Raw genomic sequence first — 281,132 nt, forward strand, 5'->3', positions numbered from 1 at the left:
TTTTTATCTCTGTTCTTCAGACTGCGTAATCTCTAATCTATCTTCAAGTTCACTAATTCTTCTTACAGAGCAAATCTACTGTTGTGCTTCTCTACTGAATTTTTCATTTTAGGTACGGTACTTTTCAACTTCGGAATTTCCATTTAGTTCTTTTTATAATTTCTGTCTCTTTATTGATATTCTCTATTTGATGCAGCTTTCCCATCGTAGCTTCCTTTACGTCTTTTATCATGGTTTCCTTTAGTTCTCTGAACATATTTATAATGGCTACTTTGAAGTTTTGTCTCTTAAATCCAACATCTGGTCATTCTCATAGGCAGTTTCCATTACTTGCCTTTTTCCTGTGTATGAGTCATACTTTCCCATTTCTTGGATGTCTCATATTTTTTGTTGGAAACTGGACATTTTAGATAATATATTGTAGCAACTCAGTATGGTGCCCCTCCCCTGGGGCATTGTTGTTACCTGCTTATTTATTGGTTTAGTGACTTGGTGGATTATTGAGTAAAGTCTATTCTACCCTCTCCCCTTAATGTGTAGCCTGTTGACGTCGCCTCTCGGAGAGCGCAGGCTTGGTGGTTGTGGCCACAGTCACCCTGGAATGACAGTGGTTTTGGCAGGGCTCTCTTTGACTCTCTCTTTCCCTGACCAAACACATCTGTTAAGCGCCACTAATTGCTAGTTAGTTGCACCACTGTTTCCATCACCGCCCTGTGGCATATATTGTTCCCAGACTAATCCAATCAAATCTGGACTCCTTTGAAGGGATAGTTCCTGAGGTCAGTGTTTGAGATTTGTTTCGACCCCAGAAGGGCTCGTTACAGTTGTCTCTTTCCCTGGTTCTCTCTGACAAACTAACTAGCCTACATCTCCAATGACTCTACCAATCTCCTCCCAACTGCCTTCCGCCACAGCCTCCAGTGTTTCTGAGGGCACCTCTGGGCTTGAACTTCTCCACACTTTGTTGCAAATGAAGTGGATTCCTTTGAGAAGAGATTGGGCGCTCTCTGTTCTCCAACCTGCCTCTCCCTCTGGGCAGAATCCCTGTGCCATGACTCTGGAGCTGGGACAAGGGACAAGGGTGTGCTTCTCTCTGAATAGCACCCCTGCTTTAGGAGCTGAGCGCTCAGTGGAGGAGAAAGGCTATAGCCTCAGGCCTTGTTGGCTTGCCTCTCGCAGGATGGAACCTCTTCCTAGAAAGCCAGGGCAAAGGGATTGGGGCCCAATGTTCTGAGTGGTACCACGCCCCTGGTAGAGTGGGTGCTGGGCAGAAGAGGGAGCCCCCATTTCTCGGCAACACTTGCCCAGAACAATGCCTCAGCAGCAAGCACCTCGGGGCAGGCTGACAAATGCTGATTTCCTGCCTGTTCTGGGAAGATGACCCCTGCCTTGGAGCTGAAGGGAAGGGACCTCTGTGTGCTGGGCTGCAGCAGCCTAGAGGGGAATTTCCATCCTGCTGAGCTGGGGGTGGGGATGGGGCAGGATCTTGTTCAAATACCACGGACTCTGTTCTTAGCAAGTTTTAGTAGAGTTTCTTGTATGTTTCTTCATTTGTTCTAAGCCTTCAGGACCATTTCCAAAGGGTGCCTGAGTGCTGTGACGAGCAAAGGCCTCCTCCCACCCACAGTGGTCCGGTAGCACGAGGGAGACGTATTCCTTTACTGTTTTAAGCCACTGAGCGCAGGGAGTTTTTGTTACCACAGCAGATCTAGCTTAGTGGTTCTCAAGTTTGGGCATGCGCTAGAATCCCCCAGAGGGCTTGTTAAAATACCGAGTGCTGGGCCTCACACCCTGAGTTTCTGGTTCAGCAAATCTGGGTTGGTGCCAGAGAATTCACATGTCTAATAAGTTCCCAGGTAAAGGTGAAGCTGCTGATGCGGGGACCATACTTTGAGAACTACTGCTCCAGCCATCCTTTCTGATATCTGGGGATAAATAATAGCACAGTAGTGTTTACCTTGCTACAGAGTTGGTAAGGATCATTGCATTAACATCCGTAAAGCATTTAGAATAGTGTCTGGCATCCAAACAGCCTTAGCATTATTATTAATATATCCCAAGGTTTTTTTTCGATATAAGGATATTCTCAGGTGTTAAAAATTTTAATACTATTTGGCCTTTTACTGGAATAACCCAGATGACTAGACTTTCCAGCATTTTCAGCTGTCTCTTTTTATTACTTCTTGATCCGCTTATAGCTGAGACCAATTGCTGAGGAAAGATAGTCATCCAGGCTGGATTGTTAACTAGGCCCCATAATCTTGCCTGCTTTTCTAAATCGGTGTGCCGGCCCCTGCAGATCTGAAGGCAGCTCTGTTCCTCTCCCGGCACAAAGGTGCTGGGCTTTGTGGCTGCACTTACCCTCTGTTCCCATCAGGGCTAGACTAGGGGTGGGCCAGTAGCACCCACTACAAGACCCCAAACTAAACCAAGTCAGGAAGGAGGGGAGGTCAGTGTTTCTGCTGCTTCTTCCACGCCCCTTTCCAGTTGCATAAGGAATCAGGAGGTTATCTGTTGTCTAGGAGGCTGTGGCCCAAGAGGAAAAGGCAAGGGCAGGTACCTTTGAACTCATAAGAGGGAAAGAATGCTGGGGCTGCCATAGGACAAATTATGATACTTCATACTTTGATGCATAATGTCTTGCCATAATCCTCCCAATGTTCCCTGTGAGGACCTCGGGTCAGGCGCTGGCAGTGACAGCAGCCAACAGCCTGTGCCGTGTGCCATTAGCTCATTTAATCCTCCCAAGAGCAAAGCAGGTATCATTATTACCCTCACTTTACAGAAGGGGAAGCTACAGCACAGAGCGGCTGAGTATTTTGTCCAGGGTCATACAGCTAGTTGAGAGTCAGAGCCAGAATTTGAACCCGGGTGCTTCTAGAGTTTCCGCTCTTAACCCTGTTGCTGTGGCACTGTGATACTCCCTGGGATGTAAGTGCCATGTGGACAGGATCTTGGCCTGTCGTGCCTCCTGCTGTACCCCAGCCCTGGAAGTGTGCCTTCCCCGTAAGAGGTGCTCCATCAACACTGGTAGAGTGAATGAGAGAATTCCCGATTTGGAGCTGGTCAGTGGAGACTGTCTGATGGATATGCGCTCATCAAGCATTTGTTGCACGGCGAGGCTCAGAGAAGAGGAACTCCTCCGAGGTCTCCTAGGGCGCCTTGTGGCCGGAACCACTGCCCTGGTCTAATTAGACGAATTAAGTGCCTGCAGTCTCTGCCAGAGTGAGAGCCTTTCCCCTCAGCCCCCAGGGCATGGCCAGGTCCTGCTGGGCAGAGGCTGCTGCCCAGGAAGAAGGGCGGGGCTCCAGGGAGGCAGGGCCCAGTGAGGGTGGGGGGAGGGTACCCGGCCACCACCCTGGTCTGGTCGAGGCCAGTCGCCCACATCTTGGACATCACAGGAGAGAGACGCTGAAGGTAGCTCTGTGGCAATACTGAGCTTGGACACAGGAAAGAATTTGGGGTTTTCCCCTGTGACCTAGACCATGGGCTGTGGTGAGAGAGACCCCAGTTCAAATCTCAGCTTCTGCTTCCTCCTGTGTGAAAACAGTGGTAATAACCTGCGGGGAAGGTTCTTTGTGCAAGTTGATGGACATGATCACAAACAGCACTCGGCAGGTCCTTCCCCCATCTGGCTCCTCCCAGACCTGAGCCCAGGCCTCAGCCCTGAGAAGGCAGCCTTTCCCGACCCCCAGCCCAGCGGGAGTGGATTTCCCAGAGAGAGGCTGGGAGGCTGGGAGGGTGTGATCATGCCTCAGATAGGTCACTTTTGCGGGAAAACTGGCTTGCCGAGACGACGCAGGAGCGGTGGGGGGGGCAGCGGGGAGAGGGCCCCGCCCCGTGTCGTGCCTCCCAACCCCCAGGGCTCCAGTCTAGTGGTGGGGGGCGCATCAGAGCGGGCCGGCCTGGGCTTAAGGCAGGGGCAGTGGGCCTCAGAACTGCGGGGTCTTGTTTAAAAATGCAGTGTCCCCGCCCCCCCCAACACACACACAGAGTCCATGCCCGGGAGCCTCCACCGTAAGGAGCTCCACCAATTGCTCTGATGCAGACCTCAGACTGCCCCTTGCGGTGCACTGGCTGAGGGGTCTCCCCCGACGTCCAGCCCTGCTTCAGGGTTGCCCTGAGTCCCTCCTTCCCCTTCTGCCTGTTTCATCTGGTGTCAGGTAGTGGAAGGCCTCATGGTGATCTCGGATGCTTATTTGGGGTCTTCAGCCTAAGTCCCCCGCCCCCTGGCCCCAAGCCTTATTCCTCACCCACTGCTGGGCTGTGACCCTTTCCCCACCTTGACCTGGCCGAGGACGTGTGCTGTCCCCTCTGTGGCTAGCCTGAGTCAGCAGTCTTGGCCTGGTGGACAGAGCTTCAGGGGGCCTACCGAGCAAACCCTCCATCTGGGGCATCCCCTCTGTGGAGATGAGGGGCCAGCGGCAAGCCTGGTGCCCGGTGGGGAGGAGGAGGTGGAAACTTGTCCCAATGACCAGAGGGCGGAGGGCTTGGCCGGACCAGCTCTGTTCCATGCACAAGCATGTGCAGGATGCCGTGGGGCTATTTTTACTCCTGTCAAGGAGACAGTGTGATTTATGGAAAGCCTGGTCCCCTTCAGGGCTGTGTTATAAATACACCTGGCCCCATGCTCTCGTTCACTTGGAGGGGAAACTCAGGCCCCGTCCTCTCTCCTGCCTCCCTCCCTGCCTCACTGGGCCGTGTCCATACGTGGCCTTCTTGGGGGCGTCCTTCCCCTATGCAGCTGTCCCCCTGTGGTGGCCCAGCTCTCCTCAGTCACCAGGGCCTCAGTGTGAGTGAGTTTTTCAGATGCTTTTAGGAGTGATGGTTATCTGTGAACTGCCTTTGATGAAGGGAAGACGAGAGAGGCTTCAAATCTGGGGATCACACTTCCTTCAAGGGCCGGATATAGGTAATAGGAAGGGGCAAGGGGCACAGGTAGGAGGCTTAAGAAAAACTCTGCCTCTCTCCCAAGATGTACCCATCTGCCCAGAGTCCCCTCCTGGAAGGTGGCAGGCCAGCTGGAGAGGGGCCTCTCTGGGCCCAGGACTGGTCCCTGCCCACCCCCTTCCTTCAGCTGCAGAAGGGCAGACAGCCCTGGCGTGGGAAACGGGGGCTGGGTTGGTCTACTTACCAGCTGTGTGGTCTTCCGCAAGTCCTTTAACTTCTCTGACCCTCAAGTTTTTCTTCTGGAAATGGACGCAAAGATGCCTGCCTTCTGGTTTGATGTGTGTGAAATGCAGGCCAGGCTGGGCTGACAAGGGAGATATTCAGGCAGGCAGCCCAGCCCGTGTCCAACATCATCCCCTTCCTCTGAGGAATCCTGGTCCCTCATCTGCAGGGGCACAAGGGCAACACTGATCAGAGAACCCCCCTCCTCTGTCCTGCCTGGAGGAGGGGGAAGAGGTAGGGCTGCTTCTCCCTGAGCCCCTGGGGCTCAGTTCCTTCACTCTTGGGAGGCAGGGATCATTCAGTGCAACATCCAGTCCAGACAAGTGGATGTTCAAACCTGGCCAGGATTGGTCCTCTTGTAGAGGCTAAGAGCTATAAGGGGCCTCAGAGTTCATCTAACAGTACCAGTCAGATGTCAGATATTGCCCCAATAATGCTGCGGAACAAACCACTCAAGTGTTTACTCGCTTATGCTTCTGCCGGGCAGCTGGGCTTGGCTGTAAGCCCGATTGGGTCCTGCATTCTCCATGGATCTCTCACCCTTCTAGGACCGGTGGGCTGCCCAGGGCATGTGCTTCCTAGGGCTAAGACAGGAAGCCCAGGGGGGCAAGCACTTCTCAAACCTCCTGTTCACCTCGTGTCTGCCTATCTCGCATTGGCCAAATCAAGTCACGTGGCCAAGCCCAACCTAAATGGGGTGGGGACACACTGCTCCCCTGGAGGGGCGTCAGAGGGGAGGGAGTGCCTACTGCTGACTGATACTCTAATGAGCTGACTTTCCAGCTCTGCACTGCATGACGATCAGGGGTTTCTGGACGTACTTTGGGGCAGGGAGAGGGAGAAGGAGCAGCTTGGGCGCAGCATCTCCCACCCGGCTCCATCCGGAGCCGTGAAGAGCCTTGCAGGTGGGGAGTGGGGGGAGACGCTTAGTTATTCATGTGCTTCATTCACTCTTGTGCATTTCTGAGTCACGTCCTTTGGTCAGCCTTGGGGAGGCCAGGATTTGTTACAGAGACAAAGAGAAAGACGGAACACAGGGGCCCCTCTGACGTTCAAACATACAATCTTGCCATCTTGAAAATGAGTGAACTTAACGCCAATGTCTCCCACTGTAACTTACCAAGGTCCAGGCTTGGTGAACCATTCGTTTTCCGTAGAGATTATCATGAGGAAAATGGTCCCATCGAGAAGAAGGGGAGGGATCTTCCACTTCCTGGACCCTGGGAGTCATGGGAGAGGAAGTGACGGGATTAGGTGTCCCGGTTTGGCGGTCCCCACCTGGGCTTCTGCCTGGAGGGGCAGTTGCGAGGGATAAACGGAGAGGGGCGCCACGGGCAGGGCTGTCTTGTGCTGCCACCCGTGGGGACTCAGCCACGTCAAAGCAGACACGGTGGCCGGCGTGGTCGGGCCGGGGAAGCCCGGGACGCAGAGCTCTCCGAGGCCTTCACGTGGGTCCTACAGGAGAAGCCCCTGGGTTAAAAGCCAGCGGGTCAGCCGCAGGGACAGCTCACAGGCACCAGCAGGCGCCAGCCCAAGTCGTGGGCAAGCAGGAAGCTGGACCCTTCGCCCTTTCCCCGTATCCAGGCCACCCTCTTTGTTACCCTCTTTGTTACAGAGAAGAGGCGTGTGGAAAGTGTGGCTCTCGGAGAGACAGGGTTTGTTCTAATCTATGAGAGACTAAGAGCCACTTAAATGGGCTTCACAGAGCAGACATACAGGATTCCTGCCCAGCCTCCAGCCCCCTGCCCATCACCGTAATGCAGCCCCACAGAGTAATCCTGCTGGCATCAGCCTCCCCCGACATGAGTCTGAGCAGCCTTCACTCTCTTGCTTAACACGTGTGCCCATCCCCTTGCCCACAGGGCTGAGACCCACTCCGGGCAGCCCTCCAGGCTGGCAGCCCCTCCTGAGCCCTTGCTGCAGCTGGTGGCGTACTTCCTTCCCCAGGTCAGCCCTTCGAGGTGGCACAGCTGGGACGGGAGCCCAGGGAAGTGCCGTCCACCCCAGAGCCCTTTCCGCCGTCAGCTGCTGTCTCCCCTGCCCGGGCATCCCTGCCGGGGGTCCCTGGCTCCTGGGCTTCCTCTCTGGGGGCAGCCCCTGGCTGAGGGCGGGCACTGGAGGCACGGAGCTGCCCAAACCCTCCGGGGTCCTGCGCCCCCGGGGGTCAGCAAACTCAGTGGGTGGGGCCTCGGCCTCCCCGTCCCACGCTCGCGGCTCCACGCCACCTGTGGCCATGGGGCTGGGGTGCGGGGAGCAGTACCCCGGTACCCTGCTTTCTGCCCCCGGCCCCAGCTTCTCCGTATCTGTTTATTTACCTTGGAAAAGGCCCTGTGGCCCAGGCAGGAAACGGGCCAATTCCAGGAGGCTCGGCCGCGCTGGGGAACAAGGAGCCACATTGTGCTCCGTGCCTGGCCACTCCCCACCCTGCGCCTGCGAAGAGCCCGGAGAGGGGGACCAGCTGGGGGCCTGGCAGGAAGGAGGCGTGGGGGCTGAGGGCTGCCAGCGCGCCAAGCCCGCCGGCCCGTGAAAGGGCTTCTGTGCAGGGGTGGGACGGGGGGCTGCCGAGTCCCCACCCCGCCAGTGAGCGGATGAGGCGGGGATGCTGGGCGGCGGCCCCTCGTCACGGCCTAGGGCCCACCCGGCACCGACCTGCCGGCCACCGACCTGCCAGCCCAGGGCAGAGGGAAGAGACCCGGAACCGGCTGGCCCTGGTGCCCCTGGCTTCTCTTGGGCAGACGCCACCCCTCAGTGGAGGGACGTCCTGCCCTCAGCCTCCCCTCCCCTGTCCCAACTCCTGCCAGGCAGCTGGTCCGACCTCAGGCCTCCCTGCCCGGCAGAAGCTGGAGGCGGGAGAGTCCTGCGGTCAGAGCCTGGCCCTGGCTGACGAGGCCCAGGCTGGCACGTGGCTTGATGTCGTCATGGGGGCACTTGGGAGGGCTGACCCCTCCCCAACCCTACACTCTTCCTCACTGACCAGCTGGTGTCCGTACGGGCTGATCTTCCATCCATCCATCCATCCGTTCATTCATTCAACACGGGGCTCCCTTCCTCTCTCTTCCTATCGCCCTAACTTGCAGTGACAGTGTCCTCCAAGCCCCCTTCCCCGGTTCCCAGCGTGCTGTTTGAGAAATGTAGATCTGATTACGTCACTCCTGTCTCTCAAGGTCTTCAGGACTTCCTACTTGTTTCTGGGCAAAGAGGTTCACTTAGGCCCTTTGAGCTCAGCCCCACCTGCCCCTCAGGCCCGGGGGGGGCGAGGGGGGCAGACGGGACGGGACTTGAGGGGGTCAGAGGTGAGATGGATTTCTCCCACCCAGCATTGGGCGTGCGGGGAGGGGCTCTGGGTGGGCATGTCCTTCCAGTTGGAAGGGAGTCCGAGGGACCTCAGAATGGGGATGAAGACCTGGGACAAGAAATGTACACGGCTGTCACCAGGCCAATGCCTCGGCATCCTTCTAGGACAGCCCCTCCCAGCTGAATTGCCACCTCCCACCCCCACTCAAGGCATCACTCTCTGCCCCCAGCCCTGCTGTCCTCGCAGCCGACATCACTCCATGTATGTGTTCATCTCCAGATGGGCAGGCTCGATGTTGTAAAGATGTCAGTTCCCCCCAAAGTAATCTATAAACTTCCATAAATCAATCTCTAAATTATTAGAGATTATTTTATTATTTATTATTTATTAATTAATTTATTAATTAATTTATTATTTATTATTAATTATTATTAATTATTTCTGGGACTAGATGACAGAGTTCATCTAGAAGAGAAAATGAGGAGAAAGAGCCAAGACAATCATCAAAATAAAGAACAAAGGCAGGGAGCCTGCCCTTCCCCGTAGAAAAGTAAACTGCACGTTTACAATAATGAGAAAGAGTGTTTCCTGCACATTTACTGCTGTTACAGCCAACGCTGTCGTGCTCTTCTTACCTGTGTCAGGCGCTGTCAGCAACAGCTTCCCCTGTATTGACCCCTGTGATCCTCGCATTCATCCCGTGGTACAGCTAAGGAAACTAGCTCTAGGCCAGCCTGCTCTGCCCCAGGCCCTGTTCTAAGCACTTTGCATCCAGGATGTCATTCAATTCTCACAGCACCCCCTGAGGTAGGTATCATACCTCCAGCTATGATATATTAATGCTATAGAGAAGATGGCCCATTGAGCTTCAGATGGGCCCAAGACCCATCAGGTGAAAAAAAGTTACAGAATGACACATGTATCATTTAAGGGAAACACAAGAAAACTCCTAACCTGTATACACTTGTGTATAGGGATGTAAGTGCATAGAAAAGTGTCTGGAAGGAAATGAAATGAAACACACGTCATTACCTCTGCAGAGGGGAGAAGGGTGGGGACATTCCCTCTTTGCCTCATGTATTTCATGGGCCTTTTCCTTCCTAAATAGTAAAATACAGGGCTTCCCTGGTGGCGCAATGGTTGAGAGTCCGCCTGCCAATGCAGGGGACACAGGTTCGAGCCCTGGTCTGGGAAGATCCCACATGCCACAGAGCAACTAGGCCCATGCGCCACAACTGCTGAGCCTGCGCTCTAGAGCCCGCGAGCCACAACTACTGAAGCCCGTGCACCTAGAGCCCGTGCTCCACAGCAAAGAGAAGCCACTGCAACGAGAAACCCGTGCACCGCAGCAAAGAGTAGCCCCCGCTCGCCGCAACTGGAGAAAGCCCGCGCGCAGCAACGAAGACCCAATGCAGGCAAAAGTTAATTTAAAAAAAATTTTATAATAAAACAAGAACAGGGGCTTCCCTGGTGGTGCAGTGGTTGAGAATCTGCCTGCTAATGCAGGGGACATGGGTTCGAGCCCTGGTCTGGGAAGATCCCACATGCCGCGGAGCAACTACGCCCGTGAGCCACAATTACTGAGCCTGCGCGTCTGGAGCCTGTGCTCCGCAACAAGAGAGGCCGCGATAGTGAGAGGCCTGCGCACCGCGATGAGGAGTGGCCCCCGCTTGCCGCAACTAGAGAAAGCCCTTGCACAGAAACGAAGACCCAACACAGCCATAAATAAATAAATAAATAAATAAAATTAAAAAAAAAAAAAAAGCAAGAACAGGATGATGTAAAAAAGGAGAAAATAGAGAACAAGAAAGGGCTCTTGCAAATTAAAAACATGATGGTTAAAAGTAAAAAGGAGCAGGAAAAGGAGAAATAATAATACAAGGTTGGAAGATAAAAATGAGGAAATTTCCCAGGAAGCCACTGAAAAGATAAAACAGTAGATAGACAGCAAAGAGTATCAGAGATCAATCCAGGAGGTCCAACATCCACCTAATAGGCCTTATGCATCAGGCTCAGAGGGCACCACGCCAGGCCCACAGCACTTCTAGGGGCCCACCGAAAGGCTTTCTCTTAAAAGCAGGAAAAAATAAATCAATTTTAGGTCAAAAAGTGTTTTCATAGATAATATATTCATCTTTATACTAGTGTAGCCATAAAATACAGTTTTTAAAATTTTATTTTAATGGTGGAAGGGACCCAGGAAAGCAAAAGTGCCTAAAGACCATGAAAATGAAAATGTGGCCCCAGGCTTCAAGTGACAGTTTGAGACAACAGTTCACCCCAGAGTCCCCGAGAATTGAGTGGAGGATGTGTGTCTGAGGGAGGGAGTGAGAGCAGGCTGGGGTGGGGACCGACAGTGACTGTGACACCCGTTTGAGTGCAGAGCCCCAGCCCACGCTGTGCAGATCACCCAACCCTCCCAGCAGCCCTGGGACGCGGGCACCGCTGGAGTGTTCCCTTAACTGCCGGGAAAAGCGCAGCCCAGAGAGGTTGGGCAGATTAGCTAAGATGACAGCTATGGGGTATGATTTGAATCCAGGCCGCTGGATCCAGAAACCACGTCATGGCCTCCCATGGCCTGAATACCTCAAAAATATACTTGAGGTAGTCCCTGTGTGGGCGCCTGCAGAAATGTTAACACAAGCAGCAGAAAAAGACCTGTGGGCAGGGGGCTGGGGAAGGGGGGGTGCTTCTGTCCTTCACGTGGAATAACTCCCCCTGGCCTCTCCCCACCTCACACCTAGGAAAAGCCAGGACTGGGGTGAGGACCAGGAGAAGCCAAGATGGATAGGGACACGCTCCCTGCCCATGGGAGTTTCTGGAGCAGCCCCCTGCAGAGAGACCAGCGGGTCTCTCAGACCCGCTGGCCAGGCCAGGGGAGCAAGTGGACCCGTCCGGTGGGATGACCTCTGAGCGAAGTGAGGAGGCAGGCCGCAGGCCTAGTGTCCGGAGGCCTGGGGTCCAGCTCTACCTTGCAGCCTCCCAAGGTTCAGTTTCTTCATCTGTAAAATGGGGGCAAGCAAGGTCATGGGTGTGAAAGGGCCTCGCCGGGCACAGGGACTGTTGGACGAAAGGAAGGGGAGGCAGGCTGTGTGGTGGAGAGCTGGAAGGCCCTCCCTGGGCTGGGGGCAATGTCCACACCTTTTCCTCCACACCTCCACCCCTGCCTGAGGGACCACAGGGTCTGGAGTGGTTAAAGGTCACGGCCTCGCTGGGCTCCGCCCTCGCACCTTGAGAGGCAATGTGGCCTGAAGCCAGGGCCTGCGCTGGCTGCTGAGAGGGTTTGTGGGGGCAGAAGAAGCGTTCCAGAACACGCTAGGGACAGCCATCCCGGAGCCTCCCCCGGCAGAGGCGGGGCACAGTGATGAACTGAGGCCCGCTTGTCCTGGAGGCAGGTGACTTTCCTTGGGAGGAGCCACAGGGGGACCCCCAGCCAGCCAGCAGCCTCAGACAGGGTGGGGGTCCCAGACCTACCAGGCCCCCCTCTCCAGGGGCAGAATGAGGCCCACAGCTGCTGGGAGAGCCTGGGCTCCATCCGAGGCCCCTGGCTGGGCCGGGCGGGGTGGTGAGGGCCAGGCTAGGGCCTCTTTCCTCCGAGCTCGGCCGCTGAGGTTATTTTTTTCCCCTCGTTTGCTGCTGAATTTCCCTTCGAGTTGGACAAATAAGCAGCAGGTTCCAACGTCAACGGAACAGGAGCCCAAGCGGCCGCACAAAAGCAGCTTTCAGCAGCGTCAGGCACCTCTGGCCCATCCTGGCCGCAGGGTGGCCACAGCGCCCCGGCAGGGCTGTGGGGGGGCACGCAGACGCCACACCCCTTCCCAGCAGCTCCCCCCCACCCCCACCCCGCAGCCTCCGCCTCAAATGCCCTCCCTCCCTCTCCAGGACTCACACGCTTGTCACCTCTTCTGGTCCCCGCCCACCCCCAGCAGAGCCCACGCTTGTCCTTCGACCCTGACAGCACTCCGCACAGACCGTGTAAAACCCTCCCTCCCTTAAAACCTTCCGATGCACGGCTCCCCATGGCTGGAGGGTCCAGCCCGGCTTTCCAGCATCCGCTGCTGTGGGCTCCAGGAGGCTGCTTCTGTTTTCTCTCCAAAGCTTCTGCGAAGGCTGTTCCCTCTGTCTAGAACATCCCCTGTCTCCTGCCTGGCTCCCACTGGGCTAAGCAACCCTGTTCAAGTATCACTCCCTCTGATGCCCGCCCCAGCTTCTCTCTCGTCACAGACATCAGCTGCCCCCAGAGTGGTCCCGATTCATCACCTGACCATGAGCAAACAGAGGGCAGGTTCATCTCGTGTGCACAGCGCCTGCCCGGCTGCGCTGTGTGCTCTGGGGGCACAGAGGAGGCGCCCGTGCTGTGTGCTCTGGGGACACAGAGGAGGCGCCCGGTTAGCGTTTGCAGCTCCACATCCCCGTAACGCCACACTCACCTTGCACGTACCTGAACTAGATGCACACTAACCTGTAGCGACAGCAGTTCAGGGGCGGCCTGGGGAAGGGACGGAGGGAACAAAAAAGCTTCGGGTGGTGAAGAATATGATGTTTTAAATTATATTTTAATTTAATTTTTTTTACTGAAGTAGAGTTGATTTATACAGCGTTTTGCCAATCTCTGCTGTACAAAGCAAAGCTGAGCAAAGTGACTCAGTTATACACATAAAGACATTCTTGTTTATAATATTCTTTTCCATTATGGTTTATCACAGGATACTGAATACAGTTCCCTGTATTCCCTGTGCTATAGAGTGGGGCCTTGTTGTTTATCCATCCTACGTATAATACTTTAGATCTGCTAATCCCCCCTCCGCCCCGCCCGCACTCCCAGAACTCCCCTCCCCCACCCCCCTCCCCCTTGGCAACCACAAGTCTGTTCTCTGTCTGTGAGTCTGTTTCTGTTTCGTAGATAGGTTCATTTGTCCCATATTTTAGATTCCACATACAAGTGATAAAGAATATGATGGGTTTTTAAAATCTCGATGCTATCACTTGCCTGAAGCGAGTTTCTTCCATTCTTTCTAAGCCTGTTTCCTCATCTAGCATTTAGGGTAATAACCACCTCATGAGGGTGTTATGAGGATTAAATGAGATGTGAATTAATACTTAATAAATGGTAGTTTTATTAAGCTCATTTCACACTGTATTGACCATATATTAATACATATACCACTTATTAACATTTTAATGTACTACTTTTCAGTAAGAGAGTTGCATTTTAACTAGAGGATATTCATTATCTGGATCAATTGTGGTGATGATTTCCCAAGTATATCCTTATGTCAAAATGCATTGAATTGTACACTTTAAATATGTGCAAGCTAATTGCACATCAGTAGTGTACCTCAATAATGCTGTAAAAAAATTCAAAGACCAGTTGACCCAGCAAGTTCTCACATTCTGTGCTATGGAAATAAAAGCACAAGTACACTCAGGGGTCAGCAAACGTTTCCTGCAAAGGGCCGGATAGTAAATGTTTTCAGCTTTGCGGGCCATTTGGTCTCTATCACAACTACTCAATTTTACCAATGTGTTATAGCTGGAAAGCAACCATAGATTCTACATAAACCAATGAGCATAGCTGTGTTCCAGTAAAACTTTATTTATAAGAACAGGCAGAGGGCCAGATTTGGACTATGGGCCACAGTTTGCAGATCCTGAATCTAGGTACATCTACCTATGTCAGGATCATAACAGAAACAACCTAAATGTCTATCCATAGGGGACTGGTTGAATCGTTTATAATAAACCCACACTGTGGAAATTAGAATGACTATTAAAAAGGATGGGTTGGATCCTGTGTGTTGACCTGTAAAGACCATTCATGGTAGATTATTTTTCAAATATTTTATTGCAAAAATGTAAAAATACACAGACTATTTAAAGTTTATAGCGAACACCTGAATGCCCACCATGAGATTCTACCATTAATATTTTACTACACTTATTTTTTATCATATGTCCATCCATCTGTCCATGATAGATTCTTAGGTGAGAAAATGAGGTGTAAAATGTACAATATGACTTCCATTTTAGTAAAAGAAAGAAAAGATCAGAAAAGACTGCACTATGTGTATTTGTGTTTGTAAAGTCTAGAAAAAAGTATCAGAAGAGATGCCTGAACTCTTTTTTGTTTTTTAATTGAAGTATAGTTGATTTACAATGTAGTGTTAGTTTCAGGTGTACAACATAGTGATTTAGTTATATAGATATAGATATTCTTTTTCAGATTCTTTTCTACAATATCATAGGTTTTTACAAGATATTGAATATAGTTCCCTGTGCTATACAGTAGGTCTTTATTGTTTATCTGTTTCATACATAGTAGTATGTATATGTTAATTCCAAACTCCTAATTTATCCCACCGCCCCCCCACCACCACCCTTTCCCCTTGGGTAACCATAAATTTGTTTTCTCTGTGAGTCTGTTTCTGTTTTATAAATAAGTTTATTTGTATCATTTTTTTAGATTCCACATGTAAGTGATATCATATATTTGTCTCTCTCTGACTTACTTCACTTAGTATGATAATCTCTAGGTCCATCCATGTTGCTGCAAATGGCATTATTTCATTCTTTTTAATGGCTGAGTAGTATTCCATTGTGTATACATCTTTTTTATCCATTCCTCTGTGGGTGGACGCTTAGGTTGCCTCCATGTCTTGGCTGTTGTAAATAGTGCCACTGTGAACAACTGGGGTGCATGTGTCTTTTCAACTCAGAGTTTTCATCTTTTCCAGATATATGCCCAGAAGTGGGATTGCTGGATCATATGGTAATTCTATTGTTTAGTTTTTTAAGGAACCTACATACTGTTTCCCATAGTGGCTGCACCAGTTTACATTCCCACCAACAGAGTAGTAGGGTTTTCTTTTCTCCACACCCTCTCCAGCATTTACTATTTGTAGACTTTTTGATGATGGCCATTCTGACCAGTGTGAGGCAATACCTCATTGTAGTTTTGATTTGCGTTTCTCTAATAATTCAGGATGTTGAGCGTCTTTTCACGTGCCTGTTGACCATCTGTATGTCTTCTTTGAAGAAATGTCTGTTTAGGTCCTCCACCCATTTTTTGGTTGGGTCCTTTGGTTTTTTTTTTTGATATTGAACTGTATGAGCTGTTTGTTTATTTTGGAAATTAAGCCCTGTTGGTTGCAGGAGACGCCTGAACTCCTGACGCTGATTACCTGAGGGCAAGGGTTGCAAGGGAATTAGTTTTGAAAATTTGAAAGCCCTAATAAGAAATTTTAAAAACGCTTCTTTAGTAAGAATGAACAGTCTAGTCCAGCCCTTGACATCCCAATAAAGAGACCCTGAGGGCTTCCCCGGGGGCGCCAGGTGGTAAGAATCTGCCTGCCAATGCAGGGGACACGGGTTGGACCCCTGGGCCGGGAAGATCCCACAAGCTGCAGAGCACCTAAGCCCGTGCGCCACAACTACTGAGCCTGCGCTCTAGAACCCACGAGCCACAACTACTGAGCCCGTGAGCCACCGCGTGCCACAACTACCGAGGTCCGTGCTCCTAGAGCTCGTGCTCCGCAACAAGAGAAGCCACTGCAATGAGAAGCCCGTGCACTGCAACGAAGAGTAGCCCCCACTCGCCGCAACCAGAGAAAGCCCGCGCGCAGCAATGAAGACCCAGCGCAGCCAAAAATAAATGAATAAATTTATTAAAAAAAAAAAAAAAAAAAGAGACCCTGAGTCAGAACCAGGGCTCGAGCTGCGGGGAGGTGGGCCCATTCCCTGAGCCTGCCCGGTGCGTGGGCAAGTGTGTGCACACTCGGGAATAACCAGGCCCCTGCGTGTCCTTGTGTGTGTATACACACTTAACGTGCCCCCAGACCCACATACACAGCATGCATATGTGCTGGCGCCCACTGCTGTCTGCCCAGGCTGCTGTGTCACTCCACAGCCACCCCCGCCCAGGAGCAGGCGTGTCAGTGTGATACCCCTTGAGTCCTTCATCACCCTCGGCAGCCCCTCCTGAGGGTTGTCCCAGGCACCTGGAGGAGGTGCAGTACGACCCTCCTCCTGGTTCCTGCTTACTCACACGGACACCTCTGTCCCCCAGGGTCTAATCAGTACCCCTCCCCCAACCTCAGGCCCCACTTGCATGCAGCCTCTTCCAGAAGGATCTACGGCCACCTCCTCATTATGACGTTCTTTCATTCAACAAACATTTATAGGCGCCTACTCCAGGCTAGGCACCAAGACACCCAGGAGCACGGCCCGGCCCCTGACCTCCAGAAACTCCCAGGTTTATGGGGAGACAGGCGCAGTCGTGGTGGCTGCAGGGCACAGAGGCAGGCACCAGGGCCATCGGGCAGGGGGTCATCCTGGAGGAGGCAATACCAGGGTCAAGCTGCAGAAAGGTCAGCATGTGTCCTGTGGGGTGAGTGGTGGCTGCGGTCAGGGAGGACGTGGTAAGAAGGGAAGACCGGAGCGCTGGGGTTGGGGGACACGGGTCAGGAGGGTGTTCCTTCCCACTTGTGTAGGGCAGCTCATTGGCCCACAGCCAAGGGCCCCCAGGAAGGGAGTCTTCTCCCACCCCCCGCCCTGGGAGGAGGAGTTGGGAGGGGTTCCATTCCCACCTCACCCAACTCTGGCCCTTCTGCCCAGTGAGCAGGAGTGGGGGTGGGCATTGATGGTAATCTCCCTCCTCCCGGTCCCCTCCGGTCCTCCTCCTAGTCTCCTTTTCAGTGAGTGCCTGGCGTATTGTTCCGCCTTTGTAAAGAGGCAGATCGAGTGACAAAGCAGGGTGGGTGGGCAGGCAGCCCAAGAGGCCTCTTCTCTCCCAGGCAGCATCTGCATGGGGGAGGGGCTGTTCTACACCCCCCACCTCTGGCTTCCAGGAGCAGCTGTTGTCATGGTGACAAGCCTGGCATCCCATGGCTCCTGGGGCATCCTCCCCACTGTGGCTGCCGGAGGAAGGGCCCCCGGACTCCTCTCCACCCTGGTTGGGGGCGGGGGCACAAAAAAACCTGGCTCCCTGGACAGTCCTAGCAGGGAGAAGCCTCCAGCCTTCTGTGCCTCCCAATCCGGCTGCCTGCACGGGGGCAGCTCCAGAGCCCCCGCCTCCTACAGACACTGTGATGTGGTGGGCTCAGGCCATGCACCTCTGTCATCCATGCGTCTCTGCCTCCTTGGGGCAAGATACAGAGAGAAATAAAATGTCCCCTGGGTCCTTGAGCAGCTGCTGGCATTGGGGCAGAGGGAGGAGATGGATGGAAGGCTAACAGTACATGAGTGTACAAGTGGGGGACAGTGGGTGGGCAAGGACTCTGGGCCCACAGAGCAGAGCCTCCAGCCCCATCCAGGAGAGCCGGGGGGCTACCCCTAGGAGGCTGTTGTGCCCAACAGAGCAGAAGAGAAGGGCCTTCTGGGCTGGGGAGATTGGAGGCATGGCATGGCATGGGTTTCCAAGGAGTTGGTCGTGGCCGGAAAGGAAGAGGCGGATGGGGGCTACGCCTGGAAGGGCTTCTGCTGCCATCCCCAGGAGCATGACCTTCACCCTGGGCAATGGGAAGCTGCCACTGGCATTTCGGGAACCTCCTTGACTAGGTGGTCGAAGCCAGGTCCTTTTTTCAAAGTTACCCTATTTCTGTGCTACCTCCTTGGGAAGTTCAGGAGCTGGCCGCTGCGCCTCTCACGGCTCAGGCGGGCCGAGTTTGTGTTTCTTGCAGGGCACAGGGCTGCCTGCATCTCCGTGGAGTCCCAGTCTCTCGGGTCCTCTTGGAGAGCGAGAGGCTGGGTGCTCCTCCCTTCCCTGCTCCAGCACAGCTCTAAGAGGAGGTGAGCACTAATTACAGCTGCTGCCCCGACTCCTTGCTGTGCCTCCACCACATGCCAGGCTCTACAGCAGAGCAGTGTTGGCCGAGCAGGGCCAGCTGGGCAGGTGCCCTTGCTCTGGTGGTGACAGGCAGCCTCATGCAGTAGAAGAGCCTGAATGCCATCCCTGACCCTCGTGAGGTGTGTAATCCCAGGCAAATATCTTGAGTTTTCTTTTTTTTTTTTTTAATTTTATTTATTTATTTTTGGCTGCACTGGGTCTTTGTTGCTGCGCGCGGGCTTTCTCTAGTTGCGGCGAGCGGGGGCTACTCTTCGTTGTGGTGCGCGGGCTTCTCACTGCGGTGGCTTCTCTTGTTGCAGAGCACGGGCTCTAGGCATGCGGGTTTCAGTAGTTACGGCACGTGGGCTCAGTAGTTGTGGCGCACGGGCTTAGTTGCTCTGCAGCATGTGGGATCTTCCCGGACCAGGGCTCGAACTCGTGTCCCCTGCATTGGCAGGCGGATTCTTAACCACTGTGCCACCAAGGAAGCCCCTCTTGAGTTTTCTGAGCCTCAATTTCTCATCTGTAAAATGGGCACAGAATTCCTTGCAGGGCTGTTAATGAGAGTTTAAAAAGTCACTGTGTAGGGCTTCTCTGGTGGCGCCGTGGTTAAGAATCTGCCTGCCAGTGCAGGGGACAAGGGTTCGAGCCCTGGTATGGGAAGATCCCACATGCCGCGGAGCAACTAAGCCCATGCGCCACAACTACTGAGCCTGCGCTCCAGAGCTCACGAGCCACAACTCCTGAAGCCCGTGCGCCTAGAGCCCGTGCTCTGCAACAAGAGAAGCCACCGCAATGAGAAGCCTGTGCACCGCAACGAAGAGCAGCCCCCGCTCACCACAGCTAGAGAAAGCCCGCGTGCAGCAACAAAGACCCAACTCAGCCAAAAATAAAAAAAAATAAAAAAATAAAAAGTCACTGTGTAAAATGCCTGGCCCAGGGCCCACTTGGCTCACCATGGGTCCTTGACCAGTTTCCGAGGCCCCCTGCAGTGCAGGTCACTCCCTCAGTCCTTCATCTGCTTGGCATCCCTGAGCAGCTGCTAGGGCTGGACCTATGCCGAGCGCTCACGTGGAAGCTGAGTCTGAGTCTTCCAGGTACCTCTAGGCCAAGGGGGTGAGGGCAGACGGGGGTGGGCCATGGAGGAGGGAGGCAGTGTCTCAGGGAGCTTCAGACCAGAGCAAGGCCCTTTGGGTGGCGTGCTGGATGGCACTCGGGTTTCACCCACAAAGCTACCCGGGAACCATGGTGGGAATCTGGCTGGGCAGAGGCGGGAGGGCGGAGGGGCTTTGGGACTCCAGGCGGCCCCGGGCAACCTCAGCCTCTCAGAAACACCTTCCCAACCTGAGGGTGGACGAGTGGGGTGGTGTCGGCAGCTCAGGGGTCGCAGTCTCAGACCTCACTCACTTATTGTCACCGGTCACCACGAGGCCGAGTCATATTCCTAGGACTGCCTTGATTCGTTCCATCTGTACAAAGGGAAAGGCAGTCCTCCCCGCTCCCCGCGGTTTCGCTGCTGCCCGTGGAAGCAGAGTGAGTAAGCTGGTTATCTTCCTGACAGCTATCTGGCTTAGGTGAGGAGGGTATGAAGTGAATTAAAATATTCCACAGGTGTCACTGTACGCGGTCCCCTGCTCTGCTGTCTGGGGGGCCTGGCGGGGGCGGGAAGGGGGTGGTGGACGTGGTTCAGGCAGAGAGCGGCAGGCTCTCTGGGCCGAGAGGAATTCACAGGGGAAAACCTGTACCGAGGGAGCGCAGAGGACAGGAGGGGAGGGGGCAGAGGGAGACGGGGTCCTCCAGCTCTGTGCGAAGCAGTTTTCAAGCGGTCCCGAGGCGTCAAGGGGCACCCTAGACAGCAGAACCTCCCGCGGATAGGGTGACACCTCCCCCGAGGCCCACCTGGGAAGGGGAGAAGGTACCATTCCTGGACTGCGGAGAGAGACAATGAGGTCAAGTGCGCAGTGTGACGGGTAAGTAGCACGTGAGCAACAAATGAATTGTTCATTTCTACAGGATTATCTGCCGGTTTTACAGAAAAGGAAACAGAGCGAAGAGCCCAAAGCCACATACAACTACTGAAGAAGCAGAGGCTGCACTTGAACTGTCCCAGAGTACACGGTCGAGGCGTCCCACGCGTAAAAGCCTTAGAAATCGTCCCGCCTGGGGTAAAAAGAGGTGATGCGGTACGGTGGCAGGGAAATCCTCCGGCTGACTGTCTTGTCGCGGGGAGAGGTTGGGCAGCAACCCACTCAGAAGGGGAAGAACCGAGTGTGAGCGGGCAGACGAGGTCGCTTGTACACCCCGCCCCGCCAGACTGCGCCCGGGTTGGTGCCTCCCCGCGTAGCTGCGAGACGCGGCGCCTTTAAAGCCCGGCTGGGGGCGTGCCCTGCGCGCTGATGGCACGCCCCTGGGCGTGTCCTCCCGGCGCCCCCGCCCCGAGGCTTGTAGCCGCGGCCCCGGGAGGCGGGGCACGCTCTGGCTCGGCGGCCGTTCGAGTGGCGGCGGTTCGGCAGCTCGGCGCCTCCTTTCCCTCCGGCGGCTTCCCCGCTCGCTGCCCAGGGCGCCCGGCCGCGCCCTGACACACGCGGCCAGCTCGGCTATGGCCCGCGCCCCGCGACGTGGCGGGCGGGCACGGGGGCGCCGGACGGCGCGACCAGAGTGAGGCGAGGCCGCCCTCCCGCCCTCGGCCGGGGCCGCCCGGGATGGCCGTGCCGCCGCTCCGCCGGGCGCTGCTGCTGTGGCAGCTGCTGGCGGCGGGCGGCGCGGCTCTGGAGATCGGCCGCTTCGACCCGGAGCGCGGGCGCGGGCCGGCGCCGTGCCAGGCGGTGGAGATCCCCATGTGCCGCGGCATCGGCTACAACCTGACCCGCATGCCCAACCTGCTGGGCCACACGTCGCAGGGCGAGGCGGCCGCCGAGCTGGCCGAGTTCGCGCCTCTCGTGCAGTACGGCTGCCACAGCCACCTGCGCTTCTTCCTGTGCTCGCTCTACGCGCCCATGTGCACCGACCAGGTCTCGACGCCCATCCCCGCCTGCCGGCCCATGTGCGAGCAGGCGCGCCTGCGCTGCGCGCCCATCATGGAGCAGTTCAACTTCGGCTGGCCGGACTCGCTGGACTGCGCGCGGCTGCCCACGCGCAACGACCCGCACGCGCTCTGCATGGAGGCGCCCGAGAACGCCACGGCCGGCCCCGCCGAGCCCCACAAGGGGCTGGGCATGCTGCCTGTGGCGCCGCGGCCCGCGCGGCCCCCCGGCGACGCCGCCCTAGGCGCCGCCGGCGGCACCTGCGAGAACCCCGAGAAGTTCCAGTACGTGGAGAAGAGCCGCTCGTGCGCGCCGCGCTGCGGGCCAGGCGTCGAGGTGTTCTGGTCGCGGCGCGACAAGGACTTCGCGCTCGTCTGGATGGCCGTGTGGTCGGCGCTGTGCTTCTTCTCCACCGCCTTCACCGTGCTCACCTTCTTGCTGGAACCTCACCGCTTCCAGTACCCGGAGCGCCCCATCATCTTCCTTTCCATGTGCTACAACGTCTACTCGCTAGCCTTCCTCATCCGGGCTGTGGCTGGGGCCCAGAGCGTGGCTTGCGACCAGGAGGCGGGTGCGCTCTACGTGATCCAGGAGGGCCTGGAGAACACGGGCTGCACCCTCGTCTTCCTGCTGCTCTACTACTTCGGCATGGCCAGCTCGCTGTGGTGGGTGGTGCTGACCCTCACCTGGTTCCTGGCGGCTGGCAAGAAGTGGGGCCACGAGGCCATCGAGGCCCACGGCAGCTACTTCCACATGGCGGCCTGGGGGCTGCCGGCTCTCAAGACCATCGTTATCCTGACTCTGCGCAAGGTGGCAGGGGATGAGCTGACTGGGCTCTGTTACGTGGCCAGCATGGATGCCGGGGCGCTCACGGGCTTCGTGCTGGTACCCCTCTCCTGCTACCTGGTGCTGGGCACGAGCTTCCTCCTGACCGGCTTTGTGGCCCTCTTCCACATCCGCAAGATCATGAAGACAGGGGGCACCAACACAGAGAAGCTGGAGAAGCTCATGGTCAAGATTGGAGTCTTCTCCATCCTCTACACTGTGCCCGCCACCTGCGTCATTGTGTGCTACGTCTATGAACGCCTCAACATGGACTTCTGGCGCTTGCGGGCCACAGAGCAGCCCTGCTCGGCAGCCACCACGCCCGGCGGCTGGAGGGACTGCTCGCTGCAAGGGGGCTCAGTGCCCACCGTGGCTGTCTTTATGCTCAAAATCTTCATGTCGCTGGTGGTGGGCATCACCAGCGGCGTCTGGGTATGGAGCTCCAAGACTTTCCAGACCTGGCAGAGCCTGTGCCACCGCAAGATGGCAGGTGGCCGGGCGCGGGCAAAGACCTGCCGGGCCCCCGGGGGCTATGGCCGTGGCACCCACTGCCACTATAAGGCCCCTACCGTGGTCTTGCACATGACTAAGACGGATCCTTCTCTGGAGAACCCCACACACCTCTAGGGACACAGGCCTGCGTGGGGCGGCTGTTGCCCCCTCCTAGCCCCCCTCCGGAGGAGACAGCTGACTAGCAGCTGCCCAGCTGTCAAGGTCAGGCAAGTGAGTGCGAGGGGCCGAGGACCAGGGCGGGGAGACTCTCCTTCAACCCTCACGTGTCAGGACCCAGTGAGGCTCACTCCCCTGTCACCTAGTGCAAGGAGGTGGGCCTGGCTGAGTCCCCCGCAGGGCCCTGGGGGTGGGGGCATGTGGAGAGGGGGAGGGGTAGAAGGGGGTGTGGTCCAGCAGAGTTTATTTAATGATGTAATTTATTGTTGAGTTTCTCTGGAAGCTGTGACTAGAATAAACCCCCGTGTGGCACCGCTGAGTCTTCTGTGGACTGGGAAGGGGGAAGGTAGGAGAGTGAGGGCCCTGCAGGAGTCTCCCTTGAGAGCAGAGCTGGTGGTGAGTTCTGGGCTCATCCCCTGACCCCGTTTTCTGGCTCTCCATCAATGGGGAGGACATCGTGCTGTGAAACAGCTGTGTTTTACAGGAGTCCCAGATTCTTCTCCTCTTTGCTCCTTTTGGCAACCTGCTTGCCTCTCTGAGCCCTGGGTTCCTGCTTCCCAAAGTGAGACTGGGATGCCTGCTGGGATACTCAGGGAATCCCCTGGGATGACACTGTCCCCGCCCTCTGGCCGGGGGGAGTCTAGCCTGTTTGGGGGCTGTGGGTAAGACTCTGCTTTCCTCATTTTGTATAAAAAATGAGGGCATCAGCCTATCTCAAAGTTTTCCTTGGAGGCTCAGGATCTGTTCCCACTGTCTTTCTGGCCCATCCTGCTGTCCCCTCTCTGGGGCCTGAGGGCCAAGGCCCAGCTGACTGTCCTCATTGCCTCTGAAGATTGCTGATGTGACGTGGCCACTTCACTCCTTGGGGCCCTAGTCAGGGCACACCACCCTCTCGTCCCTCTGGGTGGAGATGGGGCTGGACTGTTATATGGGCATCTTGGTAGCAGACACAGGCATAGAGACAGCCCTTGAAGATAGTGGAGATTGGGTCCCTAGCTCCTAAAGGGCTGCGGAAAGGTTTGAGGTGTGAGCACAGCAGTGAGAAACGGGGCAGGTGCTGGGGCGTGCACATGGCTCCCCTGAGGCAGCTCCCACGTTCGTGTGCCGGGATAGGAAAAGGTACTGCGCCTGTGTGCCAGGGAGGCCCTGGGGCTGCCAGGACCTGCGCCACCTCCGTGTGTGGCCGTCCCGGAGACCCTGTCAGTGTGGAGTCAGACCTCAGCGTCCTATGTTAGCCTCTGCTTTGGCCACTGTGACTCCAGCCAGGTGAGGGTCTTGGTTCCTGTCCCTGGGTGCATGACACGTTCAGTGTCACTGTCAGGAGGCCCCAGGGTCCAGCCCCACTGCCAGCCAAGGGGAGGCCCAAGGTCAACTGCTTCATATCACAGTAGGGCTGAGCCCCCAAACCCAGCACCTCTCCAGCCAGAGCCCTTTACCCTGCACCAACCACCAATCTCACAGCAACAAGAAACCAAATGGAGATCAAACAGGTGGCATCAGCTCCCTCAGGAGGTGAGGGGGGAGAGGGCTGTCCCTCACAAGGAACAGTACTGACCCCTAAGGGAATTTCGCAGCCCTCACACCTTTGATGCTGGCAGGTGGAATGCGCCCCCCGCCCCCCCCAATCTAAATCCTTCCCTTCTCATAGACACAGGCTAAGTCCTCGTGCCTTCTCTGACCAGTGAAACCAAGTGACCCTAACATGTGGCAACTCGCCGGGGGAGGGTCCCTGAGAAACAGAATGAGCTTAATGAAGGTGACAGGGGCCCAAGGTGGGAGTGGGAGGGGGAGTGGCTGCACCGAGCCGGGCTTAACAGGCTAGGTTTGCGGGGAGCTGACCTGAAACTGCTGAGGGCCTGCACTAGGGCAGGGGCAGCCGGAGGCAAAGGAGAGGATTCTGGAAACGGGAGGAGAAAGGCAAGTGATGTGTATGGGCCAAGGGTGGAGGGGAGGGCGAGCATCAGGAGTGGCACCAATTCACCCAAGTCCTTGCCAGTCAGTGGGCACTTGGCTGTGTCCCACTCAGCGGAAACAAGACTGGCTTCCAGGACAACTGGGATGGCGGGGGGTGGGGGGTGTGCAATCAGGACAGGCCCCAAGGGGGCTCTGCTTTGAGGCTGAGATGGTTCACGTAGGCCAGGACCTGGGAGGGAGGGCGGGCGGGTGGGCCTTGCCAGCTAAGGCTTCTCAGTGCTGGACGACATTATGGAAAAGTCCCAGACCCTAGAGGAAAAGGAAGAAGAAAACATTATTAAAGACCTTTTACAGAAGTCCTCCATCTGATCCTCCTCTCCCCGTTTTGCAGACAAGGGAAGTGTTTGAAGGGCTCGGTTGGCTCAAGTTCACACAGCCAGGGAGACTGTGGCCTCCAGAGCCTGTGACTTCACACCATGGAGTCCATCGGGGCATGGGGTGAGAGGAACAGGGTGGGCGTTACAAAACCTAGGGTGGTTTTGTCCAGAGAAACCGGTCCCACAGTGGGACTTCCCCCCACCCCCAAAAAGGAGATTCCAGAACCCAATGGAAACACCTCAGAAGCCAACACCTGCCGGCCTGTGCGCTGTGTGCCCCCGGCCCCCGCCCCTTCCCTCAGGGGCCTAGTAGCCCAGCACAGGGCCCCTTAGAGCAGCACGTCTGTGCATGTGTCCACGCCAGCTGAGCCTGTCTGGGGGCCGAGCCTGTGCTTGTTCTTAAAGGAACTTCTGAGCCCTGACCTCAGTCAGTATCAGTTCCAGGGAAACAATTCAAAGTTCACTGGAGTCAGCAGGGGTGATCTTGACTGAGGTCAGAGTGAGGAGAGGCCACGCCCCCAGGGTGGGGGTCAGTAGCTGCCCTCACTCTCTGCTCAGTCCCACCCTGAAGGAGGAAGCTCCAGGACAGTCCCCGTGTGGAAAGGCCTGGGGGTCCTGGGCGGGGGTAACAGAGGAGCAGTCTTCTCCCCTTACCTGGTCTAAGTGTCTCGCTCGGTACCCTGCGGAGGGGACCTTGGCTCTCAGGCAAGTGGGAGACCTGGTTCCCTAGAGTGGAAGCACCACTGCCCCTGAGTAGCCGCTTTGGAATCCAGTCACCAGCTCACTGCCACCCTTGACTGTGCCCCCTCCCCAGGGACAGGGTGTGAGGAGAAAGAAGAGTAGGCAGGAAGAGGGGTTGGTCTCTGTTGATTGCCAGCGTAATCCAGACCCGTCCTCAGGAAAAATTTTTCTTGTCTCCATTTGCAGTAGTCAACCCAAGTTAGGTTTCTCCTGATAGGGAGGAATGGGCTGGGATGGCTGAATAGGACCAGGATACAGAGCCTAGATGAGGTGACAAGGCCCCACAGGCGCTGGCCTGGTGTAGCCTAAGAAACCCACCCCAGGAATAGGACTTCACAGGTGTGGGTGGGCTGGGAGCCCCAAGTCCAACCATGCCTGTGTGGAAAATGCCTGGAGGTTACACAGCTCCCTCCTCCAGAGCTTGAGGGCTGGTCAAATTCAGTTCGACCTTGGAGCAAACCACTTCCTTCCCCTGCGGGACTGAAAATCCCTGAGTGCTTGGCGCAGGCCTGGCTCAAAGACCACGCTCACCAAGGCCACGAAGGGAGTCGGTGGCAGAACCCGCACCCAGGACTTAGGTTTCTCCTCAGATTTCTTCCTATTTTACCTTATGCCATCCCTGGTGCAGCTGGTCAGGAACTGGCAGTTTCGCTTCTCAGTGAATGGGATCGTGCAGTGGCCCTACAAAATCCTGGAACTCCACAGGCAGGTTGCCAGCCAGCAGTGATCTACTCAAATTAGCCACTCTGACTCCCAGCATAAAATATAAATGAAGGCATAAATAAAACAAGATTGGCTACGTAGTAGAACTGGTGAAGCTGAGTAGGTGGGAATTTGTTCTATTTCCACTCTTTTTGTGTATGTTTTATATTTTCCTTGAAAAGTGTTTTAAAATGTCAAGAGTTTCCCCCAAGATTAAGTCGTGAAGGACTACACAAGTTCCCATAGCGAAGCCTTAAAAAATACTTTCTCCTAGTTCTTAGAAGTTTCAAATGGAATGGGGGGGAGGGGGGTGGGTGTTGAGACAAAGACAAGGCCAGGAGAGGCTTGAAGGTCACGGCTTCGATTACCCAGGGCACCAGAACTCTCTCCTGGAAGCTAAGAAATGCAGTAGATGGATCTGACCTGTGGTTAAAAAGACTAAGTCAGAGGAGGTCCTCTGCAGAAGAACAGGCTGCAAGAGTCCATGAGAAACCGGCGCTCGCTCGGGACTGCACCACCCTCCAAGAGCACAAAGAAAAATTCACCAGAATTGTTTCTTCTTTATAAACACAAGTACATAATGTTTATTTGAAATTCCAATTTATTACAAGTTTACCCTTTAATGGGGCCCTTCCTCCTTAAAGACAACTTAAAAAACAACAAAACTCAGGGGGTCACTGAAGTGGGAGCACGGAATTCTCACTGTTAACAAGAACAGACTGGCTCTAGGGTAAGAGGCAGGGCAGGTGTCGGCGGCTGGGATTGTGAAATTGTAACTTCAGTGCTAACTCCAAGCCTGGGGGAGCCAAGATGGTAAACCTATCCAGCAGCCCCTGGAGCAAACCCCAAGGAGGCAAGGAGGCCAGGGGATAGGACCACACCTTGAAGTTTCACTTTAAGAGGCTTTATTCTCAGGTTCTGTGAGCTGCAATCCCCTTGGTGGACTTCTTTTCCCTTACTTTAAATAGGTACAGAAGAGCTTAGGTGCTCCCATTTTTCCAAATTCAAAGCAGACAGAAAAGAAAATTAAACCCTGTTTTGCGTTTTTATCAAAATCTGCCATAAAAGGGAAAGAAGACTACAAAGTTCTGCCTAAACATAACTACTAGTGCTAGACTCACTGTAGGAAGGGGCCGCTGAGCCCCTCCTCCTGCCCTCCGCCCCCCACCCCGGCACTGAGCACTGAGAGATTCAGGTTCTTGGGGAGCCTGAGTCTGAGGCCAGAACAGCACAGCAGGGGCACTGCACACAGAGGCGGCGGAAGCAGCCACCAGGGCAGGCAGAGGGACCGCGTCCATGACCAGGTCCCCACTGCTGGCCCTGATAAGCCCCAACCCAACTTCTCTAAAGGAGAGACGATGGGCCAAGGGAGGAGACTGGGCAAAGTAAAGCAAACACGTTATCATATAAACTGTACTGTACATGTGCTAAAGCAAGATGACAGAAATATTTTTACAAGATGTTCTTTATACAATATCACTGCTGAAACAAGCAACTTTTAATAACTAGAAAAGTCAATTTAAAAAAAATTAAACATTTAAATTCTTCCTGCTTTTCTTCTGCTCCCCTAAGAGCTTGTCTGGTATGTGGGTGGGCTGGGCTCCAACACCCCTCTGGCCAGACCCATCAAAGTAAAGGTTATATGCATGGTTACAAGCAGGGCTCCAGTCTCTGAGTGAAGTGCCTTAGGGTTTTTTTCAGGGGGCGAGGTGGGGCGGGAGCGGGAGCGGGGAGAGAGCTGTCACAAGGAAGGGGAGGGGTACTCAGGAATGGCTACAGGACATATCCCTTTACTCTGCCAAGATCAACTCAACAGACCACAACTGTTTCATGATGCTGGTGAACACAGAATTCTGTATGGCACTCACTGATACCGTCACCTGAGAGGGAGGGAGGGAGAGACAGAGCACAGGCTTAAAGAAACAAGACTGTGTATAAATATAGATTAAAAAACCCAGTTGGCCTGATTACCCTTCATCCTTCTACGTAATACAGTAATCCCTCCCCTGGAGACCAGAGGGCTTGGCACTGTTGTGGTGGCCAAAGTGGGAGGGACCTTAGGAAAGAAGAAAGAAAAGGAATTGGGTTCACAAGAAAAGCCATACCCTGGGACTCGTCCTGGAAACTCTCGGAAAGGGGGGTTAAGGCCATCTATCCCCCACAGTATTTCTGGGCAAAGACCACCAACCCAGTATTAGGCTCTCCAAAGTGCTCTGCTTGATTAAGGCCCATGGAGAGTTTTGGAGACACGGCACAAGCTCGGATGACAGGCATTCCTGGGCTCCCCGTGACCTCCTCCCTTCCACGTTCTTCTCCAGCTTCCTCTCTCGCCTCCCTCCCCCCTCCCTCGCTCTCTCCCTCGATTCCCCCAACCTCAGCTCCCTTACCAGGGCCCCTGCCTCTCTACTTCTTCTGTCTTCGTCCCCTGGACTGTCCAACGGGCTCTGGCTCACTGTCCCCTTCATCTTCAGCAAGCCGGTCGGGAAACTTCTTACGTTTCCTACGGACATATGGGTGGCCAGGAAGATGTTTATGCAACAGAGCCATCAGACACTGTTCTGTCTTCACCATGCAGTTTAGAACATGGCTGCCTCGGCAGTTGTAAAGCTCAGCGTTGGTAAACACTTGCTTCATGTCAGTAAGAAACTCCTGCACAGAGCGGTAGCTCCCACAGGAACATTTGTTCTGCATTGTCTGGAAGTCCATAGGGTGGGTGATCACGTCATAGTAGTCCTCAGCCTCGTCTCTGGTCACGGGCTCCCTGTGGAGAACCGAATGGGGAGATCAGCGCAGCACTGAATCCAATGGACAGAAACCTTGTTATCAAACCACCAGCCCCAGAACGCCCCCCCTGCTGAGACCAGCCCACTGGCAGGCAGAGCAAGTGTGTTCGCTTGCACTCAGAGCGGGCTCTGCTAGTCTGGAAGCTCATTTCCCTGCCACTGAGATGTGTCCTCGGGGTTCAGCTGCAAGGTTGGCCCTACTCCCCTGCGCCTGAGGCCACGGAGCTCACCTGAAGGGCCAACTGAAGCGGTACTTCACGATCTTGTGGAGGATCTCTTCACACTTCTGCAATTCCAGGCTTTGCCTCCGGGAGCTCCGCTTGGTCTGAAGTACCTGGCGCCAAAGAAGACGACATGTTATTACAGGTCTGAGAAAAGAAGAGTGGACAGGGCAGGAAACGCATATATCTGCTTAATACAGAAAAGAAAAAGGTCAATCATCTTCTCGGAGCAGAGACGGTCAAAATCATCTGACTTGCAGGCGGGCAGCGCTCTCAGCAGGGGGCACGAGCCCACCTGCCTCTGCCCCAGCGGACGGTGAGCGAAGCCGTGGAGGACACGCAGCAGTTGCTGTATTACAGCAGTCCTGCCAGGGGCCAGCTAGAGGGCCACTGTCGCCAGGACGCTAGCCCTCTGAGAGCAGATGGACCTGGGATTACGGTCACACTGTGGATGAGTTTAAACAAGCAACTGCAGAAAGCCAGGTGGGTTATGGGGACCACCCACAGCCAATTTTGTGGGGGTGGGGTGTCAGAGGGAAGAAAAGCAAGAGGTACAATTCCTTTCCTGGGCTCTCCCCTGCAGGCCTGCAGCAGCTAAGTGGCGAAAGAGAAAGGGGCGCGCCTCCCTTCCAGGTGGCAGGAACAGGCCGTGACTCACAGCAGTAGGGGCACAGAGTTGAAGGCGTTAGGGCCAGGCACACAGGAGGTGCCTGCAATGCCCTTTGAGCACCCTAACGGCTTGCTTTATGCCTCCAGCCCACCTCCAACTCCAATTTAATCTGTCAAAAGAAGCAAGTTTTCAAGAGCCTCTTTCTGTTCTTTAAACTTCAAGTGAAACCTAAAGTAAAACCACTGAAGTTACATTGGTTGAGGAGCAGAGGGGAGGGTAATGTCCCTCCCATGACAACTGTCGGCAAAAGACCCAAGAGTAAGTGAGGCTCCAACATTGCTGACATTCCCACAACGGAGACCCAGCCCCTCTGAGCCATGGGAGACACATGGATACTATTTTAAAATCCTTAACAAGTCACAGGCTGCCTGTTAACTAGAGGAGATGTTTGCAGGCTGCAGCAGGGGAATGCCGGACATAGCTGTTCCCGGAGGGCCTGCTGCCTCGTTTGCCTACAGGCCCATCCATCTGCCTCATCAGTCTCCAAAGTTAGGGAGGAGGGAGCGGAGGGGAGGCTCCCACCTGTTGCCTGCTGAATTCCTAATGCTGGAGTGGGGGATACGAACCAGAAACGCTAGAGAGCAGATGATAAATAATTCTCACCAGCTCATCAACCTCAGCCTCGTCTACAGGTGGTGCCTTCGGCCGAGACCTCCTGGTAGGATGCGGCTTCTTCCCTGGTCGTCGGCCTGGCCTTGCTGCAGGGGGGATGACACCCTGCTTGCCCCGGACAGTCTTTCGAGGTCTCACTGAAATAAAAAATATGCATTCACAGCAGACCTGAGGATGAAGGGAGCATGCCCATGGAAGGGGTGATACTCTGGACAAGCAAAGCAATGGCTTCCTTTGGTTAGGAGGTGCTCTTGCTATCCGTCTCCTGCCGACCTCACAGGACACTTTAAGGGCAGCAGTAGCAGATGGAAGAATGGATACTTTTCATCAACTGCCAAAGACCTTTTAAGAGTCTCTTCAGAAGGCCAGTTCCTTTAGTACGTCCACTCTCTGTCCCCACCCTGTTCAGTTACTCTCAGGAATGAGGGCCTGGAAGGAATCAATTGTAAACTGACTCACTTAGGAGAAAAAGCCACTTGCTGATGGGTCTGCCTGGGAATTCCTTCAGCCCAAGCTCAGCCTGAGAATGCATGTATTTACATGTAAGATGGAATCTGAGTGTGGAACAGATCCTGTTTCATAATTCCCAGAGTTATCCTATACTCACCACCACAATCTTTTCAGAGAAAAGCTGATACTTGTGTAAAGTACTTATGTGAAGTCTGCCTCATTGAATCCAGTTTAAGGCTAGCCCAGTCCTGCTTTCTGCAATTTCTAAAAACCATAGACAGTAGGCCCGGCCTCTTCCACAAGAGCCCTGCCCGGGATCCCCCAAGAGACAATAAAAACTACAAAGGCACCCGAGGCTGCCTGTTTCTCAGGTTTACAACAGGCGCTCAATGTCAGACAAACCAACATTTCTCAATAATCTTCAGGAAACAATGCTCCATCAGGATTAGCTCAAGGCTGCTCCACTAAGCAAATTTTCCCCTGGAAAATGGGGAGGGGCAATTTGGACACAGATAGGGGTATACGGAGGCAATGATACAGAGAATCAGTAAACAATGTTTTATATTCTATTTCCAGACCATGATGACCCCTCACTGACTATTTTAGGTTCTCTAAGTTGAAAGACTAGGCGAGGAAGAGAGGGTAAGGCGCTGATGCCAAGGATGCAATGCTGGACGCAGGGAACAGCCATCGGCCCAGGGCCTCGAGTTGCACTAGGGAACCACATGGTTGGTGGCCTACAAGGCAGAGGAGACAAGAGGCTCTGAAGTACCAAACACTTCCTGGATCCTTTTGGTAGACAAGGCCCTAGAAACCTGGAGAGGGAACAATTCCCTGGAAAGAGAGGAATAACTTGAAAGTGGAAAGCAACCATTACTTGGAAAATAAACAAAATCAGTCCATTGCTATATTTAGAATCTGTTCCCAGACAACCATGCATCCAAATCACGACTCTGGCAGTACTCCGTGGTCTCTCTGTAATGCAGGGTTAATGGACTACTTGTCTCCTTACCCAGAGACTTGAAAAATCATGCCTTGGGAAAAACAGAAGGAGCCCTAGAGGAATGAGAGAAGTGTAGGTGTCCCAAATTAAAACCCTGCAGGATCGGGGAAGACAGTAGCAGGGGTGCAAGCCCAAAGCCCTCAGGTTTTGACAGCGCCAGTACAGTAAGGACCAGGTGTGCCAAACATCCTCTCTCTCCTTCCACCAAGTACGATTGTCCAGGGAGTTATGATCTTGGGAACCGTACCTCTCTTGAAAAGCTCATCAAAATCTTATATTTGTATTAACCTACAAAGAAGGGTATATTTTGCAAAAAGGGAGCCTGTTAAAAGGCTCGACTGCAGGACTTAAGGTTTAACAAAAATGACACGACTCTCAAAGCCTCATGAAAAACGAACATGAGACTGAGTCAACAAGGTGAGCTTAAGTGATGAGGCCTTTTCCCCCTACTGACATCTAGAGAGAAACAGATCTGAACCTTCCTAACAACTATGCCTAAACCATGGGAAAAAGTCTTCTCTTTTCAACTAGCAAATCTACAGCCCTGCACACTACAGGGAAGAGAAGAACCACTGTAACCACAGAAAAAAACAACTTCTTTAAAAGCAACACTGCACCAGAGGCCAAAAGAACTGCAAGAGACAGCATGGGCCTAGACCCTCGTTACCCCATCCTCACACTGAGGGGCTCAGAACCAGCAGACCCGTCATAAACAGACCTGGGGCCTTGAATTCCATGAAATCTTGGACCAAGTGGATCTGCCATAGTTTGATGTTCTGAGACCAAGCCACCCAACCTCCTACTAGGAAGGTAGTTAACTGTCATCTTGAAAACCCATTTAAAACATGGCAGCAGTCGCCCCTCCACCACAACTTGTGAAAAAAAGATGGCACGATGGCCTTGTTGGGTTATCTACCGCCAACCCAGTCTTTCCAAGTCAGCTTAGAAGACTGTGAGGTTAACTATGAAAGCAAACTGAATACTTACGTCGCAAGCCAGCCACCTCATAATCTTCCTCCCCCTCCTCCTCCTCCTCTTCTTCCTCTTCATTGCTCTCATCATCTTCGCTGTCCTCAGAGGCAGACTCCTCCGTATAATTCCTGTGGGGGGAAAGACACTTGTAGAGAACATGGATCTAGGCCAAAGGGGTCCTAAGAAAGGTAAAGTCCCACATAAATTGTGGCAACTTTTCCCTCTTCACAGACTAGACAGATTTCATGCTAAGGGGAGGGAACCTGAATCTAGGCCAGGACACAGGAAGCAGAATGAAAACCTAAGCTTTAACAGAGTGTCTCCTCTATCAGGCCCCAAACCCTCTGGCTACGATACTAATGGCAGCAAAAACCAAGACCAAAATGCAACCCCACCCCTCAACACACAAAACAAAACTCTGTTCCTTCTGTCTCACAAAAACAGCCAGATAATGTAACATTTCAGGTATTAAAAGTTGTCCCCAGTGCCGGGGTGGACTGAAAGGATAAACAGCCCAGACAGGTGTTACCCCACCTTGATGGCCCCCTTCCAGGAGCTGAAACAGCTTGCAGATGACCATAACATCAAAGCACTGGTAATCCCAGCTCAGAACAGCTGGTCCAAAGCCTCACCATTTCAGAGCAGCAGCCTCATCTCTCTAAGTGTAGCTGGAATGGAGTGAGAAATAACCGAGTAATGCTGTTAGGCAGGGTCAGGATCAAACAGCTCTGACCTTTCAAAGAGACACCAAGCCAGACTGCTTACAAGCTGCTCTTCTACAACCTCAAATTTCAACGTGGAAAACGTTATTAACTTTGGCAAACATTAGGCGTCTCCTCTTTACAAGGCCCTATGTTTGGCCTTACTGGGATGAGGATGAAGAACAAAGCACCACCTCTACTCTCAGGGCAGAAACAATCTCATAGCAAGACAGCCGTGGATAAAACTGACCAAAAAGGCAAGATGCATCAAAAAACAACTTTGGACATGGAAAGCTGAATTGGAACACAGAGGAGGAACAATTAATCCTAAGGATGTTTCCAAAAAGCAGTGAAATTTTAGGTAGGCCATGGTCAGTTTAGCCAGGTGGGAGTTCTGGGGACAGGGAATATTCCCAGCTGGGAGGAAAGCACAAGAGGCAAGGATGCACAATGAACAGCCTGTAACAAGCACACAAATATGGGGACAAAGGCTCATAAAAACATCAGCTAGTACTATATAATAAGAGTCTCAAAAGTTAGGCTAGGGAGTTTGGACTTGATTCTAGAGACAAGGGGAAGATCGAAGTTTTTGAACAGGACAGTGACATAAGCAAATCTCTGTCTTATGTAAACCATTCTGGTATCACCACAAAAGCTGGATGGATAAGAGGGAGGAAGATATGAGGCAGAGTTGAGAAGCCACTGAAGGAGCCCAGATGAGAGATGGAAGAGGGCCAAATGACAGCAGGGACCATGGGGAATGGACAGCAGGACGCTGACTCATTAAGACATCTAGACACTGAATTGATAACATCTGGCAAGTGAATGAATAGGGAGACGGGGGAGAGGAAGACACCAAGTTGACATCAAAATTCTAATCATGCTAAGGAAGGAAAAGAGTAGGTACAGGTAAGGAAGGCAATGCATTTCAGGATTTTTAGCAGTGACTGGCTGCAGAAGTCATCACAAATTAAGAAGTGGGCAAAGTGGAAGCAAAAGACAAAGGATATGTTATTTGAGAAGAACGTATGACCAAGAAGACATAAAACACGGCTGGTAATGAAAACTAGAAATGTCGACAATTAAGCTAAAATTAAATCAGAGCCCTTTGAGCCCCCACTGTAATACCTTAAATGATGGGGCTCTGCACACAAAAGATGAACTTAAAGCTCCTCAGCATCATTCAGTTTGAATAACTTAAGCTCAAGTATAACAGCTATTTATTAATTTATTTGTTTTAAAAGAAGAAATTCTCACCTGCCACGGGAGTTGCGCCTGGCAGTGGCAGGCTGGCAGGCTGGGCACTGCCATTCACCATCTGGTACTTCATAGAGGGCCGGCCTCAGACAAAACAGGTGGAAGGCTTTATTACACTCGTCACACAAGATCAGCTTGTCATCCTCACCTGCAAGGAGATGAACTTGTACAGCACTGCAGGGAGTGTGGCAGTGGTCAGTGAGCTGCAAGGAAGAGCTGCTCAGCCTCGATTAACCCGATGGAAGAGCAAACATTCTAGTACACTGCTACCCCATTTTAAAAAACGCAGTCATCTTCTGAAAAGAAATGTAGCATTAACTAGACTATAGGTAATCTAGGGTTCAGGTCTTCTAACTTATATCCCAACATCTACTCCGGGCTGGAAGACGACAGTTAACATTTACTAGGAGATAGCAAAAAATCAAGCAGTAGCAGGAGATTTTTGCTGCCCCTGTCCCCCTAAGAGACGAATCTCCCACGAAGTATTACATTTTCTGCCCTTCCTCCTCCTCCCCGACCACACAAATGCTTCCCAACTCATATGGTTCCCCTAAACCATTCGGTTTCCCTACATTTGAAAATACACCAAACCAATTTAAATGATCATTTACCCTCTCCAACCTTCATTCTACATCAGTTTTTATTGAGAGCAACTGAATGATTTTACATTAGGTCTTTTCATCCTTGTAAAGTAAATCACAAAACAGCTTTAGCCACTGAGAAGTCAACCACTGGGGGGGCTTTTAGCCATCTAGTTCCTTTTACACATAATGGGGCTCTAAAAGTTCTCAGCATTAAACAGTCTAAATGCTTCGCTCTGTAGGATTCCATGCCAGAAGGGCCAAATCCGACTATTCTTCACGATGTTCAAATACTGCCCTCTACTGGTAGCACCCACCTTACTTCATGGATGACTAAAATTCAGAGATAATAAGAGATTTAAAATTTTAGTTAAAACTAATTTGTTCCCTATAGAAAATCTAAGGATTGGCAAGATCAACTGCTCTTATTTTATACTCAAAACTGAGGCACAAAGGGCCTGCTGTGATTTGCGAGAGTGTGACTTTAAAGACTAGCATTTTATGGACTTTCAGGAGAAGGTAAAATCTGGACCACCACCACCACATTTAAAAGTTGTGTACACAGAATTCTTGAGGGATAAAAGATCTTGGAAATGGAAGTCCTAGTGCCTAATACACTCAGATAAGCAACTCTGATTTAAATATACCTTTCTTTCGACAAACTTTGCATCTAGCATTTTCTGCTGACATATCCCATTTGATACAGGCATCAAGCATCCCAAGTAGAACATGCATTCTGGAAAAAGTCTGAGCTTCACGAATTGCTGTCTTCCATTTTTCCAGAGCAGATGCGACCTAAACAGAGACCAAACCAGGCCAGCATTACTACAATGACTTCAAAGACATGAAATGTGGATTCTTCACGTAATACTGACAGTATACACTGAGAGAGGACTGCAACTAGGTAAAGATACGAGAGCATCCCGATACGTTCACGTCCTAGAGCTCCTCCAGTCTAACCCACTTATCTTACAGAAGAAACCAAGGCTTGGAAGGGTGGAAAAAAGTTGCCAGAGGTCACACAAAGAATTCAAGGAGGGGGAAATGACTAGAAACAGGTCTCTTCTAGTGAAATCCACTTAAAGATTCAGTGTCATTTAAAAGCAGGAACACTTGTACTGTGTAAATAATGCTAGTATGCAACAATGTCATGTAGCTTGGTCAGTAAGATTATCAGTTTCTGCACTAATATGTACCATAATCCCAGATTATAGGGCCTAGAAATAGTAAATAGTATCTATAAAGCATTCTACAATCCTTAAAAGTATTAAGTACTGATATGAAATATTCTCTTGACTTTATCACCAACTTCTAACTTAAGTGAAATTTGTAAAGTCCCAGGGGTTGGCCTGATTTCATTCAGGGCAGTTACTCTCAGCATAATCCACACTGCCTCCGCTCATCATCAGAAAATGCAAATTAATTTAGAATTAGCAAAGTAAAAGAGGATGGAGAAAAATGTAATTAGGAATTTTCAACCCTCCCTCTATAAAATATACATTCTGAGGAGGAACAAAAATGCCATTTTAGGATAATTCATTTATTTGTATTACTGTTTTATTAATTAAAAGGTGATTTTTTGGGACGTTTTCAAAGCACTAAAAAAGCCTGAACAATGAGGTGAGCATCCACGTAAACAAATGCCATTATAGGGGACCATCATTCTCAGACAGTCAGAAAGTACAACAGAGCTGGAACAAGGTAAAGCTTCAGCAGTACACCAGAAGCTGAGGGACTAGGTTATCTCACTCTCATCTACCTTGTGGAGGTCATACTGCTTCACTCAGTCATGACTGAACTAAAGTTAGCCATGCTGGCTACTTTTATTATACAACCTGGCTAGCTCTAGCTAACTGACAACAGCACTGCTGGGTTTCACTGCCCTGTACTAGGCAAAAAGCCTATTTTAAGTAACAGTCTTCCTTCTATAAGAAAGGCCCGTTATCCCTGGAAGGCCACAGGCTTTGAAATAGAGCTGCCAAGGGACAAAGACAGTTGAGCTACTTCTGAAGCTGTGGTGTGAGAGTTCAGGGAGGGGACCAAAGGCTGTCCTTTCTCTTTCCTATAGAAACAGAGAACCACTGAGAGTCTTGTGTGTATAAATTTATGAATAACAAGGATAAGTAACAAACACATCGAAAAAATCTATTTAAGAGGCTGCTAAAGTTCTAATGGAAACTGACTCATTCCTTACGCCAACCTGCAGTGCAGATATTTCAACATCTGCCTTTGAAATACAATTTCCTTCCTTCCCTTTTCAGAGCTCCTCAGTAGGATGTAAGATCTACAATCACAGGTGCCTTGCGGGTCTTCTCCCCTAATGTAATGGAGAGCTGACACACGGTACCACAGATTCTCTTACTGTAATAACGCAAATCTCTTCATTCAGTGGAATATATAGTTAAGAACTTTAGGTTCGGTTCCTAAAGGAGTGTTATTAAGAACACTCAATTAGCCAGGGAATGGTTAAAATGGGCTTTGCTGTCCTCTAGTGGACAGTCAGATGCACAAAAGCATTAAAAAAATCATCAGTATACAGTACTGCTTTTTACTTATTTCCTATAAATTATAAAATCTGAGCACCCAGCACATGTGGCCTCATTAAAAGAAACAAACAAAAATCTGAAAGAGGGGCTTCCCTGGTGACGCAGGGGTTAAGAATCCGCCTGCCAACGCAGGGGACACGGGTTCGAGCCCTGGCCCGGGAAGATCCCACACGCCTCAGAGCAACTAAGCCCGCCTCAGAGCAACTAAGCCCGTGCGCCACAACTACTGAGCCTGCGCGCCTAGAGTCCGTGCTCCGCAGCAAGAGAAGCCACCGCAGTGAGAAGCCCGCGCACCACAATGAAGAGTAGCCCCCACTCGCTGCAACTAGAGAAAGCCCGCACGCAGCAACGAAGACCCAACACAGCCAAAAATAAATAAATAAAATAAATTTATATATATTAAAAAAAAACTGGAAAAGATCTTGAGAATAAGCTTATTTAGCCTCATTTTAAAAACAGATTTACTGAGATATGATTTATATACTATCGATAACAAGTTCCCCCTGTAAAGTGTACAGTCAATGCCTTTTCATATATTTGCAGAGTTGTACAACTATCAACATAATCTTAATTTTAGAACATTTTTATCACCCAAAAAAGAAACCTTGTCATTCCCCATTCCCTCCCCTAACCCACCACTTCCCCGGCCCTAGGCAACCACAATCTTCTTTTGCTTTATAGATTTACCGATTCTGACATTTCCTGTAACATGTGGCCTTTTGTGACTGGCTTCTTTTACTGAGCATAATGCTCTCTAGCTTCATCCACATCCCAGCACGTAACAGCACTTCACTCCATTTAACTGCTGAGTAATACATCCATTTTGTTTATCCATTCATCAGTTGGCAGACATTTGGATTGTTTCTGCTTTTTGACTATGCTGAATAACAAACACTGCTATGAATGTCTGTGCACATGTGTGTAATGTTCATTTATTATTTTTCATGAAAAGAAAGTTTGCCCAAGGTCTCACAGCAATTTAGGGCCAGGTCTCCCGATCCCCAATCCAACGCTCCTGGCATTATACATTAGATCCTGTTTTATCCACTGAGTTATCCATCTAGACCAGCCTCGTCTCCAGCTAGCCTCTAATTTCGAGGGTGAAAACAACAGGCACTCAGATTTTAAAGAACATCTTAAGTCTCCTCCCACTGCACAAAATTCCAGTCCAGAACATTAAAAAAAAAAAAAAAAAAAACAAACCCCACCGTATCGAAGACTTTTTAAAAACACAGGAACAGCAGCAAGATAAAGTTTTGACATACAACACGGTAGCATCAAGTAAATACTCTGTTTTGCAGTACTGCTGGGAAGCTGGACACACTACTCTGATGAAAAAGTCAAATTCTTTAGCATATTTAAATAAAGTTGGGACCTAGTTACAAGTGGTAGAAGTGCGTATAACAAAATCAAGGGGAAGCCACCTTATGTGCAAGTCACCATTAATCCCTTTACCTAACAGTAAAAAGGCAATATATCTTGGCAAGAATGTAATGAGGCTTCAGACCATATTCTTCCATAAAAGAACGTTTAAAATGGAAAAACAGATAATCAGGGACAAATGCATCCAAAGTAAACAGAGAGCCTAAGAGAACCCAGGATTTGGCCAAATTATACAACGTCTTTCCCATTTAATGCAAGAAAATGAAATAAACATTAAATATTTGAAATAATTGACTATTACAAAAAGGGATTTGAGAGATAATCTACTTTTACAAATAAGGAAACTGAAGCACAGATTAGGGACTGATATTAGCTCATGCAACAACCTAGTGCCAGTTGAAAAAACCCTGGCCCATGCTAAGTGGAAACCTTCAAAGCAAAGGACAGTGGAAAATTTCAGAGCTGTGGCAAGGCTGACCTTCGGTGGGGAACTGCAGGGCATAATGCCATTTTAATGGAGAACATTGTTGAACTACTTAGTAGGCAGCCTAATTGATTTTCCAAGAAACTCTTCCATGTTTTCCATTTGTGTACTATGTGTCTGGGCCTCAAGGTTAAATCTGCAAAGTGCTCATATTTTCCTCCCCAATCAATCTAAGAATCATCTCATATGACAAGCTAAAAAGAGGTTACTTCGCTATGGGGTTGAATACTAAAAAAGAACTTAAATGAGAACTCTACAGCTACTAGTTCCCAATGAGAAGAAAAATGTTATGAGTCAAGAAATGGCAAGGAAAGATCCCATCAAGAAGAATACTAGGACTTCCCTGGCGATTCAGTGGTTAAGAGTTCGCCTTCCAATGCAGGGGGCCTGGGTTCCATCCCTGGTTGGGGAGCTAAGATCCCACATATCTCCCTGGCCAAAAATCCAAAACATAAAACAGTCGCAATATTGTAACAAATTCAATAAAGACTTTACGTGTGCGAAATCTCAGTCTATGCCATGAATTAATAGTTAAACGTTTATCTAACTGAATCTTAGTTCTCTACTCACCTCTCACCCAAAATGTTCTTTCTTGTACCACGTATCACTCTTGGCCTCAGGAAGAAACCCAGGGGGAACATGACAACTGTGTACAACTACCGGAGGAGCTTTAGAGAGTAAACGCATTCTGTGCAAACTCAGAGGGCAAAACAAGTACCAGCTGTCAATGATGAGAAGGCAATTTCAGCTCAATCTAACAAACATTATGCCCACCCCCCCTTCCACAACCTAATTAATTTCTACCTGTTCTTCAAAAATCCAGCTGATAGATTCTCCTCTCTGGGAAGTTCTAAGTTGCCCTGGTATCCCTCACAGGAGAGCCAAGCACTGCTCTTTCTCACCATACTTGTCACTCTACTCCAACCATCTCTCACACTCAGAGTTCCTTGAGAGCAAGGACTTCTGGCTTCTACTTATGACCAAAACCCCCAGACTTCTGCACAATGACTGGCACAGGCAAGCCTTTACCAGATGTTTGTGAAAGAAAGGAAAGGAGGGAGGGAGGGAGGGAAGTCAAAACCAAGGGAAAGTATTCCACTGGAAAATGGCTGAGACAGCTCCCTTAATGTAGTGTTTTCAAATTCTTTTCTTCACAAGTAATCTTAAGCAGAAATCGAATACACAAAACAGAAAAAAATGGAGCTGCTAATTATCCTAAAAAAGAAAAACCAGAGACAGCATAATGTTCATCAATAAGGAATTAGGATGTTAAAAAAACAAAACAACAACAACCAAAAAAAGCCCAAATAATACCAGGATGATCTATACGGACCGACAGAGAGAGAGGACAGATGCCTAGGATATGTTGACGAGTGAAAAACTGCAGAATATTATGCAGAGGGTTCCATTCTGTAAAAATCCAACAAAACTATCTTTGTATATATACAGAAACACGTCAAACTATTAAAGAGTGATATCCTTGGGGGGGGTGTGTGGTGGAACTAAAATGGGAATTGTCTCATATTATATCTACCTCTCACATTTGATTTACTTACAATGAGCTACTTCTAAAATTTAAAAAACCAGAAAACTGGATTTTACACATACAAAAAAATGAAGTTGGACCCTTACCTTATACTATATACAAAAATTAACTCAAAATGGATCAAAGATCTAAATGTAAAAGCTCAGACTATAAAACTTGTAGAAGAAAATACAGGGGGAAAGCTTCATGACGTTGGATTTGACACCAACAGCAGAGGCAACAAAAGAAAAAATAGGTAAGTTGAACTTCATCGAAGTTTAAAGCTTTTTGCATCAAAAGACACCATCAACAGAATGAAAAAGCATGGAATTCCCCGGTGGTCCAGTGGTTAGGACTCCGTGTTTCCACCGCAGTGGGCACGGGTTCAATCCCTGGTCAGGGAACTAAAATCCCACGTGCTGCTCAGCACAGCTAAAAAAAAAAAAAAAACCTGAAAAAGCAGCTCACGAAATAGGAGAATATATTTGCAAATCATGTATCTGATAAAGGATTAATATTCAGAACATATAAGGAATCCACACATCTCCCCACCCCACCCCCACAAAAAAATTTAAAAATAGCCAAATGACTCAGAAAGACATTTCCCCCAAAAGATAAGTAGCCAATAAGCACATGAAAAGACGCTCAACATCACCAATTATTAGGGAAATGTAAATCAAAACCACAAGGTATCACTTCACACTCATTAGAACGGCTACTATAAAAGAGACAGATAATTACAAGTATTGGCAAGGATGTGGAGAAATTAAGACCCCTGTACACTGCTGGTGGGAATGTAAAATGGTGCAGCTGCTATGGAAAACATTATGGCAGTTCCACAAAAAAATTAAATAGAATTACTATGTGATGCAGCAATTCTACTCCTGGGTATATACCAAAAAGAATTTAAAGTAGGAACTAGAACAGATATTTGTACACCCATGTTCACAGCAGCATTACTGGCTGGATGTGAGGGTAATCTGACTGTGATGTCTGTCATCCTACTGATCACCAGAGTTGATTCAGCTGACATGGCTGGCTAAGTGGATGTGCCCGTCCTCCCTCACTATTCCATGTGCACCCCATCCCTCCCGAACCTTCAAGCTTGGTCAAAAAGGACAACCTTCGGGACTTCCCTGGTGGTGCAGTGGTTAAGAATCCGCCTGCCAATGCAGGGGACATGGGTTCAATCCCTGGTCCAGGAAGATCCCATGTGCCGTGGAGCAACTAAGCCCGTGCGCCACAACTACTGAGCCTGCGCTCTAGAGCCTGAGAGCCACAACTACCGAGCCTGCATGCCACAACTACCGAGCCTGCGCGCCACAACTACTGAAGCCTGCGTGCCTAGAGCCCGTGCTCTGCAACAAGAGAAGCCACCACAATGAAAAGCCAGAGCACCGCAACGAAGAGTAGCCCCTGCTCGCCGCAACTAGAGAAAGCCCACGCGCAGCAACGAAGACCCAACGCAGCCAAAAATAAATTAATTTATTTAAAAAAAAAAAAGGTGGAAGTGACCCAAGTGTCCACTGATGGACCAATAAACAAAATGTGGCCTATACACACAATGGAATATTACTCAGTCTTAAAAAGGAAGGAAATTCTGGCATATGCTACAATGTAGATAACTTTGAAGAAGTTAAATAAACCAGTCACAAAAGGACAAATACAGTATGATTCCACTTTATATGAGGTACCTAGAGTAGTCAAATTCATAGACACAGAAAGAAAATGATGGTTGCCAGGGATTGGGCAGGAGGGTGAAATGGGTAGTTTAGTGTTTAAAGGGCATAGTTTTGCTTTGGGAAGATAAAAAAATTCTGGAGACGGATGGTAGTAATAGTTGCAGAACAATGTGAATGTACTTAATGACATAGAAACATACATGTAAAAGTGGCTAAGTTGTTCATTATGTATATTTTACAATTCTTAAAAATTTAAAAACCACCACCTTTTAAAAAGAGGAATTAGCTCTGGTAAAGGGGGAGGGGGGACTCTGACACACTATCCAGCTCTACAGGCAGGGCTGTGCTCCACAGACCAGTTTGAAAACTACAATATTTGGAGAAAGTGATAAAGATCAAACACTGGCTAGGGAACAGTGCTTATGTAACTAAAAAGCATAGGGTTAGATAATTTCAAAACCAGATCACATACTTCTACGCAGTCATAAAACTACATCTTCATTAGCTAAATACCTTTGCTTCCTCTGCCATTTTTTTCTCTTCATCCACCTCTTCAGTCTTTGCTGAATCTTCGCTTTGGAGTTTTCTTCTCTTTTGCTTGGGAGCCATGAAGCCTTGGAGAAATTTCTTTATGACACTGGCTTGAAGGGCAATCACACACTCGCCAAAATCCTTCAGTTTCTCTAGTGAGATCACCTACAGAAAATGATTTAAAAACCAGACTGAGTAAAAAGGCCAAGAGAAAGATGAAAGCAGACAATCCTCGATTAAATTCAAATCAACCTAGACCCAAATTGGTCACATAACATTAATTTAACTGGGTTCCTCAGTTCAATGGATGGCTTATGCATTTGAAAGTAGCCAACTACTTGGATTTCTCTGATGAAGGGATCCATGGGAGGCTGAAACTTGCTCTACTTAAAGGAAGTTACTGAACTCATTCATACACTCAGTGACTGAGTGCCTACTACGTGCAAATGACGGTCTCAAGGCAAAGAAAAACTGAGAAGGAAAGTAAAAATTTACCAACCTAACAGCTTACAACCTATAAGCCAGATAATACATTTTACATACTTGATCTCATCTAAGCCTCACATTTATTTTACGGATGAGGAAGCATAAGCTAAATCACTTTGATCCAAATCATACTCTTAAGGACTGAAACTACCTTCTCAGTCACACAACACATGCCAATTAAAAAAATACCATTTTATAACTACAAAGAGAAACAAAGAATGATGATAATCCAACGTTAGCAAGGTGTGGGCCTGGGTTTGGCACAAAGTAGGCAATTGATAGATATTTGCTAAATAAACAAAAAAGTAACCGTAATATTTGAAACAGGCAAAATTCTTTCAGTTGAGTAATTCCTAAAAAAAATCTTTAAGAACAATAAAGATGTTTAAACCTTTTTCCCAGGGAATGTACCAAGAATTCATAACCAGACAAATGAAAAAAAGTTACATATATAAGATGCATATATAATTTGTTAATTCTAATAGCAAAGAAATAGAAATACAAAAGTCTGGCAGTAAAAGATTTACCATATCAACTCCATGCGTTATTATGTACCCCAAAGTGACATTAAAGACTAAAAGAGGGCTTCCCTGGTGGCGCAGTGGTTGAGAATCTGCCTGCTAATGCAGGGGACACGGGTTCGAGCCCTGGTCTGGGAAGATCCCACATACCGTGGAGCAACTAGGCCCGTGAGCCACAACTACTGAGCCTGCGCGTCTGGAGCCTGTGCTCCCAAGGGAGGCCGCGATAGTGAGAGGCCCGCGCACCGCGATGAAGAGTGGCCCCCACTTGCCACAACTAGAGAAAGCCCTCGCACAGAAACAAAGACCCAACACAGCCAAAAATAAATAAATAAAAAATTAAAAAAAAAAAAAGATCATGTAGGTGACCCAAGGCCCAAATTTAGATTCTGAAAAAAAAAAAAAGACTAAAAGAAATGGAAAGTATTTATAAATGAGGGAAAATTGGAGGGCGGTGGGAGGTTCAACTGCTCATAAAAATCACACAACTATTAACACACTGTTATAATGCAAATGATCAATTTGAAAAGACTCACAAATATTAATGTGTGGAGTTATGTGGACTTTATTATTTAAAATTACCAAAAACTTTTTACAGTGATAACTCATGGACAGTGTTCTCCAATCTTTTCTCCAGCTTTGATACCTAAAATCTAATGTGGGACACGGGGTCTCTTGAACTGTTTCACCTATAACACTTAAGGGTCCTTCTGAACAGTAAGTGATAAGACTACAAAAGTGCCTTCACTGAAATGTACCTGTTTAACAGCAGGAGTGCTGCCCAACACAAGTACAACTCTACTGAGCTGATCAAGTATAGAGAATGAACAAAAGCAGGATACACAAATGTTTCATACCTTATAGCACAGGCATCACATGGGAATGGATAGGTTAAATAATGTTATATGACTAAGACTCCAGGACTAGTTTTCATTCAGCTTAATAGTAAAGCTCTTTTTGAACAAAGGTTCTGAGCCAACTATTAGATTTTCCTGGATACCAGCAGAATATAACAAAGGAAAAGTATCATAATGTACATAGAGAATTTAGGGTTCCACATGTGTCTTTCAAGACAAATGCAAATATGATTCCCAGGGTCATCTAGGGAAGTCAAGAACAATATCAGGGAACAATTCCAAATTGAGTTTCCATGAGTAACATTTCAAAGGGTGTTTTCCTTATATTCTTACCCGAGCTTCAAATTCTGAGGTTTCTTCCACATAACCAAGTCCTCCCTTTTGTAACCTTGTTGCAACTTCAATGAGATCACTACGAAGGAAGTTTAAAAGCTCCTGGTTGCCATCACAGGATTTTAGACCCAAATTTGGCTTCCGGGCCAGATGAATAGAATGAATAATGTCCTGGTACCTAGAAAAGTTGAGGCAAAGGGGAGGAGGAATAAAGACCATTTAAAAAACGGTCTATTAATTTCAATTACTTGAACGACATGTTTTATTTCTAGAAGACTTACTTAGATCCTTTTCATCTCTCATTTAATAGTCTCATGTTTCTCGCACAAAATTTCAAATTTCTCTTATTCTTGATTCATTTAAAAAACACACATTTTGTTCTGTATATGGTAATTCCAGTATCTGAAGTGTGTTTCTTTACCTAGCTCTCATTCATGGTAACTGGTTTGTGTGGTTTTTTTGGGGTTTTATTGTTTTTTGTTTTTGTTTTTTTACCATGAGTTTCTTGATATTTTATCTGTGGAAATTCTTTGAGGCCTGGTTTGAAGTTATGCTCCTCCAGGGAGAGTGTGCATTTGCTTATGTTAGTTGCCGGAAATTGCTACCAACTGGAGACAAACTTTAAATCGTCTGCCTGGAATTCTTCACAGAAGAAACATGAATTTGAGCTGAAAACCTACACAAGGACCTTCAGAGTTCACTTTCACACTAAAAATTAACCTTTTGAGGTCACAGTAATAAAGACTCTAATAAGACTCTCTACCCTGGATTGGCCATAAGCTTCACTGTTAGCTTCTTACACCAAAAACTAATGTTCAAGGTCATTGAAGTTAAGTACTAAGTTCCCTTTTCATTCTTAATAATAAGGAGTTTTAATATTATTTTCCTCGGACTATAACTTCACTGTGTCTCACTGGTGTTCTTATAAAGGATTCTGCTTTCATTGCCTTCTACCACATAATTTCCCCTTTATTTTCTTCTTTGATCTAAGTGTTATCAAGACAGGACGATTCTGAATACAATTTTAATTCATTTATACATTAAGCAGTGGACCAAAACCAATGATGTACCCATTATCACTCTCAAAAGTGTCTCAAAATTGCAGAGTATGTACTGAACAGTATTTTCCTTCTCTCTTCAATTAAACCTAAATTCCAGCATGAAAGCATGCAGATATTAAAGGTGGCCTTAAGGCAAAACCTATCCCAGCTTTGATAGAAACAACTGCTAGAACAGAAGGGACACTAGCAAATCTAGATGGCACTGATATTGATGCTAATTTTGCAGGCAGGTTTGCGTGGTTTCTCTTGGAGATATAATTCACATAACATTAAACTCACCATTTTAAAGCCTATACTTTCAGTGGTTTTCACATTTTAGAAGCATCAAAACTACCTAATTCCAAAACATGTTCATCACTCCATAAAGAAATCCCATACAGGTTAGCAGTCACTCTCAGTTCTCCCCATCCCTCATCCCCTGGCAACCACTAATCTATTTTCTGACTATAAATTTGCCTATTGTGGATGTCTCATATAAATGAAATCACACAATATGTGGCCTTTCTATGTCTGGCTTCTTTGACTCAGCAAAATGTTTGCCCACATTCTAGGATATTTCATCACTTTGTTCCTTTTTATGGCTGAATTTACGGATATACCACATTTTGTTTATCCATTCATCAGCTGATGAATATTTAGGTTGTTTTCATTTTGGGGGCTACTCTGGATACCGACAGAATACTTCTGAATACCAACCAACGTGGAACTGCATTTACAAGGCTGCCTAACTACAATCAGGCTCTCAGTCTGGTGTATGGCGTGTTAGTCAATGAATAATCCTGCTACCCTGTATATACATGGTTTAAAAGCATACTTTTCCAAACAAGCATGAGGTGTCAAGAAAATACCAAAAAAAAAAAGAAACCCCCCCCCCAAAAAAAAAAAATTAAAAAAAAAAAAGAAAATACCAAACAACGGAACTTCCCTGGTGGTCCAGTGGGTAAGACTCCATGCTCCCAATGCAGGGGGTCCGGGTTCGATCCCTGGTCGGGGAACTAGATCCCACATGCATGCCACTTAGTTCTAAGAAGCCTGCATGCCACAACTAAAGATCCTGCATACCACAACTAAACAAGCTGCAGCGAAGATCCCACGTGCTGCAACTAAGACCCCGCGCAGCCAAAATAAATAAATAAATAAATATTTTAAAAGAAAATACCAAACAACAAAAACATAAAAGAGTTATAGACTTTTAAAATTTTTACTTAAGCTTTTATGGATAAACAACAACAACAAAAAACCCTAAGATGTATAATATCTAATGCTGAAGAGGAGATATGAGGAGCGAGATGAAAACCCTTACCTCTTCTCTAGTCTCTCTTTAAGCTGACTTTCTCTTATTCCCTGAGGGTGAAGGCAGTTTAGCAACTCATCCAGTTCCTTTTGACTATCACATAAAAACCTGTAGGGGCAAAAAACCAAAAACAAAAAACCAAAAAAAACCCCTGTTAACTCTGAAAAAAGAGAAGAATCAAACATTAAGAAAGGGATCTAGGGTTGGTGGTGGGAGTTGGGAAAGCAGAATTCCAACCTTGCTCAGAAGTAGAACAATTTACTGTTTCCATGAGACCTAATGTTAACTTTATCTTAGGACACTGGAGCCAATGTTTCCTACTAAAATGTAATATGAGGGGACTTCCCTGGCGGTCCAATGGTTAAGGCTCCAGGCTTCCACTTCAGGGGGCATGGGTTCGATCCCTGGTCGGGGAACTAAGATAAGATCCCACATACCGCTCAGAGCAGGCCCAAATAAATAAATAAGCAAACAAACAAACAAATAAAAATAAAATGTAATATGAGACAAATTTTATGAAGTAAACAGGCACACTTGTCCATATCCCTTTCACAGAGTAAAGTTATATCAAAAAATAAAAGACAAAAGGTCATTAAACTAAAGGTGATCACAGCTAAAGCAGTTAATGCGATCACAAAAGTAGAAGGGACCCTCTCAAAACCTAGCTCCCTGCCTAAAAGCAGGATAGACACAAAGGAAGATTAATGGCTATATTTACAATTCCTTATTCTTTAATAAAGATGAAAATCCTAAATACTTCTATTCCCAAGCAGACTGAAAGGCATTTCCAATGCTATGTAAGATCTATCATATAATATACAAAGTTACATTACAAGGAAAAAATAAAATTCTAAACCTTAAAGCAAACAGATATATTCTAATCAAAAAATCAAGTCTGCTTTTAAAGCAATGAGTTTACATATCCAAGAAATCAAAATCACACAAAATGCTCTTAATAGATAATCACTAACTCACTGGTTTCACTATATAAATTATTTTCTTAACATTGAAAAAGAAAAAGAACGAGCAGCCAGATGAATGCTCACATTACCATAGATTCTGTCCCTGTTTGGGTATAGTGGTCTCTACAGCAATTTCTGTAGCTGGTCCATGTTGTGTGTTCATGCTTACATTTTTGCCTAGGTTTGCTTTCTTACCTAAGAAAAATTTATACATTAGGCTGAATATAATACATACTCAATTCCTAGTTTCAAACCTAAGCAGTACACAATGCAAATTCAACAACCAATAACACAGATGCTGCCTATTAAATATATCCACATGTACAACAGATGCTAATTTCTCTTAAACATCTTACATACAGCACATTATCTGAGACAGTTGCTCTCTATACAGCTGAACAGGCAAAGTTTAAGAGTATCACAAGTTATTGCAATAGAATGCAGAGAGATGACTAAATGTTTCAGAGCAAATAAATAATCTGCTCCTTGTACGTAATGTTTAGCATAAAGGCATCTGTAGTGAAGTAGACACAACTGAAATATATAAACTACTACAAACTTACCCCTGGAGGCTTCAAATGTCAAATATGATTAACTTTTTTGTAAACCAGCTCCTGTATACTAATATATGACATTACTATAGATAGATCTTAAGCCAGTATTTGAGGCCTTACCTAATTCTACAATTGGTTCTCTCCCCTGCTCCCCTTCTCTCCCCTTTAACCTGCAGCATCTTCCCTACAATACTAACACATAACCTTGTTTAGTCTTTTCAGTCAGGTAATTCTGAAGAAACTCTGCCATGCTGGAACTAGAAAACATGAAGGAACAACATCCACCAGGATGCTCTAGAAGTGAAGGGATGTAGATGCCAGTCTTCTCCCGGGAGCTGTAACTGTGTGGACCTGATTTCTGAAAACAGCCATTAAGCTTTTGAGACACATTATAAAATCACAGTCCTTCATCCCACTGGAATCTCTCTCAAGTCTGAAGATCCTAACTTCGTATTTACTGCCCTCACCTGGGTATTTACAAAGTCTACCAAAACTAGACTTTTCTACTAAGTACTACAATCTAATAAATAACATAATTCAACAAGAAAATGCCTTAAATTTGAAGTTTTGGGCTATATACTAATTTCCTTATTTAACGATTTTGTGAGTTTAAAAGTTTGGGTTATGAGTTTCTCTAAAATGAAAGAAAACTACTTTCTGAGAAGCAATATTCATTAGGTTATATAAAGTACAGCTGGAAGGAAGCTTATGTACCATCTAACGCAATGGTTCTCAACAGAAAGCCATGCTGCCTCCTAGGGAACATCTGGCAATATCTGGTGACATTTGGTTGTCACTAATGGCATCCAGTGGGCAGAGGTCAGGGATGCTGCTAAATAACTTACAACACATAGGACAACCCCCCACTACAAAGAATTATCTGGCCCAAAATGTCAACAACAATGAGGCTGAGAAAACTTGATCTAACCTAACCATCTGGTATTTTTAAATTTAAAATTTTTCTTTTAATTTCTTTCTTGGGGGAAAAAAAGAGAAATACATACATATATATATATATATATATACACACACACACATATACACACACACACATACACATACACACACACACATATCTATGTATAGGTCAAGAAAGAATATACACACACACATATATTTAGAAAAGTACACTTTTCTATTTCACAAACTGAACATACTCATGTAACCAGAACCCAAGTCAAGAAAAAGAACATTATCAGCGCCCCTTATGACCCTTCTCAGTCACTTATTTCTAGTTACATATTTGCTGTGTTTCTCCTCACTATAATTTTAGTTAATTGACATTCAGGACCTTTTATGTCTTGTTTGCTATCTTGTATCACAGCACATGAAAAATTGGTTGGCAAATAAAGAGATGCTCCATAAATATTAAATAAATGAATTTTTAAAGTGGAGGAAAAAGACACATAACTGCCTTCTTGGCCCCTTACCTCAATTCCAGCCCTTGAAGTACCTACAAAGAGACTTCCAAGGAACAAAGTTTGAAAACTACTTGTATAAATCTAATACCCAAATATCCTAATATTCAAGTTCTTTATCTTTTCACGCTATGCCTGGAACAAAGTCGATAATCAAATGTTAAGTTTCCTTCCTTCTGCTATGCATTTCACATCTTCCCACCTCACTCAAATAAATCTACCTAAGAAGGCAATAAAGAAATTTAGCAAGTGAAAAAAAGTGACAGAGGAAAGACAGTCTTCATACTGACCCTACTTGAGCAGGGTAAACTAACTAACAGATATACATACTACGGGGACAGTAATCCTCATCAGCGGAGTCTGCACGGTCTTTTCGGTGATGGATGAATCGGTAGTCAATGCTGTCATGTACCCAGCCTTTCTCAATGAACAAACCTGGAACTTCATCTGAGAAGAGCCAGTATCTACAAATCACAACCACATATTAATGTGTTAGTGAAAGATCATGAGCACAGGATGACTTCATTGTTGAGGAAGATGATTACAGAATATCACTGAACATTCAGCAGATACAAATCCTAAAGTAAAGCACAGAATACTAAAATTTTGGGAATTTGAGATTCACTTAATATCTGTAATTTTTATAACTTCTAATATTTCACTACTTTAGGTTCCACACAATGTATGCATTTAAAATATCTTACCATTTTTTTATTTTTTTATTTTTTTATCTTACCATTTTTAAAGACTTCTATTAGGATTACATTTCTCCTATCACCATAATTTAAGCTTCATATCTGTGGTATCTTTGAGGACAGGGTCATGTCTTATCTAACTTCATAACCCTAGCATTTGGCTCAGTAAATATTCAAATAAATGTGTGATGAGCAACTCTGTTTCCAATATCCACGAACAAGGAAGCCTGTCTAGTCTTAGTACTAACTAGCAACAATATAGCAGCCCTAAAAGATGATAAAAATTAAGTTTAATAACTCACCTATTATGGTTTCGATCTGTACCAATTGGAGTCCTACGCATGACTAGTTTTGCCTTGGCAATTCCCTCCTGGAAAGCCTTCTCAGCAGCTGCTTTGTGCTTTCGTATTCGTTCTTCTTCAGCTTCACGTTCTAGTTTCACTGTTAAAGATAAAATGAATCGATTAAGTTTTTTCCTAGTAAATTCTACTCTTACAAATTTAAGTAAGATATGGAGTGAGACGTGCCTGGTATTAAGTAGAAATCTTAGTTTCCTTCTCCTAATTCTAATCTGTTATAAGAAATAATGTGTAAGGCAGCAATTTCTATCTGTTCCTTCTATGTCCTTTGAATTTTGGTGATGTCTCAGCCATCAACTCAGTGCAAAATCTTTTCTCTCCAAAATTTATTATTAGTTTAACTAATAATAATAATTATTATTATATTATTATTAGTTTAACTATTAATAATAACTTATTAGTTTTATAATAAATTAATTTTATTTTATTGATAATTAATTTTAAATGTAAAGTTAAAATAGTCCTTCAACAGAATTAACTGAAACATTTTCTGACAGGAGCAGCCACAGGATCCTCAAAATGATCGGTATGAATAAAACCAAAATAGCTATTTCAAAATAAAACATATTTCAGTCCTGAGGAATTCAGAAAAAGAATTGAGAAAGCAAGGGCACGGAAGCATCAGCAGATAATAGTAATTATTGCCTCTTTAATACTATTTTTTGAGTTATTCAGCAAGTTGCTTCTGTTAATGATGAAAAAAAAGTTTTAATCAATTTATTTCTGATCATTCATTTTATAAGTTTATTCTATCCAGATAGAAATTTCCCTCAATAACGAAAGACACCCAGGAATCTTTCAAGTTTTTCCACAACTGTCACAAATTTTGATACTGTAAGTAAAGGGCACTGCTATTCACAATGTCAGCAATTTTACTGCTGGTACTCTACTGATGACAACATCCACAATGTAGCGAGAATCTGGAAAATGCATCAGTCTAAAGATGTTACTTAAAATTTTAAGACAAATTTCATCTATTTAAAACCAATATGGGGGAATTCCCTGACAGTTCAGTGGTTAGGACTCGGTGCTTTCACTGTCGTGGGCCCAGGTTCAATCCCTGGTCAGGGAACTATGATCCCGCAAGCTGCACAGTGCGGACAAAAACCAAAACAGAACGGTATGGTATTTGTTACTTTTAATAAATGGTTTTCTAGCCTGAATAGAGCTGTACATTTGCAACAATGATTACAGTAAAAATCAGTACAAAGGTAAATGACAAAAAGAGTAATGGCCAAATCACAATAAAGGAAAAGCTCCTTCTCTTGCAGGTACAAACAAACAAAAAACAATCTAGGGAAAGTCGTCAAAAAAAAAGACCAAATTTAGTTCCAGAGGTTACAGCACTGAGCTAGACATCAAAAGACCTGAACTCTAATTCAAATACTGTCCTTGGCAAAGTATTGATATTTATTACATATTTTATAATTACATTACAGGGACTCCCTGGTGGTCCAGTGGTTAAGAATCCACCTTCCAATGCAGGGGATGCAGGTTCAATCGCTGCTTGGGGAACTAAGATCCCACATGCCACAGGGCAACTAAGCCCGCGCGCCACAACTACTGAGCCCATGCGTTCTAGAGCCCACGTGCCACAATTAGAGAAAAGTCCAAGCGCCACGACTAGAGAAGCCAGCGCGACACAACGAAGATCCCACTTACCACAACTAAGACCCGACGCAGCCAAATAAATAAATAAAATTTAAATATATATATATAATTATATTATATATTTATAATGTTCTGTTTGTTTCTCTATATCAATAATCAACTTATTTCTGGCTTCTCAATTCTACTCAAGACACTGTGGTATTGGTATAAAGACACACATAGCCAGAAATAAGTTGATGTGTCTATAGTCAAATTAACTCAAAATGAATCAAAGACCTAAATGTAAGAGCTAAAACTCTCAAGACTTTTAGAAGAATACATAGGAGTAAATCTTCATGACCTTGGATTTGGCAGCAGATTCTTGGATTTGACACCAAAACCACAACCAACCAAAGAAAAAAATAAATAAATTGGATGTCATCAAAATTTTAAAAATTTGTGCTTCAATGGACACTATCAAGAAAGTAAAAAGAGAACAAACACACAAAATGGGCGAAAATGTTTGTGGATCATGTATTTTAAGGGATTTGTATCTAGACTATATAAAGACCCCTTGTAATTCAATAATAAAAAGACAAATAACCCAATTTGAAAATGGGCAAAAGATCTGAATTAATATTGTCCAAAGAAGATATACAAAAGACAAATAGGCACAAGAGAAGATGACATCATTAGTCATCAAGGAAATGCATATCAAAACCACAATGAGGGCTTCCCTGGTGGCTCAGTGGTTGGAAGTCCGCCTGCCAATGCAGGGGACACGGGTTCGAGCCCTGGTCCCAGAAGATCCCACATGCCATGGAGCAACTAGGCCTGTGTGCCACAACTACTGAGCCCGCGCTCTAGAGCCCATGAGCCACAACTACTGAAGCCCACGCGCCTAGAGCCCGTGCTCCACAACAAGAGAAGACACCGCAATGAGAAGCCTGCGCACCACAGTGAAGACTGGCCCCCGCTCGCCCCAACTAGAGAAAACCCGCGCGCAGCGATGAAGACCCAATGCAGCCAAAAATAAATAAATAAATAATTAAAAAAAAAAAAAAAACCACAATGAGATACCAATTGACAATCACTAGAATAGCTATAATCAGAATCATAGAATAACAAGCTTTGGCAAAGATGCAGACAAGTGGAGAAATTACAACCCTCATTTACTACTGGTAGGAATGTAAAATTGTGCAGCCACTTTGAAAAACAGTCTAGGACTTCCTCAGTTAAACAGAGTTACCATATGATCCAGCAGATCCATCCCTAGGTATATATACCCATGAGAATTGAAAACATATGCCCACACAAAAACTTGTACACCAGTGCTTGTAGCAGCATTATTCGTAATAGCCAAAAATGATTAAAACAAACCAAACGTTCATCAACTGATAAATGGATAAACAAAATGTGACATATCCAAACAATGGAATAATATTCAGCCATAAAAAGGAATTAAGTACTGAGACATGCTACAGCCTGAACCTTGAAAACATGGTAAGTGAAAGAAGCCAGTCACAAAAGACTGCATACTTATTATACAGCTCCACTGATATGATGTATCAGAATAGGCAAATATAGAGATACAGCAGTGGACGGTGATTGCTTAGGTCTGGGGAGGATGGGTATAGCTAAAGGGCATGGGGTTTCTTTTTGAGGTGATGAAAATGTTCTAAAATTTACTATGATAAAGGCTGCACATATCTGTGAATATATTAAAAAACAATGAACTGTACAATATATGTGGATGAATAGTATAGTATGTGAATTATTTCTTAATAAAGCTGTTTTTTAAAAAGTTCAGACTTAATGGTGCTATGAAAGCCCCAAATTTTTATTTCCTTACATCTTAATAAGGAAAAGATTAATATCTGAGTTGGCAACTGTGCTGAGGGCTTCAAATACCTTGTCATTCATTTGTTACGACAATCTTAAGCATATGAGGAAACTGAGGCATGGATAAGCAACTTGCTCAAAGAACTATAGCTAAGTCGCAGGTACCCAGGTCAGCCCATTCCCAGGTCACATGTTATCTCCACTATGTCTGTTTGTGGATTTGGTCCTTTACTAAGCCAGAAAAGATGCCAACATCACACTAATCCAAGTCAAACTATCATTAACTGCAGAATGCCAGGCTGAACACTCCTGCTAGAATCTTACATACCTAGAAGGGTCGGGTTATTACACACAGAAATAACTAAATAGTTGTGACAAACGAAGACGCTACCATTACCTCAGTAATTTCCTTCCTTCTACTATCTTCTAAAGGGCTTCCTCTTTTCTCTCAACACAAGATTTTACCTTTCATTTCTCTCTCCTGAATTTCCCGCTCCTTCTTAGCCTGAATGGCAAGCAGCCGTCTGCTCTTCACGGCACTGATCATGTCTTCAGCTTCCATATCTACCTGGGGCTCAAACTTCACGACTTCTTTTTTCCTATCAGCTTTGCCTAACCCATTCTCCTCTTTTCCATTTTCTTTATTTCTGGCTTCCATTTCTTTCCGTTTCTGTTTCTCTGCTCTCTTCTTATCATTTTCTTCCTTCAATACAGCAAGCCGTTCCTTCCATAACTCTGCAGACATCTGCTGCCTGGTTTCCATGTGGTCCTGCACTGAGTATGTCATGAGAATCCGGTGGCAGAGTGCTGTCAAGATCTGCAGTTTCTCTTCCGATGTTAGCTCAAAAAATTCAGAGGTCTCCAGCTTTTCTAGGAACTCATCTTGTACCTCATTGTCCTCAAATGGTGCTGAATCTTTGTTGTCATCCGTGTCTGAGCCCTCACTTTCTTCCTGAATGTCAGATTTGCGCAAGCAGAGCCGAACCAGCTCTGAAACAGAATGCAGAGTCAGAGGGATTTCTGACAGCTTCATCCCCAATTCACCATAGTCTTCTGCTATTTCATCTTGTAACAAGGTCTGTAAGAGGATGACCAACACTCTATTCAGGTATAAAAAGCCACCCTTTTCTGCACTCAAGGCTTCCATAAGGGACACAGCAGTAATAGGATACTGAGCATCTGGTAAGAGTAACCCAGAATAACAGCTCAAGAACTCCACCACCATGGCCACATCCCCAAAGAGTGTATTGGGCAGCCCTTCAGGGGTATCCACCAATTTAAATGTTGGAAGGTTTTTGCCAGTTAACTCTTGGTCCTCGTACCGCTTCTGTTTCTCTAGTTTCTCGAGCATTTCTTTCTCTCTCCGTTCCTTGGCTTTCTCCTTCAACTTTTCTTTCAGTTCCTCTCGTTTCTTTTTCAAATATTCTTTGCGCTGCTCTTCAGACATAGAAGCCCATCTCTTTTTGTGCTCTAGAAGCTCAAAGCGTTTTTGAACAATACTTCGCAATTCTTCTGGGAGACGAGCTCTATCCTCACTAGAGAGGAGACGAGCTGTTTTGGAGATAACACAGGACAGGGCGCTCTTCTTGTCCTCCCTGTCTTTGTTTTCTTTGTAGTAGGCGATAAGGTGGAGGGCAGCAGGAGGCAGATGTTTATGAGGTTTACTAGAGGACCTAGGTGTGCCCCCAGAATTCCTCGGGGCTCGTGTCACCTTCTGAGTGCCTTTGGCCATGTCCAACAAAGTCATCTGCTTCATTTTGGTTTTAGGAGTCTTCAAGCCCTTTTTGGGAGATTTGGAATTCCCTGTGGATTTCTGTCCATTCAGGATGCCTTTGCTTCTGCCCTTTGCTTTCAAAGGTTTGTCACTATGCTTCCCTGATTTCTTGCCAGGTGGGCCTTTCTTAGGAATGTGAAAGTTAGCATGTAGCTTGTTGGGCGACATCATCTTCATCACTTCTTCCAGATGCTCTTCTGGAGATTTGGAATTCTTTGAGTTCTTCACTTTGAGTGGTGAGCCATTCAAGGATTTCTTCAAGTGTACATGACACCATAACTTAGGATTTAGTGGTGAACTGAGAGAAGAGTTGTCTGTCTTGGATTTCTTTGAGGGCTTCCTGTCTGGAGATCCAGTATTCTTCCTCTTAGTAGAGGGGTTGAGAGTCATGTACTAGAATTTAAGAACAGGAGCAAAAATAATTTTAAAAACTAATTTAAAGAAGCAATATTTAAGCATCCTAAAGGCCCTCTTCCCCATCTATTCAGGTAAAGCTACATATTCATTTCTCTTCATAGACACTCTGTCCCTGAAAAAAACAAAGCCATGAATGTTAGCTAATGTTTTAGCCATATCAACACAAAATTCTCTTGATACTCAGACTTAAAAATCTATACTCCGGGACTTCCCTGGCGGTCCAGTGGTTATGACTCCATGCTTCCACTGCAGGGGGCATGGGTTCAATCCCTGGTCAGGGAACTAAGATCCCGCATGTCGTGCGATGTGGCGAAAAAAACCATCTATACTCTGATATTAGGCATTTTTTGCTATATAACTAGTTTTCTGCTTATATATAGATTAGCAGTTCTTAAATACCTTAATGAAATCTATAAACTCTTTCCCCAGAAACATACAAAAATCATGCATACAATTTCAGAGTCCATGGGTCCCAGACTAAGGATACTTGATCTAGATAGTATCAACATCTGAGGAAATTTTAAAATTATTGCTTTTGAGACAGGATTGTATTTTTATCCTTTAAACCTTTGGTACAAATAGGGGTATTCTATGTTTAGAATGGTAGAAAGTATACCACTTAAGTATTTTTGTTTAAATTCAGAAGCATATTTTCTTATTAAGAGTATCAGTAAGTATACTAACGACAACAAAACTCTGCTCACAAATAAGGAGCCCTCCTGATCCTGGCTCCTTAACCTCCTCTCTGTCCTCGCCCCACACCTCAAGAACTCTTTCCCACGAATACATTACTAACTGCAAGCCACATGGGACTTCCCTGGTGGCGCAGTGGTTAAGAATCCGCCTGCCAATGCAGGGGACATGGGTGCGAGCCCTGATCCAGGAAGATCCCACATGCCGCAAAGCAACTAAGCCTATGCGCCACAACTACTGAGCCTGGGCTCTAGAGCCCGCGAGCCACAACTACTGAGCCCACACGCCACAACTACTAAAACCCGTGCGCCTAGAGCCCGCGTTCCACACCAAGAGAAGCCACTGCAATGAGAAGCCCGTACACTGCAATGAAGAGTAGCCCCCGTTCGGTGCAACTAGAGAAAGCCCGCGCACAGCAATGAAGACCCAATGCAGCCAAAAATAAATAAATAAATAAATAAATTTATTTATTTAAAAAAAAAAAACTACAAGCCCTGTAAGTTCTCAAACTCACACAATTCTCTCTTGATCATCCCCTCACATCTTTCAAATCCACTCCCTTTAGTACCCCAACTCTGCAATCCTTCAATCCCAGCAGGACCCTTAAATCAGTTAATTCTATCACATTTTCACCAATCTCACTTCTTTGTCCTTCTTAACTCAGGTTAAGTTCCACAGTCAGTCATTCCAATCAATCTTGCATAAACCTACGGTTCCCTTGTCTCTCTTGCTCTATTATATCAAGTTACTCCTAGCCTGCACTTGTTCAGCTTAAACATGACTAGAATAAAAGACAATGACAGTGTGTGGACTTATTTTAAATTCATAATCAGGTACCTCAAATGGATCCTGAATGCCACTCAGTAATCACAATACATTCCCTTAGTCCATTTACCTTCTCACTCTCCTGGATATACATCTTTTCCTATCTCCTAAAATCTCCACCTTATCCCCATTATACAGAATTAGTTAATAGGTTAGAACCCATCAGCCTGCCATTGTTTCTGTTTAAATGTGCATTAAAACAAAACCAAAAACACTGCTGATTTTGATGCTTTAAAATATAATTACAAAGAAAAAAAGCCTGGCAGTTAAAACACATACTACATGAAATAATAGCCAAGCAATGAAAAAGTATAGCCAATTCAAAAAAAATGTATTTTGTTTCAAGTGATTAGGAGAAAGACTAGATAACCCCTAGAATACTTGACTTCTATTACCAAAAGCAGCTAAGCACATAAAAGGCACTCAGAGACTACTGAGTTTAAGTTTCTGAGTGGAAAGGACTAACTTGTAAAGAAGCAGTCTGGAGGCAGTGGATAAGACAGGCTAGTGTGAGATGAGACTACAGGCCAGGAAACAGCTGAAGACTATCGAATATGAAATTAGGACCCCTTTAAAAAGGCAACAGAGAAACGGTTATGGTGAAATAAATCTCAGAGATGCTGCAGAAGAACACCTATGCTCCTGTTGAAGTAAACAAAACAGGTACAGTAAAATTTAATAAGTTGTACTACAATGCCAAATAAGATTTAAACATTAAGGATATAATCATCAGATAAACAAACTCATAGAACCTAAGCAGCACAAGAGGTAGAAATATAGTCTGCAATGAATGAGTGGCTATACTTAACAAATCCTTCTTCTGGCTAAGTTCTCTAACTTTAAAGGCCAATCTACCTTTTAAGAACTATAGGCAATTGCAGGTTACTGTTCCTCCAGCTGGCTGTTTTTGTTCTCTGACCAAAACTGGATGTTTTGTTCCCCAATTATCATCCTCAGTATGGGCTGACAAAGAGGTTTCATAGTTTATGGAACATAAACATTATCTGTGACTCAGGGGACACTTTCCCCAGAGGCAAGAATTTCTCAGTTCTAGTTGCCCAGAACTGTATTTTCAAATGTTAAAAAGATAAGCAAAGATAACTTATGTATGATTCCATTCTTCTTGTTGGCAGTAATATTACCAGAACTCCAGAGAGAACAATATTTCAGAGACCACCCTACAAATCACGAATAAGACCCAAAACTACCCTGGCAGGAATTAAAGACAAATATGTGCCTTCCAAAAGTTAATCATCCACTTCAGCTACCCTTGGAAAATCTTCAGAGTACAGACATAATAGATTGATACTCTTTCTAGTGAGCAGGGTAAGAGATTATCTCTAAAGTCATTCTAAAATAAAATTTATCACTAAAAAGGAGTTTAGTGTGAGACTATGTTTCATTTTTACCATTTTAAATAAACATCTAATAGGGTCTATTATAGGGTCTATTATAATTGGGCCACTTCTTAATTTACTGATTATATTTCTTTCTATTTAAAAAGTCACTCAAATTTAGCATAAATTTCTTCTACTTAGAAGCACTCTATTATGCAGAAATAATGCAAGAAAGAGCTGGGATGGCTTAGCCATGAGATGGTCCAGCAGCCCATTTTTATCTATAAGGTGTGTTTTTTTGCCAAGCCACACCACATAATTTTTTTTTCTTAAAAATGAAAGAAATTAACTCACCCAACCCCCTCCCAAAAGGCCGGCTCCCCGCGTGAGCAGTCCTTCAGTAACTGGATCATCTCAGCATAGGGCATGCTGGGCAGTCTCAGCCAATGGGAGCCGGCATGGCTGGACTCAGGGGGAATCTGAAAAAGTATAAAACCACTTATGTGCTAAGGGTCTCCCCTGTCCCCCATTCAACATAAGTAATCTACCAGAGTTGTGCATAGAGAAGGAGAAAAGAATGGGCATCTGGATTAGCAGTATTATAGTTTTTTGGAAAAGGCCCTTCTTAACTGCGAAACAGGGAAAAATATTTACGTATGTATCAGCAACATGAGAGGCTATAAGAAAAATAGTGTATACAATTCCATACTTGTTCCCTGTCACCTGGAACGAACCACCACCACAAATAAGGAAATCTAATAAATAAGATAAAAATGAAGAAACTTAATATTTACAGCAGCTCATTCAGATGCTAAATTTAACTTAATAGTAAGCAGTCAGAACCCTAAATTAGAAAACTTTGGCGATCTATATTCTGATTCTTATTTCGCTCTTCTCATTCACCCCAGAAACGATGTTAGGAGTTTCAAGGCAACATTCAAATAGTGCGCTTGTCTCAATCTCTAGATGCCTTTATCAGCAAATCTGTGAAATGTATCACTATAGAATATTTTTAAGTGCTTTGAAATTAATGTAAGTTATTTTTAAAAGTACTACTGCTCTACGGGACTACCCTGGTGGTCCAGTGGTAAAGAATCCACCTTACAGTGCAGGGAATGCGAGTTCGATCCCTGATCAGGGAACTAAGATCCCACATGTCATGGGGCAACTAAGCTCGTGTGCCTCAACTACTGAGCTTGTGTGCCTCAACTAGAGCCCACGCACTCTGGAACCCATGCACCACAACTAGAGAAGAGAAAAAACCTGCACGCCACAACTAGAGAGAAGCCCACACACCACAACGAAGAACCCGCGCCGCAACAAAAGATCCCGTATGCCTCAATGAAGATGCTGCGTGCTGCAACTAAGACCCGACACAAGCGAAAAAAAATTAATAATAAAATAAATAAATAATTTTTTTGGAAAAAGTACTGTTGCTCTAGTGTCTAATTCATAAACAAACTTGAAGCACCAAAATTTATTCAAAGAAAAGTCTTAAGACTGTAAACACTTACTTGAAACATCAGTTATTAGGAGAGATAAGAAACATCTTTTAAAATGTATAATAATTAGTATCACTAGTAATGAGACAAAATTAAACCATGTGCCTTCTGATATGATTCACTGAGAAGAATACAACATCAGTTCTGTGGTATTACTAAGCATGAGGAAATAAACTTAAATTGAGGAGCATTATACTAAATAATTTGTTTGTATTCTTAAAATTACCAAGGTTTTTAAAAGACAAAGGAAAACTGAGGGACTAATCCAGATTAGAGAAGACTACAGAGACATAACAAGTAAATGCAATACATGATACTACCCTGGATCCTATTAGGGCCAAAACAAAATATGTTTGGCTAAAAGGATGTTAATGGGACAACTGGCAAAATTTGAGTAAAAACTGTAAATCACTTCTTTCCACACTGACAGTGCTCTCGCATACACGGTAACCATTTCTAAAACCTGCTGGACTTTCTGTAATTAGTGTCGCAAACCTGCCCACAAAGTGATACAGTACAAGAAGCGCAAGGATTCTCTGTATTCTCCAAGGAAAGGAACATTATGACAGGAAGGAGAGTGGCTATGGTGGACAGACTAAGCTGGTTTTCCAGAAAAAGGCTAAATAAAACCACAAAGAAGATTTTGCTGAGGCTTGAATGCATTGAGCCAACTGCAGATCTAAGAGAATGCTGGCTATTAAGAGAAGCAAGCATTTTGAGCTGGGAGGATGTAAGAAGAGAAAGAGCCAAGTGATCCAGTTCTAAGCTTCATATTTTGTTTTATTATGAAGATAATAAAATCTTGAGATTATGTTTACTTTAAAAAAAAACTATAGATCAGATAACAATATCATTTCCATGTTAATTTCTTGATTTTGGTCACTGTACTATAGTTATTATAGAAAATATCCTTGTCTTTTAGGAAACACATATTCAAGTATTTTGTAAAAGGGCATCCTGTCTTATAACCTACTACCATCAGCTCAGAAAAAAATAATGTGTATAAAGAGAAAAAAATAATAGGGACTCCCCTGGTGGTCCAGTGGTTAAGAATCTGCCTTCCAATTCAGGGGACGTAGGACTGATCTCTGGTCGGGGAACTAAGATCCCACATGCCGTAGGGCAACTAAGCCTGCACCACAATTAGAGAGCTTGCGTGCCACAACTACTGAGCTCACACACTGCAACTAGAGAACCCTGTGCACTGTAACTACTGGGCCTGCGCTCTGGAGCTCACACACCACAACTAGAGAGAAGCCCGCACACCACAACAAAGAGCCCACACACCTCAACAAAAGATCCCGCATACTGCAACAAAGATCCCCCAACTAAGACCCAATGCAGCCTAATTAATTAATTAATTAATTTTTAAAAAAATCATCTGCTCAATAGCTCCTAATCCAGAACTTGAAGGGCAGTAAATAATAAATTGAAATGACCAAAAAGTCAAATCAAAACAAGTTAAAAAAAAAAAAAAACAGAAAAAATAATAAAACATTTGTGGTAAATGTTAAAATTTGAGGAATCTACTTAAAGAGTACAGAGAAATTCTTTATAGTATTTGTCACCTTTTCTATATGAAATTATTTCAAAATAAAACGTTTTTAAAATGTATTCATAATCATATTAAATCAATCCAAATGTCTTAAAAAGTGTTATTTTTCTTGTTACGTCTCTAACCAAATGCTTCCTTACTAGGATATACCACTCCAAAATAAGAGTTCAAAACATGGACAGGGAATTCCCTAGCAGTCCAGTGGTTAGGACTCTGAGCTTCCAGTACTGGGGGCACGGGTTCGATCCCTGACTGGGGAACTAAGATCCTGCATGCCATGCGGCACAGCTACAAAAAAAACAAACAAAAAAAGGCAAAACATTATGGACAGACTAACAAAACACTAGAGCTGCAATGTATTAGAATACGGAAACGAGCTAAGATGGCTGATTTCATCTTAGATGACAGTTATTTTATCATCCAAGTGCCTTGTAAATCATTCCTCCAAGTCATTAGGCCTATAAAATATTTACCCCTAAACTCAACTGTCAGTTGCATTTTTCTCCTCAATGAACAGAATGGAACTTCTTAAAGAAATGAATTCACTAGCCGTGTACATATATTATACCTATGCTAAACATCACAGGATATAAAATGAGTAAGATAGCTTTTAATCTCAAGTCATTTATATTCTAAGGCTTTACAAGACCACAAGCACACCCCCAGCATCACACCAGGCCCTACTCAGATAACACTCCAAAATTCTACATTTCTAGATAATTTTCCTCTTTCCCACCTAAGCTCTCCCAGTTGGTCCTTTCCTAAAACTATTACTCACAACTTGCGTCCTCTCTCCAGAACTCATCTCTCTCTATAGTAGTTGTATTCAGCAGCCTAGCAGAACGTTAAATTCTACAAAAACCAAAGAAAAAAAATTTTAACCTATTGCTTTTGGTTCCCATTTCAATGTACCTGCTGCCAAAGTAAGCTCAAACCCACTGCCTCTGGGACAGGCAGATCACATGTGATCAACTTTGATGTTCAATGCATTATTTTATTTTATTTATTTATCTTTTTAAAGATTTTTTTTTTGATGCAGACCATTTTTAAAGTCTTTATTGAATTTGTTACAATATTGCTTCTGCTGTATGTTTCGGTTTTTTGGCTCTGAGGCATGTGGGATCTTAGCTCCCTGACTAGGGATTGAACCTGCACCCCCTGCACTGGAAGGCGAAGTCTTAACCCAGTGGACCGCCAGGAAGTCCCCACTGCATTATTTTAAATTTCCTTTAGATCAGGAAAGAATCCAAAGCACTCTTTTATGGCCTACTTATCCGTACCTTTACTATATTCTGTCCTGGCTGAGATGCCAAAAGTTCTTTGAGAAAACCAATTTTATAAAAAGGAAAAATAAACATACATAAACTCAAAAGATAAAATCAGTGAAATGTCAAATAGTATTGGGCAATAAGAAATTATTGTTTAAGGTATGCAAAATACATTAAAAGATAAGTATATGCTCTGAATTTATAGACTGGTATCTTACATGACTCAATTTCTCTCACTAAGCAGAATTTCTCTCACTGCTGCCTTCTTACAGCAGTTTAGTGTAAACAAGCTTGCACTTCTAGTCTCAATCAGAATTACAGCCAAAATTCATTAAGTTAATATTTTAAGCCCTCATTAGAAAATTTCAGAGTAGCCAATTTCTTCAGAAATTGCTTTTCAAGATATAATAAATTCCTAAAACAAAACAAACAAAAAAGATATAAATTCCTGGAATTCTAAGTCTCTGGCTCCTACAAAAATTGTGGATCAGCTTTTTTGTTCTAATAAAACCCAAAGACCTTTTACCCATAAATTATACTCAGTCTTTCTTTCATGTTATTCACATATTTGAATCACTGAACTAAAATACATAAAAGACAACTGTAAAATTTAAAAAGAAGAAAATATTTAGGACTCAAATGATCCAAGAGTCTAAAACCCATTTAGAGATGATTTTATATACAATTTTCATACAGTAAAGATAGTAAGTTCCTGTTATAACCACCGAAAGTTGTATCACAGTTCCAAAACTCTACAGCAATGAAATGAAAACAAATTAAAATTTCCGCTCAGTATATAAAAATATTTAAGAAAAAGTTTAGGTTTACTAAATAGTGTTCTATGGAAATTTTAGTCCTGATCTAGAAAAAGTCAACTAATCCCTAAATTTTTCTTTTTACACAAATGATAAAAATTTAAAGAGCCTAATGGAAGATAACGCTGTAACATAAATCACAGCAAGATCTTTTTTGACCCACCTCCTAGAGTAATGAAAATAAAAACAAAACCAAAAATAAACAAATGGGACCTAATTAAACTTAAAAGCTTTTGCACAGCAAAGGAAACCATAAACAAGACGAAAAGACAACCCTCAGAATTGGAGAAAATATTTGCAAACGAAGCAACGGACAAAGGATTAATCTCCAAAATATACAAACAGCTCATGGAGCTCAATATCCAAAAAACAAACAACCCAATTAAAAAATGGGTGGGGGCTTCCCCGGTGGCGCAGTGGTTGAGAATCTGCCTGCCAATGCAGGGGACACGGGTTCGATCCCTGGTCCGGGAAGATCCCACATGCCGCGGAGCAACTAAGCTCGTGTGCCACAACTACTGAGCCTGTGCTCTAGAGCCCGTGAGCCACAACTACTGAGCCCTCGTGCCGCAACTACTGAAGCCTGCGCGCCTAGAGCCCGTGCTCCACAATGAGAGAAGCCACTGCAATGAGAAGCCCGCGCACCGCAACGAAGAGTAGCCCCCGCCCGCCTCAACTAGAGAAAGTCCGCGCGCAGCAACGAAGACCCAACACAGCCAAAAATAAATAAATAAATTAAATAAATTAAAAAAAAAAAAAAAATGGGTGGAAGACCTAAATAGACATTTCACCAAAGAAGACATACAGATGGCAAAGAGGCACATGAAAAGATGCTCAACATCACTATTAGAGAAATGCGAATCAAAACTATAATGCGGGGCTTCCCTGGTGGCACAGTGGTTGAGAATCTGCCTGCCAATGCAGGGGACACGGGTGCAAGCCCTGGTCTGGGAAGATCCCACATGCCGCGGAGCAACTAGGCCTGTGAGCCACAATTACTGAGCCTGCGCGTCTGGAGCCTGTGCTCCGCAACAAGAGAGGCCGCGACAGTGAGAGGCCCGCGCAGCGTGATGAAGAGTGGCCCCTACTTGCCCCAACTAGAGAAAGCCCTCGCACAGAAACGAAGACCCAACACAGCCATAAATAAATAAATAAAATAAAATAAAGACCAAAAAAGTTTAAAAAAAAAAAAACAAAACTACAATGAGGTATCACTTCACACTAGTCACAATGGCCATCACCAAAAAATCTACGAACAATAAACGCTGGAGAGGGTGTGGAGAAAACGGAACACTTTTGCACTGTTGGTGGAAATGTAAATTGATACAGCCACTGTGGAAAACAGTATGGAGGTTCCTTAAAAAAACTAAAAACAGAACTACCATATGACCCAGCAATCCCACTACTGGGCAAATACCCTGAGAAAACCATAATTCAAAAGGACACATGTACCCCAATGTTCATTACAGCACTATTTACAATAGCCAGGACATGGGAACAACCTAAATGTCCAACAACAGATGAATGGATACAGAAGACGTGGGTACATATATACAATGGAATATTACTCAGCCATAAAAAGGAACGAAATTGGGTCATTTGTAGAGATGTGGATGGACCTAGAGTCTGTCATACAGAGTGAAGTAAGCCAGAAAGAGAAAAACAAATATTGTATACTAACGTATATATGTGGAATCTAGAAAAATTCTAGGTTCATCTACAGATGAACCTATTTGCAGGGCAGGAATAGAGATGCAGACATAGAGAATGGACATGTGGACATGGGGGGAAGAGGAGGGTGGGATGAACTGGGAGATTAGGTTTGACATAAATACTCTACCATGTGTAAAATAGCTAGTGGGAACCTGCTGTATAGCACAGGGAGCTCAGCCTGGTACTCTGTGACAACCTAGATGGGTGGGATGGAGGGTGGCAGGAAGGTCCAAGAGGGAAGGGATATAGGTATACATATAGCTGATTCACTTCATTGTACAGCAGAAACTAACAAAACACTGTAAAGCAATTATACGCCAATGAAAAAAATAATAATAAAAAGAAAAAGTTTAGGTTTACTAAATAGTGTTCCATGGAAATTTTAGTTCTGATCTAGAAAAAGTCAACTAATCCCTAAATTTTTCTTTTTACACAAATGTTAAAAATTTAAAGAGCATAATGGAAGATAATGCTTGATCGTGCTGGTCTAGAATAAGAAAACATGCTAATGCTAAACTACGATTGGAGGTCTTTACCAATGTTTGAAGAAATAAAATTATTTCTCAATATACTTTTGTTAACAATATCAACGTAAGATAATTGAAGTAATTTAGTTGTATGACTCAGTTGTAAGATAGCCTTAGTTTTTCATAATTACAAGAAAGAGATGAAAATTAATGTATATATACCATACAACTTTATAAGAATATTCTGGGGCTTCCCTGGTGGCGCAGTGGTTGAGAATCTGCCTGCCAATGCAGGGAACATGGGTTCGAGCCCTGGTCTGGGAGGATCCCACATGCCGCGGAGCAGGTGGGCCCGTGAGCCACAACTACTGAGCCTGCGCGTCTGGAGCCTGTGCTCCGCAACAAGAGAGGCCACGATAGTGAGAGGCCCGCGCACCGTGATGAAGAGTAGCCCCCGCTCGCCGCAACTAGAGAAAGCCCTAGCACAGAAACGAAGACCCAACATAGCAATCAATCAATCAATCAATCAATAAATCTTAAAAAAAAAAAAAAAAAAAAGAATATTCTGAAAATCAAATGAGATAATTAAAGGAAAAATAATAGAAGTGCTAGATTTTCTACTAATCTGTCATACAAAGCAATACCTAGTCCTTTTCAAGGCTGGCAGTATATTTAATCTTCTTATCTGACATACAAAATCAGTTTTCATTTTTAGGAATCAATTTGCAAAAATAATTTTTTTTAATACCATACCTCATTCCAAGAAAGATCTGAGACAAAAAAGCACATGCATGTAATTTGTTTCTTTGTTTTAATTATGCAACCATAGTAATATAAGTCAAATTAGAAGAGGAGATATTCAGTGTGGCCTCTTCCCTACCAACCCTATAATCACAACCTATATGAAATAGATATACGTGAAAAATTTGAATTCATTATCTGAAGTTACAGTTCAAAATCTACTGTAACCATGAGAGAAAATAAATTCACTCAATAGTGTTCCATCCTGCTGTCCAAAAATTAAGTGACCTTACCTTGTATGGATCAAGTAGAAAGTCACTGAACTTGCTAGGCAGGGAATACTTCTTCACTAATTCATCTTCTACCACCCAAGGTGCATTTTCACCAGTACCAGCCCGTAATGCATTATGCCGTATAAAGTATCGAAGTATCTCCTTATTTGGTGGGCGTTCTGTACGAATCAAGCTGTCTGCTGGCACATTACTGATGATCTAGGTTAACAAATAAAAATAACTCACTACTGGGGTAAAAAGCAATTAACCAATGAGAACAAAGATTTATATTCTCTCCGGAAAACTCATCATTACACCTATAAAATAGCTTATATACTAGATAGAAGGAGAATAATTTTCAGAGACAGAATGTTAAAGATATCTGTAGGCAATGTGTCAATATGTATCAAAGTCCTAAAAATGGGTATATCTGTTGAACCAACAGTTCCTCTTGTTAAGAATTTAGAAGTAAATGGAGGGACTTCCCTGGTGGTCTAGCAGTTAAGACTCCATGCTGCCAATGCAGGGGGCTCAGGTTTGATCCCTGGTCAGGGAACTAGATCCCGCCTGCTGTAACTAAGAGCCTGCATGCCGCAGCTAAAGATCCCACACGAGGCAACGAAGATCCTGCATGCTGCAACTAAGACCCGGTGCAGCTAAATAAGTAAATAAATAAATTTTTTTTTTTTTAAAAAAGAAGTAAATGGAAAGTCATCATCAATTGTTTATAAAAGGAGGGGGGAAAAGGAAGGGAATACTACATAAAGGTACATCAATAAGGGATTCATTTTTCTTTTATTTATTTATTTGTTGTTTATTTTTGGCTGCACTGGGTCTTCTTTGCTGCGCGCGGGCTTTCTCTAGTTGTGGCGAGTGGGGTCTACTCTTCATTGCAGTGCGCGGGCTTCTCATTGCGGTGGCTTCCCTTGCGGAGTACAGGCTCTAGGCGCGGAGGCTTCAGTAGTTGTGGCTTGCAGGCTCTAGAGTGCAGGCTCAGCAGTTGTGACGCACGGGCTTAGTTGCTCTGCGGCATGTGGGATCTTCCCGTACCAGGGCTCAAACCTGTGTCCCCTGCCATTGGCAGGTGGATTCTTAACCACTGTGCCACCAAGGAGGTCTCAGCAATAATGTTTTAACTAGCCACCTTGCTGAACGGGAGCTAAGAAACTTAGTGAAAAACTGTATTTAACACCCAATTTTCAAATATAAACAAATCCTAACAATCCAGTAATGTCTTCAGGTCACTAACTATAAAACAAATGAGACAAAATGAAATAAAACTTGTCAGTATTCTGACGTGGGAAAGAAACAACACTCTAAAGAGGCAAGAGATCCAGGTTATAATCCTTCTTAATCTCATTTACTAAATTAGGAACTTTGATAGAATTATTTAATTTCTCAGGCCATAGCTGTTTCTTCTATAAAACAGTTAGACATGAAGACAAATGTGCAGCTGCCTTCCACACCTAGCCGCCCTCCCACTTCTTTCTAATGAGATTTTACACATACAGGAATAAGAGTACCCAAAAGCAACATGGCATATTTCATGAAATCTAAGATGGTATTAATGAAAGACACATTATGTACCACAAAGAAAAGAATTCTTGCCAATTGATATTGAGATATATCCTGATTCCAGTAGATACAAACTACTATATATAAAATAGATAAACAACAAGATCCTACTGTATAAAAAAGGGAATTATATTCAATATCTTGTAATAAACTATAATGGAAATGAATATGAAAAAGAATATACATATATATATGTATAACTGAATCACTCTGCTGTACACCAGAAACTAACACAACATTGTAAATCAACTATACTTCAATTTTTAAAAAAAAGATACATATCCTGATTCTGGAAATGTAAAAATATGAAAGTTGAACATCTTAGAATCAATAAAACATAGTACTAAGTTATTTAAAGGGTATTTACCATTTTAGATTATTAGCTTCAGATTCCTTGAAAAAGCACTGGTTAGAGTTAACTCACTTTCTGAGTTTAATTATATTACAAATTGCTCTGCTTTTAACTGGGAAGAGCTATTTCCTCAGGAAGTCCATAACCACTGGAAACAGAGTCTTATTTTCTCAAATAACTAAGTTTGAAGCTCAAATGTAAACTACTCTTACACCCTAATAATTCCTATTAAAAAGGAAAAAGCATGCTATCTCCTAGGAAAGACAATACAATTTAAAGTCATAATTACAAAGACCAGAAAACCACTCAGAGTTTGTTGTAGAAACATATTTATTTACATTTTTCTTTAGCACATTTTCTACGAGAAAACTAGACCTTTGATATTTTCTTAAACAACATCTACTACATGTAAGAGGTTTAATATAAACTGCCAACTAACCTTATCTTCATTTTGTAGTTTCACATCATATTTGTGAGGCAGAAATTTTGGAGGTGCCCATTTCCTCTCTCCTTTCTTTAATGAAGTAGGAAGTTTTCGTGGAGATCTACGTGCTCTGTCATCTAGTCAAATCAATAGAAAATTAGTGAAAAAAATAATTCTTTTAATTTTATCCACTCAGTAATCTTACTGAACACCTACTCTGCAACCAAGCACTGAGTGATGGGGCCCAAAGGTAAATCATAAAGTCCTTGCCTCAAGTAGCTAAAGTCTATGGGAGCAGTCAACAATAATTACAGTACAATGTGGTAAATACTATAATAGAGGTTGGTATAGAAAAATACTAGATTAGAGAGAAAAATACTCAAAAAGAGAGAAGCAATGTCTAATTTAGTCTGGAAGATAGGCAGGGAAGACCAAGAAAGAATATGACTTATTCAGAGACTGCAAATAATGAGATACAGGTGAATATGATCTATAGTACAATTAAAAAAATCAGACTACAGAGGTAAGTAGGGGCTTATAAATTATAACGAACCTTGTATACCATTCATATAGGCTGGAATTTGTCTTACGGACACTAGGGAAACAAAGGATTTTTGATCTAACTAGATGTACATTTTGGAAAGAGCACTAGTGTGAAAAAATGAAGAAAAAGAAAGAGCATTTTCAGCAGTTAGAAAATGAACAGAATGGGAAGGTGAGGCTGAAGAAAGGGAATCAGAAGATATAATCTTAAACATCTGGATTAATGTATCAGAATGGTGAAGAAAACAGTCAAGAAGACAGACTTGGTAACCAACTAGATGTGGGAATGTTAAAGGTTTCCAAGTTTTCTGCCTTAGAAATCAAGTAGATGATGATGTATTGAAAAATAAAAAGGCAGAACAAAACCATATGAAAAAAATCTAAGGAATGGCAGTGGGGAAAAAGGAAATAAAAAAAGAAAAGTAGTTAGAGAAATAGGAGACTGTGGTTATCAAATAAACTAAAAGATCTGAGAGTGACCAACAGTGTTAAATGTAAAAGAAAAGTAAAATGGACTAAGAAGAAATCAGTGGATTTGGCAATTAGGGGTCACCCATAACCTTATTAGGAACAGTTTTAGGAGTAAAGAGGCAGAAGTTAGACTATAATAGCATAAGGAATAAACTGATGGTCAGAAAGTGGAGACAACATTCTCAAGAACTTTGGCTTGAATGAGTAAGACAGAAATAGAACAACAGGATCAAGGGAGGGTATGTTTTTGTTTTTAGAAAATGGGACTTTGTTTATAAGTTGAGAAGAACCATTAGAGAGAAGGTTAAAAACACTGTAGAGTAGAATAATAACAGTTAACCCAATCCTTGAGAAAGCAGGAAGGAATGGAATTCAAAGCACAAGTATCTTGACCAAGAGGAAGGACAGACAGCTCTCTTCTGAGATGAAGGAAGAACACAGACATTCGTAACAGTGAGGTTAAAAACACAAAACTGAAAAGTTCCTGCCTAATACATTTTTCCTCCCATAAAGTAGAAGGAAGGTTACCTTGTGAGAAAACATTTTGTATACTGGAATTTGTCTCTCATATTTCTATGGAAATTCTAATCAGTTTCCCCCCTGAAAACATTCAGAGTACATCATAACATTCTTTAGCCTGCCTACCATTCTTTCCACATACTAGCAATAACATTATATCCCAAAATTAAAACCTAAACTAAGGCATATAACACCCTAAAAAAGAAGCCAAAGCCTAAAACTAGGGGTTCCTAGTACACAATGTTTAAGGCATAAAACTAACAACTGTAACACATCATTGGTATTCCAATGATCTGATTCTAGAAGAAGTGTTAGAAGACATATCATCAAAAAAAAAAAAAAAAAAAAAAGAAGACATATCATCAGTCAACACCTAACCAAAACACTTATCAACCTCAAGTCTTGGGAATTATAAGTAATATACATGTTAGAAAACTTCAGTATCAAAAAGAAGGAAAAGAGAAACTGAAAAACATAGACATTAGCATTCAAAATGCAGAGTGGAAAACAAAACTGAAGCATCAACAACTGGGGCAGACGAGTCTCAGAAGTTTCCTCGGGACTAGATAAGAACATTCCTTTAAAACCATCTGCACATATCCAAAACATCTGGAGAGACAAAGAATAGAATGGAAGACATACAGCATAACATTCTAATGAAATGTTCTAATTCAAACTTTGTAATAGTTAAATAATGAGGTAAAATTTGATCCTCTAACAATCTTGGGGAGGGGGATCAATATACATGAACCCTTTGAGTACTCATATTTTTGGAGACAGAAGATATCTATCCCAGTCAAATTCCTTATTGACACAGATTTTAAAAAAAAAAAGACGACCTCAGAGGACAATTTATTTTTCCAATGGGCAATGTCTCAGTTCTTCAACTTTCAAAACATTACGTTAGGTCTCCAGGTCCCTAAAAATTACTTTCAGATATAGTGTTTCAGAATTCTGGCAGCTCCCATCTGAGAGGAATTTGAGTTACGGAATATAGATAAAATGAAGTATCTCAAAACCATCACACTGGCTTGCAAAGTGAAGAGAAACAGGGATTAGAATTTATCCCTCCTACTCTGATCACCCCCCTTCCACACATATACATAATTCCAACTTAAAGAGAAAAGGAAGGCAAACTTTCTTTCCCATCTTGAGTAGCTAGGTATGTGCACATAGATTTCCAAGCAACTAGAGGAAATGACTTCCCAACTGTCTTAATTGTGTAGGGAGATTTAAATCTTGATTCACTTTGTAGGTATTTTAGTTGTTTTCTGAACCATAAATAGACAAAATCATGTCTATATATCAACAAAACCCAATTACAAATTTAATTGCTAGAGAACTCAAAAAGATTTGCACATAATATGAGTTGCATAACTCATTAAGGAAAGCTACTATCATACATACTAATACTCTCTCTCCTTCCTTCATCCTCTTTCACAATTGCCTCCTTCTGATGGTCCTGAGCGATTTGGCTAGAATTCTCTTTGTCACTTGAGGGAGAATCACAGGCACCATCAGATTTCTTCTCAGTGGCCTCTTCATCCACTTTCTCCAAAGGATGAATCTTCACAATCCTCACCTTTAGCATTTTTTCCTTCCCAACCTATAAGGGAGATAGGAGAAAGAATCAAAGATAATAATTAAGGGGACTTCCCCGGTGATCCAGTGGCTAAGACTCCACGCTCCCAATGCAGGGGGCCTAGGTTCAACCCCTGGTCAGGGAACTAGATCCCACACGCTGCAACTAAAGATCCTGCATGCCACAACTAAGACCCAGCGCAGCCAAATAAATAAATAAATATTAAGGAAAAAAAGATATTAAGAACTAGAAACATAAAGGTAACATTTAGAATATATTATCCAATACACATTCCACCTCACCTGACAAAAGTCACTGAAACTCTAAAGTAGTCAAGCACAGTGATTTTTTCCAACTTTATTTCTCAGATCTCCAGGTTGAAATATGACATCTTAAAAAATAAAATGATCACAATCTAGTTCATAATTCATGTACCAATGTACTAATGCCAAAGGGCAACTACTGCACAAACCCGAGAAATGTGTAAATAAAGTTCAAGAATTTCCATTTTCTAAAAAAATAAATTATATATATGGATATCCAATTCTCTAGAACCATCTGTTGAAAAGACTATCTTTTCTTCACTTAATTACCTTTCCACCTCTATCAAAAATCAGCAGAGAGAGAGTGAGTGAGTGAGAGAGTGTGTGTGTGTGTGTGTGTGTGTGTGTGTGCGCGCTCACATCTATTTTCGGATGCTATTCTGTTCCACTGATCTACCGGTCTATCTTTATACCAATTTCACACCGTCTTAATACTTTACAATAAGGCTCAAAATCAGATAGCATTAGGACTCTAACTTTGCTGTTCTTTTTCAAAGTTGTTCTGGCTAGGTTTTTTGCATTACAATCAGCTTGGCAATCCCTACAAACAAGCTGCTGGGATTTTACTACTGTGTTGAATCTATACGTCAATTTGGGAAGAACTGACATCTTAACAATATTTAGTTTTCTGACCAATGAACAAAGTCTACCTCTCCATCATTTAAGGCCTTCTTTAACTTTCCTAAGCAATGTTTTATAGTTTTGTGTATAGGTCTTACACATCTTTTGTCATATTTACTCCCACAGTATTCCATATTTCTTGATGTTACTATAAATGGTATTGAATTTTTAAATTTCGATTTCCAACTGTTTGCTGCTAACACATAGAAATACAAATTGGTTTTTTGTATAGTGGGCCCTTCATTTCCACGGGTTCCACATCTGTGGATTTAACCAACCATGTATTGAAAACATTAAAAACAAAAAAAAAGGGCTTCCCTGGTGGCGCAGTGGTTGAGAATCTGCCTGCTAATGCAGGGGACACGGGTTCGAGCCCTGGTCTGGGAAGATCCCACATGCCACGGAGCAGCTGGGCCCGTGAGCCACAACTACTGAGCCTGTGCATCTGGAGCCTGTGCCCCGCAACGGGAGGGGCCGCGATAGTGAAAGGCCCGCGCACCGCGATGAAGAGCGGTCCCCACACCGCGATGAAGAGTGGCCCCCACTTGCCGCAACTAGAGAAAGCCCTCGCACGAACCAAAGACTCAACACAGCCAAAAATAAATAAATAAATAAATAAATAAAGTAGCTATAAAAAATTTAAAAAAAAAAAAACAAAAAAAACAAAAAAAAAAAAGAAAAAAGAAAGAAAGAAAAGAAAAAGAAATTCCAAAAAGCGAAGTATGAATTTGCTGCACACTGGCAACTATTTACACAGCATTTACATGTATATTAGGTATTATAAGTAATCTACAGGTGATTTAAAGTATACTGCAGGATGTGCATAAGTTAAATGCAAACACTACACCACTTTATATAAGGGCCTTGAGCATCTGCAGATTTTGGTATCCACAGGGTCCTGGAACCAATCCTCCATAGATACCAAGGGATGACTGTATTTATCTTGTATCCTGCTACCTTGCTAAACTCACTTATTAGTTCTAGTACCTTATATGGTAGATTCCATGAGATTTTCTACATAAGATAATCGTGTTGTCTGCAATTTTACTTCTTCCTTTCCAATGTGGATGCCTTTTACTTCTTTTTCTGACTAGAACCCCCAGTACAATATTAAATAGAGTAGGAAAGCAGACATTCAGTCTTTTATCATTAGGTATGATGTTAGCTGTAGGTTGTTATTCTGTAAATATTATTTATCAGGTTGAAGAAGTTTCTTTCTATTTGCAGTTTTCTGGGAGTTTTTATTAGGAATTTGGATTTTGTCCAATGCATTTTGTGTGTAAATGGAGATGATCATATGGTTTATCAGTAAGGAGAACTAGAAATTTAAAACCTTGCATTCTTAGGATAAACCCTACTTAGTCATGATGTATTATCCTTTTAACATAATGCTGGATTTCACTTGCTAAAATTTTTATTAGAACTTTTACATCTAGGTTCACAAGACAGCTTTGTGAACATACTTTTTTTTCTTAGTCTGTGGCTTTTTCTTGTGCTTATAGGGTTTTCGTATCAGGGTAATGCTGACCTCATAAAATGATTTGTGAAGAATTCCCTCCTCTTCTATTTTCTGAAATAACATATAGAATTGGTATTATTTCTTCCTTAAATGGTAGAATTCACCAGTGACTAACATCTGGGCCTGAAGTTTTCTTTGTGGGATGATTTTAATGACAAATTCAATTTATTTAATAGATACAGGGCCATTAAAGGTTTCTATTTCTTCTTCAGTCGGTTTTGGTAGTTTGTGTCTTTCAAGGAATGTTTTCATTTAAGTTGTAAGATTTATTGGCATAAAGGTGTTAATAATTTCCCTTATTATTCTGTCAATATCTGTAGGCTCTGTTGAGATATCACCTAATTCTTCATATTGGTTAATTCGTGTCTTCTCTCTTTTTTACCTGAGTTTGCCTACAGGTTTATTAACTGTATTGATCTTCTCAAATTACCAACTTTTGGTTTCACTGATTTCCTCTATGGTTTTCCTGTTTTCTATTTTATTGATTTTGCTCTGATTTTTACTAATTCCTTTCTTCTTCTGTTTCCTTTGGGTTCTTTTTCTTATTTCTCAAGGTAAAAGCCAAGGTCAATGATTTGAGACCTGTCTTTTTTTTCTAACAGATAGATTTAGTGCTATACGTCTCTCCTAAACACGACTGTAAGCAGTATCGCACAAATTCTAATATACTGTATTTTCATTTTCATTCAGTTTAAAATATTATCTAATTTCCCTTTTGATATCTTCTTTAATCTCTGAGTAAGTTAAAGGTGTGTTCTTTAGTTTCCAATCATTTGCAGAGTTTCCAGATATCTGTTATTGATTTCTAATTTAATTCCATTCTGGACAGAGTATATACTTTGTATGATTTGAACCCTTGTAAGTTTACTGACTTTTTTTATGGCCCAGACTATGGTCTACCATCATAAACTATGCACTTGCAAGGAATGTGTATTCTGCAGTTATTAGGCGGAATGTTTTATAAATGACAATTAGGTCAAGTTGGTTGATAATGTTATTCAGGTTTTCTATATTCTGGCTGATTTTTTGTCTACTCTTTTTACCAGTTATTGAGAAAGGGGGAGGGGGCTGAAATCTCCATCTATAATTTTGACTTGTCTATTTCTTTTGGTAGTTCTATTTTTGCTTCATGTACTCTGAAGCTCTCATTAGTAAATACATAAACATTAAGGACTGCTATGCCCTCTTAATAAACTGATCCCTCTGTCATTACGAAATGCTTCTTTATTCATGGTAAGATTCTTTGTCCTGAAACCTACTTTGTCTGATACTTATATAGCCACACCAGATTTCTTTTGATTAATGTTAGGATGGTATCTTTTTTCCACCCTTTTAATATTATTCTATTTGTATCTTTCTTATAGGCAGCAGATAGTCGCATGTTGCTTTCTTATCCAATCTGACAATCTCTACCTTTTAAGTGAAGTTTTTAGAACATTTATATTACACATAATTACAGATATGGTTAGGTACTTTCTATTTGGCTTATCAAAACTAAAAACTTGTGCTCTTCAAAAACACTGTTAAGAGAATAAAAACACAAGCACTAGATTGGGAGAAAAAGCAAACGCACATATCTAATAAAGGATTTGTATGCAGAATATATAATAAGTCTCACAACTTAAAAACAAGAAAATAAACAATTTAAATTTAAACTAAATTTTAAAATGGACAAAGATCTGAACAGACACTTCACCAAAGAAAATACAAATAAAAGGATAGCAACAAGCACATAAGGTGCCCAACATTATTAGTTACCAAAAGAGAATACTCAGGGCTTCCCTGGTGGCACAGTGGTTGAGAATCTGCCTGCCGATGCAGGGGACATGGGTTCGAGCCCTGGTCTGGGAAGATCCCACATGCCTCGGAGCAACTAAGCCCATGTGCCACAACTACTGAGCCTGCACGTCTGGAGCCTGTGCTCCGCAACAAGAGAGGCCGCGATAATGAGAGGCCCGCACACCGCGATGAACAGTGGCCCCCGCACCGCGATGAAGAGTGGCCCCCGCTTGCCACAACTAGAGAAAGCCCTCGCACAGAAACGAAGACCCAGCACAGCCATAAATAAATAAATAAACAAACAAACAAACAAATTTTTTAAAAAGGAGTAAATACTCAAGAATAAAAACCCTAGTCAAAGGGCATGGTCCACTGTATTCAATAATGCCAAAGCATTTACCAAAATAGTTAGCAGTGAATGAGCAGCTCCAGATTCTTGTCAAAACTTGGCATTATTTTGACTTTTTCTTATTTACTAATCTGATGAGTATAAAATGATCTCACTATGGTTTCAATTTGATTTCCTAGATTACTAATGTATTTAAACATCTTTTCACATGTTTATGGACAGGCCTATCTCCCTAATCTCTCTCCCTCTTCCTGGAACTCCTCCTCTTCCACCTTGCAGATGTGTGCAGAGTATCTTCCTTTTGCCACTCCATATTTGTCTCCAGTCTTCTCTGCCTTGCTCCGTGCTTAAACAGGCTGACCTTTATGAACTACATCAAAGGGCTCCCTTGCCCTCTAGATTTTGGTGAGTTCTGCCCATGGGAAGCATAAGCAGAAAATCATATGGTATATTCATTCCCCTGTCTCCCTAGCAGGTTGGTTACTTCTCACTACCAAAGTACTTTTCTACAATTACATCACTCTCTCCTAGTTCCTGTATCCACTCCCTCCCCTCATTTACTTGGGGTTTAGAAGTAGTAAAGCCTCTCCACTATTGACAGCCATGAGGTACTTTAATCTTGTTAGTTTTCCTTGACCTAGATCAGACTGTTGTCTGCTGTCTGTAGTTCCTTTATTAAACTCAATTCGATTACACAATATGAATATGCCATCTGTTTCCTGCCAGGACACTGAATGATACAGTGTGTGTGATTAAAACCCAATGATGATTCCACAGACAATTACAAAATTTAAAAAAGTAGCTAGGAGATACAAGGAGTCAAAGTAAATTAAGGAAAGAACAAGGACTTTGGAACCAGATAGACACAGACTTACTGGCTATTGTTGGGTTACCTAAGCCATTCCCCTCCTCCTCTTCTCTTGCCAGCCTGTCTCTTTTGAGGCTTTAAAAAAAAGGGAGTATTCACTTTCTCAGCCCCACTGCAGCTAAGGATGGTTATGTAAGCCATGGTCTAGGCAATAACATGTAAAGATAAAAGGGGACAGGAGGAATATGCTTCTGGTAAAGATTTTCTTACTGTGCTTAGATATTTGCTCACTTTGAATTGCGAGTGAGCAAACAATTGTGCTCACAGTCACAATTTCACAACCAAGAGGCAACAAAGCTAAGGACAAAACCAAACACACCAAGTAAAGCAGAGCAGAAAGGCAGAGAGACAGAGTTTAAGTCCTTGACAATATTATTCAGCCTCTATACCAAACGTGGAATTGCCTGCCTCTAAGACTTATGTGAGATAATCAAATGTCTTCATTGGTTAAGCTGATGCTACTCAAAATGTTGTCCCCAGACTGTTCGTATCATCACATCCTGGAGCTTGTTAGAACTGCAAACTTTAAGGCCCTATCCTAGACCTTTTGAATCAAGCTCTCAGGGGATGTGGTCCAGGAATGTACATTCAGTAATCCTCTAAGTGATTTTATTTAGGCTAAAGTTTGAGAAGTCCAGGCCACTATCAGTCAGCTATTTCATTACATACAGATGAAATCACTAGTACTAATTAGTACATTATATCAACCTGAACAAGCTACTTAAACATCTGTGCCTGTTTACCACCTCACCTTTCTGTGCAGGTTCTGTGTAGGTACGTAAAGCAACTAGCCCAGTATCCAGTACATACAGAAATTCAACAAATGTTAGTTCACTTCCGCCTGAATCTTACTTTAAGTTTTCAAAGGATTATACAGGGATTGCTTTAGTGTTATGTAAACAGTTTACCTATCTACTTTAGTAAATCCTTTAGTAATAGTAATAGCTATCCTACCTATTTACTTCAGTAATAGTTATCCTTTAGTAATGGGCTGGAAAATTTAAAAATTTAAATAGAAAAAGAAAACAGTCAACTCAATCACTGTTGTAGGGAAATGAAATCTTTTGCCTATAGATTCCATAGATTTGGACTAAAAATATCTAAAGGTCTTTTAAACAAAGTATGAAAAAAAATGACAAAACAAAAAAAGCCAATACAGCATCGAGTTATCAAAAAGGAACAAAACAGGGAAAACAAGGTTGCAATGATACACAGTCTAACAATTACTGTAATAGTCAACATTCCCAATAACAAACGTGGTTCTAAAATTTGGTGATTAGGGACTTCCTTGGTGGCGCAGTGGTTGGGAATCCACCTGTCAACACAGAGGACATGGGTTTGAGCCCTAGTCTGGGAGGATCCCACACACCATGGAGCAGCTGAGCCCATGCGCCACAACTACTGAGCCTGTGCTCTAGAGCCCACAAGCCACAACTACTGAAGCCCGTGCACCTAGAGCCCATGCTCCACAGCAAGAGAAGCCACCGCAATGAGAAGCCCTCGCACCGCAACGAAGAGTAGCCCCCGCCCGCAGCAACGAAAACCCAACACATAAAAAAAAAAAAAAAAAAATTAGTGATTAAAATATTTGATATTAAGTAAAGTGGACTTCAAATGTAAAACAATTTTACTCACATAGAAATATATAATCTATGTTGGAAGCTCCAATCCTGACATTTGGTGTGTCAAATCACATTAAAAAAATAAATAAAAATAGGCACTCACCTCAAAATCACACTCTTCTCCCACAGCATATTTGGTCATGATCTCCAACCAAGCAGTATCTACTAACTTCTCTAAGGAGGCTGTGTTATGGTGAACCATTTCCAGAACAAGTTTCTCATACCAGGCAGGGAACTCCTCCTTCAAACTAAACAAACATGTCATCAGTTACCAAGAAAATGCAGGAGAGCCTATCCAGAGAGTTATTCAGATCAATTCAAAAAGTTCTTTAGCAAATACATACAAGGCACTGGAGAATGCAAAGATTAAAACCTATGTGGTATACAGGAAAAAGAAAGAACTTTTAAATAGCTTTGTCTGACTGACCTATCCATGTTAATTTTCTCATCTATAAAATGAAAATAATAAGCACATCATTAGTAAGGTTGAACATTTTCCCATTCGTTTGTTTTTGCAGTTGACTTCCCTTTTCAGGTATGAATTCTTTATACATATCCTTTGCCCAATTTTTGGTTGGGAGACCATAACTTAATTATTATGTCTCAATCAATAAAAATGCATTCCTTCATTTAGTTCTCACAATACCTTGTGAGGGGTCTAGAATTTTCATTTTACGGATAAGAAAAATAAATCATGAATGGTTAATATGTTGGAACCATGATTTGAACTCCTTGCAAAGTGAAACAATGATGTACCACTTTTCATTTATTAAACTAGCAAAAAAGAACTTTAATTATCACACCCTGATAGGAGCAAGTGAATGGTGCAAAATAGCACACACACTTTGCCAAAAGCCCATGTTTCAACTCTTTTGGAAAGCAGTTTGACAACAGTTAGGAGAACTGTCATAGGTACACAAAGATATTCACTGCTGGATTCTTGATGACAGCAGAAAATGGGAAGCAACATAAATGGAGAGTTGTTAAGATATCCAATTCTGACCAGATAGTTTAACATATGTGTTACAGGGCAAAAGGGAGGATCAGGCATGAGAACATTCATACAGATCCAAGTAGTAGGTTTATTATCATACTACAATATTCTCAATCACTCTCTGTGCTGTTCATAACAAATGTTCCTCCAACTGCTAGACTTAAAAGCTCTTATCATACTCCGTTCACAATTAATTAACCTACCAAGTTATCTGCTATTCCCCTCATGATCAATAACCTTCAAGTCTCCCTGCCTTTGTTAAGACTGTTACCTTTGTCCTCTCCCCACTGTCCTCCCTCCCAGCTTAATCATCCTTCCAAGATGTCCTCAGACTTCCTTAATTCCATGAGGCCTTTCCTGGCCCCTATAAATTCACTGTCTCTTTCCATTAAGCCTCCCAGTCACTCAGGCTTAAAGCTTCATTGTCTGTGGTTATTTCTGGGGAGTGAAGTTGGACAATGATGTTCAGATTCTTTACTAACTCTGTATTGTTTACATTCTTATAACAAGTATGCATTTCTTTTATAATCAGAAAAAAGTATTTCTACTTTGAATAAAAATTATAAAACCTCACCGTCTTTTTCAACAATTTCTCCCATCACCCCTTATATTCTATTAGCTATCAAATCACATAAAACATTCCCCAAGTGGGTTCTTCAGAACTTCCCTCTGTTGTAATGGGTTCTAAGGTCGAATAAGTTTAAAACCCATAAGATTAAACCAAGCTAGAGTTTCTTTACTACAGTCTTCTGAAAATCTTTAATGTGTATTATGACTTTTCAAGAACAAAGTTTGTAGTGGTTTTCCAAAATTATGACCAAACCCCCTTTTTCAGAATGTAAATCCATCTCATTCTTTCTATTCCCAATAATGCCATGATTCCCGACCCGAATACTCTTAGCTAGCCTACACAGACTTCCCACCTGCCTCTTCCCTCTCTAACTCATCTTGCACACCGCTTCCAGATTAATCTTCTCAAAGCACAACCCCAATCATCAAAACCATCATATGTGCCTCTGCTGTTCAAAAAGCATTGCTGTCCTCACATTGTTCACTGAAGTAAATACAAACGTCTCATCTTGTCCTCTGCAACTGGGCACAAACTATCCTTCAACTGTTACTGTCTTCATTAAGTCTCATGGAGTTTTCCCTAGCAACTCTAGGTTAGTCTCTCTAACCTCTAAATTCCCACTGTACTTCTATTCTCTTCGTGTACAGGGAACCAACTTATTTTCATTTGTTTTGCAAAGAGCAAACAGTAAGTGCTTATACAGTACAGAGGATTGTGCCTAGGCACTGTGACCAATTCAAGAATAAGTCAAACATGAGACCTGCCCTCAAGTTTACAGGCTACTGCAGGGGGTCAGCAACAGCCCATGAGCCAAATCCACCCTGCTCCCAGTTTTTGTAAATAAAATTTTACTGGAACCTAGTCACTCCCATTCATTTACGTATTATCACTGGCTGTTTTCACTGTACAACCTTAAAGTTGAATAGCTGAGACAGAGACCACATGGCCCACAAACCCTAAAAATATTTACTAACTGGCACTTTACAGAAAAGGTAGGCCAACCCCGAGTCTAGTATACTAAACGGGGCATATACATAAATAACAATAATCCAAAACAGAACTATGTCAGTGACCCAAGCAAAGAAGAAACAGGCACCAGGTTAACAGACTTCACTAATTATTAATCAGTGATGGAGCCATTACTAGACCCCAGGTCTCAACTGAAGGTTGTGCTCTGTTACACAGGCAAAAGAGCAGAATGGTATTAATTACTAAACTGTATGCTCTCTGCTTATATACTATCAAGAGAAGTCAATGAGAAGTCCACAGAAGAAGTTTCTACTCCAAATTTCTAAAAGAGTACTGTTTTTTAATAGTAACTAGAAATGGAGTATAACCTTTAAAATTTGTGAATCACTATATTGTACTCCTGTAACATATAATACTGTATATCAAATATACTTCAATTAAAAAAAAAACCACTAAAAAAAAAAAAGAGTACTGTTTTATCATCCCTAGTTTCTACTTATCTTCTGCATGCTTCTACTGCCTAAATTCTGAGTGTTTTCTTTGAGAGACTACCCAGACAAATAGGCCCTTTGAAAACAGACAGGATTTTTAAGACACCTCATTCAACCACCCCACTCAGATAAACTGTCTTCAAACTGTGTACTTACTTTTGATAGCTGCTTTAAATACTGTCTTAAATTTCAAATGACCACAAAATAAAGAAAACTTTCTGCTAATTTGCTGCCTCCATATTACTTCTAGATTATATCAGCTTCCTTTGCTTAGAACCACATTTCCAGAGTATTTACAAGGTAAAAGTATACAGCAAGAACACTCAAAATCCTAGTAAATACCTAAATAAGTATACACACAACTATATATTCCACATACTTTGTTACTTGCAAAACGACAATAGGCAAGACACCAGTACATTATACTAACGTAATGTATTCCAATTTATGCCCCATAAATTTAAATATAAATATTGTTTTATGGTTAATATTCCCTCTTTCCTAATAATGTGAAGACAGTGCTAGAAGGGCAGTGCTTCTACTACTTACAGTTCAGCAACTTCCTGTTCCTCCTCCCAGGCCTCTTTGTGTGTTAGCTGACTGCTTCCGGTACTCTTACACGTCCAAATGCGCTCACTGTATCTTTCCAAGCGGGCTTCATACTCTCTGTTAGCACTGGCTCAGGAACACAATATTCAAGCAACAGAGACAACTAATCCACAAAATACTTATCATATATGGGAAAAAACTATAGTATCCTTTCTATAATGTACAGCGTAAGATAAAATTGAAATCAGAGTTTTCAACTGGCAAATCCAAACAAGATGATTAACACTAAAGTATGGTTAGGACCATCTACAACTGTGCTTTCTTCAATTCACCCAAGTTTCATTTCACAAGACTCACACAGTACTAAAAATTAGTAAGAAAAAATAAAGGCAAAATAAAATACAAGACATAAGGAATAAGAATTTAAGGTATGTGACACTGTTACACAATTCAGATGGTCAGCAAGTTTAAGAATCAGTTGCACAGTCAGATGAGATGGCTCCAGCAGTCTCACAGGCAGTTTGGAATAACCCCGTGCATATGCTAATGATCCATTTACTAACAGCCTTCCAGTCTACCTTGGAAACACCTGTTGATTCTCTAAGGTTTAAAAACTAAATTCCAAAAAGTACTAAAAATAATTCTGATATAGCAATATTTATCCAGAGTTTATGTTATCTCCAATAATACCATGTCCACAAGTTGTTCACCAGTCATTATTCCGTCTTTGTGAGGGAGGTGGAGGAAGAGATCCTATAACTAGTGCCATGTATATGGTAACTTTCCATACCATCCTAATTGTAATTCATTATCACCCAGCCATATTCAAATTCAAATGACAAGTAACTAATTTACTTTTATGCACAGCAAAAGATGCTATGCAGGAAAATAAACTTACACCACAACTAGAGAATTAGCTGCCGATCTCTGTACTTTGCAAGTGACAGTTTTTATATATAATGGTTGAAATAAAAAGTATTTAAACAGCTCCCCTTGTAATATTACCTCACAACTAAATAATTCATTTTTAATATAAAAGAGATTCTTGGTTTTCTAGGGTTATGATCAGTTAAAAGACAAATGACAGGGATAAATCCATAAATAATCCAAAACTGTAGTTTTAGTCAATAGTATAATCACCTTCTCTCACCATATCATTCTCTGGATCTGCCAAAAACAAAGCAATATGTCTCTTTTCCTCACTGGGCTGTTGTTAATATTTAAATGATTAAACAAAATAGAGCACCAGTAAAAATCAGGAGTCAGACTTCCATAGAAAGCTATGCAAATCCAATCACTGAAAACTTATAAAATCCCATAGAAAAAAGGAAATAGCATGGTTTCCACAGGGACATTATCATAACTAACTTATCAACAAAATGGATTTGTTTTCTGTTTGCCTGTTTGCACCTGGGGAGGGGAGGTAAAATAAAGAATCAGTACGTGGATTTATTTAAACATTCAAAAAGCTTAGTAAGGGCTTCCCTGATGGCGCAGTGGTTAAGAATCCACCTGCCAATGCAGGGGACACGGGTTCGAGCCCTCGTGGGGGAAGATCCCACATGCCGCAGAGCAACAAAGCCCGTGTGCCACAACTACTGAGCCTGTGCTCTGGAGCCTGCGAGCCACAACTACTGAGCCCACGTGCCACAACTACTGAACCCTACATGCCTAGAGCCCGTGCTCCGCAACAAGAGAAGCCACCGCAATGAGAAGCCCACGCACCGCAACAAAGAGTAGCCCCCGCTCGCCACAACTAGAGAAAGCTCGTGTGCAGCAATGAAGACCCAACAAAGCCAAAAATAAATAAATAAAATATAAAGTATAGAATCTTTAGGAAAAAAAGCTTAGTAACCTTCTAATATATCATTCAGCTACACTGAAGAAATTCACTGTGTAATCAGAGAGAATGTAAGACTAACAAATATGTCCTAAAGAGAAAACATTAAGTTTTTATTATTAGTTGTTATTTTAAAAAGTAGGGGGCTTCCCTGGTGGCGCAGTGGTTGGGAGTCTGCCTGCCAACGGAGGGGACACGGGTTCGAGCCCTGGTCTGGGAAGATCCCACATGCCACAGAGCAACTAGGCCCGTGAGCCACAATTGCTGAGCCTGCGCGTCTGGAGCCTGTGCTCCGCAGCAAGAGAGGCCGCGATAGTGAGAGGCCCGCACAGCGCGATGAAGAGTGGCCCCCACTTGCTGCAACTAGAGAAAGCCCTCGCACAGAAACGAAAACCCAACACAGCCATAAATAAATAAATAAATAAATCCCATTTTTTTTTTAAAAAAAAGTAGGAATAATGTGGGAATTTCCTGGTGGTCCAGTGGCCGAGAGCGCGGTTCAATCCCTGGTCGGGGAACTAAAATCCTGCGAGTCACGAGGCTCTGCCTGGGGAAAAAAAAAAAAAAAAAAAAGTAGGAATAATGTGCCCAGTCCATTCTCCTTAGATCAAGACCCATATGGCCAATAACACACAAGACTGCTGTCACCTGGATGCCTCAGTAATCCCTCAAATCCAACTTCCTCTAAAACTAAACTCTCACTACTCCTCCACTCCCTCCCAAACTTGCTCTTTAACAGATACTCCCAATCTCACCGAATGGCCCTAGTGTCCAAGTCAGAAATCAGGGAATCATCCTAACCTCTGCAGTCCCTAACTGTAACCACTTATGTGTTTCTCAATTAAGTCCTTTCTCTCCAATAAAAGAACCATTATCCAAATCCAGCTTTTGATCCTCATTTCTCATCCAGTCATAACATTTTAAAACATGTTAATTGGCCTTACTGGTGGTAATCCTCTTCTTCTCTGGTCCTTTGTGCTTCTCACACTCACAACCTTTTTTCTCAGTCTTGTTTTTAAACCCGTTTCTTCTGATTTAAAAATCTCACTTGGCCTCAGGCCTCCTAAAATACAAATATGTTGTTGCAAAGGGAAAAATCCTCTGGCCCCCACAGTACTGAAAATCACTCCACCCATCAAGATTTTATTGTTTTATTTTCTATGATTTTTATTATTTTAAGGAAAAAAAAGGAGGAACCTTTTTTTTCCTACTTTTTTCAAACAATATGTATTTAAATACCTAATACTGATTGATTGAGTGTGGTTTTTCAAATAATGACAGTCTCTTCTACCCTAATACAGATCTTTTGTACCCTCTGAAAATCATCATCAGTATAGCATTCTCATTCTGGGTGACCTCATCCATGCCCGTAACTTCAACTACTATCTATATATGCTAATAACTTCTATCACCAGCTCAGTCTCCTCTCTCTGAACTCCAGGCCCATATATATACTAGCAACATATACATCTCCATTTGGATATACTCAGCAATTCAATATAAGAACCTCCATAACTAAACACTTCACTTCCTATCCGTCCCCCACCACCCTTGACAGTCAAAACAAAAGAAACACTTGATCCTCTTCCAGGTGAAACCCCACACCTCAGATTGGGACTCAAACCCAATCACATCTCAGATGGGACTTGAACCCACAATCTCCCTGCTGAAACCACACACCTGGTCTCAGGACTTAATGAAGCTCAGGTTCTTTATGCCTCAGTGCAGAAGGAATGCAGCGAGAGGCAAAGCCATAGGCAAGAAATAGATTTATTAATATAGGATGCTTGTGAAGGATGCAGGCAGTCAGGCAAGGGAGTTTTCCCCAAGACCTAAGTGGGAAAGCAGGTTTATTTAGGGAGATACACACTCCACAGACAGAGTGTGGGCCCGCTCAGAAGGTGATAGGCCCTGGAATATGGGATGGTTAGTTTTTATGGGCTGGGTAATTTCATAGGCTAAGCAATAGGAAGATTACTCCAACTTTTTTGGGGAAGGGGCAGGGATTTCCAGGAATTGGGCCACTGCCCACTTTCTGCCCTTTTATGGTTGGCCTCCAACGGTCAGGGCGCCTGCATATTCTAATGTATCGCAAAGAGCGTATAATGAGGCTCAAGGTCTACTGTAAGTAGATTCTTCCGCCAACTTGGGCCTAATCGGTTCTAACCACTTTATGTCCTCAGGGGCTATGTCATTCTTTTAAGGTTGTGCCCTGCCCCCTTCCCTCCTGTCTCACAGGGTCCTCTATATCAGGGAACACCACTAACCAAGAGATAACCAAAACATAACTCTTGATTCCTCCCCAATCAATCACCAAACCCTGTCAAATCTACTTAATTTCAGAAATCCATCAACTGTACTTCTCTCCACCTCAAAGGCTAGTAAATTTATTCAGACCACCATTATCTATTGCCTAGATTATTTAATTATTTAATCACCATCTAGTTGCCACTAGTCTCAAGGCTGCAGATCCATTCTCAACGCTGCAGTCACAGTGATCTTCCTAACCTAAAAGCCTGCTTCTCTCCTGTTCAAATTTTTCAACAGCCTCCACTAAATTTAAGGCAAAGTCCAAACTCCTCAGCCTATCTCACAAGGACCTGTGATGCAGCCCTTTTCTGTATCTCTCATCACTGCATCTCCATTCCCACTTCTTCACTCCAGCCATATGAAACTTCTTTCAGGTTTTCAAAATCGGGAATTCCCTGGTGGTCCAGTGATTAGGACTCTCACTGCCAGGGTGCCAGGGGCCCGGGTTAGATCCCTGGTCAGGGAACTAAGATCCCACAAGCTGCCGAGGGCAGCCAAAACAAGCAAAAAAACAAACAAAAACAGCTCACTGAGATATAACTGGCAAAATAAACTAAATTCTAACCATCCTTTGGATCTCAACTTAAAAGCAACCTTCCCCAGAAAACATTCCCTTAACCCTAAAATGTGGCAGACTGTACTATTCTTTCCAAACATCCACCTCTCTTCCCTAAGAGGATTCTACACCTCCACCCACTGCCATGTGGCTTGCAATGCCTCCTGGGAAGAGGAAAGCACATCCCCTCCCCACAGATGTTGGGCCCTGCCACATAACTTGCTTTGACCAATAGATGTGATAGACGCCACTTCCAGGAAGAAGCTTAAAAAGCTGTCATGGTTTCCTCCTGATCTTTCTGCCACTAGAAAAGGACGCTGCAGACAGGGACTGCTCCTTCAGCCTGAAACTTGGAATAAGAAAAATGTGCCTTTCCTTTTTTTTCACCCGTTTCCTTTTTTTCAAATGTGGCCCTAGAAAAATTTTAATTACATGTGGCTCACATCACATTTCTGTTGAACAGCACTATAAACCTAACGATTACGTCTAGGAATGAATGTCCTCTGACAACACAATTTTTAATTGACTAGTCATTCAAATTAGATTAATTTCAAAAGTCTAAAACTGAAATTTCTACAACCACCCCTAACATTAGGTAGTTTTAAGTTTATGTAACTCTGTTCTGGTTATTACTTTGACTTACGCTAAGAGAAAAGTTAAAGAAAAAATGAAAATGAAAGGAGGAAAAAAAAAGCCCATGAGAAGGATATTCAGGGACTTCCCTGGTGGCGCAGTGGTTAAGAATCCGCCTGCCAATGCAGAGGACACGGGTTCGAGCCCTGGGCTGGAAAGATCCCGCAGGCCACGGAGCAACTAAGCCCAAGCGCCACAACTCCTGAGCCCGCGGGCTGTAACTACTGAAGCACGCACACCTAGAGCCCGTGCTCCACAACAACAGAAGCCACTGCAATGAGAAGCCCACACACCACAACTAAGACCCAATGCAGCCCCGCAAAAATAATAATAATTAATTAATTTTTTACAAAAAGAAGGATGTTGAGTCAGCTGCCTCTAAATCCTATTTCAGATTTTAGGTTACCAAAATAAGTCACTCACTCTCAAATAACCGCTCAAAGCAAATGCCAATTGTGGTTTTTATGTTCCAGCGACTGCTGCACTTATAATTGCAGACAAAATGTCAAAGCAATTCTCCAAAGGTTGTGTAAGCTATAAATGATAAGTTCAAATCCTGGACTCTCTCATTATGCATCTACTTTTTCAAGAGTTCAAGAGCTACTTCCTTACCACCATATGCTGCACTTCTTTGTTCTCTTTAGCCTTGTAAGTATTGTTTCTTTCAATAAAGTACCTGATAGCCTGAAAGGAAGTGGCCCATAAAAGTATGGAGGTTAAATAAGCATAACTATAATGCTAAGAGTTCTAAGTGAGAAGACAAAGCACCAACTCAAGGTCTGCTTTTTATCCTATTTTCTCTCTTTGGACCAGTCTGTCATTAAGTTAAAAATAACTCTAATCTGATAATAACTTGTTACTTTAAAGAAATTAAATTATAAAAATCGACATAAGAGCTCAGTATTCCAACTGCCCAAAATCCAGTCTTGCAACTACAATTTAACCCCAGCTCTTAAAACACTCTAGGCAAATCAAGTTATTCTTGCCTAGAGCCAGAATAACTGTATATTCTAATACCCCCTCCTTATTACACCATCTAAAAGTTCTCATATTGATGCTAAGGTTATGAACTAGTTTCCAGGCTTTAGAAACTAGGATAAAGCAATACAAAAAAAAAATTAATCTACAGCAGGCTACTTGTAGGTTCAGTTCCTCCTTAAAATCTATCTTGACTTATAAACACAGTCAGTGTAGAATTCTCTTGTCAAATAATCAATCACATCAAGAAGTGATTCCGACAAAGTTAATTTTTCCAACCAAGATCTACTGTCTTGCCTGCAGTAGTACTATCCTAGGAAGCAATGTACCATAGATTTAAAGCTACAGTACAATAAACATCAATATATAACCCAATCATTAAATGTGTGCATCATCTACAACCACTGTAAGTTTAATGAAGATGTACAATAATACCTTCAAGAACACAATGCTCACAGCTTTAAGTCAATAAAACACCATACAAATTTGCCACAGAATATACATGCAACCAAAAGGTAGGTATTCGGAGAAAATTAAAGTATGAAGTCCTATTAAAACATAATTATAACTAAAAATTAAGAACTGGAAATAACAATACTTCAAATGCAGCAGTTACCCAACCACATACTTGTTCTCCTCTATGAAATCACTAATAGCCTAATAAAGAGATATGCCAACCTGCCAACCACACAGTACAATTGTTTAAAAACCATCCTCAAAGTGCTTCCACTTGTAGAAATTACCAAGGGAGCAATTTCCCCCCAATATGCAACACAATTTAAGAACTCCTTTGTTAAAAGGGTTCTAAATACTGGTATGGGAAATTTTAAAGATGAAGAATTTTTATTAAATACATAACAGTTAAAAAGTTCCACGTATCAGTTTTCAACTGTCATCATTAAAAGAAACTCCTCATACGTATCACTGTATTTCAGTGATTTCAGTAAATGATATGAAAAAGCCGAGGCTGCCAGTTCTAAATTAGCTATCTACAGCCATTTTTTACAGAGCTCAGTACCTAGTACAGACTTAGAATTTGTCTCCTCCCTATCGCAGTTTCTGATACTCCACTAGAACCAGACCTGAAAAATCAACATCCAGTAATATTAGTGTGAATAACCATCAACTGCTCAAAAGATGACATCTGAAAAGGATATGGCAGATTCCCAAAAGTAATTTTTTACTTCACTGATGTTTTGGAATGTTATAAAAAAAAAAAAAATTGGGCACTTTTAGAATAAAGTATTTGGTAGAGCTAGAGCACTTCTCCAAAACAATCCAAAAGTCCTAACAGGACAAGAAAAAGAACCAGATTACCACTCCGACCCCTCCCTTAAATGCACCTTATCATACCACAAACTGACACAAACAGTGGACTAACATTATTAAAAGTGAAGGAATAGCATTCCATGTTCCTCTCTTGATTTTCTTTCAGGGATGAGGTATGAAGAGCACTGAATTCTACTCCTGATTCTCATCATTTACAGAGTGTGTGACCTTTAGCAAGCCAACCTCAACTGTGTGGGCCCACTTGGCATACCCAGGCAGGAGAACCCCACCATCTCCAAGATCCATTTCAGCTCTGAGATGCTCTATCTGCACTTCTTCGAGAGCCCTCCTACAGCATGGACTCACTTGCCAAATCCCTTTGTATGTAAACACCTAACATCCACAAACTGCACTCAAACAAGAATGAGGTTATCCCATAAAGCATTACATTAAAGGGAGGATCAAAGAGAAATGAAATCAAATGATATAGCTCACACCGGCACTTCCTTCCATACTGAAGCAAGCAAACTGAAACTACTAAGAAATCAAGTCCTTCCAAAGGGAAAGGGGTGATAAAACTAAAGAATACATTACCCTTCACTCTTGAAGCTTTCTGTACACTAAAGAAAGCTTGATTCAGAAAACTTTTTTACACTTAAGCTTCAAAAAGGACGCATCTGGCATCCATAAAAAAAGTAAATAAGAGTCGTACAACTTTCAACTAAAAGACTAATAAGCTTGTGCAAGAAACCTTAAGCAATGATTAGAAGAAAGGATGCTTATTTAAAACATCAGCCTCGTGTTTCTAAAATACAACATAAAAACTTTAAGCGTGTCTTTTTGAAACATTGTTAAAAGACAAATAGCGATCTCCTGTACATCGTCAAAATTCCAAATCTGTGCATGCCCAGGGAAGGAAGGGATCCGCTCCTCCAAGGTAACTTTTTTACTGCCTCTTCTCTAAGTCTGGACATTTATTCTTGGTTTTGTGCCTCACAATCCTGTCAGTTCATCACCAGCCTAAAGTCCACTCGGGAGGAGAAAAACACAAATGTCCCCGCAGAGATCCGGAAAGACGCAGTCGCGACTTGTACAACCCAGATCACGAGGCCGCTCAAGTACAATTTCCAAAACTTAAGTGGAAGGCTTAATTTAAAAAGGAAAAAGCAGCAGCAAAGGAAACCCCGCTCACCCCTCGGTACTTAAGGCCTAAAGCCAACCCCCTGGGGGGGGGGCGGGATAGAGGGTCGTTCATCGACAGCGAGGCCCGGTGACAAAGTGCGGGGCCGAGGAAAGGATGGAGGGCGCAGGGCTCCGGGGCGGCCTGAGCCGGGCCGGCCCGCCCGCCCACCCCCACCGAAACGGCGGGCCTGGGGCTCGGGCTCGGGGTGCTGGCCCGCCAGCGCCGGGCGCGCTGACAGCTGCCACCGGCGCGGGGCTGCGCGGCCCACCCCGCCCTACCCCACCCCGCGGGCGGCCTGGCCGGCGCGACTGGAAAAGGATACTCCCGGGTGCGGAAGGCCTCCTGAGTGTGCGCGATGGTGAAGAGCGGCTCCTCGCCGGGAAGCGGCTTCACCAGCGGGAAGGGCTTGCGGCCCAGGAGCGGCGCCATCGCGGCGGCGGCAGCAGCGGGGAAGGCGGCTGCTCCTCGGCGAGCCCGCGGCGCAACACTAGGCCCCGCGGCCCGGAGCGAGCGCCTGGCTCCCGGGGGTGGGGTGGGGGAGGGGAGGGGTGAGAGGGCGGCGCGAACTCAGCTCCTTCACTGCTGGCGCCGCCGCGCTAAGGCCATGGAAAGGGACGCAAGGGCACAGAACTCCCACGCACACTGCCGCGCCGCCCCGAAGCCTCCGGCCAACCTTTGCTACGGGTCCCCGCGTTCGGCAGTCACGACTCGTCCTCAGCTGCACCGGAGGAAATTATTGAAAAATGGCGGGAGATTCCCCTCCTCCCCCCGGTCCGGCCAGCGCACACACTAACATGCTCCCCTGTGGCGCCGGTGGCGAATGCTCCAATAGGCGGAGAGCTGGTCAGCACCCAGAGTTTATTGGCTCAGAGGAGCTGCCGCTCTGTGATTAGGTCCCTCCCCCTCCCGGGCCGCCTAGTTGGGTTGCAGCGCACTAGAGGGCAGTATGAAGAGGTGAAAGGTCACGTTATGTAAGCGCCAGTGACAGGAGCGGGCCTCCAGCGGCGGAGTTGAAAGTGGGGGACAGCGGGGGACCGAAAGGCCGGGAATTCAAAGAGGTCAGGCCACAGAAGCCCTCTAACATATACAGACACTGCGCCATCTGTCACCGAACGCGACACCGACATCCGGGCACCACTGTCCGTGTGGTGCGCCGGAGGGGGGAGGGGGAGCGCGCGGCCAGGGGCTTTGTCTTTTCACTTGGGCTCCGCCCCCTTCTTAAAGGCGCCGCTCTCGGCCACGCCCGGAGATGCGCGGGTGGGGCGGATGGGAGGAGGGCTTGGCGGGAAGTAACCTCCAGACCTTACCTCAGCAAAGGTTCTACGAGGGATAACTTGAGCCCCAGCCTTGCTCCCCCCAAAGTTACCTGCTTCTAGACTAGAGTGTGGTTGAGATCTGGATATTTAGTATAATGCTTGCTTCTAGGGGCTTGCTGGAAAGGATAATACAGAAGCTTCTTTGGAAAAATATATTAAACATGTCTATTAAAAATACATACCTTCATTCAAATAGTCTTTACTAGCACCTACAATGTTCAGAGCCCTGTGTTGGGTGCTACAGGGGAAAAAAATGAGACTTGAAAAAATGAGAGACAAATAATCACAGTTCTGTGTGATGAATGCTGTACGAAGTGCGCAGTAAGAAAACAGCAATAATTGTGCCTGGAGAGTGAGAACATTTGAGCTACTTTTCCAAGCACACTACACCCATATAGTCCAAAATCTGCTTGGCTATCCAGTACAGTCAGAAACACACTTATTAATCATTCATCCCTGGTTAAATTGTCTCCCTTGGTTCAGAAATCTTCAGTGCCCAGAACATACCTTCCCAGCCTGGTCTTCGACAGGGCTAGACTGCTAGATGTCCCTGAATGGCAGCATGCCAATGCCAGACCTTTTTCTCCTTTTCTTCTCACCTTGAAGTGAGAAGGATACCCCCCGGTAAAAGGTAAGTTCTAGGTGTCAACTGGAAAAAAAAAAAGCACAACTTAAAAGTTGAAAATTATGTTTTATTTGGCAGACAAAACCGAGGATTTAAGTCCAGGACCCAACATCTCAGATAGCTCTGAGAGACTGCTTGGAAGAGGTAGGGGAGGAGCCAGGATACATAGGAGTTTTTGCAACAAAGACCAGGTAGTAGTCAGAACATCGAAAGATTACTGTTAAAGAAAACAGGATATCTCAAGTTAAGAAATTTAGTGCTTTTCTATGTATGGGAAGATGCAAAAGTCAGGGCTCACCGAAATCATTCCTTTGATATACACCTCAGCTATCTGGGGCCAGTATCCTGTGCTTTCTCTTCCTGAGTTTGGGGGTTGGGGAGGGAGGCACTGCTAGATGGCGGGCATCCTGTTTCTATCCTGAGTTCCCTCATGGCTCAGCTGTAAGGTGATGGCTTGTTGCCTGCAACATCCTTTGTTTACTGATATGGCAGGCAACATTTTTTTTTTTCCATTGATGTAGGTCAGACGCCATCTCTATGAAGCTCCTTCTGATCACCTAGCAGAGAAGGGAGCTCATCTTCCTTCAGTAGCCATTTCTTCTAAGAGGATTAGGAGAGACCTCAGAGGATGTGGCATCTGAGTTGATTGTGAAGAGGTAAGTAGCACACTCCACTAAGCAGAGGAAATGAGGGACGAACTTTCTAGGCAGAGGGAGCAGCAGAGCAGACTTGGTAAATTCAGGACAATGTGCCTAAAACATAGGGATTTTTCAGGCAGAAAATGTCAAGAGATGAGAGTGGCAGAGGAAGTCATCATCCTGGCCAAAGCGTGTGAGGGTTGAATTGGAGCGACCCTATAGAAGGGAACTGCAGTAGTTTGTGGCACTGGTGGCAAGGGCCTCAAATTTGTAGCAAGATCAGTGGAGGGGCTTCCCCGGTGGCGCAGTGGTTGGGAGTCCGCCTGCCAGTGCAGGGGACACGGGTTTGAGCCCTGGCCCGGGAGGATCCCACATACTGCAGAGCAACTGAGCCTGTGCACCACAACTGCTGAACCTGTGCTCTAGAGCCCGTGGGCCACAACTGCTGAGCCTGCATGCCACAACTACTGAAGCCTGCACGCCTAGAGCCGGTGCTCCGCAACAGGAGAGGCCAGCGCAATGAGAGGCCCGCGCACCGCAGCGAGGGGTGGCCCCTGCTCACTGCAACTAGGGAAAGGCCGCGCACAGCAGCGAAGACCCAATGCAGCCAAAAATAAATAAATAAAAAATTTTAAAAAACACACGTGCTTAGTAAATCTAATGGAGGCAGAAGCAGTAAAGGGTAGTTAAAAAAAAAAAAAAAAGATCAGTGGAGACAGGTGGCCAGATTTGAGGCACAGACTAAGTGGCTAATAGGATGGACACTTGCAGAACTAGATAACTAACGGCAGACTACACACAGAATAAGAACTCCAAAAACATCCAAAAAACAAATTTTGGAAACTTTTGATATTTCAAAAAATGCATCTAATTGCACATGAGAATGGTCACCGTAGTCATTTCAGTGCTTTGGGCTGCTGTGGACTGGAATCCAGCCCTGGTGGTGGCAAAGCAGAGATTTAAAATGGGAGACTCATTGATGGGCTCAGTTTCAGCCATAAGAACCGGAGGTACCCTGGAGAGCCATCCAGAACACAGTTGGAAATCCTGCAGACCGAAGTGGAAGCTAGAGGTGGGACTTTGTGAATACAGCCTATTAGCTGGAGTCCCAAGAAAAGGAGCTGAGAAGTGTCTCTCCAAACAAAGAATAGTGTTTACCTTGGAGAGATGGAGTTATGGTTGGTTTTATTTTCTTCGTTATCTTTTTGTATATTTTTCCATTTGTTTTTCTATAGTGATTATATTTTCATTTTAAAATAGAAAAAAGTAATAAACTTTAATGTGACTATTGCTTGATGGTTGTCCTCCATTTCTTTCTATGGCTCCAATTTACAAACAATGGAGCTAATTAACACAAGATTTTTTAACACCCCTCTTTCACTGATGCAGACTGAAACCCTTGATTAGACAGTTTCAGCTTGTCATTTTTTTTTTTTTTTTTTTTGACTGCACCATGTGGCTAGCAGGAATCTTAGTTCCCTGGCCAGGGATCTAACCCGTGCCCCATGCAGTGGAAGCATGGAGTCCTAACCGCTGGACGGCCAGGGAATTCCCTACAGTTTCAGTTTCTGGCTGGTATTTTCCGGCCTGTCCTGTTGGTTCCTAAACCTCAAAACATCCCAAATCTGCAGTGTATGATCTCTGTTCCCTCCATCACCTGCTCTGTGTGGGTGTTTTTTATTTCTATTAATGGCCCCACCTTCCTCACGACCTCACAGGCTCCGCCTTGACCTCTCTTGAGCTCCACAGCCATAGGGTCAATCAGATGACAGCAATTCTGCCTGCCTAAAATCGTGAACCATCCCCTTCCTGCCATCCCCACTGCATCCTACTTCAATTATTTCTGGCCAAAACTGCTACTGTAATGACTTTCTTCTTTAAAAACGTTTTAAACTACATTAAAATTACGTATTTTTTCATGGTAAAATGGACATGGTTCCAAAAAGGAAACATATAAACGGAGTTAAGAAAACAAATAGTTCTACAAAAAGCAGCCCTGCAGTGCTCTCCCCCATCCACTTCCTGCTTCCCTTCCCCCAGGCATCCATTTTCAATACGTTAAGCTGTTTCCTCTGGTATTTACCTCCTTATTTCTAAATAACATATATATTGCTGTTGTTTTTAGTTTTCCAGTTTTAATATTAGCTGTTGACTTTAGTCAGTGGAAGCTGAGAACTTAGCCCTCTTATATCCCCCAGAAACACCATACACGTATACAAGCATATATAATTGTGTTGCAATAGTTCAAATCAATAGTCAGTGTATAACTTATGATTATGAATTATTCACAAATGATCCACATGGTGAACTGATTGCATTTCCTTTCTTCTTTTGTTTCCCCTGGTTTGCCTCGTGTAATTTTACTGTTTTCCATGTACCTATCACTGTTCTATCCTCAAACTCACAGAACTCTAAGTCTCCTCTTGATAAGTGCAAATATATCTGGATAAGGTTGGCAGGGTCCTTCCAACTTGTCCCCCTGCCTCCCTCTCTTTCCTCTCCATGGCATCTTGCTATGTCACTCCCCTGTTCTTGGCTTCTAATGGTTGGCTCCCTAAAGCCAACAGAGTAAAACCAAACTCTGACGTGACCTTCAAGGCCCTCCACAATCTGTCCTGTGTTTCTGTTTCTTCCCTCAGACTCCTTCCTCTTTAGCAAAACTAGGTTTATCTAGGTTTCTAAATACTATTCCCCACTAAAAGGATCCTCTATTTGATTCTTTTCCAAAATCTGCCTGGTCATTTTTTTTGGTCTCTTGGTCATTATACTTTCAATAGCTTCCTTTGTTTAAACAAATTAAGACATACTTCATGTACCACATATGATTCTAGTATCTGTGACATTAAAGTTTTTTAGTACCTGTTAAATTTTTAAGAAAAAACCAACTAAAGATGATGAAAAAACCAACTAGAGATGACAAAAAAAAGGCAACAGAATTAACTAGGATTCTAGTTTCATCCATGACACCTGGAGCCCCTAAGAGAAATGAGAGGAATCGCTTTAGGGAATATGGAAATGAAATTTTTTTTTAATATTTATTTGGTTGCGCCAGCTCCCTAAGTTGCGGCATGTGGGCTCTTTAGTTGTGGCATGTGAACTCTTAGCTGCGGTATGTGCGATCTAGTTCCCTGACCAGGGACCGAACCCGGGCCCCCTGCATTGGGAGCGTGGCGTCCTAACCACTGTGTCACCAGGGAAGTCCAGAATATGAAATTCTTGGAGATATAGAATGTAGAATTCTTTTCCACCATGACTCTCCTGTTTTCCTTTGGAATCAGGAGCAAAAAGGAACCCATGGACAAAAAGCAGATTTATGATAGCCAGGGCCTTTGGGGGAGGGGCAAATGGGGAGTGAGGGCTTAAAGGGTATGGGTTTCTGTTTGAGGTGATGAAAATGTTTGGAGCTAGACAGAGGTGATGACTGCGCAATGCTGTGAATGTACTTAGTGCCACTGAACTGTGCACTTTAAAATGGTTTAAATGGTACGTTTTATGGTTGTGTATTTTACCATAATAAAAAAAAAGTTAAAGAACAAAAGTCAGCCTCCTAAGGACCTGGAGCTGTACTGTGTACACAGGTTTTCATTTGGTGTAGGCAGGGACAGAAGTAGAATTCCAAGTACATGACAACTTCAAATGGAGTCTCCAAATCATCTTCATCGGAAAGTCACTCTGTGGGAGTGAAGACAACTGGCAGGGCCCAGCCCACAGTGACGTTGCTAGCACTCAGCCACCACGCCCCCCAGCCCCTGCCCTCCACAACCTGCAAGAATGAAGCACTCAGCTACCAACAAGACATATTTCAAATAGTTTAATTTTAAAAATATTCTATTCGGTGCTAAAATATGTCTTCACTCACTGTTGCCCATTTCCATTTTCTTAAACTTTTTTGAAACAAAAAATAAAATCACGAGGTTCAATTAAACATGCAGATTTCAAAGAAAAGGGAACTTTCTAGACAGTCTGAGCTGAAGGAGTACTGTGGGAATGGGTGCTGTTGTCAGAACCTCAAATTCTCGCTGGGGCAGAGTTTGCGGCAGGAGTGCTGGGGACCGTGGCGGGAGGCAGGGGATGCTGGAATGAAATGTCCAGGTGGAAACAGCAAAAGCTGCGCGTGCGTGTGTGTGTGTGCATGTGTGCACGCGCGCGCGTGTGTTGGGGGAAGGGGATGGTTACAGTGGGGGACAAAGGACTGTCAGCAGCCAGAGAGCCCATGAGAGGCAGGATAACCTCAGGAATGGGCAGAAGTGCCAGGACAGCAAGAAATCTATATGGACTTCTCCGCCCTCTCATGGAGCGAAGCCCTTCCCTTGCCTCCGGAGTCTACTCAGGCATTCTCCAACAGCAGCCTACAGGGCCCCTAGCCCTATGGGAAAGTCCACGAATCTACAGTCTCCATTCAATTCAAGTAAGCCCTAGGCACTCTCTTCTCTAGAGGATGCCTTCCACATCTCTTTCCTCTTGTCGAAGCACCAGCGGCTCAGTCCAGAGGTTCCGGAGCAGAGACTGCTGCCTGGAGGTGACAGATGAACCCTGGAGTGGCCGATGCTCCAGCCTACTTGGGGTGCAAAAAGGACAGGAGTGCTCCTCTTCTCAGGATCAAGCAGACACAGGTGCCAGGGACGGGAAGATGACGTTACGACCCCCAGTCCTATGTCAGCCTTCCAGCCCAGAAGGCTCCTATGTGCAGGCTCTGGAGCCCAGTGCTTGCCCTTAGCCCAGCAGCACAGCACAGCCAGAACCAGAATGCAAGAGAGGCCTGGGGCCAGGAGGCGAAGGGTGCCAGGGTGGTGCTAGCTTTCCGACGCTGTCTGCGGCACTGCGGGTTGGTCCACACAGAAGCGTTTCAGGGGAGGCGCACCTGAGTCTTCCTCTTCCTCAGCAATCTAGAAGCAGCCAGAGCATGGAATCATAGGGCCATCCCTCTGAACCAGACCTCCCCTTCCACCCTAATTACAACCCAGAAGTCCACCCCCCACTGTCTCACAGATGACCAAACCTCTTCCCCTACCTTATAACCTGGAGCCCAGCGTCCGTGCTGCCTTCCCATCTACAGCACATCCCATGCTATAGAGCCAGTGCACATTAACAGAGCCCTTACTTTTTTCTTAGAAACTGGGAAACCCAAAGCACCTCCTTACCTGTGTCTCTAATGGAACCGGTTCTTCCTTCGTGAGGGTGGGAGGTTCATCAGCAACTTCTGAGGCAGGCAGGGAGGGCTCTGAAAAAGCAAGGTCAGCGTAACTGCAGGGCGTCCTGAGGCGGGAGACTCCTGTGGAATCTCTGCCCCAAGCTGGGGGAGTGTTCCTGGGAGCTATGTGGAGACGCCTTGGTGAAGAGGCAACACAGGCCGCAGAATCAATATACATTATAGGAAGAAATTCGCAGGATCTAGTGCAAAGAGCACGAGCTCTGAGCTTAGAAGGAATGAAATGAGACACACAGTTCCACAAGTTACGAGCTGTGTGATCATGGCCAAGCAACTGAACTTTTCTAAGACTACTTCCTCATCTGTAAAATGGAGATAACAGCTGCCATTTCATGGGGTTTTTGAGAGAATCATACCAGGCATCAAATATGAAAAGTGCCTTCCTTACAGAGAGCCTGGCGCTCAGTTGTGTTGCTGTTTTCTTTCTTCATTCTGTGAAAGGGGAAAATACAACCATTCCCCAAAATAGGCTCCAACAATTGACAAACGGCCTGAAGCTGCCAGCTCTGGGGCAGCTTCTCTAACCTGTGACTCTGAAGAAGAGAAACATCGAGAGCAAGAGCAAGGCCCTCCAAGACGCGCATCGTGGGCCAGCAGAGACTCACCCTCCAGGATCTCCTGGCCCAGGGTGGGGGGCTGGGAGTCATCTGTGCGGAAGTCGGACGTGTGCGCTGGGCTCAGGGACTCACTCTGCTGGGGGCTGGGGCTCGAGTTGGTGCTGCTGTCCACCTTGAGCTGATAGACATCAGACACGGAACTCTGGTTGCTGTTTTCATCTGAAAACCAAACATGACAAAGGCAACAGCTGAGGCTGGTCACTTTTGAGAGTAACTCAGTACAGAGCCAAGGGCCTGGTGTCTCTGCAGACAGCGAGGACACAGCCGGGCACACAATGATCACGGCTGTAAACAGCCCCTGAACCAAAGGCAGACATTCTGGGGGCTTCTGTGCACTGCAAATTACCAACAAGAGTCTAAATTGATTAATTTAAGCATGTTCTATTTTATGACACATGTTCTAAGCACCACAAGATACAGCCAGAATCTTTAAGTTTATGCAACATTTATATTTCAGGAAGGTCAAGATATGCTTATTAACCCCTTCTTTATTATCCACCAGTTATATAGCTGGGACCTGGTATTTTCCCACCGTCCAGTGAAGGGAGGAACACAGCTGTGCCTCTCAACCTTTCTCACAATACGAGAGGTGTAGAAAATGACAGTCTGTCTGCCATTCTCGGCTGTCTGAAGGAGGGTGATAGTGTCTGGAGGTGGTCAGCTCGGGCCCTTGCACCTGCCTAGGCTCCATCTCACCGCCTCGCCTCAAGGACCGTGGGATCCCACCTGGGAAGCGCTGTCTGAAGGCTTAAAGTCACCACCTAAGTTAAAAACACAGAGTCTGCAGGGCCTTCCTCTCCCTGACCTGCAGCAGCCAGTCACCAAATCTGCCCCACCCACTGCTCTGACTCGGCCCCTGCCCATTCCTTCCTCTCCCGTGGCCTCAGCTCAGCCCTCATGATCTCTCGCCTGGCCTCCAGCCACAACTACCTAACTGCCCTTCCCGCAGTCTCAGGCACCCCCACTGGACCTCATACCACTGCCAGAGTGATCTTGCTAAACCCCTGTGGGTTCCCCACTGCCCACGAGAGGGCCCTATCGCAACCTACAAACTCCCTTCTGAGCTCCAGGCTCACCGCCTGCTGCTCTTCCCCACGCAGCCCGGCTCCTGCCTAACTGGACTCGAGCCTAAGAGCAGCTTCAAGTACCAGCGTCTGCTTCGACATGCTCCTTCCGGTCTTCCTGCAAAGCCCCTGCACATGCCCACGTTCAGCTCGGGCATCACCTCCTCCACAGAGCCTCGTGCCCCAGGCTCCCTTGGGTGGAAATGACCACCCTCTCTTTTATGCTCCTGCTGTTTCCCGTGCACACCCGCACTTACTATATTACACACCAGTCTCCCTCCATTACACTCTGCGCAGGCAGGCTCTGTGGCTTACTGGTCCTTGAATCTCCAGTGCAGCACATAGTACCTGGCACATAGTCGGAGTTCATTAAATGTTCAATGAACGAAAAGGATGAGATAGCGCCCAGACTGAGGAAATGGAGCCTCCCATGTCTCCCAGAGCTTTATGATGGAACATCTCACACAGCCAGAGAACATTCCCCTTGTATTCTCTTCCTGTACCACACTGACCTTGCAGGGGTTGGGGAAGAAGTGAGGAGGGGATACCTGGGCGCTCCCAGTCTAGTTCCGAAGAGAAAACTGTGAGCCCTTTCTAGTCTTTATCCTACGATGACCACCACCTTCTATACTAAGATGGAAGTAGCATTTTATCACAAAAAAGAATAAAGCTCTGTCGCTCTTCTGCTTAGGCAAATACTTTTCTTCTCCAAGCATCAGTTTTCTGAAATAGGGATGACGATAACTGCCTGGTTTATATCACAGGCTAATGTAAAGATACAAATAAGAAACTGAAGTGAAAGTGCTTCATAAACAGTAGCTGCCACACAGGTATAAAAGGTAATGTTAGGAGTGTAGTGCTGACTCAGGCCGGACGTCTACCGAAGACTGGTTTAGGAGGCAGAGCTTGGGCTAAGGGTGGATGGGCAGATGCCCCGGCATGGGGGGGTCTCCTCTGAGGCACTCTCATTAAATACACAGTCTAAAGAAAAGAACTTCTGATCCAGAAAACCGGGACCCACCATGGAGTCTGCCACCTACAAGTGATGTGACTTTAGATGTGTAACCTCACCTCTCTGAGCCTCAGTTTCCATAACTGATAAGTGAGGAGACTGTGGTCTCTCTTGCAGGGTTATTGTGAGGTTTAAATGAAAAGCCTTCCATAAAGTGCCCAGGAAGATACCAGCAAAACAGTAGGCACTGAAATGACACACAGACTATTCTTCTGATTATTAATGGGTCATCTAAATTTTCATTTTCCTGCAAGGAAGACATATGGATGCAACTCACCCTGGAATTCAAGAAGGAGAGAGGAATTGGCTGAGGCATCAGAGGGAAAGCCATTAGGTTCCCGGGTTGCTGAACTGTTCGATTTTGACTTTTCTTTCTAGAAAAGGAAAAAAAGAGGAATATGACAGAGCCAAGCAGAAGACTCACAGAGAGAGAGAAGGTGCTGAGACACCAGAGAGGTCTGGATTAGGAACAGGAGGAACAACAGCGGTTTCAGAATCCAGGACCCGAGGAATAACAGGATCCTGGACAAGGTGTCCCCAGGCCTCAGTGTCTCTGTCAGTAAAAATGGACCCTTCCAGTGCTAATATCATGAATCGCAAGTGAGAGGCAGATACATATCTTCCACCAGAGCCCCCTGTAGGACTCTTCTGCTTTCTGCCCGGATAAGAATGCTCTATCCAGTCCTTCCCTACATGCATGGGTGAGAAACACAAAATACTCATTTGAGAAAGATCCCTGTTTTAGTAGCGCAGCAGGGAAGAAAAAAAAAAAAAGTGAAAGAAGAAAGAACCTCTGACTGGACAAAGGAAGGAGTCACTTTATATGTAATGCAAGCAGTGACAGGACAAGGGGCCCCTGCTAGCTCTATTCCTCACCAATCCACCCCATCCACTCAAAATGATCTCCCATGTCCACCTTTGCCTTCAAGCAGGATGCAGGTTACACATGTGGGGGAACCACAGTGGGAAGGTAAGCACTAGCTTGCAACAAACAAGGAAATAATCCACAGGACAGGAAATCATCAATCCAAGCATTTGCAAATGAGAGCATCCCAACGGCCAAAAGTTCAAATCTGAATAATCTCAAATTTACCAATTCATACGTTTTATACTTGCCTATTTATTGTACGGGCATTGTACTAGTAATACAACTTAGTGTTTCTTAATACTCTCAGTACTAGCTCGGCAATAAATCAACTGTACACATATATGCAGTCCTTCCCTTCATTTTTTCATATACAGACATAATTTTAATGTAATTACACTTTACCATGTTACTGCAGAGGCTACATAAACATGATTTTTACTAGCTGCACAATATTCCAGACATCATAATCACTTAATCACTACTCAACTAGTGGACATTTAGCTTTACCTTATTTAGGATTGTTTTTGTTTATTGCTAGTAGGAATAAACCCACAATGCTCAACTTTCACTTTTTCCTGGATTATGTGACTAAATTCACAAAAAAAATTCCTTCTAGATCAAAAAGTATAAACTAAACATATTTTTCTTAAAATACACTGTGGCTCACTCACCACTCTCTACAAGGAGGTTGGCAGTATATTTGGAGTACGAGCATCATGGCACCCATGCCAACATTTGGCTTTATCATTATTTTTTTTCTGATCTCTCATTTATCTTTATTTTAATGATTCTGTGCTCACATAAAGTATGCACTCACTATAAGAAATTCTGAAAATACAGAAAAAGAAATGAAAATCACCTGTACAACCAGAGACAACCTATACATGTATCTGTATGAAAATGGCTCATGAGTCAGCATTATAACTTGCTCCCCCTCCCCCATTCACCATATTAAAAACATTTTTCTCTGCAAACATGGTGCTGCGAGTGGCGCGGAGCGTGCGGGCCGCGGTCTGCAACCTGCGCGCCACCTCTGCGCCCCACACGCCCTGCCCGCTGCGGCCCTGGGGACTGCGGGTGGGCGCCGTCCGGGCGCTGAGCACCGGACCCGCTCTGCTGTCAGGTCGTAAATTCACAGACAGACATGAATGGGTAACAACAGAAAACGGTGTTGGAACAGTGGGAATCAGCAATTTTGCACAGTAAGCTTTGGGAGATGTTTACTGTAGTCTGCCTGAAGTTGGGACAAAATTGAACAAACGAGGAATCTGGTGCTTTGCAAAGTGTGAAAGCTGCGAGTGAACTCCATTCTTCTCTATCAGGAGATGTAACAAATGAATGAAGCTCTAGCAGAAAATCCAGGACTTGTCAACAAATCTTGTTATGAAGATGGTTAGCTGATCAAGATGACACTCAGTAACCCTTCAGAACTAGATGAACTAATGAGTGAAGAAGCGTATGAGAAATACATAAAATCTATTGAGTGAAAATGGAACCCCTAAATAAACTAGTTTGAAACAACTTAATCTAGCATAGTTGTCTTAAATTAGTGGTGGACAGATTTTTAAAAAGCAACTTTTAGCAAAAGAAACGACTTTCAACAATGTTGCCTGATGAAAATACCCCTTAACTTCCTCATGATTTCAGATAAACACTCTGCATCTTTTTCACAACACCCTATGATTTGTAGGCTAGTCTCCAGTTATAATATTCAGAATTCCTGAAATTATCTGTGGTAAAACTAGTTATAAAAATTATGTAATTCAAGAATAACATTGTTATCTTAACCTTATATAATACTGTAACTTGCTTACAGCCATCCCCGGATTTAGGTCAAAAGACTCAATGGGGCTCCCCCTGTGGCACAGTGGTTAAAAATCCGCCTGCCAGGGCTTCCCTGGTGGCGCAGTGGTTGAGAATCTGCCTGCCAATGCAGGGGACACGGGTTCGAGCCCTGGTCTGGGAAGATCCCACATGCCGCGGAGCAGCGGGGCCCGTGAGCCACAATTACTGAGCCTGTGCGTCTGGAGCTGGTGCTCTGCAACAAGAGAGGCCGCGATAGTGAGAGGCCCGCGCACCGCGATGAAGAGTGGCCCCCGCTTGCCACAACTAGAGAAAGCCCTCGCACAGAAACGAAGACCCAACACAGCCATAAATAAATAAATAAATAAATAAATAAACAAATACTTTAAAAAAAAAAAAAATCCGCCTGCCAATGCACGGGACACGGGTTCAAGCCCTGGTCCAGGAAGATCCCACATGCCGCAGAGCAACAAAGCCCTTGTGCTGCAACTATTGAGCCTGCGCTCTAGAGCTCGTGCTCCGCAACAAGAGAAGCCACTGCAATGAAAAGCCTGCACACCGCAACTAAGAGTAGCCCCTGCTCGCCACAACTAGAAAAAGCCCACGTGCAGCAACGAAGACCCAACGCAGCCAAAAATAAATAAATGTATTAAAAAATAAATAAATAAATAAAAGGCAATATTGCCGTTTAAAAAAAAAAAGACTCAATGAACTTGCCACTGGAAATAAATGGCAGTGGAGAAAAGTTTGTTAGTTGCATAGTGTCCAATTAAGAACATTACTATCTTAATTTTGCAATATACTGTGTTTGCTTGTGCTATTTTTATACAGTGAAGCAACAGCCTTGCAGGAAAATAAGAAACAGTTTAATAATAAAATATGTAACTTCCTAAAAAAAAAAAAAATTTTCTATGCCATTGAATAATCTTCTATACCATCTTTTATAATGGTTACAAAGCTTTACAATATACAGGTGCACAATCACTTTATGAATTCTCTACAATAAGATCTTTATTTTGCTTGCAATTTTTAAATACCACGAACAATAATATTGTGATGCTCAACACTATAGATGTACCTTGTACACATCATGATTATGTCCTGAGGATAAATTTCTAGAGATAAAACTTCTAGATCAAAGGCATAAATATTCTGAAAGCTTTTTCCCCCTCAGCTTTACTGAGGTGTAACTGACAAATAAAATTGTAAGATATTTAAAGCGTACCCTGGGTTAATTTGATATACGTATACACTGTGAAAGGATTCCCACCATCTGGTTAATTAAGCTTTTAAGTATACATATATGATCGACTTCACCTGTAGAAAGTTTGTCCCAATTTACTCTCCCATCAGCAGTGCCCCACTCCCTTATGTCCTTCACATTTTTTTCTTTACCGGTTTGGTCATTTTCTACTTTTCCTAACCTAACTGCTCTATGCTAGTACCTTAGAGGATGGCACACTATCACGGACCTCAGGGCCCAGCTCAGAAACCAACACAAACACTGGGAGAAGCCCTTCGGAGAGACAAAAGGAGCTGAGTCCTGGGCAGGAGAACTTGAAATAGGAAAGGGCCAGGGTCTTATATGTGAGAAATGGGGCGGGGGTCGCTGGCAGTGTCCTTCCCCCACACGTACACACTACCCAAGAGATCTAGCGGCCTGACCTTTGGCCCTTATGGGTATTGGCATCACCAGAGCCAGGGTTAGATGAAAAACAAAGGGTGACTCCAGAGCCCCCCCCCCCCCCCCCCGTAACTTTCATCCACCAGCTCCTTTGGCTGGACAAGGATGGCTGCTCCCAGATAAAGGCAGCATGTGGAAGACTGGTACTAGGGAGTTCCCTGGGAGGCAGGGGAAGATGAGAGAGGGGAAAAGGGAAAGGCTGAACCCTGAGGCTAATCCCATCCCCTAAATCCATTTAGAGGAGGGAACACAAAGCCTCGGTTACACATTTCTAACCAATGCAGCTCAGAGTCAAAAGGAATAAAAGATGAGTGCACAGAAAAAACTAACCAGACACTGGAGGAAAACAAGCACCATGAAAGACAATAAACAGAACAAGCTATACCAGAAGAAGCAGACTACTGGGACAGAAGAATTGAAATAAAACATAGCAAGTCTCCTCAGAAAGATAAGGATGACACTGGAAAGTTGTTTTGAACAACCAACAACAAAGGAAATTTGGTATGAATAATAAACTCGTTCAAAATAAAAATTAAGTGAATGAGGGAATTCCCTGGCAATCCAGTGGTTAGGACTAAACGCTTCCACTGCCTGGGGCCCAGGTTTGCTCCCTGTGAAGGGAATTAAGATCCCACAAGCCAGCTGCGCAGCATGGAAAAAAAGAAAAAACAATTAAGTGAACGAGTTTATTAGCATAAATAGAGCTGAAGAAAAGATTAATGAGCAAAAACTGGGTTGAGAAGTAAGAATATATGAGGACAAAATAAAGAGATGAAACAAACTAAAAGTTAAGAAATGAAGCTAGATGTCCACATTACAGGATATTCTTACAGAAGTTCCAGGTCAAACAGAAGAAATTCTAAAAGCTTCCAGGAATATAAAAGAATCACCTACAAAGAAATCAAGAATTAGACTGACATCAGATTTCTCAACAGAAAACCAGAAGCACAACAACTGAGTAATAGTTTCAAAATGTTGAAAGAAAATAATTTTTAACCTAGAATTTCATATACAGGTAAAATTATCAATTAAACATGAAAGTAAAACAAAGATATTTTCATAAAGTTTTCTCCACACAAGCCCTCTTTGGCAAAACTCTTGAAGGGTGTATTCCAGCAAGAAAAGAAATGAATCTAAGAGAAAGCAATAATAAATAGGTACAAAGGGTTAGTAAGTAACTAGTAATGTTTACTTTGTCTAATTAAGCAATGACTAAAACAAGAAATGTCTGTAAAAACAAAAATATCTGAACAGAATATCTGACCTGAAATTCCATTCAAAACTAAGGAGAGGGCAGGAATGAAAGTGGGGGGCAGAGGTAGAGACCAGGGGTGGTTAAAAATGTGTTCAGGCTCAGAGGGGAAACACAGATTTTGATAAGCTTTATACGCTGATACAGAAAAACAGTAAGTATAAGTCTTATTAGGTTAGAGACAGCCAATAAAAAAATTAAAAATAAAATGTGGAACTTTCAAATCAGAAGAAAATTTGTCTAGTCATCATGAGGTGAAGAGAAAAAAGAAAGTGTATCACGGCAGAAATCCTTGTCCATATAAGTAGAATGTTTAGATGGTGACATTTTCACGGCCTTTCCGGCCCCTAAATGTGCCACAGCTATTATGAACACACATAGTTAGTATACATGTCCAGAGGAGACGTCTAGGAAACTCCTTAAATTCATGAAAATACCATTTGCCCATCCTTCCACTCTCTTGCTGCCTTGAACTTGAATGTGTTGAATGATGGCTGGAGCTCAAACTTGGATACGAGGTCAAACATGAAGCAGAGGAAAATGGGCAATTGTTTAATGCGTATAGAGTTTACCTCTGCAAGATGAAGAGTTCTGGAGATGGATTACACAACAAAGTGAATGTCTTCAACACTACTGAACTGTACACTTAAAAAATGGTTAAGATGCTAAATTTTATATGTGTATTTTACCACAATAAAGTAAAATGAATAGAACCATTACTCTCTTAAAAATAAATTATTAAAAAAAAAAAAAAAAAAAAGGTGGGACTTCCCTGGTGACGCAGTGGTTAAGAATCTACCTGCCAATGCAGGAGACACAGGTTAGAGCCCTGGTCCAGGAGATCCGACACGCCGCGAAGCAACTAAGCCCATGCGCTGCAACTACTGAAGCCCGTGGGCCTAGAGCCCATGCTCCGCAACAAGAGAAGCCACCGCAATGAGAAGCCCGCGCACCGCAACGAAGAGTAGCCCCCCGCTCGCCACAACTAGAGAAAGCCCACGCACAGCAATGAAGACCCAACGCAGCCAAAAATAAATAAATAAATTTATTTTAAAAAAAAGGAACAGAAAGGTTGCAAGAAACCTGGGTCCCTGGGGACTCTTAGAGCAGAAGTGCCACACCAGTCCTAGACTGCATATTTCTGTTTCTCTAAGAATAAAATAAAACTTTTTTAAACCATTACTACTTTGAGTTTTCTGTCACCCACAGCTAAACCTATTCCCAATATGCCCAATAAGCAGAAAAATGTAAAACGGGGAAAAACAGAATTACAAGATATACCAGGGAAATACAAATCAAAAGAAGACACGGTATCTTCTAGAATATCTAGAATATCAATCAAAGAAGCCATGCAAATCAGAAAAGTAAAGAGGAAACCCAATACAAGAAATCAGAGGGGAATTTCCTGGCAGTCCAGTGGTTAGGACTCTGTGCTTTCACTGCCGAGGGTCTGGGTTAAATCCCTGGTTGGGGAACTAAGATCCCGCAAGCCTCAGGGCAAAAAAAAAGAAATCAGAAAAGAGGAAATCTAAATGAATAAAAAGGATATCTGAAAAGATAAAATTGTCAACCTCCCTAGTGTTCAGAGAAATGCAAAATAAACAAAGAGATACCACTTTATGTCTATCAGACTGGCAGGATTTAGGAATTAGGAGTTAGATAATATCAGATGTTGCTGAAGATGTGGGAAACAGGAGCCCTGCAGCACAACTGGGGAAGTGTACTAACTATCCGGGTGCAGCTATTCAGGAGAGAGACCTGACAGCCAGCATCTAGTAAAAACAATCATGTACGTACAGCCAGTAACAGAGCAATCTCACTCCTGCGCATCTAATCCAGAGAAAACCTCCCACAAGTCCTCAAGGACAATGGTTTAAGGGATGTCCACCAGAGTCATCTGTGCTACCAAAAAAAACTGGAGGCAACACACACAAACAGACCCATATTCGGACACTTGGAATATGACAAAGTTGGTTCTACAGAGCAGGAGGAAAAGAGTCTTTTCAATTGGTGGGACAAATGCATACCCACATGGAAAAAAAATGAAATTGGGCCCCTACTTCAAAATACACAAAAATCAACTCCAGGTGTGTTATAAATGGAAACAGAATAACAAGCTTGTAGAAGATTATATGGAAGAATATCTTTGTGACCTCAAAGAAGGAACAGATTTAAGGCATTTAAAAGCATTAATTATAAAGTAAAAGATTATTTTGTCTACATTAAAATTAAAAATTTCTGTTACTCTGGACTTCCCTGGTGGCACAGTGGTTAAGAATCCGCCTGCCAATGCAGGGAGCACGGGTTCGATCCCTGGTCCAGGCAGATCCCACATGCGGCGGAGCAACTAAGCCCATGCACCACAACTACTGGGCCTGCACTCTAGAGCCCGCGAGCCACAAATACTGAGCCCGCACGCGCCAAAACTACTTAAGCCCGTGTGCCCTAGAGCCCACGCTCTGCAACAAGGGAAGCCACCACAAGGAGAAGCCCGCGCACCACAACAAAGAGTAGCTCCTGCTCACAGCAATGAAGGCCCAATGCAGCCAAAAATAAAATTTAAGAAAACAAAAACAAAATACTTCTGTTACTCAAGCCTGCATAAACAGAGTGTAAAGACAAGCCATGGAATGGAAAAAGGTAGATAGTATTTAATCAATAAAGAGTATGTGTCTACAACACAGAGAATCCCTACAAGTCCTAAGAAAAAGACCACAGCCAAACAGACTTAAATAGGAACTTCTTAAAAGAGGAAATCCAAAAGAATGCTGAAAAGGTTCTCCATCTCATTAGTAATTACATCATTAATCACCGAATTAAAACTACAATGAGATATCTTTTTTTTTATTATTAATTAATTAATTTATTTTTTGGCTGTGTTGGGTCTTCGTTTCTGTGCGAGGGTTTTCTCTAGTTGTGACGAGCGGGGGCCACTCTTCATCGCGATGCGCAGGCCTCTCACTGTCGCGGCCTCTCTTGTTGCGGAGCACAAGCTCCAGACGCGCAGGCTCAGTAGTTGTGGCTCACGGGCCTAGCTGCTCCGTGGCATGTGGGATCTTCCCGGACCAGGGCTCGAGCCCGTGTCCCCTGCATTGGCAGGCAGATTCTCAACCACTGCACCACCAGGGAAGCCCAACAATGAGTTATCTTAATACATTAAGTCTAACTATACCAACTGTTGATGAGGATTTGGAGCAGTGAGAACTCATATTGCTGTTAAGAATATATACTGGTATAGGGCTTCCCTGGTGGCGCAGTGGTTGAGAATCTGCCTACCAATGCAGGGGACACGGGTTCGAGCCCTGGTCTGGGAGGATCCCACATGCTGTGGAGCAACTAGGCCCATGAGCCACAACTACTGAGCCTGTGCGTCTGGAGCCTGTGCTCCGCAACCAGAGAGGCCCGCGCACCGCGATGAACAGTGGCCCCCGCTTGCCACAACTAGAGAAAGCCCTCACACAGAAACGAAGACCCAACATAGCCATAAATAAATAAATAAATAAATAAAATAAAAATAAGGTACTGCTTACTTAAAAAAAAAAAAAAAGAATATATACTGCTACAATCACTTTGGAAACTAGTTTGGTATTCGCTAGTGTAGGTCAAAATACACATATCCTAAGACTTAGCTATTCTACCCGTAGGAATATATCCTAGGAAAACCCATGCACGTGTTGACCCATATACTGAATAAGAATGTCACAGGAACATTGTTCCTATTATCCCAAACGGGGAACAACCCAAATATTCATCTACAGGAGAATCAGAAAGATAAATTATGGTACAGTCCTACAATAAAACTCCATACAGGGACTTCCCTCGTGGTCCAGTGGTAAAGAATCCGCCTTACATAGGGCTTCCCTGGTGGCACAGTGGTTAAGAATCCACCTGCCGATGCAGGGGACAAGGGTTCGAGTCCTGGTCTGGGAAGATCCCACATGCCGTGGAGCAACTAAGCCCGTGCACCACAACTACTGAGCCTGCACTCTAGAGCTCGCAAGCCACAACTACTGAAGCCCGCACGCCTAGAGCCCGTGCTCCGCAACAAGAGAAGCCACCACAATGGGAAGCCCGCGCACCACAACGAAGAGTAGCCCCCACTCTCCGCAACTAGAGAGAGTCCACACAGCAACGAAGACCCAACGCAGCCAAAAATAAATAAATGAAATAAATAAATCTATAAAAAAAAAAAAAGAATCCGCCTTACAATGCAGGGGACCTGGGTTCGATCCCTAGTCAGGGAACTAAAATCCCACATACCACGGGGCAACTAAGCCTGCATGCCACAACTACTGAGCTCACGCGCCTCAACTAGAGCACATGCACCACAACAAGAGAAGAGAAAACCCATGGGCCACAACTAGAGAGAAGCCCACACGCTGCAACGTAAGGTCCTGCATGCCTCAACGAACATCCCGCATGCTGCAACTAAGACCCGATGCAGCCAAAAATAAAAATTAAATTAAATTAAAAAACAAAAACAAAAAAACCTCCATACAGCAATGAAAAGGAACAAACAGCTCCAAATACAACATGGATGATTTTACAAACACTAGGCAAAAAAAGCAAGACATACAAAAACAGATACTTCATGATGCTGTTTATATAACGTAAAAAATGTTTACAGGGCTTCCCTGGTGGCGCAGTGGTTGAGAATCTGCCTGCCAATGCAGGGGACACAGGTTCGAGCCCTGGTCTGGGAAGATCCCACATGCCACGGGGCAACTAGGCCCGTGAGCCACAACTACTGAGCCTGCGCGTCTGGAGCCTGTGCTCCGCAACAAGAGAGGCCGCGATAGTGAGAGGCCCACGCACCGCGATGAAGAGTGGCCCCCGCTTGCCGCAACTAGAGAAAGCCCTCGCACAGAAACGAAGACCCAACACAGCCAAAAATAAATAAATAAATAAATAAAAAATTAAAAAAAAAAATGTTTACAAATGACTAAAGAAGTGGTCGTAAAAGCAAAAGTAGGAGAGTGATCTCCTCTAGAGGGGAGGGAGGGGACGCTGGGAAGAGTTACAGAGCCTTCTGGGGGAGCTGGCAATGTCTATTTTTTGACCTAGGTGGTTTTTACAAGGGTATTAGCTTTATATTTTTTCACTATATACTACATTATGTTTTAGATACTTTTCTGTACGTGTTTTATATTTCAGATCTTTTCAAAACAATCAGGAAAAAAAGACCTGGAGAAATCTGGGTGTTTATCACTCAGAGAATGTATAGATAAATGTGGTCACTGCACATAAGAGAATACAATGCAAGAGTAATGATAATAATTTTATTTACAATTACAGAAACATGCAGAGTTCTCAAAAACAAAAAGAGAATAGAGGTTTATAGCACAATGCTATATATAGATGCAAAATTTTTAGAAATACAAATATTAAACAACGCTATGTATTTTTCAAGAATATACAGGTGTCTAGAACTTCCCTGGTGGTGCAGTGGTTAAGAATACACCTGCCAGGGCTTCCCTGGTGGCGCAGTGGTTGGGAATCTGCCTGCTAATGCAGGAGACACGGGTTCGAGCCCTGGTCTGGGAGGATCCCACATGCCGCGGAGCGGCTGGGCCCGTGAGCCACGGCTGCTGAGCCTGCGCTTCTGGAGCCTGTGCCCCGCGACGGGAGGGGCCGCGATAGTGAGAGGCCCGCGCACCGCGATGAAGAGCGGTCCCCGCACCGCGATGAAGAGTGGCCCCCACTTGCCGCAGCTGGAGAAAGCCCTCGCACGAACCGAGGACCCAGCACAGCCAAAAATAAATAAATAAATAAATAAATAAAAATTTAAAAAAAAAAAAAAAAAAAAAAGAATACACCTGCCAATACAGGGGACACGGGTTCCATCCCTGGTGTGGGAAGATCCCACATGCCGCGGAGCAATTGGGCCCATGTGCTACTGGGCCTGCGCTCTGGAGCCCGCAAGCCACGGCTGCTGAACCCGTGCACCACAGCTACTAAAGCCCGCTCACCCTAGAGCCCGCACGCGGCAACTACTGAAGCCTGCGCGCCTAGAGCCCATGCTCTGCAACAGGAGAAGCCACCGCAGTGAGAAGCCCGCGCACCGCAGCAAAGAGTAGCCCCCGCTCGCCACAACTAGAGAAAGCCCGTGTGCAGCAATGAAGACCCAACGCAGACAAAAATAAAAAAAATAATAATATTCAGGTGTCCAAATAAACCCATGGAAGAGGAATTAGAAAGGCATATATACATATTAAACACATGATGTAATAAACTACAGTGGGCAGCAGGAGTCCACAAACTTTTTCCTACAGGGCCAGATAATAAATATTTTGGGCTTTGCAGGCCATTAGGTGTTATGGCAATTACTCAACCCTGCCATTACAACTCAAAAGCAGCCACAAATAAGGAAACAAACAGGGATAGGTGTGTTCAAATAAAACTATATTGAATCACAGGGAGCAGGCCTGGGCTGTAGTTTGCCAAGCCCTGGAAAAGAGGAATGAGTTAAGGAAAGGGAATCAAGGGGGGTAAATAATAAAATAAGAGGCTTTGCGTGGACCAATGACAGAGGATGCCTTGAAGTATTTTCAACTCAATTCTGGGAAAATACATTCCATTATAATTAAGAGGCAATCAAAGAAAGAAAGAAGACGTTACCTTTTGGTGTTTCGATTTTCTTCCACACTTACCTCCTTGCTGTCTGTCACGGGAACCCACTTAAATATCCTAAGGGACGTGTCACCCACAGTCACCCACTTTTTCTCCCTAAAACAAAGACACTTCTTAGAACTGATAAACAGTAAAATAGATTTTCTGATCATAACTGTGCTTTCCCACTTCTCAGCAGATCATTCCTTCAATCTTAAGTGCTTTCTAAACTTCCTCTCCGTCAAATCATACCTTACCTTTCAGGACAAAATCATCCCTTCCAGAAACACCTTGCTATCAAATGCCTTTAGCTCTGAACCCTCTACTTGCCACCTTTGCTCATGTACAGTGTACCAAAACCTTTTGTTCCTCACAGCCTACAGCAGTATAGAGTATCAGCACATTTTCAAACTCAGGTATCTATCTGGCATAAACTTCTTTATTTCCCCAAAATTAATTCAATTCCACTGATATTTATAAAGCCCTAATATACAAGGCCCTATAGGAGATAAAGGATATATAAGATAGGGTCCCTCTCTTGGGAACTCATAGCAATGAAAAGATAAGTAAAGAAATCACTGTAACACGTGAAGGTGGCAAGGAAGAAGGCTGAAAGAGCAAGACCAGGATATCCCATGGAAGGCAGAACTCCTATGACTCCTGTGGAACTGTGGATTGAAACACGATGCTATTTAAAAATAATCACAGGAGCAGGACAGGATGCTTCCAACTAACAGACCTGAGCCTCACACTGGCTTCTGGAAGAGGTGAAGGCCAAGCCGCCATGGAAAGACTGCTTTAAGGTTTCATTTTACAGAAGAGGTTACTTTTGAGATGAGCCTTAAAAAATGAGTAGTTGTTCTCCCCACCCCGCACATACCTGGGGAGGGAAAGGCAAGTGACATTGTTGAATAAGAGTGTAGATTATGAACGGCCAGAGCTGGGGAGTCTGGAGTATGACTTCTGCAAGTTTCGCATCCCAATTTAAGGACAAAGAAGCAAAAAAAGTAACTGCTGTTACTGCTGCTATTGATGATGCTATTCAGCAAATGGTGACATCACAGAAATGTAGAGACTATGATGTAACAGAAAGAAGAATGAACTAAAGACTTAGGAAACTGAAATTAATTCTTGGACAAGCCACTCATTTATTCCTCATTTACTCAACAAATATTTAATATTCAAGACCCTATGCTAAGTCTTGGGCACACAGGGAACAAGATACACAGTCCTGATCCTCACAGACCCGAAATTCCAACTGGAAACAGACATCACACAACTCATCTCACAGAAACCTAATCACTAGGTTTAACCATATCAAACTGCCGCTTCTGCTGGTTAAAAAGGCAAATACAGGCGATATCTTATGGTTCGACCTAATACAATTGTGGAAAGTTCTAGTAGGGGACCTGATTTAGACTGGGGATCTTGAAAGGTGTCCTTGAGGAAGCAACTGGAGAGCAGAACTATGAGTTAACTAGGCAAGGGGGAGGAGAGGGTAGAAGAAGGACACCAGGTAGCAGAAACAGAAGTGTGGCCCCAACTGAAAGATGGCCAGCATCTTGGGAAAGAGGGCAGTTTGAACCAGTCTGGTGGGGCAAGAAGGATCATCTTTGGTCTTTATCCTAAGAGCAAGAAGAGATCAATGAAGCACTATTTCCTAAGCAGAGGAGTGCTAGAAGATTCACACTTGAGAAAAATACAATGTGATGAATGGACTGGGGAATGAGCCAGTCCTGAAGCAGGCAGATCATAGGGAAGTTGGTACAAGAGTTCTGGGTGAGAGAATATGCTCATCTGCCCTAGGCTGCAGGTGAGGACGGAGATGGCCAGAAGAGAAAGGTATGCCCATTTTTAGGTTTCACAAAAAAACATAGAAGGAAGGGATTTGGAGGGGGAAAATCATTAATTATTTAACTAGTATTTATGAGTACAACTATATGTGAAGCCCTTATTGATAAAGAATTAAGGAACTAGATCTTGTAGAGAAATGGACAAATAAACACGAAATAAAGTCCAAGGTAATGACCCTAAAGGGAGTGGAGGGACTTCCCTGGTGGCGCAGAGGTTAAGAATCAGCCTGCCAATGCAGGGGACGTGGGTTCAAGCCCTGGTGGGGGAAGATCCCACATGCCACGAGCAACTAAGCCCGTGGGCCACAACTACTAAAGCCGGTGCGCCTAGAGCCCCTGCTCCGCAACAAGAGAAGCCACCGCAATGAGAAGCCCACGCACCGCAAGGAAGAGTAGCCCCCGCTCGCTGCAACTAGAGAAAAGCCGCCGCGTAGCAACGAAGACCCAACACAGGCAAAAATAAATAAATTAATTAAAAAATAATAATGAAGGGAGTGGAGGGTGAAGGACAGGATAACTTGGAGAAGGCTTCCTGGAGGGAGCTAACACCTACCCGGACTTTAAAAGTATTACTAGTAATCAGCTAGAGAAAAGTACTCAAGAAGTTGGCGCAAACCGTTGGCTGTGAAAACTGAAGGTGATAACGCATCACTGTTTCTGGTACAAAATAGGCGGTCAACCGGCGCCTGCAACGAACGCTATAGGAGCCGTTTTCAAACGAAGGGCAGATCCTGACTCCTCTACTAACAGCTCCCAGGCCACCAAGAGAAAATGCCTACCCAGCTCGCTCGTGTGGGTCCGTATTAGGCGAAACACAGGGCTTTTAATTCCAATAACCACTTGGTCCCGAGGCATGCAGGTTTGCCGAGAAGCTCTCACCTAACTTAGACGACTTAATACGTAGAGCGTTCAGTCTGGCCAACGGGAAACTCTCAGAGATTGTTAGCTCTTACATGGGACAGTTCAGAACGCAAAAGCCTCCCGAGGCAGGCGGGCGCGGGGACGAGGCCCGCGCGAGGACCGGCGCGCGAAACAGACCCCAAGGACCGAGCGCCGCCAAAAGCCGGCAGCTCCTCCGGGCGCCGCGCTGCCCTAGGGCAGGTGGGCGGACCCGCGGGCCGGGCGACCCGCTGATTGGTTGCGGCTGGCGCGCCCTCTGACCTCACGCCGACGCGAGAGGCACCCTCCTCCCGCCTTCTCCGGTCCCCCCCTCCCCCCAAGTGTCCGCCGGTCAGCTCCCACCCCACCCGCCAGTTCACCGCCGCTCTGGGCCTGGGCCGGCGTCCCCCCTCCAGCACCCTCGGCCCTGGCCCCTCACCATTTCCGCACTTTCTCGATGGCCGCCATCACCTTCTTGATGTCATCCTTGGCCCGGCTGCGGGTCTCGGCCCGCACAGACCTGCCCGACATGGCGGCGGCGGGAGCGGCGGGGGCCGGGGCACTGCTCCCAAGGCACCGGGAATCGCGCGCCTCACGCGCCGCCGCCCGCCCGGCGCAAACAGCGTCACCGCGGCCGTCGCCCCCTCCGTGCGCGCGTGCGTGAGGAAGCGCGCGCACCCGCCCTCCCCTTGGGGCTCGAGGCATCAGTGCGCCTGCGCGCCCAGTCTCAGGTGCCCCACCCCGGGCGTCCCACCCAGCGCGCCCCGCCCTGGTCGTCCCACCCAGGGCGCCCCGGCCTGGGTGTCCCTGAGTACAGTGAGCTCCCAAGCAGGCCTGGGTAAGCGGGCGAGCTGGTGGCACGTGCTGTGTGTAGGGTGTGGTGGGAGGCTGTTTCCCAGGGGAGCATCTTAATCCTCTGGACAGGGCTGCCACCATAACCTATATTTTATGGGCTTGACCCTAACGTTACTGAGGGTCTGCACCATCCTGTCCTGCTGCCGCTCCTGTGTGGGGCCCTAGCTCCCCAGATAACACCATTGTGCTCCAACTACAGAGAATTTCACACCTTTAGTATGCCTTCCAACGTTTGCACACATCTGTTCCCCACCTGGAATTCTGTCTCTTCACCTGATGACCACTTACTCTTCCAACATCCAGTTCGAACTACGACAAGTCTTCCCCTGATATCCTGGGGTGCCACTTAGTGCATCCTTGACACTCTACATCAGCAGTCCCCAACCTTTTTGGCACCAGGGACTGGTTTCATAGAAGACAGTATTTCCGGGGCGGGGGCGGGGGTGGGGGTTGATGGTTCAGGCGGTAATGCGAGCGATGGGGAGCAGCAGATGAAGCTTCACCCGCTCGCCTGCTCTGCTCACCTCCTGCTGTGCAGCACAGTTCCTAACAGGCAGAGAGCCGGTACTGGTCCATGGCCCGGTGGTGGGGGACCCTTGCTCTACATCACTGTCTCATTTAATTCAGCAGTTGTTGATTAAATGATGCCTGTGTTGTGCAAGACTCCATGTGCTCAGTGCTAAGGACAAAATCTAGGGTTTTGCTTTCAAAGAGCTTCCAGTTTAGTAGAACATGCAGACCAGAAAACAGGCATTTAAAATGTCATTTTAGGGGACTTCCCTGGTGGCGCAGTGGTTAAGAATCCGCCTGCCAATGGAGGGGACACGGGTTCCAGCCCTGGTGGGGGAAGATCCCACATGCCCTGGAGCAACTAAGCCCGTGCGCCACAACTACTGAGCCCACGTGCCACAACTCCTGAAGCCCGTGCGCCTAGAGCCCGTGCTCTGCAACAAGAGAAGCTACTGCAATGAGAAGCCCATGCACCCCAACGAAGAGTAGGCCCTGCTCGCCGCAACTAGAGAAAGCCCACGCTCAGCAACGAAGACCCAACGCAGCCAAAAATAAATAAAAATAAATTTTTTAAATAATAAAAATAAAAAATAAAATGCCATTTTATAAACACTAGGCTAAGAGAAGTATTGTACAAGGTGCTATGACAACCCTAATCTAGATGAGGGGTGTCTAGAGGCATCTGGGGAAAAATGACCTTGAAGTTGAACTTTGAGAATACAGTAGGTGCAATTGCTCTAAGTCCTGTGTCCACAGACACTGTAGATGCTCAGTAGATGTTTGGGTGAATGTTCAATCTTCAGCGCAGCTCCCTAGTCTTCCCCCAGCACCCCAGGCATTTACTGATGCTTGCAGTATGCAGAGAGGGTCCTGGAGCAACCACTTCAGGAAACATAAAGGAAGTAGGTGACAGTTTGCATTGCTTGGTAGCAGCTACTTCTTTCACCTCTAGAGAAACTTCCTTCTGTGTGCCCAGAGAAATGTCTAGCTAACCCTGAACTTGACATAGCCTCTATGACTGTTCACCCTTTCATAATCCAACAACATCATGGCTCAATAAGCATTTTAGGAGTGGAAGAGCTGAACTAGCATGTGGAGAGAAGGATGATTCTAGAAATAACGGGATCAAAGGTGGCATGCCTGTTTCTCAAAGCCACTGATCCAAAATAACTGAACCAAAGAACTATCTGAGCACCTGCTATATGCCCTGCAGCAGTGGACACTGGGTGACGCAAAGATGAGTAAGACACACTCCCCGCCCTTTGGGCGAGGATAAGGAAAGCAATAGGAAAATAAAACTCGGGGCAGAGCATGCTAACTGTTGTGAGAGAGGCCAGCTCTCTAGAATTCTCGAGTTCTGTTCATAGGGCCCCCTGTTCTAGGCACACAGCACCAGACACTTATGTCTCACTTCTCTCTCACCCTTGTCCAAGTCCCGGGCAGCACCCCACTCCCACCCCAAGGTTTCTTGCCTATAGTTTCTCTACTCCACAGCCCACTGCTCCTCCCAGCTGCTTTAGCCTCCTGCACCCATCTCTCCTCCAGCCCACGCTGCCAGTCACCACCTTCCTCAGGCCATCCCCTGAAGACCCAGTGATCCTCCTGTTTCCCGCTCACATTTGTCCACCTGGCCCTACATTCCCCACCTATCTCCCACTGAAGTTCTCTCTGTGTAAGAGACTGGTCAAAATGGGCACCTGCCAACTATTCCCCGAAGCCTGCATAAATGCCCTCTGTTGACATACTTCTCTTTAAAGAGATCTCACCTTGACATTTTCTAGGTGAAAGCCCTGTGCTAGATGCAGAGCTGGGTGCTGAGATGAGCAGCCCGGACCTCTGCCTTGGGCAACTTGCATTCAAAGCAGTGCATTCAAAGTAAAAGCTACAGAGACCTGCAATGCCCCAACTGTCTACCTCCTCCCATTAATTCTCTGACCTCACCACCGGCAATCTACCCTTTGCTGTCTCTGCTCCAACTACGCTGGCCTCCTTGCTCATCTGAAAACACCCAGTAAAACTCTCTGCACTGTAGGTCCCTCTACCTGGATCATCCATTCTGCATACACGTATTTACATGGCTCACTCCCTCACCTCCTTCAGGTCTTTACTCAAATGTTATCTTCTCAATTCAGCCTTTCTTGGCCACGCTAAGACTGCAGTATGCAATCCCACACACATACTCTGTATCCCCCTCCCCCAATATATTTTTCTCCAGAGCATTCATCACCATCTGAAATACTATTTTACCCTCTGTCTTGTTTATTGTCTGTCTACTTTCAGTAGCTCCATGAAGGTAGCAACATGGTCCCTTTTGTTTTGTTCACTGATTATCCCTAGCACCTAGAACAGAGCCTGGCACTCAGTGGGTGATCATTAAGTATCTGTTGAATGAATGAATTCCAAGCCTTGATGCTTCCTCTTCCATGAAGCCTTCCCCAGATCACTTCAAGCAGGAGGAAGGAAGCCTTGCTCCCCTGAACCATCACAGGCAGGTAGGAGAAGCCAGCCTGAAGACCACATGACCTGGGTGGACGTCCTCAGATGTTCCTGAAGATCATAAGCTTAATCACAATTAGAAGTTCTTTGACTTTTCATTTGCTCTGTATTATCTGGCTATGCCCTGTAATGGCAGCCATGTGATGGCAGGGACCCCATCGTCAAGTTTACCAGCACATCCCCGATGCCTAGCACAGCACTTGGCACAGATGAGGTGCTTAATAGAGTGTTATCGAATGAATGAATGAGAGAATGACCACCACACCTCCCCACAGGCTCTCTCTAGGGCCTGCCATCAGCTGTTTTCTCCCTTTCTGCCCCATCCACGTTACCTGGAAATCATCCCACTTTCTTTGTCAGAGCGATTTAGCTCCTAGGCAGCACTCAATCCTCCCCCAACCAGGACGTGTGCCCAGGGCCAGTGCGCCTTTGATGACCAGGCCTCTTTCAAAATCCTTTCCATGCCTCCCCATTGCCCAAGTTCAAACCTCATACCATAGTATTAATCAGGGTCCCAAATGTGATCTCAGTCACATGGAAAAGAATGCTAGGAGGCAGAAACCCTGGGTCGGAATCCCAGCTCAGCCATGAACTTGTCTCGTGGCTTTGCGTAGGTCACTTAACCACTCTGAATCCTAGTTTTGTGTTGTGTTTTGTTTTCTGTGAAATGACTTCAGTAACAATGGCTCTGTACTTCATAGGCTTGTACCGAGGACCTGGTGAGGTAGGGACCGGACAAGCTTTGTAAACCACGAAGTGCCTTGCAGGCAGAAATTCTCTTTTTGGCTTCCTGTGCCATTGCTCCTGCCATACTCTTAGCTCCAGCTGAACAAACCTGTTCCCTGTTCCCTGGACAGATTCTGCACATCACCTCTGTGCTCTTACACTGCTTCTCCCCTGAGGAATGCCACCCCCTCTCCTTCCCCACTTGCCATCCGCCTTCTGAAATACCCATCTTTTAAGACTCAAACTCCTCCACAATTATTCCAAAAGCATGTAATCCCACCCTTGCTTAGGTCCCCCTAGAGCATTGCGTTCACCTCTCTCGGCCCTTTCCTTTTATTTTACCTCCCAAAAAGCTGAGATCCTCACCTAGGCTGCTGCAGTGGAAGACAGGGTCTGAGGAACCTGCTGAGCCTCGCGGTTCTAGCCCAGAACCTGTGTATTCATCTCCCACGCTGGTATCTACGAAAATCTGTTTGAGGAAAAGCCTTGAAGACTAAGAGACTGAACTACGCTGACATTCTCTCTTTTCTCCTTCTTGGGTTGTGTTAGAGCCCGACTGAGAGAGAAGACAGAGGACCTGGGTCAGGTCTTCTTCCTCTGAAAGCCACTTTGTAGGCTGTGCTCCTTTGTAAGGCCACCAAGGCCCACGCAACAGTCCTGAGGAGTCAAGGAAACCTGTAGGAGGTTGTGGGCACTCCCTGTGTGTCCTTAGGCAGCAACATTGAACCTACTGGAATTAATTAAAAGAGAGGTTACAGGGGCTAAAAATGGAAATGGTTCAAAAAGCCCTTCAAAACATTCGCAGGCATGGGTCCTTGATGCCTTGCTAATGAGAAGTGCCAGAAAGAAACAAGGAAACAGCCAATGAGGGCCAGTCAGAGGCAGAGAGAGCCCAGTGCTGCCGCAGCCATGAGGACCCCCAAGAAGCTTGTTAAAATGCAGGTTCCGGGGACTTCCCTTGCAGTCCAGTGGTTAAGACTCTGTGCTTCCACTGCAGGGGGCGTGGGTTCGTTCCCTCGTCCAGGAACTAAGATCCCGCATGCCAAAACAAAAACAAAGACAAAAATGCAGGTTCCAGGGCCCTGTCCCCAAGGTTTTCTCTGTGGTACAGCTTTGGCACATGTATTTTATTTTCATTTTATTTATTTATCTTGATATATAACATGCACATGCTAGAAAATTTAAAGGATACAAAATGTTAGTAATTGTTGAAGCTGGGTAATGGAAACATAGGGGTTTGTTATACTATTCTATTTTTGTATACTCTGAAATTTTCCATGATAAAAAGTTTTTTTTAAGGGGTACAGTGAAGGGACTTCCCTGGTGGTGTGGTGGTTAAGACGCCGTGCTCCTAATTGCAGGGGCCTGGGTTCGATCCTTGGTCAGGGAACTAGATCCCATATGCATGCCGCAGCTAAGAGTTCAAATACCACAACTAAGGAGCCTGCCCGCCGCAACTAAGACCCAACCAAATAAATAAATATTAAAAAAAAAAAAAAAAGGAATACAGTGAAGTTCAAAATTAAAAAAATAAAGCAAGTCTGTCTCTCTTTCCCTCCCTGGTCCCACAGTCACCCTTTTCCCCAATGCTTAACCTTCCAGAGATGAGACAGTCTATACCAATGGCCTCAACCTGGCTGCACATGGGAAGCTTCAAAAGATACTAATGCTTGGGTTCTTCTCCCCCATCCCCCCAGCTCCTAGAGGTTCTGAGTTACAGGCCTGCCGCCTGGCCATTGGGATTTGTTCTTAAGCTTTCCAGATCACTCTATGTACAGCCAATGTCGAGAACCTCTCGTCCCCACGTTTACAAACATATGTGCAAAAGTACATATTCACACAACCGGTTGCAGCACACTCTGTGCATTATTCTGCACTTTGATACTTTATGTAACACATCGTTGTATTTGTTCTCTGCTGCTGCTGTGACAAATCACAACAAATTTAGTGGCTTAAACAGCACAAGTATGTTATTTTGTAGATTAGAAGTCTGATAGGGATCTCACTGGGCTAAGTTCAAGGTTCATTCCTTCCTAGAGGCTCTAGAGGAAAATCTGTTTCCTTTCCTTTTCCAGCTTCTAGGAGCTGCCCACTTTCCTTGGTTCATGGCTCCTTCCTCCATCTTCAAGGTCAACAACATCAGGCTGAGTCCTCCTCCTGCTGCCATCTCTCTGATTTTCTCTTCTGCCAGCCTCTTCTACCTTTAAGGACATTGTGTCCTTGTGATTACATTGGGCCCACTCAGATAATACAGCATAATCTCTCTATTTTAAAGCCAGCTGATTAGTGACCTTAATTCCATCTGCTACCTTAATTCCCCTTTGGCATGTGCAGTGGACTGAATGTGACACCACAAAATTCATATTTTGAAATCTTAACCCCCAGTGTGATGGTATTAAGAGGGGCCTTTGGGACTTCCCTGGCAGTCCAGTGGTTAAGACTCCGCACTTCCACTGCAGGGGCTGCGGGTTCCATCCCTGGTCAGGGAACCAAGATCCCGCATGTTGCGCGGCATGGCCAAAAAAATTTTTTTTTAATTAAGAGGGGCCTTTGGGAGGAAATTCAGTCATGAGGGTAGAGCCCTCATGAATGAATGGTATTCATGCCCTTATAACCGGGACCCCAGAGAGCTCTCTTGCCCTTTTACTGCCGTGTGAGGACACAACAAAAAGGTGGTCATTTATGAACCAGCAAGCAGGCTCTCACCAGACACCAAATCTGCCAGTAACTTGATCTTGGACTTCCCATCGTCCAGAACTGTGAGAAATAAATTTCTGTTGTTTAAGCCATCAAGTTTATGGTACTTTGTTATAGCAGCCCAAACTAAGACAGCATGTATCCTAACGAATTCACAGGTCCCAGGTATTGGGATGTGGACATTTTTGTGGCGGTGGGGGGGGGGGGGGCGGTCATTGTTCTGCTGCCACATCACAGAAATTTGTCCAAACAAGAGGAAAGTACATTTAGTGTATTTTTAAAAAGATGATCTTATGTGTAGCCCAGTTTGGGAGCCAGTGCTGAGGCCCTGATGAGAAAGAATCTGCAAGGCAGACTAAGGAGCTCTGACGCGGTTTTATTATTTAAATATTCTCCTTAAATAAAAAACAAGCAAACAAAAATATTATTTATTTGAGATCTGTAACCTAGTCATGTACATCCAGGCCTTCCTTCTCCCCACAGCCACAGGGAGGAAACAACTTGTATACTCCAAATATAGCCCATGGAAGATGTTTAGCAACTACCCCTGGAAGGAAGGAAGGAAGGAAGGAAGGAAGGAAGGAAGGAAGGGAGGGAGGGAGGAAGGAAAACAAGGAGAGGGGAGGGAGCTCTCCTTATCCATCCTCCTGACACTGGGTCTGGTTTCCCATCTGCCTCTCTGAGTAAGCCTGTTTTTTCTTCCTCTCCAGCCTCTCTTGCTACTTCCAGACCCTTCTACACACGGGTTCTGTGATATTCAGTAATACCCTGGCTGTCTTCATTTTGTCATTTCTGAGTACCAGGCACTGTACTGGGCACAGGGCTGTGCCTCGCTGATGGCAGGTAACCACATTCTGGCCTATGTTCTGGGTACTGGCGTGGCTGGGAGGCTGCGTAAGAGTGGGTTGAGAACACAAGGGCTGGAGCCAAGTTCATATCCTAACTCTGTCACTTAGGGAAGTCCCTTAACCTCTTTGTTTCTCAGTTTCACCATCTCTAAGATGGGAATAGCAATATCTACCCAATAGGATGGGGTGAAGCTTAAATAGCCTAATGTGTACAAAGCACTTAGAACCTTGCCTACCACATAATCAGTATTTGCTGTTGTTACTATTATTGTTGTATTTCCTGATACCAGATCAAGTGCCTTCTGGATGGAAGGAATGCCATCTATCCATCTTTGCTTCCCAGTGGCAAGCACTGAGTATTGGGTGCAGAAACTATGCAAAAGAGGGCTTTTGAATCAAAGGGTATAGGAATTCCCTGGCGGTCCAGTGGTTAGGACTGTGATGAAGGATCAAGGTGTACATGGTTTCCATGTTAGTACCCTGGGTGCAGCTGGTCTCTGGGATGCTTGGAAGAATTTGAAGGTGAGAACGGAGAGTCAGTAATCAGACCACAGATACCGGTAAAGAAAACGCACAAGACTGCTTTCAGGTATCCAGAACTTTTAGAAAAACTCTGATACATACCTGGTCAAACCCCCAGGAACTCACAATGAAATACTGTATTACATTTCTGACGTGTTGAGGAGAGCTTAGCATAGTGAACTTGAAATTGCAGGGAGAAGATGGAGTGTGGTCAACACAGTGTTAATAGTGTTAGATGTGTGGGCTTCCCTGGTGGCGCAGTGGTTGAGAATCTGCCTGCCAATGCAGGGGACATGGGTTCGAGCCCTGGTCTGGGAAGATCCCACATGCCACGGAGTGACTGGGCCCGTGAGCCACAATTGCTGAGCCTGCGCGTCTGGAGCCTGTGCTCCGCAACAAGAGAGGCCGCGATGGCGAGAGGCCCGCGCACCGCGATGAAGAGTGGTCCCCACCTGCTGCAACTAGAGAAAGCCCTCGCACAGAAACGAAGACTCAACACAGTCATAAATAAATAAATAAATAAATAAATAAATAAATAAAAGAACGTGAATTTCTTAAAAAAAAAAAAAAAATAGTGTTAGATGTGGGCAAAGAGGACTCCTCCAGAGGGAGGAGTCCTGGCCTGGCCCTCTTCTTGCCATGCCCCTCCCCACGAGGCGCAGTTGCAGGACCAGGGAAATGTGACCACCCAGAGCTTTTGTCTCCATCTCATCCACTAGACCCTGGACTCCCTGTCCAAACAGACACAACCCTGCTTCAAGGGCTTGTACCAGCCTCTTGCCAGGTCCATTCTCACAAAGGTGGGGCTGCCACGGTGCACACCCTAAGGCCCAAGTGGTTGGTGGCCAAGGGGCGGGTGGTGTCTTGCAGGGATGTGATGGCATGTGAGGTGTGGGCTGGGGTATCTCTTGCAATGTGGGAAAGAATCAGGTGGGAAAAGGGGGACGGCCTTGATCATGGGATGGTTGGCTTTGACAACACTTTGTGGCACAGTCCTGAGTCTGAGAATTCTAAATTTGAACTTGGCCTTCCAGGACTTTATATGAAGGTAGGAGGATAGAACATATTTGAGCTCAGCTTAATTTATAAGAAATATTAAGACATGGCATGGCATGTGGGCCTTCATTTGTATTCTTGCCTCTAGCTTTACAAATGAAAAGGAATTTATTTTTTTAATTTTCTTTTTTTGGCCAGGCCGCACAGCTTGTGGGATCTTAGTTCCCAGACCAGGGATTGAACCCAAGCCCTCGGTGGTGAAAGTGCAGAGTCGTAACCACTGGACCGCCAAGGAATTCCCTAAAGGAATGTATTTTAGTACTAGATAGGCCTAAACTTAAAGATCTGGGCAAGCCATTTATTGGTTATGTGCCTTGGGCAATTTACTTGGACTCTCTAATAATACTGATGTCAAGGCTCTCTCAGTTGCAAGTAGGAGTACCCCAACTCGAACGGACAATCATAAACAGGAATTTATTGGCTCTTATAACTGACAGTCCAGCGGTGGCAGCCTCAGGTGTGTCTGGATCCAGCTGTCTAAACAAGCAGCATGCTCAGCACAGCATCTCTCTACATCTTTGGCTGCTTTCCTGTGTTGGCTTCATTCCTGGACAGGACTACACATAGTTTCTTTACATTCAACTTACTAAGCAATCCCAGCAGAAAATTAAACATATTTTCACTTTTCTAAAGTTCTGGCAAAGTCCAGGAATATGCTGATTGGTTATATGCCCACCATGGAGGGTCTGGGTCTATCCCCTATAAATTGTACAGATTAAGATTTGGGGAAGCGGGACTTCACCAAATAAAAACCAAGATGTGGTCGGTTACTGGGTTTTGCTGAGGCAAAAACAATAGTGAGTTGGTAGGGACTGAAGGCTTCGCACTCAATGTTAGCCACTATTAACGTGACCAAGAAAATGCAAATGGACTCAAGCTGGGTATGTATACTGAATAGAAAGCAAGTGGAAACCACACTCATTTTCCAGTTGCCCTGAACTCTGGGATCAGAGTTGGAAGCTTGAAGAAATGAAGACTTGGACATACAGTCACAATCTCAAGAAGACATTCCCAGGTTTGTGTATATGAATCATGCTTTCGGTTGCTGAGGCTGATTCTGCAGCGCCAACCTGTTCTATCAGTGGGCCTCAGCCTCAAGAGCTGTGTGCTCAAAACAAGCCAGGATCACCTGGAAGACTCATATTTCTGGAATTTTGTAGAGGAGAACATGAATCCCAAATTATTGTTTCTAGATATGTGGCCAATTTGGGGCAATGTTGGGTCTCTGATATAACCTATAATCATTTTTTTTTAAATATTTATTTGGTTGTACCAGGTCTTAGTTGCGGCAGGCGGGCTCCTTAGCTGTGGCATACGAACTCTTAGTTGCAGCATGCATGCGGGATCTAGCTCCCTGACCAGGGATCGAACCCGTGCCCCTTGCAGTGGAAGCACGGAGTCCTAACCACTGAACAGCCAGGGAATCCCCCAGAACATCTTTTAAATAAGAGTATTCTCATTACCTTAATTGAAATTGATGAAGACTATCAACAGGCCTTTAGATGTGCACTTTTGTGGTTTAAATATTTTTTTCTATTTTTGATGACTGATAAAAGTAATCTTTATACCACCATTTAAAAGTATTTCCCCAAATTTTTATTTTGAAAAATTTCAAACCCACAGACATTGAAATAGTAATATTAAAGTATTAACACTGCCTTCACACACAAGGATTTTTTACCAAAAAACCACAGTGGCCTCTAGGCTACATGAATATCCAGGTAGCTTCTCCACGCTTACAAGACAAGCAGCCTCATCTTTAGTGAGAGGAGCTTTCTGTCCTCAGGAAGTCTCTGTAATGACTTTTTTGTAGTGCTTTCATTCATCTTATTAGAAATTCATAGCCCTGCAAAGCACGAAGGACAGGATTTATTCCCATTTTACAGATGAGGAAACAAACTCAGAGAGGTCAAGTGATCTGTCTGTTCAAGGTCTCAAGTCAGTAAGTGCCCCAGCTGAAATTGGAACTGAAGACTTCTGACTTCCGTAACTCAACATTCTGTGGTCACTTCCTCTCCTGGATATACGAGAGTAAAGCCAGAGCCAAGCAGATGTGCAAAGTGTTTTAGTCTCATTCTTCAGACAGTCAGAAAGCAAGTATTCACCAGGACCCAGGTGCATAGTATTATCAGTCAGAAGTCTATTCTTAGGAACATAAAACCACAATACACAGAGGGTACTGAAATTTCTGTCAACTGCCCTGGTTTGAGTTCAACATTTATTGAGTGCTTACTCTATCCCAGGTACTGTGTGTGGGATACAGAGCAAATTGGACAGACAAGGATTCTTGTCACATTCCAGTGGGTTACTGAACAATCCAGAAGCTGCCAGTGAGACTGCTGGGCTGCATCCTGCCCACAGGAGCATTCTGTTTGGTCCCTACAGTGCCTGAGTTTTTCTGTTTATAAGAAATTGCCAACTTCTAGCTTCTCTGAAACAGGCAACTTCTGCTGGAATCCTGACTATTAAGTTGCAGCCACGCCTGCCCCTTACCCAGGACACATGCCCCCTAGAGATCACTTCAGTTCCCACCATTTCCTACTGTCTTACACCCAGAAGACTGTGGCCCAAATCACCCACTTATATTACCCATTTGACATCCATAAGCATTTAAACTGAAAACCCCTGAAGCCAACAAATATCCAAACAAGGTAATTTCAGATAGCATTAAGTAATGCAAAATAAAATAAAATAAGCTAATGTGATGGATGTGATATGATTGGTAGAAAGGGCTACTTCAGATTGGGTGGTCAGGGAGGGTTTCTCTGAAGTATAATCGAAACTGAGAACTGAATTATGACAAGCATGACAAGACTGCCAACAGAAGAAAAAAAAATGCTTCTAAGCAGAGGGAAAAGCACAGGCACAAGTCGCCCTTGAGGCTGGAAATAACTTGGCTTGGTGGAGGAACAGCAAGGCTGGGGTGGCTGGGAAAGTGGAAACAAGGTCACGGAGGAAGGAAGAAGCCAGATTACATAGGACCTTGTAGGCCATGGTGAGAATTTTGGATTTTATTCCAACTGTGATGGAGAGTCTTTTCAGGGTTTTAACTTGGGAACAATGTGATTTGGTTTACATTTTTAAAAGATCACCCTGCTACGTAGAAAAGTGACTTAACGAGGCAAGAGAAGAAGTACAGAGGCCAATGAGGAAACTATGTTATAGCAGTCCAGTAGGTGACAGTGGCTAGGACCAGGATGGTAACAGAAAAGATGGAGAGAGGTAGCAGATTCAGGATATAAACTGGAATGTAACCAAAAGAATTTTCTGGTGGAGTGGACGGCAATAGTGCAGTAGGGCAGAGAGAGTATGAAAAGGGAGTAACTAAGGATAACTCCAAGGTTGTGACTTGTTCAACTATCTCTGAGTTGGGGGTGACTAGCGGAGGTCCCAGTTTTAGGGAGAGGGAGGAAGAATTGAGTAAATTTCCCCTAGGCTCAAGTCTTCCTAAGATTCCTCATTTCCATCTCACATCCAAGCAGTCCTCAAAGTCCCAAAATTTGAACTTCTAAATACCTAATCTATCAAATCTACCCTTCAACTCCATATTCATTGCCTCTGTCCTGATTCAATCCTCTCTCTCGCTTTAACTTTTACAACAGCCTTCTCCAGCTATGAATAAACTAACAAAAGCACTTCATAGACATGTGAACCTCTCTCCCACCAGCCATCTTTGATGGCAGAAACGATGTCTTATTCATACTTATCTCCAGGGTCCAGTACTGCGCGCTAGGCACAGAGTAGGCACTCAAATGTATGGTGAACTGAAAAGAAGTTCTCCTCAAACAGGATATAACCTCCTGGAAGAGAAGAGCCCTATCTCGGGATTCTGTGATTCTCCCAAACAACTTAAAGCAGAACCAGATATGAAATGTACGATCAAGTCCCAGAAACTTGGCCTTCCCAAGGGATATGTTTCTTTCTAATTGAGTTTCAAACTGCCCTGTTTTAACCCAGTAGTTAATAACTGATATGGGACAACAGGTAACATATGTTATGACTCTTTTCTACTTTTCTTCCAAATCTAGGGACTTCATACCCTCATACTCTCACAACATCTTTGTAACGAGGTCAAGAGATAATTATTCTCCATTTCACAAATAAGAAAACTGAGGCATGGGGAGGGTGGGAGGGAGGGAGATGCAAGAGGGAAGAGAAATGGGAACATATTGTATATGTATAACTGATTCACTTTGTTATAAAGCAGAAGCTAACACACTATTGTAAGGCAATTATACTTCAATAAAGATGTTTAAAAAAAAAAAAAGAAAACTGAGGCACAGAATGAAATCCCTTAATCACTTTTTGATGAAGTTAGGCGCTTTGCTGGGTTAAGATCAGCCTTTCCCTGAGCCATACCACAGTTATGGAATTGGAAGATATCCCAATCTCCTATCCCTTCAAGACTGCTGGTTAGTACTCAGGTGTTCCCTAGGTTTTGCCTCCACAAATACAAGCTTCTTTGTCTCTTTTTTTTTTTTTTTTCTTAGTTCCCCGACCAGGGATCAAACCCAGGCCCCCTGCATTGGGAGCGCAGAGTCTTAACCACTGGACCGTCAGGGAAGTCCCACAATTACACGCTTCTTTGGATAGCAGGGTGTGTTGCCACAAGGTCAAAGACCATGTTCTCTCTTTCTCTTCTAATTACCACTCTCCTCATGCCCGGTGAAGACAGATTCCACCCCTTGGGCCCAGGAAAAAGAAAAGCACCTTGGTCATTGGCCTGGGAGGTCAAGTAAGGCCGGAGTCACACCAGCAAGAAGAGAGAGAGATCTAAGTAGGCAAGAATAGTTTCAGTGGGAAAGAGGAGAGAAGAGTCACCATTAAGAAAATCAGCACACCCCTTTCAAAAGGCTTCCAGCTGGGGAGTACCTGGGAAAAGCCGCAGCAGCGAAGGCAGAAGGCCAGATCCTTCCTGCTGTGCCCTCCCAGAGTCATTTCCTCAAGGCACCCAGGCTCTTCAGGGCCTCCTGGGCCTGTGTCAGCTGCTGCTGTAGCCTCTGGCGGGTGCTCTCATTGGAGGCCCGCTTCAGGAGGCCCTGCATTTCTTCCACCACTGCCCGGTAGCCAGGGGTGTTGTGGAAGAGCCGCACTGCCCGGTCCCCACAGGAGGCCAGAAGCCGGCCAGTGACGTCAAAGGACAAGTCACTGATACACTCCCCATGGACCTGCTCGAAGCACTCCTCCTTCTCACCCCGCCGGGTATTATAGAGATGAATACTGCTGCCACTGGCCAAAGCCAAAACCTGGGCGTCCGGGGAGAGTGCCAGGCGGCACGGCACGGCGCTCGCTTCTTCAAAACGGCCCGTCCTCAGCAAGTAGGGGTCCTGCTGCTTCTTGTATTCCACATCTGTGTCCCACAGTTTCCACGTACCATCCTTGGAGACAGAGGCCATCCTGCAGCAGGGAAAGTCACGGCTCTAGCCCCAACACACCCTGGAGGGGAGGGCACTGGGACAGCGCTAGGGACGCCAGCTAGGAAGCCAATTCCACTGCTACGTCTATTTCCTGCTGCGGGCCAGGCACCCGCCCCACTTCAGAGCCGCTGCAGAGAACGGCAGAAGGATCCTGGGCACTAAGAGGGGCTGCAAGTCATTGGTAAGAAATCAGAGAGGAGTCACTCACCTCCGGGAGTCATTGGAGAAAGCGAAGCAGTGGATGGCTGCAGAGTGGCCCTTCAGTTCAAAGGCTCGCACAACCTCCTGGAAGTCCCCTTTTTTCCCAAAGCAGACTTCCCAAACTTTTACATCTGGGGTGAAGCCACATGAGGCCACAAACCTGCCACACAAGCCAGGTTGCATTAAAACTTAATTTTAAGGGCATCTTTTTCTGCAAATCTGCCAAAACTTTTTCCTGAGAAAGTTAATTAATCTTGTACCTAAAACACTACCTTTGAAAACTGCTTTTATACATGACCTCAGTCCATCCTCACAGCCAGGCTGTAAGATACATAGTACCCCGACCCCAACCTCTTAAAAACTATAGATGAAGAAATAGAGACTAAGGACTTGAATCCAGGTGTCCTGATTCCACACTGCCTGCCCCTTCTGCTCTCTGAAGCTGGCTCTCTGCTCTGTCCCCGGCCCCCCAGCCCCAACCTCCGCCCATGCCCGAGGCCAAAGTCCCTCCTTCCTCACCTGCTACAAGGGGATATAGCAGCAGATGTATTGTGCATCTGGTTGGTGTTGATGGTAGATAGCACCTGACCTTTCAGATTCCAGATGAGGATAGTTGTGTCACTGGAAGCAGTCATGATGAACTTCCCTGAAGGGCGAGAGGAGTGCCATGAGCTGAGGTCCATGACCTGATCGACTGACTTATGAAGACGTCCGCTGCCCAGCGTAATGTATCCGCGCTTCCCTCCCAAGCCAAGGGTCACCACAGATAAGGATTTGGCTGAAGACTGTGGCTACTACCTGGCTACCCCAGGGGACTTGCTGTGGCTCCCAGGACTCCAGGGGAGCCCAGAGCCCGGGCCCTTTTTGTCACACCGGGGCTAAGCATAACTCTCGGGCTGCATTCGCTCACTCAGTAAGTAAAACTGGGTCCATTCCCTCTTGCCTTGGGCAAGCTCCATCCTCTGAATGCCTCACCTGTGTCAGCAATGCCAATGTTGACGATGGCTGCCTTGTGCTTTTTAGGAAAGTCCTCTGGGGTGGCCGTGAAAGTATAGCCCCCATCCTCTCGCTTGGTCATCTTGAAGACACGGAGGGTATCTCCGTTAGCCAGCCAGACGATGAATGCTCTAGAGACAGGGAGCAGACAAGTCTCTCACTCCTTTGGGCACGGAGACCTGTGTGTGCCAGGTCCTATGCTAGGCAGGCTCTGAGGAAAACCAAGATCTCCCTTCAGGACTTATAGTCCAGCCTCACAACTTAAACCCTTCATTCAAAATCTCTTAAAACTCCTTACAAGGTAAGCCTCTCATAGCTCTGGCTCCTTTAGCTTCTCTCTAGGGTTTAGAAAACCATTAGAGCTTCCAAAACTACTCTGGAAGTCAGGCTTTGGTACTTCCCAAGGAGGAACAGATCTTCCTCTCTCTGCTTCCTTGCTATGTAGCTCCATAGCCCTCCAAGGAGCCCCAGGCAGTGTTCAAGCTGTCTGGATGTTCCCTTTCTGCCACCTCAAGGGAGACCCTGGGTCCCCCCTCACTACCCCAAACAAGGTATGGGAAGGACATAAGCCTGGGTCAGGGCTTCTGCAGGCAAACCTGGGGCTCCATCCTGTCCCACCTGCAGTCAGGGCTGAAGCGCACCAGGATGGCATGGTCCAGCTCCACATTTGCTCTCATGCTGCGGTGCTCCCGCTGCAGGAAGTCCTTGGTGCTCCAGATGCGGATGGTACGGTCATCTGCACAGGTGGCCAGGTACTTGCCATTGCTGCTAAAGTCCATGCAAGATATGTTCCCACTGTGGCTCTAGGGGAAGAGTTGCAGCAAGTATGAACAGGAACCCCTTGGGCAAATGGGAAAACCCATGCAGCCACGATGCTGGGGCCCTGTTGCTTAGATTAACAGCAAGCTGCTGATGGGGTGTGATGAGAAGGGATAGGATGGGGCATCCCCACTGATTTTGGTCAGAGGCAGAGGGGTCTGTAACATGCACAGAATACTGCAGAGGAAAAGTCTACGGGGTTGTGAGTCTTTGTATACATGTCCTGTGCGTGGGCACCATGTACCTTCAGTGTTGCAGCCAGGAGGCGGTGGGTGAAGTTGTGTTGCTGAGGCTTTTCCTTGTGAATCCGCTGATGTTGTTTCTGCTTCTTGGATCTCAAGGACTTGTCAGGTGGAAATCCATTTGCTCTTTGGCCTATAAGGAAGGCCCATGTCATTCGTCCATTCACTCACTCAATAAGCACTTACTGACCACCTACGATTGGCACTGAATGGAAGCACAAGAGATGACCAGATATGGCCCTTGTCCTCAAGAAGAGAGGGATATGGGAAAAAAACAGAGGCTTTGGAATCAGACCTGGGTTTGGATTGCATCTCTACCACTGAGTGATCCTGAGAAGGCTGCTTGCTGTTAGTGTATATAACATAACCATATAGCACCTCGTTGCACATCAGAAAAGGTGCCCTCTCTGGGCAGGCACAGCTCAGCGGGTACACAGAATGGCCAGTGGAATGCAGATTCTTGGCCAGACATCTCTAAGTGGGGGATAATGTGCACAATGGAATCTAGTGACCCTGATCTCAGGTAACTGCCCTGGGCCTTGGTTTTCTAAAAGAGAAGTTGAGAATTGGGTGAGATAATATATACAAAATGACAAGCACAGTACCCAACACAAGCATTAAAAGGCTCAAAGGAATCCCAGAGAGAACCCAGAGGTGAGAGGTAGTTGACGTGAGTTGAGTACATCCCGTGTGCTGGAAATGGTGCCAGTCATTTTTGTATCAAATAGCTAATTTAATTGAAAATCAGGCCAGGAGCAAAGTTGGCATGTGTTAGATCGCTACAGATGCTCCTCAATTCCTACAGGAAGAAAACTCCTGAGGCCACATACAAAGACAAATCTGCCTGCCCTCTGCTTGCCTCTCCAGCCTTGTCTAACAAGACCTCCCCTCTCCCCTCACACTACAGTCAAACCAAATGCTGTTCCAGGACTCCTTGGCTTCACGCATGCTGCCATTGCCAGGAATATTCGCCCTCTCTTGGCCTCCTGGCAAACTCTTACACGTCTATCCTTCAAGACCCCGTGTCAAGTGTTCCCTACTTGACACCCCCCCGGCCCACCGACAAAAGCAGGGCTGACCACTCCCACCCTTGGGTTTCCTGTGTCTAGTACTGACCTTCCTATGAAACGTACTACACTATATTTTTCACTTACATTTTCACCTGTTCTTTTTTACCCGACATTGGACTCCCTAAAGGAAAAGACCCCAAAGCCTACAGGAGGTAGCAGGTACTCAATAAATGCTGCACGTCTGGGAACCAGAGCGTTCACAAATGAATGTCTGTCCCCTCCTCCCCGTTTTCAGAAAATAACGAACAAGGAGCGCGCTGGAGAGTTTCCTGGCGCCCCCGCAGCAGCCCCGGGGAGAAGCTCACGCTCCGAGGGAAGGCGGCTTAGCCTCGGCCACGGAGAGCTGGGCAGCGCGGGGCCTAGGTTCTAACAGGTCGTCCCGAAGTGAAACTGATGTCCCAAGAGGAGAAACTGAGGCCGGAGGGAGGTGGGGGATCTCTGGCACCCCCGCAGGCCCTAACGGCCGGTCGGGCCCCGGGGAGGCCGGGAGCGACAGGTCCGGCGGGTCGCCCCCACGCGCCCCCGCCCCACTAACCTGCGGACCGGCCGCACGTCTCCTGCTCCGCGCGCAGCCACCCCCGCGCTACCGCCGCCGTCGCCATCAGGGCCAGCAGCCCGAGCAACAGCGACAGCCCCATCAGCTCCGGCATCTGCAGCAGCTCCATGTCGGCAGACTCACTGCCACCTCAGCCTCTGGCCTCGCGAGGGCCTGCACGTCTCCGCGGGGCGGTGCACGCACGCGGGGCGGGGCCTGGCCGTTAGTGCGTCCCGAGGGGCGCGGCCGGGTCGTTGGCCCGTCTCCGGGGGCGGGGCCTGTTTGTTGGCGCGTCCCGAGGGGCGGGGCCTGACCGTCGGGCAACCGGAAGGACGCGGCCTGGCTATTTAAGGGGGTCTGGCCATTGAGGCTGCGTGGCCGCAGAGGGTAGGGGGCAGGTAAAGCAGTCTCTGCTCAGGCCTCCCCTTGAAGAATTTACTGATAATCGTTATTAAAGGCGTTATTCCAGTCGTCATCACATTGGATCCTTTCAAGGAGCCATGGGACCAATTATTACTCCCATTCAACTGGTGGGCAAGTCTTAGTATCAGGGGAAATTCAGATGGGTTTTACTGTTAATGGAGAAGGGAAAGGGTATTTCTGGAATTAGGAGGTGGGACAGCCTCGTCCGCCTGAGCAGGAGGATGCTGTGTGGAGGCAGGGCATGAGCAAAATAAAAAGTAGCGGGTAAGGGAATTCCCTGGCAGTCCAGTGGTTAGGACTCCACGCTTCCATTGCAGGGGGCACAGGTTCGATCCCTGGTCGGAGAACTAAGAGTCCGCAAGCCCCGCGGCATGGGCCAAAAAAAAAAAAAAAAAAACTAGCAGGCAAGATTGGAAAGGTCTGGAGGGCCTTGAGTGCCAGCTCAATCCAGCAAACAGAGAGTAGATGCTGGTGGTTATTTCAGGGTGAGATAGCTCAAAATCGGGGTCTTGGAGATTCTTCGGATGGACTAGTGTGTGCCAAGACCAAAGACAGAAGGAAAACCAAGAGGGGGTTGCAAGGGTCCAAGAGGGAGGTGATAAGAGCCTGGACTCGGGGTGGCCTGGGGATAGAAAGGAAGTTGAAAAGGTGATTTTAAACAAGACACTTTTAATTTTGAAATAATTATAGATTCACAGGTAGTTGGGAAAAAAAATGAAGAGGAAGGTTCCATGTATCCTTTACCCAGGTTCCCCCAATGGTAACATCTTGCATAACTATAGCACAATATCAAAACCAGGAAACTGGCATTAATCCAATCTACAGATTTTATTCACCAAAAAAAGAGATATTCTGAAAGACTAGTGATAGAATTTGGAGCAGACTAGCTGGAGAGGGAATAGTCCCAGAACAAGCATGCTCCATGGGCCTCCCAGGCCCACAACCCAGAGCGAGTCGAAATGCCAGGGTCAGGGATGCCAGATTCAAACGTTTCCATGGCCACCAGGGAGCCCTTCCTGGCGGTGCAGGTCCTCTGGCCTCTGGAAGGATCCTATGAGGACAGAGGCTGCTGCAGAGACTAGATGACAGACAGACTCACCCACAACCTCGGGTGAGGAAACAGATCCAGTCAGAGAGCAAGTGAAGTGGCCTCATTTCCTTCCCTTTTGTCCTTGGTGAGGGGAGAGGGGGAGACTGGCATTGACTCAGCTGTGGGCAGTGGAGTGGAGAGGGCTAGGAGGGGGTGTCCAGAGCATTCCGGGGCTTTTCCTCCTTAATTTGCTATTTAGAACCGAAGGCCCAGCCATGAACCACTTTCTCCTAGAGACAAAGCGGTACGTTTCAGAATTTCATTCACCAAGCATTTTGCAGGTGACATTTATTGATCCAGGAGCTTTGCATTTCATTTAATCTTCTCACATTCCCACCCCACAGATTAGGGGACTGATGCTCTAGGAGATGCTCATTAAGTGATTTTCCAGAGGTGACACAGGTAAAGAGTGAACCTGGGAACACATGCAGGTCTGTGACTCCAGTCTATCGATGTGGGGGACAAGCAAGAGTAGGGCTACGGCTCAGTTGAGACTACCAGATTCTTTTACATTGTAAGTTCAGTTGATCTTTATAGTGGTCTTTAAGACAAGTGAGGCCATGAAATAACTTTAACCAAACCAAAAAAAAACACACACAACTAGGCTCAGGTCAAGTAACTTACCCAAGGTCAACAAGGAAGCCAGGGATAGAACCCAGAGTCAAACTGGGGTCTGCTACACTCCAAGATCTTTATCCTTCTCACCTTGCCACTGGGCTGTGGTAAGGGCCTTGCTCTTATCCTCAAGTTCCTACAGCCCAGCTGGAATCCAAGGCTAACACTCAGAAGGATGTTAGTAATGACAGAAAAGGGGAAAACTGGGCAGGTCAGGGAGGGAGATCTGCCAATGGATTTTGAGGGGCAGTGAGATTGAGCTGTACCTTCAGGGGTGGGCATTTAGACAGGGGAGACAGAGGGTAAAAGGGAATTCTAGGAGGGAAAGGAAAGCATGAGCAAAGGTGTGGCTGGAGGGATAGCAGGGCTCAGTCGCAAAGCATCTTGACCATCTGCTGGAAACCTGGCCTCATCAGAGGCAAGCAAGAGCCAGAGAAGCAATGGAAGCACAACTTCAATTTGCAATTGAAGATTCACCTTGCAGGGGCTTCCCTGGTGGCGCAGTGGTTGAGAATCTGCCTGCCAATGCAGGGGACACGGGTTCGAGCCCTGGTCTGGGAAGATCCCACATGCCGCGGAGCAACTAGGCCCGTGAGCTACATTTACTGAGCCTTCGCATCTGGAGCCTGTGCTCCGCAACAAGAGAGGCCACGATAATGAGAGGCCTGCGCACCGCGATGAAGAGTGGCCCCCACTTGCCGCAACTACAGAAAGCCCTCGCACAGAAACGAAGACCCAACACAGCCATAAATAAATAAAGATACACGAAATTGCTAAAACTATAAAAAAAAAAAAAAAAGATTCACCTTGCATTGATTGGAGCCTCTCTATCTCTGGCCTCTGTGTTAGGTAAAACGATACATTTCCTCATTGTTTAAGCAGTGGTTCTCAAAGTGTGGGCCCTGGACCAGCATCATTAGACATGCAAATTCTTAGACTTCATCCCATATCTGCTGAGTTGGACATTCTGGAGGTGGAGGCCTGGCAATCTGTATTTTAACAAGCTTGCTAAGTGATTCTGATGTACGCTAAAGTGTAAGAACCCATGCTTTAAACTAACTTGAGCCCCAGATGTAGGTTATTTGCAGCTCAAAGCCTCCATTACAGTGGTTCTTAACCTTGAATGCATATTGGAATCACCTTTAAAAATGCTTATGGGGGCTTCCCTGGTGGCGCAGTGGTTGAGAATCTGCCTGCTAATGCAGGGAACACGGGTTCGAGCCCTGGTCTGGGAGGATCCCACATGCCGCGGAGCGGCTGGGCCCGTGAGCCACAATTACTGAGCCTGCGTGTCTGGAGCCTGTGCTCCGCAACAAGAGAGGCCGCGATAGTGAGAGGCCCGCGCACAGCGATGAAGAGTGGCCCCCACTTGCCACAACTAGTGAAAGCCCTCGCACAGAAACGAAGACCCAACATAGCCATAAAACTAAAAATAAATAAATAAATAAAAATTAAGGAAAAAAAAAAAGTTTTAAAAATGCTTATGTCTAATTCCCACAGACAGGGATTCTGATTTAATTGGCCTAGACTAGACCTGCTCAAGAAGATTTTTAAAAGGCCCAACTTATTCAAATGTACTTTTAAGTTTGAGTTGTAGCTGTAAGGGATACGAGAGGCTAATGTAAGAGTCAATGTAAAAGTGATATTCTGGACTTCCCTGGTGGCATGGTGTTTAAGAGTCCACCTGCCAATGTAGGGGACACAGGTTTGAGCCCTAGTCTGGGAAGATCCCACATGCCACAGAGCAACTAAGCCCATGTGCTACAACTACTGAGCCCACATGCTGCAACTACTGAAGCCCGTGCACCTAGAGCCTGTGCTCCACAACAAGAGAAGCCACCAGAATGAGAAGCCCGCACACCACAACAAAGAGAAAGCCCGCGCACAGCAGTGAAGACCCAATGCAACCAAAAAAACAAACAAAAAAACAAAAACAAAAAACAGAAAAACAAAACCAAAAAAAGTGATATTCTGTCAGACCAGGGCGGTGGCCATGTGTATGGATGCTTATGAAGTCAACTTGAGACAAGAGGGAAGGGAGCAGGGCACAACCATTAAAAGGATGACATAGCCATTGAGGATACAACAAAAACTGATTAGAACCAACTAGACCCAAGATGGTGGAAGATTTAACTTCCAGTAGACCTTGAGCCTCACTATATGCTCATTGTAACACGTTAGCATATACTAAATGACACACTCACAGGAACCGTAACAGTTCCAAGGCCAACCATAAAAGGCCAAAAAGTGGGCAATGGTCCAATTCCTGGAAATCTCTGCCCCTTTCCCAAAATAGTTGGAATAAACCTCCCACTCGTTAGCCTATAAAGTTACCCAGCCCATAAAACTAACCACCCATATTTCGGGGTGCTCTCATTTTCTGAGACGACCCCATGCCCTGGGGCTGCTCTTGCCTTCTGAGACAGACTACATTCTGCCTATGGAATGTGTACCTCTCTCAATAAACCTGTTTTCACTTTACTATGGCTCGCTCTTGAATTCTTTCCTGGGTGAAGCCAAGGACCCTCACTTGGTGACCCATCCCAGGGACTCACCTGAGACCTGGGACATGACCATTCTCTCCTGCCCCATTTTCCTGCAACAAACTGGCCAGGCCTCGGTAACACACCACAGGGCAGTGGGGTATAGGCAGGAGCCAAAGATGACTGTTTCCTGTTGGCACAAGTGTCTGGATGGTGGTACCCTTCCTGGGCATGGGGAGCATGGAAAGGTGCAGGTTGGACGGGGAAGAACGTGAGCTATAGTCTTGGAAATGATGAGTTCTATTTTGGCTCCTTCAAGGTTAAGGGAGCTGTGGAACATTCAGAGGGGGAGGTCAGGGTGGCAGTCAGATACGTGGTTGTGTCCCTCTGGGGAGAGGGCAGCGCAGATACAGAATAGGGAGACCTCAGCAGAGAGGCTGAAGGGGATGGCAGTGTCCAGGGCTTGCCATAGAGTGAGAAGGGCAGTGGGCCGAGGAAGGGATGGGTGGGAGAAGAGGCTCCCGCAGCAGGGACTGGGGAGGCACTGCCAGGGAGGAGGAGAGCCTGGCGAGAATTCTGGATCTGCAGGGAAAGAGTGATTCAAGAAGGAGGTCTGAAGGCCCAGGAGCACTGCAAAGTGGTTGTTGGATTTGGCAATAAGGGAGCCAAGTGACCTTGGAGAGAGCAGGGTCTGTGCAGGGGTGAGGCTGGGGTGGAAGCGGGGGAGGGAGGAGGAGCCCAAAGGCAGGGGGCTGGGGGCAGATGGGAGGGGAAGGAGAGAAGGCAGGTGTAGACGACTCTCTTAAGGGAAGGTGGCCTCTAGAGGGGGACACAGGGTCAAGGGGATGTCTTATGGGGACCTTCCTGGCAGGATGAGTGGGTGAAAACAGCAGAACACAAACTGCCAGGAATTTACCTTTCAGAGAGCCTCTTCAAGCCTTTGTCTGCAGCAGCAAATACCACCTAAAGGCTGGGTACATCTGTCACCTGCACAGTAAAAAGTGGCTAAAAGCAGAAACTCTGAAGTAAGACAGTCTGGGTGGGTACCTCAAAAACTGTGCAAACTTGGGCTAGTTAACCTCTCAATGTCTCAATTTTTCATCTGTAAAGTGGGGACAATAGTAATCGTTACAATAACTCTTCCATCGCGTTATATGCCAGGCACTGTAGTAAGTGCTTTATGTATATTTACTCTTCAGTCCTCACCGCAGGCCTATAGAGGTAGGTGTGGAGAGGATTAAGTGGGTGAATATACATAAAGTGCCTAGAATTGTGCTTGGCACGTGGTAAACACTAGATGACGGTGCAGTTACTCATGTTATCGTTATTATTATTCTACATGACTGAGGGAAAGTCAAAGCCCCCAGAAGACTCGCTCCTGTTTCTAGCCTGCAAATGTCTCCACAAACGTCTCCAGAGGTTTCCGAGCACGTGAGAGGGCTCAGACTCACCAGGCCTGAATGTAAGCTCCACGACGAGAGGGGTGCAGCAGTGAACAGATTTCCCAGGGCCAAGACCATAGCTTGGTCCGTGGTAGGCCCTCAGGAAATATTTGTTAAATAAATCAATGAAAGGGAATTCTCCAGTGGTCCAGTGGTTAGGACTTGGCAGTTTCACTGCAGGGGCCACGGATTCAATTCCTGGTCGGGGAACTAAGATCCCACAAGCCGAGCAGTGCAGCCAAAAAAGAAAATTAAAAAAAGGATCAATAAAAGGATCGACGAAGTATTGGGGCCATTTACCCCAACTTCCCATCTGCAGTATCAGTTCCTTCTAAGACATCCCGACCTGGTGGTCACCCACCCTCTGCTTGCACATCTCACACAGTGAGGCCGTCACTACCCGCTAAGGCAACGTTCTCCTCCTGGATGGTTCGAATGGAAGGCCCTGCCACTTCCACTCTGGGGTGCCGGCTCTGCCCTCCTCCAACGTGGAAGGTGGTGAGCCTCTCTGAACCTACCCCTGGCCATAGAGGATATCCAGGCTGAGTGTCTGTCATCTCTCCCTTGACTCCCTGTGGCCTATTCACAACTCAGCCCCCAGTGGGATCCTGTTAAGAAGCTCTGTCTGATCTTCCTTCACCTCCACTCAAAACCCTCCAGGAGCTTCCAGCTCAGAGGACAAGCTAAGGTCCCTTCATGGCCAGCGAGGCCCTCTATAAGGCCACCTCCCACTGCAAACCGTTCTCTTTCCATCCCAGAGTGAGAAACTCTCACAGTCCCTGACAGTTTCTGTTTTTATTGGTCAAGAATTCTTTACAAAATCCACACACACTCATCCACACACATACCAGGTGCCTCCCCTGGCTTGGCCACCCCCTGTCCTGCTCCCTCCTGGGATCAGACCTTCCTGGCCTCACGCAGGGATGCCATCCTGCAGCCCCTCCAGGCTACCAGTGGAGGAGCAGAGAGAAGGAACCTCCTTTTCTCCTTCCCGGCTTAGAAACAGAGGCCTGTGCCTGACCTGTGGGGGGAGCAGGTGGGAGTGACAAGGAAGCATCGTCCCCTTCCCTCTTTCAAACTCCCTGAGTTGCCAGCTTAGGCCCCCAAGCGCCACAGCTGCTAAGGCCTTGGGATCCTCTTCTACTTGAAGCTTCCCCGTCCCCATTTTGCAGACTGGAAAATGGAGGTCCAAAGAGGGAGGATGAGCTCCCCAGGTCACAGCGTTGTCGCTATAGTAGAGCAGGGACTGGAACTCAGTTCTTCCTGGCTCCCAGGAGATCAGAAGAAACCCTGCTTGACAGCCGGGACCCGGAGCAGGAGGGGCGTGCCCAGGGAGAGCAGCCCCAGGGCAGCTGAGTGAGCAGCACGGTCCGGCCAGCACTATAAAGATTTGCCAAGGGTGCCCTCTGTGACTGCCCGTGTGGCTTGCTCGGGTATACAGTCCGGGTCCGTCAGGATACTGGTAGATGTACTCAGCTGGCGTAGGGAGTTCAGAACAGCTGGGAAAAGAGAGAGAGAGAGGGAGAGACACTTTCTGGGGTCAGGGCCCTACCCTTGGATGCTGAAGACAAAGGGATCGGGGGCGGTACTAGTTAGCAAGACTGTCAGTCAGCCCCTCCTAGGACCTCTGTCTGCAGGTGTCCTGGTGGCCCATCTGGGGGCATGGTGGGGATGGACAAAACCCTAGGCTACAGTGAAGACAGGCTGGACCTGGGGTCTGAGTAGGGTGGAACCCCCTGCCCTGAGGCTTGGACACTCTGCTGAGCAGGCAGGTGGCTCACGTACTTGGTCGGAGAGCAGGCAGGGAGCAGTACTGGTCCAGCCAGGCCAGTGAGGTCTGGCGGAGGCTCTGCAGGCTTGCCGTAGACACCATCCCATTGAAGGACTCGAACAGAGGCCGGATGAGGATGCTGAACTGGACCCGGGTCAAGGAGCAGTTCTGTCATCCAGCTGGTACCCCCACCCATTTCACATGTAGCCCTGACAGCTGGCCACTGTCCAGCCTTGAACCCTGAGGACTCCTACTGTAGCCGCCCTCCCATACACTAAGGCCCTCCCAGCTCTCTGGCTCTCAGGCCCTATCCCCAGCTCCTCCAGGACCTTCCTTCTGGGCTGGACTATCCCCCATCCCTGGGCTTCCTGCCCTGGCTCAGTCAAGGGCTTGACCAGGTAAGGGAGTGAGAGATTCTATGTCTTCCCACGGGCCCACCCCGGTCATGTTACTCCAAGTACAGGTTCTCCCAAACTGCCCCTGGGACAGGGGGCTCCCCCTCAGTTTCCCTCTGCTCCCAGCCCACCACTGGGTAATGCTGCTGGCCAAGATGCCAGGGGCCTTGAAGGAGGGGGTAGAATCGGAGCCCTTTCCTCTGGGAGCAGCTCTGAGACCCTGCCTGGCCCGGGGAGTGGAGCCTGCATCGGGCCCAGCCTGGTCCGGCTGCAGCGCTCACCCCGCCACTGGCCAAGTGAGGATACTACCCAGAACTTCCAGTTATGCAGCGTGCGGGTCCGGACATAGTCATCGAACATGTCTCGCATTTGGTCGAACCGCTGGTGTGTGATGGGCACTCCCGTAGCGGGCAGCTGCTGCTGGCACAGGCTGGGGGCACGGGGCAGGTCAGGGCGGGGAGTCAGGCCGCAGGCCCCCTGGCCCAGCGCCTGCAGGCCCCCCCCACCCACTTGATGGCGGCATTGAGCTCCTCGATCTGGTCCCGGAGCTGCTGGGCCTCCTCCTGCTTGGCGGCTCGCTCCTGCTGCAGCATGGCGATGTACTCGGCCGTCTTCTGCAGCGTGGTGGCTTTGCTCATCTACGGCAGCACCGTAGGGCTGGGCTCAGGGACTGGGGGTCCCCCACCCTGGGCCCCACTGAGGCACTGGGATGGGAGGAGGCAACCGGGTGTGTGGAGGGCCCTGGGGTGTTCCACAGTGGGGCCCTGCGGCTCGGGGGTGCCAGCCTGGGCTGGAGGCTCACCTTGAGGTTGGGCTGGGTGCTGAGCGTGCTCACCAACCCGTGCAGAGTGTCAAACCCCAGCTTGATGTTGAAGCGCCGCTTCTGCTCCGCAGAGATGTGTGTGATGCGCCGGGTTTCGGTCTGCGGGGGCAGAAAGTGGGGTGAGCCTAGGAGGGGGCGTGGGAGGGCCTGGGGGGAGCAAACAGACCTTAGGGTGAGAAATGGTGCCACCTTGTTGTCCGGATGGCCCCGGCTTAGGACGCGTTGAGGGGAAGAGATGCACACGCTCAGAGTCCCCGGGCCCGGCAGGGAGTTGAGCTCCCCGGACAGCCGCCGCTCACCACCTGTGTCAGAGACAGACAGACCCACAGACAGACCAACACAGGGGAGAGGGTCCCATTGCCCTGTCCCTCTCATCCTGGCCCCAGACGTAGTCCCCCCTTCTTCCTTCCCCTCCCTCCCTCCCGCAGAGTTCCCCAATCCCTGCAACCCCTTTTTACCGCTGGGTGCTGGGGGCGAGAGCCGCTCCGCTTTGGGGACAATCAGGGGCCTGGGAGGGGCCAATGTGGCTGGACCCGGAGGTGGTCGGGGCGGTGTAGGGGCCGGGGTCGGGGGAAAGAAGGTGCAGGGGAACTCGGGGACTATCTCCTGCTGGGGTGGAGAAGGGCAGAGAGTCGGGGTGAAGCCCCGGGGTTCACCGCCACCTCCCAGTGCCCGCCATCTTACCGGGGACCCTGGGGACCGGAGGAGGGCGCTGGACACAAGCGCTGGTTCCAGGGCTTGCTCAGGCTTGGCTGTGCACAGACAGAACTGTGAGGGCTGCTGGGGCCCCCATCCCATCATCTCCCAAGACCCCGTCCCTCCGCTCCTCACAGCCCACACCGCTTTTGGGATCAGGGCCCAGGTCCCTCACTGCTTGCCACCCTGCCCTCCGGCTGAGCCTGCCCCTTAGCCTTCACCCTCTAATCCCACAGGCTCCCCGCTCCCGCATCTGGTCTCCATGTCCCCTTCCCAGCTCACCTGCTGTGAGCAGCTGTGCGAGGCAGGGATTGTTGCCCCCGGCAGTGGCAGGGGCCAAGGTGGGGGGGCTGGGCCTCCGCCCCCTGGGGGACTGGGTAGGGGGCTTGCCTCTGGGCCGCGTGCCTTGGGGCACGGTGAAGTGAGGCCCGAACGGGGGCTCCGAATACCCCGAGGGTAGAAGGTCTATGGGGAAGGGGGCGGGGGCAGGGCCTGGACCCAGCAGGGGGGTGGGTGCGAAGGCCGTGGGAGCAGACGGTGGGGACACTCCCGGGGCAGGAGGGACAGGAGGGAAAGAGAATCTGGGAGAGAAGAGAGGCTCTTCCTGCAGCATAGCAGGCAGCGGAGCCACGGGAGGGAAAGGGGGTGGGGCACAGGGCTCCAGGCCAAGCCCCTTGGCAGGGCTGGGGTATTGGAGGAGGGGTGGGCGTGCGGGAGTGGGTGGGAGCTTGGGCTTGGGGTCTTCAGGAAGGAGGAAATCAGAGCTCAGGAAGGCACTGGAGTCCAGAGGGCCAGGGCAGCTGCTCCGAGCCTGGTTGGGGGACAGAGAGCAGGGGAGAGAGCTAGCCTTTTTGAGGCCTCCCAGGCAGCCTCTTGCCCTGGCTGAGCTCTGGACTGGGCACTGCGAGAGTTGGGAGAAATGGTCCCTGGCCTCAGACACACACCCCAGGAAAATTATAATCTAATGAGGGGAAAGAGGGGAACCCATTTATGCACAAATTAGGCATGAGAAAGAGCATCAATCTTCCTGCCTGCCCATTCATTCACCAAATAACTTACCAACCCATCCATCCATCCATCCATCCATCCATATCCATCCATCCATCCTCCATCTATTCACCTACCTATGTATTCTCTCATCTATGAGCTAGCTCATCTACCTATATTTCTACCAGCCTACCAGGTATTAACCCATTCACCAATCCATCCAACCACCTATACTTCCTTCACTCACCCACCAACCCATCCATAGTCTGTCCATCTATCCACCATCTGTATATTCACCAGCCACACATCCATCCACCAGTCCATTTACTGATCCACCAAACTACTTACTCATTTACAAATTCATCCACCAGCCCATCCATCCAACCAACCACTCACCTACCTATATATATACCAACGATGTAAGCATCTACCCCCATCTACAACCCAGCGATCTATTCTCCAACACACCCATCCATCCACACACTCATCTGTTCACTCACTTGCTCAATCATCGGGCAACCATTTACCCAGTGCTGTTAATGTGCTTGAACTGTGCTAAGTATAAGAAGATGCAGTGGTGAGTAAAGCATAGCCCTTCCAGCAAGGAGCTCACAGTCTAGTCAAGGAGAGAGACCTCTTAAACAATGAACTACGTTAGTGCCTGAGAAGTCTGATAACGGAGGGAAAAGGTAACTAACTATCCTAGCATCATGGGGACAACATCTGAAGTGGGCCTGGGAGTTCCTGAACCAAAATGATAGAGTCACTGCTTCCTAAATGCACATGCTCAGCTTCGGCCTCCATGCTTCCGTTCCTGCTTCTCCTCCCCTCTACTGGTCTCTTCTTCTGCCCAAACCCAAGTCATTCACTAAGGCCCAGAACTCCCCCCTCTTCCAGGAAGTCTTCCACAAGCAGCCCAGCTCCACGCTCCTCTGTCCTCAGGCTCCCCCCCTCAACCATCTTGTCAGTTCTGCTTCACGAGGGTCTTTCCTCCCCAGCTGAACGGTGCCCTCCTGGAGGGCACAGATGGGGTCTGTCTCCCCCTCCAGTCTCTCTCGATGGACTGAGCATACTCAGGAAGTACCCTGAATACCTCCGGGGTGTGGGCAGGTGAGCTGGGCAGGGTGAGCTCACCTGCAGGCGGTTATGTCCCGAGAGGTGGGTCATGCCCGAGCAGGCAGAGGGCACCTCCGAGCCCAGGATCCCACTGCTGAGGACAGGGTCAGCCATGGGGCCGAAGCTGGGGGGCTCCAGGAAGCTTGAAGTTGTAGGCGTCTGTGGGGGGCGGTAGTTGGTGAAGAAATCTGTAATTCAGACACACAGGTGGCAGCTGTCAGGGCTAAGGCCGCGGCTGGAAGCAGCGGGCTGGCCCTGTCCCCAGGCTGGGCTGGCAGTGGGGTGGGGGCCAGCGAGGGAGGGGGGGCCTTCCACAGAAGATTGTGAAACTGGGAGAGTTTCTGTCTCACTCAGGGGAAGCCACAGCAGAGGCTCTGGTGGGACGGGCCTGAGTGGGAGACAGCAGGGGGATGTGTGGGGGTGTTAGTGGGACACCCCAGGAAGCAGCCCTCCCACCGAGCCCCAAAACTGGCTCCTGAGGCCCCCCTTCCCCACCCCCGGCCTGGGAATCCCAGGCCTTGTCTGCTCCTGTTACCAGCTCTGGTGGGGACATGGCGGGGTGGGGTGGTACTACAGACTACCAGAGAGGGAAAGGGTGGGGTCCAAGGGGAGGAGGTCTAGGTTGGGGAAGGGCATCGTGGTGTCAGGAGTTCACGGAGTGAGTTAGGGGTGAGAGGGGTCAGAAGGTCAGTGGGTCTGGGACAATTTGGGTTTGTTGGAAGGTCAATGGATAGGGCTACAAGAACAGAGCTCAGGAGTGTGGGTGAAGGGGCTAAGGGGGGGTCTCAGAGCAGGGGTCAGAGGGTGGGCTCAGAGCGGGCGCAGGAGTGAGGGGCTGCTGGAAGGCCTGGAAGAGCTGGCGGGGAGTGGGGCAGCCAGATTGTTTGAGGTGCGGGTTGTGTAAGCCCCAGGCTATTCTGGTTTTGGGAAGCAGCTGCCTGCGGCCTAACCACATCCCGGGCCTGGGCGCCGCCCGCCCGCCCGCTCCCTTCCGGGCACCTTTCTCTGACCCTGAGCAGCCTCCTGTCTGCACCAGCTCCCAAGGCCTCCTGGTCTGGTCAGACGCGACCCCACTGGCCTTGGATGGACCCCAGCCCCCTGGCCAAGACAGGTTGTCAGGCCTTTCCCCCCGGGGGCCCCCTTGAAGGAAACTCAGGAGTGGGATAAGCCAGCATCAAACCTCGAGCCTGACTGGGTCTTATTTGTGCATCTCATGTGACTGGGGGCCCGTGTGTTGCTGGGTGGCCGGCTCTGCATGTGTCAGTCTCACTAGCACCAGTCTGTCTGCCTCCCTGTGTGTCGGTCCCGCTGTTTGGAGCTCTGTCTGAGTCCGTGTGCACCTGCCCTGGTGTGAGGTGCTCAGTGTGTACATGTCTGCCCTGTGCCCACCTCTGTGTGTGTCTGTGTGTCTTTCTCGGCCACAAGGTCAGAAGGGATCTTCTTGCTGTCCTCCTGCCTCCCTTCAACAGAAGGACTGGGTGGTAGAGGGTGAGCGGCCGCCCATCCTCCACCCCCAGCCCCCAGGGACCATGGGCCTCATCAGGTAGCCCCAGGATGCTCAGGGCCGCAGAGCAGCAAGCCCAGCCCAGCCTGAGTCACCACGTCCCCTTACCACGGCGTGTCCCCACCCCACGTTGGTAGAAGACACTTCCTAGTCCCAGCCACCCGCGGAGCCCTCCCAACCTGTCCCCCCCACTGACCTGCCATCCCCTGGCTGAGCCCCTCTCCCGCCCCATGCTTCCCTGAGTGGCCCTCACCCAGCCTCTCCCTGCTCCCTGAGCCCCCTCCACCAAGCCCCCTCCCTCCAGAGAGCTATGGCCCCCCCACTAGGTTTCCTCTCAAGTGAGGAGCTCTTGGGGACCAAGCGGCAGCCCTGACGGCCCTGGTGCTCCCTGCCCTCCCAGTTCACGGGGCGCTTAAGGGGGCCACAGCAGCCCCCTCCCCTGTGTGACCCGCACCCCCTACCGTAGGTTGCCCTCTCTGGCCCCCACTCTGGCAGCCACCCTGCGCTGAGAGAAGCCGCTTCCCAGCCCCGGTCGGTCAGGTTTTGCCCAGAACCCGGGTTTTGGGGGGAGCGGCTGGGCTCCTACCTGCGGCAGGGGTCTGTGTGCCCAGACGGGGCTGCTGCCCTCCCAGGCTGGTCTGCTCCCAGGGCACTGCCATCAACGCTGCTGTCCCCGCAGCCCCCAGCCCCCACCCAGGCAGGGATGGGGGTGGTTCCTCATTCCCTCGTCCCCGCCCCATAGGCCTCCACCTCTTAACTGACAGGCCCAGGACCCTGCCAGTCAGGAAGGAGTGGAGGGGTCACCCAATCCAAGCCTTTATCCCAGGAACCCCCTTTCTGCGCCCGAGGCCTCGGCTGAGACAGGCTGAGCCTCCATGTCTGACCCCCAGCACGGCTCCGGAGTCCCCTAAGTGTGTGCCTATCAGGAGCAGTCTCCAAGGTCTACAGCTAAGTGAAGAAAGCAATGCGGGAAACAGGCTGCTACAGAGACAAAAAAGAGACATTTGTCCGCGTGTGCTATATAGACATGGTATCTCTGGTGGGACACGAGAACCCAGCGACTGGTGGCCCTGGGGCTCAGGAGAGGGAGCCAGGGCAAAGGATTACTTTAAAGAATGCTTTAAAAGATATGATTCCTGGGATTTTCTTAAAAATAACATAGGAGGGGAGAACTGGGTGAGGTCTAGGTGAAATAAGAATGGCCAGGAGTTGATAAATGTTGACACTGGTGAGGATTCCATGAGGGTCAGTGAACTACTCTCTCTCCCTACCTGTGTGTATGCTTGAAATGTTCTTTAATAAATAGTTTTTTTAAATGAATTATATAAATACTAATAAATAGACCCAAACAAAGGAGAGCCATCAAAGTCCCTCTCTCCCCTGAGAGAGTCCCAGCATCTACTGCTCTCCTGGGGACTACCCAGAGCCTGCAGCTTCAATGCTCCTGGTCCCCTGTCCCCTGCTAGGTACCCTGTCTGGCTTGCTCTCACCTGAGGCCACACCACCTGCATCCCAAGGCCAGACAAAGGGAGACCAGGAAGATCCCTCAGAAATCACCCAGATCATCCGCCCTCCCAGAGGGGCCTGGGACTGGCCTGAGGTCTCAAGTGTACTGGGGCTTTCCTCCCACTGACCCTGACCATCCACTCACCCAGGGGGAGGGGCCTGCCCCACCTGAGATCTCCATGAAGTCATCCAGGCTGGGCTGCAGAGGCGTCAGGTCCGGCTGGATCATGTCAGCGTTGCCGACATAGGCTGGAGGGGGCAGTGGTGGTGTCAGCAGCATCGGGCAGGGCGGAGTGGGGGCACCCATGCCTGGCCATCCTCCCTTGGCTGCCTGGATCCCCTCAGGCCTCCCTTTCCTGGCGCAGCCCCTCACCGTCCTCGGGGGGCAGCTGCAGGGGTGTAGGGCCGGGCTGAGTCATGGTGAAGAGTGTGTCGGAGATGTCGGACAGAAAGCAATCGAGATCCAGAAGCTGCCGCCCGCCGGTCTCCTCCTCTGGGCCCGCCAGCAGGACGGGCACCACGCTGGTGAAAAGCTGCTCGCACCATCGCTCCGGTGGCTGCCACCCCCCTTCCACCTGAGGAGACAGAGCTGTCAGCAGCCCCGGGGCGGGCTCCACTGCCCGACTCCCTCCCAGTCTGGAGGCACAGGGCTCTCCCACTGCCCCCTGCCCGGGGGATGAAGTGGTCAGCCATCCAGAGGGCCTCTCTGCAGAGGGCCTTTCAGTTTGCTGCCTGAAAGGCTAGGGTTACCCCACTGGCCTCCAACAACTCCTCCCAGGAGAGAGGCTGGGATGGCCTGCTGAAGAGATGAGGGTCCCTTCCTGCCCCTACACTTTTCCCTACCTGGGTCCCCAGTTCTTAGAGCCCTCTGTTCCCCCATGCTTCCCCACCACTTGCTTAGTGAACCAGAAGGCTTGGGGTCTTCCCACCACTGTGCTCCAGTGCTGCCCTTCCCAAGAGGAGAAAAGCTCAATTAATCAACCAGAGGACAGCGGCCACACCCACTCCACTCACGTCCCACCCTCTCCCCACCGCCACTGCCTCGCCCACCCAGAGGGAAGCGTCCATTCTCTGGGTCCAGGGAGCACCCACCTGCTTTGGGGCCAGGAGATCCCCTTCCCTGCTGGACTTACGGAGCTGCAGGAACACACAAAGGTGGACACTGGATCCCTTTCCGCTCCTCCATCGCTCCCCGCCAAGGCCTCCCGTACTCACTAGCTCCCCCAGATCAACCGGATCCCTCACTTCCCCTCGGAAGCTCTTTGGCCCTGGGAGGTAAGGGGGTTGCGAGGAGGCCGTGTGGCCACTGGGTGGCGCTGTCGGCCTGGGTCTTAATGGAGGACAGGGTCGGGGTTGGGTTGGGGGGAAGCCCTCCGGGGCTCTTGCAAGAGAGGCCGTGGTCAGAAGTCGCAGGGGAAAGGGCCCCCCACTGACCCGCTTCTTGTAGTAGATGCGCCACTTATGGTACTCGCGCATCACCACCTCGATGCGCCGCTTCCAATAATTCCCCTCCAAGACGACGGCCTGAGGAGGGCCGGATAGGGGACTCAGTGCGAGGGGTGGCACTGACCCCACCCCTCACCCAGTCTCCCTCTGGGCCAGCCCCTCCCGCTCAGCATGAGGAGTGATGGGCAGGAGGGGCCTGGCTTGGTGAGGCGGCAGGTGGTTGGTCCCGTGGTCTCAGCTACCTCCGGTTTCCGGTGCTCATCAGCCTCAGGCCCCTGCAGGGGGGTCACGAAGCCACACACGGGGCTCTTCCTCCGCTCCACATCTGAGAGAAGGGCGCCAGGTCAGGGGTGTCCAGCTCCCTCATCTCCCACTCCAAGGGGACTGGGACTCAAGTGCCACACTATGAATGAAATCCTGCCTGGCCTTCCATGCTCTGATTAAGTGCCACCTCCTCCAGGAAGCCTTGCTGCCTGCTCTAGCTCTCCCAGATCTCCTTCTTCTATGCGACCCTGTAAAACAAACCTCCCACACCCCATCTGCCCCCTTGGGAGCCTAGTAGGTGTGCAGGCAATGCTTGCTGAATGGGATTGTTGGGCCACACGAAGTTAATTGCCCCAAGAAGGTCCTGGTCAGGCTGGTGGGCTAGAGGTCCAGAGCCCTGGTCCCCTGCTTCAGGATGCCCAATTCCATCTCAGAGAACCACCGCTGGCCCACTTCAGGCCACCTGCCTGAGCCCTTTCTCTGCTTCCTCCACTCCCATCCCTGTCTTCAACCCTGATCTCTCTCCAGGCTCCTTTTTGGCCTATAAACAAATTCCAGGCTCTCCTTTACCTCTCAAACCTTCCCCTTCCTTTGCTTCCCAACAAGCTAAATTTCTTCCCATCACCCCTTTGCTTTCCTCCCAGACTCTGGCAGACTTGTCACTCACCACATCCACCTCTGCCCTCCCAGCTGCATTGTCACCTCTGGTACCTCAGCATCTGCCCGCACACCCACCCCGCTGGCCCAGCTCCTGAGCTTAAGGCTCTGGCCCTCCCCAGTCCCATCCTCCGAGACCTTGGCTGCAGGGCACCCTCCTCCTCCCTAAGCCCCGGGAACCTCCCCTCTGTTCTCCTACCTCCCTGACCACTTTTCACTGGCCCTTCTGCCAGGCCCACTCCCCCTAACCTCTCTCATCTTGCTCCTTTCCAGTTTCAGACCCATCTTCCAGCTGCCTGGGGAACCTCTACTAGGATGTCTCAAAACATCACTCTCAGATGTTTGGAAACTTCCCTCCCAAGCCCAAGCCTCCTCTGGACTGCCAACAATGCCTCCCAGTCTCCCAGCTCCCCACTGTCTCCCAGTGTCCCCATCTAATCCATGGACTAACCCTCTCAATCCCAAGGGTGTGTGGCATTTCTTCCACCGTCCCCTCCCCTCCATATTCTCACTGTTCCCCCCGGTCTGGTGTCATTTCTCGCCTAGACCTCCCTGACTCCAGCCTCACGCCCTCCAGCCCATCTTCCTGCTGCGGCCAAGTCAATTCTTCCTAAAGGGCAGTACAGGCCTAAACCCCTCCACGGCTCCCTGAACCTGCGGGATAACGCCCACACCCCTTAGCTTGGCTTCCAAGCCCTCCGGGACTGGCCCCACTGCTTCTCCTGCCTTTCCATCGCCTTCATATGCCCCACCTTGAAGCCAGACCCTAACCCCCCACCCCCTGCTCAACAGCCCTCTGGTTTTATTCTACGTGGAATCCCCTTCCCTTCCCTCTGCCTCATCACGTCTGCCCTCCCATCAGGATAGCCTAGGGCTGCCCCTGTTCTAGGAAGCCTTCCCTTTTCTGAAACCCCATGGTCCCATGTGCCTCACTTTCCACCCTGCCTTGGCCATTTCTCTACATGCTGGCCTCTCCGTTGGGAGTGAAGGCAGAAGCTGTGCCCTTTAGCCCCAAATCCTTACATCTGGCACAGAGCTTGGCACACAGCAGTCCTTCGAGACCCTGGGGCTCCCCACGCAGTGACTTTTCCTGGCAGTCCTGACAAAGAGGAATTTAGGGGTGTCTGTGGGGCCCATCCTGCCTCAGCCCACAGCAAAGTTCCTCTGGGACAATTGACACAGAGGAGGGGGGACCATCTGAACATGAAATTTATTGGGACCTTCAGCATCACTCACAAAGTTCTGTCCTAAAGGACGTTCTCCAAGACTATTCCTATGGGATTGGGGGTAGGGGTTATCCTGGTTGTGAACATAGCTTGGACAGAAAACAAAGGGATGGGCCCTTGGCTGCGTGGACTCCTGGGGGTTAGAGCAAGGAGGATCTCGGGAGTATCTGTTCCTGGCTTCCTAGTTGAGGATATGAGCACCAGGAAAGACTGGGCTTGCCCAGGGCCCCCAGAGAGTCAGCGCTGAGCAGGCCTGGTCAGGCTCTGCCCTCCCCCACTTGGCAACCCTGTGCTCTGGACAGAAGGGCAGGGATCATGTGGCTTCCTAGGGCTGGGACATGCTTTATTTAACAATGATAAGTTCATCCATTCATGCAGCCTCCTAGGCCCTTGCACCTGTGCTGGGACAGATGCTGGGACAGGGGATCCATGAATGAATCGGGGATGAAACTCCCAGCTTAGTGGGAGAGACAAGGAAAGCACACACATCACATGAGCTAAAGCAAGGTGGAGAGTCAGCTCATGAGAGGTGCTCTGGAATATCAGAGGAAATCAAGGTGACTTGGAGGTGTGGAAAAGGAAGGGCTCTTGGAGGCCAGGAGCCTGCCGAAAGGGTGGGGGTGTGAGGGGGAGGGGCCAGGCAGCCCTCCAGCAATCCCACTCCTCCCCCTTTCCCGAAGCCCCCCTTCAAATCTTCCGTGTTCAGGGAGGAGGAGTCCTGACATTTGTTAGAGGCCTGCTGTTGCTATTATCACAATAATAGTAATAAATCCCAGCAGCTCACCTTCAGGGAGCCCTTGTGTGTTTCAGGCCCTGTGCTGAGATACGGACCATCTACCTCGCTGAAAACTCACAGCAAACCTCAGCAATAGGATCTATTATGATTCCCACTTTACAGATGAGCAAGCACCAACTGGGGGAGGCTAGGGACTTTCCCAAGGTCACACAGCTAGGGTGTGCTAGAACTTGACTCAACCCCCCTCTGACTTAGAACTTGGGGTCCTTCCATCAACTTGTTCCACAAGCTGGGTGAGGACCCCTGGGTGGCATCGGAAATTTCTTCGGCAGAGAGAAGGGTCTGCACCCCATCCAGCTTTGAGGGGAAAGGGTAGAGGGTGAAAACTCGGGGTGGGGGAGTTAGAGACACCTTCTCCCCCTGGCCTATCAGCTTCCTGGTTTAGGCAGGGCCCGTCCTTAACATTATCAGGCGAGGGCTGGAAGCCAGCCAGCCGGGAGCAGTGGAAGAAGCGCTGGGCTGAGTTGGAGAGCCCTGAACTCACAGCCAGTCATAGCTCTGCTCCTCTTATGCTCAGTGACCCTGAGTAAGTCACTCGCCTTCTGGGTCTCACTTGCTCGTCCATAAAATGGGGATAATAAAACCTATCTCCCAGGGTTGCTAGGAAGCCTTAAATAAGATGATTTAGGAAAGTGCCGGGCACATAGATGAATAGAAACCAAAAACAAACAAAACAAAAGAAGCCACTTCTTTTCTCTGCTTGAATGGAATCCAGTGGGACCACTACAGAGAATACCACGTGTGGTCCCTCCTACGCTGTGTGTTCCCAGCTCAGCGCAGCCTTTGATCCTACAGGAGGATCTTACTGAGCTGGACAAGGTTCAGCACAGGACAAGGTCCAGCACAGGTCTCTCAGCCTCTGCTACCCTGCCATGGGGCATAGGTGGGTTTCGTATCCCCAAATGAATGACCGTGACCTCCTCAAGGGTACATCGGATTCAACCATCATTTATTACGCACCAACTTTGTGCCAGCCCTGTTCATACCCGTTATCCCCATGCCAGCCATCAAAGTTAGGACTCTTGGCCTCATTTTATAGATGAAAAAATGGGTTCAGAGAGGTTAGACAACTTGCCTGCAGTCACACAGCCAGCAAGGGGCAGAGACAGGGTGGGAAACAAGCTCTGGGTGACTCCAAGACCAGAGTCCCTTCCACATGGTCTCTCTGGGCTCCCTCCCCCCCCAATCTCCACGGTAGGGAACCTAAGGACGTCAATGGAAGGCTGGTGGAGACCCACCAGGATCTGAGTTTCCCCTTTGCAAAGTGGTGCGATTGGCCTGGATAGTGTTGAACGCCTTTCTACCCTGGCATTTGAGGCACCTGACTACACTAATGGGATGCAGAATGGGCCTTGAACTGTTCCCCAAATCTCAGCTCACTTTAGGACTTCCGAAGGGTGACCCCTGCTGTGTCCAACTTCACAGCGGAGAGCGCCCTTTGGGACGCATCCCCCAAGACCCTCTGGGTTGAGAAGCTGTTGAGGGGTCCTGATGCTGGGGACCTGGTCTCCCCCAAAGCTCTCTGTGGCTGCTGGCCCTGAGGACCCTGGGGGTTTCCGGGGCAGCCCTTTCGTCAGCCCTCCTGCTGGGGCCTGTGGTGCCCACTCACACTGGATATACCAGGCCCTCCAGATGGCGTTGTTGAGGCGGATCTTGTCCCGGCACAGCAGCTTGAGGCCTTTGAAATTCTTCCACTTGGGAGAAACCAGCTTGCCACTGTCAGAGGGAGAGGGCTGGGTCAGGGGGGGCGTGGAGAAAGAGGATGGTTGGAGGGGGCTGTCTCCACTTTCTTCCCGTGCACAAGGCACTCATCTATGGTGGGCAACTTGAGGGACACCCCTCCCAAATCCTGCCCCTCACTCTAATCTGCCTGAAATGCCTACCCTGAGAGGCAGACCTTTAAAATACTCTCCCCGGTCCCCACTTGGGGCCTCTGTGTTCTTTGGTGAGACCTGCTGAAATCTGTTTATCAGCTTAGGTGTCAGAAAGACAATGCCCATTGGCCTCACAGGCATCTATCTCATAGGCTGGCTAAGGAGGGTTTTCGCCTGTTTCTTACTTAAGGAAACTGAGGGTCAAGAAACGAAGGGGACATGCCCAAGGTCACGTGACATGATGGAGACTCATTCAGGACCTGTGGCTTTTTCTCCACCAGTCTCACTGGCCCCCTTAGGCCTAGGGGATGGGTAAGGTTTGTCTGAGAAGAGACGGAGCCTCTTCACCAGAGGCAGCCTCCAAGCAGCCAGCCACTGCCTTTTCACTGCCCTTCTGGTGTCTGCCCAGCCCAGAATCCCAGGATGGCAATCTGGACTGACCTGGAAGGTGCGCCCCTTCCCAGGGGTGTGCGCAAGACAATAGCCACCAGGGCCCGCCCAAAGGAAGGCAGCTAGGATGGTGGAGTGATGGGCAGGGGGCACCTTGACCCTAACCCTGACCCCTGACTCTAACCCTAGTAGTCAATCAAATCCATGAGACGGAAGGGCTCTACCAGGTGAGGGGCTTGACTCTCAGGGTCCTGTTGGGCACAGGCCAAGTCTGCCACCCCTGGGGAGCTGACCTAGGACGCCAAGATGTTCAGGGTCTTAGACCCCTGCTGGTCCCTCTCTCTTCCCTCCCCCCTCGCTCCTCATGGTTCGCAAGCTGGGATTATGCATGAGTCCCCTCTGGCCCAGCTTCTCCAACCCTTGCTCACATGGAAGGCTGAGGCCCCAAGGCTTAGTCTTTCAGAACGCCAGGCCTGCTCTCTCCGGGGCCCTCTCCCAGTTCCTGGGGGTGAGGGGCAGGTGGGTGGCAGTCTGGCTCCTGCAGCCCCTTGAGTGCATGGGTCACTGGGTCTCCTCTACTCTCTGGTCTCCAAGCTCCTGTGTTTGCTTTGGGGTTGGGGGGGACTGCTACCCCCAGGCACAACAGGCCTCATTACCCAAATAGAGTACATGGCCCAAGCACCCAGGCCCGCTGGCTGGCCCCTTTCCCTCCTAAGTCAGATAAACACCATCTGTCTAGTAGGGAGACATGGAGTAGGGGCACTCTGATACCTCCTGGGCCAGCTTCTTCTGTGGCACCTGAGGGGACTCCTGAGTTTGTTGCCCCAGCCTGTATCCCAGCAACCTCCCAGCCCACTCTGATCACCCAGCACCCTACCCCCAGCCTGCCTGCCCTCCCTCCTCCATTTCCCTGCTGAGGCTACAGCGTTTGTGGCCAGGCAGGGCTGGGGGAGGTGAGACAGTGACATCCACGCCCAGGAGGAAAGAATTTGGTCTGTGCTGGGCCTGTTGGCTGGGAGGGGAGGAGAGGGGCCCAGCCTGGAGCCAAAAGCCTGTGACCAGGGTTCAAGGGATTCTTATTGACCAACAGAAATTCTGGGAATCTTGGGGATGGAATGGGGAAAACTCAGAACACCCCCCCTCCCCCGCCCACACACACATATCTACCTTGTGGAAATTTCCCTGGAAATTTCCTTAGAGTCCTGCTTGCTCCCCCTCACTCCTGAGGCCATTCTTTCCATAGCTAGCCAGCTCTGACCATGAACAAGTGTTTTCTTGGAACTTCCAGAACCTGCCTCCCTGAGGGTTCCACCCGCAGAACCATGGGACACGGGCCCCCTCCCAGTGGAGCAGTCGTCTCTCTGCCCATGCAGCCCTGCTGAGGGTGAAAGCTGGCCAGACGTCTGCAGGCTGTCCTCCGGGTCAAGCTGGCCAGTTCTTCCTGGCACCTCTGGACTCCTTGCCTTGCTGTCCCTGCCCATCTCCTTACTCTCTTGGGATACCCCGGCTTCCACAATCCTCTCCCCTCCAAGGAACCCCCACAATTAGGGGTCTTTAAGGGCTAAAACACTGTCCCAGTCTGAGCCTCAGTTTTTTCCTCTATGGGGGAACTCAAAGACTCCTCTGATACCGAGCCACTACCATCCCTGGCACTTAGGACCCCACCGGGGCGGGCCACAGAGGTTGAATATTCTGGGTGTGTAGGGAGGAAGCCCAGCCCTCTCTACCCCAGCTGCCCCTGAATGGGGTCACATCAGCTTCCAGTCAGCCTCCTAGTGTGGGCGGTTCTTGGAGTGTGCTCTGCCCCCTGCCTTGCCATTTCCCCTGAACCTCCTCCCCTTTTGGTCACTGTGGTCTGGGATAGGGGCGTGAGCCAGTCCAGGCAGAGCAGTGTGTAATGTAAAGCAGAAAGCTTAAGTTGGGAATGGATGGGAAAAGGGGGACCCTGGGGGAGTCGGGGGAGCAGGAGTGCCCGAATCTGGTGTACCATGACCTTAGATGCCCTGTCCCAGGAGGTCCCCTGATGTCCGAGGAGGGGAGGGAGGAAAGGGACGGGAATTTGAACTTTCCACACAGGTCTGGTGCTCTGGATGATCAGATTGCAACACGACCTGGGCCCGGGGCCAGAGCCTGTGGGCCAAGGTTACAAAGCATCCAGCCAATGGAGTCGAGGCTGGGCGCCACAGTGGGGGGTGGGCAACACTCCCCAGCAATCCCCACCCCAGCTCTCGATCCCAGTCAGAGCAAGTGCAGGTCTGTGGCCAGCGGTTCTCAGAAGAGGAGGAGGCGCCGCAGAGGAAGAGGAATATTTACACAGAGAAAAGATCAAGGCTGGCCGATCCCCCTTTCTCCCCTACGGTTCTCGGTTGATAATTTATCCTGGTCCCTCCGCTCCGGAGAACTTTGCTCTCCGGGGCACTGAGCCAGGACCCCGGTTCGCGCCCTCCCCTGGGACACAGGCGTGGAGCTGGGGCCGGGCGCGGCCGGCGTGCTCTGCGACGCGCAAAGCAGGGGTCCCAGGCAACATGAGGCGCTCAGCCTCGCGTGGCGACCCGGGTGGGCGAGGCCAGGCCTCCCGGGGACCAGCCCCGCGCGGCCTGCAACATCCCCTGCCGGACCACGGCTGGGGAACTAAGAGCTGCGCCCCTCTGGGCCGGCCGGGGCACCCTCCTCCCGCCACCCTCGACCTAGCAGGTCAAGAACAGGTGTCCCGGCAATTGAAGGGTGCAGGGTGGACGAGAGACTGGGTTTCAGTAGACGTTGGCTATGAATTGGGACAACCATGGGCGCGAGGTGTATCGCGAGGGTGCAAGAATAGAGCGGGCCTGGGCGGGGGCTGCCGCGTTGGGAGCGGAAGGCTGCAGGTTGTCCGGTGGAGTGGCCCCCGGAGTGGAGGGTGGGGATGTTAGGATGGCCTAGGGTCCTGGGAGCGCAAGGGATGCCCTGAGGGCATTCTTTGGGGGCAGAGGGGTCGGGACGGGGGAGAGAGGCCCGCGGTGGGCCTACGGAGGTCGAGGTGGAGGGCAGGAGATCCCAGCCTTAGGGAAGGGGTCTTGGTGGTGAGGAATGGGAACCAGGAGGCGCGCAAGCATGTCGGGGCCAGTGGGCTGGGCCAGGGTCAGAGGACGCTCCGGGCTGGGGAGAGGAGGGTATCCAGGATGCGGCTGGAGTCTCTGAGAGCAGCCGGGACCAAGGCTGGGGGCCGGGTGGGGTGTCCGGGGCCCCAGCGCGCGGTCCCGCCAGGGAGGGCCGAGGCCGTCGGCCCCGAAGCCCCCTCACCTGTAGGCCAGGCTCATGCACTCGAAGAGGCGGGTGAGTGTGGGGTCGATGCTGCGCGGCCCGAAGTCGGCGAGCCCCAGGGGCCCCTCCTGGTCGCGCCGCCGGGTCAGCGAGTCGCTGTGCGGCGATGACACCATGAAGTGACCGCTGTGGATGACCTGCGAGCGGAGTAGCCCGCCTGCGCTGCGCCGGGTACTTGGGTCCTCCGAGTCTGTGTCTGAGTCCGAATCCGGGCTGGGGACGACCCGCGGGCCCTGCAAGCCCGCGACCAGACCCGCCAGCGCTCCGGCCGTGGCCATAGCCGCCGCCGCCTCGCCTGGGGCTAGGTGCAGCTGCCCGCGCAGCCCTAGGGGCCAGGCCGGCTCATTAGCATAGCCCCGCCCTCCAGTCCCGATAGGTCGCTCGAGGGGGCGGAGCCTCGTGGCGTGCGGGAGTGGATGGGGCTGGCTTAAATTAGCATAATCAATGCTCCAGGTGTGAGAACGCTGGCCTGGAGCTCCCGCGGGTCTAGAGTTTGGAAGAGGAGGAGGTCCCTATCTCCCCTCCCGTCTTTCCTTAGGGAGAGGGCCCTCCCTAAGTGGCCCTTTTGGGATCCTTGTCACAGTGGATTTCCCTTATGTGCCCGTCTGACTTCTCCCCTGGCCTCCAGGCCCTGAGGCAGAACTGTGTCCTAGAGTATCTGAGCCCCCATGCTGGGCACCCAGGGACTTGGGGAACGCACTGTGGAGGTAGGAGTAGGAAGCAGGGCCTCCTCTCCCTTGGCGCCTCCTAGCTTCAGGGGCCCTGGCTTAAGCAGACACCTGAATTGATCCTGCTCTGCCACTAATTCCATGAATAACCCTGGGCAAGTCTCTGTCTTACTGGGGATCTGTCTCTCTGTAAAATGGGGAATTTGGGGCTTCCCTGGTGGCGCAGTGGTTGAGAATCTGCCTGCCAATGCAGGGTATACGGGTTCGAGCCCTGGTCTGGGAAGATCCCACATGCCGCAGAGCAACTGGGCCCGTGAGCCACAATTACTGAGCCTGCGCGTCTGGAGCCTGTGCTCCGCAACAAGAGAGGCCGCGATAGTGAGAGGCCCGCGCACCGCGATGAAGAGTGGCCCCCGCTTGCCACAACTAGAGAAAGCCCTCGCACAGAAACAAAGACCCAACACAGCCATAAATAAATAAATTTTAAAAAAAATGGGGAAGTTGAATTCAGTGATTTCTTAGGGTCCTGCAACTTGAACCACCCTTGGTTCTAAGTCCCTGCTATCAGCATTCCAGCTCACCCTCCCATGCTCCTCAGGCCTCGTGTGCCCAGGAGGAAACCTCAGAGTTGTGTTCTGCGGTTCAGAAGACTTTCCCTTGAGCTGGTTCTCAGTAGGGTGGATTATCTCCCTCACCCCTTGCCTTAACCCTCCACAGGCATCTGCACCCCATTTCTGCCCTCCTGAGGGCCTGATAATACCTATGGAGGCCTAAGCACTGAAAAGACAATCCCTCTGCACATAATTCAAAACAAAACAACACTACAATAAATAAAAGGAAGTCCAAGATAAACAAGGACCTATCGTATAGCACGGGGAACTATATTCAGTATCTTGTAATGACCTATAATAGAAAAGGATCCGAAAAGAATATATATTATATATATATGAAAAATATATATATACATAAAGAATATATATATAAAATGGAATCACTTAGCTGTACACCTAACAAACTAACACAACACTGTAAATCAACTATACTTCAATTAAAAAATGACACAAAAAATACAAAACAGTTACCCAAATGAATTTTGAAAAAAAATAAACTCACTTATCTGAATAAAAAAAGGAAGTCCACAAATTCTAATTTCTCCCATGATGACATCTTCAATTTTAAAAATACGCATATCAATTACTAAATTTTAAAAAGTGTTCTGGGACTTCCCTGGTGGTGCAGAGGTTAAGAATCCGCCTGCCAATGCAGGGGACATGGGTTCAATCCCTGCTCCGGGAAGATCCCACATGCGGCGGAGCAACTAAGCCCGTGTGTCACAACTACTGAGCCTGCACTCTAGAGCCCACGCGCCACAACTAGTGAAGCCCGCGCGCCTAGAGCCCGTGCTCCACAACAAAAGAAGCCACTGCAACGAGAAGGCTGCGCACCGCAATGAAGAGTAGCTCCCGCTCGCCGCAACTAGAGAAAGCCTGTGCACAGCAACGAAGATTCAACGCAGCCAATAAATAAATAAATAAATAAATAAATAAAATCCATCACTAGTCTAAATAAATAAATAAATAAATAAGTGTTCTAAATGCCTCAACCTTCCTGAGGGCTTGAATGTGTGCTTCATTCACTTTGTCTAGCATCCCCCAACCTATCTGTATGGCCATTTAAGGGAGTATGTATTCCTCATTCCAGGCACTGTGTCCAACACTTTTGAACCCCATCATCTCTGTATGCTACTGAAGTAAGTGTTGTTAGTTTCATGAGAGGGGAAGCAGTTGCTCAAGGTCCCCAGCTGAGAAAAGGCAGAGCCAGATCTGACTTGGAAGTCCTGGTTCCTACACCTATGAGGCTGCCACTCTCCATGGACTGAGGGCATAGCCAGTTCAGAGTGTCCTTGCCCAGATGACAGTGCAGACTTGCGTGCGCTAGCCCAGGTCACCCCTTCGCTCCTTTCCCATTTGGCCTGTATCACCCAGTGTTTATAACCTCTCGCTACAGACAAGTCTTTTTCACAGCTGTGGAGATGTAGGATGGGGTCTTGACTGGGGTGTGAAGACGTGGCCGTCCCAGAGGTCCTGCCTGACACCAAACCCTCCCTGTCTCCCAGCCTTAGTTCTCAGGATTGCTCCCCCAGACTGCCCTTCGACGTCAGGAAAGCATACCCATCCTAGATGGACCCTAGATGCCACTTCCTCCTCTGGCATCTTGTTCAGATACAACTGTAATTTCATTCTGCCCTGCGTTCACATGCACTTACCTCTCTTCCCACTAGATGGCAAATTCCCTGAAAGCAAGAATCACATCTTACTTCTCTCAATGGACCATCCTCCTCTCAAGTGCAAATGGGTATTTGTTGAATGAATGAGTTTATATTATATCTACTAAGTGTGCTCTACCTATCCATCTGTCTATCTGTCTGTCTATCTATCTATCTATCCATCTATCCACATACACACACATAGATAACATTTATTAAGTGCACATTATGTGCCTGTCCCAGTGCTAGGTATTTCACTTTTGCGAAAGTTAAAACATATAGAAAAGCAAAGATTTGGTACTTTTAATATCCATAGAGATGGAAAGTAGATTAGCAGCTGACAGGGGTTGAGACTAGCTGGGTGTGGGAAAATGAGTAATGATTACAAGGGGTATGGGGTTTCTTTTTGGGGTGATGAAAATGTTCTAGAATTACATAGTGGTGATGTTTGCACAACTTTGTGAAATACTAAAAGCCAGTGAAAAGGGGTAAATTTGATAATAAGTGTATTATATCTCAGTAAAAAAAATTAGGCATTTAATATATTATTTCACTTATATTTCACTGATAATCCTCCCCGTGTGTGTGTGCGAGTGTGTTCGTATTTTTATTGCCATTTTACGGAAGGGGAAACTGAGGAATGGAAGTGATTCAGAGGGTTGTTGTGAGAATTAACTATAAATAGTTAATGTTTATGGAGTCTAACCTACTCAGTCTAGGTAATCTTCCTAACAGCCCCATGACTTTCAACCCATTTTGTAGACAAGGAAACAGGCTTTGCTGAAGGTCACAAGGTAAAAAGAGAATGGGAGGGACTTCCCTGATGGTTTAGTGGTTAAGACGCCGCACTTCCACTGCAGGGGAACTCGGGTTCGAAACCTGGTCAGGGAACTAAGATCTCACATGCCACGTGGTACGGCCAAAAAACATAAATAAATAAAATAAAAATTTAAAAAAAGGGAATGGGATTCAAACCCAGGCAATCTGATGGAAGCCTGCCTTACAAATACCTACTTTCTCAAATTAAAAGGACTAGCAATTGTTTGTGAGGATGTGGTGTGCACAGAACCCCATCCACTGACACCACCGCTGTGTGACTTGGCACAATCGTTTTGGAAAACTATCTGTCACTATCTACCAGAGCTGAACATCCATGTACCTTATGACCCAGCAGTTCCACAGAAACGTGCACGTATGTGCACCAAAAGACACGTACAAGAGTATTCAGAGCAGCATTATTCTTATTAGCTCAATATTGGAAACAACTCAAATGTTTATCAACAGGCGAACGGATAAATATATCACAGCACAGACGCACTACGGAATCTTAACACAGCAATGAGACGAACACTCTACCACCAGATGCAACCATATGGATGAATTTCACTGACAGTCTGTTGAGCAAAAGCAGCCTGACATGGAAGTGTGGATGCTGTAAGGCTTCATTTGTATAAAGCTCCAAAACGGGCTAATCTCTGGTGTTAGGCTGTGTTTTAGCCTTGGGATGACTAGAAGGGATCAAGAAGGGGCTGCTAACATTTTGTCTCTTTATCTGGGTTCAGGTAACAGGTGTGTTCACTGTGAGTATTCACTGAGCTGGATACTTATGATGTGTACACTTTCTATATGGACGTAGACTTACAAGTTTTTTAAAAGAGAGACTCAGTTTGCACGTGCACATGCAGCCTCACAGAAGCCTGCCTTGGCTGGGGGTGCATCGGGCATCTAGGAGGTGGGGAGAGCGACGGTGCATCAGGCCCAGAGGAGGATTTGGCAGGGGGAGAGATCGTTGAGTGAGTTGAGGGAATAGAGGATGGAGAGGTAGATGAGAGTGAGAAAGAGGAGTCTTAGCTGTGTGTCTAACCGGCGGCAAGTTGGGAAGTCATTTCCCCAGTCTGGGTCTCAGTTTCTGTATCTGAAAAATGGATGAACAAATCATGAAGAGAAAATTGATAAATATGACTACATCAAAGAGGAAGTTGGACTGGATGAGTTTTCATATCAGAAGCACCCAGTTCTATCAAAAAATACGGGTCTCATCCTATGAGGAAAGAAAAAAGTCACTTCTCTTTGCAAAAAGTACACTTCATGCTTATAGACCTTCTGCTTCTCTATTTACGTATAGTGATATTACAAGTAGTGTCATATTGTTCATACATTTTTTTTTCCGGCGACATTGGGTCTTCCTTGCTGCGCGCAGGCTTTCTCTAGTTGCGGTGAGAGGGGGCTACTCTTCGTTGTGGTGCGCAGGTTTCTCACAGTGGTGGCTTCTCTTGTTGCGGAGCACGGGCTCTAGGTGTGCGGGCTTCAGTAGTTGCGGCATGTGGGCTCAGTAGCTGTGGCACATGGGCTTAGTTGCTCCGCGGCATGTGGGGTCTTCCCGGACCAGGGCTCGAACACATGTCCCCTGCATTGGCAGGTGGATTCTTAACCACTGCACCACCAGGGAAGTCCCAGTTCATACATTTTTTTTTTCATAAATTTATTTATTTATTTTTGGCTGCATTGGGTCTTCGTTGCTGTGTGCAGGCTTTCTCTAGTTGCGGCGAGCGGGGGCTACTCTTCGTTGCAGTGGGCAGGCTTCTCATTGCAGTGGCTTCTTTTGCTGTGGAGCACAGGCTCTAGGCGCGCGGGCTTCAGTAGTTGTGGCACGTGGGCTCAGTAGTTGTGGCTCGCGGGCTCTAGAGTGCAGGCTCAGTAGTTGTGGTGCACGGGCTTAGTTGCTCCACGGCATGTGGGATCCTCCTGGACCAGGGTTCAAACCCCCATCCCCTGCATTGGCAGGCGGATTCTTAACCACTGCACCACCAGGGAAGCCCCATACATTTTTAAATTATGAAAATACCAAGTGAAAAAATAATCCTAAGTAGACTACCTCTGATCTGGATCGAGAACCACTTGTCTTTGTGCTCTGAGACTGTGAGAGTGGAGGAGGAGGGAAAGGAGGAGGAGGGGCAGAGGAGGAAACACATCAGAGTATATATCAAGTGAGTATCCAGTTATCTGCCCACCCATCCATTCATCTACCTGGGCATGTATCTATGCATCTGGTCATTTACCTATCCGTCTATCCATCCCCTGATAGTCAGACTGTCCACCTATCCACCCATTCATCTATCTGTCTATCCATTCCTAATCTGTCAATCCATCCATCCATCTCTTTGTCCATCCATCCAGCTCCTACCGGTCAATCTATCTGCCCATCCGTCCTTCCATCTATACATCTACCTAAGTTTCTATCTCTTTATCCATCCCCCTACCCAAATACCCACTCACCTGCCCATCCAGCACACATATGAACTGGCTGCAGGTATCAGGCCCTCAGTTAAGCCAGGGGTAGCGGAGTGGGGGGATGCTCAGATACTTATAACCTGTATCCTGCCTCCAAGCAACTCAGCATGGAGAGTGAGGCATGCCCACCAGCAACTCAGAGAGGGGCAGAAATAGTGCCTGGGACTATTTCGAGGCCTACCTCAAGCACATCCTCTTCTAGAGAGCCTTCCCTGTCCCCCAGGCTGTGAGTCAGGGAAGGCTGTCTAGATGAAGGTGTGCCTGAGGTGGGCCTCAAAAGACAAAGTGGGAAGCAGACACACAGAGAAGGGAGAAGGTGTTATGGGAGGGAACAGCAGGGGCAAAGGCAGGGCTGGGAAGCCACAGATTGGCAGGCCTGGGGAGAGCAGGGAGCCAGCAGCCCACACAGCTGCTGTGCTCCTGGCAGCCACCTCCCGGTCCTGCCCCTCATCTGGCTCCAGTGTGCACTGAGGCATCTACACCAAAGCGTGCCCCATGGGCCACTGCCAGCTCGCGGACTCCCTTACCAGTTCGTGATAAGAAAAATACATAAATTGCGAGCAAGTGTTTAGAAACATTTATATTGATTTAATGGAGTAATCTGATAGTTGAATGTAATAAGAAGAAGCTGAGCTTATAATTTGTCTATTTTTTTCAATTTAATTTTTATAGTAATTCGTTTTCTATTCTTTTTTGCATACTTATGCATCCATGGCAGATTGAAAATAAAAATGAGCCCTTTGCCCGTCTGTATGGACTGCAGGCACTTAGAGAAGCTCTGGTAGATGGCACAGCCTACACCCATGTACCCTTTGCCCAAGTGACCTCAAGGTCATTATCACATTTCCCTGAGAGCGGGGCAAGGCGAGGACTATCGGCCCCATTTTATAGCATGACTGGCCCAGGTTCTCACAGAGTAGGTGGCAGGGCTGAGATTTGAACCCAGGGCTGACACGACATCAGGCAGCTTCCCATGAGCTCTTGCTCCAGGGTAGGCTGAGCTGGGGGATGGGCCCAGGAGAGGAAGGGGAAGCACCTGGAGAAAGAACAGTCCAGAGCCTGTCCCAGGGTGTCAGTAGGCGCTCAGGGCACTGAGGGGGAGGACAGGAAGACTTCCCGAGGAGAGCGGCCCAAGCGTCAGCCTGGGCTTCCCCATGTGGTCCCAGAAGAACCAGGCCAGGCCCCAGCATCTCTGGGAACGTGCGGAGGGGCTAGTGCCAGGCCCGGCCCACTTCAATCCCTCTCCAGCTCCTTCCCTCCTCTTCTCCTTCTGCATCCACCCCCCCATCAGCCACCCTGTGGGATCCCTGAGGCTAGGGCTTCTGCCCATCCCTCTTGTGCCCAAAGCCCAAAGTTCAGCCAACAAAACGGGTCTCTGCCTGGCCCTTGGCAGGAGCCACTGCACTTTCAGACACATCCTCTCCTCTTGTCCTGGGGGAGACTAGAAAAACAGGGATTATGATTACTCCTCACTTATGAGCTTGAGGTCACAAGGCTCTAATTCCTGACCCTGTACTTTTTGACTAGTATGGTTGAATAGTAGAGAGGAGAGGGAAGCCATTCCCTTAGGGCCCTGGGGTGAAGCCCATAGTGGGGCAGGGAGTGGGTGGCTGGTGTGTAGTACCAGCTGGGGAGGAAGAAAACAGTGGCCTGTGGCATAACTGGAGGGGTTATCTGCCCAGAAACTTTTTTTTTTTTCGGCCTCGGCTCGAAGCTTGTGGAATCTTAGTTCCCCGACCAGGGACTGAACCTGAGCCTTTGGCAGTGAGGGTGCCAGGGAACTCCCTGCCCAGAAACTTCTTATCCAGCACTGTGGCTGCTTCCTGGGCAGCCTGAGAACCCCTATCCCAGGCCAGGAAGAGGCAGGAATAACATGGGCCAGGTCAGGCTTTTTTCCTATTCTGTTGGTGGACCAGTAACATGGGACTATATTTTTGCAGGACCATTTGGCAAAATCTATTACACCAAAAATGTTGGTACTCTTTGACCCACCAAATTCAACTGCAGGAATCTGTCCTATAAAAATATCTTCATAAGCGTGCAAAGATGTACCAGGATGTTCCTTGCAGCACTGTTTATAATACTGAAAAACAGGAGAATGGTTGAATAAATTTTGATAAGTCCCTACAGTGGAATACTGTGTAGCTGTTAACAAGCTCATCTGTAAAATAGTGATAATAGGATTTGTCTCTCATAGTTTTTAACGGGGATTAAGTGAATTAATACCTGCAAAGTGCTTCCATAGTAATGCTAGCTGTCATCATTGTTACAGCTGTAGAAATAGGAAAAAAATCACTAAGACGCAAAGCTGATTAAAAAAGAAACTTACAAAACAATAGGTGAAGTGTGATCCCATGTGAGTAAATTAATAATAGTAAACACACATATGAAAAAAGAAGAAAAGTCTGGACATACAGGCACCAAACTATGACACTAGTAGTATTTGGGGGGTGGGTAACAGAGACATTTACTTTATAAATTTCTATAAATTTTAAAGTTGGGTAATACCTGTGTATTGCTTTTGAAACCAGGAGAGAAAATCCTCCAAAAAAGTAAAGAAAACAAGAGGAGTAGAAGATGGTATGGGAACCCCTCCCCTCTTTTTGAGGACCCCGAAGTCCAGAGATCAAAGCTGCCTAAACAACAGGAAAGACTCCCTGTTTGGCTGATCAGACACTGGGGAAAGTCGGGGCGCAGCTTCCCACCCCAGCTTGTCTGACATTTTATTCTCATTCTGCAGGGCCCAAGGACCCCATGGGGACACCTTCTCTTCAGGGCATAAGGCCCAGGAGGCTGGCTCATCAGGGAGGCTGGGTCATCTCAGGCAAGCCATTTGCCCTCTCTGGGCCTCAGCTGCCCTCCCTGTAACATGGGCAGAAGCAGCCCAGCCTCTTGTGTGCTGTGAACAGCTAGGGGAGCAGAATGTGCCACTGGCATCACAGCAGAGCAAAGGATGGGGGCCAGCCTGGAGTTGGTGTTTCACCAAGAGTCTGTGGTCTGTAAAAATGCCGATGGCTGCCATTTGCCAGCGGGCAGTTTTTACTCACAACACTGCTGACACCAAATGCGTGATGTCTTTTCCAGCACCACTTCTCCAATTCGCCAGTACCAGCTGGGTGTCCTCCAATTCAATTCAGTTCTGACACTGTCTACCTGGAGTTAGCATCAGATCCCATAAACTAAGGGCTCGGTCCCACAAGCCGGCCTCCACTCCAGACACCAATCACAAGTCCAGGTTTTCATCTGTACTTTTGACCAACCAGCTATAAATCAGGAGATCCTGTGATCCCTGGCTGAGGTTCCATAATTTGCTAGAAAGGCTCACAGAACTCAGGAAGTCTCTTTACTTACACTTTCCAGTTTAGCATAAAGGAGACAACTCAGGAAAGCCGAATGGCAGAGACGCATAGGGCAAGGCACGGGAGCAGAGAGTGCACGGAGCTCCCATTGCCTCTCCTGGTGCGCATGCTCCCAGCACCTCCATGTGTTCACCAACCCAGAAGCTCTCTGAACGCCTTCATTTAGGGGTTTTTATGGAGGTTTCATTACATATGCACGATCGATTAAATCATTAGCCCTTGGTGACTGCACTTGATCAATCTCCAGCCATCTCCCCTCCCCAGAGATGGGGAGTGGGGCTGAAAGTTCCAACCCTCTAATCATGCCTTGATCTTCCTAGTGACCAGCTCAAAACTATCTAGGGGGCCACCAGTCATCTCATTAGCATACAAAAGACACTTATCACTCTGAAGATTCCATGGATTTTAGGAGCTGTGTGCTAGGAACCAGAGACAAAAACTAGATATGTATGTTTCCCATTGTACCACAACCGGGCCTCCCAGTGGCCTGCCAGGCCCTGAACATTGGTTGTCGTGTCTAATCAACCCACCCAAACACCTGTCACATAGGGCTGATGGTCCCCAGTTTACAGAACACACTCAGCTCAGGGAGTTGTTTGTTTACATGTGTTAGAGAGAGTAGGACAGTCATTCCAGGTCATACAGTTAATGAGTAGTGTAGCCTGGATTTGAACCCAGGTGTGTCCGATGGCAGAGCCCGAGTGTGTCCTTCCACTGGGCTGCTCAGAGGCACTAAAGGATGACCTGACCGCCCCTAAATATCAAGTATCAGATAAGCCCACCCAAGACAGAGCTGAAGTGCAGGCGCCAGGGTGGAAGGGGCAGCTGGCACATAGTAGGTGCTTTGTGAATACTTGCTGAGTCAACAAAGGACTGGCAAGTCCTTCTCCCTATGCTCTCCAGGAGGGGGTGTGAGGATTAGGGTCTCATCAGCTGCTCAAGACTCATATCCACGACCTAGAAATTTGTAAGTTGGAGAGGGCTGCAGACCATGTGTCCGCAGACCACATGTTACGCAGAGGGAAAGTGGGGCTTGATTTGGCTCAGGGGCTGTCTCAGACCACCAGCATGTCATGTCAGTGACCACGCCAGGCCTCCTGCCTCCCAGCTCTGGGCCCTCCAAGACCATCGGAGTCTCACGAGAGCGGGCCAGGAGAGGTAGAACAGGGCCTACTGTGTTAGTCAACCCATTCTACAGAGGAGGAAACAGAGGGCCGGAAAGCAGGTGCGCCTGGCAGTGCAGCCTCCTTCTTTGTGCATTTCTGGCCACCTCTGCATGTCGAGGTGGGGTGTGGGTATGGTTGCCCAGAGTCAGTCCCCGGAGAGTAGAATGGGGGTGCCTTGGAGGGGTGGAACGATTGTCAAGGCCAGGACCTCCCTGGCTGCTCAGACCCCTGCCTGCCTGAGAAACGTCAGGGTCAGACGATGCCCAGGCCGTCCAGGGCTCCCTGGCACAGAGGCGTGTACTGTAGTGCTCAAACCTGCCCCTGTTCTGTGACTTTGGGGTCCTCTCTGAGTGCGACCCTTATACAAGGAGGGAATGGTATAATCGGCTTTGAGCACTGGTTTCTCATCTTTTTTTTTTTTTTTTAGTAGATTTATTTTATTTATTTATTTTTTGGCTGCGTTGGGTCTTCGTTGCTGTGCGTGGGCTTTCTCTAGTTGCAGCAAGCGGGGGCTCCTCTTCGTTGCGGTGCGTGGGCTTCTCACTGTGGTAGCTTCTCTTGTTGTGGAGCACAGGCTCTAGGCGCACGGGCTTCAGTACTTGTGGCACGAGGGCTCAGTAGTTGTGGCTCACAGGCTCTAGAGTGTAGGCTCAGTAGTTGTGGCACATGGGCTTAGTTGCTCCACACATGTGGGATCTTCCTGGACCAGGGCTCGAACCCGTGTCCCCTGCATTGGCAGGTGGATTCTTAACCACTGTGCCACCAGGGAAGCCCCTGGTTTCTCATCTTTAAAATGGGTGTGGTGATATGATGTAATATTTACTTTAGGGGGTTGTTGTGAAGATTAAATGAAATACGTGAATGATGGCCAGTGGTCGGCACATGGTAAGTGTGGGTTTCCTTCTTCCTTCTCTCTCTGCCTCTCCCACCCCTGCCCTTTCTTTTTTTCCTTCCTTCCTAGCCAACAGCTCTGGGTATGGTGTTAGAGAAAGAACCAGGTGCTACAGGATACAGACAATGAGGGGACAACCTCCACCAGGGGACTCAGGGATGGAAAAAGCCTTCTCAAACCAGCTGTGGGCGGGCGACAGTCAGCTCGGCCCTGCCCAGAATCCCCAGGCCTCCTCAGTGCTGGGAGCTCTGGGAGTCATACCAACTGTGGTCCCACACCAGCCTCATCAGGGCTTCAGACTCCTGGACTGGCATGGAAAGGGGGTCCCAGGGAGGCACATCTCTCTCACCCAGAGTCATGCGGCTACTGGGGGCCCCCAGCAGCTGACTGTCACCTGCTCACCCACCTGCCTGCTGACCTCCATAACTCAGGGCCAGCCAGGAGGAGGCGTCACCTATTTATTGGTGCCAGGCCCTGCCCTGGGAATGTTCTGTTCCTTCCTGCTGGGGTCTGTCAGGGTCCCCTACACAAGGTCAGCTTAGCCCACCTCACAAAGGAGAGACAAACATGAGCTGCCTTGCCCCTGTATCTCAGGAGCAGGAAAGACAGATGGAGAAATGGATGAGGCAGGCACAGGCCACGAGGACACCCATGAGCACCCATGAATACAGCCCCTGTTGTGTGCTGCTCCTCGAATGCAGAGCACACACTCGCCCACAGCTGCTGCCCAACAGTCTGGGTAAGAATGCTTAGGCCCAGGTTACAGATGAGCAGAGTGAGGCCCAGAAGAGGACAGGGTCACCTGGAGGAGAGTCAGAGGCAGCAGTGGGAACAGAAACCAGAGCTTTGGAATCAGGCTGCCTGGGTTTGAACCCAGCCCTGCCATTTCCAGGCTGTGTGACCTTGAGCCAGTGCCTTGACTTTTCTAGGCCTCTGTTTCCTCATCCGTAAAGTGGAGAGAATATCCTCTTCCATCTCAGGTTATCAGGAAGCAGGAAACAGAGACAGAAAAGCCCCCACACAGTGCCTGGCACACAGTAGGTGCGCAGCAAATTTCAGTTCCTCCCCCCACTCCCAGCTAACCCTCTCTTCTCCTTCCTCTGCTTCCGAGCCCAAACCCCTTCTTCAGTCCTGACCAGGCAGCGAGAATTGGCCTAAAGAGGGCCCCTCCCAGCCCGACAGCGCCAACATAGGTCTCAACCTGCCTTTGCCCGCCACAGGGCCAGCAGCGGGGTCAAGGGCAGCCTCAGAGGGAAGACCCTGGGAGGGGAGTCTGAGTGTCTGGGCAGGTGAGGTCGTGGGAGCCTCCAAAGCACGGCCCCTTCCACTTCCACTCTGCAGTTTGCGGCCTCTCCCACTCCCACTTCCACTCTGCAGTTTTCAAAGCTCATTACCATCCACCTCAGCTTACAAAGTCACCTGCACCAGTGTCAGAAGATTTCATTCACAGCGTTCCAAGACCCCACGTGGGGCCCTGACCCCAGCTCTCAGCGGCCCTCTCACCTGAGGCCAGCTTGAGTCCTGATCCCAGCCTGAGCCCTGAGCACGATTCCAAACTGAGCCCAGGTCTAGGGTAGATTGTGTCCTTAGCGGGGTAAGGGGGTAGGGGTGGAGGGGCACAGTCAGAAGAATCATCCTCTCAAGAGACGGAGAATCCTGCTTGTCACAGCTCAGAGCTCCTCCGCTGGACTCTCCCTCCTCCCCCAGAAGCTGTCCCTGCCTGAGGCTGAGGCGCTGAGCCTCCCTGGGGCGGGCCTGAGCCCAGTGCTTAGCTCCCAGGCCTGAGCGCCCCAGGCCCCTCTTCTGAGGATCTGGCCAGATGCTGAGGAACCTGGGCAAGATGGAGGCCAGGGCTAGATACCTGGCCTCACCTGCCACCTGATCCAACTGACCCTGCCGCATCCTCCTCCTTGTGACGGACCAGAGAGACCTTGTTTGGAGGGGGCTGCCCTGTACCCCAAAGCATCCTGGTGTCCCTGTTTGTTCTGTCCCTGTCTCCATACCAGTGGCCCAGGAACAAGCCTCCCCATGTCACAGAGGGAGAACCAGGCCCAGAGAAAGGAAGTAACATGCCCGTGGTCACACAGCCAGACACAGACAAGAGCCCGAAGCTCCTAAACCCAGTCCAGGCCTGACTCTGGCTTCCTGGCCCCCCAGGTGGACTCAGGAGACCTGGGGTTGGGGGCAGGGTGGCTGGGAGAAGGCTGGCTGGGAGCCGGCAGGGAGCCCTGGCCTCCCTGAGCCCGACCAGTGGGGATGCCTTTCACCACTTCCCTAGTCCCTACCTCTTGACTAGAAGCCTGGTGACTGGGAATCCACATGGCTTCCCTGACCCACGGAGACAGCTGGCTTCTTCCTGACCAGCCAGGAGCCTGGGTCCTTGCCCCTGATCCAGGGCCCACTTGGAACCAGCTTCTCTACTGGCACCCACAACTGCTCAGGGCAGGGGGGAATGACAGGGAGGAAGGCCCTCCCTCTTGGCTTCCTGGACCCACACTCGGCTCCATGGAGAGCCCCCTGGACCAAGACTCAATCCCAGCCCAGCCAGTGGGACCGAGGAAGCAGTGGGAGCCTGTGGGCCTCCTGGAAGGGCAGGCAGGATGAACTCTTCTTGGATTCTTGATCCTGAGCCCTCTCTGGGGTATGAGCTTGCCTCTTTGCTACCTGCCCCCCCACCCCCGGCTTGAATGAGGGGGGCAGGTACACGAGAGTATTAACCCCTTCAGCTCAGCAGAGCCATAGAAGCGCTCCTCCCCATTTGACAGGTGGGGAGACTGAGGTCCAGCATAATGGAGGCTCCGACTCTCCTCGGGCTAAGCACCTGCCCCCACCTGACCCCCTCCACGCCCCTTACCTGGATTCTGCGCGATCTGCGGAGGGCGTGGTGGCTCCCAGCCAGGGCCACGAGGTCTCCCGTGCTGCGTCCGTGCGGCGTCCGGGGCGCACGCGGGATGCTCCGGGCAGAGGCTACTCGCTCTCGGTGCCTTCTCTGCACCGGCGGCAGAGGGCTCTGCGCTGTCTACGCAGCGGGTGTGGACGCTGGCACTGCCCGGCCCCCGCCCTCCCGCCCCCTCAGGGTGTCCTTTGCCCCTTGATCCGGTGCCTCCTTCTCTCCTTAGCACGTGGGTGGCAACCGCTCACCCAGCCGGCGGCCTGTGGGGCAGCCCTGGCCCGGGCCATGGGCCCAGGCGCCTGCCAATCCCCGTCTGCGACCGGCTCGTGCCCGCTCACCTTTAACCTCCCTCTCCGCAGGGCTTAGTGCCCGGCTCCCAACCCGCGGGCTGGGCTGGAGAAGGGAGGAGCCATAGGTGTGGAGCCAGGCCCGGGTGGGCAGAGGCAGAGCCTGGGACAGCCTCGGTTACGCCCTGAGCCGCAGCCCCTCTTCTCTCTTGAGTTCCCATCCTGCTCACCGAGCCCCGTTCATTCCCTGAGCGCCAGCTCCACTCGTGACCCGTCCTGAGCCCCCTCCTGCCTCTGAGACCTGCTCTCTCTCCCTGATTTCCCATCGTCCTCACCGATCCCCACTCCCGTTCCGTGAGCAGCCCTCCCATCCTCACACACCCCCACCCCTTACGGAGCCCTCCCCCTCCACACCCTTTACGCTCCCTGAGCTCCCGGTTCTTCCTGGAACCTCCTTCTGACCTCCTTTCTCTCCCCTGGGTCCCTGTCTCCTCCTATGCCTCTGCCCTCTCCCTGAACCCCACCACTAAGTCTAAGTATGTCTCATGCAATATTTGGGGCATACTTATACTAAAAGATTATTCATACTGTTTATCTGAAATTCAGATTTAACTGAGCATCCTGGATTTAGCCTACCCATATGTAAAACAGGGGAGGCAGGGGAGTTCCGACAGGATCTTCTCTCTCCAGGGCCCCTCTTAGCTCCAGCTACACTTATAGAAAAACCTCAGGTTGATGTGGAAGTGGTCTGGAGGATGTGACATCCCTTGCAGAGTAAGAGGACAGCCAGGCGAAGATGGGAAGCAGGGTGGAGGGGATGGCCTTCACATCAGAGAGAGACAAGAGGGAAGCAGAAGTTCCTTGAGGCAGTCCAATCCTGGAAGGTCTCCTGAAGGAGCAGGACGTTCATGGTTACTTTGACGCTGAGAAAGAAGGCAGGTGAGTTAAATGACTCTGGTGGATGGTTCCCCCTCCCTTAATGGAAACTGGGGAGGGTTGGGGGTCTCCTCATTTAAGGAAGTCTCCTGAAGATAAGTAGAAGGTATCTCCCCCTTTACATGAAGATTCTTTAGAGTGAGGACAGGGTCTCATTTCAGCAACAAATTACTACCATTTCTAGCTAAGATTTGTCAAGCGCTGACCACTTGCCAGGGTCCTGCCTACACTTCCTAAGCCCTTTATGTGGGTTAATTCATTGAATCCCTTCAACAACCAAATGGGGTGGGTGTTTTTCCTTATTTTACAGATGAGGAAACAGAGGCACAGAGAGACTGAGTAATTTGTCTGAGGTTCATACAGTGAAATTTGAGCCCAGGTGTCCTGGCCCTGCACCTGCCATGTAATAGAGCCTGTGCTGGGGGCTGGGACTGGAAAAACGACACAAATTCTGTCTCACAGGGGACCTCGAGTCTAGCAAGGAGTGGGGATGAGTGAGTCTTTAATGACTCTGGTACAGGTCAGGCTGGGATCAGGGCTGGGACAGAGTGTGCTGGGAAGGTAGGATTGATTCTGCCTGTGGAGGAGGAGGTGTGTGCTAGGCCAAAAGGATGGGTCAGTTCTTCAGTAGTTTTAGGACAAGGCATTGGGAGGAAGGGCATTCTTTTTATTTTTATTTTGGCCACATCACGCAGCTTGCATGATCTTAGTTCCCCGACCAGGGATTGAACCCGGGCCCTCGGCAGTGAAAGCACGGAGTCCTAACCACTGGACTGCTAGGGAATTCCCATGAAGGGCATTCTAGGTAGAGGGATATCTTGGGCAAAGGCAGGAGAGGTGTAGAGATGCAGTGTGAGATTGGGGAATAGTCAAGAGTCTGGCTTGACTGGAAGGGGGTCTATAGGCAAGTATGAGATGGGGGAAAAGGAAAAAGGAAGAAAATCATAGAGGAATACAGACATTAGAAAAAGAAATGTAGACCCCATCCAGGAGAGGACAGGGAGCCATAAAAGAGGGCAGGGGGCACTCAGCTGAGGAGTGGCATGTCTGCCTCAGCTGGGCCAGGACTGCACAACTGCCTTGGGGAGGTGGAGGGAGGACTTGCCCAGCTGAAGGGACTGACTGTCACTTTGCCAAAGGTCTTGGGTCTCATTCAACTCTAGATCCAGCCCCAGAACAGGACCTTTGTTAACAAAATAACACACTTGTAAATGTCGGCAGAATTGGGTGAAGAGGATTTGTCGACAGATCGAAGGTTTAGGGGTGAGAAAGGCTTTCCTGATTTGAGCCTAAGTGCCTGGCAGGATGCTGACCGTCTAAATCAAATAAGGGGGTATGGGGGAAACTGACTGTGGGCAGAGGTGGGAGATACTGCATCGAAGGGTTGCTGTGGGGTGACGTCCAGGAGGCTGCTGTCCTCAGGATGGCAGGTAATGTCTGAGCCTCTCACAAGGAAGGTGGTGGAGCTCTGAGGCTGCTGAGGGTGTCAGGCTGCTTATTTCTTCAGCCTGGATTGACGCCTCCCGTGTACCTAGCCCCGTGCTTGTGGGAACATGTTCATAATGTGGTAGGAGAGTGTCCCCTTCAGCAGAAAGATAAGACGGCTGAAGTCAGAGCCTTCACTTTTTATGAGGTTCAAAACAGCTACAAATGATCTATTGTTTAGACTCCTGTGTTTATATACCAAAACTATTTTTAACAAAACAAAGGAATTCCACACCTGTTAGAATGGCTAAAAAGAAAAAGACTAAGCATATAAAGTGTTGGTAAGAATATGGAGTAACTGGAACTCATATACTGCTGGTGGGTATGTTAAAACAGTTTGGAAAACTGTTTGGCGGTTCTTAAAACGTTAAACAGACACCTACCACCTGACCCAGTCATTTCATTCCTAGGTATTTAGTCAAGAGAAATGAAAGGCTATGTCCATACTAAGACATAAGCAATGTTAATAGCAGTTTTGTTTGTAAAAGCTTTAAACTGAAAAAAAAAAAAAAAAGCCTTAAACTGGAAACAATTGAAAGGTCCAGCAACAGGCGAATGGATAAACAAATTGTGGTATATCCATACAATGAAATATTATACTGAGATAAAAAGGAACAAACTGATAAATGCAACAGTCTGGATGAATAACAAAAGAATTATTCTGAGTGAAAGAAGACAAATAAGAAAAATAGTATACACTGTATGATTCCATTTATGTAAAATTCTCGAAAATGCAGTCTAACCTGCAGTGACAGGAAGCAGATCAGGGTTATCTGGGGATGGAGTTGAGGGGTGTGGGAGAGACTGGAGGGAGTTATTACAAAAGAACATAAAGGAACCTTTTTTTTTTTTTATTTATTTTTATTTTTGGCTGCGTTGGGTCTTCGTTGCTGCACGTGGGCTTTCTCTAGTTACGGTGAGCGGGGGCTACTTTTCGTTGTGGTGCACAGGCTTCTCATTGCAGTGGCCTCTCTTGTCACAGAGCACGGGCTGTAGGTGCGTGGGCTTCAGTAGTTGCAGTGTGTGGGCTCAGTAGTTGTGGCTCACGGGCTCCAGAGAGCACAGGCTCAGTAGTTGTGGCACACGGGCTTAGTTGCTCCGTGGCATGTGGGATCTTCCCAGACCAGGGCTCGAAACCCATGTCCCCTGCATTGGCAGGTGGATTCTTAACCACTGCACCACCAGGGAAGTCCTGAGGTCCAGATTTTAAAAGGGATGTGTGTGTGTGTGTGTGTGTGTGTGTGTGTGTGTGTGTGTGTGTGTGTGCTGGGATAACTGGATAGCCACAAGCAAAAGTATGAAGTCATATCCGTACCTCACACCATATACAAAGATTAACTCTAAATGGATCAATGACCTAAATGGAAGAGCTAAAACTATAAAACCCTTAGAAGAAAACATAAAGGTATAATAAATCTTTATGATCTTGAATTAGAAAATGGTTTCTAAGATATGATGCCAAAGTACAAGCAACAAAAGAAAAAAATAGATAAATTGTACTTCATCAGACTTTTCATAAAAACTTTTTTATGCATCAAAGGACGCCATCAAGAAAGTGAAAAGACAACCTACAGAACGGGAGAAAATTATAAACCATATATCTGATAAAGGACTAGTTTCCAGAATATATAAAGAACTCTTACAACTCAAAAATAGACATGGGACTTCCCTGGTGGTGCAGTGATTAAGAATCTGCCTGCCAATACAAGGGACACGGGTTCGAGCCCTGGTCCGGAAAGATCCCACATGCCGCGGAGCAACTAAGCCCGTGCGCCACAACTACTGAGCCTCTGCTCTAGAGCCTGCGAGCCACAACTACTGAGCCCGTGTGCCACAACTACTGAAGCCCGTGCACCTAGAGCCCGTGCTCCACAACAAGAGAAGCCACCGCAATGAGAAGGCCGCGCACCTCAATGAAGAGTAGCCCCGGCTCGCCGCAGCTAGAGAAAGCCCGTGTGCAGCAAGAAGACCCAACGCAGCCAAAAATAAATTAAATTAAATAAATTAATTTTAAAAAAATAAAGAGACCAATAACCAACTGAAAAATGAGCAAACTGTCTGAATAGGCTTTTCCCAAAAGTAGATATAAAAATGACCAATAGCACATGAAAAGATGGTGAACATCATTAGTCACCAGAGATATGCAAATTGAAATCATGAGATAACACTTCACACCCACTAGGAGAGTTATAATAAAAAAAGGTAGACAATAACAAGTGTTGGTGAAGAAATTGGAACTTCATACGTTGCTAATGCAAGTGTAAGATGGTGCAACTGCTTTGGAAAACTGTCTGGCCTTTCCTCAGAAAGATTAAACATGGAATTATCATATACCCACTCATTGGTATATAAGCAAGAGGAAAAAACACGTCACATAAAAACTTGTATGCCAATGTTTATAACAGCATTATTCATAATAGCCAAAAAGGTGAAACAACCCCAATGTTCACCAAGTGATGAATGGATAAACAAATTGTGGTATATACATACAATGGAATATTATTTGATCATAAAAAGGAATCAATAGATATACAATGGAATATGATTTGGCCTTAAAAAGGAAGGAAATATTGACATGCTATACAACATGGAAGAACCGCGAAGACATTATGCTAAGTGAAACAAACCAGTTGCAAAAGGACAAATACTGTATGATTCCACTTATATGAGGCACCTAGAGTAGTCAAATTCATAGAAACAGAAAGTAGAATGGTGGGTGTCAGGGGCTGGGGTGAGGGGGGAATGGGGAGGGAGTATTTAATGGACATAGAGTTTCAGTTTGGGAAAATAAAAAAGTTCTGGAGATGGATCGTGGTGATGGTTGCAGAACAAGGGGAATGGACTTAATGTCACAGAACTGTATACTTTAAAATGATTAAAATGGGAAATTTTATGTCACATATGTACCACAAAAAAAAATATCAAAAGGAATCATTACTAATAAATTCTACAACATGAATGAATCTTAAAAACATTATATTAGGACTTCCCTGGTGGCGCAGTGGTTAAGAATCCGCCTGCCAATGCAGGGGACACTGGTTTGAGCTCTGGTCCAGGAAGATCCCACATGCCACGGAGCAACTAAGCCCGTGCGCCACAACTACTGAGCCTGCGCTCTAGAGCCCATGAGCCACAACTACTGAGCCCACACACCACAACTACTGAGCCTGCGTGCTACAACTGCTGAAGCCCGCGCGCCTAGAGCCTGTGCTCCACAACAAGAGAAGCCACTGCAGTGAGAAGCCCACGCACTGCAACGAAGAGTAGCCCTCACTCAACGCAACTAGAGAAAGCCCGCGCACAGCAACGAATACCCAACGCAGCCAAAAATAAATAAACAAATAAATACATAAATAAATTTATTAAAAAAATTATATTAAATGAAAGAAGCCAGTCACAGAAGACCACATATTATAGGATTCCATTAGTATGAAATGTCCAGAACAGGCAAATCTATAGAGACAGAAAGTAGGTTAGTTGCCTGGGGCTGGTGGTCGGGGTGGGATCTGGGGGAAATGGGGAGTCACTGCTAATGGGCACAGAGCTGCTTTTTGGGGGCGATGAAAATGTTCTAAAATTGTGCCAATGGATCCACAGCTCTGTGAATATACCAAAAACCATTGAATTGTACAATTTAAATTGTTGAATTGTATGGCATGTATCTCAATAAAGCTGCTTTTTTTTTTTTTTTTTGAAGGGGTGGTGATTGAATCCTTGGAGAATAATGAATTTAAAGATTGAATCGGGCTTCCATGGTGGCGCAGTGGTTAAGAATCCGCCTGCCAATGCAGGGGACACGGGTTCAAGCTCTGATCTTGGAAGATCCCACATGCCGTGGAGCAACTAAGCCTGTGCACCACAACTACTGAGACTGAGCTCTAGAGCCCGCGAGCCACAACGACTGAGCCCTCGCGCCACAACTACTGAAGCCCGCAGGCCTAGAACCCACGCTCTGCAACAAGAGAAGCCACTGCAATGAGAAGCCCACGCACCGCAAGGAAGAGTAGCCCCCACTCTCCGCAACTAGAGAAAGCCCGCGCACAGCAACGAAGACCCAACGCAGCCAAAAATAAATAAATAAATAAATTTATTAAAAAAAAAAAAAAAAGACTGAATCAGGGAGCAGAACCATGAAGATGAAGTGTTCCCTTTCTCCAGTCAGCCCCTGGAAGATAGTAGGTAACCCATAAATTAAATCCAATGGATCATTTCTAGAAAGAGGAACCCATTGCAGTTGCTGTTTTCGGAGAACCGACTAAGTGCCAGGCATTGTGGTAGACACATATCAAGTCACATAATCCTTCAACTACCCGTTTTACAGATGATATAATTGAGATTCAGGGAATTAAGGACTTTGCTCTTGGTCACATAGGAAGTGGCAGAGGTCAGAATGGGACCCAGGTCTGTCTGACTTCAAAGCTAAGGTCTAAAAATAGACCCTAAAAATTATTAATTTTATATAGAAGTTTTCAGGCTTACTCCAAAGTATTAATATAAAGAATAATACAGTGCACACCTGTGTACTCTCACTCAGCCTAAGAAACTGAACTATCTCTTAATGCCATTGAAGTCCCCTCTGTCTCCTCCCCGATTCCATCCCTCTTCTGCCAGACGGCCACACTGCTGAATTTGGTATTTATTGTTCCTGTACTTTTACTTTGTACGTATCTCCAAGCAATAATATAAAGTACGGTTCTGCATGTTTCTAAACTTTACATAAACAGTATTATACTGAATGTAGTCATCTGAGGCTGCCTTTTTTCACTGTATTGTTTGTGAGATTCAGCCAAGTTGACATGTGTAGCTGTAATTTGCCCATTTCTGTTGCTGTGTAGTATGAAGTGTTCCACTGTATTGGACATTTGGGTTGTTTCCAGTTTTTCGTCATTACAAGTAGAGCCACTGCAAACATTCCCATTCTTGTCTCCCAGTCCAAGACAGCGAAAATTCCTAGGAGTCTGTGTTAGTTTCCTATCGCTGCTGTAACAAATTACCAAATTAGTGCCTTAAAACAACACAGATTTATTATCTTACATTTCTGGATGTCTGGAGTCTGAAATGGGTTTCACTGGGCTGAAATTAAGGTATTGGCAGGGGCGCACTCTCTCTGGAGTCTCCAAAGGAGAATCAATTTCCTTGCCTTTTCCGGTTTCTAGAGGCTGCCTGCTCGTGGTTTCTTCCTCCATCTTCAAAGCGAGCAACGTAGTGTCTTCAAATTTCTCTCTCACTCTGACCCTCCGATTTTACTGTCACACCTCCTTCTCTGATTCTGACCCTCCTGCCTCCCCCTTATAAGGACCCTTGTGCTTACGCTGGCCCCACCTGGATGATCCAGGATAATCTCTCCATCTCGAGATCCTTGATTTAATCACATCTGCAAAGTTCCTTTCACCACGGATGGTAACATGTTCACAGGTTCCAGGGATTAGGATGTGGACACCTTTGGGGTCTATTATTCTGTCCACTGCAGAGGGGAACAGCTGGGTAGTGTGATATGAACACCTTTTCGTACAAACTCGAATTACGAGTTTGTCAAACTGCCCTCCAAAGTGAATTGATTCTCTCTCCCACTAGCAGTACAAAAGCATTCCTGTCACTTCCCATCCTCACCAACACTTGATATTATCTGACTTTTTAATTTTTGCCAACTTGACGCCTGTGAAATGTCTGGACTCTGACTGCTATGCGGTCAAGAAAGACATGATGGTCAATGGCATTGAATGTGAAAAAGAAGGGCCCTGACAGTAAGAAGTAGTCCATGACCGTGGCTAGTGCAGTGCCCTTGAAGTGGTGGTGGTGGGGGGATGAAGTCAGACTGAGTCAAGGAATAAGGGGGGGGGGGCGGGTATGAGGAAATGGATGCAGGGAGTACAGAGTCTAGATGGTATGTTAGTAGGCTTGGACTGCCATAACAAAATACCACACACTGGGTGGCTGAAACAAAAGATACCTATTTCTCATAATTCTGGAGGCGGAAAGCCCAAGATCAAGGTGCCAGCAGATTTGGCTTCTGGTGAGAGCTCTCTTCCTGGTTTGCAGACAGTGGCCTTCTAGCTGTGACCTCACACTGGTGGAGAGAGAAAGAACTTTGGTCTCTTTTCCTCTTCTTATAAGGGCACTAATCCCATCATCAGGCCCCATCCTCATGACCTCATCTAAACCTAATTACCTCCCAAAGGCCCCACGTCCAAATATCATTACATTGGGGGTTAGGGCTTTGACATATCAATTTTGGGGGGAAGTACTCAGTTCATAACAGGGTACTTTCAAAATATTGGGTGGGGGTGGTGAAAGGGAGGTATCAGTCTAAAGGCAGAAATTAAAGGTGAAAGAGACAGAGAAAGAAAGAGACATAACTACCACAGTGGGGGAGGCATCCTGGAGGGGGCAGGTGAAGGTGAGACCCATAGCACAAGGGTACCTGGGCTTGCTTTGGAATGAGGGGAGGCTCCTCCTCCTGGAGGAAGGAGAGAAGAAAGGGCACTGGGGCAGGTGCAGAGAAGATCCAAAGAGGTGGGGCAGGAAGTGGCAGAAGTTCTCCCATGTGATGGGCAGTGGAGTCACCTACTGAGGGGGCAGGAGTGGGTGTAGGAGGTCTGAGGAGTGTGGGGAAGGTTCACAGGGGCCGTTGTTGTGGGATTCCACAGGGGACCCACTGGGCTGAACAAAGGGGGATTGGTGACGAAGAGGGGACAAGCCAAGGCAGGAGCTCCCATCAGATCTCACCAGGGCCTCTTAGAGTGAAGAATGCCTGTTGCCTGGCCAAAGGAGGGCTGGACAGGGGGAGTGTCTAGGAGACCCCTGGAAGCTTAGTGGAAACAGTGGGTCTGGAGGACGCAGACCAGAACCAGGGAGATCATAGCCAGGAAATTGGGAAAGGTGGAAGAGCTCTTGATAATACCCAGGACCGTGGTGGAGGGACATCAGGGACTGTGGGGCACACAGTGCAGCCTGGGGAGGTAGAGAGGGCTTCCTGGAGGTGGTGATGTTCCAGCTGAGTCTTGAAAAGGAAAACCAAATTTCAGTTGCCATAAAAATGTGGAAGAAGTGTTGTCTTCACAGTCTATCAGCAAGTCCATCCTGCCCCACTCCATCAGTTTTGTCTCTTTCTCAGACATCTCCACCACGCCCCCTGTGCTCTGGCTGGATTGGGAGAGTCCTTGTTGGGCACTTTCAGCTTCTATGCCTTGGCTTATGGACTTCTCTTTGGTTTCAAGATTTTCTCCTTCAACTTCAGAACTCCTATTCATCCCTCAAAACCCAGCTCAAATGTCACCTCTGCTGGTGAGCCTTTCTGATTGCCCTGGTGCCACCTTGGTGCTTTCTTAGTAGTGTGGTGAAGTGGAAAAAGCTCACTCACTACTGTTTGATTTTAGACAGGTGACAATCTCTGAGTGTCTGTTTCCTGACAATGGCACTGGCCAAGCCTAGTTGTGAAGATAAGGTACATGATATCCTCAGGCATCACATGGGACTCACAAAGGAAGACATCGAGCCATGACACCCACCATTGTGTCTTGTACTAAAGTAAGCTGAGTGAGAATTGACTCTGCCTTAATTCATGAGCTCTTAGAGGGTAGAGACCATGCCCCGACAGGGCCCAGCCCAGTGCCTAGCATGGAGGCATCGTGTGCTCTGTGGACACTGCACATAAAGGAAGAATTGAGATTGCCTGTCGTTTACTTGTAATGTGACTTTGGGGAGGTGACATCATCTCTGAGAATCTGTTCCTTCATCTTTAAAATAACAATAACTCGTATTAGGTATTCATTTAACTACAGGTAAGTGACTCAACATTCACTACCTTTAATCCTCACATTGTGTTATCATCATCGTATTTTATAGAAGGGAAAACTGAGGCTGGGGGAGGTGAATGACTTGTCCAAGTTAGCAGCGGGCAGGAGCTCCTGGCACCCGGCCAAATTCAGAAAATTGTGCGAATTCACGGGGTAAATGTGAAATAGCCTTGCGAACTGTAAAGGCCTGGGGTGGGAGAGTCCGTGCCTGGGGGCGTGGTGAATGATGGCCGGGAGGAGAGGAAAGGAGAGGCGCCTTAGATATCCGGACGGCGGAAGGAGGATGGGTTGCCAGGCGATCTGCGGATGCGGGAGGCGCGGCGAGGCGCGGCTCGGCCGGGGTGGGAAGAGGCACGGCCCGCCCCCTCCCCGCCCCACCCCCCAGCCTCCACGCCGCGGCCCCTTTAAGAGCGGGCGGGGCGCCCTCTGGCGGCGGAGCGGCGCGCGCTGCCGGAGCCAGAGCCCCAGCCGGATCCCGGAGCCGGAGCGGAGCGGAGCCGGGGCGGAGCGGGCCGAGCAGGCCGAGCCAGCAGCCGAGCTGGGGGCGCGGGCGGGCGGCATGTACCGGGCCCGGGCGGCGCGGGCGGGGCCGGAGCCCGGCAGCCCGGGGCGCTTTGGGATCCTCAGCACCGGGCAGCTCCGGGACCTGCTTCAGGATGAGCCCAAGCTGGACCGGATCGTGCGGCTCAGCAGGAAGGTAGCGCGGGGGGCGCGGGCGGGGGGCGCGGGGGACGGGCCGCGGCCTGCCGGACCTGCCGACCGCCCGAAGGGCCGCGCCGGCCGGGCCGAGGGGCCGCCGGAGCCTGGCACGTACGAGTGGGCCCGGCGGAGCCGCCCCCGGGGGAGGGGGCGCCCTGAGCTGGCCTGGGGCGGGTGGGGCGCCGGAGACCCAGGGAGGCGCCCGTGCACCCCCGGGATGGCCGCGAGGCGTGTCCTACAGCGGCTGCTCCAGGGAGGTGTGTTCCGGGGGGCGGGGGGCGGCTGTTTGTGGGGGCCCTGGCTCGCACACCCACGTTCTGTAGGGCCAGAAAGGGGAGGCGCCTTCCATGGAGAGAACTAGGGGCCTGTGTGACACCTGGGGGGGCCGTTGGGAGGGCGTCCGTAGTCTGGGGGTGTAAGAGGGGGCTTTGTGTCTTCCGGTGGGGAGGGGTACTGAAAGCTGAGGCGTGTATTCCATAGGCCACCATAAGAGAAAGTTGTATATTTCACAGGCGATAGGCCCGGGCTGGTTGTCTGCGGGGGGGGCAGAAAGGGAAAGTGTACATTGGAGGGAGGCAGGCAGGAGGGGCGTGTGCATCCTATAGGGGACAGATGGAGGGTAGTGCGTTCTCCAGGGGTAGGGAGTGGAGGCTCGGCCCGCCTAGTAACAGAAGGAAATAGCGTTCTCCAGGGCCAGGAAAGAAAGGGGTCTGCTTTCTGCAAGAGAAGGAAAGCTGGGAGCAGGTGCTAGGGGATCAGGGAGGAAAAGGGGGTGTGTATTCCTTGGGGTGTGGGGATTCCACTGGAGGGCAAGGACGGTGTGCGAGGGAAGAGAGGGGGGTTTGAGGGGGTGCTGCGCAGGGACAGGGTGAAGACATCACTGGAGAGTAAGAGCAGGGGGTGGGAGTGTTTTCGGCACAAACACCTGAGGAGGAAACAGACAAAGGCCTGGAATGAGAGGGAAGCTGCCCATGCATGGAAAATGGGACAGAGGAGGGAGGGGGACTCCTCGGGGACCTGAGCAGACATATTAATTGAAAAATTAAAAATTAACTAACATTTGTAGAGGCCTTCGTAGTTTTCCTCACCTAAGTCTCCCAACAACCCTATAAGGTAGATGTTTTTAGCTCACTTTGTGGAAGAGGAAACTGAGGCAAAGCGGGGTCTGGGCTCTTATCGTCCCTCCACCTGTTGGCTCGCCATCCTGAGATTGGGGTGCTTTCGGCTTGGCCCGTGGGCACTGTCGCCCAGGGTGGCAGTAGGTGGCCATGGGCAGACTCCCTGAATGGGCCTCTGGGCTCTTCCCTGCCGGCAGTTCCAGGGCCTGCAGCTGGAGCGCGAGGCATGCCTGGCCTCCAACTACGCGCTAGCCAAGGAGAACCTGGCACTGCGGCCCCGCCTGGAGATGGGCCGCGCTGCCCTGGCCATCAAGTACCAGGAGCTTCGGGAGGTGGCCGAGAGCTGTGCAGACAAGCTGCAGCGACTGGGTGAGGGACGGCCGGGAGAAATGCCTGGGGTGGGGGGCAGCTGGCCATCTGGCTGGGTGGCCTTGGGAAGTGCCAGGCTCTGAAGGTTGGGACTTGGGCAGACCTATTCCCCGGGCAAGTCTGAGGGGTGCTACTGCTGGAAAATTACCGAGTTGGGAAAGTGAGCAGTTGATGGGTAGAGCTGGGTTCGAGAGGCCAAAGTGGGGCCCAAAACCCAAGGGCCTGGGGTGCTCTAGGAGACAAAGCCCCTGCTCCCTCTTTCGCACTAGGACTGTGGGGAGGCGCATAAATGGATCCGGCGGGCGTTGTGCAGATGAGGAAACTGAGGCTCCAGAGAGGGGAGGGGAAGCGTAGAATCACACACAGGGTCAGTGAGAGTCAGGTCTGGGCCCTGGGGCTCTGGTCTGTCTGTCCTGGGTGACAGGCCCTGAGTGCAGGGGCTAATTCACTCTGTCCCTCTGTGGCCCTCAGAGGAGAGCATGCACCGCTGGAGTCCCCACTGCGCGCTGGGCTGGCTGCAGGCTGAGCTGGAAGAAGCTGAGCAGGAGGCTGAGGTGAGAGAAGGGGCAGCTGGGCCTGGGGACCGGGAGGGGGCCCCATCCTATCATCATCCCCCTCCCCTCAATTCTTACACTGCAGGCTTGAGAGCCCCCCTTCCAGGAAGCCTGCCCTGAGTGCCTGGCTCCCAGGAGTGCCCGCTGCATTGCTGTCCGCACTGGACACAAGGCCCACCATCCCCACCTGTAACTTTCCCCCAACTTCCTGTGAATATCTCAGGGCAGCTTAGGCTGGGTCTACAGAGGAGCTGGGACAGACGTCTCAGTGCTGGGCTGGGAGCACAGTGCTCAGTGAGCTGAAGAGGTGGAGGAGGAGGGCCCTGGCCCTGATGAGAGACACCTGTCTACTTCAAGTGTGTCTCCATCTCTGATCCCGCCTCATCCCTGGCCCGGCAGGTCTGGTGATAGTAAGGAAATCAAGGCTTGAGGGTAGAGGACGTTCATCCGCAGTCACTCAGCAAGGGGCAAGCCCAGGCTGGAACTCAGGTGCCCCGTCCCCGAGCTGTGGCGTGGTCGCCATCGGGAGGGATTCAGGGTGGGAGGAGAGCCCTCAGTCTTTGGTCACGTTCCTCCCAAACTGTCCTTTCCTCCTGTCCCAGGAGCAGATGGAGCAGCTGCTGCTGGGCGAGCAGAGCCTGGAGGCTTTCCTGCCCGCCTTCCAACGAGGCCGTGCCCTGGCCCACCTGAGGAGGACCCAGGCGGAGAAGCTGCAGGAGCTGCTGCGGCGCCGGGAGCGGTCTGGCCAGCCCGCCCCCACTGCTGCTGCGGACCCCCCCAAATCCTTCCCCGCTGCCGCTGTCCTGCCCACTGGGGCCGCCCGGGGGCCACCAGCAGTGCCCCGGAGCCTGCCCCCCTTGGACTCCCGCCCAGTGCCCCCGCTGAAGGGCTCCCCCGGGTGCCCTCTAGGCCCAGCCCCTCTGCTGAGCCCTCGGCCCTCGCAGCCAGAGCCCCCGCACCGGTAGGATCCAGGGTATGGCTCCCCACTGGGGGGCCCAGACAAACTTGATGCGTGGCTCCTCCTCCTCCCCCACTGCCGGGGTGGGGGGAGGGGCAGGCCCCTCCCCCTGGCCCTAGGCAGGCCCTGGCCCTGGAGGCTGAACTGGGGAGGAGGGTCACCTGGAGGATGCCCAGAGAGAGGGCCGGGAGTGGGGTGGGCAGGGTATTATGATGCCTCTGCCGCTGAGGAAGCACTGCCTTTTTTTCTCCCCGGCTGGGGCCTCCCGGGTGATGGGCCAGCCCCAGTGAAAGAACTTTACTCATGGGGGCCTGGGAAGATGCCCACTTCCTTCAAGGGGCCCTGCCTAGGGGGCCTATCGCCCCCTGCCACTCCACTAGGCTCGCACAATGCCAAGGCTGACAGGAGTGTTTTCCATCATGTCCTGAGCCTACCTTTCCCCCAGTCCTGGAGTCCACCACCTAGGAGCCAGGTGGTCAGGCCCCAGCTGTGGGGGCAGGGCCATGGGGCTACTACCTGCCCCGCTCATGCTCCAGACCCTGGGGCAAGGTAGGCCAGGGGCTTCTGACCTGCACCAGGTGAGAGTGGGCCCTCCCCCTGAAAGACCATTCTGTATTTTTCTGTCCCCGTCTCCTTAGAATGGAAACTTTTTGAGGGCAGGTCCTTGTCTTTGTATGTTCTGTCCCCAGCCCCGCCTCCCAGGGGCCGTCAATAAATGTGATGATGAGGATGACGATGCTGCCTGACTCCTCTCTGCTCCCTCATCCAGCCACTCTGCTGTTGCAGCTTCCACATCTCAGCTCCTGTGCTTCCTACTCTTGAGATGCCCTCCTTTCCTCTCTGCCCATCCAAAGCCCGGCTGTCCTTCAGGTCCAGCACTGCTTCTGCCTCTTCCATGAAGCCTTCTCTGATTACCAACCCATGGGAGTCTTCCCTAAGTCTTAAACTTCCCAGCACTTCTGGCCAGAAGCACACTCTGCTCCGTCACAGTTGCCTCACCTGTATGCACCTTCTTTTCCTGGGTGGCCTGAAAGCCCAACCAGGATGGTACCTGCTCCTTCTCTGGCCTGCCAAATGACCACCCCCACTGAGTGATGGAGAGGGTTCTATAGGGCTGAAGCTACCTGTCTTCAGCTCGGGTAAACATTAGGTGGCCAGCTTGGCTGATGACTGTGGGACAAGAAGATGGGAGAGTGGGAGTATGTCTTGGATCAGCTTAGGTCAAGTCTAATGAGATGAAGTTTGGCAGGAAGTCACAGAAGGTCCTGCAAGTAACAGGGGACAGTCAGAGTGCTGTAGAAGCTAATGTGATCTTGGTCCATGTTAGTGGGGCTAAAACCATCTAGAATGAGGCAAGTGCTGGTTTGGCTTTACTTTTTACTGAAGTTTTAGACTCTAAGGGAACTCCAAAACAGCACCTTTGGAGTATAATGAGAAAGAGGATGGGGGCTAAGTCCCCTACAGAACAGTTGAGGGATCTGTTTGACATACAAGTATGTGATGGCTAGCCTTTGAGTCTCTAAAGGACTGCTTCACATAGAGCGAGACGTTAGAGTCAAGATCAATGGGTGGAAACCACTGGGAGCCAGATTTTGGCTCAGTATGAGGCTCTTGATTCACGGTTGCTACTGCTGGTAGTTTGGTCCCCATCCCTAAAGATGAGTGAGCAGCACCTGAGTGACTGCTTGATGAGCTCTTAAGAAATACAGGCAATAGTTAGAGGGACTGGCCCATCCGAGCTTTTGAAAGCCCCTCAAGTCCAGTCAGATTCACCCCCAGCAGGGGCAAAGCACTGATGGTGCCCCCTTGAGAAGCTTCATCCCACAGTGGCCTTGGTTCTCCTGCTCCTCACTGCTAGCACTTGAAGTGCTGGAGACAAGGGACGCTGGAGATGATACCGGGTGCCTGCCTGGGATGACAGAAGCCCGAACAGCCCCAGAAGACCGCCCACATTCTCCACACAGCCTGGGGCAAGCCAGGCCCCTCTCGGCCTGGCCTCCCACTTCTGGTCCATGCTTCTAGGGAGTTTTTCGTTTGTAACCAAAAGGAAGAAGGGCTAATGGTGGTCATGCCTGAGCCTCCCTCCACTATTGTGAATTGGGGAGCAGCCTCTACAAGGCAGAGGCTAATGTCCACAGTCTGGTTCAGCCTCCCCTCCCCAGGGCAGATAAGAAGAAGAGGAAGGAATGACCCAGGCAAGGGAGGGACTGGGAAGGGAGACAAGTATTACCATGAGAACCAGATGGGGTCCTTCAAAAGGCCTTCCACGCCCCTCACCTTCCTCAAGAGCTCAGACTCAGACTTAGAGCACGCAGGGAGTAAGGCCCCTCTGTATTCAGCTCCAGCATGAAAAACACCAAAGACCTGAGGCAGGTGGGTATAGATACCACCAGAGTGGAATGGGCCTAGTTCTGGGCCATGGGAAAGGCTTAGAGTTGGACGGTTAATAAACTTGATTAACCCCTCTGCTTGAAGGTACATGAAATATTCTGGAAAGTTCCAGGCAGTCTGGGCTCTCCTGCCAGATCACTTCTGGAACTTTCTATTTCCAGGTCTGGGGTCCCAGGGAATGCTCCTGGCTATAATCCTCTGTGAGAGAGAATAAACTTGAGGTAGACCCTCAAGGGGCCCATGAGAAAGGTCCTACCTATTGCAGGCCACCAGTGCTTTTACAAACCAAAACCAAAAAATTGCCCAAAGGGCTTCTCTCGTGGCTCAGTGGTTAAGAATCCACCTGCCAATGCAGGGGACACAGGTTCGAGCCCTGGTCCGGGAATATCCCACATGCCAGGAAGCAACTAAGCCCGTGCGCCACAACTGCTGAGCCTGTGCTCTAGAGCCCGCGAACCACAACTACTGAAGCCCACGTGCCTAGAGCCTGTGCTCTGCAACAAGAGAAGCCACTGCACTGAGAAGCCTGTGCACCGCAATGAAGAGTAGCCCCCACTCACCGCAACTAGAGAAAGCCCACGCACAGCAACGAAGACCCAACGCAGCCAAAAAAAAAAAAAAATTGCCCAAGTAACAAAACTCTCACTCCTTTCTGATAAAAACAAGGTGTTCCTCCCCCTCAAGAATGTCTATGTGCACCTCCTTGTTTGGAAATCACTAGCTTCTGTGTATTTTCCTAAGCCTCCCACCTTGTTTTCCAAATTTGAAACATCATAACATTAAATGTACTTTTGTGTGTGTGTGCTAATCAAGGCTTACTGAGCTCAGTCTTTACCACTGAATCCTGTGGTCACTGCAAAGCCATGGCTAAGAACTTGCCCCTGCCCTCCCAGGCTAGAGAGAATCTCATGGTTTCCAAGAGACCAAGTTGGACTAGCTGAGGGTTTATCCCAATTTATACAAGGATTTTACACAAAAGATTGAGTGCAGGAATCGGTGTTATTGTACGAAGGGACCTCTGGCTTTGTTTGGGACCTTGCCACTGCTGTAGACCTCTCAAAAGATTCTTCTTGTCCCACAATGAAAATAAGACTTACACTCTGCCTCCCTGCATAAAGTGTGAGCTCTTTTAACATAGGAGGTAACCTAGGGATCTGCAAACTCAAATGCCTGTAGGGGCCAGAAGGTCACAGTGCAAAGCAGCTCTGTTTCCCCAAAATACACCCTCCCCCATTTTCCTGGAAATGCATGATTCCCCCCCCCACCCTTATTTTGTTTTTTCTCTTAATAGACATGGATAGAGAGACAGATTCTCTACTAAGAGCAAAATGGTGCAAGTGTGCGCATCACGGCCTCTGACACATCCCCTCTGCTGGTGAGAGTGCAGCGGACCGGGGAGCAAGGTCCTATCTGAAAGGCAGACCTTACAGCTTCTCCCAAGTGGTCATGAAAGTATGGGAGGAAGCTCAATGGTGGCACATTTTCTCATTTTTTTGAGAGAAGTCAGAAATCTAGATTTTTATGCAAAGTCTTCCAAGTTTTGAATATCGCCTAAAGTTAAGACACTGTGCTAGCCTCAGCCAAACACTGTGTGCAGGTCAGCTGTGGCCTGTGAACCACGAATCTCGGTCAGTTCTTTGTCCTCCGGAAACAGGCCTTCTTTTGTCTAGCAGCAGTCCCCTCCCAGGACCGAGGATGTGAACACTGACAGGGCAGAGGCAGGATGGGAGGGCCAACCCACCTCAAGACTAGCGACGGGGCCCCGGGTTTGTATAGCCTTAAGAGACAGTGGCGAGATGGCTAGATCCATAGTGACGCTATGACCTTACAACAGATGGTGAAGGTGAGCTCTCTGCTTCTGGGGGATGAGAGCACCTAGCAATCCCCAGCATATGCAAGTTCATGAGGGCCAGACTCAGGTCTTGCTATCACCCTAAAACACTAACAGAGGGACCCCAGCTGCTTTGCACAAACCCGATGGCCCCCAGGGCTCCAAGCCTGGCCTGAGAGCCAAGCCGCTGAGGGCAGGCAAGGCGCGCCTTCTACAGTCCTGCTCAGAGGCAGGAGACAGTGTGTGACCTCATCACAGGGCTGAGGAACTGAGAGGGCAAAGGCCAGGAGAGAGCACTGAATTCCAGAGAGTGGACTGAAGTAACACCGCTACTTACCAGCTGTCCCTTCTCTCAGCCTCCCTTCATGGGATCTGGTGACCTTCCTGGAAGCCCAAAGGCCCGAGACAAGACCCCTACTCCTCGCCATTTTCCATAAGCAGGTGTGGTGGCCACTCACTTGGGCTCCACCCTTGGTGTCTCAGCTTCAGGCTGTGGCTATAAGGGATGGAGATATATATACATGGTCAGTAATGACCAACGGACAACTCACTGGCCTAAGGTAGGCAGGCTATTCTTATTCATCTTGGCTCATGCTAGGACCATTACAGAGGGCAAGGTGCACCCAGCGAATGAAATGCCAGAACCTCAGAAGGAAGCAAGAAATCTTACTCCTTCAGCATGGGATGTGTAAAGGATCTTTTCACCCAGCAATAAATAAAGGACAATGGAGGGGAAAACAGTTCGGCTCAGGAGGAATAAAATGAAGTCCTGATCAAGCCCAAAGATAATATCACAATTGCCTAGACATGTACACCTTTGATTCCTATCTTCTTGTCCGTGTCTCCCCATTTAGGATCTGTGTGTGCTGCTCACTCAGCCTGGTACTCTTCTTCACCCCCTACCCAATGAGCACAGCATGGAGCAAGCTGGGCCCCTCTTCCTAGGTCCAAACTTACAGTTGTTTCAGTTTGTGACCAAAGGGAGAAAAGGGACTGAAGCTGACCATGTCTCAGCCTTCCTCCTCTATCAGGAACTGGGGAGCAGCCCCTAGAAGGCAGGGGCTAATGTCCATGGCCTGGTTTAGCCTCTCCTCCCCAGGGCAGGTAAGAAGCTGAGAAAGGACAACTGCAGAGGGGCCAGAAAGGGAGAAATGATGTAACAGGAACCAGCTGGGGAGGGTCCTTCAAAAAGCCTCCCACACATCTCCCCTCCCATGAAGAGCCCAGATTGAGTTTCAGGGATGGTAGGGCGTGGGGTCTCTCAGAGTTTAGCTCTGGCCTAAAAAAACCAGAGGCAGGCAGGATGGCACTACAGAATAGAGTGGGCCTAGTTCTAGGCCTAAGGAGAGGCTTAGAGTTGGATGATTAATAAATTTTATTGACTACCCTGTTTGGAGTTGCATGGAATGTTCCAGAAGTTTCACAGAGTCTGGACCCCACCACTCCGAACCTTCTGGGTCTACCTCCACGTTTTAGGGCCTGAGGGAATGTTCTTCGCTGTGATCTTCACTGAGAGAAAACAAACTTGAGAGATCTATGTCAAAGAGCCCATGAGAAAGATCCCAGATTATCACAGACCACTAGTGCTTTTACAAACAAGACCCAAAAGAACCCCAACCTCAATTTGATTGAAACTTTGATAGAATCTTGCCCCAAGGACACTCCGTTATGCCCCAACTCCTTGGTTGAGAATCACCAGCCTCTGTACCTTTTACTAAGCTTCACTTCCTGTAGTTTGTGTTTTGAAAAGACTTTCCCTCATTTTCCAGATGAAACATAGTAACATTAAATGTTCTTTTTTAAAGTACATATGCCCTTGCCCCCAAACCAAGCTCCATGAGCCCAGCATGTCTGAACCAGAGTAGGCTTAAATCTTTCCTACTGAATCATATGGTCACTGCAAAGCCATGACTAAGAGTTTGTCCCCAACCTCCAAGGCTAGAGAAAACAGAATGGTTCCCAAGAGACCAAATAGCACCAGCTATGGGTTTCTCCCAATTTATCCAAGGACCGCCACAAAAGATGGAGTGCAGGAATTGGTGTTAATATAGCAAAGCACCTCTGGCTTTGTTTAGAACCTACTTAGGCCCTTACCCTTGTAGAAGATCTCCTGCAAAGGTTTTCCTACCCCACAGCTTTACGCTCCACAGTACATACCTGAGTACCTACCATCTCACAGCTAAGCCACACCCCACGTGCAGTGATTCATGGTTAAGAGAACTGGATTACCACAGCTCTAGCCAAGTGACAACCCACTGCACCAATTAGGAAAAGAGGAAACAAACAAAAACCAAAAAACCCTCAGCCAGCTCTGAATAAGGAAGCGTGCTTCCATCCTGTGCCTCCTGTCACTCAGCATCCGGTCTACTCAAACTCCCCCAATTCCCACAGCTTCAAGTAGCCCTGTTTCAAGGACTTGGCTTGTAGGGCCTGTGATAAGCACTGCCAGGGAAACAGGAGGCTGGGCCACACTCAGGCGACTCAAACTCCCAGTTTGTTGCTCTATTTTTGGGAAGGGAGGAGCTGCACAGTTAGCAATGGGGCTGGCTGGTCAAGGGATGACCAGGTGCCAGGCACAGGGTCCAAGGACAAACTTGACTCTACTGGCACTATATATATATATGTGTATGTATGTGTATATATATATATATATATATGTATATATATATATATATACATATATATATATACATATATACATATATGTTTTTTTTTCCCCCCCCTGCTGCTGCAGCATGCGGGATCTTAGTTCTCCAACCAGGGATCGAACCTGCGCCCCCTGCAGTGGAAGCACGGAGTCTTAGCCACTGGACCACCAGGGAAGTCCCTGGCATCATACTTTAATCACTGAGCCTATTAGAAGGTGGATAATCAAGTGTGACAGACCGAAAGAGAGCAAACGATTTGCTCCTCTGCCATCACGCCCACAGAGTAACTTCTCCGAGGTCATACATTAGATAAGCATGGGCACAGGAAGGCTCATTCCTTAGGCTCATGACCTTGCTTTCTTTCCCACTCACACTCACCACCAACAGAAGGCGGAGTGGGGTCTGACCACCAAAGAATGGCCAGGTTCCCACAGATCACATCCTTACCCTACACTGGGTCTCACCTTGTGGCCTGGGGAGCTCACAGAAAGACAAGTTTCTTATAACCCCAGAATTTTTCTTTTGGCAGTCACAATTGGTCACATTGCACGTTTCAAGGTTACAGAGGAGCCCCACGCTACACACGTGGGGCAGGAGCAGACGAGTCTTGCTCGGAGCTTTACAGGAAAGCCACAGCAAGTGTTCCAGAAATTGACAACATCTGGAAGCAGGCACCCCAGGGCCTCCAGGAAACCCCTCACTCTCGGGCTTTCGGGACTCCTCATTGGGGGCCTTTTTCTTGGGCATCAAAAAGCCTCCTTTTCTGGACCAGAGGAGTAGGGATGTGCAGGTCAATGGCTAAGCTGGCCGGGTGGGAAAAGGAAAGGGGAGAGCAGTTCCTTCGGACCCCAGTAGAGGTAGACAACAGTAGACAATGGAGGCAACGGGTTCAAGAAGACAGGAAAGGCCATTTTCTTGGGGGGGTGGGGGCGCGGCTGCTCCCCTTCCCTCCGCTCTCCGATTAAAAACGAAAGCCCATGATGATGAAGACTGTGAGCAGAAACAAGAATAAAGCCGTGTCTCGGGTCTCGTTCCAGCCTAAGCCCTTCTTGGCCCGGTCCTCCTGCTGCTTGCGAAGGGCCTCCCGCCGGGCCCTCAGGCGCCGCTCGCGCTCCAGCTGCTCGCCGTAGTGCGCCTGGTAGAAGGCGTCAAAGTCGAACATGGTGCGGTTGGCTCCCGATGAGGCCTGACCGCGGCCCTGGGTCCGAGAGGTGGGAGGCTGGGTGCGGGGCGAGTCGGGGTCGGCGGCGGGCGTCTTGGAGGGCCGGACCCCGGGGCCACGCAGGTCCTCGTCGCTCAGCAGGCCGCGGTCATACTTGCGACGCAGGGTGGTACTGCCCAGCACCACGTAGGCCTGGGAGATGCGCGTGAAGCGCTCGGCAGCCTCGGCGCTCCCGGCGTTGCGGTCCGGGTGGTAGAGGAAGCTTTGCCGGTAGTAAGCCGCCTTGATCTGCGCCTGCGTGGCCGTGGAGGCGACGCCGAGCAGCTCATAGAGCGCCGTGCGCGAGTACGGGCCGTCGCTCCGGGAATAAGTTCTCGCTTCTACGCCCAGGCTCGATCCCAAGTTTTGTGGAACCCCCCGGACCTGCCACAACCTCCACAGTAATAGCCGCGACCACCTCACATCGCGTCGGGCTGCCATCTTGAATGAGTCAGGCGGGCGGTGCAAGATGAACTGGCCAATGGGAGGCGTGCGTTTTTCGCATCCGGTCGGCCCTTGTAGCCAATCGAGTAAAAGAGAAGGCGGGGAGAGGGGTGGAGCATGCGTATTACGAGGCGGGCGCCAGGCCGAGGACATAAAAGCCGGACTCCCGGAGCAAATCGCACGAGACCAGTTGCTGAGGCGTGAGGATGGCGTCCCGTGGGCAGCGACCCGAGCACAGCGGGCCTCCGGAGCTGGTGAGGCCTGTGTTCCGCGGACACCCCTCTCTCCTCTCCGAGGATCTCCGCGTCTTGATTTCTTCCCCGACTCCCCCGCCTTTTTTTTTTCTCGTCCCTGCAGTTCTACGACAAGAATGAAGCCCGGAAATACGTGCGCAAGTAAGGGGAGCCTGGATGTTGCGAGGCGTCGGGGGTCGGGAACCGGCAAGTTGCCCTGATTGCGGAGGTTGCTTGGAAAGCACGCAGAATTTGGGGGTGGGAGAAGGAAGAGACCTGAGTTAATCCCATTTTTGACACTGGAAGAGTCAATTTTAAACCTTCGGATGGGTCTCAGTAACCTTAGCATCAGAATGGGAGGGATCACGCCTACTTTCTCTCATACGACAGCTTATTTTAAGCATGTGATAAAACAGGTAGGACGCAGTGGAGATGTGTAAGGGATCAGTGCTGTTGGGGGGAAGGAAATAATATTTATGGAATGCTTACTGTACGCCGCAGTTTACATTATCTCAGTAAATCTTTAGGACAGCTGTTGGTAGAGTATCTGAATTTTGTAGAGGAGAGTTTTTTGTATAATTATGAAGTCAGTTAACAGATGAGGGTTAGAGCCAGGACTTCCAAACCTATTTTTTCCGATACAGTACTCTGTAAGAAAGTTCTGCAGATAAGCTATTTTCTCTTTTTTGTTCAAATTGGAGCACCAGACAGAGTCAGCAAAAACTCTTTGATCAGTTGTCATTATGTAGCAAATAGAAACTTTTTTCCAGTTGCAGAGCCCTGTTTCAGGCATTTTGAAAACTGGTACGTGTGACTCTCCCTGGATCTTGGGAAAGCCAGATACACTCTAGACCTCTTCTGTTCAATATGGTAACCAGTAGCCATCAGCCATCTATTGAAACATATTTAATCTGTTATACTTGGTATGAAGAAAATGTAAAATGCTTTATTGTTTTTTATGTTATGTACTGAAATGATGTTTTGAGTATACTGGGTTAAATAAAGTGTAATATTGAGTATGTTGGGTTAACTATTACTACAGTTAACTTTACATATTTAATTTTTTTTAAATGTAGCTTCTAGAATGCCCCAAGTGGCTTGCGTTATGTTTCTCATGGACAGCACTGCTATAATTTTTATTGTGTCTTCTTCACCCTTCTTTATGGGGTAGCTACAGTGGATAATTCTTCTAGAAAACATGTATTTAAGTAATACAATGTCAAAGCCTGGTAGAGTTGAAAATACCCAATGGTTGGTCAGTAGATAAATGATTTGTTAACTTCACATTAGCTCTGCAGCTAGTACAGTTTTAATTTTGTCAGAACAAAATAACAACGTTGTAATACATGGACTTTTGGGGTCACTTTTAAATAGTTGTAGTCGAGTTTGTTGACCGGGAAAGGGTACCTCAGGATGATTGTTCCTTTTTCTCTTTCTTCGGCTTTTCTTGGTCTGGGTGAGGTTTTAGCCCAGAACTCCTTTACCACTTGCTTGTGTTTCTGCCTTTTTAGCTCACGGATGATTGATGTCCAAACCAAGATGGCTGGGCGAGCGTTGGAGCTCCTTTGTCTGCCTGAGGATCAGCCTTGTTACCTGTTGGATATTGGGTGAGATCCTCGGGCTCAGTTCAGATAGTCCAGGTAGGTGGTGGGATGTCTTTGCTACTCACACTGTTGAGTCCCCATTTGGTTGTGTCTTCCAGCTGTGGTTCTGGGCTGAGTGGAGATTACCTCTCAGATGAGGGGCACTACTGGGTGGGCCTTGACATCAGCCCTGCCATGCTGGGTAAGTGTGTCCTATTTAGCACGGGAGTGGACTCCCCTGCATGAGTGTGGAACAGCGATGCAGACTGATTCCTCACCTACTCTTCTCCAACGTAGATGCGGCCTTGGACCGAGACACGGAGGGAGACCTGCTTCTGGGGGACATGGGTCAGGGCATCCCCTTTAAACCGGGCTCCTTTGATGGTTGTATCAGGTGAGAGTCTTCAGGTCCTGCTTTTAGTCCTCTGCAGGCCAGTGCTTCCCAAACCTGGCTGTGCAGCAGAATCACACAGAATACTTAAAAATGCACATCCCCGGGATTTTCAGATGTATAAGGTCAGAGCAAGGCCCCAAAATATGTATTTTTTTGTATTTCAAAACTAATCCTGTGATTATCTTGCACTGCCAGGTTCAGGCACCATGGTATAGGTTTCTCTGCTTTGTGTGTGGGGGGGTGTGTGTGGGGGGGTGGTCTTCTGAGCCTCTAGGAGCCATCTTGTTGGCCCCAGCAGCCATTTTGTTGACTTCTTTTCAAAGGACTTTGTAGTGGAGAGTGGCCCCAATTGCTCCAATCTCTTCAGTGGCTTAGGAGTCCTTTCTGTGGCGTCAGGTTCAAGTTTTGAATGTGTACGTAGTACTTTGATAACAGATCTTAGAACACTGAAATTACAGTTAGAAATGTGAAGTTGTTCTTTGTCTTCTGTAGTAAGTTCTGTTTAGTATTTGGTTTAGTGTTTTGTTGGTGGGGTGGAGGTAGGGGCTAGGGTAGGAAGTCATAGTTTAATCATTAGCTGGGGGAAGACCTCCTGTGATAATAGATTGAGCTGTAGCGATACACAGTAGGAATCTGGGTGAGGAGTACAAATCTGGATTTGAAGATTTTCTTTTAGGGTATGGGATTAGCTTACATGTGGGAACAAATAGGAGGGGAAAAAAACATTTCAAAGATAGCAATTGCTTTTTAGTAATGATCAGGTGAGATGTTCTAAGCTGCAGAAAACCAAAGGCCAGCAATTTGGTACTGTATGTTTCAGGAGTAAATAGTCATTTTTAGTTTGTTTTTAAGAGGAGGGGTGGTATGGCAGGCTTTTTCTTTTCAACATTTGTTACCTGCAAGAAATTGTCCGAGGTGCTGTGCTGTTTGTGGAAATAAAGGTCCGTGTTTTTAAGACTCTCCATGGTTTTTTAGGTGCTATAAGATGTGGACCAAGTTACTAAACGTGAGCCCCAGTGTGGGGTGTGCACTAGGGAATCATGGGACCCACCAGAGTTAGGAAGAGAAGAGCACAGGAAAGCAGGAGAGGCCGGGGCTGGGCCCTGAGGTTGGGAGGAATTTGGATGGTCAAGGAGAGGGTTTCAGAGTGAAGGAACAGTGTGAGGAAAGGCACAGAAGTGGGTGGGGAAAGGAGTCTCATAGATGTAGGGAGGAATGAGAAATTCTACGGAAGATGAGAGGAAGATGAGATCGTGTGGGGTCGGTTGCTAGAGGCTTTTAACTCCATCCTGAGAAGTTTGGGTTTTATTCAGTAGTTGATGGGGAGCTGGGGAGTGACGAGATCGGGTCTGTGTTGTAGGAGGATTATTTAAAAGAAGAGAGAAGACGCGAGAGGAGAGAGAAGTTAGGTTGTCGAAGTAATGGAGGCGGTAATGAGTGCCGACCCAGGAGAGTAGTGGAGGAACGTAAAAGCTGGGAGAGGCGGTCGGACACACCAGCGGGGTTTGGGGTTCTGTAGATGTATGTGCACAGCAGTGAGGAGGGGAATGTTGGAAAGGAGGACATACTAGCTGCTTGAGGCTTTAAATGTGGGGATTGTGGAGACAGTTAGCAGGTACAGTTGAAGGAAGTGATTTAGGAGGAGAGCGAATGGCTTTGTGTAAGTCCAAAGCATATTTCCCTTGATTGGAGAAAGGGAATGAAGGCGTAGGTGGCAGGGAGAGCCTTGACCTGCTGAGTAATGCTAAACTTGAGATGTGTGCAGAAGCAAGGCTGAGGAAATGTGTTCTTGGACTGGCCTCGAGAAGTTCACATTCACCTTCTGTAGACCCTATTTGGTCCAGCGTTTTATTGATTGATTGATTGATTGATTGTTGCAGCAAGCGGGGGCCACTCTTCATCGCAGTGCGCGGGCCTCTCACTATCGCGACCTCTCTTGTTGTAGAGCACAGGCTCCAGACGCGCAGGCTCAGTAGTTGTGGCTCACGGGCCTAGTTGCTCCGCGGCATGTGGGATCTTCCCAGACCAGGGCCCGAACCCGTGTCCCCTGCATTAGCAGGCAGATTCTCAACCACTGCGCCACCAGGGAAGCCCTGGTCCAGCGTTTTAGAATAGTGACCTGGAGTAGACCTGCACGTGCCAACAAAGAGTCGTGGGCAGGAGGGTTTCGCCTGGAGATCGAACCTGTGTATCGCTCCCTTTCCTGACTAGGTCCCTTCGTCTTTCAGCATTTCTGCAGTGCAGTGGCTCTGTAATGCTAACAAGAAGTCCGACATTCCTGCCAAGCGCCTGTACTGCTTCTTTTCTTCTCTTTACTCTGTTCTGGTGAGTATGAGATCTCCTTACCGGGTTGGCTGCCTGTCCCTCCCTTGCCCTGCAGATAGCATAATGAAGTGGAGGTGCCCCGTGGGAATGCCATTTAGATGGGACCACACGGGATGGCAGGACCTCACTGTTGGCTCCTTCGGTCCAAGTCTTCAGCCACCAAAAAAGGAAAGCTCAGGGGGCTGACACTGTAGTGAAATGTGAAGACACTGATGTCAGAAGCTGAGACTGATCACAACTCCTCTGTCCACTCTGCTGAATATCAGTCAGAAGTTGGCTTGGGGGCCTGGACTCCACAGAGTGAGGACAGGGGCAGCATTTTGAGGCCACACAGAGGACACCTTCCAGAGTGCTCACATCCTCCAACTCCCACCTTGCCTTCCACCTACTGCCAATGCTCAGATGGGGAGCAGGGTGGTTATTTACCACTGAGAGAGCCTTTATTAGCTTTATTCTTGTCTTTTATTTATTTATTTATTTGTTTATTTACTTATTTATTTGAGCCACACCACTCGGCTTCAGGCCCCTGCAATGAAAGCGCCGAGTCCTAAGCACTGGACTGCCAGGGAACTCCCTATCTTGTCTTTAGAAGTGATGGTGTTGATTTCCACTGTTTACTAGGATTAGATGATAGTCTGCGATTCTAAGTCCTAAAAGTGAGTTCTTTAACTTTTCTTTTTTTTTTAGATCCAGGTGTTTCTTGGTCCCCTTAGTCCCCTCACCTCACCCCTGGCTTTCTTAGAGTAGGTTGTTCTGGCAGATAGCTGGGTCTTGTGCGTTATGTGGTTTCTCTTCCTCTCAGATCCTGGGGTTAACCCTGAAGTTCTGAGGGCCTTTGTGTTTGGTTTTCTCTCTGCTGAAATGCTCTTCCCTCAGACATTTAAATAGCCAGCCCTCTACTACATTCTGGTCTCTGCTCCAGCGTCCCTCAGAGAGAGGCCTTCCTTGAGCCAAAAGTAAACTTGGTAGTTTCTGTTGTGCACCATCCCTTGTCCTATGTTATTTTACTTTTTGGCGCTTAATCACTACTGTAAATTAGCTACCTTGCCCACTAAAATGTGAGCTGCAGAAGTTCGGAGGCTGTCTCTTTTGTCCATGGCTGTTTCCCAGCCCTGAGAACAGTATACCTTGCACATAATGGGAACTCAATAAATATCTCGTGACTAAGGAAGGGAGGAGTGCCTGGGTCCTGACCCCATGGGGTATTTGAAAGACAGCCGTGTGTCTGTTGCAGGTCCATGGAGCCCGGGCTGTCCTGCAGCTGTACCCTGAGAACTCAGAGCAGGTGAACCCCTGGGCTGGTGGAGGTGCAGGGAACGGGGAGGGACCCGGAATAGGTAAACTGTCCTGCTCCTCACCCACCTGCCCTCCTGCTGTTGGGAAGTGACAGAACCAGCAACCTTAGGCTGCTTGGTGGGAAGGGAGGGGCTGAGCTCCCGAGATTGGTCGCCGTGGCCCCTGCTGGCACATTTTATGACCTAATGTCCTAAGGAAGAGGGGTACCTGGGGCGGTGGCGGGGGGTGGGTAGGATGTCTGTCTTCTCTTGACAGATAAACCATCTGATATTACTGATTTCCGTAAGCGAAGAAATAGCTGGGGGTGGGGGAGGACATCAGCAGTTGTCTGTTCTGTGGAGTGTGATGCCTGAGCAGCGAGGGGCAGGAGGTACAGACTCTGACGGACAGGTGGCGAGCTGTCCCTCACTGATAACATGAATGAGTCTGCCTCGCAGTTGGTGGCCATTCATTTCCTGAGATTTGAGTGGGGAGGTGGGTCCCTAGGCTAGAAAGTGAGAATCAGGGGGACTTGGTCGTCCTGTAATCCCCCGAGGGAGGTATCTGCCGTGGCTGCTTCTAGGCTGCACCCTCTCTGCGTGGCTTTCGGGGACTCAGAATCGGGAATAGCCTGATAAAGACCCTCACTTCTCCCAGACAAGGTCCATTCTGGGACCGGACGGGGGCCAGGGGAGGGGGCGGGAAGCTGCTGCTCCCCCAGCCGCCCCGCCTGACTGCGCACTGTTCTCTCCCCAGTTGGAGCTGATCACGACCCAGGCCACCAAGGCCGGCTTCACTGGTGGTGTGGTGGTGGACTATCCCAACAGCGCCAGAGCCAAGAAGTGAGTGCCGGGGGCCAGGGTGCTGCCCGTGCTGCAGGAGGGAGGGTGGCGGTGTGGCCCTCACAGGCCACTGATACGTGGACCAGAGCAGTGCTGGGTTGGGTCACTGGGGCCCCGGGCAGGCAAGAGGCCTGGCTGTGTCTGTACCTGTTTGTGGCAGGGAGGGGGAGGACTTGTCTTGCTCTGAGGCTTTCTGAGTCCAGCCCTCACTCTCCACTTTCTTGTTTCAGGTTCTACCTCTGTTTGTTTTCTGGACCTTCGACCTTTATACCAATGGTGAGGGACCTTGAGTTTGTAGGCCCATCTCTTCTGGCTTCCCTTCTTGTGGGGCTGGGCCGTCTGCCTGTTAGAAGGGCTCAGGCCTGGGTGCCAGGCCTTCTGGGGTGGGGCAGATGGGTTGAGAGATCTCCAGGGTGATCTGAGAGCACTTTGGTTCCTGCAGGCCCAGAGCGAAGAGAATGAGCAAGAGGAGGCCAGGGAGTCCACGTTCACGGTTGAGAGGTAAGGCTGTTGTTCAGCCCTGCCTAAGGTGCAGGCGGTTGCTGCCACCAGGTTCATTAGGCACAGCAGCAAGAGTCCTCCGTTTCTCTCTGCTTTCACCAAGTCTGTCAGGGTCCAGTGTGGCAGAGACACCAAGGCGGAAATAGGACCTGGGAACCCTTCGGACCTGTGCCTGCACCTGCCTCTGGCTGAGCTAGTGGAGCCCTTCCGGATGTCTGTGGGCAGCCTTCCTCTCTGCCTGCCCTCTTGCCACACCCAGCAGGCTGTCCCCTCCTCCCAAGGCTGCCTCCTTCACCTGCATCCTGGACCCCATCCCCACTTGGCCCCTGTGGCTCCCTTTCCTCTCCCGCATCCTCATGTTTACCCTCCTGAGTCATCCCCATCAGCACACAAACATCCTGCGCGATTTCTCCTGTCTTCAAAAAGGGTCCTCCCTTAACCCCATAACAGCTCCTGGTGGCCACCCTGTTCATCGGCTTCCCTTTGTGACCGAGCTCCTCACACTGCCTCCCCTGCCGTTCTCAGTCCTCTCCGCTGGCTCACGTTTGTCTCATCACAAATTGCTCTCTTGATCAAGGCCACCGCCAGGCTGTCTCGCCAAACCCATGGTCACTTCCCAGTCTTCTTTCTTTCTCCATCTTCATTGTAACTTGCCCGCTCATTAGGAGCTGATGCAGCCAATCGCGCCCCTAACGCTTTCCTCACTTGGCCTCCCACCCACGGTCCTGGTTTTCTGTTAACCTCACTGGCTGTTCCTTCTCGGTCCACTCTGGGGCCCACCCTGGACCCCTTTTCTCTCTGTGCTGCTGCCTTAGACACCAGCTACAGGTTCAGAACCTCCAGGTTTCTATCCTTGGTCTCAGTCCCACCTCTGCTTTCCAAACCACCTCCCCTCCTAAATATCCATACCTGGACTTCCCACAGGTCTCTGGAACAAAACAGAGCTCTTGGTCTTCATCCCCGAACTTCTTCCCTCCATTCTTTCCATTCTCAGCCCTTCCTGTTTTCCTTACATTTCACATCTAGTCACTCCATCCCTTTTCCCCACTCCTACCTGGTCTGTGTTTGCTGCCTAGATTACTGAAAGCTACCTCACTTGTCTCCTTCTGACTTTGCCTCTTTGAATTCATTTGCTGTGCAGCAAGACGGAGACTTCCCTTTATCTTTTATTTTTTAAAAATGTAAATCATATCTTGCCATTTCTCTGTTCAGTATCTTCAGTTGAGTTCTTGTTACCTTTATTTTCCCTACCACCTTTCACTGCTCTAAATCCTAAGTATTCGTTTACTTGGTATTACTTCTGTCCCCAACTAGAATGAAAACTTGGTGGGGACTTGCACTGTATCCCTGACACCAGAATAGTGTCTTGTTAGCAAAAAGTGTTCAATATTTGTTGAAGGAACAATTGATTATAAGGTAGTAAAGAAGGAGGTGATTTCTTAGTTCTGATTGGTAGGGGTGAAAGGTTTTCAGACTCTTAAGACATTTAAGAGGAAAAATGAGCTGAGAATGGATGAGTTAGGAAGGCCCACCGGTGGTGAAAATCACGAGTGCGGTCCTCGTGTCCACCATGGATTGATGCCCTCTGACCCGTTGGCCCTCCGCGGTCATCTCCCTTAGCTTCCTCAGCCCATTCCCCGTGGGGACTTGGGGGCTCTCCTAGCCGTTTCTGCTCTAAGGTGCCCATCGCTTGCTCTCAGGGAGTGGTCCCATCTCCTGCCTCCCCTCCGTCCATCTTAGGCTCCCTCTTGTCCTCACACCGGTGTCTACAGACGACGTGTCCTAACTGTCAACTTAGGTAAACTGTGGGGCCTGATGATCCATTTCTCGTCTGTTTAAAGTTGGGGGGAAGTGCCACCCTCTCGGGCAGTGTGTTGAGTCGAGGGCATGTCTGTACAGGACTCGGCACAGGGCCTGGCGCGGCCCTCATTTCCCTACAGGCTCCTCCCCTTGAAGCCCTCGGATTTGAGGAGGGCGGGGAGGAGGCCTTTGTCTACTGTAAGGCTGATCGGGCTTCTCCCGGTGCTGTCACTTCTGTCTGACCACATTCAGGCCACTCACTGTAAATAAATAGGTAAATCAAGGAAAAGTATTTTAAACCTTTACCTAACTTACCTCTAATTTCTTCCCCCCACCCCCCACCAACTTTGCTTGACCTATGTATTCCTTAATCCTCGCCACCCAGCCTCTACCCTACCACTCGTCAGCTGCTCTCTCCAAAGGCTCTGTCCCTTCCGGCATTTGCACTGTGGACTCCACTTCCCTCTTGGCACCTGTGGTCGGGGTCGCTCACCGTCTTCACTGCTCCCTTTGTCTCCCCTGATGACTCTTTCCCATCGTCCCTCCCACAGCTCACATCTTGCCCCCTGTGCTACCCAAGACTGTGCTACCCCAGAGCTTGTCCTTCCTTAGAGACTCCTGGGATTAGTCCTGCATCTCCAGCAGCCTGCTTTGCACCTGGCACGTCGGACTCCTGCCCCCTCATTGTAGGCCCTCTTAACTTTCTTTCGTGAACTGCTATCTCTGCACACCCCAAAGTCTAGGACATGTGTTCCTCCTTTGGTAGAAAGCCTCGCTGCTTCCTGGAGGGAGAGCACGCTCCTTGCTGGTTGGTGTTCACACCTCCATGAACTGGACCAGCCAAGTGGGATTCTGAGTTGGTGTTTTTTTTTTAATCTGACTTTTATTATTAGGTTAGAACAGATGAGAAGCAGCAGCCGGAAGGGTGTGTCATGCAGTCCGGCTTCCACTGGTCCTCAGGCAAGGAGGAAACTTATGAGGATGACTCAGTCCTCAGCTGACCCTCAGAGTCTCACTTGGACCCTTCCCCTTCTTACACTCAATGACTCCAGGCAACAGGGCTCTTCTGCTCCCTAACCTTCCTCTTCAGTCCTTTCCCTGTGCCTCATTTTCATGTATTGCTTCTTGTCTGGAATACTGGCCCACCTTCTGCATGAAGCAGCTTATCTCTGTGGCCCTCTCCTTTTCCCCATCACTGCCTTAGCAGCTCCTGGTCTCTCTGCACTTGCTTTGCCTCGTGTGGGTGGTCGCTACCACAGCCCAGCCGTGGACTCTTTAGGGGCAGGGCTGGTTCACAGCCACTGTAGAACATCCATGGGCCGTGCACGCAGGTACTCAGGGAATGGTTACTCAGAGTGCAAGCAGCCTCTGTGGTGTGTTCGACGCTGAAAACAGTTGGATTCCAACTGCCAGGTGGGGATGTGGTTTGAGGGCCCAGGCTGCCCTGTTCTCACGGCCTCTCTCCATAGAGCTGTGGGAGGTCCCTTTTCTCCTCAGCCAGGACTGGAGGCCAAGATCACCCCTTGAGGATCATTGTCAGGGCTGCCACAAGCGGGGCAGCCTTGTTTTCCTGCCTCAGACACCTGTAGTTGCTGGGAGCCCCAACTTGGTCTGTACCAAGCGTGCTGGCCTCAGCCAGACTAGGGCCTGCTTTCCTTGGATCGGCTCTTGTGAGCCCCAAAAGTAGCTCGGCCCCTGCCTGCCCCACAGGCAGGTATGTATGTGTGCCTAACCACGTGGTCAACCGCGTGGATGCCTGCGAGCGAGGGGGGGACCCCACCTCTTTTGCCTCCTCCTGAACAACCGCTCTGGCGCCAGCAGATGTCACCAGGAAGGGGGTGTCCAGAATGGGGACTTCTGTTGTGGAGGGGGCATCTGAGGCCACCTGACTCGGGGGAAGCTCACCACGCTTACCTACCGGGATTAACCTGGGTGCCAGCCAGGCCACTCTGTCCGTCTGCTCACAGCTGTGTCTCCTGCACAGGGTCCCATACAGGATGGCGAGGCGGGGGGTGGTGAGGAAGAGCCGAGAGTGGGTGCTGGAGAAGAAGGAGCGCCGCCGGCGGCAGGGCAAGTGAGTGCAGGTGGGGCGGGGGGGGGGGGCGGGGGTCTGCCCACCCATGGCCCGGGGCTCACCTGCCTCAGGGGTCCCAGGGGTTCTTGTTGTTTTTCCTGAGACGGTTCTGTTCTTCCCGCCCCTGTTACTTCTTCGCACAGGGAGGTCCGACCTGACACTCAGTACACCGGCCGCAAGCGCAAGCCCCGCTTCTGAACAGGCGGCCGCATCCAGTGGGGCAGCTCGGGACCACACAGTTGTGAGCTGTGCCATCCAGCCCAGGCACTTGCTTCTGGAGGGTTTTCTATGTTGAAATGCCTACTTTATCAGCTGACAAAAAGTGTTTTAGAAAACTTCTAAAAAGGTTTAAAGTTTTAAAAGTATTTTCTTCACTAAAAAAAGTTCTGAGAGCATCTTATTTTGTTCTAAAAGCAATAAACCACTTTCTGTGGAACTCCGGCTCTGGCATTTTCCAGCTCTGTGATCCTAAACAGATTTCTGAAGTTCCTCTATTGGTGGGGGCTTGATTCCCAGGTTATGAGTTAGGTTTAAAGAACTTAAATGTATGAAAGCATTCTTTTAACCTGCAAGGAACAAGGTAGATTAATTTAGGGCTGCTTATATGTGACTTAGAGGAGACTATATTATGTATTAGAACACCAGGCAAAGTTGGGAAGCATGGGCAGGATGAAATGAAAGGTGTCCGTGGTACCCATTGGCCTGAGGCCTCTGCCCAGTCTCTGGTTTCCCTTTGGTCTGAAGGCACTATCCAGCCCAGCGGCCTGGGCTGACTTTAACCCCGAGCCGCCGCATCAGCTGACCAGTCCAGCACTTGGTTGCCTCTGGGGCCTGTCTTCTCTCCAATCACTAGTGGTCAGAAGGGCAGCTTCTGCCCCGGGTTGGTGGGGGGGACTGTCTAGCAGGGTGATGAGAGGGGATCCAGTGGTGGCTTGTGACTCCTGGAAAAGTGGGAAGAGGGGGTAGATCTGGGCCCACAGTACAGAATAGGCATCAGGTGTTAAGCAGGAGCTGAGAGATGTTCAAGCTGGGGTGGAGGGGCCAGAGGGTCTGGAAGTTGAAGGCCAAGGGAGGCGGCTGGGATCCTTGGTCTCTGAGCCCCATGGGGCCACATACGATCAGCTCCAGTCCGAAGGCCGTGACACTAAAGTCTACAGCAGAGGCACGGTACAGGTACAAATGTTTATTCTACATAAAAATTTCACAAAATGGGCAGCTGGTTGTACCAAGACCTTTGGTGAAGGGGTGGAGGAGGGGGAGGGGAGTCGCTGTTCAAGAAGGCAACACGGACAGCGGTCACAGTCACTGGGCAGGAGCAAAGCCGAGGGAAGGCGGGGCCCAGCCCTGGCCCCGGCCCCTGCTGCATGCGCTCGCATGCACGCTCCTTGCCTGTCAGCGGGCGACGGGTTTTGGGTGGGGGCACATCTCAGACTTGAGAAGTCCCGAGACAGTGGGGAGGAGGGAGGTGCCCCTCCCTGGCTGGCTGCTGAATACTGCATCCTAGACACCTGACACCCACGTGGCATGTCAGTGGTGGGCAGCAAGGGCAGGAAGAGATTGCGGGTGCCTGAAGGGACGCTGACTTCCCGAGCACTAGAGAGCAGGGACCACTGTCCCAAACATGCAACACACAATGGCTTGAGGACCCGACTAGGGCCTGCCGGGGAGAGTGGCTGGCCCGGGCCGTGGGCTTCACCAGTGCAGAGGCCTGACCGGGGCCTGCTCTGCCTCCCTAGCTCCGAGGGCGGCTGGAGACCAGGCACCAGTCAGCCTCTTCCAGAATGTTACCTGGGGTCAGGCGTAGCCCAAAGGGGTTGCTCCTGGGGCTGTAGGAATGTGGGAAGAGAGGCTGAGGCAGCTGAAGACCTGTTGGACTCTGCCCCGAGGCAGGGGAGGAAGCCTGGTCTTGACACGGCCAGAAGCCATACCCGCCACGGCACCCTGAGCCTCCCTGGCAGTGAGTGGCTGTTAGAGGCTTAGAGCTGGGCTGTCTCTCAAGGCCACCCTTCCCCTAACCTGAAAAGCAGCACCATGTGGCCAGCTGGTCCCCAGCCCTCAGGGGGCTTGGCTTATGGGGACAGCTGGAGAGGACACAGGATGGGGCAGATGGGCTGGTCAGTAGGAGGCAAGGTTGGGGTCCAGAGAGCCTTGATCCCAGGAGAGGGCAGACCCCAGGCTGGAGTGGAATTACTGAAGGCCGGGGGAGGGGAGCATGGCTAACTACCCCAGGCGGCCCTGCCTAGAAGGGGAGTGGCCTGGGCCAGGGCCTGAGTCTGTCCCTTGCTGGTCCATCCCCACCCGGCTGGCTGTTTCCCAGCCTGGCTCCCCTCTGCCTCCTCTGTACAGACGCACACTGTCACAAAGATCATGCACACGACGGCTCAGGGCAGGGTGGGAATGGGGGGCCCTGTGCAGAGAAAGGAGCAGTATGGGGTGGGGAGGAGAGGGCTCGAGCCAGAAGGTGGCAGCAGCCAGGGGGCCTCCTGGGGGTGGGCCATCCAGAGCAGAGTGGCGGGTGGGGTGGTTTCTACCCGAAGATGCCTCCGAAGGTGGAGGCAATGACGATGCCCAGGACCACACAGCAGATGATGATCATGATCTTCTTCTGCACAGGGAGGCAAGGAGGGGCCTCAGCGCAGAAGTGGAGCCAGGAGGGAGGCTGAGCCTCTGGGCAGAGCTTTGAGGCTGTGGGGCGGCTGGGGAGGGGGCTCTGGTGAGGGATAAGGGTTGGAGAGTCTGGGGGATTGAATGAGGGAGAAAGTGATGGCTTGGAACGTGTCTGGGTGGGGTTTTAACTGGGCGCTGGAGGCTCTGGTCAGAGCTGAGGGAGGGTGCAGGCAGGATGCGGAGGGGTTTGTGATGGTCCGGGGGCTCTGTGCATGTGTGAGGACGGGGGCTCAGGCAGGGTTGGGGCTACTGACCCGGCGAGCCTTGCTCTGGTACTTGACGGCCTTCTTGGTGTCGGACACAGCCCTCTCCACGTAGTCCACCGAATGTTCCACGTTGTACTCAATCCTGTCAATCATCTCTCCCTGCAGGGCCAGGGGCACCCGAGCTCCAGAGGGCCCCCCTCAGGGTTACGAGGGGGCCCAGGGCAGGATTTCGGGAAAGCAGCCTGAGGTTAGAGAGAAGGGGAGTGTGAGGAGGATGGGGTAGAGCTTCTCACCTGTGCCCTTCGCCTCTGCCAGGCACCCCGCGCAGCTCCCTGAAATGCAGCCATCCTGGGGCGGGAACTGGCCATGCAGCCTCAGCCAAGGGGGCGGGGACCATGCAGAGGACGCTCAGAAGGGGCCCTGACCCCGGGGCTGGACAGAGGACAGCACTGGGCAGAGGAAGGCAGGGGCGGGAGTGGGTGGGCTGGAGTCTGGCCATAGTGACGACGGTGAGTCCCCGACTCCATCCTCCCCAGGCATGATGGTTCCGTCCAGCCCTGACAGGCTTTGGTCTTCAACCTTTAAGACCCCCCTGCGCAGTCCCACAGGCCTCGTGGGCCCTGCAGTCTGGTCCCAGGCAGCCCCCAGAGGCCACTCGACCATGACAATGCCCAGGACTCCCAGCAGCAGCGTGTTGATGGCTGGCCGCTCTCTCCAAGCCCACTGCTCCCGCTGGCGTCCGCAGCGCCATGGTCTCTCGCCCCAGTGGAAGCAGCAGCCCCCTGAAGGCCTCCCTACTTCCTGACTCGGGCCGTGCCACTCCCACACTTAAGACCCTCCAATCTAGAAGAGACTCCAGCAGCCCAGCACTGCCTGCCGAGACCCCATCCCTGTCATCTCCAGCTCTCCCCGTGCTCTAGCCGCCCGGACCTCCTTTCTGCTCCTCACATAAGTCAGGCTCTTGCTGGTCTTGGGACTGTGGTGCTGCTGGTCCCTCTGTCTGGGCCAACTCTTCACTCTTACCCTGGGAAGTCTTCGGAGCTCAAATGCCACCTCCTCAGAGAGGCCTTCCCTGACCACCCCGTCCAAAGTGGCCACTGCAGTGACTGTGTCACCCCAAGTGTGGCCCTTGGACTAGTAGCGTCGGCATCACCCTTGAGCTTGTGAGACGTGCAAGTTCATGAACCCCCACCCCGCCTACCAATCTCTGGGAACGGGGACCAGAATAGGGAAACGTGTAACAAGCCCTCCAGGTGGCTCTTGAGCCCTTTAAAGTTTGAGAACCGCTGCTCTGTCACATCGCCTCCTTCTAACGTCTGGCACAACTGGAGAATATGCCATTCATCGTTTACTTATGCTGCCCTTTTGCCCAACAGACATTAGCTCTCAGGGAGCAGGCCCTCAGCTGTCCTGGTCACGGCTATACCTCCGGCTTCTAGAAAAGTGCCCATCCACAGTGCCCACATGACACACAGCTGGTGAACAAGACAGGACAAGGCTGGGTGAAGGTGGGTAGGGCCATGCAGGGCCTGGGGTCCTGGAGGGCCAAGCAGAGCCATGCAGAGAGGATCCTTCAGGTGGGCAGGACCCTGGGGGCACTTTCAACAGCACGTGGTTAGTTACCTGAAGACTCGGTCCCTCCCGGGCAGGGCAGCATGGCAGGCAGAGAGGGTAGGGTTAGTGCAGCCCTGGGTGCTGCTGGGGGCTGGGCGAGGGACAGTGGGGCCCCGGGCACTCACCTGGCTCTCCACAAGCATGGCCATGTCCGTGAACATGTCGTGCAGCTCCCGGATGCTGTTCTCCAGCTTGATGATCTCACTGTGGCGCGTCTCAATCTCGCTCAGGGCCTGCTTTGAGATGCTGGAGTCCATGATGATCTAGAGGGTGGGAGCAGTGGGCTGGGACCCAGGGACCGGCTGAAGTGAGCCGGGGTGGGGACCGGGACAGCAAGAGGCCAAGGGTGGAAGCAGGCCACTGGGATGGGCAGTGGCCTGAGCAGAACGTTCTGGAAGCAGAGCCTGAGGCTTCTTCCTTAGCCGCAGCTCTCCCCCAACTTTCTGCTCGGCTCTTACTAGCTGTTACCTACTTTCTCTGAGACCTGATTTCCTACCTGTAGATTTCCTACCTGTAACATGGGGCTAACGCTCCCCACCTGTGCCCGTGCATAGTAACAGCTGAGTGGTAGTTCTAACCACCAGTGCTGTAGGAGCCCGAGACGACTGCCCCGAGGGGCCCAGGCCTTGAACGGCCTTTCGGCCTTTCTCCCATCCCCTCTCCTCCTGTTCTTCCTCCCACACTGAATGTAGCTGACACCCCCTCGTAGAACCACACGCCCAAGCAGCCTCCCCTACCTGTGTGCCACCTCCTTCAGGAAGCCCCCCTGCCGGGTAGAACATGGAGCTTCACTTGAATGTAGAGAGGCCAAGGGCACTGTGTCCTCCAAGAGGGGTAAAAGGTCCTGAGGCTGGTGGAAGGAGCCCCTAGCCAGTGGCAAATGTGCAGGGGTAACTAGGAAGCGGACCCGGCTGGGAGGAACCGGGAGACGGGGTCTTAATTCCACCTTTGCCCCTAACATTTGTGTGACCTCTGTCTGGTCCCTAACCCTCTCTGGGACTCGGCCTTCTCTTCTCTAAAACCTGCCTCACAGGTGGCTGTGTCCAAAGACTGCCCAGATCCAGCGCTCTGCACGCACACCAGGGTCCCCAGGGGGAGGGGTCCACACTCACCCCGGAGGCAAAGATGGCGGGGTTCCCACTCTCCAGCATGTCCTCCAGCTCCTCGCTGGTCGTGGTCCGGCCGGCTGTGAGCAGGGGTCACTCTGAGCCCGGCCTTCCTCAGGGTGGTCGGCGGCAGCCCGGCCCCGCCCCTCGGCCCCACCCCCTCAGCTTACTGATCTCCAGCTGCCTCTGGATGCGGCCCTTGCAGCGCTCGCGGTAGTCAGTCTGCGTGGCGTTGTACTCGGACATCACCTCCACAAACTTCCGGGACAGTGTGGAGTGCTGGGGGCCCGAGATGGGGGTGCAGGTGTTAGGCCCAGCCCCACCGGGCCCCAGAGCTTCAGGTGCCCGGCTGCCCGCCCCAGAGGTCCCGCCCACACCTGTGTCTTTCGGATCCTCAGGTCAGCGGATGAGCGGCTCAGGCCTTCCTCCTGCTCGATGCTCTGCTCGATGCCTGGGGAACAGCCGGCTGCTGATAACCTGCCCCATTCACCGCTGCCTCGCCACCCACACACCCAGGATCTGGCTCAGGACCTCCCCTGGGGGGGACTTGTGTTGTCTGTTGAGTGGGGTCACACAGGAAGCAGAGCAAGAGGGGGCTCCCGGCACTGATGGAGGAGGGACCGACAAGGGCTCTTCCAGGCACGATGTGTGTGTGGCTGCGTGCATACACACACACACAGACACACCTGTGAGGCCTCGGGCACACACCAAGCTGTGTATCTGTGTGTGTGTGTGTGTGTGTGTGTGTGTGCACCTACTATGCGCTAGGCCTGGTGGCTCAGGCCCACGCTGTCTCTCTCCTGCTCAGGAAGGCTGTGCATGGAGTGAGGAGCGGGGCATGCCGTGGAGGGGGTCGGGGGGTGGGCAGGGCTAGGTGGCCACAAGCACAGGGCACGGGACCCCTAGGCTTGTGCATTCCGGGGCATGCCTGCCTGTGCTCACGTGAGTGCATGGGGGCTCCTGTGTGGGACCAGGCACTGCTGGCCACTCCTTTAACTCCCTTTAGCTGACAGTGCCCAGAGTGGAACACTCGCTGGACGGAGCCTCAGGCATGTGTCCCAAGGCCCAGCCCAGAGCCTGGCACAAACAGGCCTTGCCAGGTAGCTGCTGAGTAAATGGCGCACAAAGGAAAGCAAGACCCAATGTACCCCTCAGAGTCAGTGAAATTCCATGGGCTGTGTGGGGGGAAGCAGGCCTGGAGTGCCCCCCATATCCCAGACAAGGCCTGGAGCCCAGACTCACTCTTCAATTTGGAGCGAACTTTGTTTGCTGTCTTCTTTATGTCAGACATGAGTTCCTCCAGCTCTTCCTTGGTTTCTGGGGAGGTAGAAGGGGTGGCGGGTAGACACCCTGGGCTCCCCCATGCCTGATCTTCCGGCTCAGGCCCGAGGGGGGGCTCTGGGCAGACCCCGGGTCTCCCCTCGGCCCCTGGCTAAGCGTCTGCCTGCCCCTCCAATCCCGGGCTGCGGCCACACCAGCTGCAGCCTCACCCCTTCTCGTGTGCCTTCCAAGGAGCCTCCCTTCCGCCTTCGCTGGCTCCCCCAGCCCCCTGCAGACAACAGATGGGGCTAAATTTAAGGCAGAAGTAATTGTGGAGCAGCTGGTGATGCTGGAGGTTGCACTGGGGAACGTTTACTTGATACTTGCCTGAGTCGAAGGTGGCGGTACGGGCTCACCTAGCGCTACCTGGTGGCTCTGGGGGTGAACATCCAGCTGATGGGCTGATGCGGGCCAGGGGCCAAGGAGGCAGAAGCCAGCCGCCATCAAGCACCCTGGGCAGGGCAGACCCTGTTCTCTTCACAAAGCCCCCCTCCCCAGGTGCTGAGCTCAGTGAAGGCCAACTGCTGAGTGCCCGGTAGGTGGATGGGGGCTGGAGGCACCCGGTTGGGTGGGAGCTGGGAGAAGAGCTTCAAAGAGGTGGGCCCCTGGGGTACAGTCAGCTCTAGAGGTAGCATGCAGTGGGGCCTATGAGGGGGCGAAGCTGGGGGAGGGCTGTGGCGTAGTTTCTGGCCCTTGTTCCAACCGGAACCATCTCCGTAAAGCTGGCAGAGGCCACGGAGGTGCCCAGCTAGCCCTGCTCCCTGCGGGGGGTTGGCTGGCAAAGTGGGGCAAGATGGCTGCTTCCCTCTGGGGTGCTGGGTGGAGCCCAGCCTCAGGGCAGCCCCCCCATGGCTCCACCCCCTGGAGAAACCAGGACTGAGCTCCTGGCTGGAACCTTTCTCATCCACTCTGTGCTTGCTTCTGGGGCTGGGGCTTCTCCCATAGGGGACTCGGGAGGGGCATTTACAGTGGCTGATCAAGTGGGAGGGCCACTTCCCAAGTGGAATGTGAATGAGGTGGAGTGGGGGGCTTCCAGCAGTGGGGGAAGAGGCCTTGTTTGTAGAAACAAAGGAAAACTCGGTTACCAGCTGCTCTGACGTCGCAGCCTCTTTTGCTCAGACCCAGAATAGCCCAGCCTGGACGGCAGCCCCCAGAGGAGGCAGAGCAAGCCTTGGCCCAGGAAAGCCCCCACTCACCGCCAACTTTCTTTGTGATGCCCCCTCAACTCTGCTCCGCCTCTGCCCTAGAACCCTTAATGGGGAGCCCCTCCCCTTGGGGAGCGCCTGTTAGCCCACATCAGTGACCGTCAGCCGGGTCCTGACTGCCCAGCTCATGGGTGGCGATTCTAAACTGGTCACTAGTGATGTCTGATGAAGCTGGCACAAGGCAGCCAAGGCTGGGGGAGTTGGGCAGTTCCGTCGCCCCCCGCCTGCCCCACCTTCCAGCAGGTGAGGGGCCAACTCCCAGCTCTTTATAGTCTCACCCCACAGTCAGCCCCCTCCTGCGCCTCACCAGGAGTGACCCACCAGGGACACGCGCTGACCCAGATACACATGAGCCCACAGACAAACCACGTCACATACTGCCGTCCCAGACAAACCTCTAGGGAGAGGGGCAAAGCAGAAGGACACAGCGACTGCACTGGATATATGCCCTGCTCTGGGGTGTCCCTCTTTCCTTTCCACCTCTTCCTGGGACAGTCTCGCCGGCTCCCAGCTGACTCACTCTGCCTTCAAAGGGCCTGGCACTGGCCTCAGGTTCAAGCACACTTTGGGGCCGTGGGGAGATTTATTCTGGGTGCTTGAGGAGCCTGGGGCTCCTGTGAGCCTGGGGCTGAGAGGTCATGGATAGAGAGGCATTGCTGGGGTTGAGAACAAAATCAAGCTTTGGGTGCCTGGGTGGTGGGCTATGGGCCGTAGGTCCTTTCCCATGAACACCTGGGCAGCAGCCGGACCCTCCCCCGTGCTTTGTCCTGGGGCCCCATAGGCTGGCGCCTTCCAAAGGAGCTGGAGAAGGGAGAGAGGAGGTGAGCAAGCCGCGAGAACAGGCAGGCAGTGCACACACCCAATCTCATGAGTCCAGGTGGCTGGCCTGGGCCCCAGCCCGTCACTGCCTCCCCAGGGCTGAGGGTGAGCCCCCTCTGTGGGAGGGGGTCACGGGCCTGCATGCTGTCAGCCTGGCCCATGTTAGTGTAGTAGTAATCAACACCTCCACGGGAATCGTGACAGCCAGGTCAGTGGGACCCGTCTGGGGACAGAGTGAAACGCAGACCCACACAGCCTCCCTGTGCAGAGGGAGAGAGGTGACTTCCTGGAGCCCTGAGAACGCCCGGCTCCGGGGTACCAATGGCCAAGTGCCAGAGCTGCCAGCCTTTTCCGGAAACTCTGCCTGCTTGGCCGGCTTGCCCTCCCACAGCGCTGATGCCTCAGAGCTGCCATCTGCTCCCCTGGGGAGGCGAGGGAAAGGGAGAGGCTGCGCTGAGAGGCCTGCTATTGATCAGAGGCTGCTGCCTCCCTCCTTGCTCCCTCCCAGAATCCCAGGGCTACAGCCGGCCGGCCAGCCGTGCTGCCTTAGAAAACAGCCAGCTCACCTGGGGAGGGCGGCTCCGGCGCCTGACCCCGCCCTTCTCACCAGGCATCCGGCAGGTGGTACTGGGCACTGACCACCCGCACCCCGAGCCTGGGACAGCTGTGTTTCCTGAGGCTTCCCATGAGCCCTCCCCAGCCTGGCCAGGCACAGGCAGCCCTCAGCCGACCAGCAATGAAGGGCGTCCCTCCGCAGCAGCGCCTTCCTGGAGGCCTGTGGGGCCCCTCACACCTACACACTCACTCTCATCAGGGTTGGGGGAGGCCAGGATGGCGCTGTGCTTCCGCTTCACCTCCTCCACGTTCTCTGAGATCTTGTCAATGAAGCCGCGGATCTCCTCCACCTGTGGACCAAGGCCAGGTGGTCTGGAGGCAAAACTCCAGGGAGGGGGCTTCTTGGGCCCAGGGCTTGCCCAGAGTAGGGCTAAAGGTCAGGGCTCAGGGCCAGACTGGGCCAGGCTTCAGGGGGTAGGTGAGGGGAGGCGGGGCTGCTCCAAGGATCCTTCTAGACCGGGGTAGGAGTGGGGAGGAATGGGCCATCCCAAACTTTGCTCCCCTCTGAGCCTCAGTCTATTCACTCTCAAAATGGGCTCATTAACTGGCGCCTGTGGGCTGCTGAGCCAGGCGCAGGTGTGTAAGAGCCCTGGCCTGCCTCAGAGGTGAGACGTGGCCACCCCGGGTCTGCCAGTGTTTGGGGAGAGGCAGGTGTGCTGCTCCCACCTGCTCGAAGAACTCATCCATGAAGCGGTCTCGGTCCACGGTGACAGTGACATCATCATCATCATCGCTGTCCTTGGCCTGCACAGGGGTGTGCACACATGAGCGGACCTGTGCTAGGACCACTGGGTTCCGCTGGACCTGGGACACCCAAACTGCCCAGCATCCACATACAACAGGCCCGCAGGCTGCAGCTCCAGGGCCCTTGGCAGGGACAAGGCCTGGCTGTGCCCTCAGCTCCAGCCACAGTGAGACCTGGAGGATCCCTGGGGACCCAGCATGATCATGGAGAGAGGCCTTGCCTGTCAAGTTGGGGACAGGGCCAAGTATCCCCCTCTGTGCCAGGCACTCCTTCCCCTGCTCAGCTGCCTCCCCTCCCCCACAGGACTGGGGTCCTCCCAGCACACCCCTCACCCTAGGGTGCTGCTGGGGAGGCCCTGCCACAGGCTAGGCAAGCAAACCTCAGGGCTTAGTCCCCCGGCCACTGGCCCCAGCTCACACCTTGTCTGAGACAGGTTGCCTGGAGTTCCCAAGCTGGCCCTGAGTTCCAAGCTCCCTCTCAGGAGAGGGCCTTGCAGGGGGAGGCCTGGGCACCACAACCACCTCCCTGCCAAAAGGTGGAATGGCTCAGATATGGGCCATCCCCACAGCACCCAGGCCAGCTTGAGAGCTACTGCCTGTGAGGGGCCTCTGTGATCCGCCAGGCTTGCTCCCTCAGACGGCTCGGGGAACTCTCCCTCCTTGTTAGTCTTGACATTGACCTTGATCCTCTTTCCTTCCAGGCCCAGAGTTGGGTCCGGCAGGCACAAGAGGCCAGTCACGTTGCCACTTGACTCAGGGCCTGCCTCAGCTGCAGGTGCAAGCCTCACCCCGCGGCCCCAGGGGCAGCCGTACAAAAGCCAGCCCATCAGGAGGTGGGGGTGATTACACCTCTGACCTCCCAGCATGCCGGCCACGCTCACTACTGTCCGCCCCACACCTGGAATCAGCCATGGTCGGCCCACTCTGCTGGCAAGGCCAAGGTCCCTCTCCACAGCCAAGGCCCAGATGCTCAGGGCAGGATGGTCACCTGGATTCTCAGGCTGGGTCATGCCTCCTCCTTTCTCAGCGTCCCACAGGGAGGAGGCACTAGCCCTCACCTTGATGCTCTCTTGCGAGGATGGAGACAGGCAGAGGCTGAGGGGACTGGGAGGCTGAGGGGCCAGGGAGGCTGGGGCCCCGCCGGCTGGGGAAGGGGCCGAGTTCTGGGCCCAGCACAGACACTGACTGGCTGAGGGACTTCCCCTCTGGGTCTGTTTGCTCCTCTGTGAAATGGGGACAGTGATGCCGTGCTGGGGGAGGTGGGCTGAGAACGGATGGGGAAGCCCAGCATGTTCTGTAAGGGCTGTGGCCCTGGGGCTCTCGGGGTCCCACTACCCCACCAAAGTGGGACCAACCAAGGGAGGGGGTTGGTTGGGAGCTTTATGGAGGTGGCCCCCCTCCTAAAGAGATCACACCTCCTCCCCCAGCAGCTAAAATAAATCCTCGCTCCCACAAGTGCCTGTGGCTGCCGCCAGGTGGCCCCCATCCCCCACCAAGCCCACCCTTAGCCACAGAGAATCTAGGAGCCATTTCCATACTTTAAGGCCCGGGAACCAAGCCAGAGGAGCACTCCCTAGGAACACCCAGGCAGGGTGCAGCCTGGAGAACCCCAGGGCCCCCTCCCTGGCAGCCTGCCAGGCTGGGAAGTGGCCCTAGGATTTCCTGCCATTCAGCATCCTGGCTTCTCTGTCCTTCTGGTGCCCAGAGAAGGATAGGGGTGGATGGGAAGAGGCAGAAGGAGAATTTTCCAGCTCCCTTCCCTTCCGGAGTGATGACCAGCTAGAGCCAAAGACAAGGGGCCGGAGTCACTGGAGATGAGAGTCACTGCCAGGGACCCCGGGGCTGATGCCTCCCTTTGGGCCTCAGCTTGCCCATCTGTGAAATGGACTTATCTTCTCCAGGCATCCAGCCAGTTGTGACCTGCTACCTGCACAGCCTCCCTGCACAGAGGCTGGACTTGTGTAGTTTCTCCAACAGAAGGGTGGCGGGAGAGATGCCACATCTTCCTCCATGCTCTCTATCAATTGGAGGGTTTAGGGCCTGACCTCACAGCCTGGGTCAAACAGCTGTGGCTCTGAGCAAAACATGGAGGGGATGCTCCAAGGGTACCCTTCCTTACCAAGTGCTACTACTTCTTCCTCCTCAGGACCTTTTCACCCTCACCCCCCTCTTCAACTCACTGCCCCAGCCTGAAATCTGATCCCACCACACTCCGCCTATAACCTATAACCATCTCCCTGCCCCTATAATCTACCCACGATCCTCCCTGCTGCCCCCACGTGGCCCCCTCTGCCGGCAGTGCCAATTCCATGAAGCTGACATTCCCCTCGTCCTTAGATGCCACCTCCTTCGGAAGCCTTCCTCAGCTCCCTGGGGTGGGTATCTTGCTCCTCTGGTTCCCCACACCCTATTCGCATCCCTACTGGGCCACAGGCACACACTCTCAAGCCCTAAGGGACCTGAAAAGTCACCTTGGCCGCAGCATCTAGCCGCAGCTTTCACACCTCCGGGGATGGAGAGCCCACCAGCTCTCCCAGGCACTTCTGCCTATCTGGGGCAGCCCCAATTGTTAGAAAGTCCTTCCCTTTCCTGCGGTGTGGCCCCAGGCCGTAAAGAACCTGTTGGTGCCCTCTCCCTGGGCTGGCCCCGCCAGAGATGTGAAGGTAGCATCCGCATCCTTCCCGGGTTTTTCTTCTCAAGTTGACCATTCCCTCCCCTTCAGATCCTTCCCAGAGGCCTTAAGTTGCAGCCCCTGCCCCAGACTTGTTCCACTTAGCCTCTGTCTTCTCCAGCAGTACAAGATATAAACTGAATCTGCTGCTGATTGTGGTCTGAGCAGTGCCAAAGAGCTGACCCATCACCTCCCTCTTTCTACATAGTCTACCTCTGTTAATGCAGCCAGGGATCACAGAAGTGATCATATAGTTCTTCCTGCCAAGGAAAGCCCCCAAGCCCTTCCCCACCCTGTTTACTTGGTTGGATTTTGGGCTCAAGGGAAGGATCTTCATTTGTTCTGATCCTTGCTTCAGTTTGTGAGAATCTGACGGTTTATGCCTTTGTTGCCCCCTGCAACTTCATCCACATCTAGGCCAAAGCCCTGAATGATCAGGGCACCAGCTCCCTTGGGAATCCGCCAGCCCTCTCTAAGTGGCAGTCACAGCTCCGGAAAGAGGGCTGGACTAGAGTTGGGGACTTGAGAGGCTGCAGCGTGTTGGCAGCAGCTGGAGTCGTGAGGCAGTTATAAGCTCAAAGGTACAAACATCTTCTGGACAAACCCACCCAGACATCATATGGGCACCCTGCCTGCCACCTGGCCAAAACTAAGTTCCACTTCTTTCTCCTGAGCCCCCTTCTCTGAACCCCCCTGCTCAGAACCCCCGTTCTCAAGAGTCCCCCAAGTCAGAAACTGGGGGGAGCATCCACACTCTTCCTCCTCCTCTCACATCCAACCAACATCCAATTTGTCTTAGTGTTTGTTTTTTGGTTCTAGTGTTCATGGGTTCTCAACCCTGGCCCAGGACCTGAGTCTCTCGGTGCGGGATTAAAAAACAAAACAAAACAGCTTCCAGACCAAATGAGAATCTATGGGGATGGGGCTGGTGAGGTTAAGTTCTTTTTAAGCACCCCCAGGATTGAGAATCACTGGTCTGGTCTCACTCCTCTCTGGCCGGCTGGCTATGTCGGCTCCAGCCTCATCACCTTTAGCCTGAGCAATCAGAAAAGACAATCGGGGCGGGAGTGAGCAAGCACTGCCCCACCACAGGGACCTGCTGCAACAGGGGAGAGGATATCCCACTAGAACCACCACGCGTGCAGCCCTGGTGGTCTCTCCAGGCAGAGGCTCCAGGATTCCAGGATACCCTCCTGGAAGTAAGAGTGTGAATCCTCCAACGGGTGCGGAGGCCAGGCAGCCTCCAGGCCCGTCCTGGGGGATGGCGGCAGGCGGGCAGGCAGGCTTGATTCATTCCTGCTGGAGCAGCAGTTGCTGTTGTCTGTCTCGAGGGCTATTTTTTTTCCCCCTTGTTCTTTTTAATGACTAATCAAAGCCGGTATTGCTAAAGCAGAGAGGCCCAGAGCTGAGTCAGGGGTGTGCGAGAGACCCAGCTGGGTCTCCAGAAAGAGAGGGCTCTCCTTTCTGACCCCTCCCTCCTTTCCCCATCCTGCAAACCTCCCCCTCCCCCAGATCCCTGCCCTCAGCCGGGTCTACCCCTTAGCAGGGCCCCAGAGCAGCTCAGGGAGGCAGCTTCGGGCTGTGGGGAGGGGCTGAGCTCTACCTCCCTCCAGGTGCTGTGTGACCTTGGATAAACTCCTGGCTCTTTCTGACCTCAGTTTTCCATCTGTAAAATAGCAGGTTGGACTAGATAGTTCCTGGAGGCCACCTGTACCTCAGATGAACACGTGCCCAAATCCACTGGCTTTTTTTGGTGGTGGGGGGGGAAACTCCAAGGAGGTGATGAGAAGGAACGAAGGAAGGAGGGGGCCCCTAGCCTGGGTCTATTCTTACCCCCCCGTTTCTTCTGCTCTGCAGGGCAAAGCCGGCTGGCTCCACTGCACAGACAAATGAGCGTGGAGAGGTTAAGGCACCAACCTGCCTGCTGTTGCCCCGGGACCCCCAGTCTCTTCCCAGCAGTGAGAGAGAAAAAGGGAACCGGTCAGCAGAGTGCTGCCCCGGTGTGCTGGGCCCTGCTCTAGACCAGATGTCAGGCCCACCCGCCATTCTCTCTCGGTTGGGCATCCTAGCCCCTCTGCCTTTACTCACACTGGTCCCTTCTTTTGGACCACCCTCCCTCCTCCCATTCAAATCCAACTCCTCCTTCTGGGCCATCCCAAGTCCTCTCCTTCCAGGAAGGTTCTCCCTGGGTCTGGCTACCCCATTCTCCCTCCTCTTTCCTGTCGCAGGCCCCTCTGTGTCTCACATGGCCCAGAATGTAGATAAACACCATTCTGGGCCCAGGGAGGGGTGGGTCAGCTCCGAGGAGTTCTCGGAAAGAAAACCAGGGAGGCCTCTGAACTGGGGGAAGGAGGCAGCTGCAGGCCAGGCGGGGCTGCCTGGGGACACCTTGTCCCCAAAGTCTCCCCGGTTGTATACTCTGGTGACCCAGGTCTTCACCTGTCCTGGCCTCCAGGCTGCCCTTTTGATCTCTGAGAGCTGTGGAGAGCATTCAGGTCCCCACACCGGCCCGCAAGGACCCCTTCATTCTCCCTCTGCATGAGAGAATCAGCTCCAGAAGAGATGAGGGATGGAGAAGGCTGGAGGGCTGGGCCTGGCCTGCAGCGCTGAGGAAACGTGCTAGCTCCTTCCCCAAGTGTGACTTTTATAAATAAGCTCCCTTCGCCTTCCTTCCAAATGTGGTGGGGAAGGAGGAGGAGGGGGGAGGAGGAGGGAGGGAGGCTGGGTGTGGTGCAAGTGGCTGTCCCAAGCACCACCCTCTGTCCAGCCCAGCTAGCACTGGAGTCTCAGTTCCTGGGGATTCTGGTTCCTGGGGTTCAAGGTCTCCCCCAGATATGGAGTCAGAGTCAGGAGACCTGTGACCACCCCTCTTGCCCTGAGAAACTGGGTTCTAGGTTTTCCTACCTCCACTTCATAGATAGGAATCTATGCAGCCCAGAGGGAGACCTGTGGGAATGGCAGCCCCCCTAGACTAATGGTTCCACCCCACCCAGTGTGGGCTCCTGCCAGCGGACCCTCAAGGCTGCTAGAAACCCCCAAGGGGCAGAGCCACCCGGCCATGAGTACAGCAGCCTGCATGGGCGCTGAATGCCTGGACTGGGGGACTGTCTGGAGAGGAAGACTCAGTTTATTTTCAGACAAGCCAGGCCTCACCACCTAAAGACCACTCTGGCTAGCGTGTGTGCGTGTATGTGGGCTGCCTGGGGGGAAGGGGGGAATCACAGACACACCAGAGCAAAGAGCTGGCTTCAAGCTTCCTACAGCCCAAGATCTCTTAGGCCTTAGGTCTCAGCCAGGTCTGAGTGTGACTATTTTTAGGACTAGGTGAAGCCCCTTTCTACCATCCCACTTCATCTTCCAGGCCAGCCACATCTCCTTTGTGCCTCAGTTTTCCCTTCAGCAGAGGGGATGAAGCTGATGAGTCAGAGAATGTCAGATGTAAAGGACTGTGTTCTCCCTGATCACCTGGTTCCCACATACACTCTCGCCTGACCCACCAGGCACCCAAACACCAGCAAATGCACCACACGGCCATTCATCACCAAGATAACCACACTCCTTCTGACTCAACCAAGCACAGGAAACTTGAGGGCAACCACAAGGGCTGGTGGGGGAAGTGTTTAGACACCATACACGACATGAGGGAGCATCTTCTTCCTTTGAAACCTTGTGGGGTTTACTCCGGGGGCTGGGCACTCAGCCAGGAATAACACAGGTCTGACGGGAGAGTGGTGGCTGGCAGATAGAGCAAGAGGGACACGGAGGCAGGAGAGCACAGGTCCCAGCCCCACGCTGCCCAGGAGACAAGATTGGTACAACGGGCGGGAGACCCAGGCACAAATGCAGGGAACCTATGGGCAGAGAGGACAAGCGATGGGATCAAAAGTCCAAAGGACCCTTGGAACTTTCCATAGCAGGGGACCCAGGTCTCTGGCTCTAAGGTGGGTAGCAGGGGAAGTGTTCTGGGGAGACACTGAGCTAGCCCCCGCCACAGAGATCAGCAGGTGGGGGCCTTCCAGCAGGGGGGTCAGCCAGGGCATCAGAGGAGCCTTAACTGGGTCTAGAGCCCTGATGCCCCTCTCCCCACAGACAGGCTTCCCTTCCTTCTCTGTCCCCCCCCAGACCCCCACCCCAGGATTGCCATCTTTAAAGGGAGAGGTGCGAACACCCTGGTTAATAGCAGAGGCCAGGGGAGGGGGGCCCTGATGATGAGAAGCAGGCGGCAGGGGTCTCTGTCAGGGCTGGGAGAGGGCGGGCTCTGACTCAGAACCTTTGCGCATCCTTCTACTTCCCCCACCGGAACCCCGCCCCAGAAGCCACACCCCAGGAGCCTCCGAAACACAGGTGGAAAAATAGGTTCAGGTCGGAATCAGACCAGGGAACCCCGGAAGGGTCTGGAAACGCCGGCCCGGGCTGCCCGGAAGCCAGGAAGGTGGACCGGGAGCGGGTCTGACCCGCCCGGACCAGGGCGGGCAGCAGATGCCGATCGCCACCGGGTGGGGAGCCACAGGTGATGGGAGCTACAGGTGATGGAAGGTGATGGGGGCGGCGGTCGCCCCGCGAGACCGCGCCCAACGGAGGAGCCCGGCCCCACCCGACCGCCCCGTTTCCGCAGCGCGCCCTGCAGCGGGGCTCTGGACAGGGGACCGCCCGCGGCCCCTTCCCACCGGTCCCGCCGTCTGTCTAAACCAGAGGGAGGGCAGGAGGGTCAGAGATGAGGCACCGTGGGGAGAGAGAGTCGGGACCTGCTCCGCGGGGCGAGGGAGAGGCCAGGCTTCGGTCCCGCCACCGATATTCCAGAATACCCCTCCGACCCCCGAAAAGAAGGGGGCGCCGAAAAGTTTATCCAGGACCCCGGGCTCCAGCCGCCAGTCCGCGAACCATCGGAGCCGAGCTCACGCGAGCCCGTGACCCCAGTGGGTCCAAGGGGCGGGACCCGGATGGGGGTCCCCGGCTCGGCACTGCTCCCTCCCACCCTGGCCAGGGACGCAGGGACTACCGCCCCAGCGGTCGCCAGAGCTGGTCGGGGAGCAGCCCGGGCGCTGGGCGCGGGCGGCGAGGGGCGCCGCGCAGGGGCCGGACTCACCGTGCGGAGCTCCTGTGTTCGGTCCTTCATGCTCCCGGGAGTGGCAGCGGCACCGGCTTCAGCCCTGTGAGCCCCGCATGCGCGGCGGCCGCCCCGCGGCTGCGCAGCGCCAGCCCGGCCCCGCCCCGGCCCCCGGGACCCCGGCCCAGCCCCCAGCCCGGCCCCGCCCCGCGCCCGCCCCGCCCTGGTGGGTCCCAGCCTAGAACCCAATTCTGGGACGCTGGCTCCCCGCTCCCACTGCCCACCCTCCCCCCCACCCAATCAGGTCCTCCGAAGGGTCACAGCCCTGGGACCTCATCCCCCTGCGTTCTCAACGCCCGCCTGATCCCTGCCTGGGGTCGGTTCCCAGAGTCTCTGCTCCCTCCCGTCCCAACTCCGTCCTCCCTCCGTCCCATCCCTCGACTCAGCCGCTCAGCAACCCTCCTTCTGGACCCTGGCTCTTCACCCCCAGAGCCCCTCATATCCCCGGGGATTTGCTAGAGGTTAAACCCCACCTCACTCCTTAGTTTTATTGCCTTGGGACCTCCAGCATCCCTCTCCAAAAGCCTCCTCCAGCCAAAACCCTCTAGAGTTCCAGCCTTTGAGCCCCTACCCGTCCTGCCTTCTCCCAGCGTCTCATCCAGACTCAGGCTCTGGCCCCTTCTTTCCCCAGGATTCCTCAGTTCACAGTCTGATGCTGAGTGACCACCACTTTTCCTTTAGTTTCCACTCCCAGCAAGATGCAGGCACCCCTCTGTTTTTGGGGAAGGTGATCTAAGTTATAGCCCCATCTCCTTCCCCTTTCCCTGTATTCCCAGCCCTGCATCCCAGCCCCGGGCCTGAGATCCTACTTCCTAGCTAGAAGCTGGGAGTAGCTAAGCAGGGGCCAAACTCCTCTGGACTAATGGGAAGGTCTTCTCAGTACTGTGGAGGGGTGGTGGGTGGGGGCTAGTCAGTAGCAGATGCTTCTTTTCTGGTTCCTGCCAGCATCTTGTTGAGCGGCAGCCACACACACACCCCCAGCTGCCCCCTCTGTGCCCTGGCCCAGATGCTCTGACTTCAAGCCAAGCACTCCCCCTTCCCTTCCCCAGGGCTGCCAAGGTGTTGCTCTGGAGCTGGGCCAGCCCCCTGCTGACCAGTGTGTCCAGGCCCGGCACTTCTCCCAGACTGTGGGCACAGGTTAGCTGGCTGCCAGACAGGCTGGAGACACTGTTCCAGCCATCCCTCCTTCCCTGGAAAGTCTGGTCCAAGCCTAGCTCAGATGTGGCCTGGCATGTGAGGCAGCCACACCCCTGTCACTTGTCCAGACCTCAGCCTTGAGTGTCCCACAGAGCAAGTGTTGGTGGTGCCCCATTTGACAGATGCGAGACCAGGACTCATCTGCTAGAGGGACTTGCCCAGGGTTACAGGGAACAGGTGGCAGGGAAGCTGCTGATTCCTGGTTCAGAGTACTTTCCTCTGTGCAGGGTGACTCAGTGGGGTGAGTCATGGGTGCAGCCCCAGAGCCCAGTGTCTGGCCCTGTGGGGAGAGGGCAGGAAGGGGAGACACAGTTGCTGCCCTCAGAGAATCCTGGTGTCATGCCAAGCATCACTTACGGAGATGAATATTAAATGGTAGCATGAAAAATGAATAGAGAATGAATGTGTGCCCTTCAGCGTAAACTGCCTTTCTGATACAGGTCTTACTCTCATTCATTCATTCATTCATCAAACATTACCTGGGAATGCATGTTCTGGGGACACTGTTCTGCACTTAAGGTGCTCCTAGAGTGGTGGGAGAGACAGACATGGTTTCAATATGTGAAGGATTCAGGGTGGCTTCCCAGAGCCAGTGACGTTCAAGCTGGATATTGAAGGAGTGGCATTGCAGCAGGCAGTGGTGCAGGCATTCTAGACAGAAGGAGTGTGCCCAGATGCTGGGGTGAGGGTGGAGAGCAACTGGAGAACCTCAGGAGCCTGCTGCGGTGCTCAGGTGTGGGGATGAGCTTGGGTGGGAGATGAGTCCAGTGAGGAAGGCCTTGAACGTTAAACTTCATTGTGCACACAAGGGGGGAGGCAATCAAGGGTCCGACTTCCATTCCCTTAATCAAAAAGCATCTACTATGTGCTGACTATTCTAGATGTTGGGGACATGGCAGAAAACCAGACAAAGTCCTTGCCCTCATGGGGTTCTAGTAGAGGAGAGAGATGATAAACAAACAAATAACATACATGACGGTGATAATATATTATGAAGAAGTTAAAGCAGGACAGAAGGAGTAGGGTGCCGGGTTTGAGGCAGGATTCCAGTTTTAAAACAGGTGGTCAAGGAGGGCCTTGCTGAGAAGGTGTCACTTGAATAAATATCTAAAGGAGGTGAGGGGGGCTTCCCTGGTGGCGCAGTGGTTAAGAATCCACCTGCCGAGCGGCTGCAACGCCGAGCGGAGGAGGCAGGAACCCTAAGGCAAGCAGGGGCTGGGTGGGGACCATGGCTGGGATCACCACCATCGAGGCGGTGAAGCGCAAGATCCAGGTTCTGCAGCAGCAGGCCGATGATGCAGAGGAGAGGGCCGAGCGCCTCCAGCGGGAAGTGGAGGGAGAAAGGCGGGCCCGGGAACAGGCTGAGGCTGAGGTGGCCTCCTTGAACCGTAGGATCCAGCTGGTTGAAGAGGAGCTGGACCGCGCTCAAGAGCGCCTGGCCACTGCCCTGCAAAAGCTGGAGGAAGCTGAGAAAGCTGCTGATGAGAGTGAGAGAGGTATGAAGGTTATTGAAAACCGAGCCTTAAAAGATGAAGAAAAAATGGAACTCCAGGAAATCCAACTCAAAGAAGCTAAGCACATTGCAGAAGAGGCAGATAGGAAGTATGAAGAGGTGGCTCGTAAGTTGGTGATTATTGAGGGAGACTTGGAACGCACAGAGGAGCGAGCTGAGCTGGCAGAGTCCCGTTGCCGAGAGATGGATGAGCAGATCAGACTGATGGACCAGAACCTGAAGTGTCTGAGTGCTGCTGAAGAAAAGTACTCTCAAAAAGAAGACAAATATGAGGAAGAGATAAAGATTCTTACTGATAAACTCAAGGAGGCAGAGACCCGTGCTGAGTTTGCTGAGAGATCGGTAGCCAAGCTGGAAAAGACAATTGATGATTTGGAAGATAAACTGAAATGCACCAAAGAGGAGCACCTCTGTACACAAAGGATGCTGGACCAGACTCTGCTTGACCTGAATGAGATGTAGAGCACCCCAGTCCCATCCTGCCGCTGCTCCTCCCTCTGACCCCGACTCCGCTGAGGCCAGCCTGCCCGAAGCTGACCTTTAAACTGAGGGCTGATCTTTAACTGGAAGGCTGCTTTTTCCTTTCGCCACCTCTCCCACCCCCACCCCTGTGTCCTTTTCGCCAAACTGTCTCTGCCTCTCCCCAGAGAGTCCATTTGGGCTAGAGGCTGAGCACCTTTGGGAACAACGTTTAAGGGAATGTGAGCACAATGCTAAGTGTCTTTAAAAGCATGTTGTGATGTACACATTTTGTAATTATCTTTTCTGTTGTTGTTGATGTAGCAGCCATTTGTAAAACATTCCAGATAATTCCATAGTTTTGAAGCAGCAGTCTAATCCCTTTCTCACTTTTGGAAGGTAACTTTTCAGCTTAATGCATGTTGCCCTCTCCGTAGAGGAGGGGAAAAGGTATGGGCATGCCTTACTGAGAGCCAAACAGCCCAGAGAAGGACTCCATTTTGGGAAACCTTATTGCTCTGTAAAAAGTACCCGCCAAACCAGAAAGGTGATTCCAGAAGGAGTTAGCCAAAAAAAAAAAGCTCTGTTCAGGTTTTCAGCTTTACGGTATCTTTGGGCAACTTTTTTTTCCATCAGAAGTGACCAGATGAAATCAAGATGGTGAGACCTCTGAGACCAAATCCTTGTCCCAGCTCTACCCTGTTCCCAGCCGCTCACAGAATGGGTCATGTGCCCCTTATTTTGAGGCGACCACTTATTTGCTCTCCCGCCTCCTTGAAAGAAAGGAAAGAAAATTATGTTTTACCACTGATTTAGCCATATGAAACTCATCTCATCACCCTTTTCTGGGTCTGAAGCTGCTGTCTCTAAAAGTGCCATCTCATTGTGCATTGTATCAGTTAGTGCTGGAGAAATCTTGAATAGCTTATGTACAAAATTGTTTTTTAAATTTTATATTATTTTGAAACTTTGCTTCTCTGGGGTTGGGGCACACTGGTCACCCCATCTGGCTGTGAGAGCTCTCTACAGTCTGGGCTGGCAGTGTGCCGATCTTTTAAAGTGTCTTTCCCTACCCAATTCCCTCTTTTTGGTGAGGTTTCAGTGAGGTCAGTTAGGTGTGCATCCTACAGCTTAATTGGCTTAAAATGTACTCCCCTTTGGTGTGGTCTCTTTGGGGGCCGATTGGGAGAAAGAAAAAACAATAGTGTAACTGCTTTGATACTGAACATTGATAAATGTCTTTTTGAAATAAAGAACCAGTCCCTCCAAAAAAAAAAAAAAAAAAAAGAATCCACCTGCCAATGCAGGGGACATGGGTTCGAGCCCTGGTCCGGGAAGATCCCACATGCCACGGAGCAACTAAGCCCGTGCACCACAACTACTGAGCCTGAGCTCTAGAGCCTGCATGCCACAACTACTGAAGCCCGTGCCCGTAGAGCCCATGCTCCGCAACAAGAGAAGCCACCACAATGAGAAGCCCGCGCGTGGCAACGAAGAGTAACCCCCACTCGCCGCGACTAGAGAAAGCTCGCGCACAGCAATGAAGACCCAACACAGCCAAAAATAAAATAAATTTTAAAAATAGATTTTCTAAAAAAAACAATCAATCAATAAAGGAGGTGAGGGAGTGAGGCATGTAGGTCTCTGGGGGAGGAGCATTCTGGGCAGAGGAAACATCAAGTGCAATGACCAGGAGCAGGGAGTGTGCCTAGCATATCGGAGAGACAGCAAGGACGTGAGGATGCCTGGAGTGCGGTGGGTGAGGAAGAGCTCCAAGGAGGTGAAGTCAGAGGAGTCGAGGGAGGGGCGTTGGAATTGACTGTGTGTCCCTTGGCTTTGATTCTGAGGGTGATGGGAGCCCCCAGAGGGTTTTGAACAGAGAAAGGACCTGATCCATCTTGGGCTTCAGCAGGATTACTCTGATTGCTGGGTGGAGAACAGACGGAAGGGGACACGGGAGGAAGCAGGGACGTATTTAGGAAGTTGTTGTGATCATGCAGGCAGCTGGGCCAAAGGTGATGGCAATGGTGGTGATGAGAAGTGGTCACATCCTGGATACATTTTATTTTTATTTATTTTATTTTATTTTATTTCTTGGCTGCGCCGTGTGGCTTGTGGGATCTTAGTTCCCCAACCAGGGATTGAACCTGGGCCACAGCAGTGAAAGCGCCGAGTCCTAACCACTGGACCACCAGGGAACTCCCCTGGACACATTTTAAAGGCAGAGCCAACTGAGAGAAAGAGAGGCATCAAGGATGCCTGGAGTCAAGTTTTTTGCCCTGAACACCTGGAAAGATGGTGTTGCCATTTGCAAAGATGGAGGAAAAACTAGAGAAGGAGCAGGTAGCAGGTGGGTGGCAGGTGGTAATAGGATTCGGGGTTTGGACCCTTAAGTTTGAGTGGCCCATTAGACATCCCACCAGGAAGGGCAAGTAGGCCACTGCCCATAGGAATCTGGAATTCTTGGGAGAGGTCCAGGCTGGAAGCGGCCAGCATAGATGGTCTTAAAGCAAGGGAAGAGGCTCATCTATAGCAGCATGGAGGCCAGCTGGAAGGCTGCTGTGTTGTCCAGCAGACAGATGGGGACTGTGTGAACAAGAGCAGGACCCATCGGCTGGAGAGAAGGGTCAAAGGCATTCAGGAGATTTATTTAAGGGAATTCCCTGGCAGTCCAGTAGCTATAGCTAGGACTCTGTGCTTCCACTGCAGGGGGCACGGGTTTGAGCCCTGGTCAGGGAACTCAGATCCCGCAAGCCATGTGGCCAAGAAAAAAAAAAAAAAGAGAGAGAGAGATTTATTTAATACGATTACACTTTATTTCAATTATGAAAAGAATATGTTTGTTGTAAAACATTAAAACAGTGACAGAGGCTTCCCTGGTGGCAGTGGTTAAGAATCTGCCTGCCAATGCAGGGGACGCGGGTTCAAACCCTGGTCCGGGAAGATCCCACATGCCGCAGAGCAACTAAGCCCGTGCGCCACAGCTACTGAGCCTGCGCTCTAGAGCCCGCGAGCCACAACTACTGAGCCCATGTGCCACAACTACTGAAGCCCGTGCGCCTAGAGCCCGTGCTCCGCAACAAGAGAAACCACCGCAATGAGAGGCCTGCGCGCCGCAACGAAGAGTAGCCCCCGCTCGTTGCAACTAAAAAGAAAGCCCACGCGCAGCAACGAAGATCCAACGCAGCCAAAAAAAACCAAACAAATAAATAAATAAATTTATTTAAAACAAAACAAAACAGTGACAGATATTATGAACTAGAAGCCACAGGCCCTGTGACTGACCATGTGCAGATAAGCACAGAACTGGCACCTGGGGGAGGGGTTCGACCAGGATGTGTAGCCTTTAAGGTGTCTGCCCTGACATCCAGAGGAGACAGGCAGACAGTCAATGAGGAGTTAGTGTGGCACACAGGCTGGAGACTTGGAAGGCAGGAGGAGTCTGGCTTGGGGTGGAAATGGAAGTTGTGGGCCACAGTCCAGGGAAGTGTGTGCATATGTGTGTGTGTGTGTCTGTGTCTATGGAAGAAGGTGAAGGGCTGAAGATGAAACTGACAGGTGAGGGATGGCCAGAGACGGAGGAGCCAGAACCACGGCAGAAGCTAAAGTAGAAGCTGCTGCACAAGGTGCCACGAGTACCCGAGCAGCCACCTCCCTGGGATCAGGGACCACTTCGCAGAGGTGGGGCATTTGACTTGGGGTTTAAAGGATGAGTAGGAGGTGGCCAGGTGGAGAATGGGGGAAGGGAGAATGGGGCAAAGCTGTGAACAAGGACATGGACAGTGAGAGAGCAGGGCTTAGTCCCTGTGGGAACCAGACAGTCCCCACAACACACGTCACTTCCATTCTTTAATGTGGTTAATTGATGGAGATTCAGTCCAGACCAATGTTCTGTAAAGCCCTGTCCCCACTCTCATTAAAGGGGCATCACTGTGCCCCAACATTGGCATTCTGCACCCCTCTACTTGTTCAGGTTTCCTTTTATCCTTGAGGAGCGGGGGAAATGCTGGTATCACAATATAGCTTTCCAGGTCCTTTGTGGTCTGGCCCTGTCTCGCTTCTTGGAGGCCGCCTTCCCTCCCACCCTGTGAGCAGCCATAATGCCTGACCTGCACCCTCCTCTCAGGCCTTCGCACATGCCTGGGGCCCTCTCCTCCCTCTTTTCTCCTCCTCCCCATGCAGCTGGCCAATGACTTCTAGTCCTTCCCTCCTAGACATCACCTCCTCCAAGAGTTCGTCCCTGACCACCCAAGAATGAGCTTTGGACTCCTTCTGCGTGGTCCCACAAAGGCCTGTATTTATCCCGACTATAGCACTATTGTCCTGTGTGCATATAGTGTGTGTTAAGTGTCTGTCCCCTCATTAGATAGGGACACATAAAGGGAAGGAACGGGGTCATGTTCTTGTTGATGCCCCAGGGCTGGCACAGAAAGTGTGTTTGCAGACTGAGCTGTAAACACTTGCATGCTTGAATGAGGCGTGTTCCTATAAAGGAGCACTGAAGGAAAGGCTGGGTGTCTGGGAGCTCCCTCGCCCCAGCACAGTTTGGGGTTTCCATCCCAACAGCTGGGAGGGTGGGAGTGGGGATCCCTAATATTGGGAACTGCTGCCACCTGCTGGGCAAGGCCGGTGTTGCCTTGCCCATGCCCTCACGGCTGAGCACCTGCGTGCCCAGGTTGGGATGATGACAGTCACTACTTGTCCTCCAGAAGCTCTCGGGCTGGTGGGAGAGACACCCTGACAGTGACAAGACAATGATGTGGAAGTATATGGGCTTTCGGGGTCTGGAGGAGGAAGGGGAGGCAGCTTGTGTAGAATTCAGGAATTCTGTCCCCGGGGCAGAGTTGTGAGGGGTGCAGAGCAGGAAGGGCCAGCCAACCCAGGCTCCGAGGCTGGGGAGAGTGCGTGTGCATGTGTGTGTGTGTGTGTGCGCGCGCATGTGTGCATGCGTGCGTGTGCGCGTGCGTGTGTTGTTGATGTTCTCCTGTTGTGGCTTTTCTGCTGCTTTCTGGCAGATTTACTCCCTCTTTCTCCTCCCCTGGGAAGTCTGGCCCTGGCCCATTATAGTACAAAGTGCTGGCCATTGTGTAAGGGTCACTCTTACTGTGACCCTATCAGGAAGGCCCTCCTTTAGTTCCATTTCACAGATGAGGACGATGAGGCTCAGAGAGGTAAACACAAACCAGGTACTGAGGGTTGGGTGACATGGTTTGTAAGCCACCTAACCCTGCAAATCCAAGCTGTTTTGATCACAAAGTCCAGCCCTGCCCGGCAGGCAGCTCTCCTTCCCCCTTCCAGACTCCCCAACCCCAGCCCGCCATCTTCTAGCTCACCCTTGAGGCCTGGGCTCAGCCATCCTGGGGGCGCAGCAGAGGAGGGAGATACGGGCAGTAGGCAGCTGGGGAATGAGTCTCACTGCTCAGTGTGTGATATTTAAGGTATTTGTGATGGAATTGACTATATGCCTGAATACATTGCCCTCCTTTTCCCAATGAGAAGATTTTTAAAAAAGAAATTTGGCCCATAGTCTAATTAAAACATTTAGGGATGCAAATGAAATAAATGGCTCCCTAGTAATGATATTTAGTGAAAACATTTAAAATGGAAATACTTTAAATCACATATTTTTACAAATAACTTTATTTCCAAACAATTCTTTTCCATGCTCACGGTTTGTGGTTTATTTAAACCCTTCACTTGCATTTCTGCTTCTCATTGTCATGTCATGTGTCATCCCTAGCATCTCCTTTGAGTTCCCTAATACAGTTTTCTCGAATGCGTCATCTGCACTTGTGCTTGGAAATACAGAACTTTTTTTTTTTTTTTGGCTGCACTGCATGGCTTACGGAACTTCCCCGACCAGGGATTGAACCCGTGCCCCCTGCAGTGGCAGCGCGGAATCTTAACCACTGAACCATCAGGGGAACCCAGAGCTTTTTGAATCCATGAATGATGCTGTTGCTGGAAAAATTATTCCAAGTCATGAGAATGGTTATTTTTCATCTCAGTGGTTAGGTTAATATTTGTGATCTCCCTAGGGTAGTACAGAATTATATAAAATAGCAATCTCCTAGTCTTTTATCATTCTCTTGCCCTTTCTTTTTCTTCACAGCACTTCTTACCACCTGGTATACTCATTTATTTGTTTATTGTTTATTGTCTATCTCCCTTCCCTAGAACGTGAGCTCCGGTGGTCAGGGAACTTTGTCTATCTTCCTGTTTTATGTCCGTCACTTGGAAGCATGCCTGAAGCATAGTAGGTGCTCAATAAATATCTGTAGAATGAATGAATACAAAAGTCTTAGAAATGTTTGATAGCCCAGTGGCAGCCAGGACCACGCATGCAGATGGCACTGGAGTGGGATGGGAAGGCAGCCCTGCCGGACCCAACCCCATGTGAGGAGGGCATCTAAGTCGGGGGCAGCCTGTTGTCTCAGAGGATTAGCTACCTACAGGGAGATTGAACAAATTATAAAATATATTGAAGACAATTGGGGAAAAGGAAGTAAAAATCTGGAAAGGGGAAAGCTAGGATGAACCCTGTGCCATTGGAATTTAAGGTCTGAATGGAAACTATTTTTCAATATATGGAAATTGTATTAGTTCGGGTTTTCGGAGAACCAGAACCAATAGGATAAATATAGACAGAGACTTATTATGAGGGATTGACTCATGCAATTATGGAGGCTGGGAAGTCTCACAATCTGCTGTCTGCAAGCTGGAGACTTGGAAAGCAGGGTGGTGGAGTTCCAGACTCAGACAGAAGGCCTGAGAACCAGGGAGATCTAATGGTGCAAGTACCAGTCCAAGGGCAGGAGAAGACCAATTCCAGCTCAACAGTCTGGAAGACAGAATTCAACCTTGCTCTGCCTTTTTGTTTTATTCAGGCCCTCAATGAATTGGATGATGCCTGCCCACATCGGGGAGGGCCACCTGCTTTACTCAGGCCACCAAGTCAAATGCTAACTTCTTTTGGAAATACCCTCACAGACACGCCCAGAGGTAATGTTTAATGAGGTATCTGGGCATTCAGTGGCTCAGTAAGGTTGACATATAAAATTAACCATCACACAGATAAAGGAATAAACATAGGTATAAATATGTATGTTTATGTGTGTATATAAACATGTGTCTACTGAGTGGGCCTGGCAGTAGAGGTTACCCTAATTGCATTAAGCACAACTAACACCCAGATCTTGGTTCTAAATATTATTCTCCACCAAAAAGAAACAGGTATTCTTGCTGAAATGGCTAATTCCAGGGCTGGGGCAGGGGAAAACAAGATGAACCTGGAATATCTTATTGAGCCAGAAAGAATGTACGTGTCCAAAGAATGATGCGACACATCAAAATGACAAGAGGTCAGCAAGGGGCACCCGTTGACCAATCCTGGGACAATTTAAGCATCAAAATAAATGATAGGAATGGATTATAACCTACGGAACAAAATAGGAAATCACAAGTTCATCTGATAAATAAGTAAATGAATAAATAAATGGGGGTGAAGAAAAAGTTTTTTATAATAGAAGGCCAACTAATAAATGTAGAAGAAATGATAAAATTGGAAAATCACCATTTGCAAACCATTGTATTAATAATTAATTCAGGCAAGAAACATCAATGGATGCTGAAACCTATGTGTGAAAGTGGGATGAAGAAAAGGATGTTTCATAGTCTTAAAGTACCTCCCTTCCCCAATACCTACTAATTATGATCAAGCGATCAACATTACCAGCACCAGTCATGGTTCCAAATGATACTGAATACAAGAACACAGCATCAGGAGTTCCTTGGTGGTCCAGTGATTAGGACTCAGCGCTTTCACTGCTGTGGCCTGGGTTCAATCCCTGGTCGGGGAACTAAGATCCCGCAAGCTGTGCGGCGTGGCCAAAAAAAAAGCACAGCATCGTTTTTGTGGTATTTCTGCCCAAAATGTATAACAATGGTCTAATTGTGCGAAAGAAATGGACAAACCCAAATTGAAGGACAGTCTACAAAATAAGTTCCCTGTAATCTTCAAACATGTCAAGGTCAAAATTCAAAGAAAGGCTGCAAATTGTTCTAGATTGAGGGAGACCAGAGAGATGTGACAACTGGGTGCAATGCTTGATACCATATTAGTTTTTTTGTTTGTTTGTTTTGTTTTTTTGACATTGAAGAGCAGTTTGAAATTGTTTCAAAGTAAAAAGTTAAATAAAAGAAATGCCTGGCATGAGTGTTAGACCTTTCTGGCTGACTCCCGCTGGCCTGCAGGATTCATTACTGGACAAGCTCCTGTGGAACCCCCGTGACTGGATGTGAGGGGCCTTTGTGCTCCCACTGTCCCTGGACTCCCTGACACCCTTTTCTGATTCTATCTGTGCTTCATCCCTGCTAGCCCCAGAGATCCGAGAGCAGAGGTCCTGTCTGGATCATGACACAGAGCAGCCTCCAGAAACACACTGAATGAATCTCCTCCACAAAAGGGGTTTTTGGGGGTTCAGCTCAGTTCCACCTCTTCACCTGGGTTCAACCAAAGAAACTGGAGTCTGGCTGTTAGAGGTGCACCTGGCTGAGTGGGACCCGGATAATCAGGAGTCATGTCTGCAGGGAGCTTCCTGGGGGGTCTTGGAGGAAGTATGTCCTATTTAGAGTGGGGTTGAGGGTCTAATCCCCAAGATGGAACCTTGCTGCAAAGGCCTCTCAATGGGGAGGCCCTTTTACACGTTTGAGGTCACTTGTGCTCTCAACGGTCACATCGAGGGGGGTGTGGGATACTGAGATTCTGAGACTACCCCTGCCCCCCCCCCTCAGAGCACAGCCCCTCCACCCACACTCCAGGATCAGAATGTTGGGAATACTGGAGGAATAATGAGCACTATTGTGGGAATACTGGAGGATATTGCTAGGGAGGACGGACCGTTCAAGATGTTAGGAGGCATTTGCCAGGAACGGTTAAGCTTTTGCCCTTCTGTTTTCTGCTGAGCTAAGGTTATGGTTGTATGTGTGGTGATGCCACTCAAGCTTCCAAGATGCCAACTCTTCACCATGGGGGACTAGGGCACCTGTCTCTTAGCGTTGGCGTCATCCGGCTGTCACTCCTTTCTTATCTCCTGATGTGAGTAGAGCGCCCCCTTGAGGTGAGGGGCACGCATGACTGGGCAAGGAACGGGTGAGGAAACTCTGGGTCTGGCTGGAGGGTTCCAGGATCCAGGAGTGGAGGCAGGGGCATGGTCAGCCTACCCGGGGCGGGGCCTGACAGGGAGTGCCTTGGCAGGAAGGGAGGGCAAAGGGCCACGTCCTCCGCCTGCCCCACCCCGCTGACAAGAGTCCCAGTCACCAGGCCACCCTCTCAGTCTGGGGCCCTCGAGGGGTAAGTGTCCTTCTGAACCCACCTTGTCTCTTTCCTGGGGATCAGGTGAGAATTCATTTCCTCCTTGGGGGCGGGGGGGTCCAAACACCCTGCCCCCTCTGCTTTCCTTTGGGTGGGAAGGGGCCACACCTACTATCCCCTCAGCATGATGCAGTCCCCTGCCCACGAGACCGGGGCACTGGGGGGCAGGTACGGAACGTCTCAGACCCCTCCCCTCCTGACATCAGCATCAGGGCCAAGGCCAGGGCGGAAAGGCCAAGTGGGACACCTCATCCAGCCAAGTCCCAAACCACTACTCCCTCCGCTGTCACCCTACCACAGAGCCCAGAATCCCAAGTGGCTGGAGCACTGGGGGATACGCAGACAGAGCCCTCGCTGGACCAGGTCCTCCGGGAGCGGGATGAAGCCATTGCCAAGTGAGAGGAAGCTGCTTGTGGGGGATGGGAGGGTGGTGGCTGGCTCACCCTCAGGCTCTGTCCTGCCAGGAGGGGAAGGGGGGACGTCAGGCATTCCTGGAAGAAAAGCCACACAAATACCCACTCTGTCACAAGGCGGGGGCTGTGGCCATACTTGTCCACCCCCAGGGCTCAGAACCAGCTCTGCAGGGCCTGACGCCCAGGCTGCTGTCTCTGCCCCCTCAGGAAGCGGGCAGTGGAGGCTGAGCTGGACATATTCAAAGCCAAGTTGCGAGCTGTGGAGGCCCAGCTGCTGGAAGTTCTGGAGGAGAAGCTGAGACTGAGGCAGGAGGTGGAGGCCTGGGAGGTAGGGTGGACCTGCTGGCCGGGCTCAGGGGGCAGGACCCCGGGCACAAGCCTGGCCCCTGAACCTGCTCTCCTGCCCCCAGGACGACATGCAGCGGCTGGTGAGGCAGCAGGTCGAGAGTCAGCTGCAGAGAGAGTCCAGGGGCGCTCTGGGAGCCCCCATGGACCCTGGAACTGCCAGGACCCCCTGGGTCCGATTCACCCTGAGTCGGTGGGGACGCTGGTGGTGAGAGAGCTCAGCCCAAGACCTTGGGAGGAGTAACTTTATTCATTAAAGTTTAAGGTCTGACGCACCCCCCACGCATCCTCGTGCCCTCTCAGTGCCCACCTGAGTCCTTCTGTGCAGAAACAAGGAGCAGCCCGCAGGGCCTTGAAGCCTGGGGTTTCGTGTCCCCTCTGGCCAGCAACCCTTAGGCCAGGAAGTCTCGGATGGCAGCCATGAAGTCCTGCGGGCAGTCGCTGTGGACCCAGTGGCTAGCGTTAGGCACGGTCTGCATCTGGGCCCGAGGGAAGAGCCGCCTAATCTCAGGGTGGTGGCTGGGACTGTCCGCCGGAGAGAAGGCCACCGAGAGGGGGTGAAAGTAGGAAGATGGAGAGAGAAGGAGAGAAGTGGAGGCCAAGTGGGGAGGGATGGAGAGCCACGTGAGTCCACCTGCCCAGTGGTGTTTCTGGGTTTTCAGGCGCCCCCTGCCCACACCCCAGCCCTCCCCAGGCTGGGGGCTGGGTAAGTCAGGTATGCGCCTCCCACCACCCAGCCTGGCTTACAGCACGAATTGAGAGTTTCCACCCAGGAGGAAGAGGGCTGGCCCAGAGTAGGTTTCTGGTCGTGGTGGGAAGTTCAAGATCTTGTCCAAGTGCTGGGCCAAGGCATCCAAGTTCACCCTCCACGTGAAGCGCCCGTCCACCTCCACCAGGTTGGTGAGCAGGAACTGCCGCATGCTTATGCTCTGTGGGGGTCCAGCAGTTGCAGGTGGGAGGGACTCCTTGTGAGGCCCAGGGCCGCCACCCTTCCTTTGCCCACAACACCATACAGGGGCTTGGGTGCATTACCTGGATAACACAGCTAAGCTTCTCACCCACCAGTTTTCGGGCACTAGAGAGGGACGCCTCATCCGGGATGTCTATGGCCCTTATAGCTGCTATGTAGTTTGGAAAGTTCAAGCTGGACGGGCTCTCCACTGGGCTGATGTCCACGGCAATCAAGCGCTCCACCAGCTCTGGCTGTGGGAGAGAATCAGACTGGGGACCTTAGGGCAGGCATAGCAGGTCTCAGGCCTAGTTCCCGGATCCTGAACTTGGCCATCCAAGGCTCACTGGAGTTCCAGGTTGCCTGCTGGGCACTCAGGGTCTACAGTGGATGTGAAGAAGCCCTGGATAGAGACGGCTCACCCTCTGAAGTGCCAGCAGCATGGCTGTCCTGCCTCCCATGCTGTGGCCAATGAGGACGCAGGGCACTAGGCCCAGCTGGGGCAGGAGGTCCTGCAGATCCTGGCTCATGGCCTCGTAGCTCATGTCTGGGCTGTGAGGGCTGTCACCATGGTTCCGAGCATCCACTGTCAGCACCTGGGGAGTGGGTGAGGCGGGCAGCTCTGGCATCCACATTCAGGGCATAGCCAAAAGCCTGGCAAATCTGCAGGCTGAGGGAGGTGGAGAGCCTGGGGTGGGGGGGAGATCCAGAAGGGGAAGAAGGGCCCGAAAGGTGAGAAGGCCCAGTTCTCAGACCTTGGAGGCCCAGATGACGAACCTGGAGCCACTGTGCCAGAAGGCCCAAGGAATGTGACCACGTCTCTGTAGGTTTGGCCTAGCTGGGTGGCAACTCCAGAGAAAGCAGACACCAAGAATTGGCAACAGCTGGAGCACAGCAGGACGGGCTGCTGTACGAGGTGGAAAGTCCCGTGTCATCCCTGGTGAACAAGCAGGGTCTGGCCCCCTTAGAGGGTAGGGTATTGGTGCTTAGGCATCTGACAGCAGAGCCTAGGTTAGGGTGCAGCATGCAGACCTGTAACACGAATGAAGGACTGGATGGGTGAAAGCACGAGGGAATGAATGGGGTTCATCTAGGGCCTGGGTCTGCCCTGGGGCCTCCAACCTTAGAAGGTCAATCCCTTCTTTCATTTCTGCCTAGAAGGACCTGCCACTCCCAGCGTTGAGGACAGAGAAGCTGGCCACACCTCGGCCTCCTCTAGGGCCCCGCCCGCCCAGGCCCCGCCTCCCTCGGGTCCCCGCCTCCCCCGGAAGCTCACCCTCCGGCCTGTCTGCTGGGCCAGGGCCTTGGCGATGGAGTTGAAGTTGTTTTTGCAGCCGAAGAGCCCATGCAGAAAGACGAGGGGCGGGCGGGTTGCTTCCCCGTCCAGAAGTCTGTAGGAAAGCGGCACCGGCCTGGCGGGAGGAGCAAGGGTAGAGGAAGGGTCTGAGCCGGGTGGCGAAGCGGCCTGGGAGAGGGCGGGCCCAAGCGGAGGAAGTGGAGCCATCTGGGTCGGACTGGAGGGGGAGGGGCGAAGGACGAACTTGCACCTGACACCCTTGACTGACCTTGGCTCGGTGCCGCCTTGGCTGCTGCTGGGTGCGACAGGCACTCTGGAGAAGCTGGGACTGGAGGGGTCCAGGCCCCTACAGGGGAGCCTCCAGGCGCGGGCCCAGCGGAGCATCTCCTGGATCTCCTACCCGGCGCGCACCTCGTGGTGTCCCCCGGCTCCGCCTCGCTCACAGCCCCGCCCAATTCCGACTGGAGCTCCGCCTTCTCCCCGCCCCCTATCGCGGAGCGCTCCTCCTTCTCTCACGTTTCCTTACGTAATCCCGGAAAACTGTCTCCCCCGCGGCTCCGCCCCTTACGTCGCTACGTAACCCTGTGGGCACCGCGCCCACAGGCGAGAGCACCGCACCTGGCCACGCTCTGGGCGGAGCCAACCAATACCCTGGCCCCGCCCTGCTGAGCTCCGCCCGGCCCCTCCCCGCGCAGAATTCTTGCGGAGAGTCGGAGCCTGAGTTTTGGGAATCACATTCCCGCAGCTCGTGATGTGCTGGGTTTGGGGCTTGAACTCTGGCCGCGGGGCAGATCCTTGGCAAGCCGAGGAGGCGCTGCCTGGGCCCGCTGCGGACCCCGCACCTGGCCCGCTCCGGATGCTGTATTTTCTGTGCCGCTGGCGGTCGCAGGCGAGAGGCGCCATGAGTGGCTCCCGTCGTCGAGGCGCCGTGCTCCACAGCCGGGGGCCCATGCAGGCTGGACGGAGCATCTCTTACCAATCCTGAAGTCTACTCTAGAAAGAGCTAGGAGAGACTCTAGAGGTCATTTCCAACCCTCCCCTCGACCCCCGCTCCCGCCCTTTACCGATGAGGAAACTGAGGCAAATAACTTTTACAAGCGGTATAACTGTAACCTCTGGTCTGCGAGTCAAGGTGGGAGGCCAGGTGTTTGTACTAAAGGGGGCATTTGCTGCACTGAGCTGAAATGGTTCAGATCTGCTCACCCCCGCCCCCCATTTACCAGCAGAGAAATAATCTTCCCACCCCGCTCAGCACATCGTGCAGGGAAGTCGCCTCCTTTTGGAACACTGACTGGCTGCCATCCTCTCTGACCAGTCTGGGGTAGTGGTGGCAGTGGCGACATTGTCTCAGGTCTCAGCTGGCTTCCACAGCAGTCCAGCCTTCAGCAGTTGCAAGAGTAGCTGCTCTTTCTACAGCATTCTTCTGCTCAGAAACGGTCAGGGGGAATTTCCTGGTGGTCCAGTGGTTAGGACTCCGTGCTCTCACTGCTGAGGGCCCGAGTTCAATCCCTGGTTGGGGAACTGAGATCCCACAAACTGCGCAGTACCAGGCACCCCCAAGGACTATACTGCACACCTCCCTTCAGGTCCTTTCCCCCACCACCTTAAAAGTCCTCCACGTCTTTTAAGGTCCAGGATAACTGCCACCTCTTCCTCAAGCCTTCCCAGCTTTTCCCAGTTGAAATTAATCTCTTCCACCACATGTTCTCAAAACATTTGTCAGAGTCTGGACTTGTATGTATCCACCATAGGCTGGGGCCTCCTGAAGGACCTGGGTCGTGTTTTGTTCATCTGGCACAAAGTGCAATAGTAATTTTACTGAATGATTATGGAGAGATTCAAGCACTAGCTGAGGCTTAGGTGTAGGTTCAGCTGGTAGCTGGGTCAGTGCCCCCTCCAGGACATGGCACCTGGGCTAGCCAGGGTTCCACTGGCTTCTCCCCCACCTCCTTAAGACAAGCCTGATGGAGTCAGTACAGTAGGATGCATCCTAACTCCATGGCCTCATAAATGCCTTGCCTAATGAAGTGGCCCCCATCTTGAGCCAGCCTGGTGATGGGCAGGTGTTTTGTTCTAATCTGAGGAGGGCTTTGAGGTCGCTGGGGACTCTAAACACACCAGGTGGTGTGATCATTTGTTGCCAGCATAGTCAATAGGGGCATGATGAGAACATCTGAGCCCTGGAGGGGGGTTGGTCCAAGGCCTGGGAGGGGTCCTTGGAGGAGATCAGGTAAGAAGTTTTTCTAGAACTGGTGAATAAAGGGGAAGGGGGTTGACGTCATGGTGGTGATTCAGAAGAGTAGCATTTCAAAGATGGTTTCAGGTGGGCCCCCATCCCCACCCCAGCCTACTGTCTAACTGGGTAACCTGAGCCTGGCCCACAACCCTTGACCATCTGCCCCCAGCCAGAGTCCTGGGTCTAGGGGCAGAAGCAGTCTTGAGACGTTTCTGCGTCCTGGGCCCCAGCTGTGTCACGTGGCCGGTCAGGACCTGGCTGGCTGGCAAGCAGAAAAACCAGTTGGCTTGAGGTTTTCACTTGAACACTCCAGAAGAAGCAGTGGGGCCAGGAGAGGGGTTGTTGCTACCTTGGAAGGACTCTTTTGATGGGGTGTTGGGCAGGGGTCAACCTTAGGGCCGTCCACCCCTCCCATTTTGTCAGGAACAGGCCAGTGGCCTCGCTGGTGGTTGGTGAGGGTCTCCTTCTTGGGGGGTGTCAAGCCCCTGATATGCTGAGGTTGATGTAGGTGGAGAAACGGGGGGCAGAATGAGGGCGCTCCACCTCGGTGATTGACTCTCCACTTCCACATCTCTGTTCCCAGCCGTCCAACCTGGGAAGGTGTTAGCATCCTTATTTTACTGCTGAGAAAATGGAGACTTGGGAGGTGAAGTCACCCAGCTCCAATCATGCAGCCCCCGTGTGGCGCAACCCGAAGTCCTTCCCCGGCTGTGTGACTCCTAGTACAGTGCTCCGAGTATTTCCTCACCGCCCTTCTGGCTGGGGACTGAGAGCCAAGGGGGTGCGGCCTGCGGCCGCAGGAACACTGCACCCCGGTGGTGGCGGCGTTGAATGGGTTAAGACAGGGAGGTGGCGGGTGTCCCTTAACCGCACCTGGCTCAGTATCGGTCACGTGGCCAGGGTTTCACCTGCCCCGCTGAGCAGGGACAATCAGGCTGCTTGTTTCCGCGATTGGTCACCATGGTGACAGGAGGGCGCCTGGGGAGGTCAACAGGGCAAATTCCTCCCCGCCGCCAGGTGGGGCAGGGGTGTCGGTCAGGCGGGTGTCACCGGGGCTCCTGGAAGACCCCTCGAGGTTTCCCTTGGGGCTGTCCCCGTGGCCCCCCTCAGGTGACTCCCATCCCGCATCCTCCCATAGCACCCCACCCCCAACCCAACTTCTCTCTTCCCAGATTTTGAACCTGAGTTTATTAAACTGCCAGGACTTTCGTATGCATTATCTTGTGTAATCAGCACAGCAGCTGTTCTGCGTGGAAGTGGTGGTAGTCCCCTGTGCCTCCCCCCGACTCAGGGAACACTTTGAGAACATTTGCTCCTGCCTTCTTTCATTCAACAATCAACAGATATTCTTGGGGCCTCATGCCTTTCTAGACACAGGCACCTTTCTAGAGACAGCCAGTGAACAAAACAACAGACTAATGAACCACACAACAGTGGATGGTGTGGAGTATTTATTTTCTTCGGAACAGGTTGGGGAGGCTCCTGGGGACCCCGTGTAGAAGACAGAGACTGTGTGTGATCATCCTCTAGCCCTGGTGTCCAGAACACCTCTGGGGACCCTTTCTGCCACCTCCAGGCCTTATCTGTACCTCCTCCCCTCCAAGCTCCCCACCAGACCCACAGATCCTCCATCTCCTGCTTTCTCCTACTTGTTCCTCTGCTCCAGAACTCCTGACAGGCCCTGCTAACTCTTTTTTTTTTTTTTTATTTTTATTTATTTGTTTATTTTTGGCTGCATTGGGTCTTCGTTGCTGTGCGCGGGCTTTCTCTAGTTGCGGTGAGCGGGGGCTACTCTTTGTTGCCGTGCGTGGGCTTCTCATTGCAGTGGCTTCTCTTGTTGCAGAGCACGGGCTCTAGGTGCACAGACTTCAGTAGTTGTGGCACACGGGCTCAGCAGTTGTGGCTCGCGGGCTCTAGAGCCCAGGCTTCGTAGTTGTGGCACACGGGCTTAGTTGCTCCGTGGCATGTGGCATCTTCCCGGACCAGGGCTCGAACCCCTGTCCCCTGCGTTGGCAGGCAGATTCTTAACCACTGCACCACCAGGGAAGTCCTGGCCCTGCTAACTCTTGTCAACATTTTTCCTACCTCCAGACTCACGTGCACAGTCACTGTACCCCCAGTCACAGCCTCGTCACAGGCACACATTCTTAAAGTAGGTGGGGTGAGGACACCTCCTCTTTTGGGGTGGAGGGAGTCTGTGTATTTTGAAACCCAGCAGCCTTCACTCCCCTTGAGAAAGAGCAGCCTGCAGGTTGCACACCAGCCCCCTCTGCCTGCATTTTGGAGCCTTCATTTACTGAGCGCAATGTGCCAGGCACTGGGGATGCAGGGGTGAGCCCGGATCAATTCACAGACCTGACAGTCTGGTGGGGAAGATTCGAATGGATGTGTGATCACACACCAAGTAAATATGCAAAGGAAAGTGAGAGCATAAAACCGAGGAATCCGACTGGTCCTGCAGAAGTGATGCTTGAATGGAGATCTGAAAGATGAGTAGGAGTCGGCCAGCTGAAGGGGTTACAGTGGAGGACGGTGTTCCAGAAGTTGGCACACCATGTTCAATGACAAAGCCATCCCATTTCTCAAGGCAGAATCAGGGGTCATTTCTGATGCCTCCTTCCTTACCTCCTCCACCCCCATCCAATCCCTCACCTAGTTCTGTTGATTTTTATCTCCCAAATAGCTCTGCTATCCATCCACTTCTGTCCATCTCCACGGCCCCATCTCGCCCCTCCATCACCACCTTCTCACTGGACCTGTCCATTTTGGCCCTTCTAGTATTTTCCCTACATAGTAGGCAGCTTGATCTTTTCCAAACATATAATATATTTCTATGTTAATCTAGTTTGTTCCTTTTTACATTTTCCTATTTTTCTGTGCTCTGGGTTCTGTGTTCAGTGCTCCTGGGGATGCATGTGGCAGACCAAAGTAGAAAAGCTGGTTTTTGTGTTTCAAAAGCTGAAGCCCATCCCCGGTGGCGCAGTGGTTGAGAATCTGCCTGCTAATGCAGGAGACACGGGTTCGTGCCCTGGTCTGGGAGGATCCCACATGCCGCGGAGCGGCTGGGCCCGTGAGCCACGGCTGCTGAGCCTGCGCTTCTGGAGCCTGTGCCCCGCGACGGGAGGGGCCGCGATAGTGAAAGGCCCGCGCACCGCGATGAAGAGCGGCCCCCACTTGCCGCAACTGGAGAAAGCCCTCGCACGAACCAAAGACCCAGCACAGCCAAAAATAAATAAATAAATAAATAAATAAATAAAAAAAAAATTAAAAAAAAAAAAAAAAAAAAAAAAAGCTGAAGCCCAGAGGGGAAGAGGAAGCCTCAGTAGAGATAAGTGTTTGGGCCAAGAATGGGAGGGGTCTGCCACTTACTTCTTAGCAGGGTCCCCAGAAAGGAATGGCTCATGGGCTTACTAGGCAGGCAGGATCATAGGCAGCTTGCAAAATTGTTCCTAGCTCTGAGCCCAAAGCAGACACAGTACAAACCACAGGACCAAAGGGACCATGGAGACAAGATGGTGATGCCTCAGCAGTGATCACTGTTGCCTGAGGGCTGGATACTGTCCAACTTCACCCTCCCCCCAGCCTCCTCCCTCATCTCCCCCCTCCAACACACCCCCAGCAAATCTGGCCCTGCTGAATGTCCTGGAATTGTGGCCCAGCCACTGCCTCAGCAGAATGGAGCATCAAGGAAATAATGTTATTGCATGGCTCAGTTTATGAACTGACTTCCATAATTGCCACAATGCCATATGCACGGACTTTCTTTATAAATCAACAATCCAATAATTCATTCGGCAAATATTTACTGGGCACCCGCGGATGCTAAATATGAATTTTAGAGTCAAGGATATGGCAGTTACACGGCCCTCTTCCTCAAGGAACACAAAGAGCCAAAACCAAAAAACCCCCCAGCATTTCTGCTTTCAAGTGGGCAGGGTGCTGTGTTCAATAATTGGGGTGGGAGATATTAAGTAGGGTGGTAAGGAAAGGTCTCAGGTAAGGTGAAATTTGGAGGATAAGAAGGAGGCAGTCATATAAACACCAGGGGGAAAAGTGTTTTAGGCAGAGGGAATAGTATGTGCAAAGGCCCTGAAGTACACAAGACCTTCCCTTGTTAGAAGAACAGAGAGGAAGGCAGAGGAAGCTGGAGCAGAGAAAGCAAGGGGAAAAAGGCATATAAGAGATGGGCTGGGGTGGGTCCATGTAGGGGCCTGGTAAGGGATTTGGTCTTTATTAAAGAGAAATGAGAGCCAGTAAGGGTTTAAGCGGGGAGAGACATGATTTCCATTTTACAAAGACTATTTGGCTATGCAGGAGAAGGCTGGAGAGACAGATTAGAGGGGAGGTGGAGGAGAGGAAGGAAAATCAGCTAGGAAGCTATTGTATTATCTAGTTGAGACAAGATGGTAACTTTTGACTGTGAGGTGGCTGTGGAGATAGAGAGAGGTAGATAGACTTGAGATATATTTTGAGTTAGAATTAATAGGATTGGATGAACAATTTTTTTTATTTTTTATTTTTGGCTGCAGGGCGTGGCTTGTGGGATCTTAGTTCCCCGACCAGGGATTGAACCTGCACCCTCAGCAGTGAAAGCACAGAGTCCTAACCACTGGACCACCAGGGAATTCCCTGGATGAAGAATTAGATGGATAGAGAGGAAGATGCTGCTTAGGAAAAGGAAGAAATCAAGGACAACTCCCAGGTTTCTGGATGGGTAGTTGCGCCATTTACAGAGATGGGGAAGGCTGGAGAGGAATTTATTTTCCCCCCTCTATAGGGTACAAGTGGTAAGGGAGAATCTAGAGTTCCACTTGAGGCATGTTAAGTTTGAGATGCCCATGAGATAGCATAATAGTTAACATTTATTGAGTTTAACATGCCAAGCGCTGTTCTAAATGCTTTATATCCATTAACTCATTTACTCCTCATAATGACTGTGAGAGGGTGCATGTATTATTTAATCCCTCCTTTAATAGCTGAGAGAATTGAGCAACAGAGAGGTTAATTAATTGCCCACGATCACACTGCTTGGAAGCTGCAGGGCCGGGATCCAATCCCAAGTGGTTGGGCTCCAGGGACCATGCTGTTAACCAGTGTCCTCTACTGTCTTCGTGGCATTCAAGGAGGCAGGTGGATGCATGAGTGGGGAGCTCGGAGGAGAGGTCTGGGAGCTGGAGGATGTTAAAGCCATGGAAATGGGAGCGACGCTCACAGGGGATAAAAGTGCATTGGAGGAAGAGAAGAGGGCCTAAGACAGAGGACCTTTGGAGGATGGCAGGAAGGGAGATGGAGGAAGTGCACAGAAGGAAGAGGAAGGCCAGGCGAGGGTGGTGTCACAACGAGCAGGACAAGTGAGAGTTCTGAGGAGGAGAGAGAGTGGTCACCTCTGTCAACAGTTGCTGAGAGCGTGAGTAAACTCCGGATGGAAAGGTGACTATTGGCCATGGCAACCTGGAGGCCCCAGGGACCTTGCCAGGAGCAGCTTGGAGTGGCAAAGGGGTGGGAGTAGGAGCAGACAGGAGGGGCTGATTGGCATGTGGGCAGGGAGGAAGCAAAATCAGGGGTGAGATAACTCTTGAGGTGAACAGAGAAATGGGGTGGCATCTCTTTGGAGGTGTGAAGTCACGGAACTTTTTTTTTTTAAGATGGGAGATAAACATGTTTATATGTTGATGTGAAGGATATTGTAGAGAGTGGGTGGTATTTGCTAATGCAAGAGAAATAAGGTATTTCTGAGGGAGATCGTTTTTTCTATCTACCTTTTTTAGTTTTTATTTTTAAAATTTTTAAAAAAATTTTAAATTTTAATTTATTTTTATTATTTAATTTAGTTTATTGGATCTACCTTTCTTTATAATTTAAATTAAAATTTTTACTTTTATTTTCTTTTATTTTTTGGCTGTGCTGTGCAGCTTGCAGGATTTTAGTTTCCTGACCAGGGATTGAACCCGGGCCCACGACAGTGAAAGTGCAGAGTTCTCACCACTGGACCGCCAGGGAATTCCCTGGATCTACCTTTAAAAAAAAAAAACTTTTTATTATGAAAAATTTTAAACATATATGAAGGGAGATAGAATCATCATCACCCATCACCCAGCTTCAACAATTATCAACTCAAGGCCAATCTTGTTTCATCTGTACTCCATGTATCTCCTCTCCCATCTCTGCATTATTTTGAAATAAACCTCAGACATCATACTATTTCATCTGTAAATATTTCAGTATGTTTCTCTAAAAGCTAAGGACCTATTTGTTTTTTAAACATAAACCACCATATCATTTACATACTTTTTTTCTTTCTTCCCCTCCGCACCACTGGCATGTGGAACTTCCCTGACCAGGGATTGAACCTGTACCCCTGCAGTGGAAGCACAGAGTCTTAACCACTGGACCACTTAATATTTCTTAATATTATCAATTATACACTCAGTGTTCACTTTTCTAATTTCTTTCCTAGGCAAGCGGAAGCCTAGTCCTGCGGCCCGGCAACAGACCTTCCCTCCTATCTCACTGGCTGCAAAAATGTCACATGCCCACTCTGAGCCAATCACCATGGAGGGAAAGAGACCAACCACCATGATTGGCTTAGTCTAATCAGGAGTTATCACTGGAGCTGGGGGTGGGGGTCTGCTCTAGTTATCTATAGATGCATAAAATGAATATCCCATATCTTTGCACACTGAGTATTTCTGAACAATGTTACCTAGAAGTGGAGTTACTGGATCTCAGATTTTTTTATACTTATAAAGGACCTTATTTTTTGTAGAAGTGGTCAAATTGCCCTCCAAAAAATTGGTTATTGTATCAATATATACTTCACCAACAAGGGAAAAGGAAAACAAGAGGCAGAGGAGTGCAGTCCTTAACAACTTGGGCTCTAGAAGACCAGATGCCTGAGTTCAAAGCCCAGCATCTCTCTGTAATGTCTGTGTGAACTTTGGGCAACTAGTATAACTTCTCTGTGCCTCAGTTTTCCTATCTATAAAATGGGGATAATGATGATAATACCACTATTCAGGCAACACTTGCACTTAGAAATTGTTATCTATTATTTTCTCTCATTGGGATATCATCAAAGTGCTGGTTAGTGTCGCAGATCCATTCTCTGCTCTTGACTGGGCCTCTGGGAGGCTCAGCTTTGCAGGCTGTATTAGCCTGCAAAGCTAATAGAAGAGAGAAATGCTGGCCTATTTGTTTCTCCTGCTGCTCCCAGGTTTGCTGTGGTTCCAGCAGAGGGTGTGTCCTTCTACAGCTGTGGCTACCGTCCAGCAACCCTGTTTCCCATGGCTCCATCTTTCAACCCTGTAACTCGGTTTCCTCCCATTGCTTCTTTAGCCTTGGGGGGTGGTAATGGCTCCCCACTATTGTTAGTTTCTTTATTTTTTTTTTTAATGCTGCTGGAGATGCAGCTCTTTTTATTTATTTATTTATCTATTTTTGGCTGCGTTGGGTCTTCGTTGCTGTGCGCGGGCTTTCTCTAGTTGCAGCAAGCGGGGGCTACTCTTCATTGTGGTGCGCGGCTTCTCATTGCAGTGGCTTCTCTTGTTGCGGAGCATGGGCTCTAGGTGCGTGGGCTTCAGTAGCTGTGGCATGTGGGCTCAGTAGTTGTGGCTCGTGGGCTCTAGAGCACAGTCTCAGTAGTTGTGGTGCACGGGCTTAGTTGCTCCACGGCATGTGGGATCTTCCCGGACCAGGGATCGAACCCGTGTCCCCTGCATTGGCAGGTGGATTCCTAACCACTGCGCCACCAGGGAAGCCCTCTTTCCTTTTTTTTTTTTTTTTTTTTAAATTGTTAGTTTCTTGGTACCTCAATATCCTTTACTGAATTCCCTAGCTCTACCCATACCTCTCTGTACATAGTCCCTCCAATAAAGTCTCTTTAAAATCAAGCATGCTGGATTTTCCTGGTGGTCCAGTGGTTAAGACTCTGCCCTTCCAATGCAAGGGGCACAGGTTCAATCCCTGGTTGGGGAAGTTCCGCTGGCCACACGGCCAAAAAAATAAAAAAATAAAGAAATAGAATAAAATCCAGCATGCTGTCTGCTTTCTGCCAGGCCCCCAGTGATACAATCAGTCTTTAAAGTTTGCCAATCTAAAAGGAGGAAAAATTTGTTTCACTTAGAGAATTTAGAGAAATACCACTTAATAGGGAAGTTATACATCTTTTCATATGTTTATTAGCATAAATAGTTATTTTTATAATTGCTTCTTCTCCTTTGCCGATTATTCTTTTGGACTGCTATACTTTCTCTTGTTGATTTGCAGGAACTCTTTATAATAGGTGTTTTAACCATTTTTCTGTTACATATGATGCAAACATTTTCTCCCTGTTTCTTGCTTATCTTTGACATTTGTTCATTTTTCCCTTCTATGTAAATTTTTTTATTGTGGCAAAAACCACATAACATAAAATTTACCACCTGAACTATGGAGTATAGTTCAGTAATTTTAAATAAATTCATAGTTGTGAAACATATATTCAGAACTTTTTCTTTATGTTTATTTGGGATCTTAGTTCCCCGACCAGGAATCGAACCGGCATCCCCTGCTGTGAAAGTGCAGAGTCTTAACCATTGGGCTGCCAGGGAAGTCCCCAGAACCTTTTCATCTTGTAAATCTGAAACTATACCCATTAAAGGACAACTCCCTTTTTCCTCCTCTCCCCGCCTTGGTAGCTATCATTCTGCTTTCTGTCTTTATGAATTTGACTCCTCTATGGACCTCATATAAGTAGAATCATACAGTATCTGTTTTTTTGTGGCTGGATTATTTCAATTAGTATTTATCTTTAAGGCTTATCCATATTATGGCATATGTCAGAATCTTCTTCCTTTTTAAGGCTGAAGAATATTTCATTGTATGTATAGACCACATTTTACTTATCCCTTTATCCATCGATGGACATTTGCATTCCACCTCTTGGCTATTGTGAATAGTACTATGAACATGGGTGTGCAGATATTTCTTTGAGACCCTGCTTTCAACTCTTTCAGGTATATACCCAAAAGTGGCATTGTTGGATCATATGGTAGTTAAAGTTTTTTACCCCCATACTGTTTTCCACAGCATTGGTACCATTTTACATTCCCACCAACAGTCCACAAAAGTTCCAATTTCTCTATATCCTTGCCAACAGTTGTTATTTCCTGTTTTTTTTTTTTTGAGTTTTAGGAATTCTCTATATATCCTGGATATTAATCATATATCAGATACATGATTTGCAAATATATTCCAAAACCATCCCGTGGATTGCCTTTTCATTCTGTCCATAGTATCTTTTGATGCACAAAATTTTAAATTTTCATCAAGTCCAATTTGTCTATTCTTTTCTTTTGTTGCTTGTGCCTTTGATGTCATATCCAAGAAATTGTTGCCAAGTCCAATGTTGTGAAGCTTTTTCCCCCACATTCTTCTAAAAGTTTTGTTGTTTCACCTCTTATGTTTAGGTCTTTGATCCAGTTTTAGTTTTTGTATATGCTGTCAGGCAAGAGTCCAACTTTGTTCTTTGGCATGTGGATATCCAGTTGAAAAAACTGTTCTTTCCTCATTGAGTGTTCTTGGCATCCTTGTTGAAACTCATTTGACCATTTTTGTGAGAGTGTATTTCTGGATTCTCTATTCCATTTCATTGGTCTATATGTCTGTCTTTATGCTAGTACCACACTGATTTGATTACTATAGTTTTGTAATATTTTGAAATCCAGATGTGTGGATTCTCCAACTTTGTTCTTCTTTTTGGCTATTCAGTTCCCTTGCGATTCCATATGAACTTCAGAATGAATTTTTCTATTTCTGCAACAACAAAAACAAAAATGCCATTGGGATTTTGACAGGGGTTGCATTGAATCTGCAGATCACTTTGGGTGGTATGGATGTCTGAGCAATTTTAAGTCTTTCAGTCCATAAACATGGGGTGTCTTTCCATCTATTTGTGTTTTCTTTAATTTCTTTCAGTAATGTTTTGTACTTTTCAGTGTACAAGTCTTTCACCTCCTTGGTTAGGTTTTATTTCTAAGAATTTTATTCATTTTGATGTTATTGTAAGTGGAATTGTTTTCTTACTTTCCTTTTCAGATTGTTTATTTATTTTATATTTGTTATGCACTCAAATCTGATCATCTTTTGTTTGACTTCTTCTGGGGTTTGTGTCTTGCTTAGGGAGGCTTTCCTCATTTTGATATCATAAAAATGTTTTCTGCATTGTCTTCTAGTTCTTTCTAGTTTGCTTGTTTGTTTTGTTGTATTAGACCTTTAATGCATCTGGATTCCCAATGAATTGCCAATGATTAGCATGTGTACAGAAGGCAAGGTGGAAGGATAGGGATAGTAAAAAGTGTTGGGACTTCCCTGGCGGTCCAGTGGTTAAGACTCCTCTTTTCCACTGCAGGGGGCACGGGTTCAATCCCTGGTCAGGGAAGTAAGATCCCCGATGCTGCTGTGCGATATGGCCAAAAAAAAAAAAGTATGGAGACTGGGTGGGGAGAGGGAAAGGAGGAGGGGCAATATAGGGGCAGGGGATTAAGAGGTACAAACTACTAGGTATGAAATAAGCTACAGGGATATGTTGTACAACATGGGGAATATAGTCAATATTTTATAATAACTATAAATGGAGTATAACCTTTAAAAATTGTGGATCACTATATTGTACACCTGTAACTTATATAGCATTACTGTACATCAACTATACTTCAATAAAAGAAAAACTGTGGAGGCTGGAACAGCTCTAGGTGGCTGCATTGTTGGGTCTGGGAAGGAGGCACTGAAGGGTCTGGAATACCAGGCAGAGAAATTTGGGTTGAAATGTAACTCCGTGTCCCTACTCAAGTGTTTCAACCTTTCTCTTACTGGCTTGTATACAAATTTTGTACTTCAACCAGGTTGACCTTTCGGTCAGCTCCTGACTTCTGGTCTGACACCTTGCCTTTGCCCAATCAGTGACTCCTGCCTGGAAAGCCTTTTCCTCTTAGCTCTGCCCATCTAAAACCTACTTACTCAAGACCTTTTCAGGGACCCCCCGCCCCTCCACCCACAAAGCCTTCCTAGACTGTTACAGCTCTTCATGACCTCTGAACTCTTCTAGAACCAATCTGCTGCTGTTCCCTGATTGCACATAAGACACAGTCATTTTTGTCTCCAAAAGGCACCATGGACATTAACCTTGTCTCTCCTTTATTGAGTATCAGCTTTGTGCTGGGCATTCTGCTAGGCTTGGGGCATACAAAGGTGAACAGGATGCTTAGGTCCTTCCCCGACAGAGCTGATGGTCTAGGGCAGGAGAAAGACAAGTTAAGAGGTGATTCTGTCTACCTGCCAATGCAGGGGACATGGGTTCAATCCCTGGTCAGGGAAGATCCCACATGCTGTGGAGCAACTAAGCCCATGTGCCACAACTACTGAGCCGGTATGCTGCAACTACTGAAGTCCGCGTGCCTAGAGCCCGTGCTCTGCAACAAAAGAAGCCACTGCAATGAGAAGCCCGCGCACCGCAACGAAGAGTAGCCCCCACTCACCGCAACTAGAAAAAGCTTGTGCGCAGCAACGAAGACCCAACGCGGCCAAAAAAAAAAAAAAGAAAAAAAGAGGTGATTCTGACACAGAGGGACAAATGCCATGGTGTTGCCCGGGATGCCCAGGACTCTATAGGAATAGGCTGGGTGTCAGGGAAGCATCCCTCAGCTGGGATATAAGGTGACCTCTAAGCTTCCCAAGATGGGTGAGGTGAAGATGGGGAAACTGTGCCAAGAAGAGAGAATGACTTGTGTTGAGGGTCCAGAGAGCACGATTTTTGAGGAAGGGAAGGCTGTCTAGTGGGGTTGGGCCTTGCAGGCCGGGGTGGGAAGGCAGAATGGGGCAATGGGGAGAGTGCAGGCAGAAACTGAGAGGCAAGCACGGCTCTGCCCTTGCAGGGGCTCTTTAGGCATGCCCTGGTGTCTGGGTGGGCTCTTAAGAGCCATGTCGGCTTGCGGGACTGGAAGGATTTTAAATAGGGGAGTGACATGGCCAGATTCAGGACTGTGTCACTCGGCTATTCCAAATGGCTTGGAAATGGACTGAGCAGGGTTGAGGGTAGGGAGAGGCAGTCTGGAGATGCGAGACCCTCTTGAGGCTGTTACAGAAAGATGGTGATAGCCTGGTTGGAATCGGTGGTACAAGTGGGGAAGAAGAGAGGTGGATGTATCTAGAAATAATAACAGGCTGGTAATTGACAGAAGGTGACAGAGCCTGGAGCCCAGCCTTATCAGCTTGTGAGCTTCGGCGGTCCCATCGTGTAATGCCTACCTTGCAGGGTTCTTACGGAGATCAAATAGAGCAGGGACAACATCACCTCTCTTACAGAGGAGAATGGGAGGTGGCCAGTGACTTGTCCAAGGTCCCTCACCAGGGCCAATGCGCGCTCTCTCTCTTCACCTCCTCTGCAGTGCATACTTGTCTTGGCAAGGATGACCTCGAATGGAGCCCTGGCAGGGGAGGGAGAAGGAAGGTACTGTCTGTCCCTGCAGGCCTGCCTCAGACCTTGAGGGAGCCACAATAAATGCTGTATTTGTTTGATAAAACACTTGGCTTTTGGTTTTGGTAGGAGGAAGAGCTAGAACAGGTGTGGCAAGACCAGGGCGGCCTGCAGCACAACAGTGGGAGGTGGGGTAGGACAGAGCCCCAGGGCTTGGCAGGGGGCTCCAGGGGCTGTGGATTCTGAAGAAATCCAAGGACTTTCTCACGACCCAGCCATCTCCCTCATGTTCCCAGACTCCTGCCTGGCTGAATACACCAAAATATTAACGATACCAACTCAAGTTAACTGACGTTCTACTGTGTGCCTAGCATTGTGCCAGGTGCTACTCCTGCACATAGACAGGAACACAAATGGGCGCTGGCCTGTACTGGGTGCTGCAGACAGAGAGAAGCTCAGGATAGTGCCCCTGACCTTGGGAGATGACCTTCCGCAGGGGACATCTCCCAAGAAATGGAACAACAACATAGTGTAGTATGTGCTGTGATGGGGTGAAACTAGACTGCATGGGAATCCAGAGGATGGCTCAGCTAATCCTCAACACAGCTCAGTGCTATTATCATACCCATTTTGTAGATGAGGAAACTGAGACTCAGAGAGTGAACTGCCCTGTTTACCTGGTCAGTTTGGTTCTGACTAATTTTCTTCTGCAGGGGGTGATAAGGATAAAAATGGGGATGGAAAAGACAAGTTACAGGGGCCCTCATGGATCATCTGGTCCAAGCCCTATGTTGAAATGATGGGGAAACTGAGACCCAGAAGGGAAGGGAATTGCTCAGAGTCACACAGGGAAAGAAGCGGATCCCAGCTGACTCCCAGTCCAGTCACACCAAACGCCTTTCTCTTCTCTAGCAGTCTCAAGATTTCCTGGGACCCCTCACGTGGGACCCTCCTCAGTTTGTGGTCTCTAGGCTGCAAACTCTACCCCCTCTGTTTAGACCCTAAACTCCAGAAAGAATAAGAAGAGTTTGAGTTAGGACAGATCCTGAAGCCAGGCAAGGATGTGTGTGTGAGTTGGGGTGGGAGGGTGTAGGATGGGGGAGGATACCTCACCACTACCCGCCAGGGGAGCCCAGGAGAACCCAGGCTTGGGGAGAGACTAGTGAGCCAGGGGAGGGTCTGAGGCCCGGGAGCCCTTCCCACCCCACCTGAGGATCTGATTGGGTCTGTCTACCTTCTCTGCCACATCCCTCTGGCTCAGGGGTGCTGGCGGGCGTGCTGGGGATGGACCACAGGGGGCTGGCTGGCTCAGAGCCTCAGGCTGCAGCTCTGCCACAATGTGGCTGGGAGGCGTTGCATCCAGGCTGCCCTCATGAAGCCAGTGGTAAATGAATAAACTCACTCCTGCCTGCAGGGCCCTCTGGGACAAAGAAGCCACCTGGTGCCCCTCAGTTTTGGCTTGGGCCAACCTGACTCTCTGGTTCCACTGGCCAAGAGACCGTGGGGGTGGGTGAAGGCAGATGCAATCCCTTGGTCCTCTGCCTACACCCCCAAATCCCATCTCAGTTCCCTCCCCCTCTACTGCTAAGCCTCTTCCCTCTCTGACACTTCCCCCCACGGAATCCCCTCCCCTTCGCTGACCCCCTTCTCTGAGTCCCTTCCCTCTTACTGGGCTCCCTCCACTCACTTCCCCGTGGCTAAGCCCCCTTCCCCTGAGGCCTCTGCGTGGAGCCCTCCCACCCCCCGCCCCGAGCCCACATCCCCTCCCTCTAGCTCTCCCTAGGATCCATCACTAGCAGCCCCCCTCACCTTCATATTCCATGTCACTCTGTTTCCTTCCCCCCAGGCTAGAAGACTGGTTCCCAAAGGGGACTGGGTTGGAGAGAGAGTAATGGCAACCCCAAGTCCTCTCCTGGAATCCCACAGAGAATGAAGGATCTAAAGCCCGGGTACTCTTACTGTTCATGGTAACCTACTTCCTCTTCCTCGGGTCATAAAGGGTAAAAACATGTCTGTTGTTCCTTAACTAGAGGAGAATTTTTTGGGAGCTATGTGAAGCATTCTACTGAAAAAATCTGCCTGCCCCTGGGGCCTTTTGCTTTCGCTTTGCTGCAGGCCAAGAAGTTCGAGATACAATAACTTCGAAATAGTTGCAAGCCTCCACAATCCCAAATACCTGTCCTGTGACCCTTGCTCCCCTGCAAGTGGCTCTCCTGGCCTGGATTCCCCAAACCTCTAGGACGCATGGTCTACATGTTCTGTTTCTGCTTCTCATCTCCCACTCACTTTTCTGTCCACTGCATCTGCCCCCGCGCCTCTAGTTAAGGCCTCCAGTGACCACCTTGCTGCTTTTAATCTTCAGGCTTCTTGCCTGACGACTTCCGCAGCCTCGGATGCCATTGCCAACACCCGCCTTCTTGAAACTCTTTTTTTTCTCTTTGGTTTCTAGACTGACCTCATCCACTTCCGTGGTTTCGGTTGCCATATGTATGCTAACAACAGCCAGGTTTACTGTTCCTGAGTTCCAGATCTCTACGTATGCCCTGTCACTTCCTGGACGTCTCTGCCTGGAGGTCCCACAGGCTTGCCAAACTCTGTTCACTCACAACTGAAACCGTCATCCTCCCCCAGCAACCTGGTCCTGTTTTGGTAAATGACACCACCAGCCAGTCAGTGACCTAAGGCAGAAAATTGGGGTTATCCTAGCTCTTTCCACTCCCTCACCCCGCATATCCAAATGGTTCTCCAGCCCTGCTCGCCTTGCTTCTTTTACAACGCCCCCTCCCCATCAGGCCTGGTCCCCCATCCCACTGTCCCTGCTTTATTTCTGGGCTGCATTATCTCACACGGGGATAGCTGCACAGCCTCTAAGATGGTCTCCTGCCTTCATCCCCCTCCTTGAGTCCCAGTTCTGCAGGGGCAGCTGGAGAGGTTATTTTAGAGTGTAAATTTGACCAGGTACGTCCCTTCCACGATTCCCATAACATTAGATTAGGGTCCCAAATCTGTAATTCTGCACACGAGATTCTCCATGACTTGGCCTCTTCTGGGCCCAGGGCCCCATTGCCACTTCCTCCGTCACCTTGTTATCTACCCAGCCACTGGAATCCCACTTTCCTGGTTCTGGACACCATCCCCCTTTCCCACTGCCTGAACCTCTTACACCTTCTCCAAGACACAAGTGTTTCCAAACCTTGTTTACCTTAGCATTAGAACGTCACCAGAGAGTTCTGAGTCCCACCCCCCTTTCCCTCCCTCAAGGGTTTCAGGAAGAAAATGAGGCCCCTCTCTCACCTCTTCTCCTGGTGAGAAGATTCCACTCAGCTTTCTTTGGTAGTGTGTTTTACCAAAACAATAGATCTTTTTGTTCTCCTTTCCCAAATATGAAATCATAGCATTGAATGTGCTCTTTCACACTCCACAGGGGAGATTCAGGTGTGCTGGAGCACTGTGGAGGGCCGGTGCTCCAGGCACAAACCCTAGAGAAGGGGGTCCCTGACATCCTCCTCCCACCTCCCCCATGCCCGGAAGTGCTCATGCCTGCCCCTCCAGATTGGGGCATCATCGTCTGAATCCCCAGTGAACAGGCCAAAGGACGAACTAGCTAGTGAGCACCCAGCTAAGTTTACAACCCCACTTTCTCGGCTACCGAAACTCGGTCCCTCTCTAAGCTTCATCCCGGGCAGTGGGAGAGCAGAATCCAGCCAAGGCCAACCCTTGTGGGGGTGGGGGTGGGGGAGCTCTGCAGGGAGGTGGAGGCCTGTCCGCGCTCAGGACAAGGAGGCGCACGCAGGCAACTGCAAAACGAAAGGTTTTTATTGAAAAATATCAAGTGGCCCTTTTCAAGACTGCGGGTCCCTGCTCAACGAGGGCTGTCAGGCCGCAGCCCGACGGGGCGAACAAGTGGAGGCAGTCACCCCAGCTCCGCGCTCCAGAGGGGCAAGATTTCATGGTCCATGCTGGCTGGCCCCTGGGCTCCGCAATCCCGCTCCCGGGCCCGAGGAGGGGTGGCAGCTGGGGAAGGGGGCGCCGGGAGGTCCCCTCCCAGTCCAGCGAGAGAGTTGCCTGGCATCGGGGTGGGCTGGTCTCCGATGCAAGGCCGCACGCAGGCCTGGTGGGCGCGCCAGCTCGTGGGGGTGGTGGAGGCTCCCCGCGGCTGCTCACTCAGACGTAGTCCTTGCGGTCGTAGGCTGTGCCGGTGCCGGCGCCCGGGCCGGTGGAGCGCGGCGCCGAGTAGAGGATCTTGGCAGGCGTGTGTTTCTTCTCGCGCGGCGGGCACGAGCAGCAGAGCAGAGCGCCCCCCAGCAGCTGCAGCGCCGCGGCCGCCCAGCCCGCGTACAGGGCGGAGCCCATCTCGCGCTTCTGTGCATCTGGCACCAAGGGGTTGTAGAAGTCCCGGATGATGGTGTTGGCCGACCAGGACACCGGCACGAGGGTGAGCAAGGCGGCCAGCAGGAAGAGCACGCCCGCCACGATGGTGATCTTGGCCTTGGCCGTGTCGTCCTGCACACAGTTGGTGCACTGGGCACCCACGAGCGCCACAAGGAGCCCGAAGGCGGCCAGCAGGATGGCGATGACGATGAGGGCGCGGGCCGCCTGCAGGTCCTGCGGCAGCGCCAGCAGCGAGTCGTACACCTTGCACTGCATCTGGCCCGTGCTCTGCACCACGCAGTTCATCCACAGGCCCTCCCAGGTGATCTGCGCCGTGATGATGCTGCTGCCGATGAAGGCCGTCACGCGCCACATGGGCAGCGCGCAGCACACGATGGTGCCCAGCCAGCCCAGCACGGCCAGCGAGGTGCCCGCGATCTCCAGGCCCATGGACATGGCTGCCGCGCCAAAGCCGTCACTGGAGGGCGGCTCCGGGTGCGGGACGACGAGGGGCCGGGGCCGCTGGGGCCTGGGCGGGAGCGGCGGTGCGCCGACGGGCTGATGCCCGGATTGATGGAGCGACGGACAGACACACGGATGGCGCGCGCCCTAAAGGCTCCGCTCTGCCCGTTCGCGCAGCGGCTGCGCCTGCACCTGCCTGTGGCTTTGTAGGCGGGCGGCAGCGACTGGGCTGGCCCTGGGCTGGGGCAGGTTAGTCTTCGATCCCGGCCCAGCGCTCCGGCGGGGGAGGGAGGGGCGGAGCCGCCCTCTCCCGGGCCTGGGGACAGTGACGTGGCCCCTCTTCCCACCTTCACTAAGCGCCCTGGGAGGAAGGACTTGGCCAGGAGTGGCTCACGGCGCGGGGGTGGGGGGTGCCAAGAGAGGGAGGGGCCGAGACCTGCGCCCCCGCCCCTCGCTCCTGGTTCCCCACTGCTCGGAAACGAATTCTACGGGGTGTGGGGCGAAAAGCACAAAGTGCTGGACACTCCTCCTCCCCCGCGCATTTTCAGCGCCGTTGGCACGGGAGGCGTGGGGAAGTGGGCGCTGCCAGCTGCCAGGGATCCGCGGGGACAGGGAGGGCCCACTGTGGGCGTGGCCGCGGCTGTTTTCCCAGAGTGGGCCGCTGCCCCGGGAGCTGCGCACCTGCTCCTCGGTCCCTCTGGCCTCTGAGGCAGCGCTCCCAGCGCAGGATCCCGGCCTGATCCAGGTCCATGGGGTTGCCGTCCCTGGACGTCTGGACTCAGAAGCCAGGGACAACCCGCAAAGGCGCCCAGAAGACATCCCTGAGCCAGTGCTGAACTCAGATCTCTAGCCCCTCTCCAGCTCTCAGCTCTTAACACTCGCAGTGACCCTGGAGCCCTTTAGCTGAGCTGCTCTCTCCTCCCACAGCCGCCCCCATTGAGTCCCCTCCCTTCACAGAGCCCTGGTCCTCTCTCCCGCTGCGCCGGCGGGGAGTCAGAACCGGGATCCACCTTAATGAAACGGTGGTGAAAGAGGTTGGATCCAGGCAAAAGTGGGAAGTCAGACATTACTTGCAATGGCCTTGCTCCCACACCTGGGCTATCCCTCGCTCTGCTTAGAGCCCTACAGAGTTGGCCTTGGAGGCCCTGTCCCCCACCTTCCTCGCTTCCCCTCACCTCAGGGCCCCCATTCTTGCCGTGTCCTCTGCCTGGGACATTGCAGAGACCACATGGCTCACTCCTTTCATCTTTCATGTTTTTGTTCCCAGCCAGGCCTTCCCTAAGCACACTATTTAAAATCACAGCTGGGACTTCCCTGGTGGCGCAGTGGTTAAGAATCTGCCTGCCAACGCAGGGGACACGGGTTCCATCCCTGGTCCGGGAGGATCCCACATCCCGCGGAGCAACTAAGCCTGTGTGCCACAGCTACTGAGCCTGCGCTCTAGAGCCCGTGAGCCACAACTACTGAGCCCACGTGCCACAACTAGTGAAGCCCGCGTGCCTAGAGCCCGTGCTCTGCAACAAGAGAAACCACCGCAATGAAGAAGCCCGCGCACCACAACGAAGAGTAGCCCCTGCTCGCCACAACTAGAGAAAGCCCGCGCGCAGCAACGAAGACCCAACACAGCCAAAAGTAAATAAATAAAATAAATTTATTTTAAAAAAATTAAAAAATAAAGAAGATCACAGCTGGAAATTCCTCGTCGGTCAAGTGGTTAGGACTCCCTGCTTTCACCGCAGTGGCCCAGGTTCAATCCCTGGTGGGGGAACTAAGATCCTGCAAGCCACGTGGTGTGGCCAAATAAATAAATAAATAAAATCGCAGCTATTCACCCCACTATGTCCTGTCCCCTTTTTATACTTTACATTCTTTTTTAGCATTTAACACCGTCCATCATACTCTATGTTTTTCTTACTTATTTTTTATTCTCTCTCTCTCTGCTCTAGTATGTCAGCTCCACTGGGACATCCAGAAGGTCCCCAAACAGGCAAGGGTTTCTGCTGGTTTTGTTAACTGCCGTATCTCCAGTGCCCAGAACGGTGCTGGGTCCTCAAGAGAAAGTTGATTTAGAAAGTTGATGCAAAAACATCATTTTCTTTCATTCCTGCAACCTTGTCTGCCCGGGGGCCCTCCTCCTGGCATAAATGACTGATAATGGGACACTACTCTGTCACGTGCCTTTGGAATCTAGTCGGAACCTAGTGCACTTCCAGGCGAGATGAGAAACCTCATCAAACCGGGCCTAGGGGTTTTTCTGGTTTGCCCCACATCTCTCAAATACAGGCATGCAGCCTATGTCTCCCTCCGTAAGGGTCCAAGCCCTGGGGTGAGGTAAACAGGGCCAGAGGCCCATGGAAACCAGGGTCCTACGTCTCGCAGGGGCAAAGGTCTTGGGCTGGGCCTGTTGGGGCTGGGTTGGGCAGGGCTGGGAGTGCCCGGCCAGAGGGCCCCGCTGGTGCTGGGCGGGGGCTGCCCTGGAGCAAATTCTTGAAGCCCAGGTCCATCCAGTGGACTGCTGGCTGCTGCAGTTTCCTGGTTAGCGGTGTGGCTTTGGGTCGGAGGAGAGGCAGAACACTCGGGCAGCGTGGCTGAGTATAGGGTGGGTGCCTGAAATCACATGCTTTTGTCCTGAGAGTGGGCTTCCTGCTGGTTTTGCCCTGAGCTCTGTCTCTTGCTACCTGCGAGGCTGAGGAAAGTCACGTCCCCTCTCCTAACCTCCATTTCCTCCTCTGCCAAATGAGGAGACTGATGCCTACATGACCTACCTCACAGGGCACTGATGAGAACGGAGGAAACGTATGTGTACTGCAAACCAGAAAACAGCCAGGGCCAGACAAACCGGTGGGCAGAGAAACAGTGTGGAGAAGGTGGAGGGTTTAGTTGGACAGACCTGAGGTGGAGTCCAGCTCCACTCTTCTCAGTCCTGTGGGCTTGAGCAAGTCCTTTCCCACCTGGACTCGGTTTCTTCATCTGTGAAGAGGGGTTTGTTCTGAGCTGCTTGGGTTCGGGGGGGTGGGTGGGCAGGAAGAGGCGCCTCGTTCCTGAGCCTGAATGAGGTGGACTTGCTGGGCAGGGCTGTGAGGAGAAGAGGCCGGCAAGACAGAAAGCGTCTTGCCCAGGGGCCAAACTTCAGGGACGCTGGGCAAATAGCTTCAATCAGCGTTTTGCTTAATATCGTCCATGGTCCTTACAACTCAATAATAAAAAGACAAATAACCCAATTAAAAAAATGGTCAAAGGATCTGAGTAGACATTTGGAATAGACAAGGAAGACATACAAATGGCCAAGGTGCACGTGAAAAGTTGTCTGACACCATTAGTCATTAGGGAAATGCAAATCAAAACTACAAAGAGGGACTTCCCCGGCGGTCCAGTGGTTAAGACTTTTCCTTCCAATGCAGGGGGTGTGGGTTTGAACCCTGGTTGGGGAGCTGAGAGCCCACATGCCCCGCAGCCAAAAACCCAAAACATAAAACAGAAGCAATATTGTAACAAATTTAATAAAGACTTTAGGGCTTCCCTGGTGGCGCAGTGGTTGAGAATCTGCCTGCTAATGCAGGGGACACGGGTTCGAGCCCTGGTCTGGGAAGATCCCACGTGCCGCGGAGCGACTGGGCCCGTGAGCCACAATTACTGAGCCTGCGCGTCTGGAGCCTGTGCTCCGCAACAAGAGAGGCCACGATGGTGAGAGGCCCGCGCACCACGATGAAGAGTGGCCCCCGCTTGCCGCAACTAGAGAAAGCCCTCGCACAGAAACGAAGATCCAACACAGCCATAGATAAATAAATAAATTAATTAAAAAAAAAAAAAGACTTTAAAAATGGTCCACATCAAAAAAATCTTAAAAAAAAAAAAACTACAAAGAGATAAAACTTCATACCTATGAGGATGGCTAGAATCAAAAAAATGATAACAAATGTTGCAGAGGATGTGGAAAAATTGGAACCCTCCGACAATCCTGGTGGCATTGTAAAATGCTGCAGCTGCTTTTGAAAACAGTCTGACAGTTCCTCAAAAGGTAGAATTACCATATGACCCAGCAATTCCGTTATTAGGTATTTACCCAAGAGAAATGAAAATGTACGTTCACACGAAAAACTTGTGCACGAATGTTCATAGCAGCATTATTCCTAATAGCCCGAAAGTGGAAATGTCTTAAATGTCAGTTGATGAATGAATAAACAAAAAGGAGTGTATCTATACATGCAATGTCATTCAGCCATAGAAAGGAATAGAGTTCTGATATGTGTTACAACGTGGATGAACCTTGACGACGTTATGATAAGTAAGAGATACCAGTTGCAAAGGATGGCGTATTATATGATTTCATTTATAAAAATGATCCAGGACTTCCCTGGTGGCGCAGTGGTTAAGAACCCGCCTGCCAATGCAGGGGACACGGGTTCGAGCCCTGGTCCGGGAAGATCCCACATGTTGCGGAGCAACTAAGTCCGAGCGCCACAACTACTGAGCCTGCGCTCTAGAGCCCGCGTGCCACAACTACTGAAGCCCGAGTGCCTAGAGCCCATGCTCTGCAACAAGAGAAGCCACTGTAATGAGAGGCCTCAGCGCAGCAATGAAGAGTAGCCCCCGCTCACCGCAACTAGAGAAAGCCCGCGCACAGCAACGAAGACCCAACGCAGCCAAAAAAAAAAAAAAAAAGATCCAGAGTAGGAAAATCTATAAAGATAGAAAGTAGATCGGTGGTGGTGCTGGGATGGTGGTGTTGGGAGGAAATGGGGACTAACTACTAATGGGGACAGGGTTTCTTTTTGGGGTGATGAAAATGTTCTATTGATACAATTGATTGTGTTGATGGTTGCGTAGCTCTGTGAAGATGCTAAAAAACCATTGAATAGTACAATTTAAATTGTGAGTTGTATGGTATGTAAATTGTATCAATAAAGCTGTTAAAAACCACAATGGTGCTGGGTGGGGGGGCTGCAGTGTGTGTTCGTGTGGTATGTGTGTCCCCAGAGAGTGGGAATGAGGGTGGGATGAAGCTGTCTTTTAATGGAGAGTACTGTGGGGGTTGGTGAGAGGAGGGTGAGGTTTGGGGGCTCCAAGCACAATGCTTGTCTCCCCCTCCTCCATTCCTGAGCCTCCTGTCCAGAAACAGCAGCATGAGCCAAGGTGGGACCGACGCTCCAAAATCCCTCCAGTTAGTGCTGAGTGACCATAGGAAGGGGAGTTCTGATGCTGTCTTGGTCCAGGAGAGCTTCCCGTAGGAGGAGGTTGGGCAGGAGCTGGTAGAGAAGGATTTGGCTGGGGCAGGTGACTAGGTGTGTTTGAGGTGAATTGTGTGTGTGTAACTCCAAGAAGCAAGGGGGTAGAAAAAGAGGAACTGAAAGAAGGGTGCCCCCACCTAGGAGATTAGCCTGTTCCCCATCTCCCACCCAGTGTTCAGCCCCCCAGAAGTAGCCATCAGGTCCCCAAGGCCTGCCTTTCCCCTACTGCAGTGGTGACATCCTCCCCTTTCTCCCATCCCAGCACTCTCAGCCTGGCCCCCACCTCTCCCCAGTGGGCAGTCTGTACTGAATTATACCATTGGCTTTCTTGGTTCTCCAGTTTGCAAATGGCAGATTGTGGGACTTCTTGGCCCCTATAAATGCATGAGCCAATTCCTATGATAAATCTTCTATTATGCGTATCTGTATATAGTCTATTAGTTCTGTTTTTCTTGAGAACCTTGACTAATGTGGTAGAATTCTCCAGTGAAAACTGGGCCCGTAGATTACTTTCTGGGAGTTTTAAAATTACGGATACTTAGTACTTACAGGTCTATTTAAATTATCTATTTCATACTGAGAGAATTGTTGTAGCTGTGTTTTTTGAGAAATTGGACCATTTCATCTAAGTGGTTGAATTTATGTGTGTTCATAATATTTCTTATTATCCTTCTGATATCTGTAAGGTCTGTATGATAGCTCCTGTTTCATTTCTATTGGCAAGTTGTATCTTCTCCCTCTCTCTCTCTGTCAGCTAGAGGTCAGTCTTTGTCAGCTAGAGGTTTGTCATTTTTACCAGTTTTTTTTTTTTTTTTTCCCTCAAAGAACCAGCCCTTTGTTTCATTGATCTTCTCAATTTTCAATGTCCTTGATTTTTGCTCTTCTTTATTATTTTCTTATTTCTACTTGTTTTGGGTTTATTTTCTCCTCTTTTTCTAAATTCTTGATGTAGGAGTGTAGATTTTTGATTTGAAACTTTTCCTCTTTTCTAATATATGCATTTAGTGCTATAAATTTCTCTCTTAGCACTGCTTTATCTGTGTTCTACAATTTTGATATGTTCTACTTTCATATTCACTTATTTCAATGCATTTAAAAAAAAATTTCCCTTGACCTATGGCTGCCTTTTGAGTTATGGAACAAGATGTGTGCTGTTTAGTTTCCAAGTGTTTGGAGATTTTCCTGTTGTCATTCTGTTACTGATTTCTAGTTTGATTCCATTGTGGTCAGAGAGCATACTATATGATTTCAATTAATTTAAATTTGTTGAGGGAATTCCCTGGCCATCCAGTGGTTAAGACTCAATGCTTTCACTGCCAGAACCTGGGTTCAATCCCTGGTCGGGGGATTAAGATCCTGCAATCCAAGCAGCACGGCCAAAAAAAAAAAAAATCCATGGAGATTTGGTGTTGGCCCAGGATATGGTCTATCTAGGTTTTTAATTTTTAATTAAAAAAATTTTTTTTAAGATTTTTTGATGTGGACTATTTTTTTTAAATTAATTAATTTTATTTATTTATGGCTGTGTTGGGTCTTCGTTTCTGTGCGAGGGCTTCCTCTAATTGCGGCAAGTGGGGGCCACTCTTCATCGCCGTGCGCGGGCCTCTCACCATCACGGCCTCTCCTGTTGCCGAGCACAGGCTCCAGACGCGCAGGCTCAGTAGTTGTGGCTCACGGGCCTAGTTGCTCCGCGGCATGTGGGATCTTCCCAGACCAGGGCTCGAACCCGTGTCCCCTGCATTGGCAGGCGGATTCTCAACCACTCTGCCACCAGGGAAGCCCCGATGTGGACTATTTTTAAAGTCTTTATTGAATTTGTTACGATATTGCTTCTGTTTTTTGTTTTGTTTTTTTGGCCCCGAGGCATGTGGGATCTTAGCTCCCAGACCAGGGATCAAACTTCTGTCCCCTGCATTGGAAGGTGAAGTCTTAACCACTGGACCTCCAGAGAAGTCCCTATCTAGGTTTTTTAAACAAATGTGTGTTCTGCTGTTGTTGAGTGGAGTATTCTATAAATGTTGATTAGATCCTGTTTGTTGATGGTGTCACTGAGTTCTATAACTTTGCTATATTTCATCTAGTTGTTCCATCAATTGTTGAAAGAGAAGTGTTAAAGTCTCCAACTATAATTGTGGTTTTGTCTATTTGTCATTTTATTTATGTCAGCTTTTGCTTCATAATTTGCAGTTTTGTTGTTTGATAATGCATACACATTTAGGATTACTATGTCTTCTTGGTAGATTGACCCTTTTTTCATTACATAATGTCCCTCTCGGTCTCTGGTAATTTACTTTGCTCTGAGGTCTAGTTTATCTCTTATAAATATAGCCACTTTTACTTTCCTTTGATTGTTTTCATGCTATATCCTTTTCCATTTACCTTGCCTATGTCATTATATTTGAAGTGAGTGTCTTGTACACAACATATATTTGAGTCATGCTTTTAAGCACTCTGATAATTTCTTTTAATTGATACAGAGGCATACCTTGTTTTATTGCACTTCGCAGATATTGTGTTTTTTTACGTTGAAAGTCTGTGGCAACCCTGTACTGAGCAAGTCTATCGGTGCCTTTTTTCAACAGTATTTGCTCACTTGGTGTCTCTGTGTCACATTTTGGTAATTCTTGAAATATTTCAAACTTTTTCATTATTACTATGTTACGGTGATCTGTGATCAGTGATCTTTGAAGTTACTATTGCAAAAAGATTATGACTCATGAGGCTAATGACGGTTAACCTTTTTTAGCAATGAAGTATTTTTAAATTAAGGTACGTACACTGTTTTTTAGATATAATGCTATTGCACAATTAATGAATACTGTATAGTGTAAACATAACTTTTATATGCATAGGGAAACCAAAAAATATGGGTGAGTCACTTTACTGCTGTATTTGCTTTATTGTGGTGGTCTGGAACCAAAACTGCAATATCTCTGAGGGATGCCTGTATTTAGACTATTTACATTTAATGTAATTATTGATATGTTAAAGCTTAGTCTGATATTTTATTTTTTGTTTTCTGTTTGTTCTCCCCGTTTTTGTTTTTGTTTTTTCTGTTTTCTTTTTTCTGCTTTCCTGTGGGTTACTTGAACAGTTTTGAAGTCCATTTTATCTATAGTGTTTGTTCTTTTTTAAATATTTATTTATGTCTTAGTTGCTGCATGCAGGATCTAGTTCCCCAACCAGGGATTGAACCCGGACCCCCTGCATTGGGAGCATGGAGTCTTAACCACTGGACCACCAGGGAAGTCCCTCTATAATGTTTTTGAGTGTACCACTTTATATAGCATTTTTTGGTGATTTTTCTGGATATTACATTATATGTATATTACTTACCACAATCTATTTGGTGTCATCATTTTACCTGCTCAAGAGAAGTATAGAAAACTTACCTCCCTTTATGTCCCTTTACCCTCTCCGATTTATCATATTGATATGTCTTAAACACTTCCTCTCTATATATTTAGAACCACATCAGACAGTGTTGTGATTTTTGCTTCAACTGTCAAACATAATTAGAAAACTCAAGAGGAGAGGAAAACCTTTTGTATTTTATTTATTTATATAAGTAAATAAATAAATGCATATGTATATATATTTTTTGATTGGCTGAGTTTGGCTATTATTATTATTTTTTTTTGTGGGAGGGTGCCGCGCCATGCGCGATCTTAGTTCCCCAACCAGGGATCGAACCTGTGCCCCCTGCATTGGAAGTGTGGAGTCCTAACCACTGGACCACCAGGGAATTCCCGAGTTTGGCTATTACTTATTAAAGTTTAAAAGCAATGCCTACTTATACAGGAAAGTCAAAATGGAAAAGGATATTAGAAAAATTATAATCCCATCCATTTAAAGATACCATTATTGACATCTGGCTGTATATGTTTCAAGACGCTTTTCTAGTCATTTCTGTTCAAAAGTGGTGTCCACTAGAATGTAAACTTGATGACTGTAGGGACCTTGTCTGTATGCTTCACCACTTTACTTTTAGCAGTAGAATAGTACCTAGCAGAGAGCAGGCACTCAGTAAATACTTGTCAAATGAATATGTGAGTGAGTCCTGTTATACTACTGTGTTATAATATACTGTAATTAAATTGTTTTAATTGAAAAAAGTTTTCATATTTCATATTTCATATCTAGGCTCCCCATTGGCCTTTGTGGTGTGGGTATGGGTGGGGCCACAGTTTCTTCTCTGGTGTTTGTCCTAATATAGAATGGTTATTTTTAAATTTTATTTAAAAATTTTTTTGGCTGTGCCGCATGGCTTGCAGGACCTTAGTTCTCTGACCAGGGATCGAACCCGCACCCCCTGCAGTGGAAGTGTGGAGTCCTTAACCCCCACTACCCACAAACGGCTGACAAATATTTATTGAGCACCTACTGTGTGCCAGGTACTGTGTAGGCACTGAAGGCAGGGCCAAGGGTCATTCCAGCTGATGACTCCTTGCATTCTCCCCACCTCATCCCGCCCCCAAACAAACCACTGCAGGGATGACGTATCACTCTTCTAGCTACCACTATCTTTAAGAACCCCAAATCTGTCACCCCATAATAAAGCTGATTTGAAGTGTTACTGTCTTTTGCAGGGACTGCCAGAAAATTCCCCTAGAATGGTAATTGTCCAAAAGTTTTCTGTCCTTTTAGGCTGCCTCTTTCCTGGTCTTTTGACTGGAGAAAGCAGAATTTTATTGGGGCTTTTTTGGTCTTTGTCCAGTGGTATCTCCCACTTGCCTACATCTTCAGTTCCATGTTTGGGATACATGAGGGAAAAAGAAAACCCAGGGCACTGGCACAAAAACAGACACCTAGATCAATAGAAAAGAATAGAGAGCCCAGAAATGAATGCACACTTATATGGACAATGAACCTATGACAAAGGAGGCAAGAATATACAGCGGGGAAAAGAGAGTCTCTTCAATAAATGGTGCTGGGAAAACTGGACAGCTATATGCAAAAGAATCAAACTGGAATACTTTCTCACACCATACACAAAAATAAATTCGAAATGGATTAAAGACTTAAATGTAGGACCTGAAACCATAGAACTTCTAGAGAGGGCTTCCCTGGTGGCGCAGTGGTTAAGAATCGCCTGCCAATGCAGGGCACATGGGTTCGAGCCCTGGCCCGGGAAGTTCCCACATGCCGCAGAGCAACAAAGCCCATGCGCCACAACTACTGAGCCCGCGCTCTAGAGCCCGCGAGCCACAACTACGCAAGCCCGTGCGCCTAGAGCCCGTGCTCCGCAACAAGAGAAGCCACTGCAATGAGAAGCCTGCACACTGTAAAGAAGAGTAGCCCCCGCTCGCCACAACTAGAGAAAGACTGCGTGCAGCAACGAAGACCCACCACAGCTAAAAATAAATAAATAAAATAAATAAATTAAAAAAAAAAAACTTCTAGAGAAAACATAGGCAGTAAGCTCTTTGACATAGGTCTTAGTAATATCTTTTTGGATACGTCTCCTCAGGCATGGGAAACAAAAGCAAAAATAAACAAATGGGACTACATCAAACTAAAAAGTTTACACAGTGAGGGAAACTAAAGGGAAACAAAAAGGCTGCCAATTAATGGGAGAAGATATTTACAAACAATATATCTGATAAGAGGTTAATATCCAAAATGTACTAAGAACTCATACAACTCAACATAAAAAACAAACAAACAAAACCTGACTGAATAATGGTCAGAGTATCTGAGTAGACATTTTTCCAAAGAAGACATATAGATGGGCAACAGGCACATGAAAAGATGCTCAGCATCACTAATCATCAGGGAAATACAAATCAAAACCATAGTGAGGGGACTTCCCTGGCAGTCCAGTGGTTAAGACTTTGCCTTCCAATGCAGGGGGTGTGGGTTCGATCCCTGGTCGGGGAACTAAGATCCCACATGCCTTGTGACCAAAAAACCAAAACATAAAACAGAAGCAATATTGTAACAAATTCAATAAAGACTTTAAAAATGGTCCACATCAAAAAAATCTTAAAAACAAACAAACAAAACCAAAACCAAACAAAACCCATAGTGAGATAGCACCTCACACCTGTCAGAATAGATATTATTAAAAAGATAACAAATGCCAAGTTTTGGTGAGGATGTGGAAAAAGGGAACCCTCACACGCTGTTGGTGAGAATGTAGATTGGTGCAGCCACTATGGAAAACAGTATGGAGATTCCTCAAGAATTTTTTTGAGATTCCTCAAAATTTTAAAATAGAACTACCATATGATCCAGCAATTCCACTCCTGGATATTTATCTGAAGAAAACAGAAACACTAATTAGAAAAGATAGATGCACCCCTACATTCATTGCAGCATTATTTACAATAGCCAAGATGTGGAAGCAACCTAAATGCCCATCAATAGATGAATGGATAAAGAAGATATGGTGTATACATACAATGGAACGTTAGCCATTAAAAAGAATGAAATCTTGCCATTTGAGACAACACGGATAGACCTAGAGGGTATTATGCTAAGTGAAATAAGTCAGACAGAGAAAGACAAATACTGTATGATTTCATGTATATGTGGAATCTAAAAAATGAAAGATGAACAAACGTAACAGAACAGAAACAGTTATAGATACAGAGAACAAGCAGGTGGTTGCCAGAGGGGAAGGGGTTGGGGGGAGGAAAGAAATAGGTGAGGAAGATTATGAGGTACAAACTTCCAGTTGCAAAATAGATTAGTCATGGGTATGAAATATACAGTGTGGGGAATATAGTCAATAACTTTGTAATATCTTTATATGGTGATATATTCTAACTATACTTATTACGGTAGTCATTTCCCAATGTACAGAAATATTGAATCGCTATGTTGCGTAACAGGAAACAATACAGTGTTGTAGGTCAATTAGATTTCAAAAACAAACTCACTGAAAAAGAGATCAGATTTGTGGTTATCAGAGCAGGATTGGGGGAGGGGGAATGGAAGAAGGCAGTCAAAAGTACAGACCTCCAGTTATAAGGTAAATAAGTACTAGGGATGTAAGGTACATGATAAATATAATGAACACTGCTGTATGTTATATATGAAAGTTGTTAAGAGAATAAATCCTAAGAGTTCTCATCACAAGCAAAAATATATTTCTTTTCTATCTCTTTAAGTTTGTGTCTATATGAGATGATGGATGGTCACTAAACTTACTGTGATAATCATTTCACGATGTATGTGAGTCAGATCATTATGCTGTACACCTTAAACTTGTACAGTGCCTATATCAATGATAACTCAATAAAACTGGGAGAAAAAGGAAAAAGAAAAGCTGTGGCACTCATCATGAACTACGAGGAGTCTGAGGGCGGGCAGCAGAATGGTGACAACGATGAGGGCATCATGTGTCCTTGGGTCCAGAGGTCCCGAGTTGGTCTGCCTTCCCTCCACCTTTCAATCTTCTCATGCTGTTTTATCTATAAAGTCCAGGGGTTTCAGCTGTACTTGGCAGAAGGAATAGGAACACGTATGTCTATTTCACCTTCTCAGGAGTCAGTCCCCCAACTGTTGTCTTTCTTTCCTTCTTCCTTCCTCCCTTCCTCCCTTCCTTCCTTCCTTTCTTTCTTTTTCTTTTGGCCACACCACGCAGGATCTTAGTTCCCGGACCAGGGATCGAACCCGTGCCTCCTGCAGTGGAAGCGTGGAGTCCTAGCCACTGGACCACCAGGGAATTTCCCCCCACACACACCTGTTTTCTTTCACCTGGTTCTCTGTACACATATTCATTACTTGCTCGGCCCCTGTAACCACTTGAGTTTGAGACCCCTGGCTTAGCCTTTGTAGTTTAGTGTTTTGGCCCTGGGTCTCCTACTGGCAACCAGAATGAGAAAAAAAGGAAAAGGAAAAGAAAGAAACTCCAGGGAAGCTCAGTTGGGATAGGCTGGGGCTGGGGGCACTGCAGGAGAGAGGCATGTGAGACCCCAGCCCCCAGCCCCTGCACTGTGCTGTGTCTTCACCTCACTAAGCCTCCCTTCCCAGGAACGGAGGGTAATGGACTCTGTTGACTTCTAAGTTTATTTAAACCTTGGGGAACCTTATCATATCTTCATGCAAACAGCACAAAGTTAAACAAAGCAGCTTTTGAGGCCCAAGGAGAGCGTAGTTGATTTAAGATAGGGCTCTATCAGAGGTTACTCAACCCTTAGTGCCTCCCGTGTTATCACTGACAGAGGCCACGTTCCCCAGCCAGGGCAGTCCCGTGGCACTCTGTGCCCCGACTCTGAGCTCCAACCGAAAGGAGACTCTTGCTGCTGAAGGAGCTCAGATATCTTTGCTGGCTGATGAGCAGCCCTATGGGTACCAGGCAGCCTCTTCCCCAGACAGCCCAGTCCCTGCTCAATGGCCTTGCGACTACGGCGGCCACCGTGGCAGGGAGGGAGTCCACGCAGGGCTTTCTCTCACCAAGGCCGACCCCAGTGGCCTCTGGCCGCAAAGTAGCACCAATCCTGAATCCAATATGTCACTGTCCTTCCTTAGGGGCCAGCCAACCTAACGCGACTGCCATCACTCCAGACTCCTGTTGTGAGGATATCACCAGTGTGTCCATACATCGATAGATGCCCATTTGGGATCTGGATTTGTTTTACTTGAGCATCATGCTTCTGCCAGTACTACTATTCATGAACTTACTCATGCCTCATTTGCTGTTCTAGTGAATCTTGCAATATTGTTTCTGATCTAGAAGCTGCCTTACAGCAAAAGAAGTATGGGGTGATGTCCTGGGGGTCCTGCTCTTATCATGAACCCCACCATCTAGAAGCATCTGGCCTTGCAGGGGGGATGAAATGGCCCTTTGAAGACAGCTGTGGTCCCACCTGGGAGACAACAGCGTGGCAGCTCGCACGGCCATCTTGCAAATGCTCTTACACCTCGTGCTGTTTCTCCTGCCGACAGAACACGTGTGTATTCAGACTTCCTCCTCCCCTGGCCTGCTAAAGAGGATTCAGTAATTGCACCAAGTTTGCCCCATCCCCTCCCACCTTATTGAACGTAAGGAGGAAGAGTTGCTTGCTGGAGGAAAGGCAATGCAGATACATACAATAAAGTGTTGCGATGGGCAGGGGAGGAATGGAGCTCCTTAGACTGGGAGTGAAAGAGTGGTTTGGGGGGTGCAGCTTCTAGAAGATTTGCTTAGGACCAATTGTGGGGTGTGAGGAGAGGAGAAGGAAGGTGGTTTTCACCTGAGTTGTGGTAGACCACATATTTTGATAACTTTGACATCTTTCAAAAGTCAATGGTGGGGATTTCCCTGGTGGTGCAGTGGTTAAGAATCCGCCTGCCAATGCAGGGGATACGGGTTTGAGCCCTGGTCCGGGAAGATCCCACATGCCGCAGAGCAACTAAGCCCGTGTGCCACAACTACTAAGACCACGTGCCACAACTACTGAAGCCTGCGCGCTTAGAGCCCATGCTCCACAACAAGAGAAGCCACCGCAATGAGAAGCCCGCGCACCGCAACGAAGAGTAGCCCCCGCTCGCTGCAACTAGAGAAAAGCCCGCGCGCAGCAACAAAGACCCAATGCAGCCAAAAATAAATAAATTGATAAATAAATAAAAAATTTAAAATATGTTTAAAAAAAGTCAACAGTGGGGTGGGGGTTAGGGGGTTCCTATGTACTTCTAGATCATGCTTTGTAAATGTGACGCCAAGCCTGGGTGGCATTAAATCTCCAGGATCTCAGTGTTATTTGAGGATCCAGGAACTGAGGGGCGAAAATGGGGGAGGCATCACCCTGAAGTACACCCAGTGACCCACTGTCAAGAGTTTTGTTTCCTGAACTGTGTGGAAGGAGGGATGCTCCCCTGGGGTGTTGCATGATAACAGGCCCGCTGCGCTGGAAGGGAGGAAGCCCCCTGACCGTTTTGTGTTCCTTGTGCCCCTACAAGAACAGGCAAAAGGGAATCACTACAATGGCTGAGATGATTGACTCTGACCACGGAGGGTAAATCAACTCACAGTTACTGGAGGGGAGCATGGGCAATTTGTGTAGAGCTCAGGGACCCTCCTGGGTGTCTGCATTCTGCTATCACCAGTGATAAATGTTCACAGAGGACCACCACCACCACCCCAGGCAGGACCGCCAAGGGCTGGTCATCTCTGTGGGAGAAGAACGCTGGCCCAGCGGGGGCTGCCAAAGCTGAAATGTGGAGTGAAGGAGGGATGGTACAGTCCGGGATCAGCTGCAGAAACCAAGATGGCAGCCCACCAGCTTGCAGCCAGACTGTAAAACTGCCCTCTTCCCTTTGAATATATTTTTTAAAATTACAAGGGGAATTCCCTGGTGGTCTAGTGGTTAGGATTTGACGCTTTTACTGCCATGGCCCAGGTTCAACCCCTGCCTGGGGAACTGTCCCACAAGCTGTGCAGTGTGGCCAAAAAAACCCCCCAAAAAACAAAAAAAACCTGGAAAGTACAAAGAATAATATAAAAAATACCCATGGGACCCCACCACTCAGAGTTAGCAAGTGGTTACATTCTGCCGGAGACCCTTTGTACCCCTTCCCTATCCCACTCACTTCTCTTCTTCTGGGTAACGGAAGTTGACATGGCATCTTCCTGTTCAGATTTGTATAGTTTTGCTACTTAAGTATATACCCATCCACAATACATAGAACTTCTTGCATATTAAACATTTTTACATGGATGGTCTTATATTGTACACATCATTCTGCAATTTGCTTTATTCAATGGTGTTATGTCTTTAAAACGTATACAGGAAGGTTTAGTTCATTCATTGTAACTGCTGTGTATATTCCATGGTGTGAGTATGTCACAGTTTATATCCATTCTCCTCTTGATGAGCATTTGGATTATTTCCATCTGTTTTGCTATTACAAAGATGTGACATACATCCTTGTAAATGCCTCCAGATGCATATGCGTGAGAGTTTCTCTGGAAGTGGAATTGCTGAATCATAGAGTATATGCACCTTCCACCTTACCAGCTCTTGCCAAATGATTCCCGAAAATTGTTGCCTGTTAGTATTATACACTCCTTCCAGCACATTAGAGAGTTCCTATTGCTACACATCTCTGCCAACACTTGGTAGCGTCAGACTTTTTGTCATTCCGTGGGTG

At 49.1% G+C, this 281,132-nt stretch overlaps 13 protein-coding genes, 1 non-coding gene and 1 pseudogene across 30 annotated transcripts; 7 read left to right on the forward strand and 8 right to left on the reverse strand.

Annotated features, from left to right (window-relative positions):
* Positions 1 to 20,781: 20,781 nt before the first annotated feature.
* On the forward strand, positions 20,782 to 22,997 carry FZD9 (frizzled class receptor 9). Its single transcript, XM_007187014.2, has one exon. It carries the CDS (start codon positions 20,993 to 20,995, stop codon positions 22,763 to 22,765), a length of 1,773 nt encoding a protein of 590 aa, XP_007187076.2. The 5' UTR covers positions 20,782 to 20,992; the 3' UTR covers positions 22,766 to 22,997.
* Positions 22,998 to 27,097: 4,100 nt separating this feature from the next.
* BAZ1B (bromodomain adjacent to zinc finger domain 1B) lies at positions 27,098 to 94,971 on the reverse strand. The gene is made up of 20 exons (XM_057528505.1): positions 94,506 to 94,971; positions 85,415 to 85,531; positions 81,944 to 82,088; positions 74,585 to 74,783; positions 71,660 to 71,781; positions 69,315 to 69,512; positions 56,380 to 58,081; positions 52,426 to 52,564; positions 51,759 to 51,892; positions 49,546 to 49,651; positions 48,504 to 48,602; positions 46,140 to 46,317; positions 43,925 to 44,107; positions 36,439 to 36,586; positions 35,211 to 35,358; positions 33,268 to 33,380; positions 30,819 to 30,964; positions 29,555 to 29,658; positions 28,929 to 29,302; positions 27,098 to 28,421 (listed from the first exon to the last, which is right to left on the reverse strand). Exons 1-19 carry the CDS (start codon positions 94,610 to 94,612, stop codon positions 28,945 to 28,947), a joined length of 4,446 nt encoding a protein of 1,481 aa, XP_057384488.1. The 5' UTR covers positions 94,613 to 94,971; the 3' UTR covers positions 27,098 to 28,421; positions 28,929 to 28,944.
* A 146-nt stretch (positions 94,972 to 95,117) lies between these two features.
* On the forward strand, positions 95,118 to 107,044 carry LOC114238450 (glycine cleavage system H protein, mitochondrial-like; annotated as a pseudogene).
* Positions 100,559 to 120,285, reverse strand: BCL7B (BAF chromatin remodeling complex subunit BCL7B). Its single transcript, XM_057529650.1, has 6 exons — positions 120,052 to 120,285; positions 116,922 to 116,997; positions 104,942 to 105,038; positions 102,577 to 102,747; positions 101,904 to 101,983; positions 100,559 to 101,648 (listed from the first exon to the last, which is right to left on the reverse strand). Exons 1-6 carry the CDS (start codon positions 120,141 to 120,143, stop codon positions 101,556 to 101,558), a joined length of 609 nt encoding a protein of 202 aa, XP_057385633.1. The 5' UTR covers positions 120,144 to 120,285; the 3' UTR covers positions 100,559 to 101,555.
* A 10,610-nt stretch (positions 120,286 to 130,895) lies between these two features.
* On the reverse strand, positions 130,896 to 138,786 carry TBL2 (transducin beta like 2). The gene is made up of 7 exons (XM_007186549.2): positions 138,603 to 138,786; positions 137,000 to 137,130; positions 136,555 to 136,739; positions 135,916 to 136,067; positions 135,460 to 135,586; positions 134,948 to 135,100; positions 130,896 to 134,719 (listed from the first exon to the last, which is right to left on the reverse strand). Exons 1-7 carry the CDS (start codon positions 138,730 to 138,732, stop codon positions 134,257 to 134,259), a joined length of 1,341 nt encoding a protein of 446 aa, XP_007186611.2. The 5' UTR covers positions 138,733 to 138,786; the 3' UTR covers positions 130,896 to 134,256.
* A 6,645-nt stretch (positions 138,787 to 145,431) lies between these two features.
* MLXIPL (MLX interacting protein like) lies at positions 145,432 to 199,616 on the reverse strand. Of its 12 annotated transcripts, none has more exons than XM_057529016.1 (17): positions 199,478 to 199,616; positions 196,703 to 196,861; positions 159,463 to 159,558; positions 155,142 to 155,224; positions 154,888 to 154,977; positions 154,546 to 154,590; positions 153,827 to 154,028; positions 153,622 to 153,702; positions 150,462 to 150,631; positions 148,623 to 149,151; positions 148,103 to 148,396; positions 147,834 to 147,946; positions 147,624 to 147,743; positions 147,332 to 147,459; positions 147,128 to 147,251; positions 146,441 to 146,570; positions 145,432 to 146,154 (listed from the first exon to the last, which is right to left on the reverse strand). In XM_057529016.1, the coding sequence occupies exons 2-17, from the start codon at positions 196,791 to 196,793 to the stop codon at positions 146,036 to 146,038; spliced, it is 2,415 nt and encodes an 804-aa protein (XP_057384999.1). In that variant the 5' UTR covers positions 196,794 to 196,861; positions 199,478 to 199,616; the 3' UTR covers positions 145,432 to 146,035. The 12 variants fall into 12 exon arrangements, with proteins under 12 accessions (XP_057384999.1, XP_057385004.1, XP_028023479.2 ...); XM_057529021.1 differs by lacking the exons at positions 196,703 to 196,861; positions 199,478 to 199,616 and adding exons at positions 156,844 to 156,919; positions 177,903 to 178,149 and having other exon boundaries at positions 159,452 to 159,558; XM_028167678.2 differs by lacking the exons at positions 196,703 to 196,861; positions 199,478 to 199,616 and adding an exon at positions 163,386 to 163,735 and having other exon boundaries at positions 148,103 to 148,250; positions 148,329 to 148,396; positions 159,452 to 159,558.
* VPS37D (VPS37D subunit of ESCRT-I) lies at positions 188,927 to 192,865 on the forward strand. The gene is made up of 4 exons (XM_057529024.1): positions 188,927 to 189,142; positions 190,460 to 190,631; positions 191,103 to 191,185; positions 191,788 to 192,865. The coding sequence occupies exons 1-4, from the start codon at positions 189,005 to 189,007 to the stop codon at positions 192,148 to 192,150; spliced, it is 756 nt and encodes a 251-aa protein (XP_057385007.1). The 5' UTR covers positions 188,927 to 189,004; the 3' UTR covers positions 192,151 to 192,865.
* Positions 199,171 to 200,655, reverse strand: DNAJC30 (DnaJ heat shock protein family (Hsp40) member C30). The gene has a single exon (XM_007186546.3). The coding sequence runs from the start codon at positions 200,653 to 200,655 to the stop codon at positions 199,975 to 199,977; it is 681 nt and encodes a 226-aa protein (XP_007186608.1). The 3' UTR covers positions 199,171 to 199,974.
* Positions 200,656 to 200,789: 134 nt separating this feature from the next.
* Positions 200,790 to 212,121, forward strand: BUD23 (BUD23 rRNA methyltransferase and ribosome maturation factor). Its single transcript, XM_057530058.1, has 12 exons — positions 200,790 to 200,912; positions 201,016 to 201,053; positions 202,403 to 202,498; positions 202,594 to 202,676; positions 202,772 to 202,868; positions 205,097 to 205,193; positions 206,428 to 206,478; positions 207,225 to 207,310; positions 207,541 to 207,586; positions 207,753 to 207,811; positions 211,596 to 211,685; positions 211,829 to 212,121. The coding sequence occupies exons 1-12, from the start codon at positions 200,865 to 200,867 to the stop codon at positions 211,881 to 211,883; spliced, it is 846 nt and encodes a 281-aa protein (XP_057386041.1). The 5' UTR covers positions 200,790 to 200,864; the 3' UTR covers positions 211,884 to 212,121.
* Positions 211,066 to 211,196, forward strand: LOC114238495 (small Cajal body-specific RNA 20). The gene has a single exon (XR_003623842.2). It is a non-coding gene; the product is annotated as a small Cajal body-specific RNA 20 (non-coding RNA).
* Positions 212,122 to 212,934: 813 nt separating the features above from the next.
* Positions 212,935 to 229,780, reverse strand: STX1A (syntaxin 1A). Of its 2 annotated transcripts, XM_007186544.2 has the most exons (10): positions 229,739 to 229,780; positions 221,904 to 221,981; positions 221,428 to 221,527; positions 218,521 to 218,595; positions 217,656 to 217,729; positions 217,449 to 217,557; positions 217,285 to 217,358; positions 216,298 to 216,435; positions 214,607 to 214,717; positions 212,935 to 214,290 (listed from the first exon to the last, which is right to left on the reverse strand). In XM_007186544.2, exons 1-10 carry the CDS (start codon positions 229,766 to 229,768, stop codon positions 214,213 to 214,215), a joined length of 867 nt encoding a protein of 288 aa, XP_007186606.2. In that variant the 5' UTR covers positions 229,769 to 229,780; the 3' UTR covers positions 212,935 to 214,212. The 2 variants fall into 2 exon arrangements, with proteins under 2 accessions (XP_007186606.2, XP_057385269.1); XM_057529286.1 differs by lacking the exon at positions 212,935 to 214,290 and having other exon boundaries at positions 214,628 to 214,800; positions 229,739 to 229,778.
* Positions 229,781 to 232,126: 2,346 nt separating this feature from the next.
* LOC103002139 (tropomyosin alpha-3 chain) lies at positions 232,127 to 233,868 on the forward strand. Of its 2 annotated transcripts, XM_007186543.3 has the most exons (2): positions 232,249 to 232,316; positions 232,451 to 233,868. In XM_007186543.3, exons 1-2 carry the CDS (start codon positions 232,249 to 232,251, stop codon positions 232,929 to 232,931), a joined length of 549 nt encoding a protein of 182 aa, XP_007186605.2. In that variant the 3' UTR covers positions 232,932 to 233,868. The 2 variants fall into 2 exon arrangements, with proteins under 2 accessions (XP_007186604.2, XP_007186605.2); XM_007186542.2 differs by having other exon boundaries at positions 232,127 to 233,865.
* Positions 233,869 to 235,244: 1,376 nt separating this feature from the next.
* LOC130704849 (BICD family-like cargo adapter 1) lies at positions 235,245 to 243,271 on the forward strand. The gene is made up of 5 exons (XM_057528828.1): positions 235,245 to 235,271; positions 242,185 to 242,280; positions 242,602 to 242,696; positions 242,922 to 243,042; positions 243,125 to 243,271. The coding sequence occupies exons 1-5, from the start codon at positions 235,245 to 235,247 to the stop codon at positions 243,269 to 243,271; spliced, it is 486 nt and encodes a 161-aa protein (XP_057384811.1).
* On the reverse strand, positions 238,582 to 245,750 carry ABHD11 (abhydrolase domain containing 11). 4 transcript variants are annotated; one of them, XR_451366.2, is made up of 7 exons: positions 245,574 to 245,750; positions 245,285 to 245,420; positions 244,431 to 244,604; positions 244,092 to 244,262; positions 243,807 to 243,988; positions 243,370 to 243,584; positions 238,582 to 242,792 (listed from the first exon to the last, which is right to left on the reverse strand). XR_451366.2 is itself a non-coding variant. In XM_028167692.2 (6 exons), exons 1-6 carry the CDS (start codon positions 245,687 to 245,689, stop codon positions 243,452 to 243,454), a joined length of 828 nt encoding a protein of 275 aa, XP_028023493.2. In that variant the 5' UTR covers positions 245,690 to 245,750; the 3' UTR covers positions 243,288 to 243,451. The 4 variants fall into 4 exon arrangements, 3 of the variants coding, with proteins under 3 accessions (XP_028023493.2, XP_007186603.2, XP_028023494.2); XM_028167692.2 differs by lacking the exon at positions 238,582 to 242,792 and having other exon boundaries at positions 243,288 to 243,500; XM_007186541.2 differs by lacking the exon at positions 238,582 to 242,792 and having other exon boundaries at positions 243,288 to 243,584.
* An 18,083-nt stretch (positions 245,751 to 263,833) lies between these two features.
* CLDN3 (claudin 3) lies at positions 263,834 to 265,056 on the reverse strand. Its single transcript, XM_007186540.3, has one exon. It carries the CDS (start codon positions 264,817 to 264,819, stop codon positions 264,157 to 264,159), a length of 663 nt encoding a protein of 220 aa, XP_007186602.1. The 5' UTR covers positions 264,820 to 265,056; the 3' UTR covers positions 263,834 to 264,156.
* Between the last annotated feature and the right edge of the window lie 16,076 nt (positions 265,057 to 281,132).

This window comes from Balaenoptera acutorostrata, chromosome 15, assembly GCF_949987535.1.
Source record: "Balaenoptera acutorostrata chromosome 15, mBalAcu1.1, whole genome shotgun sequence".
NCBI lineage: Eukaryota > Metazoa > Chordata > Mammalia > Artiodactyla > Balaenopteridae > Balaenoptera > Balaenoptera acutorostrata.

Bases quoted from the DNA above. Each gene is read 5' to 3' on its own strand.
- FZD9 (XM_007187014.2), top strand. From the start codon at position 20,993: ATGGCCGTGCCGCCGCTCCGCCGGGCGCTGCTGCTGTGGCAGCTGCTG.
- BAZ1B (XM_057528505.1), bottom strand. From the start codon at position 94,612: ATGGCGCCGCTCCTGGGCCGCAAGCCCTTCCCGCTGGTGAAGCCGCTT. The intron at 52,565-56,379 runs GTAAAATCTTGT...TATCTTTAACAG, and splicing joins TCAGGAGAGAGAAATGAAAG to TGAAACTAGAACGTGAAGCT. The intron at 30,965-33,267 runs GTAAGTATTCAG...TTTTTATTTCAG, and splicing joins TGAGGTGGCTGGCTTGCGAC to TGAGACCTCGAAAGACTGTC.
- BCL7B (XM_057529650.1), bottom strand. From the start codon at position 120,143: ATGTCGGGCAGGTCTGTGCGGGCCGAGACCCGCAGCCGGGCCAAGGAT. The intron at 102,748-104,941 runs GTGAGTTGCATC...TTTGGTTTTCAG, and splicing joins TCTCCTTCTTGAATTCCAGG to ATGAAAACAGCAACCAGAGT. The intron at 101,649-101,903 runs GTAAGGAGGTGC...GGCTGCTTCTAG, and splicing joins CGGTTCCATTAGAGACACAG to ATTGCTGAGGAAGAGGAAGA.
- TBL2 (XM_007186549.2), bottom strand. From the start codon at position 138,732: ATGGAGCTGCTGCAGATGCCGGAGCTGATGGGGCTGTCGCTGTTGCTC. The intron at 136,068-136,554 runs GTGGGACAGGAT...CCCTGTCTCTAG, and splicing joins CGCTTCAGCCCTGACTGCAG to AGCATTCATCGTCTGGCTGG. The intron at 135,587-135,915 runs GTGAGGCATTCA...CTCGCCCTTCAG, and splicing joins CATTGGCATTGCTGACACAG to GGAAGTTCATCATGACTGCT.
- MLXIPL (XM_057529013.1), bottom strand. From the start codon at position 163,684: ATGGCCACGGCCGGAGCGCTGGCGGGTCTGGTCGCGGGCTTGCAGGGC. The intron at 154,591-154,887 runs GTCAGTGGGGGG...GTGTTCCTGCAG, and splicing joins GCATCTACTACAAGAAGCGG to CTCCGTAAGTCCAGCAGGGA. The intron at 146,571-147,127 runs GTATCCTCACTT...ACCCGGGTCCAG, and splicing joins ATAACTGGAAGTTCTGGGTA to TTCAGCATCCTCATCCGGCC.
- VPS37D (XM_057529024.1), top strand. From the start codon at position 189,005: ATGTACCGGGCCCGGGCGGCGCGGGCGGGGCCGGAGCCCGGCAGCCCG. The intron at 190,632-191,102 runs GTGAGGGACGGC...TGTGGCCCTCAG, and splicing joins AGACAAGCTGCAGCGACTGG to AGGAGAGCATGCACCGCTGG. The intron at 191,186-191,787 runs GTGAGAGAAGGG...CTCCTGTCCCAG, and splicing joins AAGCTGAGCAGGAGGCTGAG to GAGCAGATGGAGCAGCTGCT.
- DNAJC30 (XM_007186546.3), bottom strand. From the start codon at position 200,655: ATGGCAGCCCGACGCGATGTGAGGTGGTCGCGGCTATTACTGTGGAGG.
- BUD23 (XM_057530058.1), top strand. From the start codon at position 200,865: ATGGCGTCCCGTGGGCAGCGACCCGAGCACAGCGGGCCTCCGGAGCTG. The intron at 201,054-202,402 runs GTAAGGGGAGCC...CTGCCTTTTTAG, and splicing joins GCCCGGAAATACGTGCGCAA to CTCACGGATGATTGATGTCC. The intron at 202,677-202,771 runs GTAAGTGTGTCC...TCTCCAACGTAG, and splicing joins CATCAGCCCTGCCATGCTGG to ATGCGGCCTTGGACCGAGAC.
- STX1A (XM_007186544.2), bottom strand. From the start codon at position 229,768: ATGAAGGACCGAACACAGGAGCTCCGCACG. The intron at 221,982-229,738 runs GTGAGTCCGGCC...ACCCCTGTGCAG, and splicing joins GAACACAGGAGCTCCGCACG to GCCAAGGACAGCGATGATGA. The intron at 218,596-221,427 runs GTGAGTGTGTAG...CTACCTCCCCAG, and splicing joins CTCCCCCAACCCTGATGAGA to AAACCAAGGAAGAGCTGGAG.
- LOC103002139 (XM_007186542.2), top strand. From the start codon at position 232,185: ATGGCTGGGATCACCACCATCGAGGCGGTGAAGCGCAAGATCCAGGTT.
- LOC130704849 (XM_057528828.1), top strand. From the start codon at position 235,245: ATGGAGGAAAAACTAGAGAAGGAGCAG. The intron at 242,697-242,921 runs GTGAGAGGAAGC...CTGCCCCCTCAG, and splicing joins CGGGATGAAGCCATTGCCAA to GAAGCGGGCAGTGGAGGCTG. The intron at 243,043-243,124 runs GTAGGGTGGACC...TCCTGCCCCCAG, and splicing joins AGGAGGTGGAGGCCTGGGAG to GACGACATGCAGCGGCTGGT.
- ABHD11 (XM_007186541.2), bottom strand. From the start codon at position 245,689: ATGCTCCGCTGGGCCCGCGCCTGGAGGCTCCCCTGTAGGGGCCTGGAC. The intron at 244,605-245,284 runs GTGAGCTTCCGG...CCCACTCCCCAG, and splicing joins CCCAGCAGACAGGCCGGAGG to GTGCTGACAGTGGATGCTCG. The intron at 244,263-244,430 runs GTGAGCCGTCTC...TCTCTCCCACAG, and splicing joins TGCTGCTGGCACTTCAGAGG to CCAGAGCTGGTGGAGCGCTT.
- CLDN3 (XM_007186540.3), bottom strand. From the start codon at position 264,819: ATGTCCATGGGCCTGGAGATCGCGGGCACCTCGCTGGCCGTGCTGGGC.